General features: G+C 51.0%; 3 protein-coding genes, 1 long non-coding RNA gene and 2 other non-coding genes across 11 annotated transcripts; 2 read left to right on the top strand and 4 right to left on the bottom strand.

Annotated features, from left to right (window-relative positions):
• The first annotated feature begins 335 nt into the window (after positions 1-335).
• On the top strand, positions 336-71903 carry COG7 (component of oligomeric golgi complex 7). Of its 2 annotated transcripts, XM_059692072.1 has the most exons (17): positions 345-635; positions 13272-13420; positions 13717-13833; positions 20032-20200; positions 29772-29854; positions 30572-30694; positions 40927-41125; positions 43776-43903; positions 45518-45672; positions 51640-51756; positions 53645-53710; positions 58230-58416; positions 59930-60070; positions 65377-65460; positions 67940-68054; positions 69492-69635; positions 71495-71903. In XM_059692072.1, the coding sequence occupies exons 1-17, from the start codon at positions 467-469 to the stop codon at positions 71659-71661; spliced, it is 2313 nt and encodes a 770-aa protein (XP_059548055.1). In that variant the 5' UTR covers positions 345-466; the 3' UTR covers positions 71662-71903. The 2 variants fall into 2 exon arrangements, with proteins under 2 accessions (XP_059548056.1, XP_059548055.1); XM_059692073.1 differs by lacking the exon at positions 65377-65460 and having other exon boundaries at positions 336-635.
• On the bottom strand, positions 40501-40570 carry LOC132233988 (small nucleolar RNA U2-30). Its single transcript, XR_009452825.1, has one exon. It is a non-coding gene; the product is annotated as a small nucleolar RNA U2-30 (small nucleolar RNA).
• Positions 40725-40804, bottom strand: LOC132233989 (small nucleolar RNA U2-19). Its single transcript, XR_009452826.1, has one exon. It is a non-coding gene; the product is annotated as a small nucleolar RNA U2-19 (small nucleolar RNA).
• A 4031-nt stretch (positions 71904-75934) lies between the features above and the next one.
• Positions 75935-127748, bottom strand: SCNN1B (sodium channel epithelial 1 subunit beta). 3 transcript variants are annotated; one of them, XM_059692068.1, is made up of 14 exons: positions 127626-127748; positions 111162-111304; positions 93756-94074; positions 91279-91555; positions 88823-89013; positions 83404-83507; positions 82628-82791; positions 82274-82381; positions 79751-79868; positions 79309-79384; positions 79164-79221; positions 78526-78587; positions 77042-77117; positions 75935-76809 (listed from the first exon to the last, which is right to left on the bottom strand). In XM_059692068.1, exons 3-14 carry the CDS (start codon positions 94067-94069, stop codon positions 76441-76443), a joined length of 1917 nt encoding a protein of 638 aa, XP_059548051.1. In that variant the 5' UTR covers positions 94070-94074; positions 111162-111304; positions 127626-127748; the 3' UTR covers positions 75935-76440. The 3 variants fall into 3 exon arrangements, with proteins under 3 accessions (XP_059548051.1, XP_059548054.1, XP_059548053.1); XM_059692071.1 differs by lacking the exon at positions 111162-111304 and having other exon boundaries at positions 127626-127689; XM_059692070.1 differs by lacking the exons at positions 111162-111304; positions 127626-127748 and adding an exon at positions 106302-106409.
• Positions 127749-188426: 60678 nt separating this feature from the next.
• Positions 188427-216060, bottom strand: SCNN1G (sodium channel epithelial 1 subunit gamma). Of its 3 annotated transcripts, XM_059692065.1 has the most exons (14): positions 215943-215974; positions 215133-215194; positions 212007-212354; positions 209984-210293; positions 208132-208322; positions 206713-206813; positions 204042-204205; positions 193988-194086; positions 192339-192456; positions 191747-191825; positions 191592-191649; positions 191341-191402; positions 189621-189696; positions 188427-189339 (listed from the first exon to the last, which is right to left on the bottom strand). In XM_059692065.1, exons 3-14 carry the CDS (start codon positions 212321-212323, stop codon positions 188959-188961), a joined length of 1956 nt encoding a protein of 651 aa, XP_059548048.1. In that variant the 5' UTR covers positions 212324-212354; positions 215133-215194; positions 215943-215974; the 3' UTR covers positions 188427-188958. The 3 variants fall into 3 exon arrangements, with proteins under 3 accessions (XP_059548048.1, XP_059548049.1, XP_059548050.1); XM_059692066.1 differs by lacking the exon at positions 215133-215194 and having other exon boundaries at positions 215943-216060; XM_059692067.1 differs by lacking the exons at positions 215133-215194; positions 215943-215974 and adding an exon at positions 215790-215908.
• Positions 206963-209990, top strand: LOC132232656 (uncharacterized). Its single transcript, XR_009452453.1, has 3 exons — positions 206963-207456; positions 207867-208391; positions 209238-209990. It is a non-coding gene; the product is annotated as an uncharacterized LOC132232656 (long non-coding RNA).
• Positions 216061-243793: the final 27733 nt, after the last annotated feature.

Below are 243793 nucleotides of genomic sequence, written 5' to 3'. Positions count from 1 at the left end.
GCCCCGCCGGCTGCTTGCTTTTTGTTTTGTTTCCTGTGACAGGATTCTCCTGGCCTCCCAGGTCTCCTTTCTGAGGTGCCCACCTTGTTCGTTTTCCACTGGAGGAAGCAGCGACTGCGCACTGGGTATTTCAGGGGCGACAGGCGAGTGCGGCCAGAGCGCTGGGCCGGGAGGGAAGGGCGGTGGGCAGGAGCCGGCCACGCCCCGCTGTCCCCCGAAGGGCGCCGGGGTGCAGACTGCCTGAGCTCACACCCCGCAGGGCCCGCCCAGCTCCCGGACTGGCAGCGCCTCGGCTCCTCTGCGCAGCGGAGGAACGTGCTCCGCACGGCGGCCGGCGCTCCCCCAGCTCCCGGCCGCCCCGCGCGCCCGAGCTCTCCATGGCAACGGCCCCCACTTCCGGGAGAAGTACGGCGCGCGACGAGGGCCCTTCCGGGCCGCTGGCCGGCTGGCTGACGCGGCCGCGGCCATGGACTACTCCAGGTTCCTGGCCGAGGACTTCGACGTGAAGGAGTGGATCAACGCGGCCTTCAGGGCCGGCCCCAAGGAGGCGGCGGCGGGGAAGGCGGACGGGCACGCGGCCACGCTGGTGATGAAGCTGCAGCTCTTCATCCAGGAGGTGAACCACGCCGTGGAGGGTGAGCGGCGGGCCGGGCGGCGGACGTGGGCGCTTCCCGCGGTGAGGGGCGAGCCGGGCTTCGTGCACCCGCGCGGGCCCACACTTGCTCTTTCCACCTCGGGTGGTGCTGTGGTTTCCTTACAAAACGCAAGCTAAAAGAGTTAATTTTAAGGATATCTACTATAAAAGTATATCTATGTAAAACCCTAATATGCAAATTGACCCATGGTTGGAACGACCAGGGGGCGGGGCCGGCGAGTGGGCGGGGCCAGGCCAGCCAGCCCAGGGTTCCAGCAGGCGATTGATTGCCCAGCTGGTGGCCCCACAGATCACCCTGATCGCCGTCCAGGCCTAGGGACCCTACCCTATCTATTGGGAACAGTGTCTTAGATTTAAAAATTAAAACCTGGCAAGGCTACTCTAACACAAAAAACAGGATGATGCAGCGATGACATGCATGGACTCTGGCTGGCACATTTTGTGGTCAGCCCTGATTCTGACACTTATAACTGTGTGACAAAGCCAATTACTTAACTTATCTCTGCTTCAGTTTTTCCACCCGTAAGATGGGGAAAATGGTACTACTTCCTGAGAAGGATCATGTTATGTACTCCTTTTTATAATCAGGGCAAAAAAATGTAGCTGCCTATTCAACAGCAAGATGCCTTTCACCTGTATGAAAAGTATGGTCACTGGTGCATGCAGCGTCCAGGACTGCGAGAGGGCTGTCCGACTGCCGGTTTAGCCCCGACATCCCCTGAGGGGTCCCGGATTGCGAGAGGGCGCAGGCCAGGCTGAGGGACCGCCCCCCTCCCCCGTGCATGAATTTCGTGCACTGGGCCTCTAGTTAAGTGATAATCACCTGATCCTTACATTTGGTAAACACATGTCAGAGGCGTATGGGAAAGACACACCTGGGTGGTGTTGTGTTCCTGCAAATTCCTTGCAGCGAGGAAGCCAGGCTGGTCAGAATAGAGGCTGCAACGGTTCTTTAAGGGTAGTTAGTTTTAAAAAATAACACACACCAGCAGCCATCTTGGGAAGTCCTCCACGTGACTAACCCACTGTCTGTTTATTCGGTATGGAATGTGCCCGTCTCCCTGATGAGCTCTGGAAAAGACGAGGTCAGCAGGCTTAGGACCCTGGAAGCTTAGGGCCCAGTAAATTAAATAGACCTTTTAACAAAGGTTATGGAAAAGGACGCTGATTTCACTTCAGATTCTTTTTTTTTAATTTTTAAAATATACTTTATTGATTTTTTTACAGAGAGGAAGGGAGAGGGATAGAGAGTTAGAAACATCGATGAGAGAGAAACACTGATTAGCTGCCTCCTGCACGCCCCCCACTGGGGATGTGTCCGCAACCAAGGCACATGCCCTTGACCGGAATCGAACCTGGGACCCTTCAGTCTGCAGGCCAATGCTCTGTCCACTGAGCCAAACCGGTTAGGGCTCACTTCAGATTCTTTATTGTACTTTGCGTCTTTTACTAATTATTGAGCTTCTACTGTGTGTGTGTCACGAAATGGGCACTGAGGATGGAAAGTGTCCCTTCTGGAGCTTGTCCTGGGGACGATGTGGAAGCAGTCTGCTAACAATGAGGTGGCTTTACTGAGACTAGAACCTGAGCTGGGAAAGCTGGAAGGGGGTGCAAGTACCTCCGGTCAAGGAAGGCTTCACAGGGCACAGAGGGGGAGGACATTAAGAATAGCAAATATTTGAGTCCTTGGTGTGTCAGTCACTGTTTAAGTGCTGTACATGCATTAACCAAGTGGTTCTCAACCAAGGGTGGTAATGCCTGCCCTCTCCCTGGGATATTTGGAAATTGGGAATTATTTTAATAAATGTGTGTTTTTTTAAAAAATATATTTTATTGATTTTTTACAGAGAGGAAGAGAGAGGGATAGAGTTAGAAACATCGATGAGAGAGAAACATCGATCAGCTGCCTCCTGCACACCTCCTACTGGGGATGTGCCCGCAACCAAGGTACATGCCCTTGACCGGAATTGAACCTGGGACCCTCGAGTCCGCAGGCTGACGCTCTATCCACTGAGCTAAACCGGTTAGGGCTGGGAATTTTTTTAGTTGAAGTGGTGGAGAATGTCACCAGGATTGACAGCGATGCCTAATGTTCCACAATGAAGAGCTGTACAATGACTAAATGTCCCTGCCAAAAGGTTAGCAGTGCCCTCTTATTGGCATGACTACCTAGTTTAAGCCGGACAATAGTCCTGAGAAGTAGGTACAGCTATTACTCCCACTCTGTGGCTGGAGAAACTGGGGCTAAGTGAAGTAACTTGTCCCGCATCATGTTGCTAATGAATGGGGGAGTCTGGGTTTGAACACAGACAACGGGTTGCAGAGCCCAGGCTCTTATCCAATGTATGTACTTTGCAGCCTCTCCATATTAAAAGGAGAGGCTTGTTTGTGGCCATGAAAAGTCCTAGTCAGTCCAGAGAAAGGTGAGAGTTCAAACAGAGCTCCATCAATAAAATCATCATCATCATTATTATTAGAGGATCATGCTTTCATGGGGGAAGCTTCTGCTGGAGATAAGGCTGGAGAGTAGATTGGGATCAAACTGTGAAGGCCTTTTTAAAAAAAATATATTTTATTGATTTTTTACAGAGAGGAAGGGAGAGGGATAGAGAGTTAGAAACATCGATGAGAGAGAAACATCGATCAGCTGCCTCCTGCACACCTCCTACTGGGGATGTGCCCGCAACCAAGGTATATGCCCTTGACCGGAATTGAACCCGGGACCCTTCAGTCCTCAGGCTGACGCTCTATCCACTGAGCCAAACCGGTCAGGGCTGTGAAGGCCTTTTTGGCTGTCCTAGGGTTTGGGTTTCATCCCATGGGCAGTGAGAAGCTTTCGGAGGTGGATGTTTATGGAAGATGAGAGAAGGCCCAAGTCTGCAGTGAAGAGCAGTTACTCAGAGGTGCTGGCAGGAGATGGCGAGGCCCTCACTGGAGGATGGATGTGCTCATTCACTGTCAGCAAATATTTTTTGGGCACAAACTCTTCCCGGGTCTAGAGTCACACTGTTGAACAGACGCCGTCTTAGGTTGGAGAGGTAGGCAGGGCTGGATCACTCAGGGATTTTAATGTCACATTAAAGAGTTCGGGCCCCGGCCAGTGTCCATCAGTCAGGCGTGTGCAGGAGGCAACCTGTCCTGTGCACAGAAAGGTTGCAGGTTCGATTCCTGGTCAGGGCACATGCCTGGGTTGTGGGCTCCATCCCCAGTGTGGAGCGTGTAGGAGGCAGCCAGTCAGTGATGCTCTTTCGTCATTGATGTTTCTCTCTCTCTCTTCCTTCCTATTTCTTTGAAAATCAATTTTAGAAAGAATTTGGATTTTACTTAAAATGAATGTAATGTGAAGGCAGTGGAGGATTTTTAAGCCGAGGAGTGACATGGTTTGATTGTGTCCCCATCTGGAGGCTGTTGCTGAGTTCAGATGATATTGCTTCCTCTGGGGTTATGGCAGTGGAGATGGTGAGAAAGGGTAAGACGTTTTTAGGAGGAAAAAGGGGAGCTCTGCTGATGGGTTTGAATGAGGCTGACGGGAAGAAAAAGAATGAGGGCAGATTCTTGAACTAAATACAGTAACATCGAGAGAATTTATAGTGAACCTTCTGTCCAGATGCTACAAATCTACCCATGTAATCCTTAATCCATCTTATATATATATATTTTTTATTGCTTAAAGTAATACAAAGGGTATTACATATGTGTCCATTTCCCCCCCCCCCCCCCCCCCGCCCTAGACAGTCCCCTAGCCTCCCCTATCCCCCAGTGTCTTATGTCCATTGGTTATGCTTATATGCATGCATACAAGTCCTTTGGTTGATCTCTTACTCCCCTACCTCCTGTCCCCCAACCCTCCCCAGCCTTCCCGCTGCAGTTTGACAATCTGTTTGAGGCAGCTCTGCCTCTGTTCTATTATTGTTCAAAAGTTTATAATGGTCTCTATTATCCATGAATGAGTGAGATCATGTGGTATTTTTCCTTCATTGACTGGCTTATTTCACTTAGCATAATGCTCTCCAGTTCCATCCATGCCGTTGCAAATGGTAAGGGTTCCTTTTTAGAGCAGCATAGTATTCCATCGTGTAGATGTACCACAGTTTTCTAATCCATTCATCTACTGATGGGCACTTAGGCTGTTTCCAGATCTTAGCTATGGTGAATTGTGCTGCTATGAACATAGGGGTGCATATATCCTTTCTGATTGGTGTTTCTGGTTTCTTGGGATATATTCCTAGAAGTGGGATCACAGGGTCAAATGGGAGTTCCATTTTCAGTTTTTTGAGGAAACTCCATACTGTCTTCCATAGTGGCTGCACCAGTCTGCATTCCCACCAGCAGTGCACAAGTGTTCCTTTTTCTCCACATCCTCTCCAGCACTTGTCGTTTGTTGATTTGTTGATGATAGCCAGTCTGACAGGTGTGAGATGGTACCTCATTGTTGTTTTGATTTGCATCTCTCGGATGATTAGTGACTTTGAGCATGTTTTCATATGTCTCTTGGCTTTCTGAATGTCCTCTTTTGAAAGGTGTCTATTTAGGTCCTTTGCCCATTTTTTGATTGGATTGTTTATCTTCCTTTTGTTAAGTTGTATGAGTTCCCTACAAATTTTGGAGATTAGGCCCTTATCAGATATGACATTGGCAAATATGTTTTCCCACACAGTGGGTTTTCATGTTATTTTGTTGATGGTTTCTTTTGCTGTGCAGAAGCTTTTTATTTTGATGTAGTCCCATTTGTTCATTTTCTCTTTAGTTTCAAGTGCCCTAGGAGCTGTATCAGTGAAGAAATTGCTTCGGCATATGTCTGAGATTTTGTTGCCTTTGGATTCTTCTAGAATTTTTATGGTTCCCTGTCGTACATTTAAGTCGTTTATCCATTTTGAGTTTATTTTTGTGTATGGTGTAAGTTGGTGGTCTAGTTTCATTTTCTTGCATATATCTGTCCAATTTTCCCAACACCATTTATTGAAGAGACTATCTTGGCTCCATTGTATGTTCTTGCCTCCTTTGTCAAATATTAATTGAGCATATTGGTTCGGGCCGATTTCTGGGGTCTCTATTCTATTCCATTGATCTATATGCCTATTCTTGTGCCAGTACCAGGCAGTTTTGAGAACAGTGGCTTTGTAATACAGCTTGATATCTGGTATTGAGATCCCACCTACTTTGTTCTTTTTCAGGATTGCTGCAGCTATTCGGGGTCTTTTTTATTCCAGATGAATTTTTGGAGAGTTCGTTCTAGATCTCTGAAGTATGCCGTTGGTATTTTAATGGGAAGTGCGTTGAATTTATAGATTGCTTTGGGTAGTATGGACATTTTAATGATGTTGAGTCTACCAATCCATGAACACGGTATGTTCTTCCATCTGTTTATGTCTTCCTCTATATCTTTTTTCAACGTCCTGTAGTTTTCTGAGTAGAGGTCTTTTACCTCTTTAGTTAAGTTTATTCCTAGGTAGCTTAATTTTTTTGGTGCGATGGTAAACGGGATTGTTTTTATAATCTCTCTTTCTGAAAGTTCACTATTGGTGTATAGAAATGCCTCAGATTTCTTGGGGTTAATTTTGTATCCTGCTACATTGCCAAATTCATGTATTAAGTCTAGTAGCTTTTTGATGGAGTCTCTAGGGTTTTGTATGTATAATATCATGTCGTCTGCAAATAAGGACAGTTTTACTTCCTCTTTTCCAATTTGGATGCCTTTTATTTCTTCTTCTTACCAAATTGCAATGGCTAACACTTCCAGTACTATGTTGAACAGGAGTGATGAGAGGGGGCATCCCTGTCTTGTTCCTGTTCTTAGGGGAAATGGTGTTAGTTTTTGTCCATTGAGTATGATGTTGGCTGTGGGCCTGTCATATATGGCTTTTATTATGTTGAGGTATGATCCTTCTACTCCCACCTTGCTGAGAGTTTTTATCAAAAATGGGTGTTGAATTTTGTCAAATGCTTTTTCTGCATCAATTGATATGACCATGTGGTTTTTTTCTTTCAATTTGTTTATGTGATGTATCACGTTTATTGATTTGCGGATATTGTACCATCCTTGCATCCCTGGGATAAATCCTACTTGGTCATGGTGTATGATCTTTCTGATGTACTGCTGGATCCGATTTGCTAAGAATTTGTTGAGGATTTTGGCATCTATGTTCATGAGGGATATTGGCCTGTAATTCTCTTTCATTGTGTTGTCTTTACCTGGTTTTGGTATTAGGGTGATGCTGGCTTCATAGAATGAGCTTGGAAGTGTTCCTTCCTCTTGAATTTTTTGTAGTAGTCTGAGGAGGATAGGTTTTAGTTCTTCCTTGAATGTTTGGTAAAACTCCCCTGTGAAGCCGTCTGGTCCGGGGCTTTTGTTTGCTGGAAGCTTTTTGATGATTGCTTCAATTTCTTCCATAGTTATTGGCCTATTGAGATTTTTAGATTCTTCCTGATTGATTTTTGGAATGTTGTATTTTTCTAGGAATTTGTCCATTTCCTCCAGGTTGTCTAGTTTGTTGGAGTAGAGCTGTCCATAGTATTTTTTAACAATCATTTGTATTTCTGTGGGGTCTGTTGTTATTTCGCCTCTATCGTTTCTGATTTTGTTTATTTGGGTCCTCTTTCTTTGCTTCTTGGTGAGTCTGGCTAGAGGTTTGTCAATCTTGTTTATCCTTTCAAAGAACCAGCTCTTGGTTTCATTGATTTTCTGTATTGTTTTTTTGGTCTCTATGTCATTTATTTCTGCTCTAATCTTTATTATCTCCTTCCTTCTGCTCACTCTGGGGTTTTCTTGTTGCTCTCTTTCTAAATCTTTGAGTTGTAGAGTTAGATGATTTACTACCATTTTTTCTTGTTTTTTGAGATAGGCCTGTAGCACTATAAACTTCCCTCTCAGGACTGCTTTCATTGTGTCCCATAGGTTTTGGATTGTTGTGTTTTCGTTGTCATTAGTTTCCAGGATGTTTTTAATTTCTTCTTTGATCTCATTGGTAACCCAATCAATATTTAATAGCATGCTATTCAACTTCCAGGTGTTTGAGTGTTTTGGGTTGTTTTTATTGTAGTTTATTTCTAATATTTTGCCATCGTGGTCTGCGAAGATGCTTTTTATGATTTCAATCTTCTTGAATTTGGGGATACTTTGCTTGTGACCCAATATATGGTCTATTTTTGAATATGTGTTATGAGCACTTGAGTAGAATGTATATTCCGTGGCATTGGGGTGAAGTGTTCTGAAGATGTCTATTAAGTCCATCTGATCTAGTGAGTCATTTAGGATTGCTGTATCTTTGCTGATTGTTTGTCTAGAGGACTTATCCAGTGCTGTCAGTGGTGTATTAAAGTCCCCTAGTATGATTGTATTGTTGTCGATCTCTCCTTTGATATCTTCCAGGAGTTTTTTTATGAATTTGGGTGCTCCTGCATTGGGTGCATATATGTTTACCAGGGTTATATCTTCTTGTTGTATTGATCCCTTTAGTATTATGAAGTGGCCTTCCTTATCTCTTGTTATGGCCTTCACTTTGAGGTCTATTTTGTCCAATATAAGTATTGCTACCCCAGCTTTCTTTTCCTTTCCATTTGCCTGAAAGATATTTTTCCATCCTTTCACTTTCAGTCTGTGTGAGTCCCTTCTAATGAGGTGGGTTTCTTGTAGACAGCAGATGTATGGGTCATGTTTTTTTATCCATTCAGCCACTTGATGTCTTTTGGTTGGAGCATTTAGTCCGTTTACGTTTAAAGTTATTATTGAAAGGTACTTGTTTGTAGCCATTTCTTTTTGTGTGTGGCTGTTTTCTTTCTGAGCTTTTTATTTCTTCTTTTTATACCAGTCCCTTTAGCATTCCTTGCAATGCTGGCTTGGTGGTGATAAACTCCCTTAGCCTTTTTTTGTCTGGGAAGCTTCTTATTTCCCCTTCAAGTTTGAATGATAGCCTTGCTGGATAGAGTATTCTTGGATTCAGTCCTTTGCTTTGCATCACTTTGTAAATTTCCGTCCATGCTTTTCTGGCCTGATGTGTTTCTGTTGAGAAATCATTTGATAATCTAATGGGAGATCCCTTGTATGTAACTTTCCGTCTCTCTCTTGCAGCCTGTAAGATTCTCTCTTTGTCCTGAACATTTGCCATGGTAATTATGATGTGTCTTGATGTGGGTCTTTTCGGGTTCACCTTGTTTGGGACTCTCCGGGCTTGTGTGACTTTTTTCTTCCCCACCTCAGGGAAGTTTTCTGATATTATTTCTTTGAATAGGTTTTCTAATCCTTGTTCATCTTTCTGTTGTTCTGGCACCCCTTTTATTCGTATGTTGTTTCGTTTCATGTTGTCCCAAAGCTCCCTTAGGCTCTCCTCCTGTCTTTTAATTTTTTTCTCCAATTGCAGTACATTTTGGATGTGTTTTGCTTCCTTGTCTTCTAATTCACTAATTCGGTCCTCCGCTTCTCCTAGCCTATTGTTGATACTTTCAATGGTGTTTTTTATTGCACCTATGCAGCTATATCACTCTTGATTTCTTCTTGGGTCTTACTTAAGTTGTTGATTTTTTCATCTGTTTCTTCTAGCTTCTTCCATATGTTATTGATTTTTTCATCTGTTTTTTCTTGCTTCTTGCATAGGTAGTTGACTTTTTCATCTGTTTCTTCTTGCTTCTTGTAGAAGTTGTTGATTTTTTCCTCCATCCGGTTTATGTACTCTAGGACCCTTATTCTGAATTCTTTTTCTGTCATGTTGCATGCCTCTGTATTACTTAGCTGCTTTTCTGGAGAGTCCTCCTTCTCTTTCCTTTGGGGGTTTCTTTGTCTACCCATGTTTGATCTCACTGACATATCTAGACGTTGAGTCGTTCAGTGGCTGCTCCCTGGGTGGCAGTGACTCCTTGGTCTGTGGTTGTTCTTCGGGCGGTTGCGGTAGCAGCTGCTCCTCAGTTGGCAGCAGCTCCTCTGGTGGGTGCTGTTCACAGCTGTGGTGGCTCTTCTGGCTGGTGGGGGGAGGCTTCACGTACAGCTGCTGTTCCTCAGCAGAGGGTGTGGTGCTCAGGAGGCTGCTGTTGCTTGGATCTGCTGCGTTGATTTAAAGGCACAAAATACAACACAACAAGGCACCACGTACCAGGCACTAAACACAAATATATTCACGATATTAATAACCCCAAATAAAGGTGACCACCCGAATAAGGAGAATTAGGGGATAAGGAAGAAGGAAGAGAAAAAGATAAAAGAGAAAAAAGAAAAGAAAAGTAGGGACCAAAAAAAGGAGTGCAGAAATGAAATTGGGAAAAAGGAGGGGGGAAAATAAAAGCGAGAAAAGAAAAGAAAAAAAGAAGAAGAAAAAAAAGAGCGAAAAGAGAGAATGAAGTGGAAGAGGGGAAGAGACTTTTTATATGAGGAGAATACTCCTATAGAACCGCCACTAATCCCAACAAATTCCAGCAACAGCTCCCTGGAGATGAATGCAAACTAGAAACAACTAATAATATAACGATGAAAATAGAATGGAGGACACTAATTCCAAAATAAAATAAAGAAAATAAAATGGCACTTTAAAAAATGGTAAAATGGTAGCAGTAATAATACTGGTTAAAAATAAGAAGGTAGTAATTAAAAGGGTAAAATCAGGTGATGGAAAAATAAGAAAAAAAAGAAAAAAAGAGAAAGAAAAAAAAGAAAAAAAATGGGTTTCTTAGTTAAAAGGTGAAAAAAGAAAAAAAAAATTGCAGTAGTGAAGGTCCTTCGGTTCTTCTATTCTTCAGTCTGGCTCGCCTTTAGTCCTGCCAGGTATTCAGGAGAGTGCTGAGTTTCCCTGCGATACACTGTTCCTCTGTGTTGTAAACCACAGTCCTTATTTCAAAGCAGGCCTTATTTGTTTCTCAGACTGCCTTATTTTGTGTTTAGCAAAGAGTCAGTTTGTGGCTCAGCCTCTGGGTGGCAGTGTTCTGGGGTTGGCCTCTGAGGCTATACGGCTTCTCTATCGCATTTAAAACTGATTTGGAGAGGTCAACTATCCAGAGCTGGTTCCCTAATAGTTACCCACTCTGTGTTGTTGCTGGGATTCAATCCATCGTATATTTTTGATGTACATTTTTATTTATTTTTAAATCTTCACCCGAAGATATTTTTTTCTATGGATTTTTTTTAGAGAGAGTGGAGGGGAGGAAGGACCAGGGAGGGGTGGGGGCAGGAGAGAGAAACATAGATGTGAGAGAGATACATTGGTTGGTTGCCTCCTGCTTGCGGCCTGACAGGGCCAGAGATAGAGCCGGCGTCTGAGGTATGTGCCCTTGACTGGGAATCGAACCCATGACCCTTTGGTGCCCAGGCCAACTGACCCACACCGGCCAGGACTTGATGTAGATTTTAAAGTAAGTTGCAGACACAGTACACTTCATCCCTAAATATTTCCATTAGAACCCTAATCATTATAATTATAATTCAGTATTTCTTTACAGTTTTTTTATTTTATTTTTTCCCTTTAATCCTCACCCGAGGATATGTTTTTATTGATTTTTAGAGAGAGAGGAAAGGAGAGAGAGAAACATCAATTGGTTGCCTACATACACCCTCCAACCGGGTATTGAACCCACACCTTAGGTATGTGCTCTGTTTGGGAATTGAACCCACAATCTTTTGGTGCATGGATGACACTCCAACCAACTGAGCCACCAGCCAGGGCACAGATTTTTTCATTAGATAAAAGTTACGTAAGATGAAATGCATGGATGTTATCTGATGAGTTGATGAGTTTTCACAAGTATATATCTAGGATACCTCAGACCTCCATAAGATAGAGAATGTTACCATCACAAAACAGTGCCCCCATACCTCTTTGCAGTGAGGTCTGACCCTTACCCTCCCAGAGGCAACTCCTAAAAGTGATAGTTTTAAATTGGGTGTAAGAGGGAACTACATTTTGGGGGGCTGTAGGGAGGGAGAAAGGTACCCAGGGCACCAGCCAGGCCTGAACAGTGACTCTGAGGCCTAGCACGTAGCACTGAAAAAGTGCGCTGAGGAAACCTTTGTGTTCTGGCCTTGTTTTCTCAGTCTTCGCATCTGACGTGGGGTCCGTGCTGGACACTGGGTGTTGTCCAAGGCAGAGCTGGGTGAACAGGCCCCCGAAGGGCGTCTTCACCACATGGAGGTCTCCAGCCCCTGGTGGCACAGAGACTGGGCTTCTATGGTTGATTCCCAGTGAACATCTCATTAAAGGGCTAAAGGCTCTGCTGTTATACGCCCCCCCCCCCCCCCCACACACACATCCTGGTCTGCAGAGGTGTTCAAACTTGAGACATTAAAAAATTCGGGTTCCTTGGTCTCAATTTCACTTGGTCTCCTACCAGATCTACTACATAGGAACTCTGGATGGTGGCCTAGGGACCTGCATGTTAACTTCACCGCAGCAGGTGCTGGTGGTCTGCAGAGCTGTAAAGCTTGGTTTCAGCTCTGTGAAATCGTGGGCAAGTTACCTGCCCTCTCTGCGCCTCCGTTTTCTTGTTTGTAAGAGGTGGCTGTCAATGATTGGCATGGGCAGTAAGTGATAGAATGTATGTAAAGCACCTGCCTCATAGCTGGCATTCCCCTAATGTCAGTCCTTCGTTCACTCTCCTTGGAGAGGGTGTTAAAACTGAACTCAGCTGATGGTGGAAAACAATTGAAAGTGGGTCAAGTCGATGGTGCACGTTGTGTTCAATCATATGGTTCTCGCCCATCAGTCTGGAGGATATGGTCCTGGCAGAGGCCAGCTCTCCTTTCAGCCCCATTTCCTTCCCTCCCTCCCTCCTCCCCCCCTCCCTCCCTCCCTCCCACCCCCCCTCCTTCCCTCCCTCCCTCCTTCCCTCCTCCCCCCCTCCTTCCCTCCCTCCCCCCTCCTTCCCTCCCTCCCTCCCTTCTCCTCTCCCTCCCTCCCTTCTCCCCTCCCTCCCTCCCTTCTTCCCTTTCTCTCTCCCCCCCTCCCTTCTTTCCTCCCTTCCTTCGCAGCCTTGTCTTTCAAAATCCTCGCCAGAGGAATTTTCCCCATTGATTTTCATACAGAATGAAGGAAGGAAGGAGGAGGGGAGAGAGAGAGATAGAGAGAGAGAGAGAAACACCTATGTGAGAGAGACACATCAGTTGGTTGCCTCTTGCAGGTGCCTCTATTGGGCCAGGGATCAAACCTGCACCCAGGTACATATGTGCCCTTGACTGGTTTCTTTTCTTTTCTTTTTCTTTTTTTTTAAAATATATTTTTATTGATATCAGAGAGGAAGGGAAAGGGAGAGAGAGATAGAAACATCAGTGATGACAGAGAGTCATTGATTGGCTGCCTCCTGCACGCCCCCTACTGGGGATCGAGCCCGCAACCTGGGCTTGTGCCCTTGATCGGAATCGAACCCGGGACCTTTCAGTCCGCAGGCTGACACTCTATCCACTGAGCCAAACCAGCTCGGGCCCCTTGACTGTTAATTGAACCCTAGACTCTTCGGTGCACAGGCCAATACTCTAACTACTGAGAAACACTGCCATGGCTCTCTCCAACTCCCATTTTTCTCAGGGTCAATAAATGGTGTGGTTAATAGACATCTCCCGTCCTGCCTGATTTTTATTGTTCATTGGTGACTGGTCCGATTTTCACCTTTGGTTCCTCTTTCTGTTCTTGGGTTCTTGCTACAGAAACGAGTCACCAGGCCCTTCAGAACATGCCCAAAGTGCTCCGTGATGTCGAAGCCCTTAAACAGGAGGCGTCTTTTCTGAAAGAACAAATGATTCTTGTCAAGGAGGACATTAAAAAGTTTGAACAGGACACATCGCAGTCAATGCAGGTATTTTGGCTCCCGTCCGAACGCTGACTCGTGGTTTTGGAAGACGTTCACTCTCAGAGTGGAGGCCAGCGTTAGCTCAGAATTCTACCAAGCACTCAGACTGCTCTCGTGCTGCGTTCTTTCAGTGTATTCATCTGTGCAGCACCCGCTGGACATTTAGCCATGTGATTGGTGTGAGGGGCACAGGAGCTCCCTGAGACAGGAGCGTGGCACAATGCTCCGGTCTCAAGTCCCTGATGGGAGGCAGAGAGGATGGAACAGCTGCTTCCCTGGCTTCTGACCCCTTTCCCTTTCAGGTGTTGGTAGAAATCGACCAGGTGAAGTCCAGGATGCAGCTTGCCGCCGAGTCCCTGCAGGAAGCAGACAAGTGGAGCACGTTGAGTGCTGACATTGAGGAGACATTCAAGACTCAGGTAGGTGTCTTGTTCAGGGGATGTTGTGCAATCTGTTCAGGGAACTGGAGGTTTGGGGAAACGAATGAGATACCATTCACTCACAGCCATAGGGGTAGGAAATGGCCACGGACAGAGCATTCAGACAGGGGAAGGGACAGCCTGAGGGTGCTCTGAGCATTCCCACCCTCTTTGCTTCGCACCCTTTGCTGACTGAAGCCTCTTAGTCCCAGAGAGTGAATTCAGGAGAAGCCCCTATAAAAAGGCAGAGAGAACAGAGTGATTGAGAGCGTGGACTGTGGGCAGAGGGGCCTCACACACTGCAGGACGCGGTGAGTGAGCCCCTCCCGGGCTGCCAGATGTGGAAAGTAGTGAAAGTTGTGTATCAGGATGAAGTGAGATGAGGTCTTATGGAAAAGTCTTTTACTTGTAAAGCAAAATGGATTATTTATCATCTCTTGTTATTTTTAAAAAACTTAAAAATGTGGTAAGTGTATGTGGGAAAAACTTTAGTAAAGAGGAATAAACAACAAAAAGTCTTTCTCGTAACCCTGACACCCCCTACTTCCCATACAAACTCTTTTATCATCTTTATGCCTGTCCTTCCAGATACACAGATACCTGTTCCCTGCCCTTTCCCCCCACAAGTGTGAGCACTGCTTTGCACCTTGTATTTTTTTTAGAGAGAGAGGAAGGGGGAGGAAGAGGGAAACACTGATGTGAGAGCACAACATCTATCAGCTGCCTCCCGCTCGTGCCCCACCAGGGATCGAGCCTGCAACCCAGGCATGTGCCCTGACTGGGAATCGAGCTGGCAACCTCCTGGTGCACAGGATGGCACCCAACCAACTGAGCCATACCAGCCAGGGCCAGTTATCATTGCCTTTATGTACAACAGAACCATACTCCCTCCCCTTCTATTTCAGAGCCTTACAGGGTGCAGACAAGTCCAGCTGATCTGGCTTTATAGGGGTAGGTTGCACATCTTACGAATTCTTGGCGTGTGTATGAGAGAGAATGGATTTAAGTACGGTCTCCGAGTTTAACCCTAGTGAACTACTACTGCTAATTGCTTTTCTCCTCCCCACTGTCCTGTTATCCAGAACTGCCTGCGCACAGTCCCACATGCATCCAGCCGCACTCCCCCGAGGCTCTTAGAACCTGAAGTCGTTGTTTCTGTCCTGGGCGACCCTCCTCTTGCTCTTTCTTTCAGCTTCCTGCCTTGGTTAACGGCATCATTTTCCATACCAGTATCCAGGATGCAACCTCAGCAGTCCTTACTTGCTCCTTCTCCATCCCTCTCTTATTTCTCCTCAGTTATCTGTCCTTTTCGTTCCTCTGCCACCACTCTAGTCATGCTTCCTAGCCGTTTTCCTGCTAGACCAGCAGCTGGCAACCGGTGGTCCGCGGACCACTGATGGTCCGTGAGGTCCGAAAGGTTGGCGACCGCTGTGCTAGAGCATTACAGCAACCCTCATGGGTCTTGCTGCCAGGTCCCTCCCATGCTCCAGTGTATCCTCCACAAGGGACCAGGGAGAGAGTCTAAAGCAGCGGTTCTCAACCTTCCTAATGCTGCGACCCTTTAATACAGTTCCTCATGTTGTGGTGACCCCCAATTTCATTGTTACAAATTGAACATAATTAAAGCATAGTGATTAATCACAAAAATAATATGTAATTATATCTGTGTTTTCCGATGGTCTTAGGTGACCCCTGTGAAAGGGTCGTTCGACCCCCAGGTTGAGAACCGCTGTTCTAAAGCATAGATTGGCACTGGTCATTTTCCTGTCCCTTGCCTTCCCATTTAAAAAAAAAAAGTTTTTTACTTTTTTATTTCAGAGAGGAAGGGAGAGGGAGAGAGAGATAGAAACATCAGTGATGAGAGGGAATGATTGAGCCCACAACCTGGGCATGTGCCCTGATCAGGAATCAGACCAGGACCTACTGGTTCATAGGTCGATGCTCGACTTCTGAGTCACGCTGGTTGGCCTCCATCCCCCATTTTCCTTTTCTTTCTTTCTTTTTTTTTTTCATTTAATCCTCATCTGAGGATATTTTTTCCACTGATTTTTAGAGAAAGTGGAAGGGAGAGGGAGAGACAGAGAGAAACATTGATGTGAGGGAGACACATTGATTGGTTGCCTCCCGCGTGCCCCCAACCAGGGCTGGGAGCCTGCAACCAAGATACGTGACCCTTGACTGAAATTGAACCCGAGACCCTTCAGTCCGCAGGCTCTATCCACCGAGCCAAACCAACTAGGGCTCTATCCCCCATTTCTACCAGATAAATCTTATGCACACTCACAGGACATAGCCTGTCTTTCACAGCAGGGTGTGTGGTTTTCCCTGTGGCCACCCCCTCCGTATGAATTCCACATCGTGGCTGCTGTGGACTGTTAACACCGTCCCTTCGTGTCTTCCTTCTTTGCCCGAAAGGTCCTTCCTTTCCTTTTCTTCCAGGCAGGAGACTGCCACTCGTCCGTCAAGGCCCCGCTGTAGCAGCACCTCCTCTCTTACTCTCCGCTAGCCCCCGCCTCGCACAGGCAGCGTGAACTGCTCCCTCACCTGTGCTCCTGTACGTCTTAAACTGTATCGCAGTCTCCTGTCCCAGTACTCTGTGAGCTCCAGGCCAGCAACGTGACCTCCCTCATCTTTGTGTCTCAAACCCCTCATACGTTGTCTGACAAACCATAGACGCGTGGAATGCTGAGGTGAAATGCAGTTAGTTATTACACCCTTAATTCTACAAAAATAGCATTTACTTTTCTCATTATAAACGTAATATATGTGTCTTAGGAGAATTGGAAAATTCAGAAAAATACATGGAAGGAAATAAAATGATCCCCATTCATATTCCCTAGTAATATGTTTTTTATGTCTATTAGGTATTTTTTTTAAGTATTTGTGCATATTTGTACTTATATATTTTTATATGTATGCATATATTATAGGTGACATAAATCTGTATATACATTCAAACCTCAGTTCTTTTTTTTTTATTATTAAATTTATTTTTTATTTATTTTTTTATTGCTTAAAGTATTACAAAGAGTATTACATATGTCTCCTTTTTTTTTCCCCCGCCCTTGACAATCCCCTGGTCTCCCTACCCCCCAGTGTCTTATGTCCATTGGTTATGCTTATATGCATGCATACAAGTCCTTTGGTTGATCTCTTACCCGCCCCCCTCCTGCCCTCCCACCCTCCCCGGCCTTCCTCAAACCTCAGTTCTTGAACATCTGCCATTTCAAACAATTTGGTTCTTGACCAAGTTGTTCATGGAAAAAATGCTTGTCAAACAAATTTCGGTTCTCGACCTGACAATCCTTTGTATTTCTCAGGCCACAAAGGAGAGAATGCACAAGGTGTGAGGTTACTGTTAAACCTCACCTTCTTAACATCTCAGAAAATTGTGCTGTGAATATTTTTGTGTGTGTTTTTGCTTTTGTTGCTGGTGAAATGGATGGTTAGCACAATTTTAAAACATAAAGAGGCCATCAAGAGTGCTGATGTTGCCCTGGCTGCTATGGATCAGTGGTTAGAGCATCGGCCCACTCATCAAAGAATCTTGGGTTCGATTCATGGTCAAGGGCAAGTACCTGTGTTGCAGCTTTGATCCCCGGGCCCCAGTTGGGGCTTGTGTGGGAGGCAACCAATTGATGTGTCTCTCTCACATCAAGTCAGGCTCACTCTCTTTGTCTCTCTTTGTCTCTTTCTCCCTCCTTCCTTTTTGCCCTCCCTCCCGCCCTTCCACTCTCTCTAAAAATCAATGGAGCCTGTCCCACGTGGCTCAGTGGTTGCTCGTCCACCTATGAACCAGGAAGTCACGATTTGATTCCCTGTCGGGGCACCTGTCCGGGTTGCGGGCTTGATCCCCAGTATGGGGTGTGCAAGAAGCAGCTGATCAATGGTTCTCTCTCATTGCTGTTTCTCTCTCCCTCTTCCTTCCTCTCTGAAATCAATAAAAAAAATACATATTCTTTTTCAAAAGAAGAGCTTACTTTAAAAATAAAATTAAAAATAAATGGAAAAAATATCCTTGGGTGAGGATTAACAAAGAAATAAAAAAAGTGTTGATGTTGCTAACGGTGTGCTCATCACAGGCACTTGGCAGGGTAGAAAGCCTGTTGTTGATGTGGATAAATGAAAAGCAGTTAGCCTGTGGCAGCATTTCGGAGGCAGTGATATGTGGGAAAGTGAAGATGCTGCATGCTGACCCGAAAGACAGCCTGGAAGGGTGCTGAATGTGATTCGTTTAAGGCTAGTAGCGGGTAGTTTGTTTATAGATTAAACAGTACCTTAGTCATGTACGGTATATAAGAAAGGTTAAAGGAGGGAATCATTTGGGGGTCTAGAATAACTTCAATTTCTATTCTTTTTAAAAAATATATTTTTATTGATTTCAGAGAGGAAGGGAGAGGGAGAGATATGAGAGAGAATCATTGATCGATTGCCTCCTGGACGCCTCCCACTGGGGATCCAGCCCTCAACCCAGGCATGTGCCCTGACTGGAAATTGAACCTTGACCTCCTGGTTTATAGTTTTATGCCTAACCACTGAGCAATGCCAGCCAGGCCAATTTACATTATTTCTAAGTGGGGAGAAAATGATTCAGTTTTTGAACAAACTCCTTCTTGAACAGCCTTCTGGAATGAATTAAGTTAGAGAACTGAGGTCCCACTGTATTCTAATATCTATATGCTTTTTATTTTTATTTTTTAATTTAATCCTCACCCAAGGATATGTTCATTGATTTTAGAGAGAAAGGAAGGGAGGGAGGGAGAGAGAGAGAGAAGGAAAGAGAAACATCTATTGGCTGCCTTCTGTATACCCCCTACTGGTGATTGACTTGCAACCTGGCATGTGCCCTGACCAGGAATTGAGCTTGCAACCTTTTTGGTGCATGGGATGATGCTCCAACCAACTGGGCCACCTGGCCAGGGTTCTGTGGTTTTTTTATCCTGTTTATTTCACGTAGTAGTTAGTGGTAAGTATTTTGCTGTGTAATTAATACTTTGCAAAAACATAATTTTTTGTGGTTGTACAATATTCCACCTGCTATTTGAATGACCCATAATTTACATTTTATTTAGTATTATGGAAGATTTAGGTTGCTTTCAGGCTTTTGTTATTACAACACTAAAATCATACTAATTCTATATAATAAAAGCCTAAGTGTCCGGTCATCCGTTCAATCAAAACGTACTATGCTAATGATATGCTAAGGCCGCTCAACCGCTTGCTATGACGTGCACTGGCCACCAGAAGGCAGACAGTCGACTAGTCGACCAGTTGCTGTGATGTGCACTTATCACCAAGGGGCAGACGCTCCAACCAGTAGGTTACCTTGCTGCTGGGGTCCAGCCGATTGGGACTGGGCGAGACAAGCCGGACATACCCTGGAGCCCTCCCATGGTCTCTCCCCTGCTGGCCAACCTCCCGTGTCCCTCCCTGGCCCCGATTGTGCACTGGTGGGGTCCCTTGGCCTAGCGCCTGCACCCTCTCTCAATCCGGGACCCCTCAGGAGATGTCAGAGAGCTGGTTTTGGGCCGACCCCATAGGCCAGGCCGAGGGACCCCACTGGTGCACAAATTTGTGCACTGGGCCTCTAGTTAATTATAACATATTAATATCTTTGTATCCTCTGATAAGTTCCTTAGACAAATTTCTAGAAGAGGGAATACCAGATCAAAGATGTGAATGTTTTTAAGTCTCTTGATGCATGGTACTGAATTGCCTTCTAGAAAGACATATGAATTTATGGTACCAGACAGACTTTTTTTGTATCCTCACAAACAGTAGCCATTATAATTTTTTAAAAGTTTTTCCAGCCCTGGCTGGTTTGACTCAGTGAATAGAGCGTTGGCCTGCAGACTGAAGGGTCTGGGTTTGATCCCAGCCAAGGGCACATGTCCGGGTTGTGGGCTCAATCCCCAGTGGGGGTGTGCAGGAGGCAGCCAATCAGTGATTCTCTCTCATCATTGATGTGTCTATCTCTCTCTTCCTCTCTGAAATTAATAAAATAAATATATTTTAAAAAAGTTTTTCCAATTGGTTAGGAAGATGGCACTTTCTAATTTTAATATGTATTTGAGTACTAATAATAGTCAACATGTTTATTGGCCATTTCCTTATGCTTTTTCATGCATTTTGTCCATTATTAACTGAAGTAGCAGGGGTGTTTCAAAATAAGTATCCTTTGTGTTGGTCTTCTTATAGGACATAGCCGTGATTTCCTCCAAGCTAACAGGTATGCAAAACAGCTTAATGATGCTCGTTGACACACCGGACTACTCAGAAAAGTGTGTGCACTTGGAGGCCTTGAAGAACAGGCTGGAGGCCTTGGCCAGTCCCCAGATCGTTGCAGCGTTCACCTCGCAGTCTGTAGGTGAGTGCTGGCTATTTCTCACCTCTGTACCCCCCTTTACAGATATAAGGTTTTCTGAGTGTTCAGTCTTTGTAGTGCCTCAGTGTTGATTAAATTGTGTAGATTGAAAGTAAATTGTGACTTTATGGCAGTCGCCTTTTTTTCAACATTGTATATGAAAAATTTCAAAGTTCAGAAAAATTGAAATAAGTCTACAATAAACACACCGTCAGGATCCTAGCATTGGCATTTTGCCATATTTGCTTTGTCACATGTCTACCCATTTGACCACCTTTCTACTCATCATCTTCGATGCATTTCAAAGTAAGTTGCAGACATCAGTAAGCTTCACTCCTAAACACTTCAGATTCATGTTAATAACTTGAGTTTAGTATTGGTTTGTGATTTTTTTCTTATTGGGTAAGATTTACATGTAGAGAAATGAACAGATCTTAAGTGTACCACTTGATAAGTTGTGACCCTTGTCAAAGAACATTATGTGGGTATGTTACTTTCCAGTGTTATTTCAACACATATGTTTATCTGACTCTCCCTTTCCCTTTGTCCCACAAAATGTTTGGTAAACCAGGAAGAAACAGGAGTAAAACGGTTTTCTTACCTTTACAGCTATTTGTTTTTTTTTTCTCACAGTTGTTTGTTTTGCACAAAACATAATCTGTCCACTGCTCCTGCTTCCTTCACTCATAAGCCCTTCTGCTCTGGGTTTAATGTTCTTCTCATCCTGTTGCATTGAACTCTCCAACAACTGTCACCAGCAAACTTGGAGGCCTCATCCATTTATACTTCACTGTTTCTCATTGTCAACAAGTGTTAATATTTTTTGCTCCCTTCTTTCTGAAACGCTTCCCTCCCTGGCTCCTGAGAGGTAGTATTGATTTTGTTTATATGATGGTACATTTCCAATGATTTAAATTAAGTCACGAGAAGATGCTATCTTGGGTTCTGTATGCTGTCTTAAATTTGTTTTAGGATGGTTGCATGTGATGAGACCAGGCTTCATTAGTTATTTTTTTGGAAATCTATAGCTAGCTAGTTAATATGAATATGCACACCTGTGTATATATAAACTCTTATCATACATATAAACATTATAAAATTTCATTGTACTGAGTTTGACCATATACTTTATTATTAAACTAGGACACTTTTAGAGGAAAAGGGAGTGCTTTCAATCATGAAGCTGGGACAACAGTTGTAAACTGTCACCCCTGTTCCCATATAGAACCCTTGAGAATGATCCTGTGGCTAGTTGAGTTTTCCCTGTGGGTGAGAGCAGCTTAATAACCTCTCTGTGCCAAACAACTAGCTGTCCTCCCTCTGAAGATTTGCTAACGGGAGCTTCGCAGTTCAGTCCTCCTGGTAGTCAGACCTGCAAAGGCCTGGCCTCCCTCCCCTGGGGGGGAAGCCACACCTAAATGGAACTCACAGTCAGCCCTCAATACTACTGTGTTAGCTAGTCACAAAAATTATTGTAACATTTTATAAATGCCTTTTTAATAGATGCGTTTAATAAAAGATTGAATGTATTATTTTTATTTTCTCTGACCTACTAAAATGGCAAATCACATTAATAGCATTTCTGATTGTTGCATTATTCTGCAAATCAACAAGCTCCACTTGTCCATGGTGGGTGTGTGTATGTGTGTGTTCATGTCCTACTGGATGTTTGCTGACATTTTACTTAGAATTTTTTTTTTAATATATTTTATTGACTTTTTACAGCGAGGAAGGGAGAGGGATAGAGAGTTTAGAAACATCGATGAGAGAGAAACATCGATCAGCTGCCTCCTGCACACCCCCCACTGGGGATGTGCCCGCAACCAAGGTACATGCCCTTGACCGGAATCGAACCCGGGACCCTTCAGTCTGCAGGTTGACGCTCTATCCACCGAGCCAAACCGGCCAGGGCTACTTAGAATTTTTTTGTTGAGATCACATAAGTGAATATTTTGTCAGGTTGTAGTACCATGATTCTGTTGGCCTCATGAAAACATTGGGAAGCTTTTCTTCTTTCTTTTTCTTTTTAATCCTCATTTGAGAATATTTTTCCATTGATTTTTTTTTTTTTTTAAGAGAGAGTAGAAGGAAGGGGGAGAGGCAGAGAGATAGAAACTTCGATGTGAGAGAGACACATTCATTGGTTGCCTCCTGCACACACCCTGACCAAGGCTGGGTTGAACCTGCAACCGAGGTACATGCTCTTGACAGGAATCGAACCTGGGACCCTTCAGTCTGCAAGCCATTGTTCTTTCCACTTCTCTTTTAGGATTTAAATAGTATTTTTATCAATATTGTTATGATCCCCTTGAGTACTTTTTGTCTGCAGTTCCACTTGCATATGAATATTATGACTTTTGTCTATTCTTATGCCAGTACCACACTGTTTTGATTATTGTGGCTTTGTAGTAAGTTTATTTTTTATTTTATTTTAGAGAGGAAGGGAAGGAGAAATAGAGAAACATCAATGTGAGAGAGAAACGTTGATCAGTTGCCCCCTGCCCATGTCCCAACCAGAAATCAAACCCAAAACCTGGGCATGTGCCCTGACTGGGAATTGAACCCGCCCCCTTTTGGTGTATTGGACAGTGCTCCAACCAGCTGAGCCACAGGGGCCAGGGCGGGTAAGTTTTGAAATGAAGTGTGAGATCACCAGTGTGGATGAGCACTGGGGCACCCAGTGATACCATGCGGCACAGGTCTTCTTCCCACACCTTGCCGTGACCTCCCTCCACTCCCTGTCTTCACTCCTTTCCAGCGTGCTGCTTCGTGCTTATGCTCAGAGCTCTCCCAGCAGTTCCACTCCTCTTGAACCAAGATGATTGCATTGCATTCTTTGAAGTTTGTAGTACAGGTATTTTCCTGGCTTTAACGTAGATGAAATGGTGTTGTGTTTCTTTTGGTGGCTAATTCTGCTCTCAGGAAGCCCCCCCCCCCCCAAAAAAGAAGGAAAAAGTAATGTGCCCTCTCATCAGTCATCTCTCCTGGAGGCCCAGGTGCTGCTGCTTCTTCTCTTCTTTTTTTCTTCTTAACGTTTTTATTGATTTCAGAGAGGAAGGGATAAGGAGGGAGAGACATCAGTGATGAGAGAGAATCATTGATTGTCTGGTCGCCTCCTGCACATTCCCTACTGGGGATCAAGCCCACAACCCAGGCATGTGCCCTGACCAGGAATCCAGCCATGACATCTTGGTTCACAGGTCGATGCTCAACCATACCAGCCGGGTAAAGTGCTTCTTTACCTAGCAGTTCTTAAAGGGAGAGCTCTGATAAATTTGTACATCCCCAACACATACCCTTTTCTGTTTGTCTCCCAGAGCGACAGTCTCTGTAATAGACATGCCTACTTTGTTTTATACAGCCAGTTGATAAGTTGAATCAACTTTCTGTGGCATAACTTTACATGTAATAGAAAGATGCATTTATTTATGCCACCTTATGAAAAGAATAAGCATTTAAAGGCAAATAGTAATTTCCTCACCCATGGATTCCTACTCATTAAAGCAGTATCTACAGTATTGGCAGGTTTCCAGAGTTTAGCTGGATTGTCTCTGCAGTGGTTGCTATTACAGATTTTCCTTCTTAGCAGTTTATTGGGCTTCCTAGAGATGAAGGGGAGCAAAGCAGATATAAAAGGTGGGTCAGCTCAGGTTTTTTTCTTCTTTTTGATTGAATCCTAAGACTGTGGCATCTATGCTTTGGCCAGAAGGGGGCAGTGTTGCTGCACATTGAGGGCCCGCAGGGACCAGCCTTCCGCTTTCCTGCGGTCATCCTGGAAGCAAGGGCTTTGTGTAGTCATTTCCTCTCTAGGAAGCATGTCAGAAATTACTTGACATTAGACCCATAACTTGACTCCTAGAGCCCTTTGCTACGTGTGGAATGCTGATGTTTACCACGCTATTCACTTACTCCTTAAGCCACCAAATCTGGGGGTTGAGTTTGCATTTTTGTATGGTTCCCATGTGGTATCACAGTAAGAATTTTCAAAGAGCTAACTAACTGGTAACTCTTACTTCAACCTAGTAATAATGTGAGGAACAGGGAATATCCAGATGAGTCAGGTAAGGTTTCTGCCCGTCAGGACAGCTTGGGCGAGGGTGAGGGTCGGAGAGAGTGCACAGATAGTTACAAGACAGAATGTGAAAGCCACCGAGGCCAGGACCAAGGAGAGGACGCTTTTATGCAGGAGCTAGAATCTGTGCAGAACCTTGAAAGAGATGGATTTAAAAACATCTGAAAATATTTCTTATTATAAATGTAATGCGTATAGAGGTTATTGGAAATTTGAAAAATAGAGAAAAGAAGATTGAGCAGTAAACTCCCCATAGAGATGACTGTTAGTGTTTTCTTCCAGTTTCCCCCCTTTGTATACATATATCTTTCAAGGAATGTATATATATTGAGTATATACATTTTTATTTTTTTGCCTCCAGTTAGCATTATAGCATGAGTATTTTCTCCTGGATGTAAGATTTTGATAGGTGAGGAGAAGCATTTGGCAGAGGGAACAACATGTTTGAATGGTACAGAAGTAGGAAAACGGTCTGTTTTGGGGAATAATAATTAAACCGATTTTTGTGGAGTGAATGTTGGGAAATGGTCATTGATGAGGCTGGAAAGGAAGGTTGGGGACAGCAAGTTTTGCTTGAGCAGATGAAGGAGCTTCTGGTCAGGGAGTATTCATCGCTGTTAGCAGTTTATTAGTAAGTCTCCTGAGGAGTCTGGCTGAGAGGAAGCAGTGCTGACTGGAGATTGGACAGACCTAGCTTTAACTCTCTGGCTGCTGCATATGAACAGTGAGACCACAGTTCCCTCAGTCACACGAGTGGAATACAACTGGGAGGATTAAGGGAGACAGCAGGAGCTGCCCAGGGGAGACATTCAGGGATCATTCATTCCTCTGGGACCTCCTGTTTGGAGACTGGGGCTCTCAGAGTGGCCCAAAGGGGACAGTTTCTACGAGGCTAGTGAGGAACGCTTGGAGATTCTGCTTGAATGAGAGCTGCAGCATTCCTAAAAGGCCTGCAGCTCAGCAGATTTAGCTAAACTACAGATCGGAAGTGCAGACCCCCAAATGAGTTAATTGGCTTTGCTTTTTCTTGAGTTCAGCTAAATCCTGCCCCTCCCCCCCCCCCCCCCCCCCCCGGCCCCCTGTCAGCTACAATGTTGGAAAAGTCAAATCATACTGAAGGTCTTATAGAGGAAAATAGCTCCTCATGCCCCACTTCCAGTCCCAGGAGACCACCACTTTTGATTTCTAGAGCTCTAGTTTTCTGGTATTTCTCTTTGCATTTCTGCATAATAAATGTATTACTTTATTTCTTCATATAAGATCTGTTGACCCCATTGTTATAGCTAAGGATTTAGCTCTCATAGCTTTCCTCTCCCCCTTACCCATTCTCCTCCTATATCATCATTTTATTTATTTATTTAATTAAAAAAATATTTTTATTGCCCTGGCTGGTTTGGCTCAGTGGATAGAGCGTCAGCCTGCAGACTGAAGGGTCCCAGGTTAGATTCCGGGTCAGGGCACATGCCCGGGTTGTGGGCTCAATCCCCAGTAGGGGGTGTGCAGGAGGCAGCCCATCAATGATTCTCTCTCAGTGTTGATATTTGTATCTCTCTCTCTCTCCCTCTCCCTTCCTCTCTGAAATTTTTGTACACCCCATACTGGGTATCGAGCCCTGACCAGGGATCAAACCGTGACCTCCTGATTCATAGATCAATGCTCAACCGCTGAGCCACGCCAGCGGGGCTATACCATCATTTTAAATTGAATTGAATAGTATTTATATTATCACAATTTTATAAATAGTTCTTTTATTTTTAACTCCTTTTCTGTTCAGCTTCATGTTTATCCTGAAGTGTCTGATTGCCTTTTTATTCTTTCTCTTCCTTCTTACCATCCATAGTTCTTAATTTTTTCCAAACACTGTATCTTGGAAGTAAGGCATTCTTCTGAGTTTCCCCTTGTCCCAGAGACTTCCCTTCTGGAGCTCTCTCTTCGCTGGTCTGGACCAGCACAGCTCCTGGAATTCTTTGGTAGGTCTGAGATTAAAATCTTGTGCCTGTCAGTTGTCATTATGGACAAGTCATAGGTGTTAGAGGATGTCTCAGGAACCTTGGCCCTTCTGGTTGTGTGATCTTGACTAGCTTATTTATTCTGTTGGCAGTTTCTCCACCTTCTTGACTCGAGGGTTGCATGAAGTTAGTGTTATATAAAGGGAAAGCTTTGGAAGAAGTCCTGTGAGTGTACAAGTGGGCCTGGAAGCTTGTCCACAGTGAGTTTCTGTTCCTGTGACCTACTCCGCAGAGCTGTCTTGGACATTATCCTCACTTCTCTTTATATTTACTCACACACTCAAGCACATGCTCTGTTTGCCCAGGGCAGAGGAGCAGCGAGCAGGGAAGGGTGAAGGGCGGTTCTCTCAGGCACATGCTTCGGGCCGGTTCCTGCGGGCTGTAGCTGGGAGCAAACAGGGTGACGTGCAGAATGATACAGTGGAGGAAGTACTTTAGGGAGCGGTTTCAGGGCATTTTTTTCTGTATATTTATTTCATTTAACAGGTAATTCTGACCTCTCTCCTGCATGTGGGGCACTCTGAGAAGCACTTACGTCGAAATAGAATGTGAAATCATATGTGAAAGCAGCATAAATAAATTTGGGGACTCTTATTTTTAAAAAAATATATTTTTATTGATTTCAGAAAGGAAGGGAAAGGGAGAGAGAAGTAGAAAGATCAATGATGAGAGAGAATCACTGATCGGCTGCCTCCTGCATGTCCCCTACTGGGGATCAAGCCTACAGCTCGGGCTTGTGCCCTGACTGGGAATTGAACTGGCGACCTCTTGGTGCATGGGAAGAGGCTCAACCAACTGAGATGCACTGGCCAGGGCCCACAGTTAATCTTGATGGCATTTCGTGGACAGTCTTTTGCACCTCTGATCAATTACTTTAATCAGGAGGATTTGAGGCCCTGGCGGGCCAGACCCTGTGCCCTTTATAGAGTCAGCTTCACTAGGAACATTTAAACGGGAAATGGGAGAGTGAGAGGCAGATGCATGGTTCCTCAGAGAAGAACCCGATTCTTTTAGCAGAAAAGGGGCAGTAGAGGCAGTAGAGGTGGGGCTGCAAAATGAGTTCACTTTAAGACCCCACAGTACCAGCAGGTGGCTCTGCACCAGCAGGTGCCCAGCAGTTATTCTGAATTGAATTAGAGGCATTTGCAGGAGCCTAGAGTCCTTATAATCGCCAGTGTTTGTTTCCTATTTCTGTTGTTTGAACAGGAACTTCCCCCAGTTTCACAAATGTGTCTGTTTAATTTAAATGCACTAGTCTTGAAAAACTTGAATTCCTCTGTAAGGGCTGAAGATTCATGTATTATTACTTTTAAGTTTCACAGTGGTTTACTAAATGGGTTTGTTATATAGCCCAATTTTGCTTTATTACTAGTTTTAAGAAATAATAAATTCTGCTGTGTTGGGTAGAGATTGTAAAGTTGTGATTATATTTAGACTAGTAAACACTAGAAGTTTTTTTCTGAAAACATTCTGTGAATATACACCAAAATGTTGCCAGTGTTTAACAGAGTGTGATAGGATTATAGGCAGTTTTTTCTTCTTCTGTTTTCTGTTTCCAACATGCTGTAATACTGCTGACGTAAGCTAGGTGCTGTTGTCCTCAAGCCAGTCCTGAGCTGTATCGCCTAAGGGCCTGTTCCTTGGTGCCCCTTCCAGTTGCCAACGCTGTTCACTCGGCGGTTGTGCTTCCCTGTACTCAGAAGTGATGCACTTCAAATCTGGTGACAGAATCTGGGTGACAGAGGACTGATGCTGCTGTTTTTAGGTGCCTGTGCTGTGCCTGGTGATGCCTAACATCTAGCCTTCACAACGACCCTGTTGTAAACTGTTTAGGCTAGCTGGGACACACACAGCTTTACCCCATGCTGGGCACGTATGCAAATGAGCAGTTGGCCCTAAATGGTAGTTTCTGTAAAAAGGTTACGTCTGCACTTTAGCCAGATGAGTTAAGTTCCCACAACTCAAGACCGAAGCCCTTACACCCTTAAAGGCCATAGCCCATGTCTGTCCCTTTTCTACCACCATCCACGCCACGACTAACAACCTGCATCTCACTGACCACCAAGCAAAGAGGAGAGCTGGAACTTGAAAGGCAGGCACAGGAAATGCGCGGGGCACTAGCAGAGCCTGCAAGGTCCCTGGCTTCTCCCTGGCCTGTCAGCCTTAGCTTAAGGACTGGGTTGTCACAACCCCTCCAACTCTCCCCCCACAACAACCCCTCCAAAAAACCTGCCCCGGCAGCTCAGTGCTGCACTGTGGCCCGAAGACCTGGGAGGGAGCAGTTATTCGCAAGCACAGCTCTGGTGCTGCAGCCTGACCCCAGCGCCGCTGTGCAGTGCGGCTCAAAGGCAGCGCGTTTACTAGTACTGCCTGCCATGGACTGTGCTAGCCCCTAGAAACAGTGAAATAAGACAGGGAGGTCCCGGTCCTGTGGAGCTTATGTTTCTTTCTTTTTTTAAATCCATCACCCGAGGATATTTTTCCATTGATTTTTAGAGAGAGTGGAAGAGAGAGGGAAAGACAGAGAGAAATATCGATGTAAGAGAAGCACATCAACTGGTTGCCTCCTGCACAAACCCTGACCAGTCAGGGAGGAGCCTGCAACCGAGGTATGTGCTCTTGACCGGAATCGAACCCGGGACCTTCAGTCTGCAGGCCAACGCTCTATCCACTGAGCCAAACTGGCTAGGGCTGGAGCGTATATTTCCAGGAAAGACCATAAGCTGTTATACAAGTAACTAAATAGAATAACATAGATTGTGATTAGTATATGGAGGGGAAGATGTGATAGGGAGTCGCAGCAATAATCCAGCCTCGGTCGGCTGATTGGGAAGGCCCTGTGCTGATGAGGCGCAGGCCACACAGGGAGCCAGAGGGTCCTCCGACTTCGAAAGTGTGAAGGCCGGGTCTGCCCGTGTCATGTGAGTATTGGATGGGGCCGTGTAGGTCGGGGCTGGAGGAGGGTGCTCACGTGGGCTGGCAGTTGACTTGCCAGCTGCTGACGCTCTTTGGGCTGCAGTGTTCGCCGGGCACGGGGTTGGTTGACGGTTGTTTCAGATCCCGTTGAGGCTGATATGTTATGATTCAGCCTTGGAGCCAGGCAGGCGAGTTGCTTAAAGCACAGAATTGTCGGGGGCTCTCACCCTTCCTCGCACAACTCTGAGCGGCAGTTCCTTCAGTGTTACAGCCTAAGCCCCACCCGTGATTCTAACTCTTTTTTCTAGTCCCATGTAACGATTACTTGTCTTAGCTGTATTAATGGTGCTTATTGATGCATTATTCTGAACAGGCCTGTCCCATTGAGACATGGTCTGCCCCTAACTTTCCTTATGTGTCACATTTATGATCTCCACGCGTGAGTTACGCCATTGCCTAGGTAGGAATTTCTGAATACTAGCTCATGTGTCCATCCACATTTATTTTCGTAAATTCTTTCTCTGGCTGCAACAGAAAACCTGATAACAGCATTTGCACGTTTTATGTTCTCCTTTAGAGCAATCCAAAGTGTTTGTGAAGGTGTTTACTGAAATTGACCGGATGCCCCAACTCCTTGCATACTACTACAAGTGTCACAAGGTGAGGAGCTGTGCGGGTCATGCTTGTGGAATCCTAGTTTTCCTGCTCACAGGTAAAAATTGCCTCCTGCGCTGACCTTTGTCTGTTCATTAGCCAGCAGGGGGTGCTCTGGGTCCAGCCTGGGGATTCAGTCAGTTGCCAGTTGGAAAAGGAATCATCAGTTTTGGTCCCATATTTACTTACAGCTGGATTTCATTTATAGACTGAAAAGTTGTTTTTTTTCCTCTAGGAGAGATTACGCTTTATTATGCCCTCAGCCAGCCATGAGAATTTCATATATTTCCCAGGGTGGTTGAGGTCAGGTTCCTGAAAAACTTGACAGTGTCCTGGGCTAACTTGATTTCTTTCAGGTCCGATGCTCATGTGTCATTTAAGCAGTAGTGTTAGAACTTGAAGCTAACCTCCCCCCCCCCCCCCCCCCTTCTGAGGTCCCTTCAGAAGGGTGGAGGCCTGCTGAGGGAAGTACATTGGCCTGCTTTTGGAGCAAGATAAAAGGAGAAGGGATCACTTAGAGGGCACAGATTCAGTTTGGATTGATGATCAGAGCAGGTAACCCTAAGGGGCTTTTCCTGTCTTTGGAGGTGCACGGCCATTCGTGGGGCCGCGGGTGCTCAGGAGAGGAGGCAGCAGTGCATTGCTTGCCGTGGCAGGGGGACAGGGCGGTTTAGGGGCAGCATGTGTTGTACCCAGCGGGGCCCCTTTGTTCTGCCTGTGCAGGCGCAGCTTGTAGCAGCTTGGCAAGAGCTGTGCCAGAGCGACCTCCCCCTGGAGCGGCAGCTCACCGGACTGTACGACGTCTTACTCGGAGCTTGGCACACGCAAACCCAATGGGCTACGCAGGTAACACTCACTGGGGCTCTGGGGAGGACAAAGCCTTGGTGACAGGAGACAGGCGTCTGCTCTGGGAGCGGCCTCTCAACTCAGCGCACCCCTGAAGAGCCTCCCTGCTTGCTGCCGGCAGGGAAGGGGTTAAAGATAAGCTTCCAATCCCAAGGCAGTAAAACCTCCAGATCTGTGAAAGCTCTTATCATCGTTCTTGTCTGTATCTTAAGTAGAATCTAATGTGGCCGTGCTGGTTGTAGTTCACAGGGGAGCCTGGCATTCCTGGGGCCATTATCTCTGATCAGAAAGCAGGCGGCTCTTGGTCAGGTGCTGTTTGTGAGAACAAGATCAAGATCATTTTTATCTTAACTTTGGATAAAATTTTCCTGGGCCATAGTTAGTTTCTCTTGTTCTCACAATACCTTGCGAGTTAGCAGAAGAATGTGGTTTTACAGGCACCCTCTGACTTGGGTCAGCGGCGAGACTGGGCAACTTATGTGAAGCGGAACCTTTTCATCATTTCTTTCCAAAAATTTCTAGCCGTAAAGGGTGTGAATTATTGTCCCCTTGTCTTTTTATTGATTGGTGGATTTTATTTATTTATTTTAGAGAAGAAAGAAGGGAGAGAGAGATTGATTTGCTGTTCCACTTAGTGATGCAGTCATTGGTTGATTCTTGTATGTTCCCCGCCCTGGGATGGGACCACAATGTTGGCCCATCGGGATGATGCTCTAACAAGCTGAGCTACCTCGTCTCAATGCCCTGGGTCCTCCTTTAGAAGGGAGAAGGCTACCTGACTTCTGAGTGACGACTGGCTGGGTCTGTTTATGGTGGGACTTACATATTTTTTCAAACTTAGTTGTGAATCCCTCTTCAGACGTCTGTCAGTCATTTGCTGGAGCGAATGCAGCTGCAGTCGAGAGAAGTCCTGCAGGGCGACGTGCAAGGTGGGGAGGCCGCTCTTCTCCATCCTCACTTCTTCCTCCTTTAATCAGCCCAAGTCAGACTGAAAGAGAAAACTGGAAAACAGCGTCCTGTAGCAGTTTCACAGTGTTTGTGAGCCCTTAGTTTTCACTGGCCCTGTCCACCCTTGCCTCCTCTGCTGATAGCACGAGGATGGAGACAGGCCTTGTCCATGTGTACAGATGTTCTTCACCATCTAAGAACAAGGATCTAGACTTCCCAGACTGTGTTCAGGCCTCATCTACAATTCTATATCCTCAGGTAAGGATGAACAACAAGAACAACAACAAAAAATACTTAAAAATATTTAAAAAAGCGTTTATGCTAGGTCGTACTTTGGGCCTGTGACCCATTTTCCTTTCAGGATATAAGCATGGGAGGTGGTTGTCCTCTTCTGAAGTTCAGTCTAGTGCAAAAGGCACCAAGGGTGCTGGGGTGACAGCATCTCCTTCAGATATTTTCCCTCGTATTTTACTATGAAAACTTCCAACATACAACAACTGGAGATCATTGTACAGTGAGCACCCGGGTACCCACCTCCCAGGCCCCACAGTGAACATCTTATTGTATTAACTTTATCACAGGTCTAGGCATCTGTCCATGTGTCTGTCCTGTCATTGACCCATCTCATATTTTTTATTGATTTCAAAGTAAGTTGCAAACATCATTCACTTCAGAACATACATTTTTTTCTTTAAATCTTTATTACTGAAAGTATTTCATATTCCCCTTTTTTCTTAAAAATATTTTTATTGATTTCAGAAAGGAAGGGAGAGGGAGAGAGATATAGAAGCATAAATGATGAGCGAGAACTACTGATTGGATGCCTCACACACATCCCCCACTGGGGATCGAGCCCGTAACCCGGGCATGTGCCCCTGACCAGAATTGAACCCAGAACCCTTCAGTCTTCAGGCCACTACTGCATCCACTGAGCCAGACCAGCCAGGGCAGTCTCCTTTTTTCCCCATTGACCCCTTTTATTTAGCTCACCCTCGCCCCAGGCCTTCACCATCTTCTTGTCTGTGTCCATGGGTTATGAATATATGCATACAAACAACATTCATATATTTTTTTTAAAGATTTTTTTAATATATATTTTATTGATTTTTTACAGAGAGGAAGGGAGAGAGATAGAGAGTCAGAAACATCAATGAGAGAGAAACATCGACCAGCCGCTTCCTGCACATCCCCCACCGGGGATGTGCCCGCAACCCAGGCACATGCCCTTGACCGGAATCGAACCTGGGACCTTTCAGTCTGCAGGCCGACGCTCTATCCACTGAGCCAAACCGGTTTCGGCAACATTCATATTTTTAACCATGGGTTATGAATATATGCATACAAACAACACTCATATTTTAAACTAGAGTTTAACATTTGTTTATGTTTTTTTATAAAATTGGGAAATGCAATAATCTTAAATATGCCATTCGAATGGTTTTGACAAATGCAGCTATCTGTGCAGCCTCATCCCTATTAAGATACAGAACATGAGACCATCACCTAGAAAGTTCCCTCATGCTTCCTCCTCGTCAGTCTGCACCACACCTGGGAAGGCACCCACTCTTCCGATGGTTTCAATCATAAATCAGTTTGCCTGTTTTAGAATTTGATATGAAGGAAGCCTTGCAGTGTGTCTTTTCGTAAGGCTTCTTTCAGTGCGGTTTTTGAGATTTATTTATGTGGTTGTGTGTATTAGTAGTTTGTTCCTTTAAAAAAATATATATATTTTTATTGATTTCAGAGAGGAAGGGAGAGAGGGAGAGAGAGATAGAAACATCAATAATGGAGAATCGTTGATCGGCTGCCTCCTGCACACTCCCTAGTGGGGATCGACCCCGCCACTCAGCATATTCCTTTGACTGGAATTGAACCCGGGATCCTTCAGTCTGCAGGCCAACGCTCTATCCACTGGGCCAAACCAGCTAGGGCACCACTTTAACCATTTTTAAGTGTACAGTTAAGTGGCATTAAGTATATTCACAGTGTTTATTATCACCATTATTTCCAGAACTTTTTCTTATCATCTCAAATGGGAACAGTGTACTCATTAAGCAATAACTGTCCATTCCTCCCTCCCCCATCATCTGGTAACTACTAGTCTACTATTCCTGTAAATTTTCCTATTGTACATACCTCATGTCAATGGAATCATACAATATTTCTTCCTTTGTCTGCCTTATTTCACTTAGCATATTTTCAGGCATCATCCATTTTGTAACGTGTGTCAGAATGTCATCCTTTTTATGACTGAATAATATTCCATTGTATATACATATGTAACACATTTTGTTTATCCATCTATCTGATGAGAGACACTTGAATTGCTTCTACCTGTTGGCTATTGTAAACAATGCCTCTATGAACATTGGTGTACAAATACCTATTTGTGTTTCTGCTTTTTTTTTTTTTTAAGTATTTTTTGTTGTTGTTCTTGTTGTTAATCCTTACCTGAGGATATTTTCCCATTGATTTTTAGAGAGAGTAGAAGGGAGCGGGAGAGACACAGAGAGAAACATTGATGTGAGAGAGACATACCAACTAGTGCCTCCCGCATGTGCCCCGACCAGGGCCGGGGATTGAGCCTGCAACCGAGGTATGTGCCCCTGACTGGAATTGAACCTGGGACCCTCAGTCCACGGGCCGCTCTGTTCACTGCGCCAAACTGTCCCTGTTCTCAGTTCTTTTGGGTATATACCTAGGACTGGAATTGTGGGGTCATACTGTAATTTTTTGACATTTGGGGAGCTGCCAACTGAGTACCTTTTTTATATTCCTACCAGCAATGCACAAGAGTTCTAATTTCTCTACATCCTTGCCATTACTTGTCTTTTTAAAAAATTTTTATGTTAGCCATCCTAGTGGGTAATGTGGTATGTTATTTGTATTAGCTTATTTGGAGATGTGTCTTTTTAAAAACAAATTTTTTATTGATTTTAGAGAGAAAGGGGGAGAGAGAGAGAGATAGAAAGATCAATGATGACAGAGTATCACTGATAGCTGCCTTCTGCATGCCCCACACTGACGATTGAGCCTGCAATCCCGGTATGTGCCCTGACCGGGAATAGGCGAACTGTGACCTCCTGGTTCATAGGTTGACACTCAATCACTGAGCCATGCCAGCCGGGCTGGAGATATGTTATTTAAAGTATTTTGCCCATTTTTGAGTTGGGTTGTTTGTTTGAATGTTACTGAATTGTAGGAGTTCCTTATATATACCCCTTATCAGATACATGATTTGAAAATATTTTTTCCCCATTCTATGGGTTGTCATTTTATTCTTTGATAGTATCTTTTTTTAAATTTTTTTTAGAGAGAGAGGAAAATGGAGAGAAGATAGAGAGAGAGAAAGAGAAACATTGATTTGTTGTTCCACCCACTTACGTATTCACTGGTTGATTCTTGTATGTGCCTTGACCAGGGATCAAACCTACAGCCTGGACATATCGGGAAGACACTCCAACCAACTGAGCAACCTGGCCAGGACTTGATCGTGTCTTTTGATGCACAAAATTTTTAAAATTTTGATTTTGTACAATTTATTTTTTCTTTTGTTACCTATGCTTTTGATGTCATATTTAATAAACTATTGCTAAATCCAAGGACATAAGAATTTTTTTCTATGTTTTCTTTTATAGTTCAGCTCAATGTTATGAGTTAATTTTTTTTACAGTGTTAGATAAGAATCCAAAATCTTCCATTTGCATGTGTATATACAGTTTTCTGAGCACCATTTTTATTTATTTATTTTATTGATTTCAGAGAGGAAAGGAGAGAGATAGAGAGATAGAAACATCAATGATGAGAGAGAATCATTGATCGGCTGCCTCCTGCACGCCCCCCATAAGGGGGGATTGAGCCCATAACCTGGGCATGTGCCCTTGGCCAGAATCGAACATGGAATCCTTTAGTCCGCAGGCTGACGCTCTATCCACTGAGCAAAACCAGCTCGGGCTGAGCACCATTTGTTGATATGCTTGTCCTTTCCCCTATTGAATGGTTTTGGCACCTACTAGTATGTTAAACATAATTTGACCACTTATATGAAAGTTTACTTCTGGGCTCTCTATTCTACTCTATTGGCTTATATGTTTTTTCTTAAGCCAGCACCACACTGTTTTGATTATTGGAGCTTTGTAGTAAGTTTTGAAATTGGAAAGTAGGAGACTGCTAACGTTCTTTTTCAAGATTGTTTTGGCTGTTTGGCACCCCCTGAAATTCCATATGAATTTTAGGATGGGCTTTTCCTTTTCTCCATAAAATATCATTGGGATTTTGAAGGAGTTGCATTGAATCTGTAGATTGCTTTGGTAGTTATTACCATCTTAACAATATTAAGCCTTCCAATTTATGAACATGGAATGTTTGCCATTTTGTTTGTGTGTTCTTTAATTTCTTTCAGCAGTGTTTTGTTGTTTTCGGTGTACAAGTCTTTCAGCTCCTTGATTGTGTTTATTTTTAAATATTTTATTCTTTTTGATGCTATTGTAAATGGAATTGTTTTCTTAATTTTTTCATATTGTTCGCTGTTAGTATATAGAAACAATGGATTTTTTTAAAATTAAAATATTTTTATTAATTTTTGAGTATGATGTTAGCTGGGGTATTTTCATAAATTGTCTTTATCATGTTATGGAAGTTTCTATTACTAGTTTATTGAATTTTTATTATGCTTTTCTTGCATAAATTGAGATGATCATGTATTTTTCCCTTTATTCTGTAAATGTGCGACATTACATCGTGTATATTACATTTGTGTATATTGAACCATCCTTGCATTCTGGAGATGAGTTTCACTTGGTCGTGGTGCATAATCTTTTTAATGTGCTGCTGAATTTGGTTTACATGTATCTTGTTTAGGATTTTTGTATTCATAAGGGATATTAGTATATAATTTCCTTTTCTTTTAGTCTCTGTCTGACTTTGGTATCAGGGCGATGCTGGCCTCTTAGAATGAGTTTACAAGTGTTCTGTATTAGTTTGCTAGGGCCCCTATAACAAAGCACCACAGATCAGGTGGTTTAGGTTTAAACAGCAGGAATTCATCTTCTTACAGTTTTGGAGGCTAGAAGTTTAAGATGAAGATCTCAGCAGGGTTGGTTTCTTTCTTCCTTTTAAAAATCTTTATTGTTGAAAGTATTCTGTATGTACCCGTTCCCCCCCCCCCCCCATTGACCCTTTCTAGCCCCGCCCCAGGCCATCACCATCCTATTGTCTGTGTCCATGGGTTATACATATATGCATACAAGTTGTTTGGTTGGTCTCTTCCCACCCCCACCCCCTACCCTTCACCCCCCAACCCCTGCCTTCTCTTTGAGATTCAACAGTCTGTTCCATGCTTCTAAGTCTCTGGATCTATTTTATTCAGTTTATTTTGCTTATTAGATTCCACATATGAGTGAGATCGTGCGATACTTGTCTTTCTCTGGCTGGTCTATTTCGCTTAGCATAATGCTCTCCAGGTCCCTCCATGCTGTCTCAAAGGGACCTGGGTTGGTTTCTACTGAGGCCTCTCCTTGGCTTGCAGGTGGCTGGTTCTCCCAGTGTCCTCACATGGTCGTCCCTCAGTGTGCCTGTGTCCCAATCTGCTCTCATAAGGATTAGGGCCCACCCAGATGACCTTATTTTACCTTAGTTGCCTCTTTATTGACTTATTTATTTATTTTTAAAAAACCCTCACTCAAGGATATTTTTCCATTGAATTTTAGAGTGGAAGAGAGAGGGAAAGACAGAGCGAAATACTGATGTGAGAGAAACACAGTGATTGGTTGCCTCCTGCACGTGCCCTGACCAGGCCCTGGGCTGGGGAGGAGCCTGCAACTGAGATATTTGCCCTTGACCAGAATCGAACCTGAGACCCTTCTATCTGCAGGCTGGTGCTCTATCCACCGAGCCAAACTGGATAGGGCCTTCGTTGCCTCTTTAAAGGCCCTCTCTCCAAATGCGGTACATTCTGAGGTACTAGAATCCACGTATGAATTTTTTTTGGGGGGGTGGGGGGGGGGCGTGGACACAATTCAGACCACAGCACGTCTCTTCCTCTTCAGTTTTTGGAAGAGTTTGAGAAGGATTCATGTTAATTCTTCCTTAATTGTTTGGTAGAAATTCATCAGTGAAGCCATCTGTTCTGGGTTTTTCTTTGTTGGGAGGTTTTTGATTATTGATTCAATCTCCTTACTAGTTATAGGTCTGTTCAGATTTTCTATTTCTTCTGAGTCAGTTTTGATAAATTTTATTTTTTAATTTGTCCATTTCATCTAAATTAATTTGTTGGCATACAATTATTCATGATAACCTCTTATAATCCTTTTTATTTCTATAAAATTGGTAGTAATGTCCTCACTTCCATGTTTAATTTTATTACTTTGAGTCATCCCTCTTTTTTCTTCATCAATCTAGATAAAGATTTGTCCATTTAAATTTTTTCGAAGAACCGACTTCTAGTCTTATTGATTTTTAAATTGATTTTTCTATTCTTTCATATATTTCTGTTCTAATCTTTATTATTTTTGTTCTTTTGCTATTGTTGAGTTTAGTTTCTTTTTTCTAGTTTCTTAATGTATACAGTTAGGCTACCGATTTGAGACATTTCTTTTTTAATGTCTGCATCTACAGCTATAAATTTCCCTCTTAGCACTGCTTATGCTTATCCCCTAAGTTTTGCTATTTAGTGTTTTCATTTTCATTTATCTCAAGGTATTTTCTAATAAAAATTTTAATTTATTGATTTTGTAGTTATTAAACTCATACCTTACTTGGCCTAGGGCTGCATAAGAACAGTCATATATCTCGCTTCATGTTTGTGCATATTTAATTATTTGTATACTAGAGGCCCGGTGCACAAAAATTTGTGCACTCGGGGGGAAAGGGGGGTCCCTCAGCCCGGCCTGTGCCCTCTAGCAGTCTGGGACCCCTCGGGAGATAACGACCTGCTGGCTTAGGCCTGCTCCCGGGTGGCAGAGGGCAGGCCCAATCCCTAGGTGCAGCCCCTGGTCGGGCTCAGAGCAGGGCTGATTGAGGGGTTGAGGCACCACCCCCTGTCACACTCAAGGCAGGGTCGATGGGGAGGTTGCGGCATGACCCCCTGTCACGCACAGAGCAGGGCCCATCAGGGGGTTGGGGAGCTCCCCCCTGTCACGCACAGAGCAGGGCCCATCAGGGCGTTGAGGAGCTCCGCCCTGTCACTCACAGAATAGGTCCGATAGGGGAGTTGGGGCACTGTCCCCTGTCACACACAGAGCAGGGCGGATCAGTGGGTTGGGGTGCTGCCCTCTATCACCCACAGAGCAGGGCCGATCAGGGGGTTGGGGCGCCGCCACTCTCACACTCAGGGCAGGGCTGATGGGGAGGTTATGGCTCTACCCCATCACACACAGAGCAGGGCCCGGGGGGGGCGGGTTGGGGTGCCGCACCCTGTCACACACAGAGCAGGGCCGATCAGGGTGTTTGGGCGTTGCCCCCTGTCATGCTGATCCCGGTGCCGGGAGGCCTCTCGGCTCCGCTGATCCCGGTGCTGGGAGGCATATTACCCTTTTACTATATAGGGTAGAGTCCTGGTGCATGGGTGGGTGCCAGCTGGTTTTCCCTGAAGGGTGTCCTGGATCAGGGTGAGGGTCCCCACTGGGGTGCCTGGCCAGTCTGGGTGAGGGGCTGAGGGCTGTTTTCAGGCTGGGGGTGACTGAACTCCCAAACGCTCCTTTTTTCCTTTTTTTTTTTTATTCTGGGCCAGCTTTAGCTTGAGGCTTGGCTCCAGCTCTTAGGCCTCCGCTCCTGAAAGTAGGTTTCTGGCCTTTGCTTACAATGTTGCGAATCTGCTGGCTGAAGTCTGGCGGTATTTGTTACAATGTTTGAAACTGCAGGCTCAGAGGCAGCGGCAGGCGGGGAACGTTGGTTTTCTCTGTCACTGAGGCAAGCAAGCCTCATGTTAGTTTCAAGCTGCCTGACTGCCGGCCGCCATCTTGGCTGATGGTTAATTTGCATATCTTGCTGATTAGCCAATGAAAAGGGTAGCGGTCGTACTCCAATTACCATGTTTCTCTTTTATTAGTGTAGATATGTAAAAGCCTAAGCGACCAGCCGACCGTTCTATCATCCGCCCGGTAGCTATGATGTACACTAACTACTGGGGGCAGACACTCAGTGCAGGAGCTGCTGAGCTGTGGTGATTTGGCAGCTGCGGTTTTCGGGTGACTCACCCAGAACCAGAGAGGAGGGAGCCCGATTCCGGGGTGCGTCATCCGAGAACCACCCTCTCGCAATGAGGGACCCTTCCAGGGATGTCGGAGAGCCGGTTTTGGCCTGATTCCCACAGGCCGGATTCGTGCACGGGGCCTCTAGTGTGATAATAAAAAAGCATTTAATCAGCAGAGGTGGTCTGAAAGCATTCCCCTCTAAATTCACTGTGTACGTGATTAGTTTAGTCCAAGGTACCTGTCGTTCACAGAATGGGGTAAAGCTTCAATGAATAGATGAATCTATAATCTGAAAGGCTCTGGATTCACTATTCCTGGTGGTCCTTCCCTTTACTGAAGATCTGTGTCAAGAGGAGAGGTGGCTGCAAGCTGGAAGGTCCTCCTGCTTCTTTTCAGTGAATTGCTCTTTAATTCAATTTTGTTCCCTCTTCTAAACCCTCCCAATTTCTGCATTGTCATCTTCACAGCCCTCTCTCGCCAGTGTTTGGTGACCATCTGAATACCCCATTTCGTAGATTTGAAATAGGTCAGCACTTGGGGCCTGTGATGGGCATGAAGTAGCCAGTTGTTCTGGACAGGTTGCAGGTCCTGCCAGTTCTCTTGGTTCTGAGCACGTTCACATCTGCTGTGAAGAAAGCTTGGGGCTCATAGCTCTTTTTTTTTTTTTGAGCTCAGGTCAAGTGTAGAAACCTTCATAATTACGAAGGTCAGTAGTCAAACCTTTTCATCATTGCTCAGAACTGATCAGCCTTTCAAACACATATGTCCCCCACCTTCCCACCCCGTCTCATTCATCCATCAGCAAGTTCTCAGTTATCCACTGTCACCTTTACAAACAAATACACACACGCACACACACTCATTGTTTTAAATGACTTTATGCGTTTGCTTCTCCGAACTAGAGAGGTCATGTGTCAGGTGGACTGGAAGGTCTCCTGACGCTCAGTCTTGGCTGTTTCCATCGCTGACCCACTTCAGTAGAGGCTCATAGCTCTTGATTCGACCCTTGGAGCGGTCCAGGAGATGGCTTCCTTAGGAGGCGTGCACCCATTTGATCACGCGTGCTAACGCATGTGCCCTCTCCCGCTGCAGGTTTTCAAGAACCCCTACGAGGTGGTGACTGTGCTGCTGATTCAGACCCTGGGCGACTTGGCACCCTCTCTGCCCATGTGCCTGGGCTCCAGTGTGGAGCAGGCGGGGCCCGAGCTGGAGCTCCCCAAGCTGCTGGAGCTGTACGCTGCCACTGCCCACTTTGCCAAGGGGCTGGAGATGGCACTGCAGCCCCACTCAGGTAAACACCCTCTCCAGGCTCTGGCTTGTCTTTACTCACTTTTGTTCACGCTTCTGAGCCTGGGTTGGTTTGCCTTTTTAGGCGACTGATTTTACAGCAGTGGGAGGAGTCACTGGTTTCCTTCTCCACAGATATGAGACCCTTTTCCACGAAAGCAGTGCCATTGTGGGAATAGTTGCTGCTTCATGCATTTACCAGCAGCAGTGCGGCCGGCGCTCGGCACGCTCGGAGGCGATGGGCCTTTCTGAGGGTCTTAGGTGGTGAAAGAGGCAGGTAGACGTGGCCACCAGTTGGCAGAGGTTCCTTTGGGAAGGTAGTGTCCTCTTCCTTTATTTAAAACTTCTTTTTCTCAGTCCTCACCCAAGGACATGCTCATTGATTTTTAGAGAGGAAGGAAGAGGGAGAGGAAGGAGGAGGGAGAGAGAAAGAGAAACATTGACATGAGAGAGGAACATCGATCTGTTGCTTCCCACACGTGCCTCCCCTGGGATTGAACCTGCAACCCAGGAATGCGCCCTGACTGGGAGTCAAGCCCTCAACCCCCTTGGTGTACGGATGACGCCCGACCAACTGAGCCACCAGGCCGGGGCAGTGTCCTCTTCCTCTTAAATCATCATATCACCTCAGGCAGTTCAGCCTAAAAGTTAGGTTTCAGAGGAGTTTTTTGCTGTGACAAACTTTGAGCAGGGATGCTGTGTCAGGACTGAGGTGGCCGCAGGGAGAATGGGCATCCCCTGCTGCCCCTGAGAGCAGAGCGCTTCCTGTCTTCGTTCAGGCACATGATGCTGAGGGTGCCGCGCAGCCCCAGCTGTTTCCATCTGTTCCTAAAGCACCATCAGCTTTTAGGTACCACAGACATCGCGACGCATGCTGCTGTCAGATCAGGAAGTAGCTCCAGGAAGGGCTGCTGTGCTGTGTGGCTATTGTGTCAACCAGCTCAGCTTATTTAATAGTTATTCTCTATAATTACACTGGCATATAATTGCCTTGGACATTCCAGGGAGTATGTTTATTGTTCAGGCTCCTGGTGATTCATAGGTGTTATTGGCACACTCACTGGTCAGGTCTTGGTTGTGGGAGAGGCACGGTGGCTGTGCAGCTTCCAGAGGACCAGGGGTGCCCTTCCCAGTGGCCGGAGAGGGTGTGGGGACCATGCGTCCTGCTGGAGCCGAGGGGCCATGGACAGTGTGGAGAGAGGAATGAGGAGAGAAGTGCTTTGGTAGTCAGCCATAGTGGGTAAGATCTCTAATGTTTCCTAAAGCGAGTTTTAAAAGGTATTTTTTAAAATGTAAAAGTCCTTTGGAAACACAAAAATAAAGAGGCTAAAATGAGCTGTAACCTTATCGCTCGGAGAGAGCCTACAACATTCTGTATTGCCTCCCAGTAATTCAAATACACATTTTTCATAAATACATGTAAATACTTTATATGCACACACATGCATATGTGTATACATTTTTAAATATTTGTTGTATACAATCTTATATTCTCTTTTTTTGCTTAAGATAATGTAAGGAGCATTTTCTTATGTCATTAAATGTTTAATGGCCACTTTATAACTATGAGTTACTATAACTTTTTATTCATTCTTGGAACAGTTTGTGTCAAAAAGCAAGAAAGCACTTAAAGACTGATAGGGACACATCAAAAAGGTACAGGCGCCAACCTGAAGGAGCAGCCACTGGCCATAGTTGAAATAATTTGAACATTAAAATGAATAATGACAATAGTGGCTGAAAACACAATGAATAAAAAAGGATTCATGAGTTCATAGTGATATTAAAGAGTGAGAAAGAGCCCTGGCTGGGTGTCTGTGCCAGGCACCGAAAGGCTGTCGGTGCGATTCCCGGCCGGGCACACACCTAGGTTGCAGTTCAGTCCCCAGTTAGGGTGCATGTGGGAGGCAACCGGAAGATGTTTCTCTCTACAGTGATGTTCCCTCTCTCCCTCTCTCCTTCTCTCCTTCTCCCTCTCTCCCTCTCTCCCTCTCTTCCTCTTTCCCTCTTTCCCCTCTCCCCTCTCCCTCCCCGCCCCTCTTTCTCCCCCTCCTTAAAAATCAATAAAAACATATCCTCGGTGAGGATTTAAGTAAAAAAAAGAAAGGAAAAATCCATTTATGGTCAGTAATGATAAAGTCTATTCAGGCAAAGATTATCAATGGATGCCAAAGCCACTGGGCAAATGGTCATCTTAGAAGTTGAATTGCTGTCATTTAAATTTTTGATACAGAAGTTTTACATTTTTTGTGTTGAAGATGGGCATTTCGGGAATCCCCGTGTGAGCACCTGTTCTGCAAAGCCCGGGAGAGGGCTCCCCTGCAGGGCCTCTGCATCATTTGAAGGTGTTCTTTTTCTTTTCTTTTTGACTTTAAATAATTTTTTGTTTTCAGTTACAATATGAAGGGATTCTTAACCACAATGGGTTGTTGGAGTTAGGGGGTGAGAGCTTTAATAGTGCTTTAGACAAACAATACACAGAGTTCAAATGTATCAAGATACTTGTGAATGCTGCAGCTCGCAGGGACAGGACAGGCTGGTGACGGTAGCTACCCTGAGAGGAAACAGGGGAGTCCCAGTCCCTGTCCCTGTCGTTTCCCAGGACTGATTTCTGACTGTGTTCACGATTGCCTCTCCCTTCTTACTCCCTGAAGACGAGCACAACCCGGTGAAAGTCATGGAGCTGGTGGGTGCTGTTTACGGTCCGTACAAACCCTACCAGCTCAGGTACGGCGAGATGGAAGCCCAGAACCTCCTCATCCAGATCAGCGCGGTGCCTCTGGTAATGTCCCCACCTCCACTGGCCGCTTGGCTCATTCTGTTTGCCAGGCGGGTTGGGGGTGGCATGCCCTGGGGAAGGTGTGAGGTGGCCTCAGGTGTGCACGGGGGTGGAACGGGTGTGCGAAGACCGGCCTGAAGGGCCGTGTGGGCTCTTGGGAACCAAATGTCAGATGAGACCACAGATGCGCACCCCCAGTTTTCTACTTCAAATCTCCAGCAACGGTTTAGCCAAACGGAATCTTCCATCTGCTGGGGATAATAAGTTGATTGTTTCCTCGTTAACATTTTTTTAATAATTCCTTGTTGTTGTTGATCCTCCACTGAGGTTATTTTTTCCACTGATTTTTAGAGAGAGTGGAAGGGAGGGGGAGAGACAAAGAGAGAGAAACATTGATATGAAAGACACATCGATTGGTTGCCTCCCACACACACCCTGACTGGGCTAGGGATCAAGCCTGCAACTGAAGTTCGTGCCCTTGACCAGAATCAAACCCGAGACCTTCCAGTCTGAGGGCTGAGACTGTAACCACTGATCAAACTGGCTAGGGCTTTAATAATTAAAAAAGTTTTTATTTCATAGAGAGGAAGGGAGAGAGAGAGAGAGAGAGAGAGAGAGAAACATCAATGATGAGAGAGAATCATTGACTGCCTCCTGCACGCCCCCTACTGGGGATTGAGTCCACAACTTGGGCATGTGCCCTGACCGGGAATAGAATCATTGCCTCCTGGTTCATGGGTTGATTTAATTTTTTGGCCATCTTTTGTTTGAGGCAGATGAGCAAGGGGCGCATCAGCGGGCTCTTACAGACAGGGCTCTAGGGGCACTGGAGGGGAAGGAAGGTCATGTCTCGGGCAGGTGTTAAGGTTGGTGTGAGGTGAGTTGACATTTAGGCACAGATCGCATGGTAGTTAAATCTGCCTCCTCACCGCTGTTCCCCTTTGCGGGGATGCACCAGGAGAGTGTTCTGCCTCAGCGACATGCTGGCCCATGCAGGAGGCGTTTGCTTTTCCCTGCATTCTTTTGGAAAGTCTGATACAGAGAATTTGAGTCCTAGCTTGAGAACAGGAGAGAACAATGCCATGTTAATCACGTGAAAAGAGGGAAGGGATGAAAATGTAAGGATGCATGTCAGGGTTTGATTACACCTTTCTGCCAGGAGTTAATTTCTGTGATCTCTCTGGCCACTTAAACTGCTCTCCTCCACGTCAGGCTGGTGAAGAGCTATCCCAGTTGGGGACTGCATTTTTATTTATTTTTTAATTCTTACTTGAGGATATTTTTTCATTGATTTTTAGAGAGAGGGAAAGACAGAGATAAATATTGATGTGAGAGAAATACATCAATTGGTTGCCTCTTGCACGAGCCCAGACCAGGGCCCAGGGCCTGCAGCTGAGGTACCTGCCCTTGATCGGAATCGAACCCAGGACCCTTCAGTCCGCAGGCTGATGCTCTATCCACTGAGCACCACCGGCCACGGCGGGGACTGCATTTGTGATGTCCCTGCTGAGTGATGTCACCGTGGATGAGGAGGCTTGAAAGGCACCCATCTCAGTGTTGTCTGTTTATTTGTTCTCAAGTCTGAGGCGGCTGTGTTTGTCCGTATTTGCTGAGCAGGAACACGGGGAAGTCATTGACTGCGTGCAGGAGCTGAGCCACTCTGTGAGCAAACTCTTTGGCCTGGCGTCCGCGGCTGTTGACAGATGTGTCCGATTCACCAACGGCCTGGGGACCTGCGGCCTGCTGACAGCCCTGAAATCCCTCTTTGCCAAGTAAGGCTGGGCAGAGGGGGCAGGGCCGCCACATGGGAGGGCAGCGTCTGACCCAGTAAATGCGTGTGTCCCATACGCCTGCTTTGAACCCTGGGGGAGCACGCACCCCAGAGCGCAAGGGGTGCTCCTAAGGATGTTTTTTACAGAGACATTCCAGCAGCCTGAATGTCCTTTAAGTTGGGCAGCGGCTCCATGAGATATGGTGTATTCACACAGGGACCTCTATGCAGCACTTAAGGTATGAATTCTGTCTACACGCACCAACATGGATAGAGCTCAAAAAGATGGTTGGAATAAAAACCAGTTGTAGAATAATATATAAAGTCTCTTACTTTACGTAAAAGGAACATACACAATCTAGGGCAGTGGTTCTCAACCTTCCTAATGCCGCGACCCTTTAATACAGTTCCTCATGTTGTGGTGACCCCCAATTTCATTGTTACAAATTGAACATGATTAAAGCATAGTGATTAATCACAAAAACAATATGTAATTATATCTGTGTTTTCCGATGGTCTTAGGCGACCCCTGTGAAAGGGTCGTTCGACCCCCAAAGGGATCATGACCCACAGGTTGAGAACCGTTGATCTAGGGTGTATTTTCTGTATTGGGATTTGGAAAACCTTTTCTGCCAAAGGCCAGGTGGTAAGAATTTTTGGCTTTTGGGCCTTCCGGTCAATGGAGACCTTTGTGGCACCTGCCTTACTGCCCTGGGAGCAGAGGTAGATGACACATCAGCGAATGGGTGTAGCTGTATCCTGCAGCTTCATGTGCAAAAACCACAGTGTCATCCTCTGTTCTGGATCTTTTTTAAAAAAAATATATATTTTTATTGATTTCAGAGAGGAATCATCGATTGACTGCCTCCTGCACGCCCCACACTGGGGATCAAGCCCGCAACCTGGGCATGTGCCCTTGACCAGAATTGAACCTGGGACCAGTCAGTCCGCAGGTCGATGCTCTACCCACTGAGCAAAACCAGCCAGGGCTGGATCTTTTTTAAATACTTTAAAATGCTTTTTTATGTTTCTGTAAAGTCGGGGTTGGCAAACTCCAGCTCATGAGCCAAATCTGGCCTGCCTTGTGTTTTTGTAAATAAAGTTTTATGGGACACAACCATCTCTTTCACTTACCTATGGTCTGTGACTGCTTCCTACTGTGAAGGTAGAGTTGAGTAGTTAGGATAGAGACTTGTGACTCTCAAACCCTAAAAGATCTGGACCTTAACAGAGAGTTTGCTGAGCCCTGATGTGGAAGGTTAAACAACAAACTCAAAAGACTGGTTATCTTTGGAGAGAGGGGGAAGGACGAGAGTGGTGGCCGTACTGGATTTAGTTTTATTTCTTAGTTTCTGTTTTTAAGGAGCAGCATACATGCATTCGCATATTTCTTAGGTAATTAAAAATAAATAATAGGAAATGTGTAAGCAGCATGCTGAGTGAGAGAAGCCAGCCACAAAGGCCACGTTGCACGACTCCATCCACATGAAATGTCCAAACAGGCCAACCTAGAGAGACAGCAAGACCAGCGGGTGCCTCGGGCTGCGGGAGGACCATTGGGAGAGATGGGGATGATTGCTAAGGGTAAGGGTGTCTTTGGGGCAGTGAACATGTTCTGAAGTTGATTGTGGTGATGGCTGCACTAAAAACCATGAATTGTGCTCTGTAAGTGGGTGTATGTGCAGTAGGTGAGTCTTACCACACTATGACTCATATCACAATAAAGCTGTGGAAGGGAAGAAAGAAGGGGAAACTAAAATCAAGCCAAGTTAGAAAGAAGAAAGGGAGGAAAGCAGGGTCAGGTTGGATTCTGTGCGGGTCCCTGAGGGAGGGCCCTCGGTAGAAGGCCGCCTCTGGCTTGGAGACAAGTGCATTCTTGGGCTCTCCAGGAGGCCTGCCTCCGTGGCCTGCCCTGGAATCCAGTCGCCTTCAGTCTCAAGTAATTCCTTTTATTGGACTGAATGGTGTTTGATGTTGAAAGTTTAGGGAGCTCTTGTCATTCCAGAAATACTGAGCACGCCCCGGGAGCTCTGAGGGTCCTTGGGCCCTGTGCTCCCTGTCAGCCCGGGCAGCCAGCACTCCGAGGGCGGCTCACAGCATCGGCTCTGTCCTGCCAGGGACGTGTGCTGCCCACAGACGGACATGCGACCAGAGGGGCCCAGGGGTGCTCCTGTGGGAAGAGAAGCGTTGGCGACAAGCTTAATCAAGTAGAATTTGACCTCTTCTCTGCCACCAACTGCGGTTTGGTGGATGGAAAGAATTTGAGATCTTGAAATTTTATTGTAAAACAAAAGCAACGCCTTTAAAATAATTTTTAAAAAAGAAAAGGTATAAAAATGGAAAACCTTCCTTTTTCCTTTCTGCTGACTCTCAGGCCTTCTCGTTAGGACTGACGAGCTATGGACCTTTCACTCTTAGTCGTCTTTTCCCTCCAGACTTTCAGTGTGTTTTGCTTCTCAGCCATGAATGATGAGGCGCTGAGCTGATTCAGGCCAGTCCTCCTTCGTGCCCTGCTTCTCCCGGCTCTTGTCAGGGACAGTTTTACTTTTTTTTTAAAAAATATATTTTATTGATTTTTTATAGAGAGGAAGGGAGAAGGATAGAGAGTTAGAAACATCGATGAGAGAGAAACAATCGATCAGTTGCCTCCTGCATACCCCCCACTGGGTATGTGCCCACAACCAAGGTACATGCCCTTGACTGGAATCGAACCCGGGACCCTTGAGTCTGCAGGCCGATGCTCTATCCACTGAGCCAAACTGGCTAGGGCCAGTTTTACTTTTTTTTTTTTTTTTTAGGATAAGTAATTTCACATATTACTTGGGTTTTTTTTTTCTTTATTGATTAAGGTATTACATATGTGTCCTTATTCCCCCATTGCCCCCCATTCCCCACTCATGCCCTCACTCCCCCCGCCCCCTGTTGTCTGTGTCCATTGGTTAGGTTTATATGCATGCATACAAGTCCTTTGGTTAATCTCGCCCCCTTACCCACACCCTCCCCTACCTTCCCTCTGAGGTTTGATGGTCTGATTGGTGCTCCTCTGTCTCTGGATCTGTTTTTGTTCAACATTTTTACTTTTAGTTCTGTTATTGGTTATTTTGACTACTTTATTTAAAAATAATAACACACATCTGTATTAGAGCTTCAAATGGAAACCGGTCACTTGCTCTTAGAAGGAGAGATTATGAAGCTGCTAAGACAGCTGATGTTATAAAGTCGGGGACACAGGGTGATGCTGACTTGTGCAGGGTTCGAGCGGGACAATGTTCAGTAGAGGGCAGGGTATGGAGGGCGGAGCACGAAGGGGCGCAGGAGGAGATTGGCCTAATTTGAACCAGGGTGATGCTGCAGAATTTAGCAGCTGATACGGTGTCAGAGAATTGGGGGTTTACAGCTGTGATGGAAGCGTGGGCTCTGGAGTTGGGGTCCCCTGGGCTCAGATCCTGGCTCTGACACTTACTGGTCGGGACCTTGGGTGGGTAAGCGCACCTCTGGGAGGCTGGGTGTCTCCTCTGTGGGGGTGATAACATCCCCTTTCCTAGTTGTGGCCGTTAGGGAGAGTGTGTCATTGGACCCCTAAGCAGTGGCTCTCACATGGCAGAGGAAATGCTGGTTGTGAGAGCATGGGAGGGTGGGGACAGAGGTGATGCACACTGGTCTGCTCACCACCCCCGGGACTCTGTCCTCCGAGCGTCTGCAGGGCACGCCTGTTGGATGTGTATTCTTCGGCGCGTTTGCCAGCCGCAGGGTGGTGACACAGTTGTCTGCCTCCTACAGCTGAAGCCCAGTTCCTCAGCAGTCCTTGGCCATGTTGTCCTGGAGGCCTTCCCCTCCAGGGGCTGCTTTCCCAAGAAAGCTGTCACCGTCTTGCTGGTAAGGGAAGGTGCTGTCAAGATCGGGGTTTTGGGGCTCTCCACGGTAATGGGGAGGCCGTGGACAGGAGCAGCCGTGGCCGCTGTGGGCGGGCTGGCGGAAGCGGTTTCTGCTGCTGGGTTCCTGGAATGGCCTTTCTTTCCAGCACATGGATGTGCTCCTCGGGCTGGGCCGGGCCATTGCCTCCACTCTCCTCACTGCGAGAGTGCAGCCTGCGGTCTGGGAAGCAAGAGAGGCACGGCTTCTATGATGCCACAGGTGGCATAGGTTTTCAGGGAGCCGCTTGGCTCCCAGAGAGCACGACCCCCAGCTGTGTGCTCAGCACACTCCCGAGGCTGTGCACTCACCTGTGCATGTGCTAACACCTGTCCCTTAGAATCGACACCCCACAGCGTGCCTGCCATACTTGTCAGAAAACACCTGTGCGTGTTGATTCATTTATTTTAGCATCATGACAACTCCAAGGCAATCCAGAAGGCGTCACTAAGTCCATTTTTAAAAACTTCCAACAAAACACTTTGCCGTAAATTTTGAAATTCTTTAAAAAATTTATGAATTGATCGGGGTGACATTGGTTAATAAGGTTATGTAGGTTTCAAGTGTACATTTCTGTGACACATCATCTGTATATTGCATGGTGTGTTCACACAGTCAAGTCTCGTTCTGTCACCATATATTTGCCATTGAAGTAACTTCATTAAGTCAGTAATTAAGTTTTAGTAGTTTGCTTTCTCGTCAGGTGTATTTTGGAACTATAAAAGCATGAGGAAATTAAGGTATCATGAAATTTCTTTAAAATATTTTATGACCTTAATACTACCAGTTTACTTTTAGTTCTTTTAACTTAATTATTGTTTAGAATAAAGTTCTCTAAATCTGTATTTATTTTGGGAGGGGGTACTTTGTGATAACAGCCTTAGATGACATAATGGAGAACAGCAGATACTGTAACGCGAGGCCCAGGTTTGGGAAGGCTAAAGGTCTGGGGCCGTCTTGAAACTGCTGTGGCCCTGACAAATGAGATGGCCCGAGCAGACGGCCCGTCGGCAGAGGTCCGAGAGGTCTCTGTGGGTGAGGAGTAAGTCTGTTTGAAACAGGTTCAGAAACATGTAGGTACTTGCCCAGGCCTATAGTCAGGTCTTCATTCAGGGCTTCTTTCTGGTGTCTCCTTTATTTTATTTTTTAAAATATATTTTTATTGATTTCAGAGAGGAAGGAAGAAGGGGAGAGAAAAACATCAATGATGAGAGAGAATCATTGATTGGTTGCCTCCTGCACATCCTCCTCTGAGGATAGAGCCCACAACCCAGGCACGTGCCCTGACGGGAATCGAACCATTACCTCCTGGTTCATAGGTCGACGCTCAACCACTGAGCCACGCTGGCCGGGCTGGCATCTCCTTTGTGCCAGCTCTGTGCTATTCCTGGGGATATGATTATGAGCTACAGTGGGACAGTCCCTGTTCTCTTAGAGCTTCTAGTCTAACAACAAGAAACATGGAGCACAGAGTTTAAATAAGTGGCTGGGTTTTATTTAGGTGCTGGGAAGGAAGTATGCGGTGTGCAGTGGGAGCAGGCAGCACCGTCTCTGAGGAAGGGGATTTCAACTTTGAATCTGGTGTAATGTGTGCCATTGAAGTCGGGCTCTTCCTGTCTTGGAGATGGCTGTTTAGTCCAAATTTGGGAGGTTAGAATGCAGCAAAAGTACCCTGGGCATCAGGGAACTGCCTTATAGCATCCCAGGTAACAGTCAGGTGTTGTAGTGGGTCCATGAGGTTTAAAACAGTTCTTTGAGCCAGTTCCCAAAGAATGCGTCTGTTAGGACAAGGGAGTAATTTGCCTGCATTGTTTTTTACCTGGCGGGTCTCCAGAGTCGTGGTCTTCAGGGCTGTCCCCTCCCCTCACTGAGCAGCTGTTAAAGCTGCTTCCAGGTGAGAAGACCTCTGGGTGTCAGGGTTATGAGCTGTCTCCCTTGGGAAGGAGCCTCTGAAGGCGCTCTCACGGTCATTAGCACTGGTGCAGACTGTGATCCAGGAGTCTGTAGGTCTGAGGAGTTTATGACCACAGCCCTGTCCCTTTTCCTTTCCCCACAGGTATGTGTCTGACTTCACCAGCACTCTCCACTCGATCCGCAAGAAGTGCAAGCTGGATGACATTCCTCCCAGCAACCTTTTCCAAGAAGATTGGACGGCCTTTCAGAACTCCATCAGGTGACGTGGGGTTGCAGTTGGAGCACGTGCCTCATGCGGGCTGCACCGACATGCGCAGTCTAACGTATACAATGACAAGTGTGTTCGTAAGGGATCGTTCTTTTCTGCATTTCTTTTAAAGGAAATACTCTAGACTCTAAAAACAAGTCCATGAATAAAAACCCAACCCAACTAGACAAACACCAAAAAGACTCCTCTTGCTTTAAAAATACTTTTATACGTTCTTTATAAACTCCTCATCTCTTAGGATGACTTACATGTGTACATTTGGTTTAAGATTTTCTCCCCCTTAGCCTGTAGTTCTTACAGACTGAAAGAGCTTAGAGCTTACGCTGTGGCAGAGGCCTCGCAGCCGGCTCCAGTTGCTGGGTCTGGGCGCCATGGTGCCAGATGACGGGCAGTGCTGCCTGGTTGCATTGGCCCTGAGGGGGCCCTCCCAAGCAGTCGTGGCAGCCAGCTCCTGAGACAGCCGGTGTGGCCTGTGGGGCAGTGGGTAGACACCTGTTGCCCCAGCGGCCTGATCAGTTTGGCCATTGATACGTCCAGCCAGAGAGTGCAGACGGCTGGCCTGTGGACATGTTTGGTTTGTTCACAGCATTGCAGAATGTATTGGATTAGTTGCTAACATTTAAATGAAAAACCTGATTGGACATAACCTAGATTTCTCACAGCACGTAGAAACTGGGACCTCTGGAAGCACCAGGCCCGCAGTGTCCCAGGCAGGACCCGCGGGGCCGGCGGCCGCAGTCCCCGTGGGGCCGGCCGTACCTTCTCTGCTGTGCTGTGGTCCTGCCATTGCCAGGGGCTTGCTAGCTATACCGTTAGGCTGAGATAAGAAGCAATCTAGAAATTGCTTTGCCTTAAAATCATTCTTCTGGGATATACATTCTGAAAAGAGAAGCTGCTTTTCTTGCATTTCCTGCCTGACCTGTGGCCGAGGTGGTGTGTGCAGGGTGCCGGGACACGTGGTCTCGTGCAGTCGCCCACTGAGCAGCTCCAGGCCTCCCTCCGTCACTGGATACAGGACCTCCCAGCACCGCTTGGATTATCCCCTCATGGGCTCCGACTAGACTTGACGTTTTTTATGAGATTTAGTGCCCTAGATGCTCCTGTACACCTGTCACCTGTGTGGCCGGGAATGCCAGAAAGTGTTGTGTACAGGTTGTACCTGAGGCAAGTGGAGTCGTTCACTTTCTCAGAAACCCTTCTTATGATGGAATGCCTAGATAGCCTGGTGATGACAGGCACTTTTAGAGAAAGTTAAAAGTTAACTAGACTTAAGATGTTTTTAATCCTTGGATTTGTCCTGCATTATAGTTTGGTGTTGAAGGACCCAGGAGCCTAGCATAAAATTACTTGCAAATTAAGATTGTTAAGTACAGATCTGATGATCATTCGGGCTTATCTCTGAGAAACAAGTGGATTACTCTCCATCTGCCTTTCATGTGATCAGACAGAATTTTCTAGTATCAAGACAGTTTTCTATGCCTGACAAATGGCAGGCATCTAACAAACATTAAATAACGAACTGTGGATTTTAAATGTTAGATACGGAGTATTTTCAGTCCATTTTCTCAAGGACAAAGCCCAAAAGCCCCTGAGTAGTTGAAAATGTAAAGTTATTTGGGATCATATTGGATAGAACTGTGACTCTTAGCAGAGAGGCCTGTGACGTGAGGATATTAGAAGAGGCTGTCATTTACCTTTTGTGTTAATCACCAACTAATGCAGCTTTCGGGTAGGCTGTCAAATGGTTAACTTGCTTTCCCAGAACCCAGCATTCCACCAAAGGAGTGAATAGTTAGGATTGTTATGAATGAGACAGTGTTTGTGCTGAAATGTTGGCATTCCAGATACTTGAACTTCAAGTGCTCTCTGTTTTGTGCAGGATAATAGCCACCTGCGGAGAGCTCTTGAGGCAGTGCGGGGACTTCGAGCAGCAGCTGGCAAACAGGTAGGCGAGAGCTGGGGTGAGACCCTGGGTTCTTTCTGGGAAGAGCTTGACACAGCACACAGCACACAGTACACAGCAGCGACAGCTTATGGTCAGATCTGAAGCCACAGAGTTCAAGGACTGTGTGTACCCAGATACAAGGTGTCATTGTTGTCATCATGAAACATTTATTGAGCACCCAGAAAGGCCAAGGCTCCGACCTTCTTGGCAGTGGTCGCATAATTTTGATTTAATTTGGAAGTCTCAGCATATATGAGGAGTGGGCTGGGTTCCACTGCTTGTTTGTAAGTCAGTTATTGGGACTGACCATGAATTTACCCATAGAAATGGTGTTTATAGGTGGTGGTGAGCCCCCGGGTCAGCCTACCAAATCAGAATTCAGCCAGCCAGCCTGCCTCTGGGTGCTGCAGCAGGATTCTGTGCTGCCCAAGGGGGTGCATCTCCATGGAGGGTTTCTGGGGTTGGCCTAGGAGAAGTCCCTTTGCCCTCTCTCTGTTCTGACACTTGCCAGGGCCTTATGTCGCCCCAGTGTACTGTTCAGGCGGATTCTCCCCACACGTGCTCCATAGAATTTGGCACAGGTAATAACTTTGTAGGTAAAAGAAGTTACTTACAGAAATACTGTGTCTGAGTGATACAACTGTGAGGCAGTGGTTTGAACTGGACGTCAGCTGAGCCATCCAGAGTGCGTGACCGACGGTCACTCTTGCGCTGCCTGTTCTCACGGACTCGTGTCTGCCCGTGCACTCCTCTCTCCACATCAGAACACGCACTTTCCTTAATCTTTTTACCCTCACCTGAGGAGATTATATGTATGCGTGTGTATTTCAATGTTTTTGTTGCCCAAGGGAGAGAATGATAGAAACATCAGTGATGAGAGAGAATCACTGATGGCTGCCTCCTGCACGCCCCCTACTGGGAATAGAATCCACAGCCTCTTGGTGTACGGGAAGATGCTCCAACCAACTGAGCCACTCAGCCAGGCCCCTCAATTTTTTAATGAAGGTGAATAGTACATTCTAAAGGGTAGGGAAGGTTCTGGTTAGGAAGAGGATGGGGCCATGATAGATAAAGGATGAGCCTGAGGGCTTGAAAGCCTGGCTCGAGCTTTGGTGTGAGAGAGCGGAGGACAGACTGGGTGTGCCCAGGGGCCTCTGTAAGAGCGGGCATCATTTTGGAAGCACGGAGCCTGGAAAGGGAAGAGAGCGAGTCACCACCTGTGCTCCCGTCAGGGAGGCCGTGCGTGGGGCAGCGCCCACACAGCTTACCTTCCCTCCCTGCCAGTCTCACCCGAAGAACTCAGACTCGGCGCAAGGACCCTCCCCTGGGTGGCAGCGGTAGGCGCTGGAAGCACCCTGGTTACGCCAGGGGAGGAATGGCCGTGGCTCTCTTTTCCATAGAGGCCACTTCCTTGCAGGAGGGGGTCTTTTTGTGATTTATGGGTTGGGACAGCAGGACCAAGTTGGGTGTCAAGTGAGGGATTTCCCTCTCAAAATATTTTATTTTTCAACTCCAGTTTATAGTCAGTATTGCTTTGTATTGGTTTCAGGTGTACAGCGTAGTGGTTAGGCCAGGGGCGGGCAAACTTTTTGACTCGAGGGCCACAATGGGTTCTTAAACTGGACCGGAGGGCCGGAACAAAAGCATGGATGGAGTGTTTGTGTGAACTAATATAAATTCAAAGTAAACATCATTACATGAAAGGGTACGGTCTTTTTTTTTCAATAGTTTTATTCATTTCAAGCGGGCCGGATGGCCCGCGGGCCGTAGTTTGCCCACGGCTGGTCTAGACAATCACATACTTTACAAAGTCTTCCCCCTGATACTTCCAGTTCCCACGGGCACCATGCATAGTGATGACAATACTATTGACTATATTTCCTATCCTGTGCTTCACATCCCGTGACTGATCTGTAACTACCGATCTGTACTTCTTAGTCCCTTCACCTCTATCACCCAGCCCCCCAAATCCTCTCCCTTTGTGAGTTTGCTCACTGTATCTGTGAGCCTGTTTCTGTTTCGTTTATTTTCTTTAGATTCCACGTATGAGTGAAATCATATGGTATTTGTCTTTGTTTCTGTGACTGATTTCACTTAGCGTAATGCCTTCTAGGTCCATCCATGTTGCAGATGGTAAGATTTCATCTTTTTAATGGCTGAGTAATATTTCATTGTATACATGTACCACAGTTTTTTTTATCTGCTCATCTCTTGGTGGGCACTTGGGTGGCTTCCGTATCCTCTGAGGGTTTCTCTGACGCAGGGCAGCCCAGGCCCGCCTGCCCCTGCATGGTGCCCATCGCTTCTTTTGAGCAGTGGTGTTTTCACCAGGGGCAGGTTTTAGTGGGGTAGTTCCGTGGGACAATAGGGTTTGGGGAATCTAATCTGAACTTCCAAGTTGCCGTGACTGAGGGATGGGAAACAACTTTTCATGAAAAGGAAGCGAGCCGAGGAAGTAGATGGAACTGAAATGTGAGTCCTACATGGGCCCATGCTTGCCTCCCCCGTTAAGCTCTGAGCTTAGGGGCAATGACTGTGTTCGGTCATAGTCCCAGGACGTGTCTCAGAGGCACTGCCGTTAGGAGAGAGCCTTTCTCTGATGAGTGAGGAAGCCCAGTGTCGTTTCACGTGGTTGAGCTCACAGTGCTAGTAACACCCAGGCCCGGGGACCATGGCCGGACGGAGATTGCCTGGTGCCCGGGGACGGGGAGGCCAGGCCGGGTGCCCTCAGTTCCTGGGGCTTGGAGCGATATTTGAGCATTTTTAATACTAGGCTTGGTTTTTATTGTAAAGCACACTATTCTGACGTTTTAAGCTGTAACCTCTAGTCCTTGAAACATTCCCACCGCGTCTGCTGCTCTTCACCCTGGTGGCAGGCGAGGCCAGCTCCCCGGTGCCAGTCCTGCGGAGGGCGAGGCACGCAGCCCCCACCTCCTGTCACCACGCGGGGCCCGCCTGGCGTTCAGGAGATAATTGCTGAGCACCTGCCTGTGCAGGGACCATGCGAGGTGCTAGGGACTCCGAGCCGAAGCACAGCCTCACCTTCTAGTGGGATAGAAACGAGACAAGATGACAAATGCCACGAGAGAGGCGAGGGGCTGAGGCAGCAGAAGGCTGAGTGGCTTGGGAGGCGTGTCAGGAAAGACGTGGCAGAGAGAAGGCCCTGGACCAGCGCGTGCAGGAGGAGTGGGTCCCCAGGTGCACAGGGCAGGGCAGTGTTTTGGGGTGAGGGTGAGCACGGCATGTGTGTGGGAAGCATGGGTGGGTTGGGGTTGGAGTGGCATGACGAGGGGCTGCCAGGGCTCTGGCCATGGAGGGCCTGGGTGCCCTGCCTCGGCATGTTTAGGTGTGTCCTGGGCACTGAGGGCTGCCCAGGCCTGGCTTTTGGAAAGCTCATGCTGTTAACCCACAGGAGGACAGAGCAAGTGGCTTGTGGAAGGACTGGAGGCAGGGAGGCTGCCGAGGTTCAGGCGAGGAGTAGTGACGACTTGGGAGTGAGGCAGCGGCAGGGACGGCCACAGCTTGGCAGATAGAGGACCCGCGAGCCTAAGCCGCAGGGCAGGTGGCCGCCCTCCGCGGCAGCGGCTCCTCAGGAGGGCCTGTCCCAGCGTTTGTGTGCAGGTACGGGCGCTTGTTTCTTGGCAACTCACGGGATTTATTTTTTGGGGAAAAAGTGCTGAGTGCAACCTGAAAGCGGCAGGTCCAAAGCAGTGTTTTCGTACAAAATGACAGGGAGGGCCGGGGAAGTAGCCACGTTGGGGCTGTCTGGCGACGTTTGCTCTGCTGGTTACGTTTGTTCGTACCATTCTGTACCCACTGAGGTGTGCAGGCTGGAGGATAAAGGGGCTGAGGAAAAACCAAGGGGAGGCTTTTCAGCATCCCCGGGGCAGGTCATCCTGTTGGAGACAGAACTCCAGCTTCCCCCGCAGCACTGGGGTTGGTCATCAAGAGTCTCCTGGAGGCACTTTCCTTTCTTCGAGAAGTTGGGGAGGGCCAGCTTCTCCAAGGAGAGCCCCTAGCACCTAACCATAAAGGGAGACTGCAGTGACATTGACACTGAGTGACGGCTAGTCCTGCATGGGGGGCGTGCAGTCTGTTGTCAGCTCTCTGGGACCAGCTGTCCCACTGCCCTGCCCGGTGTCCCTGGAACTGAGGTGCTGGCTGCTCCCAGGGCTCTGACTAGCCCACCCAGTGATGGGCATGTGGAAGGAAGGCCCACACAGAAAGTGCGGGGTCCCCATTGCAGTGAGGGACGGGCCCTGTAGCTGCCTGTCCTGTTAGGAAGACAGCATCTTCCTGAGGAGTGAGTGCTCGTCAGCAAAGAGCATCACCTGGTGTCTGTTGTGCGCCTGCGACCAGCTCACTCCTCCCTGGGGATGGACGCCTTCATTTTCTTGTAAAATGGACCCTAAGTCCACCTGCCTCGGGTATCCTGGGATGCAGTAAGGAGCAGCATGAATGCTTCAAGAAGGCATTCCAGACAAAGCTCTGGGTGTCATGCTCCCCACTGCCCTTGCAGGATTCTGTCCACAGCCGGGAAGTACCTGTCTGACGCCTACAGCCCCCGGAGCCTGAGCGCGGTTCACGACAGCATCCTGACGGACAGGAAGAGCTCTGCCAAGAACCCGTGGCAGGAATATAATTACCTCCAGAAGGACAGCCCCGCCGAATACGCCAGCTTAATGGAAATGCTATATACCCTCAAGGTATGAGACCAGATTGATGGCATTCTTGCCCATGAAAGCGTTCCATTGTCACTCACCTTTCCCTGATCCTGGCTTTCTGGCCCCGTGTGGGCGTGGGGCCGTGGCATGTCCTGCTGCCACCTCTCTGTCTCATTAATGTCGTGGCTTTGAGGGGCTAAGCACTAGACTGGGGTGGAACCAATTACAACAAAGATGTAGGAGTCGGTGGCTCGAGCATTAGTACTGACAAAGGTAGGCTGGAGAGTGTGGCTTCGATCTGCGGCCAAATGAGCTGGCTGTACTTCCCTCCAGTGTTAAACCTTCAGCAGCTCCTGGTCCCCTTTTACTGAGTGGCGGGAGGGGGGGGGCACAATGTGTACTGCCTGCCGGCGGGCAGACCCGGAAAGGTGGACCCCAGCCCAGAGAGGAGCGAGGGTGGAGAGGACCAGGCCACTCGCTCCTTTGGTGCCAGTTCCTGCAGGAGGCAAATGAGGACTTGGGGACAGTGCCCTGCTCACTGGTCCTTCGGAGTCTTGGTGTGTCTTCCACAAAGCTGCCCTTGACTTTGAGCTTAAACCCTTGGGTTTAGGGATAGAAGGACCTCCCAACAAAGGGAATGAGTCGCACAGCTTCCTGCGAATGAGCCCCAGTTCCCAGAAGGCCACAGGCATCCTTCCCAGCGTCATCTCCCCCCCCCCCCCCGCCCCCCGCATCCGCTGTCTGGTTTGAAGCTCATCTCTCGATAAGAGGCAGAGGAGACATTGCTCGCGTAGCACCGAGCACAATCTGGAATATCCTGACGGGCCTCAGGCTCTGGGGAGACTGCAGGTGCTTCCGTTGCCCTCCCCGCCCCGCTCCCGGACCCTGCACCCTGGCCCACAGGCTGGCTGCACTGGAGCGTGACAAACGCTTGTTCAAGCGGTTCTGCAAGTCAGTCATCTGTGCTTCTGCGGTTAGGGTACAGCAGCTCCGCTTATCTTTATTGCTGATCTGATTTATTTCTGTTTCTTGTAATCAGTTCATTTATAATAGCAAAACTCAGGTTCCATTTTCCATCTCTGCACTCTCAGGCTGATGGAATTCCTGGGGCTTGCGCAGGCTGTGCACACTCTGGCCTACAGCCCAGTGTACTTGACCTGACCTCGCGGGGGTCAGGGCTTTGTCCATCACTCTGGTCTATACATGACACTTCTGGTCGGGTTTTCCCTGTTCCTTTATCCCCGAGGGACAGTCAGGTCAGTTTCTCCTAAGCTGCCAACCCACGAACCTGGGTTAGCTCAGCTGCATCAGAATCACCTGGAAAAGTGATTTTAAAAATGATTGCTGGGCTCCTGCACGCTGCTGGCTCCAAGTCAGCAGTTCTGGGGTGGAGCCGTGTCTTCCAATGAGCCTGTGTCCCCGGGTCCTGCTTTGGGAACCCCTGTTGTCTAGCACCCCTCACTGTTTTCCTCGCAGTGGCTTTTCAGAATGTCTAACTAGCCAGTGCCTGGGCTGGACTCGGCCTAACAAGTGCCTTTTGCATGTCTTATCTTAGGAGAAAGGGTCCGGCAACCACAACCTGCTGTCTGCCTCCCGAGCGGCCCTGACTCGGCTCAACCAGCAGGCCCACCAGCTGGCCTTCGACTCAGTTTTCCTGCGCATCAAACAGCAGCTGCTGCTCATTCCCAAGATGGAAGTGAGTCTCCCACCGCCCTGCCTCCGTCCCAGGAACATTCTCCCTGTTCCCCCAAAGCTTCAGGACGGGCCTGCGTGGACTCCCAGAGCAAGGAGTCCCCCGCTCAGAGGCAGCTCACTGCTTGCCAAGAATTCCTTATCTTAATTGCGGTTACTGTGGTGCTGTATTTCCAGGCGTTTCTTGGGATGATTGCTCTTGCTCGATTAGCTTCAGCCATCAGGAGCGTGGCTGTGCCCTCCCAGGGGAGTAGGGAGCCGGGCGCTGGCTGGGCTGGGCTGGGCAGGTCGAGGAGCTGAGTGTCTGGTGATGTTTTCGTCATGCCACAGGCCTTTCGGGAGAGTTGGTTCTGGGACTTCACTGGGGAGACTGCTCCCCAGATTCGACCTGGGGGCTGGAGGGGCTGGAGGGCTCTGCTCTGCCCTGGAGGCCGTTCCTCCTTGGCCGTCCTCCCTCCCCCACTTCTCTCTCCTGGTTGTCCTGATTCCTTCTCAAGGAATTGCCCACCAGCCATTCTTTCTCTGCTGGCTCAGTCTCCCGGTCCTGATCTCATCGCTTTCCTTTTGGATTCCTGGGACCATCCCCTGGTTCATCTCTCACCGCCTCCTCAGTTCTGTTAGGATTTGGCTTTTTTTAAAATAGTTTTTTGGGAAAGATCCAATTATGGGATTTAATAACGAGGGGCTCCTTTTAGGAAGCAACAAGAATGAGTTTGACATAATTACAAGTTCTTGGCTTCCTGCTGCCTCCCTGAAATCATACAGGCCGGGCAGCAAGCGTTCACTGTGCCCTTGGCAAGTCTCAGCCCCTTGCGGCATCTCAGAGTCTCCATCTATACAACGACCTGGTTCAACTACACGATTTCAGGGTTCTCTCCTCCCCTGGAATTCTGTGATTCTTTTAATGATTCGTCTATGCAATGCCATGAGATCTACTCTAGCCAGACTGTACATTTCTTGCATGGTTGGGGCGAGGGTGAGAGTGGAAGACAACCGTGCCGTCACAGTGCAGTGGGAGTGATGTCGGTGACCAGTGCCGTGCATGGCTTTGGCTCACAGGACCGAGGCTGCTACTTCCTCTGTGGCCTCATCTCATCTGTAAATGGGGACACCCATTCATTCTCACCATGCAGATGAGTGAGGATTAAGGGAAATTTTGTATATGATGGAATTGAGCACAATGGCTGCGAAATGAGTAGATGCTTCACAAGGGGCGGTTTTCTTTCTGTGCTTCTCATTTTTTAAGAGGAATGAGAATTTAAAAAATAAAAAATATCTACATTTATTTTTAGAAATTAAGCAATAAAGGAAGGTGTGCAGGGACAAGCAAACCCCTGCAGAATCCCACCACCTAGAAATGAGCAGTGTGAACATTTGTTCGTCCACCCAGACTTCTTTCCATGTCTGCCCACATGTCGAAGGCTACACGGCACTACAGGAGGAAGTGCAATTGGACAGCCAGGCTGTTCTTAAAAAATAAAACATATACCATATAAATTTTACTTGAATTTAACTAGAAAAAGAAGATAAAGGAAACCAAAGGAATGTTTAAACTTGAGTTGCTAGTTTTTTCATTGCAAAAGAAAGTAGTTCCAAGCCCTGGCTGGTATCCTCAGTAGTTAGAGGGTCGGCCTATACACTGAAGGGTCACAGATTCGAGTCCTGGTCAAGGGCACATACTTGGGTTGTGGGGTTCATCCCCAGACACCGTAGGGGCACATGCAGGAGGCAACCATTTGCTATGTCTCTCTCACATTGATGTCTCTCTCTCCTCCTCCCTCCTTTCACCCCCTCTAAAAGTCAATGGAAAAAAACATCCTTGGGTGAGGATTAACCAAAAAAAAAAAAAAAAAAAGAAAGAAAAGAGAAATTAGTTTCCAGATCTCTCCAAGGTTAAGGAAAAAAAAATTATGGAAACTATTAGAAATCGAAGTCATTGTCTTTGCTGATCACGCTGCCATTTAATTTAATTTGATTCTCTGTTTTTATTGATTTGAGAGAGAGAGAAGAAGGGAAAGGGAGAGAGGGAGAAACATCCATCAGTTATCCATCAGTTGCCTCCCATGCACACCCTGACGGGAGATGAGTGCACACCCCGGGCATGTGCCCTGACCCGGAACGGAACTGGAGCCTCTCAAGGCCCAGGGTGACGCCCAGCCAACCGAGCCACTTTGGCCAGAGCTCACACTTCAGTTCAGACAGAGGTTGACACCGGTTCACCTGCCCTGAGAGGCGAGGAGTCAGCATCCCCACAGCTCCTGTCTCCCTCCCCGCCTCCAGGCTTGGTTCCTGTTGTTATTTTTATTGGGTCGCAGCTGAAAAACCTTGACCTCTACTCTGAAATCCGCATTCTCCGTCCCAGCTCTCCACGGCGGGTGTGGATCCCCACACGCCTCCCCCTGCCTCCCGAGCTCGTTGTGGGGATGCTTCTGGGCTGCTGGGCTCTGGCCTTTGGCTGGGCCTCAGCACAGCGGCCCTGGCGTGGGCGTGGGGCAGGCCTCTCCGCCTGTGCCAGCCGGAAGCACAGCACAGAGGCAAACACTCTGGTTTTAAGGATTTGAAAATTAAACCCTGGTCATTGAATGTTTGTTTTTAATGTTTGGTCAGTTGTACCACCCTTTCATATGACAGGAATATAAACCCACACTCTATTCCATTTCAAAATAGATTGTTGAGGTTTAGTTGTATTACCTGGTAACAGATGGATAGAAAAACCCATTTGAAGGAAATCTATAATAATAAAAGTGTAATATGTTAATTAGACCAGACAGCTGAATGACCTTCCGGGTGTCATTCTGGACGTCCTTCCAGACGAAGCCACCGCGGCAGGGGCTGAGGCAGAGGTGGTTAGGGGCGATCAGGCAGGCAGGTGAGCAGTTAGGGGCGATCAGGCAGGCAGGTGAGCAGTTAGGGGCGATCAGGCAGGCAGGTGAGCAGTTAGGGGCGATCAGGCAGGCAAGCAGAGTGGTTAGGGGCAATGAGGCAGGCAGGCAGAGGGGCTAGGGGCGATGAGGCAGGCAGGCAGAGGGGTTAGGGGCGATGAGGCAGGCAGGCAGAGGGGTTAGGGGCGATGAGAGAGACAGGCAGGTGAGCAGTTAGGAGCCAGTGGTCCCGGATTGTGAGAGGGATGTCTGAGGGGTTCTGGATTGCGAGAGGGTGCAGGGCGGGCTGAGGGACACCCCTCCACCAACCCCTCCGCCCCCCCGTACAAATTTTGTGCACTGGGCCTCTAATTTTAAATAAATTTTGAACAATTGAAAACTAATTTCTAGCATTTCCCAGTTGCCCTCTTCAAGCCCACCTTCTCTGCTTGCTTTTTTAGAGACAGTGGAAGGGAGGGAAGGAGTAAGAGAGAGAGAGAGAGAAACATCGATGTGAGAAGACCCACCGATTGGTTGCCTGCCGCAGGTACCCTGACAGTGGTCTGGGCACAAACCTGCAACCCAGGTACGTGCCCTTGATGGTATTGAACTCTGACCCTTTGGTGCACAGGCCTGCATTCTAACCACTGAGCACACTGGCCGGGGTCGTCCTGTGTAAGTGTGGTTCCCATCTGTTCCCAGGGCCACTGCCCTGGTCCAGGCTCTCATCGCCTCGAGCTGTTTCTTGAGCTTTCTCTCTGCCTCCACCCTCAGTCCTCCTCAGCGTTGCTGCATTAATTTTCATAAAGCTTTGCTCTAATTTGGTCTCTCGATGCCCAAAACTCTTCCTGAGCTCACTTGGGCCAGGATCATAGTCTATTGAAAAACGTGCTCATTATGGAAATTTGGACACATATGCAAAGATAGAGAAGAGGACAGTGACCTGCATGTCCTCGGCACCTGCTTCACCATGGCCAACTCCTGGCCACCCGTTCCATCGCCCCACCTCAGGCACGCCTCTTTCGCTCGGTGCGTTCCCTCCCACAGCTACCAGCTCCATTTTTCTCTGTTTCTCTCCCCCCTCCCTTTGCAAGGTATTTCTCGAAGGTCAAGCCTTCTCTTAGCCTGGCGTTCTCCTTCTAGCCGTCTCTCGTCACCTCACGCATCCTGTGGCCAGCCCCTTCTCTAGTCGCTCTGGCTCTTGCTGCTCTGAACATTTATTGCATCTGCCACTGAGACCTCGTGAAGAGGGAGCCCGAGGGGATGCGTGTGGGGCGATTTCTTTGTCTGCTCTCTGCAAAGCCTAGCACGTCACAGGCCTTGGTCCTTGTGGGTGATCGGGTGTTCCTTCTCAGTGGGGTGGGAGTTAACTGAAAAGAAGTAGGACATTTGGAAAGAAGAGTGAGGGTTCTCAAGCACAAGAACACAGAGTTTAGAGAATGGTAGGGCAGGGCGAGGAAGAGAGCTTGTCTAGAGTGAAGAAAATCAGGCAGACCCGTGCTGGAGAGCACAGGAGGACGGCGGCTGAGCTTGGGCGGAAGCCAGGGTGGATGTGGTCACTGCCTTCCCAGAACGCCACTTAAAGGATCAGGCCACCGGAGCGGCATCATGTGGCAGGAGAACCGCAGCGTGACCTCGGGAGCCACTCCAGGAGTCAGCCAGAGCGGCCTTGTTTTCCAGGCCGGCTTTAGGGTGACTCAGGTGGAATGAGATTTACGTGTGAGGGTGTGCCAAGCTGAGCTCTGTAACCATGTGTGTGCCGGCGATTTGCCTAACTATGGAAAATGCGAGGGGCTCACGCAGTGACACTGTAGACACCCCCACTTTAAATGGTGAAGGGGGACGTGCTGGTGCCGAGGTCGGCCCAGTCAGGGCTCACGTAGAGGACGGCAGCTGGGGATTGGGACTGCTTGCCTTCCCTCCCCTCTGAGCTCTGAGCCAGGTGAGGACGGGGTCCAGAAGGCGGGTGGCAATGAGAGCAGTAGCTCCAGCTTAGCAGTGTGGTGTGGGTATTCCCTCAGCCAGAAAGGGCTTCCCAAGCCTCCGTCCCCAATTGTGGGTGCTGAGGCAGATTTGGGGTGTCCTAGCCTTTTCAGAGCGCTGGAGACCCAGGAGTGAGTGAGGCTGCCTGTGCCCCACGACTTGTGCCTATTGCCCCCACCCAGTAGAAAAACTCAGAGCAGAAGCAGCTCATTTCACGTTCGGAGGGAGAAGTAAGGCCGTGGCTCCCACGGAATAGTCCAGCAGAGGAGGTGGGAGCCCCCTTACGTGGCTCCGCAGGCATGAGCTCTGAAGGCCTGTGTGGGCTTCAGGGTCATGGTTTAAAGAAGGGAAGCCCCTGGTCTGCCAGCTCCGAGCAGGTGAGGCCTGTGGGAGTGTGCCCTTCGCCCTCGGGGCCGCTCCCTCTCAGGTGCTGCCTGTGCTGACACTGACCCTCCTCTCCCCCCAGAGCTGGAGCACCGCGGGCATTGGAGAGACCCTGACGGACGCCCTGCCCACCTTCAGCCTCACCCCCCTGGAGTACATCAGCAACGTAAGAGCTGCCTGTGCTTCGCCCAGCGGTGGTCACAGCCTTTCAGGCCTCCCCTTGGGTTGTCATTCCATCTAGGCCATTCCTGTCCAGGACTTTAAGGAAATCAGCTGGGAAACATGCTGCTTTCCGAACCTGGCACGCTGCCTCCCCTCCCCCCTCCCTAATGGGAGGCGAGTCAGTACCTGTGGCAGCAGAGTGAGTCCAGTGGGAAGGTTGGATTTGGGAAGCCCCACGCTCTCACTTTAGACCCCTCCCCCACATAAGCTATGACTGTTGTAATAGACACACTGGACTTTAAAGCAGAGGCTGAAGTAGAGGCTGTGCCTTCGGAGTGGGTGACGCCACTGGCGGGAGGATGGCATCCCACTCTCTGTCCACTGGGTGTGCGTGAGTCCCGGGTGGCAGCCATTGTCCTCCTGTTTTCCAGGGTGTTACCCGATTTCCTGCTCTGTGACACCAGTGGGAGCGATCTCATTTTTAGAATCAAGACATACGCATTACAGTAACAATACGGGACATCATGTTGCTAAAAGCAACTTTAGAGGTTATGGAATTGACCTCAAAGGTGTAGAGGAGTGAGGAGGCTGGGATGCGTTTCTGGGCCCGGGGTGGAAGGAGCACTCCTCAGGCGGGCACTGCAGCTCGGTGCCGATTGGTGCTTGAGGGGGTGCATAGCCAGCCAGCGGGCAGCCGTGTCCGGCCAGCACGGGGCTCGGGCAGGAGTGGGGCGGGAGGCCATTTCTCCACGCAGCTGGGTTAGGAGGCCAGGTGCTTTGTGCGTGTATCGCGCAGTGTTAGTTTCATCCTCGCCACGGCCGTCGCAGTGAGTGTGAGCTCCTCGTCCCAGAAGTGAAGGAGCCAGGGCCCTGGCAGAGCCAGCTGCCTGGGCCATCGTTCTCCCGGAGCGCTGAGCTACCCTCACAGGCATCAGCGGTGCTTGCGAGTTCGTGCCGCGGTAGCTTCCCTGTCCACGGGTTTCCGGGGGTAATGGGACAGAGCTCCTGTGAGGAATCTGCACTCGGGAGTCTCAGAACCACAGCAAGCCCACGGCCGAGGGATGGATGTTTGAGATGTCAGATTATTGACATTTTATAACAAAGGACCTGCCTTGTTGGTGAATGCCCTCACCTATGCAGAACTGTGGGAGCATTCCAAAGGGGTGAAACAGGAGAAAACGCTGTGAAAAGCTTAAAGGTGACACCGGTGCAAGGTACAATGTGCTGTTTTATTTTGAACAAAACTGGGTCTGAATTTAGCCAAAGGTGTGGCTACCAATGAAGGGTGTACCAAGTACAGAATATGCCTGGGGTCTGTGCACACAGTAGGTGTTCAGGAAGCGCTTGCTGAGTGGAATTAAGTGCTTGCTGAGGGGAGAAATCGGAGCCCTGGAAATCAGCACCCTTCTCTCCCTGCGACCTTGCGGAAAGTAAGGGATCTGCTATGATTTTCAAGCAGAAATGACAGTGGTTGTTTTTAGTGAGCGAAGGGGCCACTTGTCCGGTTCCTGTGAAAAACCACACTCAGTAAGTGAACGGGGAGAACATTGCGGCCTCTTTAGAGGGAGGCCAGCCTGTCGGGATTTTGTTAGCTGGATGGACCTTGGGACGCGCAGACTCACTGCAGCCAGCCACGGGCGGTGTCGGGGCGACGGTGTAGTCGGCACGTGGTCCCTGGGTGGGTACATTTTGCAGTCCGCTCACTCCTGGAGGCCGTGCTCTCAGGAGGACCTGCCCCTGGGTAGGTGCGTGTGAGGCCAGGTGCAGAGCCCTCAGACCTTAGCTTTCAGAGTTCCTGTTAACGCTCAGTGGAGACGAGTGTCTGGAATGAATATGGAGCCAAAAAAAGCAACAATAGGCTCACAGACCATGTTAAAATATAATATTATATTGTCATAACCTGGGAATCAACCTTATGTTTTACTTAACACACAAACCAGTCCGAGTAGTAATGGAAACGGGTGTCTAGCCTAGAGTATATTCACGGAGACGGCCCGTGGACCTGACGAACACCGGACAGGGACTGTTTCTTATGGCTTGCCCCGAAGGTCTTAGCGCCTGACCTTTTCCAGTTCCCCACCAGCCCCTAAAAAAATTACTTCCTTCGCCTGTTTAAATCGCCTAGAAGGCAGAGACTGGTCCAGATCTGGGGCAGGGTTTGCTGGCCATTGCTGTGGAGGTAGTGCCTTCTGGCTTTTCGCCTGCGAGCAGTTATTACTGGTGTTGACACAAGTGCTATAAGTTGTCCAAAGCGCTTCGGTGCCCGTTACCTCATTGGAGGGGAGCTTGTGCTGAGTGTTCCAGAAATACTGAGCCCCAGGGAGAAGGACGGTCGGCCCGGCATGCACACCGCCCTGGCGTGGCCATGCGCAGTGCTAGCACACATGGGGACTGGCCTTGGGCTGCCCAGGGCAGTGTGTCCGTCCGTCATGTGTCTTCACACAGGTGTGCCTCCTGAAGTCACCTGTGCGCTTCTGTTTCAGATCGGGCAGTATATCATGTCCCTTCCCCTGAACCTGGAGCCGTTTGTGACTCAGGAGGACTCTGCCTTGGAGCTGGCGCTGCATGCGGGAAAGCTGCCGTTTCCTCCCGAGCAAGGTGAGGCGCCTGCAGGCAGGGCGGCCTGGGGGGTGGGGACACGCCCACTCGGCACCCTGGCCGCATCCCACACAGCTCTCCCCGTCCCGCCGAAACGGTTTCTGAGGATCAAACAGTGACTGAGAAAGACTGGGGTATGCAAAATAACAGTGACTTTCACTTGTGTTTTGAAAAAACCAACCCTGTGTATTTGCATACGTGCACAGGCATGTGAAAACACAGGCATGTGAAACCGTGGGACCAGGCCTCAGGGTGTGTGCTGGGTCAGTGGGGAGTGGGCGGGGAGCTGCTTGCTTTTTACTCTACTTCTGTGTTATCTGAAGTGTCTTATAAGAATATATTTCTCTCTTGTATGTAAAAAATATATGTACGCCAACATGTCAGTAGTAGTCATTGAAGGCTGTGAGGTTATATAAGCGTTTTTTATTTTTATCTATTTGCTAAATATGCTTTTTAAGTTTAAAAAATTTAGAGAACATTTTTTCATAGAAATTTTCACACAGACATGCACACAGACACCCGCACACACACACATGCACGTGATGGGGATGGGGTGATGAAACCCACTGCCCTCCCCTGCCTGTCTGTATCCCCATGTTCACATGCTTCTTTGTGAGCAGGGCCCTTGTTGGGGTCCAACCCCAGCAGGTCCGGGGGTCCCCAAAGGTGTGGACGGAGTCGGCGAAGAAGGAGAGACTCGGAGGCAGCGTTCAGTTGATCAGCATGGTTGGGTTCTCTTGCCTGGTTCTATCCAGGATCTCCAGCCATGTTCTCTTGCTAGGTTCTCCAGCCAGGTTCTGTAGCCAGCATCTCCAGCCAAGTTCTGTGTTTTATTGTCCTGTTACATCCGTATTTATACCAGTTCATTTTAATCCTGTCAATTTCTATTCCAAAGGTTAGGGCGTTTCTTATCTCCATTCCAGGGAGTAAAGATTATGTAGCTTAAGGGTGATTGTTCGTAGTTAAAGTGATTAACTACCTGCCTGGCTTTTAGTTAAGGGGTTTTATTCCCTCCCTAACTTCAGGGGAAAATCCCTATCTGGGGAAACAACCTTTCTTGGAGAGGTGACCTTGGTTAAAACACAGCGCCAAGAAGGTGAGCAAACATATTAAGAACAGTATGCCATATACGCCAGGTCCCTTGAAACATATGCTGTGCAGATGTTTCTTCCCTGCAGCGACTGTGTCAAGCAGCAAGGATGGAGTGGCTTCCGGCAGGCCCTCTCACATGTGCCCTGTGGGTGGCACTGCTTAGCACACGTCTGTGCTCTGCTCGCTGCTCCTCCTGGTGTGCATGTGGCAAGCGGAGTGCCCACACTCGCGCTGCTTGTGTCTCCATTGCCTGAGGGCGCCACGGTTGTGGGTGTAACAGCTGCTGCAGAGGGTCTTTCCCGAGCAGGCTCGGTGAGTTTGGTGACTCTCTCTCTCCCTTTCCAGGGGATGAATTGCCCGAGCTGGACAACATGGCTGACAACTGGCTGGGCTCGATCGCCAGAGCCACGATGCAGACCTACTGTGACGTGATCCTCCAGATCCCCGAGCTCACCCCGCACTCCACCAAGCAGCTGGCCACTGACATCGGTGGGTCCCCCAGCCGGGCGGGAGAAGGGACAGCTCTGGCCCACGGCAATGGTCAGCCCCCAGCCTCCGGGCATCTCCTCCCAGGTCTCCTCGTGACATCGCTCCCGACGTGGCCCTGAAGCTTTCAAAAATGCAGTCGCTTCTCCAGGCCCCATCCCCAGGGCTTCTGACAGCCTGGGTGGAGCCCAGACATCTGCACTTGGGGAGTGTGGGAGGGATTCTGACAGGCGGCTGAGGCTGAGGCACCAGGGCAGCTTCCGCGAGCTGCTGCCTCGCCCACCCGGCCTTCTGTCCCATTTATAGAACTCCCTCAAACTAGCACTGGTTAAGCTCTTACTACACACCAGGCTGCCAGGTGCCGCGCCAAGCCCTCACGCCCGTTGCCTTACGCAATCTTCAAACTCCCCTTCGAGGCCCTCTCGCCCCCATCATGCTGATAGGGAAATGGAGGCTCAGGGTAGTTGTGTAATGGAGACACCTGGAGTCCCAGAGTCCCTGTCCGCCTCCAGGCAGAGAGGCATGTGCCCACCTGCTCCTGCTGGCGCCCGTCTTGCAGGTGGTGCTGAGGTTTGTGCTGTGGGCAGGCGACGCGAGTGTCCCCAGTCTCCTGGTGTCATTCCACTGCTTGCCTGGGGCAGCCCGGGGTGCTCAAGGCCAGGGTGGCAGGGGCCCAGCAGGGCTCTGACCTGAGGAGCACAGAGCCCAGCCAGCCTCTGGTTTTGCTGAAGGAGAGCTACAAGTGACGCCCTCCTCCCGGGCCCAGAGCAGCCAGTGGGGAGCCCGGCCTGGAGCCCAGACTCCTGGGCTCTGAGCTGCGCCCTTGGCAGTGAGCTCAGCAATCGCCGCGGGAGGCAGCGCCTTGCCATGTCACGGGCGCGTGCGCCTCCTTGGTGCCCCGTCAGTGCAGCAGGGGCACCGAGCAGAGAACCAGCGGATAGAGAGCGAGCTGAGCTTGGGGTTGCCCTGGATTTCAGTTCACATTATTTCCCCGCCCTGTTACGCTCCCCTCCTGGTGATCCTCCTTCTGTGTGGGTGGAGTACTGTCCGTGCTGGCCCGAGTGCTAGGAGGTGGGCTGTGGGCAGTGTCTGTGCCCTGGCGCTGGTTCTGGGGCGTGTGCCGGGGCCAGGAGGAGGCCGCCGAGGTGTGACACTCAAGCTGTGGCACGATAGGGATGGGTGAGGTCTGTGGCAGCGCACGGCCCCTTAAAGACGTTCAGATTCCGTGTTAACAGAAACAAGCCTCAAACCATCCGCTGGCCAGACAGACAAGGTGGTGGGCCTGGGCTTCAGTTCGCAGCCCCTGGCTCCGGCAGCGGAGCTCAGCTGTGGGGACAAGCTGTGCAGGAGGCAGGTGCCTGACTGGTGGAGGCCGCCTCCTGGGAAGCAGCTCCCTCTGAGCCGGACCTCAGCCAGCGGCCGGGGCTGAGCAGGGCCTCAGAAGGAGACACGGGAAGAGGCAGACCTGCCTGGCGCTCCCGCCGTCCGGGAGAAGGAAGGGCCTGGGCGGCGCTGCCTCCAGCCCTCCCGACAGGAAAGGCTCCCAGAGGTCTGTCCCCACCAGGAAGGAGGCGGAAAGGCAGCACCCATCACCGTCACCACAGCACGTCAGGCTGCTCCGGGCCTGTGTCCCCATTCCATCCTCTTGGGTGCAGCCCGATGGGCGGCAGCTGGGCAGCAGCTGGGAGTGGGACCGGCCCAGCTCAGTCAGGAACAACCTCGGAGTCCAGGCCTCTTGCTGAGGGCAGAGCGGACCCCAGCATTTGGAGAGTGGGCAGGGTCCATTTATTACCCGAGGGGGCCCCGGGAGGCCTGGTGGGCCTGTCCTGCCTGTGCTGAGTCTGTCTGTCCCCACCCCACAGACTACCTGGTCAACGTGATGGACGCCCTGGGCCTGCAGCCCTCCCGCACCCTGCAGCACGTCGGGACGCTGCTGAAAACCAAGCCCGAGGACTACCGGCAGGTCAGCAAAGGCCTGCCCCGGCGCCTCGCCGCCACGGTGGCCGCCATGCGGAGCGTGGACTACTGACCCTCGCGGGCCCGAGGAGGGCGGGGCTGCGGCCCGGCCAGGCAGCTCTCCAGGGAGGCTTTGCTCCAGAACTGCCCGGATTGGGCAGAATTGGCTTTAAAAAGGCTTTCATTTGTGATTAAAAGAAACACCCCCAAACATTGTAAATCAGAGGTTTATTTATTAGAGCGGTATTTTCAGATGATTTTTTAAAGTGACGCGATCTGGAAAGTGGAATTAATAAATACAGTGAAACGCAAGAACGTTCTTCCCTTTCTCTCCAGCGGATGGCTGGTTCTGCGCGTGGGGGACGTCCGTGAGAAAGGGAGGGCGGGGTCGGCAGGTGAGCAGCAGAGAAGATACTTTCAGATACTAGGGAGCAGGAGGGCATCGGGCGGAAGGCAGCCGGGTGAGATGGGTGGGCAACCCCGAGACCCAAAGGACAAGACCTGGCGAAGAGCGGGCACAGCGCCGACCCGGCCACCGGCGGGGCGTGAAGGGGGCTGGAGGCGGCTGGGCGACGGCCTGGGACCTCTGATGAGGACCAGCTTTTCCTTTTTAAAACGTGCAGATGGTGTGGATTCTGTTTTTTGCCGGTAGCTTTGTATCTGTTACGAGTGTACTTGTCTACAGGTGACAGAATAAGGTAATCTGAGTGACTCACACAAATAGGAATTGATTTTTCTCAGTAACAGGTGTCAGGTGGTGGGCCTCGGGCACCGATCCAGTGTGGACGAGCAGGCCCAGCCTCTGACCCGACCCTTCCCTGGTCCTCGTCCTGGCAGGGCAGCTCCTGCAACCACGAGGGGGTGGGGCAGGAAGCAGAGGCGCTGAGCAAGTCTGTCCCTCTCCTGGGGAGGCAGAGCCCCACCCGCTTCCTCCCAGGCCTCATTGGTCATTTTCTTGGTCACCAGGTACCTTCCCAGTTGCAAAGGAGGCTGGGAAGGCCGGGACAGGACTGGCTGTACCAGGGTTTGCCAGTCCTGGCGCGAGCGACATTGGGCCTGCCCTGTGCACCTTGGGACGCAGAGCAGCATCCCAGCTCCCCCAGGCCAGGCTGAGGTGCTCCCCTAGTGTGACAGCCAGCATGCCTGCAGACCTTGCCCCAGGACCTCGCCTCCAGCAGAGAAACCCGCTCAGCCCACTCAGGATGTATCGCCTGGGCTGGGCCATCACAGCCCTGAACAGACGGCTTTGTTAGCAGGGGGCGGGGAGGGCCAGTGTCTCGCAGGGTCCCCTGTGGGGACTGGACGGGTGCTGTGCTCTTGGGACGGAACCGTTCCTCCCCTCCGCCTCCCAGCAGCCTGCCTGTTCACACACAGAAACAGGTTTGGAGACGTTCAGGGGGCTCGCCTGGAGTCACTCAGCTACCAGGGGCAGGGCCAGGCTGAGCGTGAGCCTGTGACCGGCACCCCCTGCTCCTGACCACAGGGCGAGGCAGGCAGCACCACCGGTCCCACCTGGTCGGACCCACCCCAGGCCGCCAGGATCTGTCTGGCTGGGTCGCCCGGGGGTTCTGGCACATCTGTCGTTCGCCCTGGCACCAGTTTTGCTGGCCCGGAAACAGCACGCCGTGAAGCCGCACCGAGGACAGGACTCTGGTTTCTGCTGTGGGTCCCACGTGGGGCTGGCAAGGTGGAGCCTGGCTCCTGCCCGGAAGGAGGGAGGCCAGAAACCTGGGCTGCCCTAAGTGGAGACGTCTGTGCCGTCTCTGCGCCAGTGTCCGCCATGAGTGCCGCTGGGCTTCCAGTCCCAGCCTCGCCACCTCCCAGCTGCGACCTGGGGAAAGGCAGCTCTCCGAGCCTCATTGCTAATCTGAGGAGCGGGCCCAGTGGTCCCTGCCTCGGGACCCTGAGGTTCGGTGGGGGCAGCGGCTGTGGCACAGGCAGCCGACCTGCCCTGTGGAGTGGGGGGGAGCCACAGAAGGCATTTCCTGGGCAGTGTGGGCCCTGGCAGCCTAATTTCCAGCCCTGAGAGGCTCTGGCGGGGCCCCGGGGTAGGAACAGGACAGTGCGTGTCCCCATCTGGAGGGAGAGGAGTGCCGTCTGCCGGCCCCGAGCGCCTGGCACCGACTGTTCCAGGCCGGGGCCCTCAGTGCTTCCGAAGAGGAGGGCAGCAGGTGGCCCGCCAGCCGCCGTCTCACGTCTACAGGCACCTCCGGGGCAGGAAGCGGCACCTCCACTCCTGCTTCACGATGACTGAACAGAGCCTGTCAGGGTGTGGAAAGGGGCTGCCCCCCTGGGTTCGCCCAAGGCTGGCAGGAGCCTCTCCCACCCCAGGCACAGCGATCGGTTCAGAAGAGCCGCATTCTCAGGGCTTTTGCTGGGACGCTGTGGAGGAGGAGCTCCCACGCAGGTGTGGCCAGTGGCTGAGCATCGACCTATGAGCCAGGAGGTTCTCTTTGATTCCTGGTCAGGGCTCGATGCCCAGGAGGCAGTCGATCAAGGGTTCTCTCTCATCGGTGCTCTTCCTCTCTCTCCCTCTCCCTTCCTCTCTAAAATCAATAAAATAAAATAAAAAAAGAGCTTCCCGCTGTGGCTGCTGAGCTGAGGGATGGAGTCGGACGGCGGGGAGAGTGGCAGGTGGAGAGAACCTGTGTGAGAGGGACGTCCACACAGAAGGACATAAAGACAGCAGCTGGAGAAACCACCAGATCTGGGTGAGCCCCTGGGCTTTCATTACAAGAGCCCATGTGTCCCCCTCCCCTTTCCTTTGTTAATCCTCACCCGAGGATATTTGTTCCATTGAGTTTTAGAGAGTGGGAAGGAGGGGGAGAAAGAAAAACATCGATGTGAGAAGGACACATCGATTGGCTGCCTCACGCACGTGCCCCGGCCGGTTGGGGACCAAGCCTGCAACCAAGATGCGTGCCTTTGACTGGAATCGAACCCATGAACCTTCAGTCTGTGGGCCGATGCTCCAACCACTGATCCACACCAGCTATGGCCCATGCAAATCAGTTCAGATTACCTTGTGGCCGAAGGAGCTAGATACGTGTTGCTCTACGTGCCCCATAGCAACAGATGAGACAATAAGCATGAAAGCCCTCAGGCCCTGCCATGCCCACTGGCAGCAAGAGGATGAGGCTGGGGTCTTCCTTCATCGCTTACTAGAATAATAGCGATCTTGGGCACCTTACTTCACCCCTCTGAGTCTCAATTTATTTACCTGGAAGATGAGAATTAAATGAAATAAGACTTATAAAGTACTTGGCCTGGAGCCTGGCATGTGGTAAGAGCTTGATACAATATAACCACTGCTTGATAGCGAATGATAATAGCGACTGTGGTGACAGCAACCACTATGCCAATAGTAAAAGTAGTCACAGCAGCAAACATGGCAATTATTGAGAGCTGCGACTCCAGCCTGCAGACGCCAGGATTTCCCAGGCCCTCCCTCCGCCAGCCCGGCAGTGCTGCCCGGCCAGAGAGGCTCCAAGGCACCCCCTGGGATCCTGAATCGGAGGCCAAGGCCCCAGTGTTAGGCCAGCAGCTGGGCCGGGCCCTGGGCGCCAGGCTGTAGCCAGCGCTCCTCCCCGCGGCAGCGCCAGCCGTCGCTCCTGCCAGACCCACTCTCCTTCCGTAACAGCTCCCTGACCTCTGCGTGGGGAGCCGCAAAGGTTACCATACTTAGCAATCAAAACTACAGGATGTGAGCAGTTAAATTTGAATTTCAGGAAAACCAGTGAGTTTTTAGTATAATATATTCCAAATATTATATAGACATATTTCTACTAAAAAATGAACTCGTGGTTTATCTGACATTCGTATTTCACTTGGCTGCCTGTATTTTATCCGCACCCGTGACTCCCTGGGGCCAGCGGGCCTCAGGTGTGGGCGGGTCCGAGCGATTCAAGCAGCCGCTGCAGCTGGCCGCCCCCGTGGCCAAAGGCAGGCATGTGACCAGCAGCGGCCAGTGAGAGGCAGCCTGGAGCGGTGGCCGCTGGGGAGAAGGCGCTCTCCCAGCTGCTGGCGCCCTTGGCGTGGCCTGTGGGCGGCACTGTGAGCACAGCCCCGGAGAGCAGAGACAGGGCAGTCCCTGGAGCTGCTGGAGCCGAGCCAGCGCGTGGTCCCCTCCCCCACTGCTCTGTCCTTATAACCCACGCGATGACTTGGGCAGTATTAAAGAAGCCCCCAGTCCGCTGCTTCGGGGACAGCTGGAAAGGGACTTCAAAGGCCACGGCTTGGGGCCTCTCCTTGGCCAGGCCCTGCTCTCCGGCCGCAGGATGTCCTTCCGCCCCGAGATGTGTCCGATGCTTCCACTGCCCCCTCCAATGAAGAACATGGCTCCACGCGGTGTTTTCTACTTTTATTTTCTAGAATAAGACACGTGCCACCTGGCAGCCAGCCCCGCCCCCGCCTGATGCTCTCCTGCTCTGCACAGCCACTGCCCTCACCGATCCCACCCCGGAGGCCAGCCACCAGGACGGAAAGGCCGCAGGTTCTGGGGGTGGCCCGGCTCTGGAGCGGACGCCGACTGGCTGGAGGGAAGCGGCCGGCCCCCAGGGAAGGTGTCCTCGGGTCTCTGGAGCCTGGCTCGAGGTTGGGGTGGGCAGAAACCAACCGAGCACACAATCCCCCGACAGCACCGCGAGCCTACAGCGCCCTCGGCCTGGGGCTGGGACTGCTGGCCTCTCTGCAAGAGACAGACTCGACCGGACACCTGTCGGCCCTTTGGAGAGGGCACGATGGAATGAGGCCTTGGGCCCGGTCTCGGCTCCTCAGGTCCGAGTTCTTGGGCTGCCCAGGTTGGGCAGGGGGAGGGGCAGGGCCAGGGCCAGGGCCAGGGGCAGGGGCAAGCCTAGATGGCATCACCCTCACTGTCAGACTCAATGACGTCCAGTGGCTGCAGACGCAGGGAGTCATAGTTGGGGGGCGGGGTGCCCGGGATGGGCAGGGTCTGCTCATCGGGGTAGGCCCCAGGGTTGGCCGTGTCAGGCTGGAAGGCAAAGTTGGTGTGAGCCTCCACCAGCTCGGCCACGGTGGGCGGGGGGCCGGCGTAGCGCGCCTGGGCCCGCCTCTGCCGCAGGCTCTTGGAAAAGGCCACCAGCCTGATGACGGTGATCCACAGGAAGTCGATGACGATCTCCGCGAACTCGATGAGGCACAGCACCGAGCCCCCCATCCAGAAGCCAAACTGGCCGCCCAGATTCGAGAGCAGCCAGACGATCTGTGGGGGGCAGGGAGCTGAGAGCCTGGCGGAGGTGGGCAGGCCACAGGCCCTGCCTGGACCCCAGCCTCCTGGGTCCTGTGAGCTGGGCGGCTGACTGGGAAGGGGCAGGGGGACCATCTCAGCCCAGGGAAACAAGTGCTTAGAGACCTTCCTTCCTAACGCCTCTGTGAGCAGGGGACCCTCCTGACCCGCAGGGTGCAGGGCAGAGGGGTCAGGAGCCCAAACTCACGTTATTAGCTGCTGACTCCTCAATGGTACGATAGTTGAATTCTTGGAAGTAGATGTTGAGTTTGACAATTCCCTTCCTGCAGGAGGCAACAGGGACTGGTGCCCTTTCCCGGACACACACACACACACACACACACACACACACACACACACACACCTGCCCAGCCCTCCTCTGCTTGAGCTTGGCACAGGCCAGTCCCATGAGTGGCCCCTCTGAGCCTGAGTCACAAAAGGCACCTCTGCCCAGCGCCCATCCTGTGGGCCCATTTCTGAACCAGCTTCCTAAGGGATACTCTGGCCCAAGATAGCCCCTGAGAGCTCCCCTCTCCCACCCCCAGGGCGGCCCAGCCCACATACAGGAGATGCTGCAGAGAGTCCACCCTAACCCTTGCCCCTGTTAGGAAACCTGGGGCAGAGAAGGGTGGCCAAGTGGGCTGCGCCCTTACACCCGGTGGCCCTCGGAAAGGCTGAGCTTGCTCACGTCCAGGCCTTACTTTTCTGAATAATTCTTACTCCTCCTTGGAGGGTTAGCTCCAGCACCACCCCCCTATACAGACCTCCCTTATCTCTCCTGGCTTTTTCCCACTGTGCTCCCACAGGGAGAAGCTCTGCTCACATCAGTCTGTCCTCTAGATTCAGGTTTCCTGATATATGCACCTCGTGTCTTTCTGTGCTCAGTGCATGTTTGTGTTGTATGATGGATGGCTGGAGGATGGGTGAGTGGAATAATGGAAGGATGGATGATGGATGATGGATGGATGGGAGGATGGATGGAAGGATGGATGGATGGATGGATGGATTGGTGGATGGGTAGAAGACTGGAAGGATGGAGGGTGGATGGATGGATGGATGGGAGGATGGATGGATGGATGGATGGAAGGATGGATGGATGGAAGGAAGGAAGGATGAATGGATGGATGGATGGATGGAAGGATGGATGGATGGATGGATGGATGGATGGATGGATGGGTGGATGGATGGGTAGAAGACTGGAAGGATGGAGGATGGATGGATGGATGGATGGAAGGATGGATGGATGGATGGATGGGTGGGTGGATGGATGGGTGGGTGGATGGATGGGTAGAAGACTGGAAGGATGGAGGATAGATGGATGGGAGGATGGATGAATGGAAGGAAGGAAGGATGGATGGATAGATGGATGGATGGATGGATGGATGGATGGATGGATGGATGGAAGGATGGATGGATGGATGGATAGGTTGAAGACTGGAAGGATGGAGGGTGGATGGGTGTATGGATGCGTGGATGGGTGTATGAACAGGTGGCAGAAGGAGGAACAGGCTCTCCTTTGGGAGTAGTCCACTCTGAGTCCCCTTGGCTTGCTCCTCACTCCCAATGCTGCCTCCTCCAGGCTCACTCCCAGGTCTGAGCAGAGTGAGAAGGGGTCTGAGGAGCTGCCCTGTGTCCAGACTCCTCTCCTGAGCCCTTTCCTGCCTCCCAGCCCTGCCCACACACCAGGCTTACCTGCTCAAGGTGATATTGGTGCTTTGGTCCCGCTCCTGAGACAAGACATGGAAAATCCAGTCCTGCAACCCAAGGAAGCAGCTGAAAACAATGGGGCCTGCGCACTCCCTCCCAGCGAGGGGCCCTGCTTCCTGTGGGGGGCGGGCCATCTCTTTGGGGACGTGTTGGGGAGAGCAGGCAGGGAGGGAATAGTGCGCGATGTGGCTGCTGTTATGGGGAGGAGGCACTCAGGTCTCCAGACTCTTCCCCCAGAGGCTCAGCCATCCTCTGCCGGCCTTGCCCACCTCTGGTCCTGGCCCTGCCCACTGCCAGGTCCTGCTCCCCGGCCCTGCCCACGCTGGCTCAGCTCCATCCTCTGCTCCATCACCTTTTTAGGGATCCCTTCCATGGCCGCCATCTAAAGAGGCTTTCCCCATCTCTCTCTCATCATCCGGCTTCCTGGCTACAATCATCACCCTACTCTGCATGGTCTTATTTCTGTGGGCTGACCCTCTGGCCAGAATGCAAGCACTGCAAGGACACAGGACTCTGTCGCGGCTCACTGCACAGTCGCTGGGAGTGGAAGAAAGCAGGGGGGTGGGGGGGCGGGAAGCTCCCTCTCCAAAGCTCCAAGCAGCCTGCAGGCCCCACCCCCTCACCTCAGAGGCCTCAGAGGGCCAGTCGGCCATGGAGATGGTCATCTTGTACTGGGTGTCACTGGAAGAGAGAAGGCATCCCCATGGCTGTCCCGCCCCGCAGCACCCGCCCTGCCCTGCCCGCCACGGGCGCCTGCACCGCACTCACTTGCAGGACTCCTTGCACATCCGGATGCAGGCCTCCCTCTGGCCCAGGCTCTGGCGCAGCTGCGAGTAGCAGTAGACTGAGCAGGGAGAGGGCAGACTCTGAGCGGAGGCCGGCTGCTCTCCTCTCCCCTGGGAGCCCCGGGCTGCCCTCCACCCTCCGGGCCCTGGGCCTAAGGTCTGTGACTGGGGGGGCTTCTCCTCAGGGAGCAGGAGCAGGCACAGACAGCGCACAGACAGCATCGCTCCCGCTCCCGATACAGTCAAGTGTAGGAGCCGTGGGCGAGGTGCAGAGGGGCGCGGTGGCCTGGGAGGAGTGCTGGGCAGGGCCTGAGCAAGCCAGGTACACCGGGTCCTGCTGAGGGCATGGACCTGCGCCTCCCTGGCATCAGAGCCTTTGTGGACAGGGCCTGGTGGGCTCGGTGCCCATGGCTGGGCCCACTCACCCCAGTCTGGGAACTCCTGGTTGTTGCAGTACTTCTGCCCTCGGGGCAGGGGGTACAGGTAGTGGCCGCAGCTGCAGTTCTGGATCATGTGCTCTTGGAAGCACGAGCGAATACAGGCCTGGGGAGGGGACAGGAGGCTGCGATGACCAGTGGCGTCCCCACCGGAGCCCGCGGGACGGGCCCAGGGAGCTGGGAGTCAGGGGAGGCGTCCCCCCTGCGAAGTGGTGCTGAGGTGGCCGAGCTGCAGAGGGATGGGGCTACTCCCCGAGGTGCTGGGCCCTGAGCACAGGGGAAGGGCGGCTGCTCCAAATGCGGACGCTGACACTTGGCTGCAGCTCTTGTTACAGGCCCAGCGGCCTTCCGAGCCCTTTACACAGGCGGCCCAGGAGCAGGAGCAGCTCTGAGGGGACAGCGGGCTGCCTCCCGCGCCGCCTCCCGGGGGACCGCTCAGGGCTGCCAGCTGGCAGGGCGGGGAGCCTGGGCTGCCACGCCAGGCGCCAGGCGGGATGTGAAGACTCTCCGGGGTCGGCGCATTCCACCCACTGGCATCCCCTGAGACCCGCTCTGTGTCTGCAGCAGCGACTCCCTCCCTCGGAGCCTCGGTTTACTCGTGGGTGAAGCAGGGTGGCAGTCACCTGTGGGCTGAGGGGGAGGGCCGGGCCTGGCCTAGTCCCTGGTCTGGACCAGGAAATGGGGGGCAGGTGGCGAGCAGCCTGCGGGAGGGGCGGGGAGACAAGGGGCTCTGGCTTTGGGAAGCAGGTGGTGTCTCCAGCCCCATGACGGATGCCGGGGTTGGCACAGGTGCCCGGGGTCTTTGCCAAGGTCTCTGGCCAGAGGTGCTATTGCATTGAAAGGAGCAAGAGGTTTCCTGGAAAGAGGTCTCGTGAGCGGAGCTAATGCCTCCGGGGCGCCTACACTCGCCCTGTCTCCCGGGGGCTGCCCCTGCTGAGGGGACCAAGCCTGCTGGGGGGGCTGCCCCTGCTGAGGGGACCAAGCCTGCTGGGCGGAGCGTGGGGTGGAGGGGCCAGCTGCAAGGGCGGGCGGCCACGCGGGAGGCCAAAGGGAAGACCACCCCTGCTTGGAGCACTCAGACATGGAGGCGGCTTGGGCTTTCCCTTGCTGTGCCTCAGTTTCCTTACCTGCCAGGGCAGATGGGCAGGGGGAGGAAGTGTCAGCTAGCGGCTACTTTTGTCACCTTTGCAAAGATTGAGTCTGTCCCCTTCACTGGGACGGGCTGGGGCCGGCCTCCTGGGCTGCAGCAAGGGGGTTTAGGCCAGAGGCAGAGAGGGGCTCACCCGGTACACTGACGAGACGTGGACTCACTCCAGCCTGAGGATCTTAATAATCCCCGCTGCACTGGGGTTGTTGGGTGGATTAAGTGATCGAACATGGGAAGTACTTGGCAGAGTGTCACCTAGCACACGATCAGTCTGCTATTAGCACTTAATTCGCACTGATAATAACTAAATAGCATCTACACTAATAAAAGAGAAAAATGGTAATTGGCGTACGACGATACCCTTTTCATTGGCTAATCAGGGCTATATGCAAATTAACTGCCAACTAAGATTGGCAGTTAACTGCCAACTAAGATTGGCAGTTAACTGCCAACAAGATGGCGGTTAATTTGCATATGTAGGCACAATGCAGGGAGGCGAAAGGGAAAGCAGGAAGAAGCCCCCTGCCACTGACAGTGATCAGAAACCCAGGGGGGAGCTAAGAGCTGGGGGGCAGGGCAAAGGCGGCCCTGGGGCCACCTTTGCCCTGCCCCCCAGCCATGATCGGAGAATCAGGTGCCTTTTCCGCCCTGGCCAGTGATAGCAGGAAGTAGGGGTGGAGCCAGCGATGGGAGCTGGGCATGGTCGAAGCTGGCAGTCCCGGGAGCTAGGGGTCCCTTGCCTGGGCCTAAAGCGAAGCCCACAATCGCGGGGCCGCTGCAGCTGCGGGTCCCCGCTGCCCGGGCCGGACGCCTCAGCCAGAGGCATCAGGCCTGGGCAAGGGGCCGATCCTGCGATTGGAGGGTGATGGGGGTCAATGCCTGAGGGCTCCCAGTATGTGAGAGGGGGCAGGCTGGGCTGAGGGACACTCCCCCCCCCCCCCCACACCCAGTGCACGAATTTCGTGCACCGGGCCCCTAGTATATAATAATTAACAACTGCTGTTAGTGTATTATTCCCTCGTGGGGTGTTGAAAGAATCAAATGATGACGTAACACATGCAAAACCTTAGCTCATACACACACGGGTTCTGCGTAGGGACCCAGAGTGAGACCCTGACAACCCAGGGCATCCCCAAGGGCACCCCGCCTGCCGAGGGGGATGGCAGGCGGGCAACCCCGGGCCCTGGTGAGAACCCGGGGCCTGGACTGGCTCTACAGCCCCAAGTATCACTACATCCACGGAACCACCCCAACGTGCCCCCAAAGCCCAGCACAGCCAGCCCTGCCAGCCCAGCGGTCCCAGAGCCTTAGGCCTAGGCCGGGCGACCAGACGGCCCAGGGCCAGGGGGCAGTGCCGCCGCTACCTGGATGGAGTAGGTGGTGTTGTGGTCACTGTAGAGGTTGCGGATGGGGACGTCGGAGCCGTTCACTGTGCACTGGCTGTAGGGTTTGCCCTTTCGCTCCAGCTTGTCCTGCGTCAGAGAGGTTGTTCGTGGGGACCCAGGTCAGCCCAGGAGGCCCCTGTGCACCCGCCTGCCACTCAGCAGGTGGCTCTAAGGCTCTGCAAGGGGATGGAGAGCAGTGGCCCAGCACCTGCCGGGGGGTGGGGGGGGGCGTGCCGCAAGGGAAGGCCGGGCTGGAAGAGGCCCCGGGAGTGGGGGCTAGGCGGGCGGGCTGCCACCCTCACCCCTCAGGCGCCCCTGGGGCTGCGGCCGTACCACCAGCACCCCGATGGATGTCTCCGTCCCCGACATGGCATAGATGCCCTCCTCCTTGACGAAGGGGTACGACCTCTGCTCGTGGAGCAGCAGCCGGGCGCCGGCCGTGGACGTGAGGAAGGGCACATAGTCCTCCTGGCCCAGGTCCAGGATCAGCTTCAGGCCTGTGGGGGGAGGGGCCGAGGGCTGCTGCAGGGAGCCCGCCACCCACACGTCCATGCCCCCAGGAAGGGGGCCCCCCCGGCCTGCCCAGGAGGCCGGCTCCGCTTTGTGGAAGTCCAGCCTCCTGTCTTCTCTAGGCCCATCCTAGTCCCCGCCACCGTTCTCTCCTCCTGGGCTCTGGGCTCCTCTTGCTCCCCCACCACATGGCGGCGGACCGAGGGCACTGCGGCTCCACCTCGCCTCACAGTCAGCCGTCTCAGCCCCGTGCTCCTCCTGGTGCCAGGCCTTCGGAATGCTGTGCTCCCCCCCTCCCCCCTCCCAGAAGACCCGCTCTCCCTGCAGGTCTCAGCCCAGTCACTTCCTCCAGCCCGCATGGGAACCTGGGATCCCACTGGGCAGGGCCGAGCGCTTCCCACTCAGCCTTTATTCTGCTCATTAGCAAAATGGAAGTGGTGAGGCTGCCCCAGGGGTCCCCCGGCCCCCCCCCCCTGAGGCGGCCACTCTCCCTCAGGCCCGAGCTGCCTGCCCAGATCCTGCCTTGATGGCCACCTGGTCTTTGGGCCCCGCACGGTGGGAGGGTGAAGCCTCATGGGTCTGGCCCGGGGTAGACTTACCGAACTCCACTCCAGGGTTGGAGGAGGGGAGCGCCCGCTCGGCCACGCCCCAGTTGAAGATGTAGCAGTTGCCATAGTCAGGGTGGAAGAGGGAGGTGAAGTTCCTGAAAGAAACAGCAGCAGCTGGAGCGCAGCCCGCCCGCTGCCCGCTGCCCGGTGCCCGGTGCCCGCCCGGCTGCTGTGCAGGCTGGCGGCCCAGGGCCCAGGCCGGGAGCGAGCGGCAGGCCTTCGCGCAGCCCCGGTGGCCGAGCTCAGCCGGACGCCCTCGGGAGTTGGGAGAGGGGAGTCTCGGGTGGGCTCTCAGGCTTAGCCAGGAGCGAGGAGCGTCCTTCACGCGTTCACCTCTCGCCTCTGCAGGTCCCGGCTCAGCCAGGGCTGTGAAGTGACCTCGTTTGGAGAACCTCTTTGCAGGTGTGACTAAGGGTCCTGGGGGAGGGCAGCCCGGGGCACGGGTGGGACCCAGCCGTCCTTAGCAGGGCCCGAGGAGAGTCCCAGCAGAGAGGCCACGGGAAGATGAGGCAGCGGTGGGGGTGACACAGCCACAAGCCCAGGAAGCCCAGAAGCTGGCAGAGGCGGGAAGGACCCTCCCCAGGGCCTCTGGGGGGAGTCGGCCCTGCAACACCTTGATTTCGGGCCTCTGGCCTCCCCCCGAAGAAATAAATTCTGTCGTTTAAGTCACTCTCCAGAGAGGTGGACTGGACACCTGGGCCATTCGGATAAAGAGGGAAGTGGGCAGAGCCGGGGGCCAGGCAGGCTGTGGGCCAGCAGGAGCCAGGCGGGCTGTGGGCCAGCAGGGGCCAGGCGGGCTGTGGGCTAGCAGGGGCCAGGTGGGCTGTGGGCCAGCAGGGTCCACGCGGGGCTATGGAAGGAAAGAGCCCCGCACAAAGAGACAGGACCCTCCACGGTCCTGTGTCAGGTCAGAGAGGTTCCTACGGAAATAATCCAACAAGAAATGCTCCCGTAAAGGTGCTCATGGAGTAGAGACAGCGTCACGCGATTCCAAAGGGCTTGGTGAGCCACATCTTTGCTACAGGACATCTCAAACGTAAGAGAGTACAGAGACGCAGCACACCCAGCGTCAGTCAGCACCTGGCGGTGCTGGGGTCCAACCCCAGCAGGTCCAGGGGTCCCCAAAGGTGTGGACGGAGTCGGCGAAGAAGGAATGACACGGAGACAGCGTTCAGTTGATCAGCAGCCTAGCCAGGATCTCTAGCCAAGTTCTGGTCAGGATCTCCAGCGAAGTTCTGGTTAGGATCTCCAGCCAGGTTCTGTGTCCATGTTCTCTTGCTAGGTTCTCCAGCCAGGTTCTGTCCAGGTTCTCCAGCCAGGTTCAGTCACCAGGTTCTAGTCAGGTTCTCTTGCCATGTTCTATCCAGGTTCTGTAGCCAGGTTCTGTCTCTAGGTTCTTCAGCCAGGTTCTCTTGCAAGGTTCTGTCTCTAGGTTCTGTTTCCAGTTTCTGTCCAGGATCTTTTGCCATGTTCTCTCCAGCAAAGTTCTTCTGTCTCTAGGTTCTGTGTAGGTTCTGTGTCTAGGTTCTGTGTCCTGTTGTCTTGTTACATCTGTATTTATACCAGTTGATTCCAATCCTATCAATCTCTATTCCAAAGGTTAGGGAGTTTATCTCCATTCCAGGAAGTAAAGATTATGTAGCTTAAGCATGATTGTTCGTAGTTAAAGTGATGAATTACCCACCTGGCACTTAGTTAAGAGGTTTTATTCCCTCCCTAACTTCAGGGGAAAATCCCTACCTGGGGAAACAACCTTTCTCAGAGAGGTGACCTTGGTTAAAACACATAGTGCCAAGAAGGTGAGCAAACATATTAAGAACAGTATGCCATATATGCCAGGTCCCTTGAAACAGCAAGGATGGACCGGCTCCCGGCATGGCGGCCCACCTCCGTCTGCCCGCCCCTCTCCCTCCACGTGCCCCTGGAGCAGGCCTCAGACATCACACTGCTATCTGTAAGCATTTCACATGCATCTCTAAAAGAAAGAACTAAAAGCCAATGCTACGTTCCTGTTAAAAACAACTAACAAAAATTCCTTCACATTACGAAATATTCAGTTCAAAGCCCCAGTTGTCTCATAAATGTCTCATACATTTTGTTTCTCAGTTTATTTAAATTGGGATCCACATGATGTTAGCGTGATTGGCTGATACGACTTTTAAGTCTCTCTCTTTGAAAAAAAAAATCCACACACACATATATGTTAATTGACCTTAGAGAGAGAGAGGAAGGAAGAGGGAGAAAGAAAAACATCCATTAAACCCCAACGGGCACATGCCCTGACCGGAACCGAACCGTGATCTTTCGGTGCAGCGACCTGAGCCACCGCTATGGCTTGTAAGTGTCTCCGAACCTTGCCTTGCCATACAGCTGTGCAGAGGGCCTGGCGGGCCCGGCCGGGCACAGGCTGAAAGCCAGGCTTTGCCCAGCCCCACTGAGCAGGACCGAGTGTCTGTACCACTGGCCACAGACAGACGTCCACCTACAAAACCCAGACTGTGGGGACTCAGCGAGGAAATAACCCAGTGTCTCCAACAAATCAGGGGTGAGAGAAGGAGAGGGAGCGGCCGCCGTGAGGGAAACTGGGAAGAGGCGGTTACAGCCCAGGTGGGGCTGCAGCTGGAGCCTGACTCAGCAGCAAACAAAGAAAGAGGCATGGTGTTCACATGGTGAGCACCACTGACAGTCGACGGTATTGAGGAATTATTGACGATTTGCTTCCGGGTGGGACAATGGTATTGTGGTTCGGTTACAGAGCCACCCTGAAGGCTAGACGCAGGCTGCGGCGTTCAGGGGGCGGGCGGGCCGGGCTCACGGGGGTCCGGGCAGCGGCCAGGCGAACTCCCATACTCCTCCGGTCCTCCTGCGCCTCCTCCGTCTCCACAGAGGGTAGAAATAGCTTTACAAAGGCCTTCGGATGCTCTCATAGTTCTTTCTTGTTTTATTCAAAGCAGGAGGGGCTAGGCTCGGGGCATCCGATGCCCAGAGGGTCACCTGAAGTGCGTGGTCCCATGTTCTGTTCCACACAGACACCCCCACCGCCTGCCTCCTCACAGCAGGCACCCAAGTCCCAAACCACCGTCCACCGCGGATCTGCTTGCTGCAGCCGCCTCTCGCTGCACACGTGCCGTGAGGACAGTGTGGTGTCTGTCTTGGCAAAGAAAGAACCTGGAGGCTGAGAGCCCGCCAGGAGCCAGGCTGCCTGAATTCATGCCCGCTCTGCCCCCGCCTGGCTGGGAGCGTGGGGAAGGCGCCTTGCCTCTGTGCCCGCGCTCACCGCAGCCGGGGTAACAGCACCCCAGGACCGAGGCGAGGCCGGATGCCGAGCATACTGCCGACGACGGTCAGACACTCGGTAAATATTTGTTAGCATTAGAAACTGGCACACGTGATAGGGCACCCACAGAGATAAGCGGGAAGGGTCGCCACCTAACGCCCTGGGAGGGGCCGGGGGGTCGTCAGGGAAGGTGAGGCCCGAGATGGGAGGCTCAACCTGGGTGTGGAAAGGGCGCCCGGCAGGGAGCCCAGCAAGCGAAGGCCTGGAGGGCACACACAGCTTTGGGCGGGCACGGTGCAGTCTGTATCCTGTGTGGCTCAGGGTTGTGCCCCCGGAGAGGAATGGCGGTGCTACAGCGGGCACTGCTCCGGAGGGGCACCCCCGCCCCGGGGCGCGGGCACACACTGTTCCCAGCACAGCGTCTCGGACATCCGCCGCTGGTCCTCTCCGCCCGGCTGCGCTCCCGGTCTCCCCGCACCTGCTTGCCGACCATTTGCTGGTTGATAGGCCCCCTTCCCGGAGAGGCGGCTCCCAGTGCTGGCCACCTCCCGCCGCAGACACGGGGCTCTTTCCGAGCCTGTCCTGGGCCAGGCCAGCCGTGCAGACAGAGACCCAGGCCTCCAGGGCACCAGGGGATAGAGACTCCTGGCAGGAAGCAGTAAAACGACCAGAGGACCAGAGCGTGGGGGGGTGAGGGGGCGGGGTCAGGGCAGGCTTCCCAGGGCGGAAGCTAGCTGGCCGATCCCTGGTGTTGCAGCGGCGGCGGTTGGATAACAGCAGACTAATGATGGTGACAATGACCATCTAGGCCAGGTCCCTCTCCAGTGAAAGGAACAGCGTCCCGAGAGCCGTGCTGGTTCCGGCCCGGGCACCTCGTAGGGCAGACAGTAAGGAGCATAAACAGTGAACAAACACATGAACACTGGGCGGGGGCATGTTGAAGGGCGGGGAGAGTTTCCGTGAGCACAAAGGGTCTGTAATGAAACTGACAAGTCCGGTGATGCAGCCACCTCAGGTGGTCTGACCATACGTGCCCAGCTGGGCGGGTCTGGCGGTGGGCACGCCCCGACACATGGCTTCCTTAGTGAAAGGTCTGCTTTGCCTGAAGCAAGCCCTGCCCACGGCTCCCGCGCACCCAGGGAGCACGCCTGTGACAGAGCCTCAGAGGAGCCACACCGTCTCGTTGGCCATCCTGCCTTCTGCCCGCGCCTCCATGCTGTCGTCCTCCCGCTCCCGCCTTCATTCCAAACGCATCGGAGAAGCTGCCGCTGCCCCTGAGCAGAGCGTCTGAGCTCTGCCCGGCACTGCGGGCAGTTTGGCTCAAACATACACATTCTCTTCGGGCTTGGACGTTCTTACACGGACACGCCCAGTGACCAAAGCTGGACGAACCCGAGCGGAGGATGAATAACTTGGCCCAAATGCACACGCGACCCACTGGGGGAAGACGCGACCCCCAGGCGCACACGGAGAACAGGCCAACCTGCCTCCCGGGAGCATAGGTCCCGCCCCGCCGCCCCCCGGAGGGCGGCCTGTGACTCGCCTCCACCGCAGGAGGGGGGGGGCGGGGCAGCCTGGCACTCAGCGTGGACCTGACGCGTGAGGGCCCCTGGCGTGATGTGCCCAGGGCGCCTCTCCTGGTGTCTTCTTACCCAACCCCCGCACCTCACAGACGCAGGGGAGCGCTGTGACCGCCTGGCGCTCGGTCACAGTCCTCCACCAGGACGTCAGAGAAGCCGCCCGCAGCCCAGAGAGCGCTGACACTGACGGAGCGCAGTGTGGCCTCCGGGTGGAATTCGGGAACAGAAAAGGGCACCAGGAAAGCCCAGCGAAATCAGAACAAAGCATTGTGTTTAGCTAGCAGCACCGTGCCGATGCCAGCTTCCGGTTGTGACAAGTGACCATGCTGTCAGAGGGCGACGGCAGCGGTGGAGGAAGCGGGTGAGGAGGGGAAATGACTCTGTCTACGACCTTGGCAACTCTTCTATGAATCCAAACGATTCCGCAATGAACAGGTGACCTGAGATGCTTGGCTAATTCTTCCCAGGTGCCGCCAGGACGCGTGGCCTGAGACGCCGAGCGCAGGCCCTGGGTGCGGCAGCTGGGGGCTGCGGGGGCTGGTGCCTCGCTCACCTGTAGCTGCAGGGCTCGGCCCCGAACAGGCAGGCCAGGATCAGCTGCTCGCCCGAGTAGCCCATCTTCACCAGCTCCTGGGTTGGCACCTGGGAGAAGATGTTGGTGGCCTGCAGGATGTACCATTCTGTCACGGCCTGGGTGGCGCTGGTGAAGTTTCGGAAGGTGCACACGGTCCCATTGAGGCAGCACTGCGGAGACCGAGGGTTCCTGTGGGTGCAGGGCTGCGGGCCGGCCCATCGCTGCCCCAAGGGCGTGGGCCGAGAGTGCCCCGGCGGCTGTCTCTGCCCGGGCCGCACCCTGGGCCTCGGGCTGCCCCTCATCCACAGCTGCCCGGCCACAAGGACTTACACAGCCTCCACCCGCAGGGCGCCTTCAGCTCGAGTGAACACACACACACACCCACACCCTCACATGCACACACATGCACACACCCAGGCACACACACACACCGAGATAGGCGCCACTTTCTGACATTCCAGCCACATGATGCCATGGTCACAACTATGCACACACATATCCCTGCTACCCCGCTCACGTACATGAGTCCCTGTGCGCACAGACACTCGCCCTCTGACCCCCTGGCTCCTTTCCCAGCCCAGCCTGGGCTGCCAGAGACGACTGCGGAGCCGGGCCGCGAAGACCCTGGGCTGCCCCTGGGCTGGGAGGGGCTGGCCTCTCAGCCTGAGCCCGGTGCGGCCCTCTGCTCGCTGCAGCTGCCCCCTCCCCCAGGCCCAGCTCAGCACGCAGACACCTCTCTGCCTCTGCTCGCCTCGTCCCATGGCCGCCCTCCTCCCGACCGGACCGGAGGGCCTTCCATGCGGGGCCAGCCCTTCAGGCCGCCTGGGCGTGGCCTCAGCGGCTGCTGGAGGCCTCCGAGCCCCCTGGGGAGTAATCCCCCCACTCACTCAGGCTGGGCGCCGGCTCAGGCTTTACTTTATGATCCCATTCAGTTTTCACAGCCACCCCCCCACCATGAAGAACCCGCGGCCCAGAGAGGTTAGTAAGGGGTGACAGCAGCAGACCTCGCCTGCACTGTATGTGCACACACATGCAACACACACACACACACACACGCTGGTACGGCCACCAGGGACACGCCTGCCTCGCCGATGAGGACATGGACACGGGCAGCCAGGCCACCGACCGGAAGCCGCTGGGCACCGTGTTCAAGCTGGCAGCGGCCCTGCGAGCCCCGTGCTAGGTGCCGGTTTGTGTGGCGATGTGGGCGAGCCCTGGCCACGTGGTGGCACGGGAGGCAGTGGCCTCGCTCTGGGGAGAGTGTGCCCCGGCCTGGGTCCCCAGGCAGCAGGGGTGTTATCAGAACCACCAGGGAGCTTGTTGACGTACGACTCCCGCGCTCTGGCGCAGAGCAACCACTCGGATTCTGCAGAGCGGGGCCCGGGGTCGCACGGCACAGGCCCCGGGCAGCTCCAGGCAGCGCAGGCGCCTCCCCGTGCAGCGGTGCTCCCGCGTCCGCCATATGCACGGCTGTGGTCTCACACCTGCCTGATGTCTATGACCCTGTCTCTTTGTTGTTGTTAACCCTCACCCACAGATATTTTCCCATTGATTTTTACAGTGGAAGGGAGGGGGAGAGACAGAGAGAGAAACATTTATGTGAGAGAGACACACCAATTGGCTGCCTCCTGCATGCGCCCTGGCCAGGGCTGGAATTGAGCCTGCAACCAAGGTGTGTGCCGTTGACCAGAATCGAACCTGGGACCCTTCAGTCTGAGGGCTGATGCTCTACCCACTGTGCCAAACCAGCTAGGGCTGTCCCCCTGTCTTTTGATAATAAGACTGAATTCGCCCTTCAGGGAGCCACCCCGCCCCTCTTGCTGCTGACGCATGCGGTCTGACCAGGAGCGCCCACCTCCAGCCCGCATGATTGGTTTGGGGCTGAGCATGTGCCCTGATGATCAGGCCCAGGACTTTTGCCGTGGTCACTGGGAAGGAGGGGCATTTTGGGGAGAGTGCTGAGCTGGGGTGTGTGTGTCTGGCCTGGTCTCGGCCCTCCGAGTGGAGAGAGCCGACTAGAGAGTGAAGTCAGCTGAGAACAGTGCAGATGGCTGCTATCGGGTGTACACCTGAAACCTATGTCCTTTTATTAACCAATGTCACCCCAATAAATTCAACAAAACATGGTGCGCCAAGACAGAGTCCTGGCGACAGCACCTGAACACCTGGATCCAGCCACCCCTGAACCCAGGGCACCTGTGGGCTTCCTAGTGTGTGAGCCGGTGAATTCCGTTTTGCTTACGCTAGTTTGAGCTGGGCCACTTGCATCCACAATGTCTTGACTGACAGAGCAGCTATTTCTATGTTTAAAACAGCTTGGCAAACAGAACAGGCGCTGCCTCTCCCGCAGCAAGGCCCTGGCTATTAAAGGAAAGCAATGCCCACCGACCTCACTGGGCAGGGCCCTTGGTGGACGTGGGCCTGGGCCCGCTTACCAGCCTCATGGCTACTTTGCACTGCTGGGCATTGCAGGCCCTGCCGGGCGCTGGGCTGCCGCTTGCCGAGACATTGTGATGGTCTGCAAAGAGGTCGAGGACCACAGGGTGGTGGGGGTTCCGCTCGTCAATAAGGACCAGGGGCGTATAGTTCCAGAGGGTGAAGTTCAGGGCTCTGGTGGCGTTGGCAAGGGGTAGCTCGGGAGCCACGATCCTCTCCAGGACGGCTTCCATCAGCTGATCCAGGTCCTTCAGCAAATGACTGACTTTAGAATACCTGGGTGGGGAGAGGACTGGTCAGGGGGGCGGGGCAGCAGGAACAGCCACTGTAGCCCGGGACCCCCTCGTGCTCCGGCACAGCTGCTGCCACCGTGTGCGAGAATGCCCTGCCCAAGCACATACTTCTCTACCCACCTGCCCATGCTGTGCCCACTCGCTCCTGTATGCGTGCACCGAGTATTTAGTGAGCACCTACTGTGCACCAGGCACTGTGAAGGTGCAGAGGGCAACGCAGAACTGAGGCTGTGGGAGTTGCTGTGACTCCCCCAGCTCACCCACTGATGAGGGCAGAGCTGAGCCTGGGCCCTGGGTGTGTGGGCTGCAGCGGGCATGCTGTTTGTACACGGGTGACGGGGTGTCTGCTGTCCCCCTCCCAGGAGGGGAAGGGGCAGAGGGGCAGGTCTGTGACCCCAAGGTCCCCCTTTCCCGGCAGTGATTTGGGGAACAGGAGCCAGAGGCAGGAGGGAGAAGGTGGATGGGATGTGGGCTGGGCTCCAGTACTTGGTCTCAGCCCCTGGAGGCTCCCACATTGGAACCGGTGAGCAGTTTGTGTGGTAGAAATGTGTCCATACCAGGGAGTGCCCCCCCCGAGCCCCTGTACCCCAATCACCCTACACCCAGCAGATTCAAGACCCAACCCCAGCGTGTGGTCACCAGTGTGTCAGCAGGGGCGGGAGGACTTCCTGCAGGAGAGGCATTAAACCTGCACACAGGCCCCAGTTGGGCACAAAGGTGTAGGGCAGCCAGTGCTGCCATGGCCTTGGACACGGACGCTGTCTGCCCCTGGCCGGGAACTGGCCCCTGGGGCATGCAGGAGGGGCTCGGGAAGGTGGAAGGTGCGCTTGGCGGCAAGGGCTGCTGCTACCGCCCAGCTGTCCCCAGCTGCTGTCGAGCTTGGGGGGTCGCGGCCTGGACTGTGGTTCAAATCCATTTACTATCTGGGTGGCCTCGGGCAAATGAACCTCTCTGAGGCGCTGTTCTCTCATCTACAAACTCGGGGAAAGAATATTAATCACAGAGGGCTGCTGGGAGGAGCAGGGAGGTGAGGCTCATGAAGCACTCGGGACAGAGCCTGGACGGAGGGCTGTTTTACTGTCCTCACCCAGGGTCCTCTTGAGCCCTCGCTGAAGGGCCCGCCCACACATGCGGGGGCCCGATGACTGCAAAGGGGTTTCCTGTAGCTGCAGGTGCAATCGGCGTGTGCATCCCCTTCGAGGACCTTCTTGTGGAGGAAGTGTTCTCCGTGACTCAGCCGCGCCGGCCCTTCTTTCAGTTCTTTGAATGCACCAAACTCCGTCTCCCCCCGGCCCCTGGCACATGCTGTGCCCTCCACTCGGAGCGCTCTCCGCGTCCGGCCAGGTTGGCTAACTGTACTCATTCCTCAGGGCATTTTTCTCTGACTGACCCGCCGCCTCTCCTCAACCCTGGCTAGGGTGGGGCTCCTTGTGTCCCTCTCATGGGCCTTGCCATCAAGTGCTTAAACGGTGGCAGCTCTGGATCAGATCAGGCCCGAGTTCAAATGCCACCGTTGCCCACTGTGTGTCTGGGCAGGTTCCTTGGCCTCTCTGAACCCCCATTTCCTGGCCCGTAACTTGGGGCTCTGACAGGAGTGACCCTCGTAGTCGTGTGGGTTAGAATTACATGAATTACCCACGAATACTCACCACACTGCCTGGCATTTCACAAGCCCTCGATGCATGGCTGCTGTACATATATATTTTTATCATCACTTTCTAATTATTGAACTATTATGATTAATTTAATATTTCAGGAAAAAAATGATTAATGTCTGTTTTCTTTGGTAGGCTGTGAAGAGGGCAGGGACTTCTAATCACTGATTTATTCCCAGTGTCCATGGCAGTGCCTGGCACATAGAAGGTGCGCTAAACACACATACTGAAGCAATCAGTAGGCACCGGTGTGCCTGAGGACAGGGGCTGCTAGATACTTTCCAGGCTCTCTTTAAGCCTAGGATGTTTATGAATATTGACTCTTACTTGCTGCAAAGGGATGAAAGCAAATAGGGAAAGAAAGAAAGAAGGGAAGGAAAGGAAAGGGAGATAAAGGAGGGGAACGGGGGTAAGAAAAAGAGAGAGAAAGGGAAAGAAACGGGAAGGGAGGACAGGAAAGCTGGGAGGAAGCGGGAAGGAGAGGGGGAAAGGCACAGGGAGGCGGCCTGCGCTCCAGGGACCACCTACTGGAAGGGGCTGGCGTTGCAGATGGTGACGGCAGGGAAGTCCATGGTCTTGAAGCCCACGGAGAGCGAGACGCTGACCTCCCAGCTCAGGTAGGTCCTGATGAAGACGCCCCACTGCCAGAAGACGATGGAGGCGAAGAGCAGCGTGAGCACGAACCACGTGGCCTTCTTCTTGGGCCCCTCGCAGATGATGCGCTTGGGGCCGTGGGTGTTGGTGTTGTCGCAGTACCACACCAGCAGCTCCTTGTAGGTGTAGCCGGGGCCCTTCTGCAGCCGGTGCAGGCACTTGACCAGGTACTTCTTCACCTGCATCATGGCACCTGCAGAGACGGGCATGCCGTGCAGCTAGGACACCCACCTCGCGCCAAGGACGTCCCTGCCTGGCCACAGCACCCACGGGAGAAGGGCAGCCCAGGTTGCATATGCCCTCCCTCCCTCCCTCCCTCCCTCCCTCCCTCCCTCCCTCCCTCCCTCCCTCCCTCCCCCTTTCCTTCCTTTTTGCCATCTCTCATCATCCATCCACTCCTCCATCCAACCAAAAAGCATTTATTGAGTGCCTACTGTATGCCAGGCACTGGATTAGTCCCCCTGGACTCACTACCGAGCAAACGAACACGTTTCTGCCCTCCGGGAGTTTCCAGTCTAGCAGCCAAGCCACTTAAACCCGCAGCCTCGGGGTCAGTGTCTGTAAAGGGGGAAGGCGGAGCCCAGTTGAGAGGCCTGCCGAGAGGGTGACGTAGGGGATCCATGAAAGTGCTCAGCTCAGGGCCTGGCGCAGGCTAAGTGCTCCGTGTGGTTAGCTACCATCACGCAAGCTGTTAGCAAGTGGGGCAAACGTTGAGGAAACAGTCCATCAGAAATGCCTGGTTACAGGATGCGATCAGGGTGGGGAGCCTGAGCTCTGAGCTCCCAGAGGCAGGAAGGGTGGTGGTTAAGAACCAGGACTCTGGCCCTGGCCCGTTTGGTTCAGTGGCTGGGGCCGACCAAAGGGTTGCAGGTTCGATTCCTTGGTTGCAGGTTTGATCCCTGTCCCCAGTCGGGGCTTGTGTGGGAGGCAACAAATCTCTCTCTCTCTCTCTCTCTCTCTCTCTCTCTCTCTCTCTCTCTCTCTCTCCTCCCTCTTCCACTCTCTCCAAAAATCAATTGTGGGGGGGGGGGGGGAATCCTCAGGTGAGGATTACAAGAATGAAGACTCTAGAGCTGAAATGTCTGGCTTTGAATTTGGCTCTGCCACTTTCCAGCTGTGACTTTGAGTAAATCATTGCTCAGTGCCTCAGTTGTCTCATCTGTACAATGGGAACAATAATATCCTCTGCCTCAGAGGCTTGTTGTGACGACAATGAAATATGGAATGTGGATCACTGTCTGGCTCCTGTCAGCTGCTGTTATTACAGCTGCTCACACACCCCAGGCTGAGGGGACCTGGAGGAGGTCACAGCAGGGTTCCCTAGGGAAAGCAGATTGGGGGGGGGGGGGGGACAGCGGGAGCAAGGGAGCCTGGAACGGGAGCAGGGCCCTGTGGGCCATCTAAGGATTTGGGTTTCAAGCCCAAGAGGGTTGGACCCTTGGAGGCGTGATGCCCTCAAATCTGCCGTCTGAAAAGCGCGCTGGGCTGCCTGCGGACGCGGGTGGAGGGGGCGGGGTCCGAGCAGGGGGCGGGCATGGGCAGCTGCGGACTGCCTGACCTTTCTGATTGTTTCCCAGCTGTGTGGGGAGGCAGGCTTCTTAGGAGGATTAACCAAGACCTGGGAGCGGGCAGGGGGAGCTTGTGTCCTCCTCCTCCTCCTCCTCCCCGGTATCGGGGCAGCGGCAGGACACCTGGGCCCAGTGCCCAGCTGGCTGCAGGCCGCCTCCTTCACGAAGCCATCCACTCCCTGGCTGAAATGCCCCTCGCCCTCCTCTGAGAGCCTCTGAGGTCGGGGCATGGTGGTGGGCAGCCAGGTGCCCGCTCCAGCATCCTCTCCCCTTGCTCTGGGGTCCCCGCAGGTGAACTGCCCCTCCCCCAGCCAAAGCTGGGGTGAGTGGCCAGATTGACGTCCACCCCAGCTTGGACCCCTGGCACTTCCGTGACTTTATGCTGGAATAACTGTGGAAGGGACTCCCTTCCAGCTAAGATGACTACGTCGGTGGTACTTGGCACCGCCAGTGGGGAGACGACCCTAGAGTACAGCGGACACACAGGAGCCACAGGATGGAGAGAGAGTCCTGACACCATTTAAACACCCGGATCCAGCCGTTCCATCAGATATGGGAACCAATATTTTCTCTCTTGCTTTTGCTGATCCAAACTGGGTGTCTGTCATTTCCAACTATTAGGATCTTAAGGAAAAAGAAATTCCCCCTTCGCCCCTGTGACAGCTTCTGCCCCTGAGGCTCCTCTGATGCCCACTCCTCCACGTTCACGAAGCCACGCTGCCAGGCCCTCGCACCCCTAAGCCCTGCCGACGCCCCGCTTAACCAGGAGCCACAGGCTCACGGCTCATCAGGCGACGGCAGCTGGTTAGAGGGAACACCATGCTCTTTTCCTTGGGTCCATTTTTAGTGGGATCTTCTGCTTATGACGAGATACACTTACGTAAAAAACAAGCACACTATTCAGCAACCAATAGCAGAGCAGACAGCAAAGACGGGATGGTGACAGGCACACAGAAGCTGGTAGCGGCCGGGCTGGTCTCCTAACTGGTTTGGCCCCTGGGAGAGTAGCTAAGTAAGAATCAATAAATGCTACAAGGCCAGCTTTCATCTCCAAGGTGGTAGATGGTCTGTGTTTGGAGTGTCTACACAGCTTGTGCAGAGAGTTGCTTAAATCTGTTTACGGCTTAAACCGACCCAAAGCAGCTCAGTGGAGACGGAGTCCCTAACCTGAGGCAGGGAGAGCGGAGGCCGGTGCCCCATCCCGTCCCAGAGGGCCGCCGACATCCCGGCCCGCGCGGCAGAGTTTCTGGCTGCAAGTTCAGAAACGATGAATGGCGTGTGCGCCGGTTTCTGTTTTCTTCTCTAAGAGAAAACGTCCACTCACTGTCAGCGACAAAGGTCCCTGAGACTGGACTCAGCCGCTGGTGGGAGGGAGCTGGGAAGCGGCGGGTGTCACCGGCTATTCTGACCACACGCACCTGAGTGCTAGTCATTAGCTCAGTTCTGAGCCTCCGGACAACAGGTTGCATGTGGACGGCCAGGAGCTGTACTGGGTTTGCAAAAGCCCTGCCTCCCCCTCCCCCATTAAAAAATCCCCTTTTGCCCCGGCTGGTGGCTCAGTTCGTTGGAGCGTGTCCTATGCACCAAAAAGGCTGTGGGTCCCATTCCCCGTTGGGGCATCTACAAGAGGCAACTGATCAATGTTCCTCTCTCACAGCAATGTTTCTTCCTCCCCCTTCCTCTCTCTAAAAACAATAAAAACATATCCTTGGATGAGGATTTTTAAAAAATCCCTTTTTAAAATAACAGCTTTATTAAAATGTAATTCACATATCGTAGAATTCATCCATTTAAAGCGTAGAATTCAGTGGATTTTAGTATATCCACAGAATTGTTCAACCATCAATCACCACAACAAGTTTTAAACCATTTTTGTCTTCCCCCAAAAGAAACTCTATCCCTCCCTCCCTGCCCCTCCCTCCACCCTCCCAACCCCAGGCAACCACTAATGTATTTTCTGTTTCTGTAGATTTACCTATTCTGGACATTTCATATGAATGCAACCATATATTCTGTACCCCTTTGTGGCTGGTTTCTTCCACTTCTCATAATGTTTTCAAGGCTCACCCAGGTTGTAGCCTGTAGCAGCGTTTTTTAATTGTCAAATAATATTCCCTATTATGGATAGTCACATTTTATTTATCCATTCATCAAGAAGTGGACAGTTGGCTATTATGCTACTGTAAACATATGTGTTCACGTTTTGGTGTGGACATGTTTTCATTTCTCTTGGGTCTATATCCTGGAGTGGACATGCCCCCTGGATCAGATGGTTGTCTCTCTTTGCCTAACCTTTCCCAGAGCTCCCACAAGTGCATGAGGTTCCAATTCCTCCACCTCTTCGTCCAGCTTTGCCACTGGCCATTAAAAAAGTTACTACAGCCATCCCATGGGTGTGAAGTGGTGCTTGTTCTGTTTTTTATTTGCATTTTTCTGATGACTCATGTTGTTGACCATCTTTTCATGTGTTATTGGCCAATATAGTCATTAAAGGGCCAATAAATCTTTGCAGAAGTATGTATTCTGATCCTTTGCTCATGTACTTTAATTGGTCTCTTTGTCTTTTTTATTGCTAAGTTCTAAGAGTTATTTATATTTTCCATAGAAGTTCCTTATTAGATGTAGGACTTGCAAAACTGTTCTATTCTGTGGGTTATCTTTTCACTTTCTTGACGGTGTCCTTTGAAGCACAAAACTTTTTATATTTGATGAAAATCAATTTGTCTATGTTTCTTTCGTTGCTTGTGCTTTGATACTGTTTTAAGAATCAATTGCCTAATCCAAGGTCATAAAGACTTATTCCTATTATCTAATCTAAGAGTTTTAAGATTTTAGCTCTTATATTTAGGTCTTTGGTCCAGTTCGAATTAATTTTTGTATGTGGTGTGAGGTAGGGGTTCAACTTCAGTATTTTGCATGCAGATATCCACTTGTCCTAACACCAAGACTATTCTTTCCCCACGTAATTATCTTGGCACCCTTAGTGGTTATTTTTTAAAATTATATATATTAAAGAAAACCTAAATAAATGGCAAGATACACCACGTTCATGGGTCAGCAGCCTCAATATTGTTAACATGTCAATTAACCCCAAATTAATGAATCTTAATCAAAATCCCAGCAGACTTTTTGCAGAAATCAATAAGCTGATTCTAAAATTCATATGGAAAAGCAAAATAACTAAAATAGAAAAAAAACACTTTGGAAAAGAAGAACAAAGTTGAAAGACATATACCATCTGAATCAGGACTTACTATAAGGTGTAATAATCAGAGTGTGTGATATTGGTGTAATGATAGAATTATTGGTCAATGGAATAGGAAACAGGGTCCAGGACGAGGTGCCAAGGTAATTTAATGTAGGAAGGACAGTCTTTTCAACAAGATGCTGAAACAAATGGATGCCATAGAAGAAAAGGTGAATTTCAACCCCTACCCCAACTATATACAAACATTAACTTAAAATGGATCAGAGACTGAAACCAAGAGCTTAAACTGTGGGCCACCCCGAAGGAGTACAGGGGAAATCTGTGCATGTTGGGGTGGGCAGCGCTGTTGAAGGCAGGTCACCAAATCATGAATCAGAAAAGGGACTTCAAAAATACAACTAAAAGACAAACTGGACATCATCCAGAACCACAGGAAGGCTGGCTGAGTGGAAATTCTACAACTAGAAGGAAAGAGAAAAGCACACTGAGACACAGAGGAGGTGCGGAAGTAAAGTGCAGAGGTACGGAGGCGCATGCGGAAAGGGCTGGAAACGGAGGATGCTGGTGTCTTTTTCAATCGGGAGGGAGTTACAAGCTCCTGATGGCTCTGAACTCCAGTTCTGGATGAGTCTCTGGGGACCCAGACCCATATGGGGAGAAACTGGACTGTCTGGCAGCGGGCAGAACTCGAGGGCGGCTTTCTCTCAGAGGTGCTTGCAGTGATTACCGAGGGACACTGAGATGGGACACTGAGACCTGGGAGCCTCTTAGGGCAGGGCTGAGGATCAGCCATAGCTGTTTGCTCCGCCCTGTTGATTTCCTGAGACCCTGCCCCACCCAAGCTGCTAGCAGAGGCTTTTGCATATGAATGGGCTGGCCCTTTGCAATCTGAATATTACCTAACAAACTGCAGCTGGGTCAGAGAGACCCAGAACATCCAAAAGAAGGCCCAAGGCCCCACAGCAGCTTGCATTGCTTCACAGCTGGGCCTCATCTAGGCACCTCCAAACCCCAAACAAAGAAGAGGAATCTGCAAATCTCTCCATAACTCCTGCTGGGTAGCCTCAGGCAGAGGCTAAATTAGCACCTCCTTAGAGATCCAAGAGCCAGTGTACCCAGTGGTCAGATTGGTACGATCCAGACTACAACTTCTCAGATCCATAAGGGACACACTCAGGAGGCAGACTCAGTGAGCACCAAAGCCCCACTGAAGCAAGTCTTGCCCCAGAAGGGTGTCTTCAGCACAGAAGTTCTCCCACTGTAGACACAGCTGATTCTCACAGCCAATTGGCCTGGAGGTCAATTCCTTCCAGTGATATCAACAACAATCAAGGGTTAACTACAAAAGACTGTGCACAAAGCCCACAAAGGGGTGCACCAAGAGTGTCCACCTCAGGTAATTGGGGAGGCTGAGCCACTGGGCCCTATAAGACACCTAGCACAGAAAGCCACTCTACCAACACAGGGAAGCATAAAAAAAGCAGAGACAAAGAAACAGGTCACAAATGACAGAAATGGAGGAAAGCAAATGACTGGATATAGAGTTCAAAACCACGTTTATAAGGTTTTTCAAGAATTTTCTAGAAACTGCCGATAGATTTAGTGAGACCCTCGAGGATATGAAAAAGGACCAATTAGAAATTAAGCATACACTGACTGAAATAAAGAATATCATACAGAGATCCAACAGCAGACAAGAGGATCCCAAGAATCAAGTCAAAGATTTGAAATACGAAGAAGCAAAAAACACCCAACCAGAAAAAGAAAAATAAAAAAGAATCCAAAAATATGAAGATAGTGTAAGGAGCCTCTGGCACAACTTCAAACGTACCAACATCCAAATTATAGAGGTGCCAGAAGAAGAGAGAGAGCAAGATATTGAAAACCTATTTGAAGAAATCATGACAGAAAACTTCCCCTACCTGGTGAAAGAAATAGACTTCCAAGTCCAGGAAGCGCAGAGAACCCCAAACAAAAGGAATCCAAAGAGGACCACACCTAGACACATCATAATTAAAATGCCAAGGGCAAAAGACAAAGAGAGAATCTTAAAAGCAGCAAGAGAAAGACAGTCAGTTACCTACAAGGAAGTACCCATACGATTGTCAGCTGATTTCTCAACAGAAACTGTGCAGGTCAGAAGGGAGTGGCAAGAATTATTCAAAGTGGTTAATAGCAAGAACCTACAACCAAGATTACTTTACCCTGCAAAGCTATCATTCAGAATTGAAGGTCAGATAAAGAGCTTCACTGATAAGAAAAAGCTAAAGGAGTTCATCATCACCAAACCAGTATTATATGAAACTAGAGGCCTGGTGCACGAAAATTTGTGCACTCAGGGGGGTCCCTCAGCCCGGCCTGTGCCCTCTCTCAGTCTGGGACCCCCGGGGGATGACCACCTGCTGGCTTAGGCCCACTTCTCGGGGGATTGGGCCTAAGCTGGCAGTCAGACATCCCTCTGGCAGCCCGGAGCCCTTGGGGGATGTCCACTTGCCAGTGGGAGCAGGCCTAACCTGCAGTCGGACATCCTTAGCCCTGCTGAGGAGGCGGGAGAGGCTCCCACCACCACCGCTGTACTGGCATCTGTCAGCCTGGCTTGTGGCTGAGCAGAGCTCTCCCTATGGGAGTGCACTGACCACCAGGGGACAGCTCCTGCATTGAGTGTCTGCCCACTGGTGGTCAGTGCATGTCATAGTGACCGGTCATTCCCAGTTGTTCTGCTGTTAGGGTCAGTTTGTATATTACCCTCTTATTATATAGGATAGAGGCCTGGTGCATGGGTGGGGGCCAGCTGGTTTGCCCTGAAGAGTGTCCCAGATCAGGGTGGGGGTCCCACTGGGGTGCCTGGCCAGCCTGGGTGAGTGGCTGATGGCTGTTTTCAGGCTGGTCAAGCCCGCCCCCCAGTGGGGACCCTCACCCCATGGAGGTTTGGCCAGCCTGGGTGAGGGGATGATGGCTGTTTTCAGGCTGGCCACACCCCCTTTAGGGTGGGGGGTCCCCACTGGGGTGCCTGGCCAGTCTGGGTGAGGGGCTGAGGGCCATTTTCAGGCTGGCCAAGCCCCCCTGTGATGGAAGCTCCCAGCCTCTCCTTTTTGACTTTTCTTTTTTATTCTGGGATTTATTTACCTTCTATAATTAAAACTTTGTAGCCTTGAGAGGAGCTCAGAGTCAGCCAGGGCGGGTGGTAGGGAAGCTTGGATTCCTGCTCACTCCAGCTCCGTGGCCACGGCCAGCTGAAAGCAGGTATCTGGGGTTTATTTACCTTCTATAATTGAAACTTTGTTGTTTTGAGTGGAGCTCAGAGCCGGCCACGGCAGGCAGGAAGCTTGGCTTCCTCCATCATTGGGGCAACCAAGCCTCTTGTTTGCTCCAGCTACATGGCTGCCGGCCGTCATCTTGGTTGGGTTAATTTGCATATAGTCGCTCTGATTGGCTGGTGGGCTTGGCTTAAGGCATAGCAAAGGTATAGTCAATTTGCATGTTTGTCTTTTATTAGTGTAGATGCTGAAAGGTATTCTTTAAGAAGAGGAAGAAGAAAAAGGTAAAGATAAAAATTATGAGCAACAAATACATATCTATCAACAAGTGAATCTAAAAATCAAGTGAATAAAAAATCTGATGAAAAAAAAATACTAGAGGAATCCAAAGGCAACAAAATCTCAGACATATGCCGAAGCAATTTCTTCACCCATACATTTCCTAGGACATTGGAAACTAAAGAGAAAATAAACAAATGGGACTACATCAAAATAAAAAGCTTCTGCACAGCAAAAGAAACCATCAACAAAACAACAAGAAAGCCCATTGCATGGGAGAACATATTCGCCAATGTTATCACCGATAAGGGTTAATCTCCAACATTTTTAGGGAACTCATACAACTTAATGAAAGAAAGATAAACAATCCAATCAAAAAATGGGCAAAGGACCTAAATAGACACTTTTCAAAGGAGGACATTCAGAAAGCCAAGAGACATATGCAAACATGCTCCAAGTCACTAATCATCCGAGAGATGCAAATCAAAACAACAATGAGGTACCATCTCACACCTGTCAGAATGGCTATCATCAACAAATCAACAAACGACAAGTGCTGGAGAGGATTCGGAGAAAGGGGAACACTCGTGCACTGCTGGTGGGAATGCAGACTGGTGCAGCCACTATGGAAGACAGTATGGAGTTTCTTCAAAAAGTTAAAAATGGAACTCCCATTTGACCCTGTGATCCCACTTCTAGGAATATATCCCAAGAAACCAGAAACACCAATCAGAAAGGATATATGCATCCCTATGTTCATAGCAGCACAATTTACCATTGCTAAGATCTGGAAACAGCCTAAGTGCCCATCAGCAGATGAGTGGATTAGAAAACTGTGGTACATCTACACAATGGAATACTACACTGCTGTAAAAAAAGAAGTAATTCTTACCATTTGCAACAGCATGGATGGAACTGGAGAGCATTATGCTAAGTGAAATAAGCCAGTCAATGAAAGAAAAATACCACATGACCTCACTCATTTATGGATAATAAAGACCATTATAAGCTGATGAACAAAAATAGATACAGAGGCAGAGCTGCCTCGAACAGACTGTCAAACTGCAGTGGGAAGGCTGGGGAGGGTTGGGGGGCAGGAGGGAGGTAGTAAGAGATCAACCGAAGGACTTGTATGCATGCATATAAGCATAACCAATGGACACAAGAAACTGGGGGGTAGGGGAGGCCGGGGGAATGTCAAGGGGGGGGGAAAAGGAGACATGTGTAATACTCTTAGTAATACTTTAAGCAATAAAACAAAATTAAAAAAAATAAAATAAAAAATAAAAAAATCTGATGAACAGGAAAAAAAAAAAAAGAAAAGAAAAAAAACCTATAAGGTGTACTTAGTTAAAATAAAATCTTACCTTCAAAAGACACTGTTAAGAACTTGAGAGAGAAAACCGCTGGGAGAAAATATTTGTAATAACATGTCTAACAAAGAATCTGTGTGAAGAATACATAAATAGTCCTGAGAACGCAATAAGAAAGCAAGAGGCCCAACAAAAATGGACAAAAGGTTTGAAAATACAGGCAGAAGATGATGTGTGAGTGGCCCCTAAGCACATGAGAAGATGCTGCACCACATTACTCACTGGGGACATGCAAATCCGAAGCACACGGAGGGGCCACCTCCCACCCACCAGGTGTGACGGCACCAGGGCCGGCGAGTGTGTGGAGCAATCGGAACTCTCCGACATGACTGGCAGGAACGAAAAATGGTACAGTCACTTTGGAAAACAGTTTGGCAGTTACTCATAAAGTTAAAAGGACGCTTATCATATGACCTAGCAATTCCACTTTTATTTACCCCAGAGAACTAAAAATATGCTCAACAAAGACTTCTATATATACATTGATAGCAGCCTTATGCATTAATAATCCCAAGCTAAAAACAAGCCAAATGCCGACCAATGAGTGAATAAATAAACAAACTGGGGCATATCCAGACCATGGAGAACTCTTTAGCGATGAAAAGGAACTGAATATTGGCACATACACAATGTGGATGGGCATTAACAAATCATTGCTGAGTAACCGAAGCTGGGCACAAAAGAATTCCTGCTCTATGATTCCATTTCTACGAAGCCCTGGAAAAGACAGACTTATCTACAGGGACAGGAGACAGGCCAGTGAGTCCCTGGGCCTGGCTGAGCAGGGGGTTGACTAGAAAGATGCAGAAAGGAAGCTTTGGGAGGTGAGGAAAATATTCTACATATTGAGTGAGATGTTCAATTGGGTGCAAATATTTGTAAAAGCTCATCAAACACTGTACTTAGAATGGAGGTATTTTACTGTATATAAATTATATCTGAATAAGGTTTTAACCAAATACTTAAATCCATTGCTATTTTGAAATTGAGATTTCACATTTTAAAATGAAATCTAGATTTTCTTCCACTTTTGAAAAATCAGAATGACTTGACGACTGTACGATGTGGCGATGTCCTGCTGGGGCTGCGCAGCAGCTGCCCCGATTCGGAGCCTGTGCGCCCACCGCCCCACATCTCCCGTTCCCCGTCTTCTTACACGCAGCCCACTCTGCTCGTTTTCTATCCCGTGTTGGTGTATAGGGGCATGTGATCTAGCGGCCCCTGTCAATCACAGGTTAGATGCTTTCATTAAAACCCCCTGTACTTACTGCTGCACTAAAACCTCAATTATCCAAGGTTATCAGGGAATAAGTGTGTGGTAGCTGGATTTTTGTAGTTAATTGAAGGTTCGCTGGAAAATGGATGTGACTCTGGTTATTAAGAAGTCGTTCATGTTTCTGCGTCTGCCAGGGCAGCTCTAGAACAGGAAGGCCGGAGCCCAGATGGCGCTCTCTGTTCCGACTGCAGGACAATGTCAGGAGAGGGGCTGGGATCTCTTGTCATTTCCATGGATAAAGGCAAATATGTGCATCGTAGGCACCCAGATTCTGGTCTCCATATGCCATTCCTGACCAAAAAAACCCAGGGCTCCCTGGAGGAATGGCTTATGCCTCTTTTCATGCAGGAAATGCACAGGAGGAACCTGCGCGACTTGATCTTAGTAGAAAGCAGAGGAGGCACCCAGCATTCCTGGGGCCACTTGGAGGACCCCTTGAAGGGGCTCTTAGTGCCAAAGGCGGGGCAATTTGAGAATCTTTACAAAAACCTGAAATGAATCGCAACATTAAATTCATAAAAAGCCTGTGAGCTCAGAATAATACTGAGAAAGGAAAACATGAATGTTACTGATCAATAAATGTCATGAACAAACGGGTCCCATTCAGGCTGCTGTTCCTGTGTTTGGGGCACGAGCAGCTATTACGCTCAGTAAACGGCTTCCCTTACTGCAAGGGCTCCAACGTTCCGCTCGAAACGCAGCCCGAGGCCTATTTTTGTACAGCCCTTGAGCTAAGAATGGTTTTTATTGATTTTTCTTTTATTTAAAAAAATTAGTTTCTTTTATTTTTCCCCATCTCCTTTTGTCCCCTCTGTGAAGGGGTGTAAAGGGAGGACCCTGGTGTGACAGAGGCGCATGAGGCCTGCAAAGCCAACACTAAGCTCCTGGCCCTCCACAGGCTCGTGTGCCGGCACCCGACCTGCTGTGCCTGCGGATTTGCAGTAAATAGAGAGAAATCTTTAAAATGGGGCTTCACCTCAGTCTCTGTAAGCTTCTGTTACTTCCCGCCCAGTGCCTGCTAATTCAGCGTTTCCGAACGTCAGCGGTTTGCGTGCCACCTTCGCTGTTTTTGCTGAATCCCTACAGCACTGGTATCGTTATTTACTTAACAGAAAACATCACCTCGACTCCCTTCTCTGCTTTAAAATATCCAGCCTTGTCCTGAGGAACACCGGAATGCGGAGCAGCGCTGTGCCTGCGAAGTAGGCTTGCCACGCTGAACCACGTTTTGTACCGCACATGAAATAGTTTCGCTATTTGAAAAGGGCTCTTCTGTGCAGCACGAAAGTCACCTTGCTCTCGCCCTTCAGGAAATTCTCTGCTGATTACTTTCCACCTGGCTGACGCGTGCGCTGCCCAGAGACATGCCATCTCTGCCCAGCGTGTCCGCCTACGTCTCCCTGCCCTTCTCTGCATCCGGGGCGGCCTAGTTATGCCCATTTCACAGAGCGGGACTTACCCACGACTCAGTGAGTCACAGGTGGAGGTGGAAATAGCCAGCAGGTCCCCTGGCTCCTGGCCACGCCTTGAGGTGAGACACCCGACCTCTTGCACGCGCTCTGGTGGGTGTCGGGGAAGTCTGCAGTGTAGCAATAGAGCCGCCGCCTCCGCCTGCGCTCACCCAGGGCAGCGCTCACCATAAACCCAAACCCCGTGGGACTGAGGGAGGCGACGGGAAAGTGGCTCCGTCCAAGGCCCCGGGAGGGGGACCAGGGGCCTTATTTGGGCGGATGAGAGAAGGAGGATTCGGCCAGGGTGTGTGGTTAAGTGGAAGAAAAGAAAGGGCAGATCAGCATATGCATTTGTGTAGACAAGAGAGATCTTTACCTCTCAGGGGAGACACCAGAAAGTGGTCATAGGAGCGGCTGGGGGACAGGCAGGGAGGAGACTTGAAAGCAAGCTACTCCTTATGCACCTTTTGTATTTTGGACCCTATCAATGTTTTTTAAAAATTCAATTTATTGGTGTAACATTGGTTAATACATATCAAGGTCTAATCTGTTCATTTATTCAATCAGTCACTGTTAAGCACTGATGTGTGCTCAGCACCGTTGTAGGCGCCAAGCATCCATCGATACACAGTAAAGACGTGAACCCCTGGCCGGCCAGTGTGGCTCAGTGGTAGAGCGTCGACCCAGGAACCAAGAGGTCACAGTTTGATTCCGGGTCAGAGCACATGCCCCGGTTGTGGGCTCCATCCCCAGAAGGGGGTGTGCCAGAGGCAGCTGACTGATGATGCTTCTCCCTCGTCGACGTTTCTATTTTTTCTATCCCTCTCCCACTGGCTCTTAAAATCAATAAAAACATTTTTAAAAAAATGTGAACCCCAGGCTTCAATGAGGTAACGCTTGGGAAGCGCTTTGCACAAGGGCTGGGCCGGCGGCGGTAGCTGCTGCTGCTGCTGCTGCTATTATGTCATGCAAGCAGCAGAGTCCTTCAACGGCCCCTTCTTCACCCTGGGTCGTTAGGGCTGTCACTCAGGGGAGATGGCCAGCGGGAGACGTGCCTCCCAGGCTCTGCCCCTTGTGGGGCTGGTCCTTCCCTGGCAAGCAAATCCCACGGTCCCCAATGTCTCCAGTGGCCCCCAAGGCCCCCATGGCTGGCAACTGGCTTTCCCAGACCACTCCTGCGAACAGCTATCCCTACACCCGGCTCCCGGCACCAGCAGCCGTGGACGCGGCCCGTGGGTGCTGGCCTCCGAAAGAGCACTTCCTACACTTGTCCCAGCGGAAGGGAGACCGGTGAGGGCTGGAACGGAGCCTCACTCCCCCCAGCAGGCGCCCGGCCCTGCGCATCTCTGCCAGGTGCGAGGCTGGGAGAGCGAAGTGCTGAGCTGCCGCTGCCGACCTGTGGAGCCCTTTCTGTGGCCCACGCCTCACGGAGCAGCAGCGCCGGCCCAGATCCAGCCCCTCCTCCTGGGCTAATGCTCAGCTCCTGGGAGAGGAGTGGGGCTCCTGCTGAAGGCGCTGCATCAGCAGGGCAGGGCCCACCCCGCTCTCTCCTCCTGTTACCTTCTCTAAAGCCGGGCGTATGTGGTCACTGCTCCGGTGCCATCACACGCCCTTTGTCCCCATCTTTCCTGAGAGCCGTTAAGGCTGAGCTTTGCAACAGGGGTGTTGGGAGAGGAAGGGAGCCCGTTAGGCCAATTGCAGGCACGGAGTACGGCCAAGGAGAGCTGAGAACTCGGTGACCAGGACAGGAGCCGGCAGGGGGCAAAGTGAGCAGGCGGGGCTGCCCCCATCTCCACCCCGACCTGCCAGCCTCCATCCTGCCAGTGCCCCTCTGGCTGGTGATGGAAGATGAGGGATGGTGTCAGGGAAGTGCTCAGAGCTGCTGCTGGGGCAGCACTGGCCAAGCCCTGCGGGGAGTGGGGCAGGCGCCAGGGCCTGGGGAGCCTGGGGAGCCGGTCTGCTCTCTGGGTGTGACCTGCCCTGCCCGCCCCCCACAGTAGGCTCAGCCGGGAGCTCAGCGCACCACACACCCTCACCCCTCGGGCACCACACACCCTCGCCCCTCGGGCACCATGCGAAAAGCGGGCCGCAGGGTCCCCACGAGACAGGCACTTGGAGGGATCGCTCAGCCAACACTTCTCAGTGGACTGGTGCTCCTGCTGGGACCAGGCCTCACTCCCGGTTGCGGGCTCCATCCCTGGGGGCAGCCGATGGCTGTTTTGCTTTCACATCGATGATTCTCTCTCTCCCCTTTCCCTCTCTCTAAAAAAATCAATTAAAAAAAGTCTCACTTCAAACATCGATGCTTAAGTTATGGTGAAGGTGGTGAACCGGGGCCCACAGTTCAGAGGCGTTTGCCACAAGGCTGCAGGCGTGGCGGCCTGGCCCAGCGTCCCGGTTCTGGGAACTCCGATCACGCACCTGCGCTGGCCGCTTGTGTCCCGTTCCCTCGGGACCCTTGACCAGCTCCCACCGCAAGGCGAAGGCCACGGAGCTGCCGCTGAAGGGCCTCTGGCCTCGAGGGCAGGTCAAGGCTGGCGCCGGCCTTGTGCTCTTAGGGGCTAACGCTTGGCTGCCTGCTTGATCTGGGCTGCAGCTGGGCGCCAATGATACTCTCCTGGACTCAATATCGTCCTTTCTGTTGACTCACTCTTGTTTTTACCTAAAGACCTGCTTGAGCTCCGTCCTAAGCAACAATGTCCGCAAAATCACAGGGTCCAGGTTCCTAATTACGTATGTTTTCTAATACGGGCAATTACTAGTGAGATGAAAGGCGCTTGTCAGCGCACCATCTCCGCCTGCCGCGCTGCTCGGGGAGACAGAGTCAGCCGAGGTCCTCCCGCCTCCTCGACGCACCAGGTTAGACAAACACCTCGCACCCGCGCTCCAGGGCCACCGTGGTGTGGACCCCTCGCCCCCAGTGCTGTGCCAGGCTGTGTGCTTACAGAACCCGTTCTGTCGGTTTTGCTACTACAGCCCAAGATTACATCAGCCTCCATCCCAGAAGGAGTCTGACACATGACCTGCCGCCCAGCCCACAGCCCCTAAACCCCAGGACGTCAGGTGTGGCCAGAGCTGCCGGAAAACCCCTTGTGATGGAATGGCCTCTTTACGGGGCAGCAGCCCCCGTCTGGCCTCTGGCCAGCAGGCCACGCCTCGGAGGAGCCGTCCTGACAGGAGGCCAGCGGGCTCCTGCTCGTCACTTCCTTGTTCGACTGGTGGCCCAGCGCCACACGCAGGTTTGGAAGATGACCACACCTCGTGCCGATGAAACCCTCACCGCTGTCTTCTCTGGGTGGACACCGACGCCATGGCGACAGGGCAGCAGCATGCGGCCAACTGTGCGCAGGCCCGTGCACGCCTGGGGCCCGAGAAGGGCGGTTAACTGTTTCTGTTTAAAAAACTGGATTTGTGTGCAGGTGAAGAACAGTGTGCACGGGGTTAAACAGAGGGTCTCACGGCTTATCTTGGTGGGGAGGGCTCTGTGGCTATTTAAAAAACGCTTTTAGTTTATCTGTCGTTTGCAATTTCCTACAATGAACAGATACTGCTTGTATGATTAAAAATTAATAAAGGAGAAAGTTATTTTTTATATCAACACGGAAAAAAGTGAGCTTATAGCTTTATGGGAAAATGGGTTGTCAGGAAAGGTGGTTGTTAGGCACCTGAAACCGATATAATTGTATTAACCAACGTCACCCCAATTAATTCAATTAAAAAAATAAGTGTAGGGGTCTCAGCATTGAGCTGCGACTTCAGGGGAAGGGCGGGGCGACGCTGGGTGGGCTGGGATCCAGTGTCTACGGGGCTTCCGGAGAAGTTCAGATTAGACTTACTCTTCAACCTGGGTTCTAGTATTTGTGACAGTTTTCCAAAAACTCATTACTTTTATAAAATGTTTAAAAGCCTCAAAGGGCGGGGGGGCGGGGGGCGCCAAGTCAGCTAGGAAGCTCGGCCTGGGCCCCTCGCAGCTGGACTGTGCTCCCCCATGGAGGCAGGTGGGCCCTTCCGTTGCTCCTGGGCACAGGGTGAGCCCGAGGTGGCTTCCCGTGGAGGCCTCGGAACCTCGGAACGGGCATTTCCTGGGTGGCTCCTGTCTCCAAACCCTTGTTGACAGAGCTTGAAGCCGTTTGCTTCCTTGTTGCCGGGACGAGGCTGCACCGGGCTATGTGCTGTACGATTACGTTTATGTGGGGAGACAGCTCGCCCCCCTGGCCCCATGCCAGGCGCCATGCCATCGCATCCTAATGGGCAGACGACTTGGGGGTGCCAACGGCGAGCACACGAGCCCACGGCCCTCCCCTCCCCCGCCATGCAAGCGGCCACTTGCCCAGGGTGGGTGGTGTGTGTTGACAGCTGGTGGGGCGGAATGCGGCCAGTTTCATGTGCTCCCTCCCGCCCTCCCTCCTGCTAAGGCTGGAGGCAACCTGAAGGAGAAAGTGTCTGCCAAGCCTCAGTGGGCGGGGAGAAGGGGTGGAGGATGGAGATGGTTACTCCACCGGGAAGAAAACGCTGTGTCCTGATGAGAGTCAGAAAAATAAGCTCAACCTGGTAAAATGGTGAGGCTCACACAATAGTTCCAGCTCTATAGCGTCTCTATTTTCCATCAGGAAACACGAATTATTCCGTTATTATTCAAAATGTGAGCTTTAGAGTCAGAGGTGAGCGGAGTCTCAGACCATCACACCGGCTCATCTGTAAAGCCCCCCCCCCCCCCCCCCCCCCCGCCCCGGCCTGCATTTTCCCGACGGCTCAAAGGGGATGATGCCCGCAAAGCGCTGGGTATGGCGTGGCGTCGGTGCTGGCTGTTGTCCTTGCTGGGGAAAGGGGTGGGACAGTGCAGGTGGCCGCTGGGCGTGCACACTCACCTGCGAGGGGGCCTCAGAGAGGACGGTGCTGGCAGGGAGTTTCCCAGCTCACAGATGAAAGCTTCGAGCCCCGCACTGCGCTCCCCGAGGCCCAGCGGCCGGGGTCACACTTCTGTCAGGAACTTTCAAGGGCACCCCTGTGTCTGCAGAGTAGAGGAGAAGCCCTTAGCCGGCTTTCAAGACGCCGTTCAGTGTGGCCCCACCTGCGTGTCTCCTTTTATCCCTCTCATTCTCCTTTAAAACAGGGTAGTGCTTAAGAGCATGGGTTTAAATCCCAGCTGTCACTCACGGTGTGACTGTGGAATCCACTTACCCTCTCTGTGCCCTGGTTTCCCCATCTGTCAAGCTAGGGGAAAACAGTACCTACTTCATTTCCAGTCCCCCCCGAATGGAAGTCACCTGGTCGTCCTCCTCCCCCCGCCCTCACCCTGTGGACCAACTCCTTCTGTTTTATTTGCTTCCCTCTGTCTCAGATCATGGCTATTTATATCCCTCTCTAATCCGTGCTGCTGGGTGGGGAGGTCCCTAGATTTCCCAATGCTTGAGTTTGGAACTTGCACACAGTAGGTGTTCAATAAGTACGCCTGGCCTTCAGGGCTGGGTGGGGCAGGGTTGCCATTCAGCTGGTATCCAAGGTGTGGTTTCGAGGGTTGATTATGTCTGGAAACCTTTCCTGGTGGAAGGGCCTTTTACGTAAACCTTCCAAATATGATCACTGCTCTGTGTGTAGGGGTGGGGGCACCTGCTCTCCTTCCATCCACCTGCCACTTGGAGCTCAACTGTGTCCCCCAAATTCATATGTTGAAGCCCTAACCCACAGGACCTCAGAAATGACTGCACGTTGGGGTCTTTAAAGAGATGCTACAGTTAAATGGGGCCAACGGGATGGCCCTAATCCACCTGACCGGCCTCCTCAGAAGAGAGGACATTTGGACACCCAAAGAGACACTTGGGGTGCCCTCTCGGAGGAGAGACCTTGTGAGGACACAACCAGAGGCGGCAGCTGCAGCACAGAGGCCTCAGGAGGCGCCCGGACCTTGGACTTTCAGCCCCAGACTGTGAGAGAAGTTTTTGTTGCTTAAGCAGGGGTATCACAGCAGCCTGATGGACTAACAAAAGCTGTAATGAGAGAAGGAACCAGGAGGCTGAGGCGGAGCCGGCGGTGAGGAGAGCGGAGGCTGGGGCTCCCTCCCATGTCCAGTTGCGAGGCCAGGCGGGTCAGGAAGCCCCCAGACCTCGCAGAATGACTTCTGCTCAGGGGTGAGTCTACTCTTCCCTCCCGACCAACGGATTCCATGCCCTTCTGTGGAGACACATCCATATTTAACCACCCGCCCTGCAAGTCCTTCCCCATTACCAGATTAAAGGAAATAATACATGGCATCTTAAACCTATTATTATTATTATTATTATTATTATTATTATTATTATCATTATTATTACTAGAGGCTCAGTGCATGAAATTTGTGCAGGGTGGGGGGTCCCTCAGCCTGGCCTGCACCCTCTCGCAACCCAGGACCTTTCAGGGATGTCCAACTGCCGGTTTAGGCCTGGCAGTTGGACATCCCTCTCTCAATCCAGGACTGCTGGCTACTCACTGCTTGCTGCCTGCCTGATTGCCCCTAACCACTCACCTACCTGCCTGACTGCCCCTAACTGCCTCTGCCTGCCTGCCTGATCACCCCTAACCACTCACCTACCTGCCTGATTGCCCCTAACCGCTCTGCCTGCCTGCCTCATCGCCCCAACCACTCACCTGCCTGCCTGATTGCCCTTAACTGCCTCTGCCTGCCTGCCTGATCACCCCCAACCACTCGCCTGCCTGCCTGATCGCCCCCAACCACTGGCCTGCCTGTCTAATCACCCCTGACTGCTCCCTGGGGGGTGGGGCCAGCCGAGGCGAGGGGCAGTAGTGTTCTGGTGTCTGGTCGTTCTGGTCATTCCACTATTTCAGTCGCTGGGCTTTTATTATATAGGATTTGCCTTAGACAAAGAGTGAGAGTCCACATTTTTTTGTCCAGAAGACCTTGTATTTTCCTGCGACGAGTCCAACAACAGCTTCCCACCCCACTTGGAGTAAAAGCCAAACTCCTTCCCATTGTCTGGAGGGTCTGGCTTCCCCCTCCTGCTCTGCCCTCCCCTCTGCTCCCCAGTTTCCAAGATCGTTTCTTGCTGTTCCTGCGTAGAGCAGTGGCCCGGCCCCTGGACCACTGATCCCCAGCCCCTGCCACAGCTCCAGGCTGTGCCCCAGGATCACACACACACACACACACACACACACACACACACTCATGCACACATGGACGCATGCGTGCGTGCACACATTGGGCCTCGCACACAGCTGCTCTGACTCTGCAGGTTGAGTTGGGTTAGGTGTCTCTCTCTATATATTTTAAACTAGAGATCTTTTTAAAAAGTGATTATTGATTTCAAAGAGGAAGGGGGGAGAGAGAGATAGAAACATCAATGATGAGAAAGAATATTTGACCAGCTGCCTCCTGCACGCCCCCTACTGGGGATGAGCCCGAAACCAGGGCATGTGCCCTGACTGGAATCGAACCCTGAACTCCTGGCTCATAGGTCTACGCTCAGCCCCTGAGCCCCGCCGGCCGGGCTGTGTGTATATTTTTAAACTTCAGCACCGAGTCTGGAGCATGGGCAGCACTGAGGCGCGGCACCGTGGGTCTTCGTGGAGCTGCTGCTTCTTGCAGCCCCAGCTCCAGGGCCATCTCTCCGAGGGGCCCACCCTGACCCCCAGCCCCCAGAGCTCCCTAGCCCACGGCCCTATTTATTTTCTCTGGAGACCTAACTCCATCAGAGACCATCTGATCTATTCATGTTTCCTGTCTGTCCCTCCACCACTTTAAACTCCCCATGGTGCGCGCTGGCTTCTAGTCCCAGCAGCACCCCAATCCCACAGCACACCAGAGCACCTCAGCAGCATCCAGGAGCAATCCGACAGCACTATAGCACCCCAGAGCACCCCAGCAAAACTCAGAGGACCCAGAGCACCCAGGGCACTCAGGGGACCCAGGGCACCCAGGGGACCCAGAGCACCCAGGGGACCCAGAGCACCCAGGGCACTCAGGGGACCCAGGGCACCCAGGGGACCCAGGGCACCACCCAGGGGACCCAGAGGACCCAGAGCACCCAGGGGACCCAGAGCACCCAGGGCACCCAGAGGATCCAGAGCACCCAGGGCACCCAGAGCACCCAGGGGACCCAGGGCACCCAGGGCACCCAGGGCACCCAGGGGACCCAGGGCACCCAGAGCACCCAGGGGACCCAGGGGACCCAGGGCACCCAGGGCACCCAGAGGATCCAGAGCACCCAGGGCACCCAGAGCACCCAGGGCACCCAGGGGACCCAGGGCACCCAGGGCACCCAGAGGACCCAGAGCACCCAGGGGACCCAGAGCACCCAGTGCACCCAGAGCACCCAGGGGACCCAGGGCACCCAGAGCACCCAGGGCACCCAGAGGACCCAGAGCACCCAGGGGACCCAGAGCACCCAGTGCACCCAGGGGACCCAGAGCACCCAGGGCACCCAGGGGACCCAGAGCACCCAGGGGACCCAGAGCACCCAGAGCACCCAGGGCACCCAGGGGACCCAGGGCACCCAGAGCACCCAGGGCACCCAGGGGACCCAGAGCACCCAGGGCACCCAGGGCACCCAGGGGACCCCAGCAGCAGACCCTCTCTGTCCAGCACCGGAGCCACTGCCCACATGTGTCCACCGTCAGTGCTGGCCCCCGCCGCTCGGGGCCGAGCTGTGTCCTCCGTGTCAGACCTCAGAGAAGTGGTGGAAGGGACGGGAGATATGGTGAGTTCGGGGAGGGACGGTGCTGCTGGCGGCAAGGCTGTGAGTGTGCTCAGTGCCACTGAACTGTGCACTTAGAAATGGTTCGGAGGGTAAATTCTGTTCTGTCTTTTAAACTGTGTTTACCACAACTAAGAAATTTAAAAGGATGTGCCGGCCATAAAAAATCTGGCTGGTTTGTCTCAGTGGACAGAGCACCAGCCTGCGGACTAAGGGGCCTCGGGTCCGATTCCCTGCCAAGGGCGTGTGCCTGGGTTGCAGGTTCAACCCAGCCCCTCTTGGGCACGTGTGGGAGGGAACCAATGGTGTGTCTCTCTCATTACGATGTTTCTCTCTCTCTCTCTTCCCTCCTCTCCCTCCCGTCCCCTCTCCCTAAAAAACATCAGTGGAGAAAAGTCCCCGGGTGAGGAGTAAAAAAATCTCAATAACTTTTAATATTGATGACATGCTCAAGTAATGATATTTTGAATATAGGGGTTCCATAAAATATATTATTAAAATTAATTTCACCTGTTTCTTTTTTCTTCTCTCTCTCTCTCTCTCTCTCTCTCTCTCTCTCTCTCTCTCTCTATATTATATATTATATATATATATATATATATATATATATATATATATATATATATTGATTTCAGAGAGGAAGGGAGAGGGAGAGAGAGATAGAAACTTCAATGATGAGAGATATATATATATATATATATATATATATATATATATATATATATATATATATATATATATATATATATATATATATATATATATATATATATATATATATATATATATATATATATATATATATATATATATATATATATATATATTATATATATATATATATATATATATATATATGTGGGTGAGACTTGGGGCTTGTGTTATATTTATGTTGAATGGCACTGGCCTAGAACCACGGCCGGTACGCAGTAGGCACTTAAATAGGAGTTGAATATCAGAGTGAACACAGTGGCTGCCAAACAGGTACGGTTCTGTCTGCCAGGCTGCACGAGAAGGGGGGGTCTGCGGCAGAGCAGTTCGCATCACTAAGGAATCGTAACTAACGTCTGCTCTGTGCTGCCAGGAGAGCGGCTTGCTGGGTGCCCAGCCTGTGCCTGCCCCCGCGCTTCCCTCGCACCCTCTCGCCTAACCCTGTCAGTCCTGCGCGGCCCCACCAACGCTGCCGCTGCCCAAGGTCACCATGGCAGGGCTTGCCAAAGGCTGCCAGGCCTCCCCATACGCCTGCCCACCCAGTCTGCCACATGGGGCTGCCTGGGACGGACAGTGGCAGGGGCTCCTGAGCCAGGGAAGAGGCCGGCGAGGCAGCCAGTCCTTGCCCCGAAGGCCCAGGAAGAGAATGAAGTCATCCACAATCTCTGATCAACGCAAGTTCACCCATCCAGACCCAGCCGCCAGCCCTCTCAGGTTCAAGGACTCCAGGGAACCGGTCCTGGCCTGGGAGGTCACTCTGGTTCTAGGCAGTTGTGGCTGATGGCGCTGGGCCCAGCTGACCCTGCGAGGCCCCGCCGGAGTTCCCGCAGCCCAGCGCGCAGCTCTCTTCCTTCAGGGGGCGCCCTCTCCCCTCCAGGCTGTGGCTGCCGGCCTGGGGCCACCAACACCCCAAGTCTGGCTCAGATCTGCTGGTATCTAAGGGGAGCCCTTCCCGGAGGACAGGACGCCTCTGTGGGAGGACGCGGGGATCAGAACCTGCCGGAGCGGGCAGAGCTATGCGACGCGTGGACAGGACAGCTGCGCTTGTCTGTAAACTGTGGCTCTGAGCGTGAGGAAGCTGCTTGGACCTGGACAGAGAGACAGTTGACACCAAGAAGCCAAGAAATTCCCGATCCCTCGGCACAGCTGGCTGGGCGTCTGAGGCCCCAGGGAACAAAGACCCCGCTGTGGGGGCCCTCGCCGTGCCCACCCCAGGTGTGAGGCGGAGGGTGAGGCGCAGGCTGCCAGCCTCGAGCCGAGCTTCAAAGAGCCCGCTGCAGTGGTGGCCCCGGGGGGCTTGCTGAAGGGCTAGTCCCAGTTCCCCCCAGGCCTCCGGAATCAGAAACTGCGTTTTCACAGCCCCCGGGAGACGCTGGGCCACACGGATGTTTGAGAATCCAGGCCGACAGCCTCACTACCAGGCACCAGCTCACCAGGTCACCTCGTCTGGCAGCTCGGCCTCCTGAATCGGAACCTAGGCAGCGGGGACGCGTGTGCGTGTTCGAGTTTGAGATGTGCTGGGCTAGACTTCCTTACCGTGAAGTCAGGACCCTCGAACTCAAATGCTTTCAGGGCTTTTAGCAGGTGATGCTAAAGAATGAAGCCAGGGCAGATCCAGCGGCCACTGCCACTGGGAAATAAGACCCATGGGGCCAGCTGGCAACCCTGCCCACAGGCCGGGGCAGAAAAGGCGCCTAAACTCCGGCAAGCTTGCTGAGCGTGGGACAGCCCTCCCAGGTGTGGCAGGAGGCGCACAGTAGGGACAGGGACGGGGTTCCCAAACTCAGCGGCACAGTGGCCCTGGCTCCGCCCCGGACAGTCTGACTGACTTGGTCTGGGCATCACCTGAGCATCAAGCTCTCAAAAGCCCCCGGTCCTCCATGCAGCCGGGCCTGGCGCCACGTGCTGGAGCAGGTCAGCAAACCTTTCGGGGAACGGCCGAGCAGGGACGGTGTAGGCTGTGGGCCTCATGGTCTTGGTGGCAGCTGCATGCCGCCACAGCCGTTCAAAAGCAGCCATAGCTAATATCAAGTGAGGGAGCTTCCGGGGCCCTTTGGGTCAGGACCAGGGAGCGGCTGGCTCTTGCTGGAACCTCCTCCGTCCAGCGGAAAAGGACCCTGCTCCCTGGCCTCTCCAGACCGGACGGATCACAGCTCCGGCTCTGAGTTCTCAGGCCTGTTCCGGCGAGAGCGCCCTTCTCATCCCTCCGCACCCTGGCCTCCTAGGAAGGGAGAAGGGCCCTTGAGTGGTCTCCCCAGTCGTGCTGCCAGGCGCTCTGTGCTGTTCTGCACCTGCCCCTCGACATTCAGAGCTGCCGGCAGCGCCCAGCCAAACGCCCCGAGCGCTCCCCTTCGCTGCCGCTCCCCTTGCCAGACTGCTCCCTTGTGTTCGTTCTGCTTTTACGATTTGAGCCCAGCCCAGGGCTTAACATGCGCCTGCTCACGTGACCCTCATCGCACCCTCTGAGGCAGGAACTGTGATCAGCCCCATTTTACAGACAGGGGCTCGGAGGGCCAGAGAAGTTATGCCACTCGCCCAAAGTCACACGGCTAGAAGGTGCCCGAACTGAGAATCAAATGTGGGTCTTTCAGACTTTAGAGCCCAAACTTTTAGCAGATGGCGGTGCCATGTTTTCTGGGTCTGTTTTTCCATCTGCTGGTTGGATCTTGGGTCTGGGAAGTCACGTGGGTGTCCGTGACATTGCTGCTGGGGATGATGGTGATGGTGATAATGATGGTAATGATGCCGGTCATGTACCTACTTGACAGGGTCATTGTGCAGATTAAATGAGATTACTCAGGCAAAGCATTGCTCACCATGCCTGTTCTATAGTAAGGACTCCATAGTGTTGGGGGGTTCCACTGCCTTGGAGTTTGTTAAATAAACCTTCCTGGTTAAATACGGAGTGAAAGTGTGGATCGGAGACAGGGAGGGAAAGGGTGGTGTTTTTCTCCTTTGACTCCTCCTGCTTTCGGCTAAGTCTCCATTTCCTGCCAGCTTTGGACCCAGCCTCGGCCCCAGCCTTGAACCGCAGCCACGGGCCCAGGCTCTGTGGATGGCCTGCTCCCAGCCTCAGGGAGATGTGGAGGCTGGGAATCTGGTCTCGGAAGGTGAAGGTGAGGGGCTCTGCCCACAGCCACATGCAAGCTGGGCCCTGTCCTGTCCTGTACGATTAGGGTCTTCACATCGGAGGGAGGGACCGGCTGGCACCTTACAGGGGAGCCCAGGCCTCCGAGAGCCCTGTCACGGAGCGAAACTCCCCACTCCTCTCGCAGCCCCTTTCAGATGACCCCCGCAAGGAGTGGCGGGAGCAGAGTGGGCTCGGGTCGGACTCCGTGGGTTAGAACGTGTGCCCGGGGCAAGCTGCTTACCCTCGCTGAGCCCCGCTCTCATCCGCAAAATGCAGACAATGCACAGCTGTTCCACGGGACTGTGGGAGGGAGACAGACCGCGGGGAGAGCGCGCTTTCTCCGCTGTGAGCTGGGGAGAGTGTTTGTAGCCCGCCTTCAGGATTGCAGGAAGAATCCCATGCAATAGCACATCTGCCTGCCAGGCGCCTAAACGTAAACGGCCGCTGATGGTTATTATTGTTATTATTCCTGCGAAGGAGAAAGCCACGGCCCGTCAGCATTTATTTGCTGAACCGTATCAGACGCTGAGAGAAACCGAGGACACGCATCGCTGTGTGTGAGCAAACAAAGCAGCAGGCAGTGACCACACCTCCTCGAAGGAAGGCGCTGTGGCAGCGAGAGGCCTTCAGTGTAGCCAACTGACCCTAAGGTTCAACAGGACACGGCTCCCCACCTCAGGCCAGGACTCCTGGGGGCCCAGTGGGCGTTCAGGAGGGGAACGGGGGTGGAGAGTGGGTCTCAGGGTCGGCGCTGAGCGCTGTGGCTGACTCACCACTGTGTCTCAGTGCCCAGCCCTCTTCTGGCACTCATCCATCCATCCATCCACCAGCCATCATTCATTCATTCATTCATTCATTCACTCACTCACTCACTCATACAACAAAGATTCGCTCAGCGTTGCTGGGAGGTGGTGGGGCTGCAGAGTGAAGCAGTGAGCGCAGAAGAGTCCGCCTCTAGCAGTTTCTCCTCCTGGGAACTGGAGCCGCAGTCTCCGGGAGACTCCCTAAGTAGCCCTACTGCTGGGGAGTGTGCCCAGGCCCCTCCAGGTCTTGCCTTCTGTGCTTAATGCCCCGTCACCCCCTGGCCAGGGTGTCACCTGTCACCTGGTGTCGGAGGGGTTGGACGGGCTTCTGCTCCAACAGGCAGCAAGGTGCACACCAGTGCGCTCTCCACTTGCCTGACCATCACCGCCCCGGACACGCGCCAGGCCCTGACCGCGATTTTCCAACGTCCCCTGAACTCTACAGGTGGAGGTGTTTGTGCCTTTCCAGCCGGGGCTCCCTCCCACGCCCCACCCTCATCCTTTCCCCCAGCGGGCAAGAACATTCCGCAGTTAATCAGAGCAGTGAGGAGGGGGGCCAGGGACTGGGGGTGAGTTACCTGCCGGCCATGAGCTCAGGTGCTGTGCCCTGAGCTTGCTGATACCTCACCAGGCCCCCGAGGGAGGCACTGGCACTGTCCCCAGTCCACAGTTGGGGCTCAGAGGTTCAGCGTCCCTGTCAGTCACACAGAGCTGAGCTCCAACTCCAACCTGTCTGACTCCCAAACTCTTAATTGTTAACGCAAATCACCTGTCGAGGAAAATGATGGAATCGGGATTACTAATAAAACCCCTCACCTTGGCAGTAGTTCTTTGGGGACCAGAATTGTTTCCCCAGGGACCCCCTGGCCCAATAAATGGCCCCTTCTTCCATTAAGGAGCACAGGCCCTGTGCCAGGCACACTTCTAAACATTTCACCCCCCACCCCCCACCCCCCAACGTCAAAACAGTCCTTCAAGGGAACTTCAGGTCCACAGCCTCAGGCCCTGAAGGTTCCCGGGGCCTCTCTCACTGACCAGCTTCCCCGAAACGTCCATCCAAATTCTCACTCCCCGGCAAACCTCGGAGAAAGGTGATCCCTCCTAAGCCGGGGGTGGCGCTCTCAGCCAGGAAAATCAACAACGTCCTGGGCCAGCGGTGGGAGAGCCACAGCAGAATTTCAGGAATCAACTTGGGGCGAGAGGAGCTTGTTTGGGGCGGTTGCAGCCCAGCCCCTGCTCAGACCCTGATGGAGCCAGATCAGACAGCTCTTGGAGGAGGGTGCCGCTGACGCCTGGACCGTAGCCCTCCTTCCAGGCCTCGCCTGGGAGTGAGTCCCTGACCATCAGGAGCAAGCAGGCTGCCTGATGTCCTGGGGGGTCTGCAATTCAGGGCCCCCAAGGCCCCAGCCTCCAAACCCTCAGTTAGGGAGGCACGGGGGTGGGGGGGAAGGGGGGCTGAATTCACATTCTATTGTTACAACTGTGTGAGTTACCACAATATGACTCACAAGCCCATGAGCCCCTCAGAGCCTCCATCTCTTACTGCCCCTATCACCTGGGCACCCCTTACCTTACTTCAGCCTCCCCAAACCACCTCCCCAGGGAACGCCTCCAGGTTCAGCTCAGCCCCATGGCTATGTCTTGTTTTCCTTACGGTAAAAAAGAGATTCCCTTTTAAAAAACAAAATTGTTAAGACTTTCAGGCTTATTTCAAGTTAATTTGACAAACATTTATTCAGGACTTACTGTGTGCCAGGCACTGTTCTAAGCACTTGACACATTTTATAACACCCCTAATGAGGTGAGAATTTGTATCATCTCGAGTTTACAGATGAAAAAAAAACCAAACACGCAGAGGTTAAGTATTTGCCTGCGGTCACACAGCTAAGTGAGCGCCAGGATTCAATCGCCCTGTAGGATAGGAGGCTCCAGGTTAAGAATTGCCACACCTTTTGTGTATTCCCAACAGCCAAGAAATTTTTGTCTGACACTCCATTTTGTAATTTACATTATGGAAACACACAGTGTTTTAATTTTGCAGATACAAAGTGATATAAAAATACAGATGATGCATTTACAAACTCCCTTGACACCTGCCCCACCTGAATCTGCTGGTCTTAACATTTGGTCCCGTGGCTATTCCAGCCTTCCTCGTCCCCTAATCCCGACTCTTAGAACAGTCCCAGGACGCAGAGCAGGGCTTCGCATGGACCAAGCTGCGGAACCCTAGCAGGATGCCTTGAGCCAGGCGTCTCTCCCAGCCCCGCCTGCAGGGGGAAGACAGGCTTAGAGAACGGGCACACTTGCTCAAAAGTACACACAGCTGGGAAGTGGCGGGGCCCACGACCAGACCAGACAATCTGTATCACAGCCCCTACTTTTTTGTTTTATCATCCCTAAATGTTTCCATTGTGGCAAAATATACAACATAACATTTACCACTTTAACCATTTTTAAGTGTACCTTTCAGTGGTATTAAGCGCATTCACATTGTTGTGCAACCATCACCGCCACCCATCTCCAGAACTTCATCTTCCCCGACACAATGGAACGCCGCACCCATTAAACACGAGCCCCCGATGCCCCCTTCGCCGGCCCCTGGTCACCTCTATCCCACCGTTTCTCTGAATCTGCCTCGTCTAGGTCCCTCATGTAAGTGGCATCACAAAGTATTTGTTCTTTTGTGCCTTCCTTTTAAAAAATTTAGTTCATTTTTATATTTGAAAACATAATATGTAATTTGGGTGGTGATCTTATCTCTAACTTTATGATTGTCTTGAGTAAAGCGAAAGAAGACGTGTGTGGCTAGAAGATGTAACTGTAACATAATAAACATGTGGATGAAAAATACCGAAAGAGCACCCAACTGCATGCAGTGAAAAGCAACCCTCCTTTTCACTTAAGATCATTAACTTCCCTCCCCAAAGTCAACCACTCTCAGCAGCTTCCAGGCTGTCCCCCAGCTTCTAATGCGCACACATAAATGCATACATTATACATGCCTGTTGGAGGCCCTTTTCCACACACACACACACACACACACACACACACACACACACACACGGCAGACAGCACAGCTGGGAGAGGATTTCACATCTGTTCTTCAGAGCCACTGCTCTCCTGCAAGGGGCCGCGTCGCCTTCTCCGGCGCGGCTGTGCTCACAGTGCCGGTCCTTCTGGTGGACATGTGGTCAGCGTGCCATTGCTTGCTCTTACGTACGTGCCACCTGGTCCTGGCGCGCTGTGCTCAGCCCTGGAGGTGGAAGGGCAGTGTCCCGAGGACGCCCCGAGGCTGCCCGGTTGGTGCTCCCGCCGCAGGGCTGGAGCCTGGCTTCCCCGCACGGCCGCCTGTGCCCTGGCGGCGGGAGACAGTTCCATGCGGTTCCGAGCTTGTTTTCATCCGTTTGTATTCAGTTTGTCTTCTTTCTAAGTGAACAGCCAAATCCTTTCCATTACTCTCTTCTTCTTCTCTTTCGGATGGGGTGGCTGGTCTTTGATTTGCCAGGGCTCTTTACCCATGGCATTAACTCTTTGTCGTAAAGGTGGCAAATATTTGGATTCCTTTGATGTGCCTGGGTTTATGGGTGCTTTTGGTTTTGGTTGTGCAGAAAACATTAATTTTCCTGTTGGCAGACTAGCGACTTTGACCGTGCACCTCCCCGTGGGGCTGTGCAGCCCCTCGCTCCCGACAGCTCTGAGAGGCCCGCTTCTCCCCGGAGGTCCTCTGGCAGCTGCCACTGTCCCAGCCGGACGCGCCTCCTCGCACTTGACCCGGGACCTCCTCAGTGTCCTCAGTACAGAGCCACGGGCGCACCCCCCGCCCAGGACTGGCCTGGACACGCATCCCCATGGGAGTCAGGGGAGAAGAGGCCGCCCCACAGCCCCAGCCGGACAGCCCCAATAACAAGCTTTTCGCAGGGCGATGAGTCCTCAGAAATCTCAGGATGGGCGAACTGGGGCTGCAGGAGTAGGAAGGAGAGCAACTCCTAAAGGATGGCCACCGGGCCCCGCGGCCCGCGGCCTCCCGTCTGTACGGACGTCCCGTGCCGCCTCCGGAGCAGGGGCGTGGCTGAGCACAGAGTTCTCCCATCCACCCGCCCTTCCAGGGAGGTGGATGCCGGCCGGAGATCGCATGTGAGGTCCTCCTCTAGGCCAGTGACTACAATGTCAGGGAGCACGAGACCCGCCTGGAGGGCAGGTCCCAGGGCAGGTTGCTGGGCCCATCCCCACGCCTCTGCGTGTCTGAGACCTGCATTTCTAACAAGCTCAGGGTGACAGGTGATGGACGCTGAGGCTGCTGACCCAGGGGCCACCCTCAGAGACCCCTGCCCGTCCCCCGTCTGAGGCTGGGCAGAGGGTGAGAGGCTGAGGGGCCTCATTCCAATCAAAATCACCGCAGCGACCACTACGTGCCAGGGGCTGTGCTTGGCTGTCTGCTTCATTCGCGCATCTGGTGCTCACAGCCAACCTCTCAGGCGGTTCCACTGGCCCTGTCTCCACTTTACACTGAGAAAACGGAGGTTCAGAGAGGGGGCCCAGCCTATAGAATCACACAGGTCTGGGGTCTGACCCCAGCTCTGCTACTGACCCACTGTGCGGGCTCCTGGGCAAGCAACTCACCCTCCCTGAGCCTTCGTCTAACTCGAAATCGGGGATCACAAAACCCGATTCCAGGGGCATCTGAGGACGCAGGGGTGGTGATATGAGCGCCTGCACACAAGAAGTGCACAAGAATGTGCACCCCCTTTTTATTTCAGAGAGGAAGGGCGAGGGCGAGGGAGAGAGAAACATCAATGATGAGAATCATCCATCGGCTGCCTCCTGCACGCTCCACACTGGGAATTGAGCCCAAAACCCAGGCATGTGCCCTTGACCGGAATCCAACCGTGTCCTGATTCATAGGTCAATGCTCAACCGCTGTGCGTCGTCGGCCGGCTGTGCATCCCTTTTCCTGCCAGAAGCCCATCATGATTTCAGCCCCTCTCTGTCTGCCCAGACGCGTCTTCCTGCCTCTTCCTACACACTGGGTACCTCACCTCACCTCACCGCTGCACTGGGCTGCTTGGCACCCCTAAACACGCATCCAAGCCTTTGTAAAGGTTATTTCTGGGTGCAAGTGCCATTTTCATTCTACTGCTCCACAGACACTCATATTCACCCTTCAAAACCCACTTTAGAAGTCCCTCCTCTTTGTAGCTTTCCTTGAAATGTCCTCTTCCTGTCCTTGGGCAGAAAAAGACCGAGGATTGCAGCCTCTGATTTGAAGGAGGAGCTCAAAGTGTTACTTTCCCTCCCTCCCTTCTTTCTTCCTTTACTTGTGTTTCCACAGCATTTTATGTGGAGCACAATTTGGAGAACACATGATCAGGCAGCCAGCACTACCATTCTTACACCAGGCCCGCACTGAGTCCGGCCCATGCACCGGGCACCCTCTCAGAGGGTTGGGTTGCTGACTGACATAATGCCTAGAATAACCCCTTGAGACATGCTACTTATTACCCATATTTTACATATAAGGAAACAGAGTCACAAACATGCTGAGTAATTTGCCTGAGACCACACAACTGTGTGCCAGAGCTGGGGTGCAGAGCTGGCGGTGGCCAGGGTGCAGAGCTGGCGGTGGTCCGGGTGCTGACTCTCACACTGTGCTGCTCTTTAAGAATGAGGGGCGGGCCCGTGGGGACGAGGGCACCTTGGAGGGCGCCTGCCCATCCAAGGGGGAAGCCACATGTGGGGCCTGGAGTTGTCAGCTTTTCTGATTCTCTTTTCTCAAGAGGATCCAGAAACACGGAGTTTTATGTGACCTCTCCCACTTTTTAAAATCTTGGGAGTAAGCAAAAGTTTTTAAAGGAGCATAGGCCTCATAAAAGCTCCCCACAGGTCTCCTTTGAGACGTCTCCCATTTCCTGCATCTCACAGGCGGGACCCCGGCTGTGTCTCTGCAGCCTCGCTCAGCGGGGACCTATGGTAGGTGCCCTGACAATTCTGGACTGCACGGAGCCAGGCTGGGCTCTCCACAAGCCAAACCTCACCCTCAGGGCCACTCAGCTCTCAGGATTCCCTGCCTGCCCCATGTGGACGAGGCCCCACATACTGGCTCTGCGCGTCACCACCCCGGGGCCATCTCTGGGCCTGCCCTGCCCAGGCCGAGGTTTCCTGCTCGCCGAGTGCCCACAGTGCTCTGCACACCGTGCTTCTTCCTCCCGTAGACCCCTCCACAGTTCCCGTGTCGCCACCCGCGTCACAGATGAGACAGCTGGGGCTGAGGCAGGGAAGGGAATTGCCCCAGCTGGGGAGGGGCGGGGCAGGGCTGGGATTGTGATCCAAGCATCTCTGATCACAGCTTTTCTCTCCGGCTGTCATGCCAGCCCATGTCTGGTGCACCCACTCCAGGGCAGGGCATCAGGCCCTCTGCATAGCCTGGACCGGTGGGTCTGTGGCACACCAGCAGCACCTGGACACGCCTGCCTGTGGCCACCGTGCCGAACTCCTCTCTCTGCCAATGGAGAGTGGGGGTGACACGGGAGCATCTAAGGAGAAGCCCTGGACCCACCCCTATGGGGACTGCCCACTGGGGCCCGGACAGGCAGGGCTTGTGGCCTGGCTGTCTCAGGTCTTCGGGCTCAGCAGGGGCCACAGCGGGAGGGGTGTCCTTGTCCACAGCTAGACAGGTGTACATATGTGCACCTGTGCATGTGCAGTGCACACATGTATGAACATGTGCATGCGTATGTGTGTAGGCCAGGTGCGCACACATGCATGTGTGCAATCATGTGTGTGTGCAATGAGATGAGGAGACTTTGAACCCCAAATTCAGATCCTGTGAAGTTAGTTTAGGACAAAGAGCAAAGAACTCTGATTCAATCCAGAGGTATCATTTATACAAAAGGCTGAAATAAAAATAAAATAAAAACCAGTCCCTCCATTTCTGTGACCTAAACGCCCACCAGGACGCAGAGCAGGTGGAAGCCTCTGCAGGTTGAGATAAATAAGCCAGATCGGCGCAGCACGGACCCTCTCAAGGAAGCGATTACAGGGAAGACGGGGAAGCACAGTCGCCAAGTGCTGTGGGTGATCGCACGGGCCGCCCACACACCGCGCAGCTCACACACCAAGTCCTGGAGCTGTTCCCCTCGGGGGCAGGGGGGGAGGGGGCGGGGGGCAGGGGGGAGGGGGTAGCAAAGGGGCCAGAGGGTGGCAGGGGTGGCAAAGGGGGCAGGGGTGGCAGGTTACAGATAAAGGAGGAGGCTGGAGCCAGGCATTCCTCGTGGACTCAGTCGGTTGGAAGGCTGGGACACAGGATGCCTAGATCTGGGGGCGCCTTCACGTAGTCCCCCGCCTGAGGGCTCCTTGGCAGGGATGGAGTGGGGTGCTGCGAAGCTTCCTACCGACGTCAGAAGTTCTGCGTCTTCCCTGCACTTCTCCGTGCCTCAGTTTCCCGCTGCGCCACAGGGGAAGGTCCCCGCTCCACCTGCGTACCCTCTGTTCCCAACTTCTCCCCGGCCCCCAAGTCACAGCGATGTGCCACTCTGGACCGACCCCGCCTCCGCCCAGCCCTCCCGGCACCCGGAGAGCACACCCGCTCCCAGCGGCTCGCCGGCGGGCTCGGGGGCTTCCGGGTTCTAAGCTGGGCAGTGGGGTCCCGCGGCTCTCCCCCTCCGCCTCCGCCCCTGCCCTCCGCCCTCCGCCCTCCGCCCTCCGCCCTCGCCGCGCAGCGCTCCCCGGGACCGCGGCCAAGAAGGGGAGCCACTCACCCCCACACATCCGCGCGTCACCCCACTCATCCGCGCTCTGCCGCGCCCGGTCCGTGCCCCGGTGTCGCCTGGGCACTCTCCTGAACCACGCGCCCCGCTTCGCGCACTCGCGGGGCTCGTCTCAGCCCGCAGGGTCCCCTGCCCCGAGGCAGGGTCCCCAGTGCCCGGCGCCCGAGCTGAGAAACTTCCGCCGGGACCGCGGAGGGCGCGGGGAGGATGGGGGGGGGCGGGGGGGGCGCTGTCCTACCTGTCGGCCTCGTGGCGGCTGCCGGCGGCGGAGTGGGGCTGGAGCGCCGGGACGGGCGCAGGGCAGGCGCGGGGCGGGGAAGCCGGGAGCGCCCGCGGGCGGAGCTTGGCGGCGCCCAGGCCCGGCCACCCGCACCGGCCCGCCTCCCGGCCGCCTCCCGCGGGCCCTCTTTCCCCCTCCCTTCCTTCCTCCCACGAAGCTCCGTCCACATCCACGCACACCCCACACCCGCCCCGTACGCTCAGCGCACACATCCATTCTGCCTCCGCAGCCGGACACCCACGCGTGCCACAGCGATGCACACAGAGTCCCTCCCCCGCGCGTCCCCAGAGACCGGGTCCCACAGTCCCCTGAGGCTCATCACAGCCGCCTGCGGCGCTCCAACCCCCGGCGTGCCGGGAGGCGCACCCCTGTGCGACCGCGCCTTCACACTGCTTGGTGCCTCGGGAACCGGCGCCTGCAGCTGACTCCCCAGAAGTGTCCCTGTGTCTCCCCGCACCCCTGAGTTGGCTCACCTCTGCTTTCCTGTGACCTCCTTCCCTCTGCCTTGGCCGCCCCTCCAAGTCACCCTCAGACCCCGTCATCCCCAAAGCCCCACCTCGGTGTTAGGACCTCAGCCCAGGCCCTCCAGAGCCCCACCTCAGCCCCTGCTGCCGGCCCCCTCCCCTCTGTCTCACTGCTCCCTTCCCTCTCTTCGCTTCATCAGCTCAAGGTCCCAACGGTCCTTTCAGCCACTTTCTTGCCAATACCTGTCACCCGTGGGTTTTCATGTCCCCTGTGCACAGAAAACCCCAGCTGTCAGCCTTCTCCGTCCTGCCACTGCAACACTCCTCACTGTTGCTGTAACAAACGACCACAACGTTCTGGCTTCACCCACATTTACTATCTCCTGTTCGGGAGACCAGAAGGCGGACACCCCAGAACCAAGAAGTAGGAGGAAGCGCCGCGCTCCTCCTGAGGCCCTGCTCCGCCCTCCCAGCTGTGGGATCTGCCTGCACTCCCTGGCTTGTGGCCCCTTCTTCCATCGTAAGAGCAAGCAATGTCCAGTCAAGTCCTTCTCACCTGCCGCCTCTCTGCTTCTCTCTCTCTGCTCCTCTCTCTTCTGCCTCCCTCTTCCACTTATAAAGACCCTCTGATTGGGTTTGGCTTACCCAGATCACCCAGATCACCTCTCCATGTCTAGGTTAAGGGATAACCAGCCTGACTTCCACCTGCAATCTTAGTTCCCCTTAATGTGTCGACAGGCCTGGCATTGGGGGTGTCATTCTTCTGCCTACCACATAGACACGGAGCCTGCGGGAGGCTGGGCCCTGCTGGAGAACATCAGTCACTATTTGACACTATCGTCATCCTATATAATAAAAGCCCAGCGATCATAATGGCATAATGATCGCTTGACCACTGTGAAATGCATTGACCACCTCTCGGTCCCTCCCCACTGGCCGCAGGCTCCAATCACCGATGGCGAACAGGGAACCAGGGGGAACTGGGGTGGGTGGCAGCAGGGCGGAACTGGGGACTGGCGAGCGGGCAGGAGCAGACCCTGATCGCAGGCTAGGCCTGGGGACCCTACCGCTGGGCCTCTGGTCTATAATAAAAGCCTAATCTGCTAAGTTTCCGATCATCCGGTGACCAGTCAACTGTTCAACCAATCAAAGCGTAATATGCTAATGATATGCTAAGGCTGCTCAACCTCTCCCTATGACATGCACTGACCACCAGGGGGCAGACAGTTGACTAGTCAACCAATTGCTATAATGACCATTGACCACTGGGGGGCAGATGCTCTGACCAGTAGGTTAGCTTGCTGCTGGGGTCTGGCCAATCAGGACTGGGCCAGACGGTCCTGGACATGCCCTGGAGTCCTCCCACAGTCCCGCCCTGGCCCCAATCTTGCACCGTTGGGGTCCCTCAGCCTAGCCTGAGCCCTCTCACAATCTGGACCCCTTGGGGGATGTCAGAGAACCAGTTTTGGCCTGATCCTGCAGGCCACTCCCCTCAGGAGGGCGCCAGACACAGGGCTCATGGCTGGCGAGTGCTGCTGTGGCAGCATGAGCCTCTCCCAATCGGGACTGATTGGGCGGGAGCCTGTGGCAGGCACAGTGGGGCTGGGATGAGCAGGAGCAGTAGGTAGGAGCTGCAGGTGGCGTTGGACTGCAGGTTTTGGCCCAATCCCTGCAGGCCATCCAGAGGGATCCCACCTGTGCACAAATTCATGTACCGGGCCTCTAGTAAATGCATAAACCTCTACAAGTAATAATTGTCATTATTTTTAGTAGAGAACTAGAGGCCCAGTGCATGAAATTTGTGCATTGGTAGGGTCCTTAGCAGCTGCTGGCTGCTGGCAGGTACTCCCTCCCTTCCCCTGGCCGCCTGCCTGCAACTGCTGCCACTGATTGCCACCTGCAGGGACGTATCACCTCACTGATTGCCCCGCCCCCCACCACTGCTGCTGGTTGCCCTGTGATTGAATCGGCAGGGCATCGGGCCCCCGCCTGGCTCCCTCAGTGCCTGGGAGCCAGGCGGCGGTGGGGTGATTGGATCGGCAGGGCAACCAGCCCCCGCCCGGTGACCAGTGGCTTGCACCCACCTTGGCCTGGCACCACCCACTCACCTGCTCCACTGTCCTGCCCTGGTCCCGCTCTCATTGAGGCCCATCGGGGCCTGCAGCATTTCCATTGCTGCCCGCTGCCAGTGCCATGTCACTAACACCTGCCATGTTCTGTGCCACCCCCTGGTGGTCAGTGCACGTCATAGGAAGTGGTCGAACTCCCTGCAAAACTCCCGGTCGAGGGGGCAATTTGCATATTAGGCTTTTATTATATAGGATAATAAAATGTGAAATGGTTATTCAGTGAAATACTATGCAGCACCGAACAAGAAACATACCCCATCTATGTATATGGATGTTCATAAACTTCAAAATCATGAGGGAAAAAAGCAAGAGGTTGGAATAATAATGAGAGTGAACACTTTTATAGTGCTTACTCTGAAATGCTGTTGTAGGCCTTTATATTAAAACTCAGAATAACCTACGGGGTAGGTGCCAGGATCACCCCTATTTTATTGGTGAGGAAACTGGGGCCCAGAGAGGTTGAGTAACTTGCTCAAGGTCACACAACTAGGAAGCATCAGAGTCGGGATTTGAACTCTGGCGGCAGTCTTGAGCCAGAGCCTCACACGCAGCCGATGAATTTGTACAGACTGAATTATTTCACGTAAAAATGTAAAGAACATAAAACAATTATATATACTATAAAAAGGTTACAATTAAATACACAGGAAGAAAACCACTGAAATTCACAACAATAGTGACCCGAGAGTTTGGAAATGGAATGGAGACCAAAGGGATTCTAATGTTAGCTGGAAAGTTTAGTTAATTCATTAATTTGTAAAAAGACTGAAAGCAAATATTACAAAATGCTAACATTTTGTTATGGGTTGTGAGGCTCTGAGTGATTATTGTTTCATTTTTTTTTGTATTTAAAAAATTGAACTCTGAAAAATGCTGTGGTCTCTGAACTCAGTGTTGTCGCTACATTTTTATACGCTTTCTTATTGCTCCGATTGTCTCCATTTCATGTATGTTTCTCTGTAGATTGTCCTAATGTACGAGTTTTCCAAGTTTTTGGTCTTAGGAATCCTTGGCACTTTACAAAAGGATTGAAGACCCCAGAGAGTTTTTGTTTATGTGGGTTACATCGACTGATGCGTATCAGAAATTTAAATATTACTTTCCATAGTAACACAAACAAAATGCCTTTATGGACAATATGTTCCAAAAGAAAAGAAATTAGTGGGAAGAATGGCATTGTTCAGCGTTTTCGCATAATGTCTGGCCTCAAAAGAGGCAGGCACGTTGTTTAGTGGGAATAAATAAGGGAAAGCCAGCTTGTGCAATTCTACCTACCAGCACACCAGCGCTTCCGTCAGTGCGAAGGTTAACATGGCGCAGAGGCAATGAGCACCTTAGTGTTACTAGGAAAATAATTTGACCTTGTGTTTTTCTTCTTCTCCTTCTTCTTAATCCTCACCCAAGGATATGTTTCCATTGATTTTCAGAGAGAGTAGGAGAGAGAGGGAAAGACAGAAACATGCATGTGAGAGAAACACATCGATTGGTTGCCTCCTGCACGCGCCGCCCTGACCAGGCTCCCGGGCCGGGAGGAGCCTGCAACCAAGATATGTGCCCTTGACTGGAATGGAACCCGGGAGCCTTTGGTCCGCAGGCCGACATTATCCACTGAGCCAAACCAGCTAGCGCGCTCGTGTTCTTGAAAGGGCCTTTGGGAGCCATTCCTCCTCCCCACAGGAGTCCGCGGGCCACACTTTGAAGACCACTGCCCTGGTAGAGCCCGCATGACCATGTGAAGTTGTTGACATTAGACTGTCACTTACCTACAAACATGGCCATTTCATACGGTTCCCCCACTGCATGCGATCCTGGAGGTTTTCCTTGTGCTCGTGCTCTGCTGGACAGCTGCTCTTGCCGGACAATATTGGGGTGCATCTCCCCGGGACTGTGTTGGTGTGAGCAGCGTGTACAAATGACAGGCCGTTGGTTGTGCCCCGATTTCCGAGGTGGAGGAGCGGGGGTGCTGGGGATGTGTAGGGATACGGGCCGGCCCATGCGGGGCGAGACAGGTTAAGGTATGTGTCTTAAGTAATTGGGAACAGGAGAGGGGTGTTGTCTCAGGGTTGGCTTGGCTTCCGACAGGTCAAACTCGCTTCTTTCTGTCCTTTGACTGGACAGAAACTGTCTGGACGCTGGTCTGAAGGACATCAGCGAGAGTCCGTGTGGACCTCTGGCGAGGTGTTTGGAACATCTGGTCAAATTAAAAGCACACCACACTTTTTCTAGATGAAGACACAGGGGCTGAATTACTCTCAGTCAGACCAATTCGTGTCTGGGTAGAGGCATGCCGGGTTTGGGAGGCCTCCGAGTGCCACAGAGACGTTCTCCTGGGACCACGCGGGACGATCCTCGCTTCCTTAATCAGGCAGGCCTAGCGGGTTATGCGACAGGGAAGGTGATCCAAGAGCCAAGAGGGGGCCAAGCCAGCCCCTGCGATCAACGGTGCCAGAGGCTGCCCTTCAGAGCCACTATCTCAATAGTACTGTGCATAACAGAGGTGATTCTTCTTTCTTTTTTTTCATAAGCGGGGGTGGGGGGCACTGAACACCGCTTCATCCTATTTCAGGCAACTGCACCTGATTTGGCTCCGGGGTCTCCGCCCCTTCCTTGCATCCCGTCCATACGTGGATCCTGGGATGCTGATTTCATTGTCACCACCTGTTCGGGGCTGATACCTAGAAACCAGCACATTATATTCTCTTAGGATTTGGTTCAAGGGAGGGGGCGTGACCCAAGTCAGGTTAACCATGACCAGTGAAACTCTGCCAGGGCGTTTTCTTGGGATGTTTTCTTTGAGGTCCTAGGGAGTCCCGCCTGCTTTGGAGTTGTTGGGCGTGGACTGAAGCTGGGAAGCGGCTGGATAGGGATGGATGCCATCCAGAAAGATGACAGAGAAACCAGGTCCTGGTTTCACCATTTTGACCCACATCAAGACATACCTGAGACCAGCCCAACCCCTGGACATTTGAAGTGCATGAGATTAGAAATTTCCTTTTTGCTAAGCCATCTTGGGTTGGGGTTTCTGTTGCTTGCAACCAAAAGACTCCTAACTGGTTCTGGTGAAAAGGTTATCCAAACTATCAGATCCTGACAGGCTGGAATGTCAGGCTCCAAATGAATAAGACTGAGTACTGCAAGCACAGATGTGAAGTCCTGCAGTTAGGCTCAGCCCAGCCACTGCTGGGACCTGTGCCATCCCCCCCCCCCCCCCCCCCCCAGGCAGGGAGCCTCGAAGGAATGCAGCACCACCTGTGGGTCTGGAGGCCCCGGGGCATGGGTCGCTGGCTTGTTGGCAGAATCCTTACCTGGGCCCAGTGAGCAAAAGTGGGTCCTGGATTTTCAGTCTGAGCACCCCAGGCCACAGTAAGCTTAGGTGGTCCCCTGCCACAGCATTCCAGCTGAGGCCGTATGTGTCCTTTTGTTATTCCTCTTTCCTCAATCTTCCCCAGGCCCTTTGCTCCTCCTTTCCTCCTCTTATTACTACAATAGATACTATTTGTCAGGTACCTGCTAACTCTCCTCCAAAGTGATCTTATGAGGTACGTTCTATTTTTGTTCCCATTTTGCAGATGTCAAGGAACTGGGCCAACCTGTGGCAAAGCCAGGTCTCCTTGAAACCAGGGTCCGTGTGCTTAAAATCCTTGCTAAATAGCAGAGCTGTAAACGGGTTATCCTGGAGTGGGGGTATGGGGGGGGTGTGGGAGACATAGTTTTCGAATTTTTTTTGTGTGTGTGAGATCACATGGTGTTCTTAACAATTTTGAACCAATGTTTAAAAATGAGGAAATAGTGCCCGAAAGCCGACGTCCCGATGCCCTGGAAAATGAGTAGTCAGGAGGTGTGACACACAGGGCCTCCGTTCCTGCTTGGCCTGGATCTCTGGTTCCCCTTGATCCCCACTCCCAGGTACCCAGTGCGGGCACACCCAGCCTGCCAGCGGGCTTCCACCCCACGGGCATTGGAGTGTGGGCCTCTGCCGCCAGGGCACCGCCGCCTTCTCTCGGCTTTCCCTCCACCGGCCGGCCTGCTACAAAGGCCTCTGGCCCCTGCCAAGCCCTGGTAGTTTTTACTTTGTTCCCAGAAATCCAACCACAGAGCCCAGAGCACACAGGGCGTAGCCAGGCTGGCGCTCAGAGCTCACCTGGTCACTCAGAGCACATACCTTTCCAATGATATCTCCTTACTGGTACCGGCGGGAAATGTAATCAGTTCCTGGGACTGGACCAGGGGAAGAAGACCTGGGAACAAACGTTGCAACTTTGCTATTGAGGTATTCAGTTACTTCCGGGAACCCTGAGAAAGGTCAGGTTTTGGCTCGGAGACTTCAAAACACTTGAACATTCTTACATTCTAGTGAGAAAAGACAGACAGTAAACAAATAAAATAAACTTTTAGGTGGTAATAACTTCTACAGAGGAAAAAGAATTTTAGCCAAAGAAGAAGGAATAAAGGTTGAATTTTCAATAGGGTAGTCATTCTAGAGGAAGTGAGGAAGGTAGCCCTGTAGGTATCTGGGCGATGGAATAGCAAGCGCAAAGTCCTGAAGCAGGGAGAGTGCCTGGCGTGTCTGAGGAACAGTAAGGAGCAAAAGTGAGCAAGGAGTGGTGTCACGTCCCACAGCTTTTTATCCACTCAGCTACTGATGGGCACTTGGGCTGTTTCCAGATCTTAGCTATTGTAAATAACACTGCTATGAACACAGGGGTGCATACATTCCTTCTGATTGGTGTTTCGGGATTCTTAGGATATATTCCTAGAAGTGAGATTGCTGGGTCAAACAGCAGTTCCATTTTATTTATTTATTTTTTTAAAAATTGTTGTGTTGTTGTTGTTTTTTCATTTCAGAGAGGAAGAGAGAGGGAGAGAGAGATAGAAACATCAATGATGAAAGGGAATCATTAATCAGCTGCCCCCTGCATGCCCCACAATGGGGATTGAGCCTGAAACCTGGGCGCATGCCCTGAACAGAAATCGAAACTTGACCTCCTGGTTCCTAGGTCAACGCTCAACCACTGAGCCACACCGGCTGGGCAGCAGTTCCATTTTTTATTTTTTGAGGAAATTTCATACCGTTTCCCACAGTGGCCGTACCAGTTTGCATTCCCACCAGCAGTGAACTAGGGTTCTTTTTTCTCCACATCCTCACCAGCACTTGTTGTAGTTGATTTATTGATGACAGCCATTCTGACAGGCATGAGGTGATATCTCATTGTAGTTTCAATCTGCGTCTCTCTGATGATTAGTGACGTTGAGCATTTTTCATACATCTGTTGGCTATCTGTGTGGAGAAGTGTCTATTCAGGTCATTTGCCCATTTTTTTCTTTAATCCTCACCTGAGGGTATTTTTTTCCATTGATCTTTATTTAATTTTATTTTTTTATAGTTTAAATATATTTTTATTGATTTTAGATAGGAAGGGAGAGGGAGAGAGAGAGAGAAACATTAATGATGAGAAGGAATCATTGATTGGCTGCCTCCTGCATGCCCCCTACTGGGGATCGAGCCCACAACCTGAGCATGTGCCCTTGACTGGAATTGAACCTGGGACCCTTCAGTCCTCAGGCCAATGCTCTATTCACTGAGCCAAACCAGCTAGGGCTTTTCCATTTATCTTTAGAGAGAGAGTGGAAGTGAGGGAGAAGAGAGAGAGCGAGAGAGAGCGAGAACGAGAGAGAGAGAGGGAAGCATTGATGTGAGAGAGACACATTGACTGGTTTCCTCCTGCACGTGCCCCAACTGGCGCCGGGGATTGAGTCTGCAACTAAGGTATGTGTCCTTGACCGGAATCGAACCGAGACCCTTCAGTCCAAGGACCAACACTCTAACCCCTTAGCCAAACCGGTTTTTTAAATTGGATTATTTGTCTTCCTTTTGTTGACTTGTATGAGCTATTTTTTTTTTTAAATTCTGTATATGAGTTCTTTATATATTTTGGAAATTAACCCCTTATCAGACGCATCATTGGCAAATATGTTCTCTCATTGAGTGGATTCCCTTTGCATTTTGAGGATCTTTTTTTTATTTTTTATTTTTTTCTGTGCAGAAGCTTTTTAATTTGATGTAGTCCCATTTGTTTATTTTTTCTTATGTTCCTCTTGCCCTAGGAGATGTATTGGTAAAAATCCTGCTATGTAAGATGTCTGAGATTTTACTGCCTGTTTACTTCTAGGATTTTTATGGTTTTGTGACTTACATTTAAGCTTCATTAGGAATAAGAGATTATTCTTGTGTATGGTCTAAGTTAGTGGTCCAGTTTCATTTTTTGGCAAGTACCTGTCCAATTTTCCCAACACCGTTTATTGGAGTGACTATCTTTACTCCATTGTATGCTGTTGGCTCATTTGTCAAATATGAATTGACCATAAAGGCATGGATCTATTTCTGGGCTCTCTGTTCTGTTCCATTGATCTATATGCCTGCTCTTGTGCCAGTACCAGGCTGTTTGGATTACAATGGCTTTGTAGTATAATTTGACATCCGGTATTGTCATTCCTCCAACTTTGTTCTGTTTTTCTCAAGATCACTGAGGCTATGCAGGATCTTTTTTGGTTACGTATAAATTTTTGGAATATTTGTTCTAGTTCTGTATAGGGAGTGCATTAAATCTATTTATTGCTTTGGGTAGTATGGACATTTTAATGACATTAATTCTTCCAATCCATGAACATGGTATATGCTTCCACTTCTTTGTGTCTTCCTCTGTTTCTTTTTTCAATGTCCTATAGTTTTCCAAGTACAGGTCTCTTATCTCTGTGGTTAAGTTTATTCTTAGGTATCTTATTTTTCTTGTTGCAAAGGTAAATGGATTTTTTTTAAAGTTCTTATTTCTGAGAGTTCATTATTGATGTATAAAAATGCCACGGATTTCTGGATGTTAATTTTATCTGCTACTTTGCCGAATACATTTATTAAATCTAGTAGTTTTTTGGTGGTGTCTTCAGGGTTTTCTAAGTACAATATCATGTCATCTGCGAATAATGACAGTTTTACTTCATCCTTTCCAATTTAGATGCCTTTTATTTTTGCTTCTTCACTGATTGCTATGGCTAGGACTTCCAGTGCTATGTTGAATAAGAGTGGTGAAAGTGGATAACCCTGTCTCGTCCTGTTCTTAATGGAAACGTTTTAGTTTCCCCCCATCCTATCTAATAAAAGAGAAACATGGTAATTGGCGTACGACCGCTACCCTTCCCATTGGCTAATCAGCGAGATATGCAAATTAACTGCCAGCCAAGATGGCGGCCGGCAGCCAGGCAGCTTGAAACTAACATGAGGCTTGCTTGCTTCAGTGACGAAGGACTCCAATGTTCCCCGCCTGCCTTGCCGGCCTCTGAGCCTGCAGTTTAAGAAACATTGTAACGAATATAGAAGCTAAACAAAACCCCAGAAACCAGCTTTCAGCCGGCTGGGATCTCAGAGCTGGAGTTGATACAGAGTTTCGATTATAGAACCGAAACAAACCAGATACCTGTTTTCAGCAGCTGAGGCCTCAGAGCTGGAGCCTCAGAGCTAAAGCTGGCTCAGAATAAAAAAAAAGAAAGAAAGAAAGGAGCGGTTGGGAGCTTCTGTCACACGCCTGCCTGAAAACAGCCATCATCCCCTCACCCAGGCTGGCCAGGCACCCCAGTGGGGACCCCCACCCTGATCCAGGACACCCTTCAGGGCAAACCAGCCAGCTCCACCCATGCACCAGGCCTCTATTCTATATAGTAAAAGGGTAATATGCCTCCCAGCACCGGGATCGCCTCCCGGCACCGGGATCAGCGTGACAGGGGGCAGCGCCCAAACCCCCTGATCGCCCTGTGGCTGTGTGTGTGACAGGGGGCGGGGCCACAACCTCCTTATCGGCCCTGCTCTGTTCGTGACAGGGGAAGGTGCCCCAACCCCCTGATCGGCCCTGCTCTGTGCCTGATAGGGGGGAGCTCCCCAACCTCCGATCACCCTGCGGCTCTGTGTGTGACAGGGTGCGGTGCCCCAACCCCCCACCCCCAAACGGGCCCTGCTCTGTGTGTGATGGGGTAGAGCCATAACCTCCCCATCGGCCCTGCCCTGGGTGTGACAGTGGTGGCGCCCCAACCCCCCTGATGGGCCCTGCTCTGTGCGTGACAGGGGGTGGCGCCGCAACCTCCCCATCGACCCTGCCTTGAGTGTGACAGGGGGCCCTACCCTGAGCATGACTGAGGGTGGCATCGCAACTTCCCAATCCGCCCTGCTCTGTGCATGACAGGGGGCGGCGCCCCAACTCCCCAATTGGCCCTGCTCTGAGCCCGACCAGGGGCTGCACCTAGGGATTGGGCCTGCCCTCTGCCACCCGGGAGCAGGCCTAAGCCAGCAGGTCGTTATCTCCCGAGGGATCCCAGACTGCGAGAGGGCACCGGGCCTCTAGTTGAATATAATATTGGCTGTAGGTTTGTCATATGTGGACTTCATTATGTTGAGGTATGCTCCCTCTGTTCCCACTTTCCTGAGAGTTTTTATCAAAAATGGGTGCTGGATTTTGTTGAGTGCTTTTTCTGTGTCTATTGATATGATCATGTGATTTTTATCCTTCAGTTTGTTTATGTGATGCACCACATTTATTGATTTGCAAATGTTTTACCAGCCCTGCAACCCCAGAATAAATCCCACTTGGTCATGGTGCATGATCTTTTTAATGTTTTGCTGGATTTGATTTGCTAATATTTTGTTGAGGATTTTAGCATCTATGTTCATTAGGAATATTGGCCTGTAATGGTCTTTCTTTGTAGTGTCTTTATCTGGTTTTGGAATTAGGATAATGCTGGCCTCATAAAAAGGGCTTGGAAGTCTACCCTCCTGAATTTTTTGGAGTAGTTTGAAGATAGGGTTCGTTCTTTGAATGTTTGCTAAAAACTTGCCCATGAAGCCATCCACTGCAGGGTTTTTGTTTGTTGTGAGTTTTTATTTTTATTTTTATTACCGCTTCAATTTCATTTGTTGTTATCAGCCTATTTAGGTTTTCTGATTCCTCCTGATTGAGTTTTGGAAGATTGAATGTTCCCACGAACTTGTCCATTTTGCCCAGGTTGTCTTGTTTGTTGGCATAGAGATGTTCTTAGTATTTTGTCAGAAGCCTTTGTATTTCTTTGATATCAATTATTACTTTGCCTCTTTCATTTCTGATTTAATTTATTTGGGTCCTCTCTCTTTGTTTCTTGATGAGTCTGGCTAAAGTTTACCAATCTTGTTTTTCTTTCAAAGAACTAGTTCTTGGTTTCATTGTTCTTTTGTATTAAATTATTTTTATTATTTTTTATTTCCAAGTAGAAAGGAGAGGGAGAGAGAGAGATAGAAACATCAATGATGAGAGAGAATCATTGATTGGCTGCCTCCTACACGCCCCACACTGGGGATTGAACCTGCAGCCTGGGCATATGTCCTGATCAAGAATGGAACCGTGACTTCCTGGTTCATAGGTCTATGCTCAACCATGAGCTATGCCAGCTGGGATAGAGTGTTTTCTTTTAGACTCTATGTCATTTATTTCCACTCTGATTTTTATTATTTCCTTCCTTCTACTTCCTCTGGGCTCCCCCCCCCCCCCCCCGTTCTCTTTCTAATTCTTTTAGTTGTAGGGTTAGATAGTTTATTAGAACTTTTTCTTGTTTCTTGAGGTAGGCCTTTAGTGCTATGAACTTTCCTCTCAGGACTGCTTTTGCTGTGTCCTATAGATTTTGGGTTGTTTTATTTCCAGGAAGTTTTTTTATTTCTTCCTTAATCCTATTGGTAACCCATTTATTGTTTAACTAGGGGCCCGGTGCACGAAATTCGTGCACTGGGTGTGTGTGTGGGGGGAGTGTTCCTCAGCCCAGCCTGCCCCCTCTCACATACTGGGAGCCCTCAGGCGTAGACCCCCATCACCCTCCGATCGCCTGATCGGCCTCTTGCCCAGGCCTGACGCCTCCGCCAGAGGTGTCAGGCTTGGACAGGGGACCCCCATCTCCCCCTGATCACTGGCTCTGGCCCCCGCCCAGGCCTGAGGCCTCTGGCCCAGGAATCATGCCTGGGCAGGGGACCCCCATCTCCCTCTGATCCCTTGCTCCACCCCCCGCCCAAGCCTGACGCCTCTGACCCAGGCTTCAGACCTGGGCAAGGGGACCATCATATCCCCCCAATCCCCGGGCTCCTATATTGGGTACATATATGTTTACCAGGGTTATATCCTCTTGTTGAATTGATCCCTTTAGTATTATGTAGTGACCTTCTTTGTCTCTTTTATGGCCTCTGTTTTTGAAGTCAATTTTGTCAGATATAAGTATTGTTATTCCTGCTTTTTTAAAATTTCCATTTGCATGGGAATTTTTTCCCTTCACTTTCATCCTGTGTGAGGCTGTTGTTCAAAGGTGGGTCTCTTGTAGACAGAATATATATGAGTTATGTTTTCTTATCCATTCAGCTGCCTTATGTCTTTTAATTGGAACATTTAATCCATTTACATATAAGGCTATCATTGATAGGTACTAATATATTCCCATTTTTATTTTTTATGCCTATATCCCCCCTCACTCTCTCCTCCTCTTCCTCCTCCTCATCTAAGAAGCTGTTTATTTCACCTCAATTTTGAATTATAGCCTTGCTGGATAGAGTAGTCTTGGTTTCAGATCTTTGCTTTTTATTACTTTGCACACTTCATGCCAGTCACTTCTGATCTGTAGTGTTTCTGTTGAGAAACCAGCTGACAGCCTTATGGGAGCTCCCTTGTAGGAAGTGACTGTCGCTCTCTTGCTGCCTTTAAAATTCTTTTTGTCTTTAAAACTTATCATTTAAAATATGATGTGTCTTGATATGGTTCTCTTTCTGTTCATCTTTTTTTTAAAAAATATGCATTTATTGATTTCAGAGAGGAAAGGAGAGGGAGAGATAGATAGATACATAAATGATGAGAGAGAATCATTGATTGTCTGCTTCCTGCACACCCCACACTGGGGATCGAGCCCACAGCCTGGGCATGTGCCCTACCAGGAATCAAACCATGACCTTCTGGTTCATAGGTCAATAATGCTCAACCACTGAGTCATAACAGTCAGTTTTATGTCCATCTTGATTGGGACTCTCTGTGTTTCCTTCACCAGGTTAGGGAAGTTTTCTGTCATAATTTCTTCAAACAGGTTCTCTATCCCTTGGTCACTTTTTTCTCCCTCTGGCACTCCTATGATGCAGATGTTGTTTCATTTCATGTTGTCTCAAAGTTCCCTTAAACTCTCCTCAGGCTTTTTAAGTGTTTTTTTTTCTTTTTGTTGCTCTAATTGAGTTTTATTCCTACCTTGTCAGATTTGATCCTCTGCTTCATCAAGCCTGCTTTTATTTTATTTTTATTTATTTGTAGTGTTATTGGCTGTCATTTTAAAAAATCTTTATTGTTGAAAGTATTACATATGTCCCCCTTTCCCCCCATTGACCCCCTCCAGCCCACCTCCACCCTCCCCTGCCCAGGCCTTCACCACCCTATTGTCTGTGTCCATGGGTTATGCATATATGTACACAAGGTCTTTGGTTGATTACCTCCCACCCGCCCACCCTCCCTGCCTTCCCTCTAAGATTCTGCACTCTGTTCCATGCTTCCATGCCTCTGGATCACACTCCATTCATCATTGTGTTTTGTTAATTAAATTCCACATATGAGTGAGATCATGTGATACTTTTCTTTCTCTGACTGAGTTATCTCACTTAGCATGTTACTTTCCAGGCCCCTCCATGCTGTCTCAAAGGGTAAGAGGTTCTTCTTTTTTACTGCTGCAAAGTATTCCATGGTATAAATGTACCACAGCTTTCTTATCCACTTGTTTACTGATGGGCACTTGGGCTGTTTCCAGATCTTAGCTATTATAAATTGTGCTGCTGTGGACATATGGGTCATGCGGGCTTCAGCCCCAGCGTTGGGCATGTGGAAGGCAGCTAATGAATAAGTGTCTCTCATCATTGATGTTTCTATGTCTCTCTACATCTCCCTTTCTCTCTGAAATAGATTTAAAATATATATATATATATATTTTTTTTTAACCACCATTTTATTAATTTATTTATTTTTAAAATATATTTTATTGATTACGATATTACATATGAGTCCTTATCCCCATGTTACCCCCTACGACCCCCACCCCCGGCTCATGCCCTCACCCCCCCTGTTGTCCGTGTCCATTGGTTAGGCCTATATGCTTGCATATAAGTCCTTTGGTTGACCTTTCCCCCTTACCCCCACCCTCCCCTACCTTCCCTCCAAGGCCCGACAGTCCAATCAATGCCCCTCCGTCTCTGGATCAGTCCTTGTTATTCAGTTTATGTTGTTCATTATATTCCACAAATGAGTGAGATCCTGTGGTATTTATCCGCTCTCCAGTTCCATCCATGCTGTGGCAAATGGTAAGAGTTCCTTTTTCTTCTTCCTCTTCTTAAAGAATACCTTTCAGCATTTCATATAATGCTGGTTTGGTGGTGATGAACTCCTTTAGCTTTTTCTTATCCGTGAAGCTCTTTATCTGACCTTCCATTCTGAATGATAGCTTTGCTGGATAAAGTAATCTTGGTTGCAGGTTCTTGCTATTCATCTCTTTGAATATTTCTTGCCACTCTCTTCTGGCCTGCATGGTTTCTGTTGAGAAATCAGCTGACAGTCGAATGGGTACTCCCTTGTAGGTAACTGAGTTACTTTCTCTTGCTGCTTTTAAGATTCTCTCTTTATCTTTTGCTCTTGGCATTTTAATTGTGATGTGTCTTGGTGTGGTCCTCTTTGGATTCCTTTTGCTTGGGGTTCTCTGTGCTTCCTGGACTTGTAAGTCTATTTTTTTCACAAGGTAGGAGACGTTTTCTGTCATTATTTCTTCAAATAGGTTTTCAATATCTTGCCCTCTCTCTTCTTCTGGCACCCCTATAATTCTGATGTTGGTACGCTTGAAGTTGTCCCAGGGGCTCCTTACACTATCTTCATATTTTTGGATTCTTTTTTCTTTTTGCTTCTTCGGTTGGGTATTTTTTGTTTCTTCGTATTTCAAATCTTTGACTTGATTCTTGGGATCCTCTTGTCTGCTGTTGGATCTCTGTAAGATATTCTTTATTTCAGTCAGTGTATGCTTAATTTCTAGTTGGTCTTTTTTCATATCCTCCAGGGTCTCACTAAATTTATCGGCAGTTTCCATAAAATTCTTGAAAAACCTTATAAACGTGGTTTTGAACTCTATATCCAGTCGTTTGCTTTCCTCCATTTCTGTCATTTGTGACCTGTTTCTTTGTCTCCGCATTTTTTATGCTTCCCTGTGTTGGTAGAGTGGTTTTGTGTGCTAGGTGTCCTATAGGGCCCAGTGGCTCAGCCTCCCCAGTTACCTGAGGTGGACACTCTTGGTGCACCCCCTTGTGGGCTTTGTGCACAGTCTTGTTGTAGTTATGCCTTGATTGTTGTAGGTATCACTGGGTGGAATTGACCTCCAGGCCAATTGGCAGTGAGAATCAGCTGTGTCTGCAGTGAGAGAACGTCTGTGCTGAAGACACCCTTCTGGGGCAAGACTTGCTTCAGTGGGGCTTTGGTGCTCACTGAGTCTGCCCCCTGAGTGTGTCCCTTATGGATCTGAGGAGTTGTAATCTGGATGATCCCACTCTGACCACTTGGTACACTGGCTCTTGGATCTAAGGAGGTGCTAATTTAGTCTCTGCCTGAGGTTACCCAGCAGGAGCTATGAAAAGATCTGCAGATTCCCCTTCCTTTTTTTTGGAGTTTGAAGGTGCCCAGATGAGGCCCAGCTGTGAAGCAATGCAAGCTCCTGTGGGGCCTTGGGCCTTCTCTTGGAAGTTCTGGGTCTGTCTGCCCCAGCTGTAATTTGTTAGGTAATTTTCATGTTGCAAAGGGCCAGGGCATTCATATGCAAAAGCCTCTGCCGCAGCCTGGGTGGGCGGGGTCTTAAGGAATCAACAGGGCAGAGCAAGCAGCTATGGCCGATTCTCAGCCCTGCCCTAAGGGGCCGCGAGTCTCAGTGTCCCAGTAATTTAATTGCTGCAAGCACCTCTAAGGGAAAGCCGCCCTCGAGTTCCGAGTTCTGCCCACTGCCAGACAGTCCAGTTTCTCCCCGTATGAGTCCTGGGTCCCCAGAGACTTCCCGGAACTGGAGTTCAGAGCAGTCAGGAGCTTGTGACTCCCTCCCGATTCAAAAAGACAGCTGTGTCCTCAGGTACCAGCCCCTTTCCGCACGCGCTCGAACCTCCGTACCTTTGCACTTTACTTCTGCAGCTCCTGACTCTCAGTGTGCTTTTCTCTTTCCTTCTAGTTGTAGAATTTCCACTCAGCCAGCCTTCCTGTAGTTCTGGATGATGTCCGTTTTGTCTTTTTGTTGTATTTGTGAAGTTGTTGTAGGAGGCAGCAATTTTGGTGTTTACCTATGCTGCCATCTTGGTTTCTCCAAAAAATATATATTTTTTAAAGCCATCGATTTTTGGTGTTTATTTTATATCCTGCTACATTGCCAAATTCATTTGTTAAATCCAGTAGTTTTTTTTTGGTGGAGTCTTTAGGGTTTTCTATGTACAATATCTTGTTATCTGCGAATAATGAGAGTTTTACTTCCTCCTTTCCAATTTGGATGCTTTTTATTTCTTTTTCTTGTCTGATTGCTGTGGCTAGGACTTCCAGTTCTATGTTGAATAAAACGGACATCCCTGTCTTGTTCCTGTTCTTAGGGGAACTGATTTTAGTTTTCACCCATTGAGTATGATGTTCGCTGTAGGTTTGTCATATATAGCCTTTATCATGTTGAGATATGCTTCCTCTATTCCCACTTTGCTGAGTGTTTTTATGAAAAATGGGTGTTGGATTTTGTCGAATGCTTTTTCTGCATCTATTGATATGATCACATGATTTTTGTCTTTCAGTTTGTTTACGTGATGTATCACGTTTGTTGATTTGCAAATATTGTACCAGCCTTGCATCCCTGGAATAAATCCCACTTGGTCATGATGTGTGATCTTTTTAAAATCTTGCTGGATCCAATTTGCTAATATTTTGTTGAGGATTTTAGCATCTGTTCATCAGGGATATTAGCCTGTAATTCTCTTTCTTTGTAATATCTTGATCTGGTTTTGGAATTAGGATAATGCTAGCTTCATAAAAAGAGCTTGGAAGTATTCCTTCCTCTTGGATTTTTTGGAATAGATTGAGGAGTATAGGTGTTAGTTCTCTGAATGTTTGGTAAAACTCTCCTGGTAAGCCATTCTGACCTGGGCTTTTGTTTGCTGGAAGTTTTTTTGATTACTGCTTCTATTTCATTAGTTGTTATTGGCCCATTCAGGTTTTTTGATTCTTCCTGATTCAGTTTTGTCAGATTGTATTTTTCTAGGAATTTTCCCATTTCATCCACATTGTCCAGCTTGTTGTCATATAGTTATTCATAATATTTTCTTACAATCCTTTGTATTTGTGTGGTGTTAGTGGTTACTTCTCCTCTTTCATTTCTGATTTTATTTATTTGGGTCATCTCTTTTTGTTTCTTGATGAGTGTGGCTAATGGTTTGTCAACCTTGTTTATCCTTTCAAAGAACTGACTCTTGGTTTCATTGATTTTTTTGCATTTATTTATTTCTTTTTAGTTTCTATGTCATTTCTTTTTGCTCTAATCTTTCTTATTTACTTCCTTCTACTTACTCTGGGTTTTCTTGTTGTTCTCTTTCTAATTTTTTAAGTTGCAAGGTTAAATAGTCTATTATTAATTTTTCTTGTTGTTCCACCCCCCCTCCCCCCACGAGGTAGGCCTGTAGTGCTATGAATTTCATGCTCAGGACTGCTTTTGCTATGTCCCAGAGATTTTGGGTTGTTTTGTGTTCATTTTTATTTGTTTCCAGGAAGTTTTTTTATTTCTTTCTTAATCTCATTGATAACCCATTCATTGTTTAATAACATGCTCTTTAGCCTTCATGTGTTTGAATGTTTTTAGGTGTTTTTACTGTAGTTGATTTTTAATTTCATTCTACTGTGATCTGAGGGGATGCTTGATATGATTTCAGTCTTCTTGAACTTGTAGAGATTTGTTTTGTGTCCTAACATGTGGTCTATTGTTGAGAATGTTCCATATGCAATTGAGAAGAATGTATATTCTGCCGCTTTGGGGTGAAACGGTCTATAAATGTCAATTAAATCCATCTGATCCAGTGTGTCCTTTAGAGTCACTGTTTCCTTGTTAATTTTTTTTGTCTGGAAGATCTATCCAGTGAAATCAGCAGGGTATTGAAGTCCTCTACTGTGATTGTATTGTCAATCTCGCCTTTAAAGTCTTCTAGAAGTTTTTTTTAAATATATTTAGGTGCTCCTATATGGGGTGCATATATGTTTACCAGGGTTATATCCCCTTGTTGGTTGGATTGATCCTTTTAATATTATGTAGTGACCTTTGTTGTCTCTTGTGATGGCCTTCATTTTGAAGTCTATTTTGTTAGATATGAGTATTGCTACCCCCACTATTTTTTCTTTTATATTTGCATGGGAAAATCTTTTTCCAACCATTCACTTTCATCCTATGTGTGTCTTTTGTTATGAGGTGTTTCTCTTGTAGACAGCACATAATTGGGTCATGTTTTTGTATCCATTCAGCTCCCTTATGCCTTTTGATTGGAGCATTTAATCCATTTACATTTAACGTTATTATTGATAGGTACTTATTTATTGCCACTTAAATTCTGTATGTCTAGTTTCTCTGTCTTTCTTCTTCTCATTACAGCAATCCCTTTAGCATTTTTTGTAATGCTGGCTTTGTGGTGATGTCCTCCTTTAGTGGTTTTTTTTTTGGTCTGGGAAGCTCTTTATTTGGCCATCTATTTTGAATGGTAGGCTTTCTGGATATAGTAATCTTGGTTTCAGATCCTTGCTTTCCATTATTTTGAGTACTTCATGCTATTTCCTTCTGGCCTATAGAGTTTCTGATGAGAAATTAGATGACACTATATGGGAGCTCCTTTGTAGGTAACAGTTTGCTTTTCTCTTGCTGCCTTTAAGATTCTCTTTTTGTCTTTTATTTTAGCATTTTAATTAAGATGTGTCTGGGCTTGGGCCTATTTGGGGTCTTCTTGCTTGGGGTTCTCTGTGCCTCCTGAACTTGTGTGATTTTTTTCCTTCACCAGGTTAGGGAAGTTTTCTGCATTATTTCTTCAAACATCTTCTCTTTCCCTTTCTCCATTCCTGCCTCTTCTGGCACATCTGCTATTCAAATATTGTTATGTTTCACATTGTCCCACAGCTCCCTTAAGCTGTCCTCCTATTTTTAAATTGTTTTTTTTTTCTTTTTGGTTCTCTGAGTGATTTTTAAAAATCTGTCTTCTAATTCACTGATTCGATCCTCAGCTTCCCCTAATCTGCTGTGTAGTTCTAATGTTTTCTTTATTTGTGCTATGTCATTCTTTATTTCCATTTTCATAGTTACTGTATCTTTTCTCATGCTGTTGAGCATCATTACCATCATTATTTTAAACTCTATATCAGATAAATTTCTTATCTCCATTTCATTTATTCTGCTTCTGGAGAATTCTCTTGTTCTTTTCTTATATTTAACTCATTTAGTCTCATAATTTTAGCTGCCTGTTTGTTTTTGTGAGTATATATCAGGTAGATCTGTTATGCCTCTCAATCTCGAGTGCAGGACAGTGTCAAATGCTGTTTATGACTAATTAGATCAGGTAAAGGCTCAATGCCTCCAGAGACAGCCTCTGCCAGCAAACTGACTAGATTCAGTCTTGAGTAGCCCTCAAGCAATCATCCATAGTTGTGGCATGAGTTTTTTCAACAGGGTGGGGAAATTGCTTCTGCCTGGAGGCTAATTGTTATTCTCAGTCTCTTAATGGTCCTCAGAAATTGCACACCATGGGGCAATGTGTTTTCCAATAGGGTAGGTCAACTGTTTTCCCCCCAGACAAAGCCACCTGGATAGCAAATGTCTGAGTGAGAAAGATGACCTCTGCAGCATGAGGGAATAACTCAGCACAGAAAACTGGGGTGTCTGCCTTCTGAACTCTAACCCCAGGACCCCCAACCCTGGCTTCTGCTCACACATCTCTAGTCTACTCTGCCCTCCCTCTTCTGGAGCACAAGGTGAATGGCTGCACACAGACTTCTGTACATTGGCCCTTTAAGAGGGTGACTCCATTTCCAGCCACCTTTCTCTTGCAGACAGCAAGATGTTATGTGGACACCTTTCTCAGTTATGGTGCTCTCTTCTGGGAGCCAAGTTTGGGGATTAGACACCTGTAGGGAGCGGCTCTAGAGTTAAGCCTTGGATTGACCTGTGGCAGAGCCACAAACAAGTCCCACCTTAGAGGGCAGAGCCCTCTTAGCATAATTAAGCTTGACCTTATGGCCACCCCCTAGATCCTTCCTGGGTAACTAATGGGCTGTGGTAGGTGCAGCAAGTGCTGCCAAAAAAAGTGAAACTCACAAGAACATTGTAAGTCTGTTGACCACTACCTTATTTTTTTCTGACTATAAAATAAAGCCTCAGCTTGCTGGCTGGATCCTTCTCTGTGGCCTCATCCAGGCACAGGAGATCCACTGAGCCCCAGCTATATTCTCTTTGCCTGTCTTTTCTTTAATCCTTCACCGCCCCTCCTCAGGCTCACCGAACCCTTGGCTGTGCCGGCATGACACAGACACCAGAGTTATCAGTGGCAACCTCCCACAGCTGAGATATCTCTCCAGAACCTCAGCTGCTGTCTGTGGGGGTCCATCCAGCCCTTTCACACCTTTGCCCTTTCTGCCAATCTCTATGTGGTCTCTACTTTCTGTCCTTGGTTATCAAGGTTCTCTCCAGGTAGTCTTCAGTTGATATTCAGGATATTTTTTATATTTTAGTTGTAACTCCAGTTTGGTCCTGAGAGTGTGTCTGTGTGGCACCCACTTATTCTACCACCATTTTTCTTAGCCAAGCCTGCTTTTAATTTCTTCCCGTGTGTTCTTTTTGTTGTTGTTGTTGTTAATCCTCACCTGAAGAGATTTTTTCTATTGGTATTTAGAGAGAGTGTAAGGGAGGGAGAGATAGAGAGAGAAAAAGATAGAGAGAAAGAGAGAGAGAAACATTGATGTGAGAGAGACACATTGATTGGTTGCCTTTCACATGGTCCCCTACTGGGGCCAGGGATCTAACCTGCAACTCAGGTTTGTGCTCTTGATTAGGAATCGAACCTGGGACACTTCAGTGCACAGATTCGCCTTCTAACACCAGCCATCACCTTTCAGTGTATTCTTGATTTCAGATATAGTATTCTACATTTCCAACTGGTTCTTATTCATGGCCTCTATGTCCCTTTTTTTTTTTTTTTTTAATACTGATGTAGTTCCCACTTAGTTCCCTATAGCTCTCACAACTTCCATGCACATCCTTATAATCATTACTCTGAACTCTATGTCTGGTATATTGCTTACCTCTGTCTCATTTAGCTCTTTTCCTGGCAACTGCCTTTTCTTTCTTTTGGGGTTGTTTCTTTGTCTTCCCATTTTAGTTCCCTTTTTGTGTTTATTTCTATGTATTAGATAGAACTGCTATGAGACCCAACCCTGACCACATCATGCGAACTGTTGTACAGGTGTGGGAAGTTGTTGCAGGTGAAAATGGCAGAGGCAGTGGCTGAGGCGGTGGTGTCCTTGTCTCTCTGGAGTCTACAGAGGCAATGCTCTCACTTCCTTGCCTCTGTCCAGTAAGGTGGTGGATGGCGTGCAGGGATCGGGGGCCACGTTTTCCTCAGTGACTCCACTCTGAATTGTTCTTGATCAAGGACGGACTCACAGACTTGGCACTTCAGGTGGGACAGATTTACATGCCTGGCTCAGAGCACAGTGACCTCTTTGCCACTGCAACTAGGACAGGCTTCTGTTGTGAACAGGCAGTCAGATCAATGGCAGACAAACGTATGCCTGAGCCCCAACTTTGTGCCTGCCAAGCTGCAGGTAGGTTTCGGGCTACTGAAAAGCGCCCATCTCAGTGCTTTTAGTTGTATCTGACTGTAAGTTGAAAAGACTCACTCACAATAATTGTTGAAAATGGACCACAGGTTGGCAAGGACTGAAGCAGGAACCAGGGTGGGTGACCTGGTGGTGGTGAGCAGTGCTTAGAGTGTGTAAATGTTCCTCAGGGAAAGCTGACATCATTTGCTGAGCAATCAGATGTGGGGTGTGAGAGAGCTTAGGACCAAGTCTTCCCATACAATTGGTATTTAGTCAGTCCTATTTCCTTTCGAATCTATGTAAACAAGCTGTAAACCATGCCTGCAATATAACCTTATTTACATGAAAACCATATAAAACGATAGCATATATTTGACCGAGTACATAAGTTTATATAAATGCAGAGACACCGTTCAAGAAGGATGTACAACCGTGGCTTCTTCTAGAATAAAATAGAAGAAATGGAAATAGGAGGTAGTCAGGAGAATTTTATCCTTAGCTGAATTTTTTTAAAAAAAGAGTATATTAACATATTTTTTATGTAATTAGAAACTTGAAAACTCTAATAAAGAATGTTTCCACTTTTAAATAAGAATAGGAGGGATATGATTTAATTTAGGGCCAAGTCCTTCTAGACAATTGGATGGCTAGTGAGTCAGGCTCACATTTGAAGCTATGTGATTGCTATCAGCGTGGAGACCCAAATGCAACTCATTGAAGTCAGTGTGAACAGAGTCGAGATCAACTACCTAAACAGCATATGCACCCTGAGAAGCTTTCAATCAAGTAAAGTTTGTGTAAGCTTTAAAAAAATTGCTGCCAAAGTGCCCCGAAGCCACTGGTACATGCTGGGAAGGCAAATAGGAGGCCTTATTTGGCTCAGTCCAGTGAAAGAGAAAACTTTCTAGTTAGTGTGGGCCCATGGCCGATGATGGGCCAGGCAGTCTTACAGAAGTCAGCAATTATGTGGCCTTATAAATGAGTTCAATCATGTGAGCAACAATAATCATCTCAACAACAATAGAATAGCTGCAGCAGCCTCTTACACTTCTGAGGCACTTGCAGTGCCAGCTGTAGCTCTAAACATTTTATTATTTTTTTAATATATATTTTATTGATTTTTTACAGAGAGGAAGGGAGAGGGATAGAGAGTTAGAAACATCGATCAGCTGCCTCCTGCACACTCCCTACTGGGGATGTGCCCGCAACCAAGGCACATGCCCTTGACCGGAATAGAACCTGGGATCCTTGAGTCCACAGGCTGATGCTCTATCCACTGAGCCAAACTGGTTAGGGCTAAACATTTTAAAAAATTTTTTAAATGTATTGATTTTAGAGAGAGGGAGGGAGAGAGAGAGAGAGAGAGAGAGAGAGAGAGAGAGAGAACATCAATTTGTGGTTCTACTTGTTTATGCATTCATTGGTTGCTTCTTGTCTGTGCTAAGCCATGCTGGGCTCAACAGAGGTGACAATTCATCAGTGGTGACAGCCTGACTCCTCCATTGTAAAGTCATCTCTTCTCTTAGAACCAGAGAGTTCACTATGGGCTGATGATTTGGCACATGTGAGTACCCAGTCTTCCTTGAACCTTTCACCCAGTGGTTTCAGCATCCATTGATGATCATTGCTTGAGTCGACCCTTTCATTCGAGGTTGCAAAACTCTAATATTATCCTGCCTTCAACATTTATGACCTGGCATTCTTCTGTACAGAAGAATTTCTTTCCCCTATTGACGAGGTCAGAATAGGTTATTTACCTTTAGTTACTACATTTTTAGAGTAAAGATTTGATGGAATAGCTTCTTCCAAAGGTGACAGACTAGTTCTTTTTTTTTTGAGTATTATTATGAACTCATTAATTTTAAAGTAGAGTTAGAGAGTTTCATTCAATTGCATTCATTATTTTTTATTTATTTATTTTAAAAAATATATTTTTATTGATTTCAGAGAAGGGAGAGGGAGAGATAGCTAGAAACATCAATAATAAAAATCATTGATCTAAAAAAAAATCATTGATCTGCTGCCTCCTGCATGCCTCAGACTGGGGATTGAGCCTGCAACCCGGGCAGGTGCCCTGACTGGGAATCGAACTGAGCCACGCTGGCTGGGCTGCCTCCATTATTTCTAAAATAAACACTTATTTAGGAATAATTTTAGATTTATAGAAAAGTTGCAAGACAGTACAGAGAGTTCCCAGATGCCCTTATCCGGTTACCCTATTGACAGCATCTTACATTACCACGACCCCTTTGACAAATGAGAAACCAACATTGGTACACTACTATGAACTAAACTCCAGAGTTTACTTAGATTTTACTAGTTTTCCACTGATGTCCTTTTTCTGTTCCAAGATCCATCCCTCACTCATCCATTCTTTCATTTTGATGCTTAAAAACGACCCAACTTAACCAAAGGGGCCAGGAAGAGAAACAAGTGACGGAGGTTAAGCGAGGGGAGCCGGAGGCTGCCCCGTGTTCCCTTGACATGACCATGACCCCACGTAGTCTCTAATGAGCTTCTTTCTGCCCAACAAGACGTCTCAAAGACATCTGCATTTGACTTCTTTGCCAACATGTAAGAAGCACTACTGCTTAACTCAAAGGTCAGGATTGTCTGTTTTTCCTGAAAAGTCAGCAAGTCAGGCAACACTGAACCCGCCTTTCTGTTTGGCAGAAGTTGGCTGCAGCTTAGGATGGCTGTCCCTTTAGACAGGGTGTGCACTCTCTAGTTTGGTCCTCATATAACCGGTTAGCGCCATGCCTTTACCTAAGCTGCCTGGTTTCTGCAGGCACTGAGGCTGGTCCCTCTGGGTGAGAAACAAGCTTTGGTGTTTGCCTGCCCTTCTCCCTCCCTGCTTCCCTTCCTGCTTGTGAAGTACCTTCTTGGTGCCAAGCATTCGGGGGGGGGGGGGGGGTAGGTGCTGGCTCCCCTGGCTGGGAGCCCCTGCTGTGTTTCTAGCTCTTCCCCGATGCCCCAGGGAGGCCCCCCCCCCCCCTGGTCCCAGCAGCGACAGCAGCTTCCACTGTGGCTAAGCCCAGGCTGCTTCGTCATGCTTATCTGACTTCTCAGCTGTTGGCTCCTTTGTGCAGTCAGTTGCTTGTACGAGTCCCCTCTGTTGGAAAGACCTAGAACAGTTTCTGTTTTTCTGATGCGACAGCCCTGCCCCTGACCTGGTGGAGCACATGCTGCATTTGTTTGCTTTGTGACTCTGGGCGAGTTACTTATTCCTCCTTAGCCTCAGCCTGAGAAAACAGGAGAATAATGGTACTCGTCTATAATATATGGTGCTTAGCTCAGTCCCTGGGACCTAATCAATGTTCAAAAATGCTACCTATTCGTATTCAGGCTACAGGGTACAAACTGTGCCTGACCCCACCAGGGGACAGCTAGGGACTCTTTTTCTGTAGTTTCATGGACACACAGACAGTGTTTACTGAGCACCTACTATTGCCAACATCTTAACTTACTAATCTTGACAAATATCTTTCAGGTGCAGATAATATTCTCCCCATGTTCCGGATAAGGAAATCAGAGCACACAGAGGTTGTGTAACTTGCTCAAGTTTTCACAACTATTACAGAAGCAGGGGCAGGATCTGAACCGGAGCGCGCTGCCTGCCGCCCAGGCCCTTTAACCTGCGCATAAACTTCCTCAATGCGCTGGGCCCATTGTCATGTCAGAAAGGGTCTCACCCTGAGTAGCTCGCAGCCTAGCTGGAGAGACAGGCTCATTCATTCACCATTCACAGTGCAATGCCATGCAGGTTAATCATTCTGTGGGTGCTTGTTCAGTCAATCAATCATTCATTCAGCAAGCTCCCGACGCCAGTTATGTGCCAATCGCTGCTAAGGGCTAGTGAGGAGACTCATAGAGGTTTGGGGGAGCCAGACCTGCCCGCCTTCTCTAGCTACGGAGTGCCGAGTGGCGGGAGGGAAGCTTCTGACATTTCTGTTTCTCTTCCTCCCAAGCACAGGGCTTCACAGTCAGACATACTTGAGTTTGCCTCCTGTTTCTTCATTTGTTTACTTGCTGTGTGACCGCAGGCAGATCACTAACCCCTCTGTGCTTGTTTAGACATGTAAACCCGGGCCAATCACCACGCCGATCTCACAGGCTGATGCTACAGCAGAATGAGATGACGGATGCAGAGCTCTGAGAGAGCGTGCTGGGCACACAGAAAGGCTTAATTATTACCGTCACCAACAATTCCTCTGCACACTGCACTCCTTTGACAGTTTTGCTGGTCTAACAAACCAGATGTGTTCCTCTAGCTCTTCACCGGACAAGTCTCAGCAGGACGGAGACCGTGCTAGCAGGCACAACAGACACATGTCCGTGGGAGACGCACGTTGGTGGCTGTTCTCCAGGTCTGCCTGGGCGGGCGCTCTGCAGAGCCTGGAGCCTGCCGCCTGCCCCGCCCTCCGGCCCCACCCAGCCTGCCTGGCTCCGGATCAGCCCTGCCTGGGCGCCTTTAAAGAGCTGGGACGCGATTCTCCTGCAAAAGGTATGGATTTCATCCCACAAATGTGGATGTGCGACACATAGAATTGTTTACTTTTCTGTGACAATGTGATTTCTGTCTCTGACCTCTTCTTCCGGAGAGCAGCAGGTTAACATCCGCCAAGCCCAGGTCTGAAAAGGATCCGCCTGCTGAAGATTCCCAGGCCCTGCATCCTCCCCGAAGCCGCCCAGGCACACGCCCATCTGTCTGTGCGCGTGACAGCCTCACTGGGGTGTTCACAGGCGTCTCCAATTCAGAGGCTGCCAGGGCTGAACCCGGGGCTTCCCTCCCAGCCCCGCGCCTCCTGGAGCCTCCTCTACCCCAGCAGATGCAGGCAACCCGTTCTTCCAGTTGGCAATGGGGTCATTTAAAAACAAACCTTTTTCACTGAGGTGAAACGCACATAAAGTAACCATTTTAAAGCGAACAATTCAGTGGCATTTAGTACCTTCCCAATGTCACGCAACCACCACCTCTGTCTAATTTCAAAACATTTTCATCTCCCCGAAAGGAAGCACTGTTCCCATTAAGCAGCCACTCCGCTCCCCACCCCACACCCTGGTGACCATGAACCCACGTTCTGCTTCTGTGGCTTTCCCTGTCCTGAGTAGCTCAGATGGATGGGATCGGGCAATAGGCGGTCTTTGGGCCTGGCCTCTTCACTCAGGAAGGTGCTTTCCAGGCTCACGCAGGTTGCAGCATGGATCAGTTCCTCATCCCTTTTTATTGCCAAATACGACTCCAGCGACATTCGTGGTGCCGCCTCTTACACGCCACAGCCAACCAGCCAGCTGGTCCAGCGGGCTGTCCCTCAAAGTATTTCCAGAATAGTTCGCTTCTCACCGTCCGCACTGCTGCCACCTGCGGCCCATCTGCCATCGCCTTGCACCTGGGTTCTTGCCTTTCTTTACTTCTGTCCTGCAGACCCCCAGTCCCCTTTCCTGCTCCAATCTTTTCTCCACAGGTGTAACGCCTACGTTAACTCCTGTCCCTTCTCTGATCAAAATTCTCCAGCGCCACGTCCCCATCGCATTCAGTCAAAGATAAAGTCCTCAAAGTGTCCCAGAAGGTTCTGTGTATCCTGTCACTCCCTACACTTCACCTGTGCCGCCACCCCCTGGCCCCGTGCTTTCTGGCCACCTGGGCTGGCACCTTTGCTCTCAGCACACATGCCCATCTCTCTGCTACCTCGGGCCTCTGTGCGAGTGCTATTTCGGGAACATCGATTGATGGGTTTCAGCCCTTACTGTACTTCGGCTCTGTGCGAGTGTCATTCTGTTGGTCATCATGCTGGCATGAAATTGTTTCTGCCCGTTCCTCACGATGCCTCAGCTCGTCTTCTTCCTCCTGTGTACCTGGCAGTTTCCTGCCAGATGCCTGCATGAGCCCCACTTCCTCTGCACCCTTTCATGTGGGCATTCCACAGGGTTTTTTCCCAAGCCCTCTCCGCTTCTCTCCTTCCTCCTCTCCCCGCATGGGCTCATCAACTCCCATGACTGCCTCCTCGGCCTAAATTCTTTCCTTAATCCTTAGCTGCATTTGTCATGGACTGCACGCCATCTCTCTCTAAATGGCCCACGAGCACCACACACGCAGCAAGTCCACAGTGAAATCAATCCCAGTAAAGCAGCAGGGGTGTCCTTCTTGGCAAATGGAGTCACCAGCCATTCAGCTGTCCAGTATGGAAACCCAGCCCTGGTTCTCGATTCATCTCTTGCTTGGTTGTACATCTGACCCACCACAGTCCTAAGCAGCGCACATGGAGCTGCCTACTTCTCTCTGCAGCCACTCCTGTACTTCAGGTTGTCATCTCTTAGCAGACAGCTGGTCTTCCGGTGCCTTCTCTGGCCCCCTTCCAATCTGTTCTCCACGCAGAAGCCAGAGAAGAACTTTCTAGAACGAATTCGATCCTCAATTGATAAACCTTCCGTGGCTCTGGTTACCCTGGGGATCAAGTCTTCAACCTCGTAAGACATGCAGAATTTCTTCTCTTCAACATACTACGATTTCCAGTGTCCTTGTTCTTGCTTACATATGCTGGTCTGCAGCCCACCCCTTCCCACTCTCCCCTGCCGCCCTCCATCAGGTAACTCTTGGGTATCGCTCGGGTATCAGCTTAGAAACCTCCCCTCCAGGAAGTTTTCCCCACTCCCCAAGTCTGGTGCAGCACAGACTGCTATGTATCCACCAAACTCTGGCTCTTCTTCTTTTTGGGCTCAGAGCTGGACTACATTTCCCAGGCTCCCATGCAGATGGTGGGGCCATGTGACTGAGTTCTAGCCAATGGAGAGTGGACAGAATGATGACCATCTATTCAAGGCCTAACCAGTGAAAACCTCCCAGGTCATCCTCCATCGTCTCTCTTTTCTTCCTCTGCCAGGACGCACGGGACCCCGTGGAGCGCTCTGACTCCCTAGGAGGGGGCAATGGAACCATTAGGAGGAGCCTGGGTCCCTGGATGACTGTGTGCAGCAGAGCCCCCTGCCCTTTCCCCAGCCAGCATCTGTCACGTGAGAAATTCTTTATTTTATCAAATCGCTGAGACTTGGCGTTTTGTTATAGCAGCGAAGCTACCCTGATAAATGAATTCCCTCTCCCACCCCCATTCTCCCAAAGAGTCCTCTACCTCCCACCGCAGCACGGGACGGTCTCTTCACCAGACCACGCGGCTGTGCGAGGTCAGGTGGGTCATGCCTGTCTCACCTGGGGTAAACCAGCGTCAGGTTGGCACCTGCTGGTCGCAGCCACTAAGTAAGTATTTGTGCAGTTGCGCTGTGGTTGCTAATGTTCTGTTCCTGAGTGTCGACTTTGATCACTTGCCCAGGTCTGGGATTCCTCCTGCCTCTCCCCAGTCCTCTCCTAGCCCAGGACCTGCCTTTGAGCCAGTCCGGTAGCTGGGGCTCCCTGAGGCCACAGCTCCGAGGCAGCCCCACCTCCTGGGGGACACAGCGATCGCCAGGATGTGTGGTTAGCAAAACAAGTCAGCAAACAGGGTGTACAGTGTGCAGCCATTTGTGAAAAATTAAAAGATAAAGGAGCTTTGGGGAGGGGTTATCCTTTACTCCTTGTACCTAATTAGGAGGCATAAAGGCTGCCCGCAAAGACAGCCACACGCTAGTCCGGGCTGTGAGCATGGGGCCTTGCCTGGCAAAGAGAGCTTGCAGCTGAGACTCCGTTAACGACCGTGAGAAGCGGGGGTTACCCTGGGCTACCTGGTGGCCCCAGTGTCATCACAAGAGTCCTTTCCTGTAAGGGGAGGCAGGAGGATGAGAACCAGAGAAATGGAGGTGATGTTGGGGAGCGGGGTGGAGAAGGGAGTGGGGAGGGAGAGGTTGATTTAAAGACGGTGCACGGCTGGCTTTGTGCTTGTCCAGAATCCAGGTTCCTCAGCTCCAGGCCTGGGGTACGTGAGGCCAAGGGAGAGCTGAGGACCTCACACTGTGAGTGCCCTGGGCCCTACGTTGCCAGCCTGTCTGCTTCTTCTCTCCGCCTGGCAGCCTCTGTCATTGGTGTTCTATATAATGCTCAGTTCTGAATTGTACTTAGTGGGAGGAACAGAGAAAGGGACTCTATCTGTCTTTCTGGAAGTCACTGGTGCCTTTTTAAGGCTTACCGGGCGATGAAGCAGCCAGAGGTAAGGATCACTGTGAAAAACTGATGTAGGGGGGGTTGAAGGAGGCTGATTTCAAAACAGCACGTACGGTGTAATTTGCAGAACACAAATATATATGCACCTAACGAGTCTGGGCGGGAAAATGGCAAAACGCTAACCGTGGGTGGCACTGTGATTGGGGGGCTGCCGGGGCGAAGGGCCGCCGTTGCTAGTGGGATGGGGTCCTTACGATAACTTGAGAAAGAATTCTCCGAGGCCTGCCCGGGAGCATGGGTGGTTTCTATTTGCGGAAATTACATCCCTCGGTTGGCAAAGCCCCGTTTCCCTTAATCCGGGCCTGGGAGGGGGCAGCGGGCCTTCGCAGAGCTAGAAGTGGGGCCAGTGCCGACTGTCCGTTCCGCAGCGGAGGGGCTGGTGCAGCATCAGGCTCGTAGAGGCACTGAGTCACCCTGTGGAGTCCGCCTGGCTGTGGGCCACGTGGGCGAATGTAGGGAGCAGGGAGCGCGCCCCCTGCAATTAAAGAAGCCCGGATCGCAAGAGGACCAAGAGCCAGGAGAGGGGACGCCCTTTGTCCAGGAGTTGAAGTACCAAGTCTCCCCGCCCTTGCAGTGGCCACGCCTCCACACCTGCTGTGGTCGCAGGCCTGTCCCAGGTCTGACGGACAGGAAGCACCGTCCCATGTCACCCAGGCCTTCCCGGCGCGCACGTAAACTGCAGCTTCCCGGCTCCTTCCCAGGTATTAATCAATAACCCGGTTATTCCGATGAGAGCGGTCTGACTATAAGCAATTTTTAATTGAAATGTCTTATTTGGAAATAGTTTAAGGGCCAGAAGAAACTGCAAAAGTAGCACAGAGAGACCCTGTGACAAGGTTGTCCGCAGAGCCTGTGTTTTCCCGGGGGCCTGCCTGCCGCACTGGCACAAGGGAGTGCACAAGCAGGAGTCTGCAGGATAGAAAGAAACATAGTTTATTATTTTTTTTCAAATTGTAAGAGAAAGTTTGTTTAGAAAGTCACAGAAGCAGAAGGGAGCTGTAGGAGAGCTGGGCGCAGGAAGCAGGTTACAGAGGCAGCTGTGGAGAGAGAGGGGCGGGAAAACACGCGTGGGGAAGGAGGTGGGGAGGCGTGGCGCCCGGAGAGAGCCAGGGAAAATGGTTTAGTGTGGAGAGGCCGGTGCAGAGCTGGGGGCTTAGGAACTAAGGACCTGCCTCCCCGTCGTGTGGATTACAGGCTACACAGGGCACATTCACAGGACACTCTGCGTGAGGGGCTATGTGGGAGCGGACGGGCTGCCTGGCGGGAGGGGAGGTTGTGGGTATTTCTTCAGGGCTTGCGGACAGTTCTGAGGTCTTTGCGGGTCCCTCTGTCGGGTCCTGGGAGAGTAGGCAGGGGGTCATTCCAGCGAAGGGCTCAGGAACGGAAACAGAGCTTGGGTTAAGACAGTGGTTCTCAACCTTCTGGCCCTTTAAATACAGTTCCTCATGTTGTGACCCAACCATAAAATTATTTTCGTTGCTAATTCATAACTGTCATGTTGCTACTGTTATGAATCGTAATGTAAATATCTGATATGCAGGATGGTCTTAGGCGACCCCTGTGAAAGGGTCGTTCGACCGCCAAAGGGGTAGCGACCCACAGGTTGAGAACCGCTGGATTAAGGTCTTCCGTTTCTCCTGCTGGTGGTCCAGACCGATGCCATTGGTCAGGCCCAGGTTCCTGTCTTCTGCTGCCGCGGGGGCTGCTGATTACCAGGGAAAAGGCCAGGTCCCTGAGGGGGACGGGGCGGCAGGAGAGAGATGATTTCTGGAGCGAGGATTTAAAACTAAAGCCATGAGGACCCTTGGTTTCAGTGTCTTGCATACTGTTTATTACAATGCTGTTAACCAGAGACAGGCATGCTTTAGATTTCATCAGATTTTACATCACAGGCATTAGATAAAAAAAATTCAACCAAGTAAACTTTAAAGATCTAATTGGCTTTATTGAGCAATTAATGGATCGGGCAGCACCCCATGTAGCAAGGAGAACGGTGCTCCCAGGGGCTGTACAGAATGGAAGTCTTTTTATAGACAGAAGGAGGAAAAGGGGGGGTGTCCCAGGTCTAGGTCACCTACCTTTAGGGGCCGATGGGGGCTGTGGGCAGATTGCCTCAGTGCCGACCAGAGCACCCCAGACTGCGGGGGAGGCTGTCCATGCACTTAGCTTAGCTTAAGTCTTGGTTTGGAGATACGGGGTTTAGCACAAGTGACTCCATTTTGGCCTGCTGTCTTTTTTTTTTTTTAAACACAATTTTTATTTTCTCTCTTTGCTTTTCTGAATATATTGCCTGTATAACAACAAAAAATTTTGGGGAAAAAAATCAACTCCTCCTTTAGCGTTGTCTGAAGTCATTCATTCCCTTTGGCTCCTGAAGTCTTTCCTGTTTTCACTTCTGCATCCATCTCTCTGCCCAGGTCATGAGCACCCTCGGGGGGACAGCCCGGGAAAGAAGCACGCGGGCAGACCTGTACTGAGCGGAACTCATTCATCCCGTCCATGCTTTGGACACACCTCCGCTGGGCCAGGAGTCGATGGAGAGTCAGTCTCAAAGCCGCGCTGTATTGTCTATATTTTTATTTGTTGATATTTGTTATTTTCTGTATATTGTGATGCCATAACATCGTAAAATGCTTCTGGCTGGGAGGACAGCCCTCCTGGAGCTAGCTCCTTCTTAGAGACCTTCGATATGCAAATCAACCAACCAGAGGTGTCTGCTCTCTGGCCCCCGCACCCCAGGAAGCCTTAATCATGCCAGGACCAGAGATCTGGAGACCACCCTGTCGCTAAGAGCTGCTGAAATCACTCACACGGGCTCATCGGGCCAGGCGCCCGCTGGCTGCGCCCCCTCCTCCTGGCCGTGCTGAGGCTCCCGTGACGGCGCCTCACCCCTGTGACTGCGCCGCGGAGCACCTCCTGTTCTAGGCCCCGGGACAGAGCACCTGCTGCAGCCGCACCTGCCTGACCACCTCTGAGAGCCTGGAGCAAGCTTCCCCGCGGGAGCGCACACGCCCGAGGCGCACGAGCGGGACCTGGATAAGGCTTTGGCCCGTCGGTGTGAGACGGTACCGGCAGGGGCTCCGTGAAGAAGTCTGACCTAGCACGGGGGTCAGAGAAGGTCTCCTGGAGGAGTGACGCGTGGGTGAGATCAGAAAGGGTGAGGAGTGGGAATCAGCCAGAGGAGGGAGGGGCCCAGGCAGGGGCCGCGCAGCCGGAGCCAGTAGGCGAGTGGGTGGAGGGGAGAGGGGACCAGGCAGAGGCCTCACCGCTGGAGCCAGCAGGAGTGGGCAGGGGGCGGTGGGGGGGACCAGGCAGAGGCCTCATGGCCAGAGCCAGTGGGGGGGATGGGAATGGGGAGGGGAGCCAGCGGGGGTGTGGGGGGATCAGGCAGGAGTCGATGCAGTCTTGAGGCAGAATTTCTCCTTTGGGAAACCTCAGAGAAGAAGCCCTTTTGGGCTTCGAACGGCCTGTAGCCCATTCACATTATCGAGAGTGGTCTCCCCTACTGAGAGTCGACCGATGGCAGATGCTAACCACATGCCTTCACAGCCGCTTAACTGGACCTCAGTGCACGTACACCCTCCCCAGGAGCAGAGTGTTGCTGGAGTAACTGGTTACTGTCGCGTAACCAGGGGCACACATGAATCACCTGTCACAGTGCTCGAGCTGGTGACACTGGGCAACGGCTGACCCTGTGGGCCCCGGGAAGGCGTGCGGAGCACAGCAGCACGATCCACCCGGGGACCCTGGGTGTCCGCACCCAGCTCTCACCAGCCGTTCCCTGCGGGTGCAGGTGGCAGGCAGTTTGAGCTCAGAGGAGGCCCTCGGGGAAAGCAGAGCAAGGGCTGGTGGTGGGAGGCGGGCAGACACGGTGAGGGGCAGGCTGAGGGTGCGGCACACCTGCCCCGGCCTCTGCCAGCGGCGCACAGAGCGAGGAGAGGGGCTCGGCAAGAGGCACCCGCAGGCCCTGTGAGGACGAGGTCCTTATCAGAACCGTGGAAAGTATTATGCGGCAGTGATGACGGACTTGTGTTTTCAGAAGACCTTCAGGCTGTAATGAAGACCATGTATCGGAAAGGGGCAGAGACAAGGGGAGCCACTGCACTGACTGGGAGATGTTGCAGGAGCCCAGGAGGCAGATGGGTGTTTGGGAGCCGAGTGGGACAGTGAGGACGGAGAGGAAACACTGTCGGGCCATTCGGGACACCAAGGCCTCAGCTATTGAACGGGGATATTGGCAATGGGGTACAGGACGGTACTGAAGCCAGCCCCACTCCAGGATCCTTAGATTTATAGTAATACTTTCTAAAGTATATTTTGTGGGTAGTTGGGGCCCCAGTGTGGATCAGTCTAGAAGTTGCCTGTACCAGTTTCATCATGAAATGACCTTCAGATGACCTTGCTGCTGCCTGGCCTGTTTCCACGTCCTGAGATGCTTATTGCATAACCAGAAGCCTCCTGTTGAAAATACAGCTGCCGGTGCAGTGTGCGCAGCAAGGCTGTGGGAACCCCCCCTTCCACCTGCCCACCCCCTCGCCCCCCCCCCCCCCCGGGCCTCTCGGCGCGAGGGCACAGGCCCACTGCGGCTGAGAAATCAGAGACCCACACCTGCCGCCTTGAACAGGCGCCCTGAGCCCTCACACCTTAGTTGCCCCAAACATGGGGTGTTCCTTAAATTCCCACCTGCTTCTGCGTCATGCTGTGTTTTGCCTGCTGCTCGGAACAAAGGGTGGGCGCGCTGTTCTGTCGGGAAGCGTTAGGATGGGCAGAGCAACGTCATTCTAGGACTCCCGTTGCCTGGGTTTCAGCGCCAGGGGTGAGAGGAAGCTCGGAGGGCGGTGGCCCTGCCTGATGGAGCCTGGCTCCCCTCGCTGCCCCCCCCTCCCCCCGAGGCTCCACTGCCCCCCCTCCCCAGGAGGAGACCGCGGCTCGGCTGGTGAACCAGCAGACGGGGACAGAGTCCTGTGGCCCGACCACAGGAGTGACTAAAGAACCAAATTGTGCTTTACTTTCCACTGGTGTCTGAGCCCAGGTTGTCGTGCTGCCCATCTCATCCACAGCCACGGAGCTCAGCTGGTGGTGAAGGCCAGCGGCCACCCGGGCTGCAGGAGATGGCACAGGCAGCCACTGTGCCCTGTGGACGTGGTGGTGGGCAGGACAGTGGCTTCACAGATGCCCGCGTCCCAGTGCCGGGGAACCGAGGCTGCAGGCGGGATGAAGGCTGCTGATCCACTGACCCGGAGATGGGGACCACCCTGGGCTTCCCGATCAGTAACAAGTGTCCTTAAAGGGGAGGAGGGAGGCAGACGAGCCAGAACCAGGGCCCGGCTCCAACAGAGCCACCAGCCCAGGCATTGCGGGCCGAGGATGGAGGGCTCCGGCAGGCGCACGCAGCCTCGGAAGCGGAAAGGCTAGGAGACCCGAGGGTTTCCAGAGGGAACACAGCCCGGTGACACCGCGGTTACCGCCCGGGACCATCCGGACGCTGCCCTCCAGGACGCTACGGGGATAAGTCGGTGCCGTTTCATCGACTCTCCTCCCTTCCCCTCGCTCCCAGCACGTGTTCCGCGACAGCCACACTTCCCACGGCCCCACGAGAGGCCCCAGCTTCGGGGACTGTGACCCGGCCACGACCTGACGGCAGCCTCCAGGGAGCCCTGCGCCGGAGCCGGCCAAGCTGCTCCCCCCAACGGCTCCTAGGTGCCGACCCTCGGAAACTTTCAGGTAATCAAAGCCTCTGTGGTTTGGGGTCACTCACAGGCTGCTCCGCACCTTCCCCGGCACCTTCATCAGCGCTGAGTCCTGGGCTCGGCTTCCAGGTGACCGTGGCACTGCGCCTGCCCCTGGGCTGCTGACGGCCCTCTGCTGCCTCAAGGCCTGCGCCTGCTGTCCCCACTGCCAAACAGTCCCGCTGGATCTCGCAGAGCTGGCGCCTTCCTATCGGCTCTCAAAACAAGCTCCTGAGGTCAGGGCCATCCGGTTGTGGCCCCAGCACCTACCACGTGCCTGGAATGGAAAGGGTGTGGGAGGCAGAATAATGGCCCAGAGGTGCCCACACCCTAACCCCAGGACCTGTGACTGTGTGACTCACATGGTGAAGGTGATGAAATTAAATGTTCTAATCAGTGGACCTCGATATAGAGACATTATTCTAGATGCTCTGATGGAACTAATTTCTAAAATAAGGATCTCATCTCCTCTTTTAAAAAATATTTTTAAATTGATTTTAGAGAGAAAGAGAGAGGGAGATATAGAAACATCAATGATGAGCCTGGCTGGCGTGGTTCAGTGGTTGAGCGTTGACCTATGAACCAGAAGGTCATGGTTCAATGCCAAGTCAGGGCACATGCTGGAGTTGCGGCTCGATCCCCAGTGTGGGGCGTGCAGGAGGCAGCTGGTCAATGATTCTCTCTCATCATTAATGTTTCTCTCTCTTCTTCTGTGAAATAAATAAAAAATATTTAAAACAAACAAACAAACATCAATGTTGAGAGAGAATCATTGATTGGCTGCCTTCTGCTAAGGATGAAGCCTGCAACCTGGGCATGTGCCCTGACAGGGAATCCAACTGTGACCTCCTGGTTCACAGGTTGATGCTCAACCATGGAGCCACACAGACTGGGCAAGGATCTGGTCTCGTCGCCTCTCTGCTCATGTGCCTTTAACGGTCTCCCTTGGGCTACAGGATGAGTCAAAGCTTGCCGGGAGCCGGTCTATGCTTGCTGTTTCAAGGGACCTGGCATATATGGCATACTGTTCTTAATATGTTTGCTCACCTTCTTGGCACTATGTGTTTTAACCAAGGTCTCTGAACAAGGTTGTTTCCCCAGGTAGGGATTTTTCCCTGAAGTTAGGGAGGGAATAAAACCCCTCAACTAAGTGCCAGGCGGGTAATTAATCACTTTAACTATGAACAATCATGCTTAAGCTACATAATCTTTACTCCCTGGAATGGAGATAAGAAACGCCCTAACCTTTGTAATAGAGATTGATAGGATTGAATCAACTGGTATAAATACAGATGTAACCAGACAGAGAGAGACAGAACTCAGGAGACAGAACTTAGAACACAGAACCAAGAGAGACAGAACCTAGGCACAGAACCTACACAGAACGTTCTCTAGAGACAGAAGAACTTCGCTGGAGAGAGCATGGCAAAAGATCCTGGACTGAACCTGACTACAGAAATATGGCAAGAGAACCTGACTAGAACCTGGTGACTGAACCTGGCTGGAGATCTCAGACAGAACCTGGCTGGAGAACCTAGCAAGGGAACATGGCCACAGAACCTGGCTGGAGATCCGAAGCAGAACCTCTCTGGAGATCCAGACCAGAACTTGGCTGGAGATCCTGGCTAGGCTGCTGATCAACTGAACACTGTCTCCGTGTCCTTCCTTCTTTGCCGACTCCGTCCACACCTTTGGGGACCCCTGGACCTGCTGGGGTTGGACCCCAGCATCTGGCGCCCGAACAGGGACCCCTAGGTAAGCGCCCCGCACTCGGGACGGATAGGACTCCACCATAGGAAGAGGGTGGATAGTCTTCGCCGACTCCGTCTACGCCTTTGGGAACCCCTGGACCTGCTGGGGTTGGACCCCGGCAAAAGCTCCTTCCAGACCCTCAGCATCCTCAGCCCACGTTCCAGCTCATCGGTCCCCACTGTGGGAGAGTCCACTTGGATGTCTTGCTTTGCCCCAGCTTGGCTGTGACCTTCTGTGCTGTGCATTTTCCTATGCTGTTCCCTCTTCCAGGACTCACCTCTACACTTGGTGACACCCCAAGATTCCGCTCCTGTGTCACCTCTGGGAGACTTTCTCGAGCCACTCAGGTAGAAACTAGGGCCCACAGTAGCGTGCTGTGCTCACCTGCACCCCAACGTGGATTACCTGGACCATCTCAAGCTTCCTGCCGTCTCCAGTACCATGTAGATCCACGCACAGGGGAGGCTGGTGTCTTAGCCATCCTTGCAAACTCTTGGGATAACAAATTTGGGGAGGAAACATCAATCCCAAAGATTAATGACTAGTCCAAGCATCCTAGTTTTTCCTTCTTTGATCTCTCCTCCTGAGAGTTAAACCTTTGAGTCACCTCTAAAAAAAACCCCCAAAACACACACAAAACAAAACAGAAAATGATTAGGCATTATTATTATAATCAAGAAAATAATGCCTAATCATTTTCTATCTCATGGGAAACACAGACATCTACACAGAAGACAACAGTCTCCCACCCCGACCACCAGCAGCATGTGCAGGCCTGTCACCCATCCTAAGGAATGACTACCTTTTCTTTTGTTTTTCCTGGGTTGCCCGGCACGCAGCCAAGCTCTGTCATGTGGAGTTTCCATGATAAAGCCCATTGACAGAGGGAGAAATCGACGCTCAGGGAGGTTGCGTGGGAGAGCCCAGGGCACGCATTTAGTCCTTCGGGTCCATGCCTGCCAGCAGGCAGCGGAGGGTCTTTCTCTGCTGTCTATGTCCTCCATCTGGGGTTTTCATCTCTGCTTACCCTGAATTCTCCTCTCTCTCAAATTAGAAGCTTAAAGAGCAATCATTTTTATTATGGGAAATGTCAAATTATACAAAAATAGTATAATAGTATGATGATCCCCTAAATACCTATCTCCCAACTGAAATACTGATCAATGTAAAAAAAAAAGAACAATGTACAAAAACACGGCCAATTAAAACAATGTTGTAAAATACACATACCATGAAATCGACTATCTTAACCATTGTTAAGTGTACCGTTCAGTAGTGCAAAAGGCATTCACAGTGCTGTGCAGCCAACCTCCTGAAAGCCACTGTTATATTCTAACCAGAGGCCCGATGCACGGAATCTGCACGAGAGCAGGCCTTCCTTCCCCCGCTGCTGGCACCAGCTTCCCTCCGGCACCCAGGACCTGGGCCTCCCTCGCAGCCCCAGCTTCGTCCGGAAGGTCGTCTGGAAGGACATCCAGTTTAATTAGCATATTACGCTTTTATTATTATAGATGGCCTTACTATCTACACTGCCATTCATCTCTCTGTTTAGAGTTATACTACGCTGCTTTGCTTGTTTTATTTTAAAGATTATTATACAGTAAAATTGCCCTGTTTTGGGTCTACAGTTCTACAAACTTTAACATCTGTATGTATGTGTGTAATCATCACCACCACTGGGATAGGAAGCACTTCGTCACCTGAAAGACTCACCTCCGCCTGCCACCCATCGCTGTCACACCCCCCCACACACACCCCCACGCCCACACACACCTGTTGGGTGACAGCTGGTCTGTTCTCCATCAGCACAGTCTTGTCTGTTCCAGAACGTCCCAGGTGGAGCCACACGCCGAGTGGCCTTGTGAGATGGCTTCAGTCACTCAGCACACTGTCCCCGAGACTCATCTAAGCTGTGGGTGTCCACAGTGTGCTCCCCATTATCTCTGTGTCTGTGGCACTGGGGGACTGTCCCCCACACAGCTGCCATCCCACAGTTTTAAGGACAGTAGGTTTATAGTGGATTTTTAAAGTTCTTTAAAAAAAAAATTTATCTTTATGTTGGAAGTATTGCGGATGTCTCCTTTGTCTGTGTGTTTTTGCCCCCATTACCCTCCGCTCCACCCTGTACCCACCCCTCCCAGGCCTTCACCACCCTATTGACTGTGTCCATGGGTTACGCATAGATGCATGTAAGTTCCCTGGTTTATCTCCCCTCCCCCCCCTCACCCCCGCCTTCCCTCTGAGATTTGTCAGTCTGTTCCATGCGCCTCACAGTGGACTTTGATAAATGGTTGGTAGGTTTCAATATTGCCCATCAGTGTGGCTCCCTATCTCTTTGTTTTCCACAGAGAGACTTGCATGTGTGATAAGACATGTTCCTGGAGGTGAACACTCGAGATAGAAAGATGTCTATTCTTTCCAACTTAATTGAGATATTTTGTAGATTTGATTGATTGTAATATTTTCCATCAACATTTTCATAGTAACGTCATAAACTAAGTGATGAAAATTGTTGTTGTTAATCTCCTCCCTCTCACTGCTCACATCCCTGCCTCTCCTCGTTTCCGCTGGTCTGCACTGTGGTCTAAGACTCCCGAGGCTAGGTGGTGGCCTTGGCCTCACGTAAAGACCATGCCTCTCTCCCCCCGACCTTGTGAGGCCTCCTGAGGAGGCAGGAAGGGGGTTGACCAAGCGGCACGGTCCTGGGGCCATCACCCGCTCCAGTGGCTCCAATGGCCCTTCCAGACTCAGCCACTCCTGCCCCACAGGCTGTCACCGCAGCCTCACCCCTTTCTTTCTCTCAGCAGGTCATTATTGGGTTGGTTATAATCATTATATTAACTACCATATTAGTATAATGTCTATAATGGGGAGAAGTTAGATGGAAAAGACATAAATACAGGCTTTTAATAAGAAAAGAGGGAGTTTGTGAACATAATCACACACACACATAATTTATTGACTGGTCCTTTCCAATAAACAGCTCTTGGTTTTACCAACTCGACCTATTTTTCCCTTTCCCTTCCCCAACATCTGTCATCGGCTCCATTTTCTCCTTCTGCTTTCTTTTGATTTATTTTGTTCTACTTTTCCTAATTTCTTGAGTCAAATGCACTGGTCATTCCTTTGGGACTCGATTATCCTATATAATAAAAGCCTAATATGCAAATTGACCAGCGGAACGACCAGCAGAACAACCGGTCGCTATGACATGCACTGACCACCAGGAGGCAGATGCTCAATGCAGGAGCTCTCCGCCCCCAGGCCTCAGGCCGACCAAGGCAGGTGCTAGTGGGGGGCCCCCCTGATCGCCTCACTGGTTGCCCCACAGATCAGCCCTGATCGCCGGCCAGGCCTAGGGACCCTACCCATGCGCAAATTTCATGCACTGGGCCTCTAGTTTATTAATAAAAACATCGAGGGCTGGGCGTTTTCTTCCGAACACCAGCTTGGCAGCATTCTCCAAAGCTGTTGATGGCTTCATGGGCAAAGTCCCCTTACGCAGAAAATCATCGGTGCCACTCACACGAATTCTGGGGCAACTGCAGTCCCTAGTGGGCGGGCTGCCCCCTCCAGGGAGGTGTGGGAGGGGATCTGGAACTGCTTTACTGCAGCATCCTCTAGTGGTGCACCCACTCTGCGGAGTGTCACAAGGAGCAGAGACCACTGGGTATGTTCCCTGTCCTTCCCAAAGCCCGTCCGTGTGTCCACCGTGTTCCCAGCAGGCACAGGAAGTGGCCTGGTCCCTGGGGACGGCTTCCGGTGACACGGTGCTCAGGATGGGGCCTGTGGTTGTGCCTGGTGTTCCTTTCAATTTGGTCCGAGCTGTCCAATATGTTGAGGCCTGTTTCAAGTTCAACAGAGATGGTAGTTTTTTCCTCTATTAACAGTTCTTTTTGTTGGGTACTGGGAAGAAGTTTTGTTCGCATTTCAGTTTTGAATCACATATTCTGTATTAGTAGAGACACAATGCAACACAAACCTGACTCCAACTGGCTTAAGCCAGAAAGAGGGAATTTACTGAAATTAATCAACATTCACACCCAGAGGGACTGTGGGTCCTCGGGTGCCTATGTGCTCAGAAAGCCTCCTCTGGCTCCACCTCCCGACTCCCGTGTGCAGCCTCCGCTGCCCAGGCCTCCCGTCCACACCCTCCGCGTCTGCTTGGCCGCGGCCTTTCAGGACCAGTCGCTGTGGGTGGGGCTGTGGCGCTGGCCGCGGAGCCCCTGTGTCCAGTTCAGGGCTCACATGGCCGCCCTCCTCCGAAACGTCTGAATCGTGGCCGGACTCACCTGGAAGTTTTCCTGCCTCCTGAGCAGGACAGGCAAGCGCTCCCACCTCACACGTCTTTACAGCCTGAGTCCGGCCGCCCCACACCCTGTGTCCCAGCCCAGCAATCTACTCCCCGTTTCCAAACAAACGCGGACTTGTGCTTCGCGGCCTCTGGACACGCTGTTCTGTTTGCCTGGAATACCCTCGCCCCCTTGCTCATTCTCCAAGCTCTAGGTCATGTCAGGTCGGAGCTCCTCCCACTTCCCTCCTCCCTGCTCCCGGCCGCAGCCCCGAGGCCTCCAGGTGGGGCGGCCTGTGGCCTGGGCCCCGCTGAGCACGGCACCATATCGCGCTACAGGCTCATCCCTTTGCAGTCCCCCAGCCAGCACCTTCTCTTTGGTGAAGGCTGCCTCCAGGCTGCCAGACCCGCTTTTCCTGCGTGCTCAGGAGAGCCTGCGATGCCTGCACGTTTCCATGCTCAGGGGTCCTTTAATCAATGACTAGCAGGTGGGGGGAGGGACTCCCCTCCTTCCTATGGGACACCTCCAGTATGACTGTCCCGAGCTCCCTGGAGGGCTGGGCCCCCATTACCCTCTGCGTGACTCGGCGTGGTCACACACTCCCACTGGGCCTCCCGCCCCACACCCTGCCGCTCCCTCTCCTCGCCCCCGGCCTGGGAGCACCTCGTAATTAACCACGTCCACATGAATCCTGGGCTTAGACCCCAGTCCTGCTTCTGGGAGACCCAGCCGGAGACAGAGTTGATGAATCAGCGAAGAGACGAGCAGTGAATTCAGAAACCAGCAGCTGCTCATTGGCCCCGGCTGCAGGGAGGAGACCCGAGCAGAATGGATCCCGTCTGGGCTGAGTCTTCTTAAGGAGACAAGATTTACCTGTGTAGAAAGAGCTAATGGAGACAGTGGAAGGATAAGCAGGACGCCCTGGCCGGTGTGGCTCAGTGGATAGGGCATCCGCCTGCTGACTGAAGGATCCTGGGCTTGATTCTGGTCAAGGGCACATGCTCGGGCTGTGGGCTTAATGCCCAGTAGGGGGCGTGCAGGAGGCAGTCAATCAATGATTCCCTCTCATCATTGATGTTTCTATCTCTCTCTCCCTCTCCCTTCCTCTCTGAAACCAATAAAAATATATTTTTTAAAAGAAGAATAAGAAGGTCTAAGGCTCTAGGGAGGAGGGGTCAATAAGGACATGTCAGAGGCGGCTCAGACCTCACGGGCAGGAGTGAGACTCAGTCCCCCTTGGAGGAAGGCTAAGGGGTCACGTCAAGCCGGTGAATACCGCGGCAGGACATGGTAACATGCCCAGGGCTTACAGCCAGGATGTGAAGACTTGGAATCCATTCAAATGAGTTTGGACTTTATCTGATAAGAGGATGGGGGGCAGTTAACATTAATTTATTCATTCAACAAACATTGATTTTGTGCCTGTAACAGGTGGCACACCCTCAGTGACAAGGTGTTCTCTAGGAGGGGTGCCCCTGGCCTGGACTACCTGTTCTGGCCGCCAGAATTGTGACTACATTTATTAGTGGGTCCACCTCTAATTCCTGGCTAGTTTTTTTTCTTACGTAGTTTTACCCTGTGTGTTTATAGGTTTCTGATTATAAAGCAGAATGTCATCGTTGTAAAAATGCAAACGTTTGGAGAACTGTGCGTTCCAGGAAAGGGGCTGTCTTCTATTCCGGGGAGAGGACAGGGCATCCTATGTGGGGCTGGGCTGGGCCTGAGTGATCAGAATGGTCCAGATGCGCCAAGTCCTGAGCAGCCACAAGTCAGAGCAAGGCCAGCTGGTGGGCGTGGCAGGGGACACAGGAATGAACTTCTAAGCATTCCTTGCAGAGCCAAGAGCAGGGGTAGAAACTACACTTTCGGCTATCGGGGAACGATGGGGGTGGTAGTCAGCATATTACGAACATTTTAAAATTGCAACTTTATTGGGAGGGAGGCTGGAGGGCAGAGGAGGTGCAGCCACAGCCGGCTGCTTTTCTTAGGAGAGCTCCCAGAGCTGGCCCCACCCAGCAGGCTTCCGCTGCTCTCTCCTCAGCCAGGGCTGGGTCACCTGGCCACCCTCTCTGCAAAGGAGTCTGGGAAGGCAAGTTATTTAGCTGCACACATTTCAAGGGAAAAGGGGGAAATGCATATTTGTAAACAACTGAAAGTGTCAGGCAGAACACAGAGAGTTCCACCACCACCGCACGAGTAAGTAGATAAATAAATAAACAGACTATGAAAAGTAAGAACTGTTTGTTCTTAAAATAACTCCATAAAGAGAGTGAACAGGCAAACAGCACTGGGGGAAATAGATGCTGACAGCCCTGGCCGGTTTGGCTCAGTAGATAGAGCGTCGGCCCGTGGACCAAAGTGTCCTGGGTTCGATTCTGGTCAGGGGCACGTACCTTGGTTGCAGGCTCCTCCCCCGCCCAGGCCCTGGTCAGGGCTTGTGCAGGAGGCAACCGATCGGTGTGTTTCTCTCACATCGATGTTTCTCTCCGACTTTCCCTCTCTCTTCCACTCTCGCTAAAAATCAATGGAAAAATATCCTCGGATGAGGATTAACCAAAAAAAAAAGATGCAGACTGTACAAAGGGCACACCTCAGTAAGAAAAAGGCCGACAACCCAATAGGAAAAAAAGATACCTATCTGTTTGCCTGCCAATCTACCTAGCTTCAGTCCTTTCACAAAAGACAGCATCCAGATGGCTGATAAACATTGGAAAATGCACTCACCACCATCGCTATTAGAGAAATACCCACTTAAAACCACCAGCTACCATTAGATACACACCCACTGGGTGGCTCCCGTGACGGTGGGGAATACACAGTGCTGACGAGGACATGGAGCCGCTGGGACTCTCCGCTCTGCTGGCTGGAGGGGAAACTTGTGCGGACGCTTTGCAGATCCCTTTAGCTGAACTCACGCATGCTCTGACCCAGCCATTTTGTTTTCCATACAAATACCCAGCAAAGAAAAGCATGTGCATGTAAATATAATGTGTGTGCTTATTTATGTAGCAAGAGTCTTGGGCTAGAACATTCACAGCCGCAGTATATGTAACAACCCCAAACCAAAGCTACGAGAAGCCCATTAATGCAGAGTGGATGAGTCAGGTATGGTGTATTCATACATACAACGCTGTCAACAGTGAGCATGAACCCCTACAAGCACATGCAACAACATATACGAATCGTACACCTAACCTATATACCTACTACATGTTATAGTGTATAATCTGATAGGATAGGGGCTATATTGGTGAGGAAAGGGCAGCAATGGGAAGGGGTTGTTCGTGACTGAAAGGGGGCATGAGGGGGACTTCTGGGGGTGCTGGAGATGTTCCCTTTCTATTTACTTTATTATTATTATTATTATTATTTGAAATTGATTTCAGAGAGGAAGGGAGCGGGAGAGGGAGAGAGAGATAGAAACATCAATGATGAGAGAGAATCATTCATTGATCGGCTGCCTCCTGCATGGCCCCCACTGGCAACCCGGCATGTGCCCTGACCGGGAATCAAACTGACCTCCTGGATCGTAGGACGGGCTCAACCACGGAGCCACACCGGCTGCGAGACGTTCTCTTTCTGGGTCTGGGTGCTGGGCACACAGTTGTGCTCTGTATATTTATGCTACGTACGCTCTTCTGCATGCCGGCTACACATCAATGAAGAAAATGAAAAATTTGAAAAAGCGCCAGCCACCCCCGGTATGAGATTAGGGCAAGAGGCCCCTCCTCCCCTCTGCCCCGCACTGGCCTTCAGATAAGCCTGTCCCCTGGGTGTGGGCAGGAGTGACCCCTCGCCCCTGCTCCCACTCCCCAACCTGCCTCCTAGTTCACGGGAAAGAACAGACGTACACGGCAGTGACTCAACAGTTTCTGTTTCTCGCTGGGGTCCCACAGTCGATACCAACAGGGGCAGGTGGGTGACATAAAGGCGTGATGGCCGGCTCTCCAGGAAGTGGTGGGGACGGTGTGAGCCGGCTTCTAACGGGGCCGTCACAGTAGCTCCAACTGCCGAATGCCACTCGGGAATGCGGGCCCATGAAGTCAGATTTTCCCATTTTGTGTGTTTTTTAAGCTAGAAATCCAGCCCTGGCTGGTGGGGCTCAGTCGGTTGGGCTTCCGCTGTGCACTGAGGGGTTGCCTGTTCAATTCCCAGTCAGGGCCCATGCCGGTTGTGGGCTCGATCACCTGGTGGGTGCGTGCAGAAAGCGGCCAATCAGTGTCTGGTGCTCGCGTCAATGTTTCTCCCTCCGTCTCTCTCCCTCTCTCTTCTTTTCTGTCTAAAAATCAATAAAAAAAAATATTTTTTTAAAGCCAGAAATCCAGAGTGCTCTAGGAAACTTTTCTTTCAGTTTTCACATTTTGGCAAGTCTTTCCAACGAAATGGGCCAATCAAAACACGCCAGTGGGCCAGGTTTAGCGAGGGGCCAGTTCTGAGGGAGACCTGAGGCGGGTCCTCAGGGCATAGCAGTGGCATGTGGGCCCAGGCAGGTGCCTGCAGCTCATGCCGGGGAGCTTGCTGATGCCTCCTGCTTCCCCATCCCCTTTGCCCATTGGGTCACCCTCCAGAGGGCAGAGTTCTTGGGCCCTTTTTAGGGAAGACTCTGTACTCTGGCTCAGCGCCTGGCTGGCTGCTGCCCATAGCCCGAGGCTGCCACACTTCCTGAGGGAAGGGAGGGGCGGAGCTGCTCCAGGACTGAAGCCGAGTCCAGACCTCAGCCTGAAGCCACTCCTTCCTGGAAGTGGCTGCCAGTTGAGTTTCTAGGTATTCCACCAGGCCCGTTACTAAGAGCAGAATTTGCCCAGGGAGTGGAAGGTCATGGGAAATCCCTTGGGAGATGCAAGTCCCTGGGAGGCATCTGAGGAGGTTCCTGTCCAGTGTTGCTGAAGGCTTTGGCCCAAGGATGCTTCCCGAGCCTGGGGCAGCGCGGCCAGGCAGCGCGAGGCTCCGAGCCGGCCTGCTCACGGGTCTGGGGAATCCAAATGAGACCAACGAGATGCTTTTCACTCTTCAGAGTGGCACAAAGTTTGACATACCAGGCTCTCACGGAGGGGGAGGGCACCGCCGACACTGGTGGTGTCGAGGTGCTCTTCAGATGTTGGCCGTAGAGAGCACGTGGGCGCTCTCCAGGAGAATGTGGTGTGTGTTGTCTACAGAGCTCTTCCACATGCTAAGGCGGTGTGTACAAGTTGTTCGTGGTGGCGCGGTTTGTAAAGGCAGAAAACTGGAAACAATCTAGATGCTTAGAAATAATAGCATGGCTGAGTAAAATGTGGTCCTGACTGTCAAAATAACCTGGTCTACATGTATCCATATGGCTAGCGCCACAAAACACAATATTAAGTGATTTTTCACGATGCAGAATGATATGTGTATTGGCTCTCTATTGTGAAATATCAGATTATCCCTAAACTTTTTTTGGTTAATTCTCACCAAAGGAGATTTTTCTATTGATTTTTAGAGAAAGTGGAGGGGGGATGGAAAGAGAGAGAGAGAGAGAGAGAGAGAGAGAGAGAGAGGGAGAGAACACAACATGGATGTGAAAGAGACATTGATTGGTTGCCTCTGACATGTGCCCCAGCGAGGGCCAGGGATTGAACTTGCAACCCAGGTATGTGCCCTTGACTGGGGTTGACCCTGTGACCCTTCGGTACATGGGCTAACACTCTAACTACTGAGCCATGCCAGCCAGGGCTATCCCCAACCTTAATAGTGTTAAGCAAGGGCAAACATTTATTATCTTCATAGTTTATGTGAGTCATGGAAGTAAGTGTAGCTTAGCAGGGAGGCTCTGGCTCACAGAGTGAAGACTGAGATGCCAGCTGAGGCTGAGGTCACCCCAGGGCCTGAGGCTGGAGAATCGCTCCTCAGGTGCCTCCCTCCGGCTGCCAAGTGTGTGCTGATTGCTCCCCAGGTGGACCTCTCCATGGGGCTGCTTGAGCGTCCTTGCAACATGGCAGCTTGACTGCCCCCTGAGAGAGCAATACAAGAGGGCGGGAGGAGGGCGCGGCCATGTCTCCTATGGTTGTTTCTGGAAGCCACACCATCACGTCTGCCTTATTCTATTCATTAGAAAGAAGTCACTAAGTTTGGCCTACATTTAAGGGAACACAAATTAGTCTCCATGTTTCAAAGGAAGAAATGTCAAAAAATTTGTGATCAACTTTTTAAAAGAATATTTTTATTGATTTCAGAGGGGAAGGAAGAGGGAGAGAGAGATGAGAAGGAATCATTGATTGGCTGCCTCCTGCACTCTCCCTGCTGCAATTTTGTAGTCCATTTAAACACTGGTGTCTGTATGGTTTGATAGCATTTATGTAATTTAAAATGATACCTGGGTGTAAATATATAGGCTCAGCCAATCAGATCGTCCTACCTTGATTGCTTCAGGGATCAATGTGACACAACCTAGGCCAATCAGATCCTCCCCCGCATGTGGTATGAGAGATTCCCTCTTTGTCCTGGGGTTGCTAAGCTTTAAGATACACCTCCTGGATTGCTTGAGTCCATTGTGTCCACCAGAATGGAGAGAGCCTTTCTGAGGACTGAGGGAGAGAAACAACCCAGCAAGATCATCTGAGCCTCCGGATGAGGGCGTGTGTGAAGCCTGGATGATGTGACTGAAGGTTTCAGTTACGTAAAACAGTGAATCCCCTTTAGGTCATGCTGACTTGAACAGGGTTCCTGTCCCTTGCCACCATAACACTCTTGACGCATAAAATAGTCATGGTGCTATTGCGTCAGTCACAGTTCTCTAGAGAGACAGAAATAATAAGGAAATAGAAGTACGTAAAGGGGTTTATTATAAAGCATTGGCTCATGTGATCATGGAGGCTGAGATGTCCCACCATCTTTGTCATAAGCTGCTTATCGTTTTTCTTTATCATTTCTCTCTGAGCTTTAGCACCTTTGGGAGACATCTAATCTCTTGTTAACTGCCTTTATGGTCTATTCAATCTCAGTAAATATATTTTTTATCTCCTGAATAGTTTTATGTTCTAGGGATATTTTCTTTTTAAGAATTGTTTGAGAGCCCTACCTGGTTTGGCTCAGTGGATAGAGCGTTGGCCTGGGGACTGAAGGGTCCCGGGTTCGATTCCAGTCAAGGGCACATGCCTGGGTTGCAGGCTCCATCCCCAGTGGAGGGCATGCAGGAGGCAGCCGATCAATGATTCTCATTGATGTTTCAATCTCTCTCTCCCGCTCCCTTCATCTCTGAAATCAATACAAATATTTAAAAAATGGTTTGCGAGATTAATAGCCTCTAAATATCAAGACTACAAATCAGCAGATCTTTGCCCTTCACTTTGGCCCCGGGGCTGAGTGTGACCTGCGCGGGGACGTTTAGCTCTCCTTCCTCCAGTCCCGGTGCTTCCAACCTGCACGCTCTGCGGACGCCGATGCCGTCATCGCCCTCTATTTGCTCATTCGGAGAGGAGGAGGCCTGTGTTTGTTCAACCCTGGGTGCTAAGATGGGTTACACAGGCTGTTTAAACACTTTGGCCCGACAAAGAGGCGGGAGCAGCGGGTGTTTACTGTACCTTCACTTTGCCCCATTTAAGAGTCAGCAACCTGTGGCCACAGGGAGGGGCCTCAGCCTCAAGCAGATGCTCTAGTGCAGTGGTTCTCAACCTTCTGGCCCTTTAAATACAGCCCCTCATGTTGTGGTGACCCCCAATTTCATTGTTACAAATTGAAATAATTAAAACATAGTGATTAATCACAAAACAATATGTAATTATATATGTGTTTTCCGATGGTCTTAGGCGACCCCCGTGAAAGGGTCGTTTGGCCCCCAAAGGGGTCGCGACCCACAGGTTGAGAACCACTGCTCTAGTGGCTTTCACTTTGGTGCCAATGGCCTCATTTTATGTCAGGTTTGTGGTAGCCGCAGACTTAACAAGCCCAGCCGGTCTCACTGGGGCCATGCTCAGGAACCACCTGTTGGACCTAACGCACCTCTTGGGATGGGCAGACCCTGGTGGACGCTTCAGCAGAATCAAGTTTTGTTCCTGCTCGTCCCCACCCCCTGCACCACTGCTGTCCCCAGCTGCTGTCCTTGGGGTTGGCAGGGGTCACGGGAATCTTTTGGTCCCTTCCATCTCCTCCTTAAATGGGCTTCTCTCTCGACCTGGAATGAATCATGGCTTGGCCATCCCTCCCTTCCATCTGCTTAAGCTCAGTGCATCCTGAGGAACCTCCTGATGTGTCTGGCCTGCTGTAGTGGCACCCTTCCCTGTTGTCCGTCCGTGGGGTGAGGCTTTTCCTCTTATGATGAACCTCATTCTCCCTCTGCCTCATCCTCCTTCACTTGGCTCACCAAGCCTGCCTCGGGCCTCAGCATAAACCGCACTTCCTCCAGGAAGCGTTCCGGGAAGCCTCCCTGAGCAGACACCCTGTGTTGTGTTCTTAGAAACCCTTGTGCTGTGCCCATGAGAGAACTCACCACCTGGACGCTAACTCTGTTTACTGCTCTGTCTTCCTCTGGTCTACAGAGCAGGGCAGTGCCTGTCAGTCACTCAGAAAGTATTTATGGAGGGCCAAGTGTACATGTGAGACTCAGAGCTCGGCACTGGGTTTTTGGTTCTTTAATTTTTATTGATTTCAGAGAAGAAGGGAGAGGGAAAGAGAGAGAGAGAAACATCAGTGTTGAGAGAGAATCATTGATCAGCTGCCTCCTGCACACCCCCTACTGGGGATTGAGCCTGCAACCCAGGCATGTGCCCTTGACTGGAATCGAACCCGGGACTCTTCAGTCTGCAGGCCGACGCTCTATCCATTGAGCCAAACTGGCTAGGGCAGCCGTGGGCAAACTACGGCCCGCGGGCCGGATCCGGCCCGTTTGAAATGAATAAAACTAAAAAAAAAAAGACCGTACCCTTTTATGTAATGATGTTTACTTTGAATTTATATTAGTTCACACAGACACTCCATCCATGCTTTTGTTCCGGCCCTCCGGTCCAGTTTAAGAACCCACTGTGGCCCTCGAGTCAAAAAGTTTGCCCACCCCTGGGCTAGGGCAACACGCTGTTTTTGTCTCGGGCCCAGATGGTGGCCGGTGATCAGAGAAGATGCAGGGAACAAGACAGGCCTAGGGGAGAGGGAGCCAAGCTCTCCTAACGCGGGCAGGCGTCCTGAGGTTGCCTGTGTGGGGACAGCCTGCCCGTGGGCATCCGGAACTTGTTCTCAGGGCTCAGGCAAGCAGTGAGCCAGGGCGGGCCACTGGGCAGCCCTCTGACGCCGCACTGACCACCGTGGCGTGTCTGTGGCCGAGTTCCCCAGGGCCTCGGTGAGCCCCTGTGCTGGAGTGTAGTGAAATGGGCACACCCTGTATCTTGCATTAAAAAAAAAAGTTGCTTCAGTTCTCGGAGCCTCAGTTTCCTTTTGTGTAAATGGGGATTGTTAGGTTTAATCAAGTAACTGAATGGAGACCCCTCCCCTGGGAACTGACCTTTAGGCCACTTCACAATGGACACTGCCTTTCCCTTAGACCACATCCCACTTGCCAAGACCATTATCCTCCCCCTCCGGACCTTCCCAGGATCCAGACCTGCCCAGAGAGTTCTCCGCCCAGAAAAAGCCCACCCAGAGACCTTAAAAACCTCTGACTCCCGGTCCCTGGGGGCTGGCGCCATTTGGGGGCTCAGCCCATCTGGTACCCAGATGACCTAATAAATTCATAATCCCTCACCGCTTTGGCCTCCTGCGTTCCTCCTTCGGTGACCCTAACAGGGATAAGACTGGTACCCTAGTCCCTCCTATCAACAGAGGGCTGTGTTCCAAGAGCCCCAGGAAGCACCGCACTGTGTACTATGCTTCTCCCATACATATATACTTATGATAAAGTTTAACTTATAGATTAGGCACAGTAAGAGATTAACAATAACTAATAATAAACTAGAGCCATCGTAACAATGACACAGTCAATACACTGGGCAAAGACATATAGATGCATGTCCCAGGCGTGGGATGGCAAGGGATTTCATCACTCAGAATGACACAATTTAAACCTTACACATTTTTTACTTCTAGAATTTTCCATTTAATATTTTAGACTGAGGATGACCCTGGATAACTGAAACCACAGGAAGTGCAATCTCAGGTGAGGGGCCCACTGTCCTCGTGCCATAGGCCGTGGCGAGGACTAGACGAGCTCACGTGTGCAGCACGTCAGCCGCGTGTCTGGAATGCAGTAAGACTGTCCTCAGTGTGGATTACGATGGACCTTGGCCCCAGTTTGGAGGTTTATCTTCAGCATCTCTCAGAGCCAACAGCAACGGAAGGGCCCTTTCCTGGGCCTGTGCTGTCCCAAACCTCCCAGGCTGCATCCACAGATGAGGCCCTGAGCTGCCATTACTCCTGTAAAACATCACGACTTTCAAGAACTTCTAATCACAGTAAATCCCCTAAGACGAAAAGCTGCTGAGTGTCATGGAAACACCAGATGAAAGAGCGACAGGGGCCCACGTGGAGAGCAGTGCAGCCACGGTGTGAGGGAGCCCCGATGAAGATGTCTCAGCCAAGGCTCTGGTTTAAGGCATGGGAGCCACTTTCTTTGAAGGCTGCCCGACATGTAAGGGCAGAGGCGAGGGCGGTATGAGGGGAGCTGGCGCTGACCCAGGCGTCTGAGGAAGGCGGTGGGATGGGCCAAGGTGAAGACGTGCCTCTTTCTCCAAGGCCCGATGGGAAAGAACAAAGACAAGAGGGGGCACAGCTGGAGCTGCCTGGCAGGAGCGTTCACACCAGCCCACCTGGGTTTTCTCTGGGAGACCAGATGTGGGACTGGTGGATGACAGAGAAGACCTGGAAGCCAGAATGAGTCATCCAACCAAATCACCATGAGGCAGAAGCATTTCCCAGTTATCCCGGGAGCTAAAGCCACTCGGAACGTGTTAAAAGCACGGAGTGCCTAGGTCTCTGGCCGATACCTATTCAATGAGAAATCCCTGGAAGAGCTTGGCCACCTTTATATTTAAAAGTGCCCCCCTGGTTCTCCCCGGCAGGGACGTTGGGGCGACACTGAAGTAGCGGATTGCTGAAACCTGGCTGGTCAGCAGCTTCGGCCTCACTTGGGAACTCTTAGACCCTCACACCTCACTCCCAACCTAAGAAGTCAGCATCTGCATTTTAAATTTGACCCCCAAGTGAGTCAGGTGCATATTAAAGTTTGAGAAGTGTTATGCGATGTCACCGACATTACCAGAAATGTGTACAATGGCGCGAACCGTGACTGTCCCCACTGGGGAGCCCGCTGGCAGCAAGAGGGAAAAGCCACTTGGACTGGCCGGGGCTGATTAGTTGGAAATCTAGGGAAGACTGCGGGTCCTGAGATTCGGATTGGGTCAAGAAGCAGGGGTGGAGGGAGGACAGAGTAGGAAAGGTGGAGGGACGGGAGGTATGTCTATATCCAAAAGGTAGCCCTGGGAGTGGGTGGCTACAGAGGAGTGGAGATGAAAGCGATTGGAATGGAGGAACTCAGGGAATTGTGAGGTCTCCTGACTGAGTGGGTCATGCCCAGTTCAAGGTCAATTTAGCACCCATTGCTCAAGGTTAGGACCTATGCTTACTTGCTCAGCCACCATTCTCCGGGGATTCGTGTGATTTGGGCAGAACTCACCCTTTGCAGGGATGGGTATGTGATGCAAAAACGGCCAACAAGAATACTCCATCCTCCAGCCACAGTGATTGGTTCAGAGTTGGGCATGTGACCCAAGCAGGACCAATCGGATTCCTCTGGTGAGTTTGACTTATGAAAGCTGGGGGAAGAGGGTCTCTGGGGAAGACCATCTTCCCCCTGTATAAGAGAAGTGGTCTAAGCATAAAGGCGAGGAGACCGTGGAACTGGGGAGAAGGATGGATGGAGCCCCAACAGCTGACTGCACACCTAGGTCCGTCCATGCCTAAAGCTGGATGCATCTCACCATTTCATTTCAGAGACTCAAAATATTCTCCCTCCTCTCCTTCGCCAGAGCCGGCCTGGGCTGGGGTAGCTGCCACAATGAAAAAAGCACAAATGCAGGAACAAAACAGGGCATCGGGGCTGAAGTCTTCCAGGGCGACAGTGGGTGAGGTGGGCAAGAATGAACAGGGCTGGATTGACCTGTGCCAGGAGCTTCAAAGGAAAAGTGAAAGAAATGACACGGAAGTGACAGAAAAGGTCAAGTGCAGGAGAGTCACGTCCACCCTGAGAAACACCTGTGGGCGAGGAGCAGCCCCCACCAATAACAAGCAGGGTTATCAGGACCAGGGACCTGCTCAGGGACTGCGCCCTGGGTTGAACCCTGATTCTGACCACAGATTGACCCCTGACCCTGCCTATGGGCTGGGCCCTCCTCTGGCCAGAGATTGACCCTTGATTTAGGTCCCGTGCCAAACCCTGGTCCTGTTCTTTTCCCTCTGTTCAGGCTCAGCGCAGAGCCTCTGGAGCAAGCTGGCCTGCTCAGGGCAGCCGCGGCGTCAGCATAAGAAGGCCCATGACTGCAGAGAGGTTTCATGAGAATTTATTTGAGAAACAGAGGCTATGCCGGGAAGCAAGATCTCCACAGGCTGAGAAAAATGCTTCCCAGAGTGAGAGTTTGCAGGTGCTTTTGTGCGTCTGGAATTAGGGGGGAACTAAGGAAGATTGCATGGAGGTGGGAGAAGGCAAGGTGGGGATTATAGAATAGTTAGCAAGAATATGTGCTCTCCCGAGGGTGGCTACTCTTCCCAGGGACCTGAAAAGGAGGATCACTCTGGATTCCAAAGCTGATGTACAAGAGCAGTGGACAGGGCTTGGTCACGGTAAAGATAAATCTTTCACTAAAGAAGTTATGTGTCAGGGGTGTGGCTGCCCACCATGACCTGCCCAGTTAGGAATTTATGATCAGATCACCTGTGAGGTGACTTTCGAAGAACCGCTCTTCGTTCACAATAGTCTCCCCTTATTTCATGAACTGCGTCATCATCGGGAGGGCCTGGAACATTATTTCAAGATCTCGAGCCTTGGTTCAGAGACCTAAATCCAGTGCTCCTTCCCTTCCCTGATGTCTCTGACCAGCGGGGAGATGCGATGAGGAGGTTTTCTGTAAGCCTGTCCGTTTCCATAAACAGCCCATCAAGGATGTGAGGGGAGGGCTGGTGCCTGTCCGTCCCCCCCCCCATTAAAATTGGGGCCCCCAGTGGTCCCGTTTACCCAGCCCTCAGCCAGGAAGTTTAATCAGCAACAGCAGATCTCAGGGCCAGACCTTGAGGACTTTTAGGAGTTGCAAAGTCTGAGCTGCCTTTTTAGAAAATGAAGATACAGTAGTTTTTTGTTTGTTTGTTTTTATCAGCAAGTCCTGGAGGACATTTCCTTGATTCCTCACAGTTCTTTGTAGCCATAATTTGCCTCAAGGGCAGCAGAGAGGGAAAAGTTGCTGTGCTGGCCCAATCTTAGCCCATTCAGTTACCTGGCAACTGTCTGATAATAAAAACACTAAGTGTTACAAAAACAACAAAAGCCTAATGCCAGAACACTTTACCGAGGCTCTTTGTGAGTCAGACCGTTAGCGAAGCTTTTAGTGTTTGCCTTATTTCATTTTATCCTCAGAACCAGCCTTCGGCAGTGGAAATTGTTATTAACCCCCTTTACAGATGAGGAAACTGAGGCACAGATTGGCTAGTAGCTTGACCAAAGCCAAACAGCTGAAAGTGTTGGGACTTGGTTCAAACCAGGTCCTAGGACCAGGTAGTCTGACTTCAGAGTTTTTGTTCGTTTGTTTGTTTTTTAAATATATTTTTATTGATTTCAGAGAGGAAGGGCGAGGGAGACAGAAACATCAATGATGAGAGAGAGAGTCATTGATTGGCTGCCTCCTGCATGCACCCACTCCTGCCCCCCAGGGATCAAGCCTGCAACCCAGGCATGTGCCCTTGGCTGGAATCAAACTCGGTACCCTTCATTCCATAGGCTGATGCTCTATCCGCTGAGCAAACCGGTTAGGGCTGACTTCAGAGTTTAGAAAGATGATTATTGGACGGGCGGTGCAAAGATGGTGGATGGGTTTGTGAACGGCCACATGAGTGGGCAGACACATTGACGGTGGGTGGATGGGTGACTGCAGGCATTGGAGGAGGCAGCAGTGTGTCCTGGGGCCGGTGGGGACCAGCGATGGGCTGGCCACAGGAGGGGGGCGGGGAACCAGGGAGAGCCGGCCTCACTGTCGTGCCAAGCTCCCTCTGCTTTTCTTCTTTCTCCTGTTCTTCCTGAATCGCTGTCTCGGTGCTGGCTGGGCATCCTCTGAGCGTGAGCGAGCCCCCTCAGGGATGAAAAGGTAGCGCCGGGAAGAAAGCCTGCCATGATGGGAGGTGCTGCTCTGTTTTCCTCCGCGCTCTCTGAATTCCCGCAGCAGGTTTCGGCCTCGTGCCGGACCAGCCCACCCCCTCCTTCTATGGCAGCAGCAGGACAGCGGCTCTTTGGCAACCACCTTCCGGCCTCTCCCGCACTACAGGCGGCTGGCAGGTGAGATGCCTGACCAGTGCCCACAGAAGCGCACACGGCAGGCCTGGCAACCGCGGTGTTTCATGGCCCAGCGTCTGTGGTGCGGTCAAGACCTGTGGCCAAGTGTGCCCACGCAAGCCCATGGGGTCACGTTGGTTTTGGGACTCGTGAGAGAGAGAAGCCTGCTTTCTTGAGGGGTGGGAAGAGATGGGACACGCGTCTGGGGCTTCCAAGGTGAGAGAGGTTTTTGGCGTTTGCAGACAGGATTCCTAACACAACATTTATTACTTTTGTATGAAAACAAATGTGCGTTTCTGGTAGTGTTAGCGAAAACGAACAAAAGGCAACTGTCAGATTTCTGAGTGAACGCAGTCAGCCACAAACAGCTGTCACATCAGAGTCTGTCGCCGCCTGCGCCTGTGGGTGGGCGGGGCGGAGAGGCCGAAGGAGGCTGACAGTCAGCTCCTGTCACCTCCGGCTCCTCCAGCTTCCAGCCGGGCAGTGAGGCGCTCAGCCTGCAGCCTGCAGCCGGCCATTAAAACCGCATCCCAGGAATCCTGCTGCCCGGCCCTGTCCGCCCGGCTGGCCCTGCCTCAGAGAGGAGCGGACCTGTCCCTCAGCGCGCTGGGGAGGTCTCGGCTGCCTCCGCCAATGGGGAGGGGACACTTGTCCCGCGTGCGTTTCCGGGAACACCACGTTGCTTTCAGGGTACTGTTTATATCCCCAGATCCTTATGTGACGACTACTCACTATTTTCTTTTCTGAGATTTTTCAAATTGTGCAAAACCGTGCTCTTCAGAGGAGTGCAGAAACACATAAGTGCGGCTCAAAACAGGAAAGCAAGCCCCGTGCGCCCCCTGAGGTGGGGGCTGACCTGCCACCAGCTCCGGCCGCGGCCTCCAAGCAGCCTCACCCCTGCCTCACCTCCCCGCCCCGCCCCCCAGCTCTCAGTGATCTCCACCATCGGTGCATCTCGCTCATCTTTTTAGTTTCATTTATCATTTTTGTTTGTCAACTCACTCTTTTTATTTAAACAAATTAATTTTTTTTTTACTTTTTTTATTGAGGTAAAATTCACGCAACATAAAATTAGCCATTTAAAGTGTCCAGTTGAGTGGCATTTCGTACACTCTCCTCCCTCTAGTCCCAAAGCGTCTTCATCCCGGACAAGACCCCGTGCCCACTGAGCAGCCGCCCCTCCTCCTCCCCTCTCCCTCACCCCTGGCAACTGCTAATCTACCTTTTGTGTTTATGGACTGACTCACTGGGAGTATTCCTATCAGTGGAATCGTGCAATCTGTGTCTCTATCGTGCAGCATAATGGCTTTGCACAGGGACAGGAGGCTCAGAGCGGGGCAGGGAGGAGGGGAGCCTCCTGTCCAGGCTCCTGCTCCTGCTCCAGCTGCTACGTGAGCACAGAGGGCCCGGGCCCCCTCCTCTCTCCTCCTCTTCGCCTGCTTGGCCTCGGGTGGCCTCATCCACACCCGCCGATGCGCGGGCTCTGTCCAGCCCAGAGCTCCCGCTGGCGGTTCAGGCCCAGAGGCGGTCGGCGTCTTTGCCAGCTCTCTCCTCCCCTGGGTGCAGCTCACAGGGGCCGGGTTGAGTCTGAGGTATCTCTGTTACCGGGACATGTCGTGGGGGCTGTGGGGACACTGGGTCTGGGACTCAGGGGCCCGGGAAGGGAGTCGGAGGAGCAGGGAGGACAGAGGTGCAGAGAGTCTGAGGACAAACGTAACCCTGACCTACAAATGGCGCCACTGTCCCTTGGAGACAGTAACTCCGGGCCACGGGGGCTGCTTGTCCAGGGGTCTGGGAATGAAAGCTTCTCCCTGCCCCTGCGCCTGCCCATCTTGGCACAAGAGGCCTTTCAGCTGGGCAGGCTGGACCTGAGGCCGCAGAGGACCGAGGGCACTTCCTCTGGGCAGGTGGGCTCGGCCTCTCGGGAGAGCTTCCGTCGGCTCTGCGCCGTGGTTCGCACCCGAGTGGTGGGGCCCTCGGAACGCTCTGGGCCTCAGTTTCCTTATTTGCGAGAAGACCTGTGCGTGACAGCCCACGAGCTGATGTGTGCGAGGTGCTCAGCAGAAGCCGCAAACAGGGAGAGCGTGACAAGTATCAGCCATTGTTATTTTTATTAGCTCCATAAACTGTCCCTAAACGCCATCACCTTCTCAGACCTGCCCCAGTCTGGGGACGAAGAGAGAAGACCATTCCTGCTCTCCAGGATCCACCATTTAGTGCAGGACAGACAAAGGGACACAGAATCTATCAGGGGGTGGAGAGGCCGTAATGGAGGGGCCCAGCTCCTCGGGGCAGCAGAGGTGTGTGGGGATGTAACAGCGGTGGTGGCATGTGTACCCGGCCTGGAGGCGTGGCCAGAGGGGGAGCGGGCCGCACTTGGCCTCCGAGGAGCATAAGCCCCGAGCCCGGTGCCAGGCAGGAAGGAGTGGCTGGAGCATGGGGTCTGACTGCACGTGTCCTGGGGACAAATGGCAGCTGCTGGCTCCAAGCGCCCATGGCCTCACCTTGGACAGAGCCAGCAGCAACCCCTCCTCGCTGGCAACATTCCTACCGGTGGCATCATGCTGATGCCGTGACTGTGCGGCGGGGAGAAGGAGGAAGCTCCCTCCGGGCAGTGTCCAGGCAGGCATCCGCGGCAAGTTCCCGGTCTGCACTGGCTGCAGCCACCCAGCCTGGCATGGCTGGCAGCCGGGCTGGCGCCCTCTGTAACCTGACGCTCGCCTGCATCAGCCCTGGCTTCTGAGCCCACTCCTCAGGCGCTTCAGACAGCCTGGGGTGGCCGTGACCTCTTCCCCGCGGGCTGCCAGGCCTTGCCGCGCCCCGCCCCCCGACGTCCAGTGAACCACCGCATGGGACAGGATGGCTGTAGCCGCCACAGGCCTGGGATCAGGTTGGACCAGGTGTCCACAGCCCCGGCTCTTTCACTAACACTCCTGCCTCCATTAGCGTCAACCTTGCTTGGGAAGCGGTCCTGACATGCCGGCTGTGACTGCAGGAGTTCCTTCTGCCCCATAGCGCCGTGTCCAGCCTTCCCCTCCTCCCACCGGAACTGACTCCAGCCTCACCCTCAAAAGGCACAGACACTGATTGGATGCAAAATGATGATGTGATCACATGCCAGGCTTTGGGGTCACACTGCCTGGAGTTAGCCCCAGCTCTGCAACTTCCGGCAGTGTCACCTTGAGTAACAGCCTTTCTCTGCCTCTGTTTCTTCACCCATAGAATGGAATCGTCATACTTACCTTATTGCTAACCCAGGGCCGGGAGATTTTTTCTGTCCAGGGCCAGGGAGCCCTCAGTGCTGTGACTGCACCCAGCTGTGCTTTTAGCCCAGACACAGCTGCGGAGTCTGTAAGCAAAGAGGCCTGGCTGTGTTCCAATGACATTTTATTCATGGGCTGGAATCGGAAGCTCGTAGGATTTGCATGAATCACAAAATATTCTTCTTTTGATATTTTTTAAGAGAAGTGGAGGATAAAACACCCAATCTTAGGCCACAGGCAAAACCAGGGTTTGGCCTGAGGGTCACAGGTTGCAGCCAGACACTGAACTCTGTAAGAGCCAGAACGGCCCCAGCACACTGTTCTGGTGCTGATAGCGACCCACTCTGTGCTTAATACATGAGCTGGGTCACGTTGGAGTGTGGCTGCGGGAGGGAGTGGTGCGGGGTCTGCCTGGAGGGGGCGCAGTCTATCAGGATACAACCCTTTATGCCTCAGGCTACCACTGGACAGGCATGTCCAGCAGTGCCCTTTAACTGGCTCCTCTCTGCTTGGGAAAGGGGCCCGGGGCACTGGCTTAGCTCCCCAGAGCATTGCCCCTCCCCCCACCCCGCTCCCAGACGCCTCCCCCCTGCACCCTCTCCCTCCTACACATTCTAGGACCCTGCCTGAGGGCTCAGGAGCCGTTGCCCCCATGTCAGTGACTAAAACAGTTCATTCACAAACAGCTCCAGGCCCGGCTGGAGCTTCCTCCTGTTGTGGGCACAGCTGGCATCGTCAGGCCCCCAGACCTAAGCTCACATTCTTGGGCCCCCACCTGGCCCTGGAAGCTGGGGAGTGTTTCTCAAGTTCTGGCAAAGAACTCTGCCAGACACAGGGGACTTCCTGGGCCCCGTCCCCGCGGGGGCATCCGTGCGTGCGTGCGGAGGGTTTGCGCTGCAGGGCCTGTCTCGGCGGGATGGCTCTGAGTGCTGCTGGGCAGGGCCCACAGCTTTCTGCACACGCCCAGGCCCCATCTTGTTATTCAAGGCAGACTTCCAGTCAAAGTCTCTGAAAAGCCCTGAGTGGGTGCAGAGGGCCCCTCTCTGTGCAGGAGATAGGGCCCAAGTTCTCAGACCACGGCTGGCGGTCCTGGCTAGGTCTCTCTTCCTCGCTCGGCCTCAGGACTCAGCTGGCACCTGGGTATCAGTGAGTTGGTTGGAGAAGGCCCTCTCCAAGCGCAAGGTATTGTATCTGGGAGGTGGTGTGCCAGGCACCTGAGCCCCTGGGGCTGGAGGCAAGCGCAACGCAGAGGTGAAAGTGGGCAGGTCATCGTCTATATCCAAGACCGGGTTGTCCTGGCCCCGAAGGCTCGGGGGAGCCTCAGGGCAGGCGGGTGCCTGCCTCTGGGACCACCACTTCTTGGCTCTCTGCCACTGTTGGCGGGCAATGATGGAGAGAGAGTCGATGAAGAAGACCTCGATAATCTCAATGATGCAGACTATGGAGCAGCTCATCCACAGGCCCAGCTGGCCACCGAAGTTGGACAGAAGCATCTCCACCTGCAGGAGAGGCCGAGCCACAACATCAAGACAGAGCCCACCTGAGCTGGCCACAGGCAGGGACCCTGATCCCCGCGAGAGCCACTGGCTAGCCTTGACCCTGAACAGGTTGGAGGAAGAAGTGGGCAGGCTTCCTGTCCCCACTTCCTCTGCCCGCCCGGCTGGCCTGTGGTGTCCCCACTACCCCAGGCTAGAACCCCATGATCTGACTCAGTTCCTCAAGGCCAGGCAGATGGGCACATTCGCAGACCCAGGACGGGTCCCAGAAGGGAGCTACTCACACTGTTGGCAGGGCTTTCCATGATGGATCTCTGGTTCAGGTCTTTGTAGAATATCAAGAGTTTGGCCAAGTCTGTCCTGCAGAAATTCCAACAGGTGAGTTGGGTACCCTTGCATTCTACCAGGTGACCAGCTCTTCGGCACGGCTGTCTCCCTGCTGCCCAGCCCCCGGCACGGCCCAGGCTCTGAGCGCCACAGGATCTCAGGGCCACGCCCACAGCGCTCCTTCTGCACCCAGAGCACACCCAGCCAGGGCCTGGCTGCTCAGCTCGTCTGTCACTCAAGACCATTTTCCAACCTCCTACGTCAGCCACCCAGCTGTACGCCCAGAGCACCCTGCTCTTCGGTAGGCCTTGGACACTGTGATTATTTGATTGCAATCTCGGGAGACAGGCAGGTAGCGTAAACGAGTGAGGTAAGCTGCGTATAAGGTCGTTATGACAATAACCATTATAGCAGCTAATATTTATCAGATACTTCCTGTGTTGCCAAGCACTGTTACAAGAACCTTGTATGAATTAACTCATTTAATTCTTACAACCCTCTGAAGTAGGATGTTTTAATCATCCCCCTTTTACAGATGTGGAAATTAAGAATGAACTGGTAAGCAACTTGCCCAAGACAACACAGCTCGTAATTGGCAGAGCCGACGTTCACACTAGAGAGCTGACTTCAAAGGCCACACGCTTAATGGCTGTCTGAGTCGCCTCCTGCTAGAGCCTACACAAGCTGGAGAGTTCACACTTCTTTCAAAAGGGCAGCTATTACTAAGCTCTTTGGAGCTACGCAGGAATGGAGGTTTTCTGCTGCCAGAACTTTTGACTTTTCAGGAAAAGCTGGCAACAGTGGGTTTTGTGGAGCTAATGTGGCCTGGGGAGTCAGCGATTTGCAATGCTGGCTTCACAGGGTGCACTCGCTGGGCCCAAGTCTATCTTTATCACTAGATTGGAAGCATCCTGGGGGCAGGGGTCATGTCTGCTCAGTCGTCCTGGTACCCCAGCACTCACAAAGGACCCGGCACAAAACATTTAGGATGTGCTGGGGTCAGCCTGGCTCCTGGCTGGTGCTGGGCACTGCGGACGGGAGAGCCCAGAGCTGTCAGTCCCCATGCAGCCCCCACGCTGCCCCGCTCCTCTCTATCTGCTGAGGTCCCTGGGCTGAGTTTTGCTAAAGGAACCTTGGAAATAAACTTGCATGTGGAAAATTCAATGGGATTAGAAGTACAAGGCAACTAGATCATGATATGTCAGGAACCATGAGATACATGTACTGGGTCAGGACCAGTGCCTTTCGCCAAGTGAAATGAAATAGAAAGTGTCGGATTGCATCCATAGAGAGAGTCACAATTTTTATCAATTGATAGGAGCACTAATCACTCAGAACTGCTCCGGGCCATCGGAATGGGCGTTAAGGGCTGGCTCGGTTCGTGAGCACGTGCCCTCTGAGAGCTGCCCGAGTGCATGTGCAGGAGGCGTGCTATCTATGAGCTGAGATTTGGGTTGTGTAGTCAATGGGCCATAGTGGAAAAGTATTTTTTACTGTGTGTTGTGGGCAAAGTATTCAAGAGCCCCAGGCCTAGAGCAGGGCCTGGCTCATGGCCCAAGCCAATAAGTATTTGTCAAATAAAGGAGTGAGTGAATGAAAAGGAGAAGGTTTGTCAACGAGGAAGCAAGTGAGGAGGCCGGGTCCAGGGCAGAGGAAACAGGGAGGAGGTCAACTTACTTGTTCAGCTTTTTCTTTATTTGTTGGCCTTGGTCCCAAGTGAGAACGCGCAGCAACCATTTCTGTGATGGAGAAAGAAGGTGTGGCCTGGGCAATGAAAGAAAGTGCCGGCCAGCCCCTCTGCCCCCCGCACTCAGCCCCAGCCCCCGGCCGGGCCTCCCCTGGTGTCACCCCTGAGGCCAGAGGACACAGCCAGGCATCAGGCTCCAGGCTGAGGAGCTCAAGGAGGAAGAGGGGGTGGAAGAACTGACCTCAGAAACCACAGACGGCCATTGCGCCAGGCTGGTGGTCAGTGTCCACTCCTTGAAGCTAAGGGAGGAAGGGACAGAATGAGTGTGGCTGGCCTGGCCAGCCCCCCCCCACCACTACCCCCACCCCCCTGCCGGCCCACCCTAGGCACACTCACCTGCAGGCTTCCCGGCATACGGACTGGCAGCCCAGCTTTTCCTGGACAAAGGCCTGGTGCAGTTCATAGTAGCAGTACACTGAGGGGCAAGCAGAGGGCAGCATGAGCATCAGGGCCACACGGCCCTTCCTGGGGGTTTCCAGGGGCGCCCTCATGGTCTCCTTGTAATTTCTCCTGCTATTCCCTCCAAACCCAGCTTCCCCGGAAGCAGATGCTGCTTTGTGATGTTAGGGACACGTGCTGGGGGTGGGGTGGGTCCGCAGCCCTTGATGGGTTCTGTTACTCCCTAGCTGTGTGACCTTGGGCAAGTTGCTTAACCTTTCTGAGCCTCAGTTTCCTGTTCTATGACAGGTACTACCAATAGTTCTTGCCTCCTGGAGTTGACACAGGTGCCAAGCTCTCAGCGCGGACTGGGCTGTAGCATTTGGTCCTTAGTTGGAAAGTATCCGTTAAGCCAGGCTGGATGGCAGGAGTAAAACTCCGGTTAACATCTCTCTACCAATACCTCCCTCAGAAAAGGCCACCAGGACAGGGGCCCGGGGGCACCCGAGCACGAGCAGCTCTGGGGCTGCAGGGCGGTGGGCTCACTCACTCCAGTTGGGGTGCTGCTGGTAGTTGCAGTAGTTGGCTGCGGGAGGCAGAGGCTGGCTGTATTGGGCACACCCACACCTCTCCACCATCTTAGTCTGGAAGCACGAGTGGAGGCAGATCTGAAAGAGGAGACCCAGCGATTCCCTTAACCTCTCCGCACACAGAGGCCAGGGAGACCCCCAGCCCCGGGAGCTCCCCCTTCTTCTCTTCTCCCATACCCCCCCGCCCCCCCGCACACATGCCTCATCTAGGGTTAGCCTCCCATGGCCGTGGGAGACCACAGCCAATTGGGCCGGGGGGTCCCTGACTCCAGAGACCAAACTAGGAAATGTGTTGAGAACGTAGACCAGCAGAGAGGTGGAGAGCAGGCTGAGCTGGAGCGGGTTGGGGTGGCCGTTGTCCATATGTGAGCGCCGCCCCACAGGTAAGTGGGAAAATTGGAGCAGATGCCAAGAGACAGAGCGGCACACCGTCCCCACCTTTCCCATCTCAGGTCCAGGCCACCCCACTGGATCCCTGGGGTCCTAAGCCACCGCAATACCCACGAAGCTTATAACATAAAAGCTAATGGCGGGGCTCGGAGGCAGGCTACTGGGGCTCGCCACTTCCCCGCGGTGGGACCGCAGGCCAGTGACTTAACCTCTCTGGGCCGCTGGTTTCTTCACGCGAGCGTGGAGTGACCGATACATGAAAGTGTTTGTACATGGCGGCCTCTCGCTAGATATCACCCAGGGGGTCGTTCCAGGAGCCTTTTTTCGTGTTTGGTATTGAAGTCAGTTCGATTGCACTTCTGTTTCTCACAGGCAGACATTCTCTGACTATCAGTCTCCTTCACTTAGAGCCCCACCCCCTCTCAGCTCAGCTCTGACGGAGGACAGTGCGGAGGGCGCCCGTCCTCCCATCCCGTCGGCGTGAATGCCATCGCCTCTCTGGGCTCCGTGGGCGGTGGCCTGCGGACTCCGAGAATGTGGGACAAGGAGTAACAGATGATCGCACTCGAGGGCCGAAAACCCAAACACCGCTGGGGCCTGCCACGGGGGTCGGACACCAGGGGCTGGTGGGGACGTGGGGAGCCACAGAACGCAGGCCTCACTTCGTGGGCAATCCCACCCACTGCTCACCCTGCAGGGACAGGCCCGATCTTGTCTTTCAGGAGAAGCTGGGGATTTTGGTTTTCTTGTAAAATTCCCTGACGTTTAAACGGCATCCAGGCTAGAAAAACCAGGTGTGCAGCCTGGCAGGCGTCAGGGGGCTGCCCATTAGCAGCCCCGGATCCAATCCGACCTCTCCTCTGCTTGTTGAGGATGACACACTTGCCCAAGGCCACCGGCCAGTGAGGGGCCCGGTGGGGAAGCCAAGCTGGGGGCCCTCAGCCAGTGCCGCCCAGACGGCTTCGCTCCTGCGCCTCCTTGCACCGGCCGCTTAGGAAGTGGGCCTGTCTCGGCCGTACACTGAGTTCCATGGAAACCCCAATGAATCAGTTAAACTCTGGTTACAGGCGGATTGAGTGGACTGGAACCAGCCAGCATCGGTTGTTCTTGAGGTGTCTGGATGAACCCCAAGGACTCTCACCAGAGTTCCTGGTCCCAGACACGCTCCAGCCTATACAGAAGTTTGCTGGCCTGGGTCCAGGCGCAGCGTGGCGCGTACCTGGAGCGAGTAGGCAGCATTGTAGATGTTGTTGATGGGCACGTCGCTGCCATCCTCCGTGCACTGGCTGTACGGCTCGCCCAGCTTGAAGGACTCCGTCTACAATCACAGACCCACAGTCAGCCCTGCTCCTCGGACCCAGAGCAGGCAGGGGTGGGGGGTGGGGGGAGTGGTGGGGAGCTGCTAACAGCCCCTGGGAGCGGCAAAGGCTCTTGGCCCTTCATTTAACAACTATTTATGGAGCACCTACTAAGCACCGGTTGCCACTCTAGGCACTGTGGGTGAGCAATTCCCTGTTCTCATGGAGCTTACATTCCAGTGGGGAAGACAGATGGTCAAAAAAGCCAATAAATAAGATCATTTGGGTAGTGATCGATGAGACGGGTCAAGAGGCTGGAGGGGCTGGGGGAATCAGGGGAGATGCCTTTGAGAAAGGGACATGTTGGCTCCACATGGAATGGAAGAAAGAGCTAGAAGTGCCAAGAAACGGAGAAAGAGGGCGCAGCGGGGCGAGGGGCCAGGGTGGCTGCTGGCAGCCGGGGCGAAGTGCTCGTGCAGTCAGAGAGGAACACGGTGGCTCTCAGAGTGGCAGCCAGCACTGGAGCTTCCCGGCAGCAGGGCAGCGAGCAGGAGCAGGACAGCTGCATGCACTCGTCCCAGAGAAGGGCCCACGTCCCACCCTTGTGTCTTCTGGCCCGAAATGGACATTCCTAGACAGAGCCAAGGGGCGGCGGCAGAGGGGTGAGGCCTGGGCAGAGGGGCAGAGCGCTGCTGCTCACAGGCTGGGTTTATCGTGGTTTCCTACGTTTGGCTCAGCTTACTATTTGTCACTGCAAATAAACAATCCGGGCAAGCCAACCAGGGAAGAGAGGACACTGTCTCCCAGGAGGGAGCAGTGATGGAATACAAATCCTGACTCCCTGATAGCGGGGGGGGGGGGGGGGGGGGGGGGGGAGGGGGGGGGTGTCTTCTTCTGAGAATGGGGACGAAGGGAAAGGGGATGACAGATTTGTAGGAGGGCAGAACATTCTTTTATCTTTGAAGAGAGCCTGGATAGAGAGAAAGATAATTGGGGGTGGGGAGTGGGGAAGGAATTAAAGCGTTTGAGGCTAGAATTTCTTTCTGTTTGTATTGTAATTCATCTGCTCGCCTGATCGTCTCCCTCAATTAGTGGCAAGTACCTCAAGGGCAACCTACAGTGTTCCTTTTAAAATGTTCAACAGCAGGAGCAAACAAAGGGCAAAGTGGCCCTCTGTCTTCCCTCTTGCCTGGGGACCCTCTCCAACAGATCAGCCCCTGATCTCAATCAACGGTCCAGGCAAGCCAACCAGGGAAGAGAGGACACTGTCTCCCAGGAGGGGCAGTGATGGAATACAAATTGTGAGGCGGGTAGCCAGGCAGACGGGCACCCACGCTTCCCTGTGCCCTGCAATCCCCCTTCTCACTAACAATAAAGGGTGGGTCTTTCCGGGTCAGTAGGAAGTGGACTTCATTCCTCTACTCGCTGGGGAGCAAACAGACGTGGGCCCCCAGCACAGGCCAGGGCGGGGCTGGGCACTGTGGACGGAGGTGCCAGCAGTGCTTCCCCGGAGGTCACCTGCATTCACGGCCCCCCTCTAAGCTTCTCCCAGCAGCAGGCTCCTTGGGCACATGTCCTTGGAGCCCCCCAGTCCTGAGGACGTGTCAGCTGTCCTGTCCGAGAGCCTAGAGCGACAGGTCTGAGCTCTACCAGCCTGTGGGCTGGCACACCGCCAGGCACTGAGGAGAGGGGTCTGTCCACTCAGCTCAGCCACGCGCAAACAGCACGGAGCTGGGCTCCTTCACGTGGAGAACCAGCCCACAGCCCTTTCCAGGAACCGATGTGAGATACCATCTTGCGATCTGTATGCTTTCCGAGTGCTCGATGGTCCTTCACTGCAGTGACGCTGACGACACGCAGGGCCTGGGTTAGTCAGCCTGCTTCCAAAGCAACAAGGCAGGTGGACTCCAGAGAGGCCCAGAGCGCTCAGCTTCTCAAAGGCTGGATGGGAGAACTGGGCCCTCCCTGCTCTCACGTTCCCTTTCCCCACACCCCACTGTCCGCTTTACAGACCTGCTGATCTGTGCAGGGCGGGGAGACATTGTGGTTGTGTCCTAGGGAGACACACAAATGAGACTGGGCATATGTGTGTGTGAATGTGTGCAAGGCATGTGCATGTATGTGTGAGTATGCACACATGTCTGTGTACACACGTGTATGGGTGTGAGCATGCATGTGTGCACACACAGGTATGTGTAGGTGTGTTAAGTGTGTGTGTGTGCACATGCATGTGTGTGTGTGTGGGGGGGAACAGGACCGTCTTTATCAAACCAGGTCCTATCTGCTTCCTTCTGGAATCCTGGGGAGGACGGCAGCTGCATGGAACCCTTACCTCACACCGTTAAAGGTACGTGTGGTGCCAGGGACAAGCCCGGGGGCAGCAGGATGCCCAAGATGGAATGGTGGTTGTTTAACTTTTTCCTTTTGTCTTGCTTTTATATCGCAATAAATGATAAAAGTTATTTGTGTCTCATAAAGCTTACAATGGAGAAGAAAAGAATTACTCAATATATGAGAGGAGGACAATTAACTGTTTGGAGGAAGTAAATTCTATCTCCACTTCACCTCCTGCAGAAAACAATTCTAGTGGGTTGAAGTATGAAATGAAATAATAAGATAACTGGAAGGAAACTCAGCTCAGGATCTGGTCTCGAGGAGGGAAAATCCTCAACAAACATGACAACTAACACAAAGATTTGAGTATGGAAACATCTGGTGTTTGTGTGTGTGAAGGAGCAGCCTGGAGAAGACTAACAGGAAACACAGACGAGGGAAGATATTCGCAACACACAGATATTTGCACATAATGAGAGCCTCTCTATACATGAAAGAGATCAATATCTAACGCACAAAGGAAGCGGGTGTCACAAAGGACAAGAAAAACCTTCCCCAACTCCTCTTTTTCCTTACTGTTCTCTTCACATCCCTGCAGAGTAATAGTCGGTATTTAAGGAGCACTCACTACATCCAAGCACTGTTCTAAGTGCTTCACACAAATCAGCTCACTGGATTCTCACCAGCCTATCAAGTCGCATTACTATTTCATCCCCATTTTACAGGTAAAGTAACTGAGACACAGAGATTACACAACCAAAGTGGGAAGCTGGGGTTGTGTGAACCCCTGCTGCCTGGCTCTGGAGTCTGAGCACTGAATCCCTATTGTACACCCACTTGTGAAAAGAAGATGAAAACGTAGAGTAGGCTTACAATGACGGTGAAATGCCCGCCCCCCACCCCCACCCCGGGGCTGGCCCCGCAGCCCCAGGGGAGTAGTCCACCCTCGCCTGCTTCCTCGTCTCCCACTCATGATTCAACCCTTTGTGCTCAGGTTTCTGTTCCGCTCCTGCCTCTCAAAATGTCTCTGGCGAAGAACACAGGTGACCTCTTCGTTGCCAAACCCAGAGAATACCCCCTGTGGCCTGTACCTTGCTTGACTCTCTACTGCATGTGGCCCTTGGCTCACACCTTCCGTGAAACGCTGTCCCTTCATTTCTCTAATACCAACCCTTTCTGGCTTCTGCTCCTACTTCTCTGCCTCTATCCCCCATTTTCTTTCTGCTCAGACCTTCAACAGCTGCATTCCGCCTCAGGCCCGGGCGATGCATTTACTTCCACGTCTAGAATGACACTGCATCACCCAGCTTCCCTGGCCCCCGCGAAGCTCCAGGCTCAGAGCATTACTTATGGGACATTTCCACCGAATTTCCCAAAGGCACAGAGCATGGGTATGTCCTGAGGGATGTGGTTATCTTCTCCCCCAACTCACCCCTCCTCTTGTAGTCCCTAACTCTGAGCCTGGCACCTCCATCCACCCCACTGCCAAGCCAGAACCTACACACCAATCTAACTTGCCTGGCTCTTCCTGGCTGACCTTGGTTGGCAAGCTCCGTAGTTGCTCTCAAATCCATTCACTTCTGCTCATCCCCACAGCCATTGCCTTAGCTAAGGCCTCATCATTTCCTTCTGTAATTATGGTAAATGTGCTGCCGCCAGGCTCCTGATTACACTCAGCCAAGGTGCTTTTCCAAAAGGCTTCACTGCCTGGCTTGCAATCCTCTCTGTGGCCATGTTGTAACTGCTCTGCCCTTTGTCTAGACTACCCTTCCCTGACTGTGTTTGACCCACACTTGTCCTTCAAGACGCCAATATCTAGAAAACCTTCACCAACAGCTTCTGTTTGCGCTTCCATCTACCCATTCATCCATCTACCCATCCATCCATCCATCCATCCATCCATCCATCCATAATATTTACTTGGGACCTACTATCTTCGAAGACCTGCACCTGGGAATAAGGCAGAGAAGGTCCCTGCCCAATAGAGCTAAGGGTTTCTGTTCCGCTCCTGCCTCTCAATAGTGTGTGAAATGCTGTTCACAACAGCATTGCGAAGGTGTGCTGTCTTCGCCTCATGAAGTCAGATCTTTGAGGCAGGTGTTCTGATGTGTTCATCTCTGAAAATCCCGTGCTTTGGACACACAGTCCCTCAGTGAATGAAGGAGATTTTGTTAACTCACCGCATAAGCAGCTACTGAATCTACCAGCTTAACATGCCCATCAAACAAACAAACAAAACATAAATAAGAAAGGAAGGAAATCTGGTTTGTTTGGACTTATTCTTAGTGACTCCCTACTGACCTCTTTCTAATCCCTGTTTTGTTGTTGTTGTTGTTGTTGTTGTAAATGCTCATAAATCAGAACTAGAGCTGACTGACCCTGCTCTGTGGCTTTGGTTCTGTACATCTCAAATTAGGCGTAGCAGTAAACCCACCCATGTCTTTGTTTACCCACCACTGGTAAAGAGAATATTTGCTTAACAATGTAGTGGGTATTTCTAAGGTCGGAGCAGAAAAAAACCAGAGGGCAGAATTCCTTGGTTCTTGTAACTCCCTAGTCTGCAGATCCTGTGAGAGGCAGAAGGCAAGGAGAGGGCAGTGAAGGTAAGGGTACACTGCAAATGCCAGGTCCTTGTCAGCAGGCAGATAAAACTGCGGGGAGGGGTGGACTCAACATGTTCACTGTGCTGATCTGGGAGGCTGGTGACTTGCTGGTGAACAGGAATCAGTGACTCAGCTCCTTGAGTGGTGCCACAGCCTTTTCAAGCCACAGTTCAAGATCTGTTTCTTGGGCAATCAGCACTCACACAGCCAAGTTGGTATACGATACTCCTCACGTCAGAACAAACTTCCCACAGTGGATGGAACACAGCCCCTGAACAACTCGCCTCCTCAGAGCAGCAGGACTCCCAGGCCACCGTCCAATGGCATCTCTTGTCCAGGGCTGCCTTTTGGTGGGACACCATGAGGCAGCGACCCCACAACTGTCCTCTGGAATATCACCATTCCAGCTCATGGTCTTTGTTGTCTACCTTCAACATCACTTCCTCAGGAAAGCAGTCCTTGAACTCCCTAAATCCCCCCATTAAAAAAGGCCCTCGGTCAGGCATCCCCATGATCTGCGCCCAAGGGTCCTGCCTTTGTCCTTCTTAGCACTTATCTGTAATAATAAAAGGGTAATATGATAATTAGACTGGATGTCCTTCCGGATGTCCTTCTTTCCGGACAAAGAGCTGCAGTGGGCGGGGGCCGCAGCAGAGACGGCAGAGGCCCCCACCCACGGTGGCGGCAGTGGTGGACGAGGCCGGGGCCAAGGCCCTTGCACGAATTTTGTGCATCGGGCCTCTAGTGATGATTACAATGAACCACCTGTGTAATCTTTTGTTTGTTATCGGTCCTCTCTGCTGGACCCTACGTTCCAACAGGACAGGCACAGTGTCTTCCGCACTGATGTGCTCCCAATGTCTAGCACATATGAGGGCTCAGAAATGCTTGTTGAGTGGATAAGCAATGGGCGGGTAGATCAGCCCAATGGCCACCATGTTGCTTTCTAACCCAACATAAAGCCCTCAGGGATGGCTGCGCTCAGCCTTTTGTGGCATCCTAGCTTTACTTTTGTTTGGGGAGACACACTTTGCTTCTCCTTTCTTGTGGAGCTACTCAGGTTCCTAACACCAAGGTTCCTCGCTGGCTGCCTCTGGGAATAACCACTGGGGTTTGGGAAAATACATGTCCTTGGGCTCGTCTCTCAGAGTCTCTGACTCAGTAGATCTGAGGCTGATGATCAACCAGGTTTGGAAATCCCTGCTCTGGAGGACAAATTCGTGAGGCATGAAAGCTAAGGAGTTTAATTGGGACATTAAGGTTGGATATAAGCAAAGGTATAAAAAATGCCACTAAGGATTGTCAATTACAATGATCATTATAATAGATACCATTTTTATCTTGACAGATTAGCACAGATGAAAAGTTGGTTAGGAGAAACCAAGTTGGCGGCATAGGTAAATACCTGAAATTGCTGCCTCGCACAAGCACTTCAAAAATACAACGAAAAGACAAAACGGACATCATCCAGAACCACAGGAAGGCTGGCTGAGTAGAAATTCTACAACTAGAAGGAAAGAGAAAAGGACACTGAAACTCAGAGGAGGTGTGGAAGTAAAGTGCAGAGGTACGGAGGCTCGGGGGACCCACACTCATACTGGGAGAAACTGGACTGTCTGGCAGCGGGCAGAACTCGAGGGAGGCTTTCTCTCAGAGGTGCTTGCAGCGATTACCACGGGACACTGAGACCCAAGGCCTCTTAGGGCAGGGCTGAGGATCAGACATAGCTGTTTGCTCCACCCTGCTGATTTCCTGAGACCCTGCCCCACCCAAGCTGTGTGCAGAGGCTTTTGCATATGAATGGCCTGGCCCTTTGCAATCTAAAATTACCTAACAAACTGCAACTGGGTCAGAGAGATGCAGAACATCCAAAAGAAGGCCCAAGGCCCCACAGCAGCTTGCATTGCTTCACAGCTGGGCCTCATCTAGGCACCTCCAAACCCCAAACAAAGAAGAGGAATCTGCAGATCTCTCCATAGCTCCTGCTGGGTAGCCTCAGGAAGAGGCTAAATTAGCACCTCCTTAGAGATCCAAGAGCCAGGTACCCAGGGGTCAGAGTGGGACCACACAGACTACAACTCCTCAGATCCATAAGGGACACACTCAGGGGGCAGACTCTGTGAGCACCAAAGCCCCACTGAAGCAAGTCTTGCCCCAGAAGGGTGTCTTCAGCACAGACGTTCTCCCACTGCAGGCACAATGATTCTCACAGCCAATTGGTCTGGAGGTCAATTCCTCCCAGTGATACCTACAACAATCAAGGGTTAACTACAAAAGACTGTGCACACAGCCCACAAAGGGGTGCACCAAGAGTGTCCACCTCAGGTAATTGGGGAGGCTGAGCCACTGGGCCCTATAGGACACCTAGCACACAAAGCTACTCTATCAACACAGGGAAGCAGCCAAAATGTGGAGACAAAGAAACAGGTCACAAATGACCGAAATGGAGGAAAGCAAACTACTGGATATATAGTTCAAAACCACGGTTATAAGGTTTTTCAAGAATTTTCTAGAAACTGCTGATAGATTTAGTGAGAGCCTCAATAAATCTAGTGCGACTCTCGAGGATAAGAAAAAGGACCAACTAGAAATTAAGCATACACTGACTGAAATAAAGAATATCATACAGAGATCCAACAGCAGACTAGAGGATCGCAAGAACCAAGTCAAAGATTTGAAATACGAAGAAGGAAAAACACCCAACCGGAAAAGCAAAAAGAAAAAAGAATCCAAAAATATGAAGATAGTGTAAGGAGCCCCTGGGACAACTTCAAGCGTACCAACATCCAAATTACAGGGGTTCCAGAAGAAGAGAGAGAGCAAGATATTGAAAATCTATTTGAAGAAATAATGACAGAAAACTTCCCCTGCCTGGTGAAAGAAATAGACTTAAAAGTTCAAGAAGTGCAGAGAACACCAAACAAAAGGAATCCAAAGAAGACCACACCAAGACACATCATAATTAAAATGCCAAGAGCAAAAGACAAAGAGAGGATCTTAAAAGCAGCAAGAGAAAAACAGTTAGTTACCTACAAAGGAGTACCCATACGATTGTCAGCTGATTTCTCAACAGAAACTATGCAGGCCAGAAGAGAGTGGCAAGAAATATTCAAAGTGATGAATAGCAAGAACCTACAACCAAGATTACTTTACCCAGCAAAGCTACCACTCAGAATTGAAGGTCAGATAAAGAGCTTCACAGATAAGGAAAAGCTAAAGGAGTTCATCACCACCAAACCAGTATTATATGAAATGCTGAAGGGTATTCTCTAAGAAGAAGAAGACCATTTGCAACAGCATGGATGGAACTGGAGAGCATTATGCTAAGTGAAATAAGCCAGTCAATGAAAGAAAAATACCACATGATCTCACTCATTTATGGATAATAAAGACCATGATAAACTGATGAACAAAAATAGATACAGAGGCAGAGCAGCATCGAACAGACTGTCAAACTACAAACTACAGCGGGAAGCCCGAGAAGGGTTGGGGGGGGCGGGGGCGGTAAAGATCAACCGAAGGACTTGTATGCATGCATATAAGCATAACCAATGGTCACAAGACACTGGGGGGTAGGGGAGGCTGGGAGAAGATCAAGGGGGGGAAAAAGGAGACATATGTAATACTCTTTGTAATACTTTAAGCAATAAAACAAAATTAATTTTTAAAAAAAGAAAAGTTGGTTAATACCCATGTTGGTGAAAGTGTGGAAAACCAGCTACTCTGACACATTGCTGGTGAGCATGTAGGTAGTTTCATAGACACGTGCTCTTTGACATACTTCTAGGAAGTTATCAGATAAATACACATCACATCACACCATACCACACCATTGCTTTTAGTTGTGCCTGGAAAGGACCAAATGTCTATCAAGAGGGAGTTGCTCAATAACTTCTCCCCACAATGGAATAGCTGGGTCCTTAGGAAGGATGCGGCAGGTCTATGTGTGTTGATAAGGAATCATTGCCAAGCTATAGGGTCAAGTGGAAAATGAGGCATAACAGTATTTTGTATTTACATAAAAGGAGAAATGCTTTGCCCGGTGCACATACGTGAAGACGACAATGACATCCCTGCTGGGACTCAGAGCAGCAGTGCGAGGAAGCAGGGCTGGAGGTCAGGCATGGGAGGGAGATGCGTGGGGTGTTCCTGGCTATGGGGTGGGTGTCTGTCTTTGGGTATACACTCCCTTTAAATAAGTTCTCAAGGGTCATTCTACATTGTCTGGCCACAGTGCTGTATACCTGAAACTAATAGGAAATAATGTTTAATGTAAATAGTAATAAAAAATGATCTTTTTAAAGGGTCATTCTACTAGAAAGAGAGAGAGAGAGGAGAGAGAGAGGGAGAGAGAGAGGGAAGGGAGGGGGGGAGAGGGGGAGAGGGGTGCACTGGCATAAAAGACGCAGGCCTGCAAAGAAGAAGCGCATTTCTCACGCTGCCCTCTGCTCCCATTGAGCGTGACCTACTCAGGGTGGGAGTTTGCAGCTCAGATGCGCTTCTGTTGACAGGTGTGAGGGTTCTCAGCACCCAATGAGGTCAGAGAAGGTCAAAGACTTGAGAGAGAAGGGGTTCTTGGTAAATGAAGTGGAACTGATAGAAGTGTGATGGGCTAAATAGACGTTCGTCTGACCAGTGACTTTCCATTAACCTTTAAATAGGGGTTCGCATGCCTCACCGGCCTCTAGATGGCCCAGAAAGGAAGGTGTAACCTGCTCTATTTACATTACTGGCAGGTATGGAGTTAGTGTCTGATGCCTTGCATCCAACACAGGGTAAATAATTGCTGGTGTCTGTCTTTGGAACAAGGAAGGTTCCTTCCATTCTCCCCCAAACGGCATCCTGTCCTGTTCACTTGTACATTGGATACAAAGGCAGGCTTTAGTAACCACCGGACAGCCAGTGGGGTGACCACTGGAGAACACAGGGCCACGCTGCCTTTTGAAACCAACACCCTCTCATAAGCCGCACCTCACTGGTTTCCGGGGAAAAATCTGTGCTTCTCGCTACGTCTACAGAAATCAGACTGTCCTCTTACCAGGTGCATCCCTATGGAGGTGGCCATCGCCGTCTCAATCTCCGTGCCCACGTCCTCGATGAAGGGGTATTCATCCTGCCGGTGGACAATCACCTTAGCCCCGGTGGAGGACACCAGGAAGGGGTTATATTCCTCTTCGTTTATGTACAAGATGACCTGCAGCCCTGGGAGGATAAGGCAGCTCATTGTGGTCAAAGGCTGGGAGAGCCTGCCCGGGGCAGCCTGCCTCTCTCTGCTTTGGGAGCCTCACAAGGAGGCCTGGGCATTCCCAGCGAGTGGGAGGTGGACAGGGCTCCCCTGAAAGCTCCACAAGGGGCGGGGCTGTGCCGCCAAGCAGGGGCTCAAAATTCTGCTGCATGCCAGGGAACTGCTCCCCTGCCCAGACATGCCCGCCACGTAGTCCCTCTGCTGGGAGCTCTGCTGAGCACAGGGCTGCAGGGCCCGGGGAGCACTGGGCGCCAGCGGAGGACTGGCCGCTGGCCTAGCTACCTGCCCCGCTGTCTACTCCGCACCAGCAGAGGGAGGGACCTTCCTTTTAAAACCAGAAATCAGTTTGCTCGGCTGGTTTGGCTCAGTGTTTAGGGCGTCGGCCTGGGGACTGAAGGGTCATGTGTCACGGGCATGTATGTCGGTGCAGGCTCAATCCCTGGCCCTGGTCAGGGCACACGTGTGGGATGCAACCAATTGATGTCTCTCTCTCCCCCTCCTCCCTCCCCTCCACTCTCTCTAAAAAAACCCCAAAACACAGAAATCAGGGAAGATCAGTGTCTGAAACCCCTTGGTGGCCCCTCACCGGACAGAATGCCACAGAACAAACACCATCAGCCTGGCTGGGGCTGGCAGGGGTTTGGTGTCGCAGCCCCCCAACCCCCTTCCTCAGCCTGCTCTCCTCTCCCCCAAGAAGCTCCAAGCCCACTGGCCTTTCTGTTTTTAGCGAACATCAGGTCCTTTCCTGCTCAGGTCCGCACTGCCAGCGCCCAGGACACTCAGAGACAGCCCAGCCCGCCTTTCGGGACACACTTAGTTGAAACCAAACTGCATCCTGACCCAGCACCTCCCTCCTCCCCTTGGTGCGTGTCCCGGCACAGCACTGGGATTTGTAACGGGGAGACGTCTCTGCTTGTCTGCTCATTTGTTATCTGTCTCTTTACTGAAATGCCAGTTCCCTGGAAGCCGGCAGGCGTCTCTCCCGTGCAACACTGCGCTCCTGGCTCCTGGCATACAGCGATACTCAATACACGTTTGGTAAAGGAGTGAGTGCATGGCAGGGCCTCCATGGGTTGGGAGAAGGGAAGGTGGGAGTTGTTCGACCTTTTCCTTTCGTACAGGAACCGAAGCCCGGCCTGGAGAAGCGATTTGCTGGACTTCACCCAGCCCACAGGGGCGGAGCCAGGCCTGTGCGAGCCTTTGCCCAGTTCCCAGACTGTGTCTCCCCGGCAGCGGCGCCCTGAGCCACGGTTCCCTGCACTCGGTGAGGACCCAGACCGCACAGCAGCAAAGGCTGGGAACCCGAGGGGTATGTGCCTCCGTGAGCCGCCCTGGCCCTCCCTTCGGAGCGCACTGTGCCTCAGTCCTGCTCAGTTTGCTTAGGTCCTTTCCAGGCTCCTCTTTGTGGGGAAGCCGGCCAGCGTGCTGAGCCCTGCCTCCCTCCAGACCTCGCTGGAGAGCAGTAGGCAGCAGGCCTGGGGGTAGCAGCGACCACACTGGTGCCGGCCTGCGCCGGCTTTGGTAGAACAGCACCACCCTCGCCGTGCAGTTAGAGCGGCGATGACAAGCACAGCTAGACGCACTGGGCGCTTTGTGTGTGCTGTAGACTGAATTGTGAGCCCTCCCCAAATTCACATGGGGAAGCCCTGACCCCAGTGCGACTGCCTGGAGATGGGAAGGTAATTCAGGATAAATGAAGCCATAAGGGTGGGGCCCTGATCCCACAGGACTGGTGTCCGCACAGAAGAGGAGGAGACACCTGCAAGCTCTCTGCATGCACAGCCAAGGCCACGTGACGGTGGCCGACCTGCCAGCCAGGAAGAGAAGCCTCCCCAGACCAAGTCTGCCAGCACCTTGACCATGGACCTCCAGCCCCCAGAACTGTCAGGAAAGATGTCAGCTGCTGAAGGCCCCTGGGCGTGAGCTTTTGTCATGGCGCCCGGCCGACTGACCCAGCGGTGCCAAGCGTTATTCTCAGCGCTTCACACAGCCTGTCTGCCCACTGACCTTCCCTCGGAGCTGTCACCATTGTCCCCGTTTGGGACGAGTGCAGTCACTTTACAGGCTTACACAGTGAGTGGCAGAGCTGGGTTTTGGCTCCGGAATCTGTCATCTTAGCCAAGATCAAGGTAAGTGTTTGCCTCCCTAATCTCCTGTTCAGTACATCTGGGTGTAAGTCCATCTGGAAGCTGCCTGCCTAGCGTTACTCACTCAGCTCCGAGCTTAAACCAGAGTGGAGTCCCAGAGAAGAAACCCCAGCCATGTCGCTACTGCTCTCTCAAAGGTAAAGAGGAGATGTCACAAAGGGGGGAAGATACCAGGAAAGAAGGGGCCCACAGCGATGCCGATGGACACACTGCCGCAGGGAAAGTGCCCCCGGTTTCTGGCCATGGGAGTTCCTGCACTTCTGGGAGATCAAGCGCCCCGGCTGGCTGCCGCCAGGACTGCCTGGCGCAGGTCTTACCGTACTCACTGCCCCCCATGGAGGTGCTGTGGGTCTCATTCTCCTTATTGTTGAACGTGTAGCAATTCCCATACATTGGATGGTGGAAAAGTGTAAAGTTCCTGTGGAGGAGAATCTGGGTCAGAAGGGGCAGTGCTAGCGTCCCCCACTCTCTTGTGAACAATGGAGGGTACACAGGACTCACTTTCCCCAACTTTCCTCTCGGAAATGACAAGCAGGCCTCTCCTCAGGCCGACACATGCTGATGTAGAACTGCTCCCTGCTTTCTGTTCCCCCTCTCAATCTTCTCACCTCCGTCTCCATCCTGACTTGGTATTTCTTATGCCATATGTCTGCCCCAAATCCCTTTATTCTTGAAGTTCTCAGCCTCTTGACATTTTTCTATCCCAATCCCCGGTCCTAGGACATGATCCTCAGAGAAGGGTCACATCACAGACCTCCCTCCCTCTCTCTCTCCCTCCCTCCCTCCTTCCCTCTTTCCTCTCTCTCTTCTTCCCTCCTTCCTCCTTCCCTTCCTCTGCTAAATCAGTGGCTCTTGATCATTGGTATGCATGATGGGAATAGACAAGGCTGTATGTCTGCCATCTGTGTCTGTTTCTATGAGCACTTTAATGAGATTAAGGATATTTTGACTCTGTACCATCTCCACCTTCCTCACTGACTCTAGAGCAAGCATGTCAAACTTGCAGCCCACCGGCCGCATACAGCCCACAACGAATATTTTTGTGGCCCAGCCAATATAAGGTACATAAGAAACATTTTAATAAAAATTTCATAACTTAGTTTTTACAATATCCTGTTATACATCATTATTAATAATGAACTACAACGTCTGCTAATGACTGATGACTATCATCGTGTTGCATTCATTTCCCTTACGTCGCCTTACGCGCCGGCGCACCATTTCTCTCCACTAATACTAGCAGCGAATATTTACCAGCTGACTGCCACGTCATTAGTCTTGGACTGACCTGTTTGGTGTGCGCAACAGGAAATATTTTGCTTTTGGAGCACAAGAAAAATAGGTTTATTTGTGTTATGCTTATTAATTTGTGCAGTTATTCAGTGTCTGGTAAGTTAATGTTCAAGAAAAAATATTAGTTTTTATTAAAATGTTATATTATTTTATGTTAATGATGACTCATTTATTTCAGCCCTTTGTATTCAGCATGTCTCTACTGAAATAAACCTACATTTCTGTGAAAATTGAAGCTTTGGCGGTCACATACACTTCCACCTTGCTTATTTGGCCCGTGTGAGCCTGGGAGTCTGGCATTCCTGTCTGGAGCCTAGCTCCTGTGTAAGCTGTTCTCCAAAGGGCGGGCCAGTGAGAAGACGCCATTCCCTTCCCAGGCCCGCGGCTGAGCCGCAGGCGCATGCGAGGGGCCCGGGCTGAGAGAGCAGCCTTCCCCTTCTCACCTGGCATCACAGGACACCCCGTCAAAGAAGCAGGTGACCAGCAGCTCCTCGGCCGAGTAGCTCATGTTGATTTTCTTCTCCAGTGGCACCTGCGCCATGATGTTCATGTAGTGCAGCTTGTACCACTCCTGGATGGCATTGACGCCTGAGCTGAAGGTGTACGTAGCACAGTGGGATGTGCCATTCGAACACTGCGAATAAGAGGAGACGTGAGCCTGAGGCCGTCAGCCCCAGCACTGGCCCACAGCAGGCCTGGAAGGGTGAGAAGCTGAGACTCCAGACCAGATGCCAGGGGAACGGGAGGGGGTGCCGGGCAAGGATGGGCTTCTGCTCACACCTGGGGGCTGAGGGACATCATCCTGGAGCCTCAAGGACCAAGAAGGGGTCAGCGAGGAAGGAATGCCTCCCTGCCCGGTGAAAAGCAGAACTAGCTTCTTCAGGGCCCCCACACATCAGGGCTTTGGCCCATTATCGCTACTGAGTTCCTATTGGCTCCACAGTCTAAATCTCGGAATTGTAGCCCAGATTCTGACACTGCTTCTCTGCAGGACTTGGGCAAGCTATACACCCATTATACTCAGAACGTTCTGTGTATACTCATCCAAGCTATACACCCATTGCTTCACTACAAAATGCTGACAAAAATACCATTCTTCCCCACCTCACACGGTCACTGGGAAGAGCAGCATTTAAAATATACAATAAGCCCAGTCGATATGGCTCAGTGGTTGAGTGTCAACCTATGAACCAGGAAGTCACGGTTCAATTCCTGGTCAGGGCACATGCCCAAGTTGTGGGCTCGATCCCCAGTGGGGAGGCATGCAGGAGGCAGCCAATCAATGATTCTCTCTTATCATTGATGTTTCTATCTCTCTCTCCCTCTCTGAAATCAATAAACATATGTATTAAAAAATACAATAATGAGAGCTTTATAGGGAAGTTGTGGTACAACCCAGATGCTCTCATCATGCAGGGCTTAAACTCGCTCCTAAAAGACAGACACCAAAGGGTTGATTTGGACATCAAGGAGAGCCTCATGGGCATCTTATGAAAGACCCAGGAAGACTTGAAAAGTCTCGGTGATTAAGAGAGAAGGCCACTTTCAGGGCCTGGGACTGGAGTCAGGAGGTCTCACAATCAGCACTCAAGGCTAGAAGGTATAGAAGTAGCTCTCAGCCCGTGGCGGTGGCTGGGGCATGCAGAGGACGGTGGTGATTGAGTTTGCCCAGGAAGGTAGGTGATGAATCTCATTTTTGGTGAAGGGCTACTTTTTCTGAGCCCCTCAAATGGGACTAAGAAGGAGAGATCAGATGCGTGCCCCCCGCAAAGGCAAGCAATGCAGGGGACACTGGGTGTTCTGCTGTTTATCTTCTTCTTTCTGGTGTCTGTGCCCCGATTTTGCTGTGGCAGAGTTTCCGTTCCCCCTGGGGATACAGTCTCGCGAGGCTGTCCATCAAGGTCCCCGTCCTCTGTGAGCCAGCAGGTGATCCAAGCTTGGCCAATCAGCTATCCCAAGATGGGCTGGGACACCATCTTCATGGATGAATGACGAAGACTAAAACTACTTGAAGCTTATGTAACCCAGTAGCAGTATCCGATATGACGTTCCATCATTTCTTGTCACCAAGAGCCCTGTATCTTCCCTAATTTCTGTCCTTAGGCGAACTACTGGTCACCTAAGACATTTGCTTTCTGCTTAAGGTGGTGCATCCATTTTAGTTGTCTGTAGCCCGTTCACCCTCACTGGGTGCGCTTCCTCCAGTGGGGCCGTGGGGCTAAAGGCAAAAGAGACACCGCCCTGGACCACTGCCTGCAGCCCACCCCCTGCTCCGAACCAGGAGCGTGTACTCACCAGCTGGAATCCCACCACCTCCTTGGACTCTTGGACGTGCATGACGTCCGCTGCCTTATGAATGATGCTCCCACTGACTTTACGCTTCTGCCCCGTGAGGAAGTCGGTGGCCTTGCTGGTCTCACCCTCATTGAAGACCATCAGTGGGATCAGGTGGAGGAACTTGGGCTGGGGGCCCTCCCACGCCGAACTCCAGGGCTCGGCCTCCCGGCGTTTCCGAGACTTGATCTCTGAGAAGCCGTACAGGGTCTTCAAGGCCGCTTTGGTCTCCTGTTCCAAGTCGGCTAGAAGGGGCTTCACGGCGCTGTACCTGCCAAGGTGGAGAGGGAGTCAGAGAGAGCCGAAGCCCCTCTGGCACAAGGCTGGCACTTCCCATGCTGCTTTCCAACCACATGTGCCAGCCTTGTGCCCACTGCTCCTGACCATTGGCCAAGGAGCCCAGGCCTTTTACGATTTGCCCCGTCCCAAGTGACCCCTGGCCTGAGCGAATGGGGACAGCTCTGTGGACCCTTGTGTGACTTCCTGTGGCTTCACCTCTGCCACCACTGTCTGCTTGCTCTCGGGGTGTGTTGATGAGTTTGCCTCAACCAGCATTTCTGGAGTGGTGACTGTAGGTGCCTCCCATAAACCAGCCACTGATAAGTGGGGGTGTACCCAGGGGGCAGGCTCCATCTCCACCTGGCACACTTGCCCTTGCCCTCTGATTCTCCTCGAGTCAGTGCTGGGAAGGAAGAGGTGTAACTGTTGCCTTGACAACCCAAGAACACAGAAGAATGATACAGGACTCAAGTGACTGAAACATGACACCACCCTTCACAGCACCAAATGACCCTGGCCTCCGCCCCCTCCCCTCCTCCTCGTTCTGGGCATAGTAATGGAGCCAGTCACCTGGGTTCTAGTTCCTTGCCCTGGTTCTGGATGTGTCAGCTTGGACAAGTCACTCAGCCTTTCCATGTCTCATTTCCCCAACTCTAACACGGGGTTAGTAGGCAGAGTCCATGAGTGTATTATGCCTATTTAACTAAATGGTCGCTATTCTTAGCTGTATTGGTGTTAATTGTATTTGTTAGCTTTTCACTCCTCTAGTACAATATCAGTTCCATTCGGACAAAGACTGTGTTTGGGTTGCTCAGTTCTATGCCCCACATCCTACCACAATTTGTAGAAGATTAGGAAACAAATAATGAACAGAAGGAAGAAAGAAGGGAGGGAGGGAAGCAGGAAAAAAGCAAGAAAGGGGGTGGAGAAAGAAAAAAAGAAAAGAAAGACTTTGAGGCGGAGCATGAGTCTTAGACCCGATGCTGGTTTTGACCTTTGCCATCTACTCATAGATGACCCTGGCCCAGTAGCTCCCTTTGAGAACCTTCCTGCCTTGCTTCCCTTCTCCCCACCCCTCACCTGCTCGGACAAATTCTGCCGGATTCTGATCTGCCTCACAGATCAGTTTTCAAGAATCCCAAGAAGGACACCAGTGACCCATTTAAAACAGGTCCCGTGGCAGACGACAGAGCAGTACCGAGGCCTGATTCTGCCCAGAGCCCAGTGACCTCAAACAGTGGGCTGGGTTCGCTCAGGTGAGAATTTGGGGCAGCTGAGATGCTTCCGGAAGTCACCAGGGTGCAACTTCTGAGTCAGCCATGAGCTCACATCTGGGGAGAGTGAGGGCGTGAGCTCGTAGAGCTCAGGGGACATGGCTAAGCTGAGCCGTGTGCGTGCAGGTGTGCATGTGCGTGTGTGTGCGCGCATGTGCGTGCATGTGTGTGTGGGATAGCTCATCCCAGATCCAGGCCCCAAGCAAAACTGATCCTCGCAGCCCCCCCCCCCCCCCCCCCCGCCCCGCATTCCCTGAGCCAGCCCATCCTCAGAAGCAGCTGATGGAGGGAAAACCTGGTGCAGATTAGAGGCTGGGAGAGGGCCATTTGCCAACGTTGGCAACGAGTTCAAGTTTCCACAGAGCACGTCTGCAGGCTGGAGGGCCCCTCCAGGAGGGCCTGCCCCCACCGGGCCCTGCCCTGCCTCTTACTTGTAAGGGTTGATGTTGCAGATGGTGACTGCGGGGAAATCCAGCTTCTGGAAGTGGATTTTGATGGAGACAGAGACGGTGTAGAAGGAGAGCACGAGCAGGGCGCACTGCCAGAAGATGAGCGCCACCGCGGTCAGCGTGAACAGGATCCAGAGCAGGCGGCGGAGGCGGCCGCGGGACACCACGATGCGGCGGCAGCCGTGGGTGTTGGTCTTCAGGCAGTACCACCGCATCAGCTCCTTGATGGTGGGCGCCTGCGGCCCCCTCACGGGCAGGTTCTTCTTGATTTGGGCTTTGATCTTCTCTCCAGGAGCCATGGCGAGGACGGCACGTGGACAAGCAGGCAGGCTGGAGGGGCAGAGAAGAAGGGCAGGTGAGCTCACACCGCCGGCCCACTGGCGTGTCCCTGGAGGCGCCCTCGTGCCCTGAGGCCGCCTCCCCTCGTCCCTCTGTGGGCTGGAGGCCTTGGCCCCTCTCCAGGATGGTTGTGTTTTGGGCACCACAGCTGCCAAAGAGCTGCCTGCCCTACCTGCGCCCCGGCCCAGGGCGTGGGGGCGGGGAGGGTTCACCTGCGGTTCACAGGACAGGTTTGAAGAAACTTTCACCTGGTGCTCGAGGCAGGAGCCCTCAGAGCCACGGAGCCGCGGGTCAGCCCGGCAGCGCCTGCCATGCTTTCTAGGATTGCCCCCTGCGCCGGGTTGCCTCTGGGAGGGCAGCCGCCCTAGCTCATCCTGCCCCCTGGTGCCCGGCGCAGGGGCTGGTGCAGAGCAAGCACCTGCCACTGATTCTGACAGATAAACTCTCCCAAGAGAACTTCCCGACATCCCCTTAGGTCATGTTCAGCCCCTTCCTGCCAGGTCCTCCCGCCCTTCTGCCTTTTTACTGAAAGTGGAGAGTTTCTGTTTCGTTTCTGCTCCATTTCTTCCCTTTACAGCCCAGCTCTTAGTGTTTCTAAGGCTGCTACTAGGACAATACCTACAACTATTGGCCACTTAATACCTGCCAGGGACTGTGCCCCATTTCCTTGATTCTAAGATAGAATACACATTGATTTCATAACAGCTTCGTTTGGGGGAGAGTGTTGGAATGCAAATTACCACATTCATCTATGTCCATGATGCATCTCAATTACAGAAACTTCACGATGTGAAATAACTTTCCTTTTAGACATGGATCACACACACACACACACACACACACACACACACACACACACATATATATATATATATGGTCACCTCATAATTATAATATATGTAGTATCATAAGTCTTATAAATATATAGTCTTTCTTGATATATACACATAATCTATGTATATTTCATCTCATGTTTTAACAATCCCATAAGTAGGTTTACAGATACTATTATTATCTCCATGTTACAGAGGGGGAAATGAGTGACTTGCACAAGGCCGCACAGGCAGTTGAGTGGAGGAGCTGGATTAGAACCAGGGTATGTGCCTGTGAAGGGCCGGGATTGTGCTGGGTGCTGCCTCCACCCACGGCAGTGAATTAGCAGCTCCTGGGGCTAAAGTGAGAAGGAAAGAGAAGGGATCCTGAACTATTTGATTTCCAGTCACTGGGCGGGAAATGTGATCACAGCCCACGGGTGTGAAGGAGGAGAGCATGTGGACATGCCGTCCCCTGTGACTGCCGTAGGGGACAGAGGCACTGAGGACATACTCCAGGATATACAGGGTGGTCCCAGGCTACCCAAGGCCTGTGTCTTCGGCAAGGACCTTCCTTTGCCCATCAAATTCTTCAGGCAGGATTCTGAGCTTGAGTTATTTCTCCCCACTAAACCCATGGGATATTGTCCAAAGTTTAGAGCTAGGGCAAAACTTGGAGGGATTCATATTTATGATGCTAGAGGGTTTCAGGTTTGTGATGTGAAGCAAGCATGTCAAACTCGCAGCCCGCGGGCCGCATGCCTCGCTTATTTGGCCCGTGTTAGCCTCTGAATTGGACATGCTTGATGTAAAGGAATTAGAGTGCTGGGGGTGGGGCGAGAGGTCCAGGGCAGACAGACCACACCGAACCCTCCACTGACAGACCTGATCCTGCTGGGAGGAGGAAAACCTCGGACCCTCAGAATGATGCTCTTAGACCAGCCGTGGGCAAATTTGAAATGAATAAAACTATTGAAAAAAAAGACCGTACCCTTTTATGTAATGATGTTTACCTTTAATTTATATTAGTTCACACAAACATTCCATCCATGCTTTTGTTCCGGCCCTCCGGTCCAGTTTAAGAACCCATTGTGGCCCTTGAGTCAAAAAGTTTGTCCACCCCTGTCTTAGACTCTCGGCAAAGGGAACAGAATTTATTTAGTCATTTAATAAAATATTGCCCATCCCACCTCCTCTCTCACTAAAATCCAAAGGCAAAAATGTTAGTAACAGTTTGTTTTTAAAACCTAGATATAAAAATCGAAAGAAAAAAACCTTTAAGTAGAGGTTCCTTTTCCTGTCACCTAAAAGGTTCTTGGCTCTGCCAATGTTCACCAGAAACTGTGGTTCCGAAAGCTCCCGTCTCCAACCCTTCTTCTCACTGAAGACAACGCCTGGGGTTCCCCGTCCCATTAGCCCCCCAGAACTGACCCGGGGCCCGGCGGGTCACCTGCCAATGTCCATGAAACTACAGGGGAAGGAAGGAGGCCCACTTTGCATATCGCAAAACAGATAGATGTTCGCACAAATAATATCTCAACTTCACAGCAAACAAGTCTGCAGCGCTATTAGGTCCACCGCTCGCCTAAATGGGGTGCCTTGTGGGAGGACGTGCACCTGACACACAGCACGCCCTCTTCTAAGCACCTTACAGGTGGCCACACATTCCATTTCCACGGCTCCCGAGTGCGCACCAGATTCCCCCATTATACAACAACGCCCACACTGGCAGGTTAGCAGCTTGCTCAAGGTCACCCAGTGATGGCGAACCTTTTGAGCTCGGCGTGTCAGCATTTTGAAAAACCCTAACTTAACTCTGGTGCCCTGTCACATATAGAAATTTTTTGATATTTGCAACTATAGTAAAACAAATACTTATATTTTTGATATTTATTTTATATATTTAAATGCCATTTAACAAAGAAAAATCAACCAAAAAAATGAGTTCGCGTGTCACCTCTGACACGTGTCATAGGTTCGCCATCACAGCGGCTGAGCTGGGATTTGAATCCAGGAGTCCTCAGATAATAATAATAAAATAATAATAATTAATAACCATAATAGCAGCTATCATTTATTGATCCCTTACTCTTTCCCCAGGCATCCCACTGAACTCTTTTTACACATTACATCCTTGAATCCTCACTATAATTATATAAAGTACTAAAAAGTACTATCCCCACTGCACAGAGGAGGAAACAGGTGCACAGAGGTGAGGTAACTTGCCCAAGGTCGAAAAGGTAGGAAAGATTCCTTAAAATTCCAGGGTCCTAGCTCAAGACGGTGACTCTCGCCCACTCCAGGCATTGTCCTGCGGCCCACGGACAGCCGGGGCTGAGCCCCGGGAGAGAATTAACAACCAGCTACACTGAGGGTTTGCTTCTCTCTGCAACCACAGCCACCCCAGAGAAGACGCTGCCGAGGGCGAGAGGAGCAGCGCGGCAGGTCTGCGCGTCTCTCCGGGACCGGGAAGAGGCCGCGCAGGTGCAGGGAGAGAGGCGAGGCGCCGCCCCGGACCCCGGCGCGGTTTCTGAGCGGCTCAGAGTCCCCTCTCGTTAGCTGTGTGCTCGGGGCACAGCACAGGCAGACGCCAGGGAGCTGGATCCCCACTGACCTGCGACGGTCAGCATCCCGGCCACCCGGAGGCAGCCCGCGCGGGGGCCGGCACCGCCACCCGGCGCGCGGACGGCGTCCAGGAAGCCAGGGACCCCGCGGCCGCTCCGGCGCCTGAATCCCCCCGGCTGAGCGACCTGACCCGGCTGCTCACCTCCCTTGGTCCGAAGGCTCCGGCGCGAGCAGGTGCGCGATCCGCGCGCTCCTTTCCGCTCCGGGTACAGCGCGAGCATCTCCCCGCGGCGCCGCTGCCGGCTCTTGTGAGCCTCGCCGGCCCCGCCCCCAAGGCCCGCCCCCGGCCCGCCCCCACCTGCCCAGGTGCGTTCCCCGGGCGGCGAGGCTGTGCGGGCCGCCACCCCGAGCGCCTCCCTGCGGCCGCTCTGCGCCCCGCCGCCTGCGTGCGCCTTCCGGGGGCACAGCGCGGTGCCTACTGCCGCCCGGAGGCCACCCGGCGCCCTGCATCCCCCGGGGCCGTGCCGGTGCGCACCGTCTCCCAGCTGATCGCAGCGCCCCCTGCCGCCAGGCACTCGGGCCCGGTTGGCTGCCAGGCTGCCCCAGCACCCCGAACCCCCAGCAGGCTCCTCTAGGGCTTCCTCCTGCCCTGGCTACCTGAGTCCAGCTGCTGGCAACAGGGTGGTTCAGCCAGGCGGCTCATCCTCTGACTCGTCAGCTGCCTTTTTACAGGGGCTCAGCACACATCTACAAGAAATGAGCTTAAAAGATTGCAACTGGGAGGGACCATAGCGCCACCTCGGGCTCAGTCCCTTAGAGTAGCGAGGAAACAGGAGCCGCGAGGGGAAGGCGTCTGTTCCCGCTCCGAGCGTCTCAGCCTCACCTGTGCATCCCCTCACCCGCGGGTCATGTTATGATGCAGGTTCTAATTTAGCGGGCGAGGGGCTTGGAAACGTGCATTTCTGACTTCCCGGGTGACGCTTCTGTTGCTGGTTGGAGGGCCACACTTTGAGTAACAAGGGCTACTTGCCCAGGTGAATGGAAAGTGGTGCAGATTTGTGGAGGGTAATTTAAAGAAAAGCTCATTATTTCGAGTACCAGTAGGACATATGGGAATACCTAGCCGACGGGTGGAAGGTGGAGCTCTGTGGAGCAGTCTGGGCTGGGGACCTAGATGAGGGGCTCTGCGTGTAGGAAATGGCCTGGGGATAGACGTGGCCGAGAAGATATCTGGGCTGGGAGTACGGTCTTAGAGAAAGCACTTTTAGGGAGCAGGAGAAGGAAGTGGGGGAGGAAGAGAGAGAGAGAGGGAGAGAGGGAGAGAGAGAGAGAGAGAGAGAAGTGGAAACGGAGAAGAAACCATCAGAGCAATGGGTGAAACTGAATGATACAATGACCCAAGGGGAAAAAATCGAGAAGGAGGATGGGCAATACGGTCACGCAATGGGGAGGATGATCATGGGGAAAAGCCGGCAAAAAAATCTCAACTGCTTAGTCCAACATGCATGCACATTGTAAAGAGCTCATAATAAAGAGAAAATGGAAGTCTTTCTGTAATATGCAACACCAGTAAATGAGCATGGTTATTATTTATATATTCATAAGTGTATTGGGACTATGAAGTATACACTGTTCTTTAAGTTTGTTTTAATGACAATGCACTACACAGTTATATTCTCATTTTAAAGAAATAAAGCCAGCTTTTTCGCTCCATGATATATTGTAACTTTCCTTGTATATATATGCACACTCACTGGTAGGTAAGCATTCAACTCACATAGCTTACTTAATCAATCTATTAATATTTTTAAAGATTGCTTCCAATTTTGCATTAATATAAATTATTCTCTAGTCTAGATAATATCTTCATGTATGTCTCTGATTATTTCCTTGAGATAAATTCCTACTAGTGGGACTTTTTTTTTTTTTACTGTCAATGTACTTACCCTGTTTAATTGACACAACAAAATAGACAAAAGAGAAGGCTACAAAAACAGTATGTAGAATAAAAGAATATATATAAAAATGTTTTTTTAACAGATGTTATCTCTTGGGATAGGCTTACATGTGATTTTTTTTCTTATAGGTGTTTTTTTCTCTAATGGTGATATATATATCACCTGTGCCATAAATGCTTTTAAAAGATGGTAAGCTAGTTAAAGACAGGGATAAGATGTGAAATCAGATCTATGCCACTATTGGATGGAGTGGATTTAGGCTGGATTATCTCCTTTTTAAAAACCAAGTTAAAATTTACATACAGTGAAATGCACAGACCTTATGGGTACAGTTCGATGAGGTTCGGTAAATGTACACCATCACCCCGGTCAACATATAGCACATTGCCCCAGAAAGCTCCCTCGGCCCCCCCGACTCATTCCCACGTAGGCACCGTGGGTTTACACTCCATAGGAATGGCTTACACGGTGTATACTCTTTTGTGTCTGGTTTCTTTCATGAACTCAGTTCTGACTTCTGCTTTTCCACGATGCCATTACTGCCTCTGGATACTGAGTTACCCGCTTTCACAGATGAGGGGACTGAGTCGCAGAGAGAGTAAGTTTCCCGTTTGTTTCCCAGTGAGTACCAGTAGTGGCAGGGCTAAGATTGCATCCAAGTCTGCTGCCCTAGAAAGCCTGCACACTTATCTACAAAGCTGGGTGAGAACCTTGCTGTGAGCGGGACCAACCCTCATCCTCCCAGCTCCCCCACAGGGATGACAAAAGGTCTCTGGAATGGCTGAGATGGAGAGAAGCCCCTCACTTTGTGGGCCATGGGCAGCAGGCCTTCTACCAAGATGTATGCGCCAGGCATAGTCAACCAAAATTGCCAAAACTATCTTGGGTGCAGAGTGGTGTTGTCTCAGAACCACTCTGTCATCATAGACCATAGGCAGCTGCCAGCATCAGTGTCCATATTTATAACATATACCTATAATCGACTTCTTACCACCCCTGGGGCCACCACTGTGCTCAGTCCATCACCATCGCTCACCTGGCTCATTGCTGTGGCCTCCGATCTAGTCTTCCCTCTCCACACCTATTGTCAACACACCAGCCAAAGGGATCCTATCAAATTAGAGTCAGATCATGTCACTCCCCTGTTTATTTATTTTTGTTTTGTTTTTAAATGTACTTATTTATTTTTAATTATTATTTTAATCCTCACCTAAGGATATGTTTTTATTGATTTTAGAGAAAGAGAAAGGGAGAGAGAGAGACAGGGAGAGAGAAAGAGAAGCATCGGTGTGAGAGAGAAACATCAATTGGTTGCCTCCTGCATGTGCCCTGACCAGGAATTGAACTAGTGACCCTTTGGTGCATGGCCTGGCACTCCACCCAACTGAGCCACACCGGCCGGGCATCATTCCTCTGTTTACACCTGTTCAATGATGTCGTCATTCAGAGTGAAAGCCGCCCCTACAGTCACTGGCATGGCCTTGTGCCGGACCCTGTTATCTCCCACCACTCTTATTCTGGCTCGTTCCGCTTCTTTCTCACTGGCTTCCTGCTGTTCCTGGAATATAACTGGCGCATCCTGACTCAGGGCTTGTTACTGGTGCTCACTCTTTTTGAAATTCCTCTCTCTCCACATACACACACTCAGATAATCACATGACTCATCCTCTTGCCTCCTTCAAGTCTGCCCATTTAAAATCGGAAAGTTTCCTATCTTTTCAGAACTTCCTGACCCTACAGTTCCTCCTTCGCTGTTTTCTATATTTCAAACCCAAGCAAGATAAGCAGAATCGCTTAACCGACCTCCCAGTGGCACCCATGGCGCAGCGTTGCTGTGGCATTGGTAACTGACACACTTCACTCCGCCAGAAGCCTTGAAAGACCCACGCATTTCAGGACCATTGGGACCAATGCCAGGCTCAGCCTCACCTGTAAGCCGTGAAGAGAGGAGTTCCGAGCCCAGGAAATGCCACCAGCAGGGGCCACTTTCTGAGAACACTAAAACCATGAACATTCAACATCAGCTCCTTCTTTCGGGATGCTACTGGAATTCTGGGACTGGAATTAGCCTTGGTAAAGTCCTTTGGCTTCAAGTAACAGAAATAGACTCATGTTAGTGAAAGCTAAACCAAGAAATGATTAAGGGGTTATCACATGGGGTTTGGGAATGAAGCCAACACAAAGAAAAGCAGAGCTGAGAGATGGAGAGGGTTCCAGCTCTCATGATAAAATGCATGTCTTTGCACCCAGTACCACCTAGAGCTGAGTCTACATCCTGGATTTTTTAGTCACATAAGCCAATAAATTTGCTATAGTGCTTACGATACATTAAATTCAGTTTCTCTCATTGGAAACCAGGAGTTCCAACAAATAGAGAGGATAAATATTTTATCTTCACACATGGATATGTGTGGGGGGGGTGCCATCTTCTGTTCCTTAAAGTGAGTGTATTCCAAATCCAGTCCCAGATGAAGGATCTACACATTTTCTGGCAATGTTTTTTCCCTGCCAGATGACACCAGTGAGGACCCTGCTCTACTAAAAGGGAAGAGGGGAATTTGAACTGTGACTGTCTTTAATCCTGGACCTCTTTAGCTATCTCAGTAAGACCCAAAGTTTACCAAATTATCTCTACAGGACCTGCAGCTTGTTATAAAATCTTGCTGCAGTCTCAATAGGACTCAAATTCCCAGGCTCACATTGATGTCCTATATAATAAAAGCCTAATATGCACATTGTTCCCTCAACTGGGAGTTTGACCGGGAGTTTGACCAGGGGGCGGGGCCGGCCCACCAACTGCCCTCAGCCCCTCCTCCTGGCTGGCTCCACTGCCAATAGCCCACCCCCACCCTGATTGGGGGTGGGGCCGGTCAGCCAACCGCAGGAAGGGAGGCCCCAGCCTGCAGCCGGCAGCCACTAGGGACCCTACCCATGCACAAATTTCGTGCACTGGGCCTCTCGTTATGTAATAAAACAGTAAGATTCCACAAGTTATCAACAAGGTCTTCTGTGACTTGCTGGGCTCATGAGGGGTGGCGGCATGATAAAAGGTCATTCGTATTTATTTATTCTAATCCTCATGCAAGGATATGTTCTTATTGATTTTAGAGAGAGAGGAAGGAAGAGAGATAGACACATCGATGTGAGAGAGAAACATTGATTGGTTGCCTCCCATATGCACCCTGACTGGGGATCGAACCTGCAACCTTTTGGTGTATGACCTAACCAACCAAGAATGAGACACTGGGCCAGGACTCATCTAATTCAAGCATGTTAAATTCAAAGGCTAACAAGGGCCAAATAAACAAGGTTGAAGTTTATGTGGGCCGCAGAAAAACAAAAGCTTCAATTTTCATAGAAACGTAGGTTTATTTCGATAGAGACATGCTGAATACAAAAGGCTGAAATAAATGAGTACTCGTTAACATAAAATAATAGAACACTTCAATAAAAATTAATATTATTTCTTGAACATTAACTTACCAGACACTGAATAACTGCACAAATTAATAAGTGTAATGCAAATAAACCTATTTTTCTTGTTCTCTGAAAGTGAAATATTTCCTGTTGCGCACACCAAACAAGTCAGTCCAAGACTAATGACGTGGCCATTGGCTGCTAAAATATTCGCTGCTGGTATTAGTGGACAGAAATGGTGCGCCTGCGTGTAAGGGAAATGAATGCAACACGATTATAATAATCAGTCATTAGCGAACATTGTAGTTTATTATTAACTAGGGGCCCGGTGCACGAAATTCGTGCACTGGGTGTGTGTGTGGGGTGGGGGGAGAGTGTCCCTCAGCCCAGCCTGCCCCCTCTCACATACTGGGAGCCCTCAGGCGTTGACCCCCATCACCCTCCAATCGCAGGATCGGCCCCTTGCCCAGGCCTGACGCCTCCGCCAGAGGTGTCAGGATTGGACAGGGGACTCCCATCTCCCCCTGATCACTGGCTCTGGCCCCTGCCCAGGCCTGAGGCCTCTGGCCCAGGAATCATGCCTGGGCAGGGGACCCCCATCTCCCTCTGATCCCTTGCTCCACCCCCCGCCCAAGCCGGATGCCTCTGACCCAGGCTTCAGGCCTGGGCAAGGGGACCATCATATCCCCCCAATCCCCGGCTCCGCCCCCCACCCAGGCCTGATGCCTCGGCCAGAGGAGTTGACCCTCATCACCCTCCGATCACCAATCACCGGATCGGCCCCTTGACCAGGCCTGAGGCCTCTGGCAGAGGTGTCAGGCCTGGGCAGGGGACCCCCAGCTCCCCGTGGTTGCAGGCTCCACCCCTGCCCAGGCCTAACGCCTCTGGCTGAGGCGTCCGGCCAGGGCAGCGGGGACCTGCAGTGGCAGCGGGGGGCGCCGCGATCGTGGGCTTCGCTTTAGGCCCAGGCAAGGGACCCCTAGCTCCCGGGACTGCCAGCTTCGACCGTGCCCAGCTCCCATCGCTGGCTCCACCCCTACTTCCTGCTATCACTGGCCAGGGTGGCAAAGGCACCTGATACTCCGATCATGGCTGGGGGGCAGGGCAAAGGCGGCCCCAGGGCCGCCTTTGCCCTGCCCCCCAGCTCTTAGCTCCCCCCTGGGTTTCCGATCATTGTCAGTGGCAGGGGGCTTCTTCCTGCTTTTCCTTTCGCCTCCCTGCATTGTGCCTACATATGCAAATTAACCGCCATCTTGTTGGCAGTTAACTGCCAATCTTAGTTGGCAGTTAATTTGCATATAGCCCTGATTAGCCAATGAAAAGGGTATCGTCGTACGCCAATTACCATTTTTCTCTTTTATTAGATAGGATAATTATGTATAACAGGATATTATAAAAATTAAGTTACAAAAGTATTATTAAAATGTTTCTTACATACCGTTATATTGGCTGGGCTGCAAAAATATTCATTGTGGGCTGCATGCGGCCCGAAGGCTGTGAGTTTGACATGCTTGTTCTCATTCATTAATCAGACCTCATGACCCGTATACTATTTGTGTGTATAATCTTACATGGGGGCAATAGTGTCAATTGTTGTAGTATTAAAGAGGCAACTTTGGCTATATTTTCTAAGAATGACCCTGTGTGCATTGTGTGGGCCCTCCTGCTGTAATTGAGTCTTGATTGCCATTGGCTTTTTTGTGCGTGGGATCCACCCCAGGCTGGCTGCCAGTGAGGCTCGCCCCCAGCACAGCATGCAGGCTGCTGTGCAGATGCTGATCACATGAAGGGGAATCGCCTCAGCAGGTTTGGTGCCTGCTGAGATCTCCCTGTGGATGTGCTGCTTATGAAGCTAGTTGGACCCTGCTCTGTAGTTGTCTGAAGATGGCCACTGGGTGTATTGGTTCTGGGCCTCTTCAGAGGGACTCCGGTGCAGGCCAATGCCAGGCGCTGTCTGTGACTGGCCCAGGGCAACCTGTTGGGAGCTATCAGCGATCCACGGCTTATGGCTCCCTCTGCTGGGGCTGGGTGTGTGAGGGAAGAACAAAGCTGAACACCAAGGTCTGCTTTTCCCAGCACAGGGCCCAGGGCAGGTCAGCAAAAGTCTCAAAGCACCCAGAGACCCGCCTCTGCCTACAGGCTGCCTGTTAGGCTGTCACTTAAAGAGCCCGGGGCTGTACTCAGCAGGGTGTGAGCTCCACAGGGTGGGGTGAGAGGGCTTCCAAGGGGTGGGGCTATTGCTTCCCCCAAGGCTGATGCTGCATGGAAGGGAAGGCTCTGTCTGAGAAAGATGGTGTCTGCAGCATGGGGGAATGACTCAGCACAGGGATCCTGGCCGCTGACCTCCCCAGAGCCACCAACCCAACTCTCCTCACACAGCTTTAGTCTGCTCTGCCCTCCCTCTGCCAAACCCCAGGGTGAGGAGCTGCAAACAAAATTTTGTGTGTTGGCTCTTCAAGAGGGTGCCTGCATTTCTCACCATCTCTCCCTGGTGGACAGAAACCCTGCTGCTTTTCACAGTCAGATCTTATATGGGTGCCTTTCCTGGTTCTGGTGCTCTGGGCTGGGGAGCTCGGCTTGGTGATTAGACCCCACATTTCTTGGGGGGAACCCCCCACAGCTGAGATATCCCTCCAGAACTTCAGCTACTGCCCAAGGGTGCTGGGCCAGCCCTCTCAAACCTCCCCATCTCCTACCAGGCTCGATGTGGCTTCTCTGTAAGTCCTTGGTTTTTGGTTACATCTATCTTCCAAGATACTTTCTTTCTCCAAGAGGGCACACATGCTTCTGACCAATGTAGCATCATTTTTCTAATGTAAGAAACATTTAAAGAAATGTTTGGAAAATTGATTTCAGAGAGGAAGGGAGACATAGAAACATCAATGATGACAGAAAATCATTGATTGGCTGCTTCCTGCATACCCTGGGGATCGAGCCCCTAACCCAGACAATGCCCTGAGTAGGAATTGAACCATGACCTCCTGGTTCATAGATCGATGCTCAACCACTGGGCCATGCTGGCTGGGCAAGAAACTTTTTAAAATTAATCAGATTCTTTAAGGATCAAGAGACATGCACAGATTACCTATGATGATGGGGCTTATTGAAAGTACACACAAGATGACCTATCACAGGAGAGTTCTGGATGGAATCTGTTTCTCCTGCATGAAATCCATTCTACTTCCTACTGGCAACAGAGTCTACCCTTTCCTTTGAGGAATCAGCTTCCCTTACTTTTTGTCCATGTGATTCTGGTAGGAACCCCATTCTCAGCGCCAATCACAACATTTCTTTCTATGGCCATAGTTGGTTCCAGAAAGGGCAGCCAATAAAAACCTTCCCCTGGAGAGAGTTTAACCAGCATTTGTGCTAATAGATGAAAATTCTTGCCAACTTTTCAGCGTTTCAGAAGGGTTTTCGCTGCCCTATACGCCACCTGCTTGGCCCTTGCCCACCCTACATTTTAGCCCTCATCATCTGGAAAAACCCACTTCTAGAACTTGTTTGTAACTCTTGCAAGTATCAGAAACAAACAACTCAGAACTAACTTAAGTTTAAGAAAGGAAGAGGTTATTTCATGTCCTGGGGAGTTTGGCTTTAGGCCCAGCTTAAACCTGGATTCCGAAGACGTCAGCAGGACCTGGTTTCTCTGCCTTTAAGTCTAGGCTCTACTTTCTCAGTGTTCATGCCATTCTCTGTCCAGTGCAGTCCGAAGATGATGGTATTAGCTCCGGCCCTCACATGTACGTAGCTAAGTCCAGCAGGACTGGTAGTTCAAGCATAGATTGTAGGATTAGTTATGAATGGTACGAATCAGGCCTTATTATTTTGCCTGATTTATGTTGCAGCCCTAATTGAACACGATTATTAGAATAATGGAATGCTCTGAGCAGCTCAGGTTTAGATTACATGCTCCACCTTTGAGTAGAACCAGCTTCACCCAAAGCACAGGTGCTGCGAGTGAGGAAAGGGCACTTCCCCCAAAGCAAAATCAGGGTCAACTTTGCTTTGCAAAACATCAAGGCTTCTGTAATTTCCCTCCCTTTGCCTTCTTTGGTGCTTGTAGCTGATAGTTGTTTCAGTAAAACACTCTTATTTTGGTTTCTCTGGTGTATCACTTTTCTAGAATTTATTAATACTCCATGGAACTTTATGTAATACCTCTGAGGAGTTTCTGGGATTTAGAGATCAGTGTCAGGGATCATGAACTCAGGAACCCAGTCATGAGAGGTGGCAGGAGATCTTGAATCTTCTGGAGAGTCAGAGGAGATCTCAAGTGGCTGAGAACACATGATTAAACTGCTAAACAAGTGGGCTTAGGCCTCGGTGGCATGGCATTGACTAAGTGTGGGAACCCAGTGAGTAAGCTTGCTCCCAAGTTTGGCTCTCTCCTGGATTCCTGTGGCTTTAGAATTGTGTCCTCCCTTTCTTATGGATGTTACTTTGCCCCACGAGCATGAGGCCAAGGCTCTCTCTTCATGCATGCTCATTAAGCCAGTCTTTTTAGAAACCTACTCTCCTTGATCACTGGGGACTAAGGGACAGGATCCTTAGATTCGCTTATAATTTTCCTGGTGCTGCTCCTCTTGCCAGAAGCTGACTTTCGATGGTCAGCACCGCGGACAGCAGCCATAGCTGAGTTTGTGGGTTCTCCCTTTAGGCAGGAGGTCTGCAAGGGGCTGCCCCTGTCCCACAAAATGCCGCTTGCAGCTTGGAGTTAGAGAACGGAGGGTGAGCAGATAAAGTGACCGCCGACAGCCAGGTTATTCAGCTGGCAGAGCAGGAAGTAACAGATTGCCCAGAAGTGCGCAGTTGATGCTTGATATTTGTGCTTGCAATGGCTATGTTCTATAAAGTCACCACAGACACCGAGTTAGCGAACGGCGAATCATTGCCCCAAGGTGAAATACAGACTTCGGTCCCTGTGAGCCTCTGGTCACAACATAGTCATTAACCGATTGATGCATACCATTTATTTACTTATTTTTACATTTTAATCGATTTTTAAGGAGAGAGTAAGGAAGAGGGAGAGAGAGAGACAACAAAGTGAGATGAAACACCAATTGGCTACCTCCTGCACACCCCCTCTTTTTTTAAAAAATATATTTTATTGATTTTTTACAGAGAGGAAGGGAGAGAGATAGAGAGTTAGAAACATCGATGTGAGAGAAACATCAATCAGCTGCCTCCTGCACATCTCCCACTGGGGATGTGCCCGCAACCCAGGTACATGCCCTTGACCGGAATCGAACCTGGGACCTCTCAGTCCGCAGGCCGACGCTCTATCCACTGAGCCAAACTGGTTTCGGCCCTGCACACCCCCTCTTGGGGATGAAGCCTGAAGCCCGGGCATGTGCCTCTACAGAAAATCAAACAGGCAACCTTTCGGGCGCATGGAATGACACCCAACCAACAGAGCCACGCCAGCCAGGGCTCAATGTCTAAATGTGTTTCTGTGTAAAGACACCTTATTTAATAGATATTTTGATTCATCAACATTGAACTCACAGCCAGCAGCACTGTAACTCATACCTGGACAAAGCTAATCTAACACTCATACTTTCTCTGGAAGGCACACCACCACCTTGCACAACCATTCTATTTAAAATTGCAACCTCGAGAGAAACTTTCTGTTCCTCTCTCCTGAATTATTTTTTTTTCATAGCACCAATTTTCAAAATTGTGTATGTTACTGGTATCTTGTCTGCCTTTCCGCACTAGAATGCAAGCTCCTTGAGAGCAGGCAATTTTACCTATTTTGTTCATTACTTTATCCCCAGGGTAGATGGGACAGTGTATACAAAGGGGCTCAATGTATATTTTATGAATAAATGAGTGAGTACAATAACAGAGCCAGTCCAGTTTGGGTTATAGTTTGCTCCCTGGCCCTAGAAGGGTATGCCTGGGGAGAAATGGGTTGTCTCAGGGGAAATGCCCAACTGACTGCAGGCTGGAGGGTAGAAGGGGCTGTGAAAAGACAGTGATATTACAATTTTTGTATTCCAAAAGGGCTTCAGCTTGCAGCTGCATGATACACAGAGGGCTGGTTTCATGGGAGCATGACTTGAGTGGCTGTGTCAGTTCCTACATTCGGAAGGGTCTTGTGCTATGTTTAATGCTCTGCTGTCATCATCTTGAAATTTTTAATAATTTATGAACAAGGTATTCTGCATTTTCATTTTCACTGGGCCCCGCCAATTAAATAACTCTCTTTTGATACGCAGAACAGATTCCACAGTCTCCTTGGATTTGGGAATGTTGTGAGTGATGAAGGTGGGAACTGCTATGGCTACCATGAACAGAATCCAGCGGACTTGGCACTTTCATAATGGGAGAGGAGCTGTTCTGACTGAGAACAGGGACCAGAAAGTTCAGGTTCTGGAGGGGAAATAAAAGTAAGCTAATATTCTTGAAATTTTAAGTTCTATGAGGGCAGGAATTTGGTCTGTATTGGAGAAAAAAGAATGGCTGTTTAATGCACTAGTCTTTCAGCTTTTTTCTATGTTTGAAATTTTTCGTGTCCTGGCAGGGTAGCTCAGTTGGTTAGAGCATTGTCCTGATACGCCAAGGGTGTGGGTTTGATCCTCAGTCAGGGCACATACAAGAAGCAACCAATGAGTGCACGCTTCTCTCCCCCAATCTCTCTCTCCCTCCCTTCCCCTCTCTCTGTAAAACAATTAAAATTTTTCATAATAAAAAGTTTAGAAAATAAGAAGTAAATCGTTAGTAATATGGGTCCATTGAGATAACACATATATTCCCATGTTTTTTATTCATTATTGATGAAGTTGATCTGTTGCTTTATGGTTTGATCAATAACTTACTCAACAATTAACTGATATCCACAGTGTTTTTAAGCATCTCTTAGCAAATAATTAATTTAGATGATCAAGAGGGAGTTTTCTATTTCAATAGCTATTAATGTTTTCTCAGCTATCCCCCTTTTGAAAAAAAATGTACTTAAGTTTTGTTTGATATAATTAATCATTGTAAAAATGTTAAGCATTACAGGAAAAAATGAAAATCTTGCTTAATAACCACTTACCTCAGACACAAATCCCACCTTATTCTTAACAATTTTGTGTGTTCTTTCAGACTTAAGAGTTGTTACACAAATATAGAAAACTATATTACCTACGTGCGCTTACATTTTTCTGCAATCGTCTTTTTTTCACTTAATTAAAAATTATGGTCATCTTTCCATGTAAATCCATAAAGGGGTATCTTATTCTTTACAATGGCTGCATAGTATGTCTTATATCTCTTAGTCTATAGCTATTTTTCCTTATCAATTCAAGTAAGATTTAAAAACATGTTCTTGGTGTTATAAATTTTCCCAATTACATGGGGATCTCTTTCAAATATATTATGCTGGGTACCATTAATCTACACACACACATTCTCTAGTCCTAGATGTTTTCTTCTATTGTTTTCCTGGTGGAAATTACTGCTCTTTACTTGGAGGAAATGGAGACAAAGTAGAGAGCTAAAGAAAACTATTAAAAATTGTACTTATGCTCAAAGAGATGAGAAAAGTATTGCATCTATAAAACAAAAATACGATTTTTAAAATAAGAATATAAATGGCTTTGGAAAATAACATTTCAATAGAAGAAATTTAAAATTAAATAAAAGCATTAAAAGATAATATTTCAGTCTTCTGGTGTGGCTCAGTGGATTGAGTGTTGTCCTGTGTACCAGGAGGTCACAGCTCAATTCCCAGTCAGGGCACATGCCTGGGTTGTGGGCTTGATTCCCAGTAGGGAGTATGCAGGAGGCAGCCGATCAATGTTCCTCTCTCATCAACGTTTCTATCTCTCTCCCTCTCTCTTCCCCTTTCTCTAAAAATCAACAAAAACATTTTTTTAAAAAAAGATAAAGCTTCAGAAATCTCCTAGGAAGTAGAATTAAAAAGAACACAGATGGGAAAGAAAAAAGAGAAGATAATGCCATTAGAGAATTAATTCATTGACGTTCAATATTCAACTTAGAGGAGTTCTATAAAGAGAGTAAGTGCAGGACTCAGATTCCGTTTTCATTGGAAATTTTGATATTTTGTTCATCGTGGATTTTTTTGCATTAAGTTTTTGTTTTTTTTTTTTTAAACAACAACAAAGGTCCCCTCACCAGTGTGGGTGTGTATCATCCAATCCATTAAAGGCCTGAAGAGAACAAAACGGTGGACAAAGGGCGAATTTAACTTTTCCTTCTCCTGCCCTGGAGCGGGGTGTCTCCAGACTCAGACTGAGACACCACCAGCTTTCCTGGCTCTCCAGCTTGCAGACGGGAGGCTGTGGGGCTTCCAGGCCTCCATAACTGTGTAGTAAAGCTCCATGCACATGCCTGTCTCCGACTGGCTCTGTTTGTCTGGAGAGCCATCAGGCATGAGTGTCCCGGTGCCCTCTTCAAATCCATGCCCCAGGTGACTGCCTCACTAGCCTCACCTTATCCCTGGCCCTGCCTTGGGGTGGCCAGTGAGCTTCGGGTTGCTCCTGAGATTCCTTCACTTGGTGCCACAGGCTGCGGTGGGCAGAGCGGCTTGCCTGCCCTCTCCCCCGCCTCCCGGTGGTGGCATAAGCCTCAGCTCCCCAAGGGAAAGCCCTCCCTACTCGAAATCCAGAGCAGCTTCTGTTTTCCGGATGGAACCTTGACTTACACGTTCTCTTATCAACCGTACTCTCCTTTCCATGATCACTATTAATATGGATTTATAACATTTTATTCTTTTACTCTCATCTTAGTAAGGTTTTGTATGGAACAGAGGAAAACTTAAGATTTACAGAAGAGTTGTGAAGATAGTACAGAACTATTATATAATCTTCCCCTTTCCCCCCGATGTTAACATCTCGCACAGCTGTGGTACATTGTTAAAACTAAGAAACGAACATTGGTACAACACTATTAATGTCCTGGCTTTATTTGCATTTTATCAGATTTTCTACTAATATCCTTTTCTTTGCCAGGGCCCAACCCGGATGCCATGTTGCTTTAATCATCACGTCTTCTTAGTCACCTCTGGACTCTGGTAGCTCTCAGTCTTTCTCTGGTTTTCCTGACCATGGCCGTTTTGAAGAGCACTGGTCAGTGTCTTTGTAGAATGTCTCTATATTTGGGTTTATATGATTTTTTTCTTCATGATTAGACTCGGGTTATAGTTTTGCAAAGAATACCATAGAGGTAAAGTGCCCTCTTCATCACATTGTATTAGGGTTTGATATTAAATTTTGTGTGTTTACTTGACAGGGTCACAGGGAGCACAGATATTTGATCAAACATTTCCCTAATTGGCTTAATTTAACAATTCGTGAATCAGACAGCATCCCATCTAGCAGATAAAAAAGAGCTCCGAGGAGCTTTATGTTTTATATTTTAAAAGCAAATTAATCCTCCTGGAAAAGTATAAACATATTTTTTGTGGTTCTAATGCTTGAATGATAGTGGTAAAATTGTCTCATGAAGCTAGGATGGATATTCTATTTTTCAGAGGAGGTTGGGTAGAATTAAGATGGGAAAGATGTCTTTATATACCTCTGTCTAATTGCAGGAAGAATTGTGTCTGTGGAACTGTGATGTTCTTCTCTGTTTCTGTCTTGATTCTTTGCCTTGGCCTTCTTTTTCTTTTACTTTAAGTATTTTTTATTTCTCAATGACAGTTGGTGTACATTATTATTTTTTTAAACATATTTTATTGTTTTTTTACAGTCAGGAAGGGAAAGGGATAGAGAGTTAGAAACATTGATGAGAGAGAAACATCAATCAGCTGCCTCCTGCACACCCCATACAGGGGATGTGCCCATAACCAAGGTACATGCCCTTGACCAGAATCGAACCTGGGACCCTTCAGTCCCCAGGCTGATGCTCTATCCACTGAGCCAAACCGGTTAGGGCTGGTGTACATTATTATATTAGTTTCAGGTGTACACCCCAGTGATTAGGCATTACAGAACTTACTAAGTGATCATCCTGATAAATCTTGTACCCATCTGACACCATACGTAGTTATTAAAATATTATTAACTATTCCCTATGTCATATTTTACATCCCCATGACAATTCTGTAACAACCAATTTGTACTTCTTAGTCTCTTCACTGTTTTCATCCATCCCCCCAACTCCTGTTGCATCTGGCAGCCCTCAAAATGTTCTTTGTATCTATGAATCGATTTCTGTTCTGCTCCTTCATGTATTTTGATTTTTAGATTAAATTGCTAATAGAGTCCTAGCTGGTTTTCCTCAGTGGATAGAGCGTCGGCCTGCAGACTGAAGGGTCCCGGGTTTGATTCTGGCCAAGGGCACATGCTCAGGTTGCGGGCTCGGTCCCCAGTAGGGGGCGTGCAGGAGGCAGCCGATCAATGATTCTCTCTCATCATTGATATTTCTATATCTCTCTCCCTCTCTCTTCCTCTCTAAAATAAATAAACCAGCTAGGGCAGTGGTCGGCAAACTCATTAGTCAACAGAGCCAAATATGAACAGTACAACAATTGAAATTTCTTTTGAGAGCCAAATTTTTTAAACTTAAACTATATAGGTACGTACATTGTTATTAACTTAATTAGAGTACTCCTAAGGCTTAGGAAGAGCCACACTCAAGGGGCCAAAGAGCCGCATGTGACTCATGAGCCGCAATTTGCTGACCACGGGGCTAGGGAAATAAAGAAATATATTTTAAAAAAATTGCTGATAGATATGTATTTATTGCCATTTTATTGTTAACATTTTTTATCATTTCTTTTTCCTTCTCCTTAAAGAAGACCCTTTAACAATTATTTTAATACTGGTTTGGTGGTGATGAACTCCTTTAGCTTTTTCTTGTCTGGGGAGCTCTCGCTGTTTATAGATTCTAAATGATAATTTTGGTTGTAGGTCCTTGCTTTTCATCCCTTTGAATATTTCTTGCCACTCCCTTCTGGCCTGCAAAGTTTCTGTTGAGAAATTATCTGATAGTCTTATGGGAGCTCCCTTGTAGGTAACTAACTGCTTTTCTCTTAATGCTTTTAAGATTCTCTCTTCATCTTTAACCTTTTGCATTTTAATTTGATGTATCTAGGTGTGGGCCTCTTTGGGTTCATTTTGTTTGGGACTCTGCATTTCCTGGACTTCTATGTCTGCTTCCCTCATTGGGTTAAGATAGTTTTCTGTCATTATTTTCTCAAATAAATTTTCAATTTCTTGTTCTCTTTTTCTGGCATCCCCATGATGCAAATGTTGGTATGCTTGAAGTTGTTCAGAGGCTCCTTACACTATCCTCATTTTTTTTTTGAATTAGTTTTTCTTTCTGCTGTTTTGTTTTTTGCTTCCTTATTTCCAAATTGCTGATTTGATTAATCTACTCTACTGTTAATTTGTTAATTCCATGTAACTTACTCTTCATTTCAGTTAGTGTATCCTTCATTTCTGACTGGCAAGATATATATATATATATATATGTATACTAGTGGCCCAGTGCACGAATTCATGCAGCAGTGGGGTCCCTCGGCCTGGTCTGCGGGATTGGGCTGAAACCAGCTCTCCGACATCCCCCGAGGGGTCCTGGATTGCAAGAGGGCGCAGGCCGGGCCAAGAGACCCCACTGGTGAATGATCAGGGCTGGTGAATGATCAGGGCTGAGGTTGGCCAGCTGGGGAGGGACCGCAGGAGGGCTCCAGAGCGTGTCCGGCCCCTCTTGCTCAGTTCTGATCAGCCAGACCCCAGCAGTAAGCTCACCTACTGGTTGGAGCATCTTCCCCCTGGTGGTCAGTGCACGTCATAGCGAGAAGTTGAGTGGCCTTAACATATCATTAGCATATTACGCTTTGATTGGTTGAACGGCCGACCAGATGACCAGACACTTAGCATATTAGGCTTTTATTATATAGGATACACACACACACACACACACACACACACACACACACACACTAGTGGCCTGGTGCACAAAATTCATGTACTGGGGGGGGGTCCCTCAGCCAAGCTTGTGCCCTCTCGCAGTCCAGGAGCCCTCGGACATCCTCAGTGCTGCTGCAGAGGCGGGAGAGGCTCCCACCACCACCACTGTGCTTGCCAGCTGTGAGCTGGCTCAGGGCTTCTGGCTGAGTGGTGCTCCCCCTGTGGGAGCACACTGACCACCAGGGGCAGCTCCTGCATTGAGCGTCTGCCCTCTGGTAGTCAGTGTGCGTCACAGCGACCAGTCATTCTGCCGTTTGGTCAATTTGCATATTAGCCTTTTATTATGTAGGATATATATATATATATATATAAATTGATTTCAGAGAGGAAGGGAGAGAAGGTAGAGGGAGAGAGAGATAGAAACATCAATGGCGAGAGAGAATCATTAATCGGCTGCCTCCCTGCACACCCCCTACTGGGGATCATGACTGGCTCTTTTTTATGTTTTTCATGTCCTTTTTAGTCCTGTTGAAGTTCTCACTAAGTCCATCTATTATTCCCCTAAATTCTTTGAGCATCATTATAACCAGTGTTTTGAACTCTGCCTCTAATAGATTGCTTGTCTCCATTTTGTTTAGGTCTTTTTTCTGGAGTTTTGTTCTGTTCTTTCATTTGGGACATGTTTCTTTGTCTCCTCATTTTGGCAGCCTCCCTGTGTTTGTATCTATGTATTAGGTAGGGCTGCTATATCCCTTGGTCTTGGTAGAGTGGCCTAATGTAGTAGGTGTCCTGTAGGGTGCAGTGGCACAGCCTCCCCAGTCACCCAAGCTGGGCACTCCAGTTGTACCCCAGCCCCCATGTGGGCTGTGTGCATCCTCCTATTGTAGTTGAGTCTTGATTGCTGTTGGCATGTCAATGGGAGGAATTTACCTCCAGGCTGATCAGCTACAAGGATTGGCTGTGACCACCATGGAGGATTAGCTGTGCAGGAGCCCACCCCACAGAGCAGTACTGACTTCAGTGGGGCTCTGGTGTCCACTGAATCTTCCCCTTGAGTGTGTTGCTTGTGGAGGAGTTTGGGTGGTGGTACTTCAACGTGGTCTGAAGCTGTCCACTGTGTACACTAGCTCTGGGGCCTCCCAGGAGGTGTAGGCCAAGGTCAGACATGGCCTGTGCTCTGTACAAGGCCACCCAGCATGAGATACAAAGGGATCTTCAGATGGCTGTTCCTTGTGCTGGGCTTGGAGGCACCTGGGAGAGGACAAGGCTGGCTACCATTTGTGTTGGGCCTGGGGCCATTTAGTGAGAGGTATGGGGCATGCTGAGGCCACATGTTGCTTATTTGAGAGATTTTAGGAAAGTCTGAAGCATGAGCCAAGACAGGCCATTTGTATAGAAAAGCCACTGGAAGGAGCTTGGGTGGGCCCACAAGTTGGGTGGGGAAGAATCTCAGGGAACCACAAGGGTAGGACAAACATTGATAGCCCGGTTGATGGAGTCTCAGATATGGCACAGCTTGCTGGCTCTGTGGGAGGAGGATTTGGAAAAGGAACAATGGCCTCTGTCAACACTTCTGTTAGAGAGAAAGCTGCCCCTCCAGTTCTCACTCTGATGCCAGATGCTCTAGCTCCTCCCCACATGTCTCTGGTGCCTTTCAAGCTGCTGCCCCAGCGCTGGGGCTCAGAGTGAGTGAATCCAAGCAAGTCTGTGTGCAGCACCTTAAGAGGGACTGCCCGGGATTCCAGCAACCCTCTGTCTCACTCAGGCATAATTTCTGCTGCATTTTAGAGCCAGAAGTTATGGCCTTCTCTTCCTGGCATTGGAACGCTGGGTTGTGGGGGCCTGGTATGGGGCTTGTGCCGGGCCAGCTCAGCCACGGGTTCGTAAGCCTGAGGGAGGGCTATGAAGGATGAAGAAAAGACAGACAGAGAGAATAAGCAGGTCTAGGTGGATGTTCCTGTGCCTGGCTGAGGCCACAGAGAGAGACCCAGAGGCAAGCTGGGCCTTTATTTTATAGCCAGAGGTAAACAAGGTAGTGGTCACCATAGTTGCAATGTTCTTGTGAGTTTCACTTGTTTTTGCAGCACTTGCTGCACCTCTCTCAGCCCATTAGCTACCCAGATAAGATCTAGGGAGCGTCATAAGGTCAAGCTTAATTATGCTAAGAGGACTGTGCCCTCTAAGCTGGGACTTGTTTGTGGCTTTGCCAACAGGTCAGTCCGAGGCTTAACCCTATAGCCGAGCCCTACAGAGCTGGCACCCCTTCGCTCCTTAGCGGGGAACCTCTTCAGCCAAGACATCCCTTCCAATTTATATTTGCCACATGTGGGTATGGTGAGACAGGCCAGTAACCCAGGACAGGTGGAATAGGGAAACTAAGACACTGAACAAACTGGTCTAGCAATTTACAGCAGATACAGGTCACCTCCATAGAGATAACATCTAGGCCTCAGTTATATTTCAGCTCCAGACCCAGAAAAGCAACAAAACCAGGTGGGAGACACCAGGACCAGCTGCAATGACTATGACCCCCTGCCCTGATACTGACCAATTAGTGGAGGCCACAACCCTAAAAAATGATGAATATTCTGCTGACACCCTCCCTTGATATCTCCCATAAACTCCAAGCCTTTAAAAACACTCAAAACAAAGAAGCTGGCACAAGCTCCCGCTCTGGGGAGCAGCTGCACCATTCTCTTCCCTCTTCTTCTCCCAGAGGCATGCATCTCCTAAACTCTAAGGGACCCAGGAAACATGCAACCAGGGGAGCAATGAGCAGCAGTAGCTCATCCCAGGCTAGTCCCCTGACCCTGATCCCAAGACCCCTTTTCTCTGACTTCCCAGAGAGCTAGGGCAGCCCAGCCTAGGCTCTCCTGTTGCTTCTTCCATGATAAGCCTTTCCTTATTTTACTGCCCCCTGCTTTAATAGACGTTCCCTCCTAGTCACCTGGACTTGTGTTGTGAATTTTTTCCTGCACGAAGTCGAGTCCACACACTGCGGCTGGCCTTAGGCAGATGACCCGCTCAGGCCCAGGTCCCCTGTCTGGTAACAGTGGGGCCAGCCCGCCTCAGTTTCTGCCCCTCCTACCAGTCTCGATGTGACTTCTTCTTTTATACACTTGGGTGTAGGACTTCTGTTCAGCGAGATTTCTGGCAGTTCTGAATGGTGACTGTTCCGTAGTTTAGTTGTACTTTAGCTGTTGTGGGAGGATGCGAGTGCTATGTTGCCATTTTGACCGGAAGCCCCTGGTTGTTTCTGGATGAGATTAACATTTAAATGATAGATTGAGTCAAGCTGATTGCTCTCCTCAATTTGGGTGGGCCTTGTCCGGTCAGTTGTAGGCCCAAATAGAACAAAAAAGTTGACCCTCTTCTGAATTCCTTCTGCCTGACCACAGGAGCTGGGCCATTAGTCTTTTCCTGACTTTGGACTCAAACTGAAACATGAGCTTTTCCTGGGTCTCAAGTCTGCCAGACTTTGGACTAGAACTACCTCTTTGGCTCCCCTGGGTCTCCAGCTGCTGACTGTAGACCTTGGGACTTGTCAGCTTCCATAATCATCATGCAAGTCAATTCCTTATAATAAATCTACACACACACACACACACACACACACACACACACACACACACACACAGTTGGTTCTGTTTCCCTGGAGAACTCTGACAGACACAGGGGTCACGACATCAACATGCCCTATCACCGAGTGATGTTGACCTTGATCACTTGGTGAAGGTGGTGTCTGCCAGGTCTTTCCACTTCAGAGTTACTATTTGTCCCTTTCCACATTTGTTCTTTGAAGTGAGTCACTAAATCTAGCCCATACCCAAGGGGTAAGATGTAAAAATTAATAGAGGAAAACAAAAATGTGACTAAGATGTATCTAGATTCTTGTTTGGTTATCTCACTGTTAAGTAACAGATTACCCCAAAACTTAATTGGTTGAAACAACATAATTTATTTTGCCATCTGGATGGGGCTTGGCACGGAAGGCTCATCTCTGCTCAACAGGGCACCAGAGGGTGGGAGCGGGTGGGGACCCATTTCCAGAATTGTCCATTCATATGGCTGGCAAGTTGGTGCTGGTTGTCAACTCGAGCCCAGGTGGGACCTAGGACTCAGGGCTCAGGCTTGGCTTCTTTCCAAGGGACTCTCAGTGCGGCCTGGGCTTCCTCGCACTGTGGTGGCTGGGTTCCCAGAGTGACTATCCTGAGAACCAAATGGAAGGTAGATTGCCTCTTATGATCTGGCTTCAGCAGTCCCGTAGTGTCACTTCTCCTGAGTTCTATCAGGCGAGGCAGTTCTAAAACTCCCCAAGTTTCAAAAGGGAGGGGCCTATATTTGACCTCTTGATGGGGATCAAGTGACAAGGTTCTCCAAGAGCATGTGGAACATGAGTCACAAATTACCCCAGTAATGTTCCTACTGAGGGCTCTGGACTGGAGGCCTGCTCTAGAGGGAAAGGAAGAGCCCTGGATAGTTTGGCTCAATGAATAGAGCGTCCGTCTGCGGACCTAAGGGTCCCAGGTTCGATTCCAGTCTAGGGCATGTACCTTGGTTGCAAGCTCTTCCCTGGCCTGGGCCCTGGCTGAGGCTCATGCAAGAGGCAACCAATCGATGTGTTTCTCTCACATCGATATTTCTCTCTGTCTTTCCTTCTCTCTTCCACTCTCTAAAATTCAATGGAAAAATATCCTCAGATGAGGATTAAAAAAAAGAAAAAGGAAAGAAAGATATGAGCAGGTGGTAAAAAGGTTTACAAAACATACTAGCTTTGTACCTAGACTAGTTTTGTACCTAACTAGGTTTTTTTTGTTTTGTTTTGTTTTTAATGAAATGAACCAAAAGGATGTACTCTTCTTACCATGCATTTCTGAGTTTGTGGAGCAACCTTAAACCTGAGCTTCCCGAACATATCAAGCCTTCCGATGTCCCTGTCTCATTACACATCATTTTCTCTTCTTAAGGTTCCCTCACTCCCTCCTCGGCCTAGAAAACTCATTTTCACTCTTCCAGACCCACTCCGCACTCCCAGGCAAAAGCAGCGTCTTGTTTATTCGAGCCCTTATTTACCCCTTGTGTTGTAATTTCCCTGAGACCTGTTTGGGTTTCCAACTTCACTCACCACCGTTTGAATTCCTAAACCATAGGAACCACATGATATTTATAATTATGAGCTCTCCCCGCCCCCATTTTTATCTATGCTTGTAACTCCCACCTCCACACTATATTTCTGGCCAACTCCCATTCATTCTCAAAAACCCAAATTGACTTACACTTTCTCAGTAAAGTGTTTGCTATCTCCTCCTGATTGAGTTACTGACTTCATAGTCACAGGCTATCTCTATGGCAATGCTCAGGTGTCATGGTGTAATTAATTAGATGCTATGCCAGCTTCTAAGGGCCGGGATTAAGTGAAAACATTTTTGGCTGAGACCAGTTCCCCAGAACCAGACCCTGAGATGAGAATTCATGTGCAAGTGATTTCTTAGAAGAAACTCTTAGCCATGAGGAGAGCAGGCCACCAATAGGAAGAAAGGATGAAATCTGGGGCAAGGTCCTGGAAAGAGTGCCTTTGGCCTAAGCCGGCAGGGAGCTCTGGAATGTACTTTATGCCTCAGGATTCGTCACGACGGGAGGCAGAGAAGCTAAGGTTCATACTCCTGCACCCAACAGCCACTGCTCGAGAGGCCCTCCTCCCCGCCCCTCACACACCCCAGCCCAGGACATCAACCCCTGGCACCTCCAGCTCTCTGTGTTGGAAGGGGCAGTGCCAGTGGCCCCAAGGCAGGTGCCAGAAGACAGCCACAGGTGAAGCCACTCGAAGCGAAGCACACAGGGTCTGGCTGGGACACCAACAGTGCCACCCATCATTCTGGGGTTTAGTGAACAGCTGTGAAAAGGAGAAATGACTGGGGGACAGGGGACGCCACTGCCATCGGCCAATGATAATAGAGTCACACATTGAGAAATATATTTAACTCATTTCTGTGGTCCTGAACTGAAAAAGAAAATGGAATCTCAAGACAATTCTTCGTAAGCTTTTGCTAGTAAACTGGAACACGTGAATGTTTTTCTAGCAAAGTAAAATGACTACAATTAATTCAAGAAGAGAAAGAAAATTTACACAGACCAGTATTAATGGATGAAAGTTACAAAATATTTCAAAGAATGGCCTGCTCTACCAGGTCTAGAGAGTACATTGCGTGAATTCTTAGAACCTTTGAAAACACATTGATTTATTTATCCTCACCCCAGGATATGTTTTTATTAATTTGAGAGCGAGAGGAAGGGAGAGAAAGTAAGCGGGGGGGGGGGGGGGGCGCGGGGCGGGCAGAGAGAGAGAGAGAATGAGAGAGAGAGAGAGAGAGAGAGAGAGAGAGAGAGGGAGAGAGAGAGAGAGAAATACTGATGTGAGAGAAACATTGATCAGTTGCCTCCCATACGAGTCCTGACCGGGGACAGAACCCGCACACAACCTATTGGTGTACAGACGACAACCATCCGCCCAGGGCTGAAAACACATTTAAATTGTTGCAGAGCCTAAGGTTAATAGAGACCCTTCACAGTTGTTTTTAAAAAGCTGGCAAACTGGGTGACCTGCTTTGGGCCCCCTTCCTGCTGCCCTCTTGTGGCAGGAAGTCTGCCTATCTCCCAATAAACTTTGTTTCAGCCAGGAAAAAGAAAAGAAAAAAAAGCGGGCAAGGGAAACTTGACAAGGACAGTAAGCATGTACACAGACTGCAAATTGGCTTTCTTATAAAAATATATATATAAATTGGCCTGGATGGCTTGCTCAGTGGTTAGAGCGTTGCCCTGCAGACTGAAGGGTTGTGGGTTGGATTCTGGTCAATAGCATGTACCTCGGTTGCAGGCTCGATCTCCAGTGCGTGTGAGAGGCAACCAGTCGATGTGTCTCATCAATGTCTCTCTCTCCCTCCCTTCCATTCTCTCTAAAAGAAAATCAATGCAAAAAATATCCTTGGGTGAGGATTAACAACAACAAAAAAAGAGATAAGTTTCTGTATGCTATGTTAGCAAGTACATAAAGCAATACGTTCAATGTGATCAATATGACACACACATGAATAGTTTGCAGTGGATAGTTGTCATTTTTGGCTGCCAGCATTAAACATAGTCCTTTTTTTTTTTTTTTTTTTTTTGAGGGGATCTCAGGACAGATGGGAGGCACTCTGTCCGCCCTGTAGGGGATGTGGTCTCGTCCCTTCTCCCAGCAGCGAGTGACTAGACCAAGGGTCCAGCCCAAGCACTTGGGGCCTAGGATGCGGACGGTGGTAGCAAGCATTCAATCACGAATCACTCACGAACAGTCACGCTGGCTATAGCAGAACCAAGAGTCCAGCGTGAGGCCGCCACTGTGCAGTGGTGGGCCAGCCTGTGGCAGCAGCGCGTGCCCAGCCTCACTCACGTGCCCTTTTCCGGAGCGGGGGCTTGGCTCTGTGCTGTCTCCTGGGCGTCCTAAGTCTGACCTGAAGCTTTTCATGTCCTTAGAACAGCATAGTTTCTTTCCATAGGTCTGTGTGACATTAGTAAATTGATTCCTGTTTGTTGATACTATGAATGGGATATTTTTATGCCATTATATTTTCAGTTGTTTGTCTCTAGGAGAAATTATTTTGTAACCAGCCACTGATGTGCTGTAGTTCTTTCTCCTAATTTGCAGTTGGTTCTCTTGGTTTCTTTCAGGCATTCGTGTCAGTGCATGAGATAATGACCTGGCCTCTTCCTTTATGCTGTTTATACCTCATTTTCTCTCTCTCTCTTGTCTGAGTGCCCTTCCAGAATTCAGTTAAGTAGTAGTAATGAGAGTGGGAAAGCTTGATTGTTCCTGACACTAATAGCAATGCTTCCAGGCCTTTACTAGCAAGCATGATGCCTGCTTTTGGTTTGAGATATATATTATTTATTGCATTAAAGTGGCATCCACTTACTCCTACTTCAGAAAGGGTTATTATCAGAAACGGATCTGGAATTTTATCAAACGGGCGTCAACGGAGACGAGCCTCGGCTTTTTGTTTTCCTCTGACCCGTAGGCCCATCAGAGATTCTTGGTAGCGAAGAACATGAGCTTCTTTGAACTAACTGAGGCAGAAGAGGCGTCCATTGGAAGTACGGGTATCGAGCAGCTCACCTGAGGACATGAAAAGCCTGTATAATTTTTAAAAGACACACTTTATTTTCAGGGAAGAGAAATTTTGATGATGTCAATTTCACCTAAATTAATCTACATAAATTAATACCCTCAAAGGAGTGAATTCTTCTGAGAGAACAACCAAACAGTGAATACTAGGAGGTGTAGCCCTACCAAACATTTCAATATATTCTAAATCTGTGTTATCCTGGATTATAGACACACAGCAATGAGATAGAACAGAATTTTTAAAAACCCTAAAATATATGTGAAGTTTACTATGTGATTAAGAAGTGACATTAGAAAGCAGGGGGGAAGGTTAGATTGTCAAAAATTGGCACCTCTCAGTCACAGCACTACTGTTACCATCTGGGAATGAGCTTACAATCTGTCACCTGCCCTAAGGTACAGGCCTCCTCACGGCAGCAGAGGCTCATCTGATTCATTAGTGGATACCTAGTGAGGCAACCTTCAGACAGATATTGATTATTTAGAGCGAGTGGAAGGGAGAGAGGGAGCGAGAGAGAGACATCCATGGGAGAGAGATACATCGCCCCGTTGTCTCCCACATGCACCCTGACGAGGGCCGGGATCAAATTTGCAACCCAGGTGTGTGCCCTTGATTGGGAATCGACCTCTTTGGTGCTCCGGCCAAGGCCTAACCACTGAGCACACCGGCCTGGGGTCAGCTCTCATTTCTTTGAAGCACGTGACAACAGAGGGATTCCAAGTAGCTTGCTTGCACTGGAGAGGAGGCCAGCAATGGGGTCATATTCAGGCTATGCTCCACTTTAACTCCCACTTTAATAAATTAAAAAAAGAACATTTGTTAGCACCGAATGGTAGCATATGCATGCCAGGCTTTTATGCCAGTAGAGAAAGGGTGTTCTGAGAAGCAGCCACCGCCTGGATAGTCACATGGACAAAGCCTGTGGGAGGAGGCTGGGGACTGCTCGAGGCAGGTAGGAGAAAGCCCCGTCTCGGCCAATTCCAGATCTGTCTGGGGCTCGAACGCTCCAGCTCCAGTTAAAGCTGCTCCGCCTCTGAGTTTGGGCTCTCCTTCAATCAGAGCTTGAGACGAAGACACACAGCAGGTGTGGAACCGGGGGCGCTGTCACATGCAATGGCTCACACAGTTCATAGTCGTGGCTGAAATTAGGGATGGGCTCCCGGCATGAGACATGGGAATGGAAAGCTTTTGCTACGCTCAGTTTCCTCTAAAGCAGTTTATTCATTCAACCAAGCGTATTAGACCCATGGTCAGTACTAGGCATCCATGTTCAGCAAAACAGACCTAGTCTCTGCCGATTTTGAGCAAGCGTGATGGGGGGCATGGACATCTGAGTCTCAGACGGAGACGTGCTTTTAAAGGAAAAGCCGCATAGGGAAGCTAACCGAGGGGCTAACTTCCCAGTGGGCTTTACGCCCAGGGAGACCCCAAGACCCTTCCCACCTCTGAGAAACAAGCCAGCAAACGAACTCTGTTAACATAATGGTTGGATATTGTGATGAAATGTCAGACCGCTTGAAATTCCACCAAAAACTATTCCCTTTTATGTCCCCCCCCGCCCCCCACCTTCATATTTGAAGAAACTCAACCACGTCTGAAAGGTCGTGCCCACCGTTTTCTTCCCGATGTCCGGATGCGTTAGTTCCACATGAGTGAGGAACGGATACTTTGATTAGGTGAGAATGGAGGTGATTTGGGGGCTAGTGCAGAGCACCCTGGGGGTGTCACCATAGGGTCCTGCTTACCGTGGGGTGGGAGGCCAAGGGGAACAGCCAATGACTTTGCTATCTAGCGTAAGGCGGGATTTATGTTTTAAGGGGAAGAGAAAGCCCTTCCCCGATCTCTCCCTTCTCCAGTAACCAGGCTCAGGCCAAGGGTTGGCAAAGAGGAGAGTCTACAGAGGTCACACTCCAGTGGATTTGGGGCTGACGGCAGCCCAAAGATGTACTTTTTCCCTGCTGTATATTTTCTTTTTTAATTAAGTGAACATTTAAAAGTAGGATTTCCCCCTTCTCTTTAAAAAATCGGATGATCTGAGCCCTCATTTCCACATGGAACAGTTGGCTGGGGCCGAGGGGCAGCCACCGCCTTAAGGATGCTCATTTGCTGTCTGCCCTTCCTGATGAGCGCCTCACTTGTATTAACAGGTCAATGTGACGATGAAACATCAGGAGTCTTCAGCATATCTTGGCCCCGGTGATCCTTGGGGGTCTGTGACCTTTCATTTAGAGGTCAAGTCTAGGGGCGTTGAAACGAACTTGGGCTTGAAACAGTGAGCATCTCATCCACGTGAAAGGCTCTGCATTGAAGAGGCGGGTGGTGCGCGCTCAGCACTCAGCAGCGGTCAGCACCGCGGGAGTGCGAGCGGGGAGGGGAGGGGTGTGTGTGTGTGTGTGTGTGTGGTGGGGGGGGGTGGGGGGCAGGCGGCGGTGGTGCGGGAGTGCCAGCTGCGGGGTGGGGGGGTGGGGGGCAGGCGGCGGTGGTGCGGGAGTGCCAGCTGCGGGGTGGGGGGGGGGGGGAGAGCAGGCGGCGGTGGTGCGGGCTGCACACCTTGCCTCGCTCCGGTGCCCAGCCCAGTGCCTGGCGCGGAGCCATAACCATGTGTCTAGGCGCAGGGGTGGGCAAACTTTTTGACTGGAGGGCCACAAT

The sequence above is a fragment of the Myotis daubentonii genome, chromosome 4 (assembly GCF_963259705.1).
Source record: "Myotis daubentonii chromosome 4, mMyoDau2.1, whole genome shotgun sequence".
NCBI lineage: Eukaryota > Metazoa > Chordata > Mammalia > Chiroptera > Vespertilionidae > Myotis > Myotis daubentonii.
This window is presented reverse-complemented; position numbering and strand designations above follow the sequence as displayed.

What these genes read in the sequence shown, in the direction of transcription:
- SCNN1G (XM_059692066.1), bottom strand. Translation starts at nt 212,323, where the DNA reads ATGGCTCCTGGAGAGAAGATCAAAGCCCAAATCAAGAAGAACCTGCCC. An exon ending in TGCAACATCAACCCTTACAA is followed by an intron (nt 210,294 to 212,006) that starts GTAAGAGGCAGG and finishes CCACCTTGGCAG; the next exon opens with GTACAGCGCCGTGAAGCCCC. An exon ending in TGGAAAGCCCTGCCAACAGT is followed by an intron (nt 189,340 to 189,620) that starts GTGAGTAGCTCC and finishes CCTCTCCTGCAG; the next exon opens with GTGGAGATGCTTCTGTCCAA.
- SCNN1B (XM_059692068.1), bottom strand. Translation starts at nt 94,069, where the DNA reads ATGATGCAGGTGAAGAAGTACCTGGTCAAGTGCCTGCACCGGCTGCAG. An exon ending in GGCCCTCTGAGGCCTCTGAG is followed by an intron (nt 78,588 to 79,163) that starts GTGAGGGGGTGG and finishes CTTGGGTTGCAG; the next exon opens with GACTGGATTTTCCATGTCTT. An exon ending in AGGAGTCAGCAGCTAATAAC is followed by an intron (nt 76,810 to 77,041) that starts GTGAGTTTGGGC and finishes TGCCCCCCACAG; the next exon opens with ATCGTCTGGCTGCTCTCGAA.
- COG7 (XM_059692072.1), top strand. Translation starts at nt 467, where the DNA reads ATGGACTACTCCAGGTTCCTGGCCGAGGACTTCGACGTGAAGGAGTGG. An exon ending in AAACCCAATGGGCTACGCAG is followed by an intron (nt 30,695 to 40,926) that starts GTAACACTCACT and finishes CTCCCGCTGCAG; the next exon opens with GTTTTCAAGAACCCCTACGA. An exon ending in GCCGTTTCCTCCCGAGCAAG is followed by an intron (nt 68,055 to 69,491) that starts GTGAGGCGCCTG and finishes CTCCCTTTCCAG; the next exon opens with GGGATGAATTGCCCGAGCTG.